The following is a 288,358-nucleotide window of genomic DNA, read 5'->3' on the forward strand; positions in this document are numbered from 1 at the left end:
GCTGTAGGAACACAGCGATTTGCTCGATCCAGAAAAAGACGAAGTCAGAAGCGTACTGCTAACAGCACACATGTTTAGCGCGATAAGGCCGTTTGGCTCCGCCAGTCAGTAAACATTTGCCAGCTGCCTGCTCTGACTATAGCCGTGTCGATAGCCGCCAAGCGCACGCAGCATGAAGGGGCTACGGTGTGCTCATTTTTCAACCTATTTTACGTTCAATCAAGAATTTTTTGAGCAGACTGACGGTGTCACCAGGCGTAGCGCTCCTTCTTCCCTAGCGGCCAACTTTCGAGAGAACGCTGAAATCAGCGGCCCTTGAACTTAGTTTATTTTTTATGTAAGTAGACGACACATTCATCGTAGGGCTGCATGGAGACGATAAATTAATGAGGATTTCACATAACCTCAATTCACAAGAGCATTCAGTTCACTGTGGAAATAGAGAAGATGGTTGTCTATCTTTCCCGTAAGTTTTAGTTAACGTGAAGAATTATGGCTCTCTGTGGCATCCAGTTTATCCTAAGTCTATCACTCATACAGATTTGTTTTGCAGTCATAGCTATGGTCACCTGTCACAAAGTACGAGTGTGTTAACATACTTGTACAAGGAGCTTACGAAGTCTCGAACTGAGATGGTTTGCCTAAACAGCTCACTAAGGATAGTATTCGGAGTGATTTTGTAATCAGCAGATTAACAGGGCACTGTCAGTATAGGCAAAAATGGCCCTGAGCACTATGGGACTATGGTCATCAGTCCCCTAGAACTTAGAACTACTTAAACCTAACTAACCTAAGGATATCACACAACACCCAGTCATCACGAGTGAGAGAAAATCCCCGACCCCGCCGGGAATCGAACCCGGGCGCGGGAAGCGAGAACGCTACCGCACGACCACGAGCTGCGGACAGTATAGGCAAAAACCAGGAAGTTGTTAAAGAAGAGAACACACTGTCAAAATCCTTACCTTTGCCACCGTCATTGAAGATAGCCCGAAATTTATGCTTAAAGTGGTTTTCCGCCTAGCGACGGAAATTTCAGACCTCTTGGGACCAGTCAGGGGCGATTTGTTCTTGCAGAAAGCTTGAATCTACAAAATATCTCGCCGTTGTGGTATATAGGGCCTGGGAAAAGATATGGAAGTACCGCGAGAAACGTACGCTTGAGTATAAACGAAGGTGCTAGCAGGTAACACCGTTTTATTTGAACACGAACCTGGGCAATGCTCTTAATACGTTGCAAGCATCAGTCGTGGTGTTATGTGTAGTTGTAAGTGCATTACGTCGGAGCCAAGTGAATCCGAACGTCGGCAAATTGCTGGTGGTCGCGTGGTGGGTACTACCGTAACCGAGGAGCCGAAATATTTGGTGTTTCAAGAGGCACCATATCGAAGATTTATGACGGATGCAGGGAGAGCTAAGTCACAATGCAGATGGAAATATGTATTGAGTGATCGTGACAGACGGCTACTGAGCAGGATTCTGACGAGAAATAAGAAGACAACATCGGCAAAAACCACACAACTAAATGTCACATTCGCGAATCCCGTCAACTCCAGGAAAACACGAAGGGAGCCCCATAAGCACTGGAACTGTACGCCGAGTCGGAATTCTAAAACCACTCTTCAGTGATGTAAATGCCGGTAACTGGAAAACACGTGGTGTCGAAGCCATAAAACCTGGACTATGAAGCAATGGAAGAAAGGCATTCGATGGGATGACTCTTGTTGAACATTGCTTCCAACTTCCGGCCGAGTTTACGTCCCAAGAGTGAAACACGGCGGGAATTCGATGATGATTTGGGCAGCCATATAGTGGTATTTGTCGTAAGGTCTAATGGGACCAAAATGCTGAGGTCATCGCTCCCTAAGCTTACGCACTACTTAATCTAACTTAAACTAATTTACGATAAGTACAATACACACACCCATGCCCGAGGAAGGACTCAGACCTCCGACGGGGGGCGCCACGGGGACCGTGACAAGGTTCAAAATGGTTCAGTTGGCTCTAAGCACTAAGGGACTTAACATCTGAGGTCATGAATCCCCTAGACTAAGAACTACTTAAACCTAACTAACCTAACGACATCACAAACAGCCATGCCTGAGTCAGGATTCGAACCTGCGACCGTAGCAGCAGCGTGGTTCCGGACTGAAGCGCCCAGAACCGTTCGGCCACAGCAGCCGGCCCGTGACAAGGCGCCCCAGACCTCGCGGCTACCCCGCGTGGCGATATCCTGGTATTCCATGGGCCTCATGATTGTGCTGCAAGGTCGTATTACTGACAAGGGTTATGTGACCTATCATACAATGTTTGTTCCCCCATGGTGATACTGTGTTTCAAGAAGATGGAGCCCCTGTTCATACAGTTCACATCGTCCAGAGCCCGCTCTGTTAGCACAAGGATGAATTGTAGCATCTCCGCTGGCCACCAGTCACCAGATGTCAGTGTTATTGACTCTTTGTGGTGTACTTTGGAGAGATGGCTGCATAATCGCTATCCACTTCCATCATCGTACCTGAACTGTTCTCTATTTTGCCGGAAAAATGTTATAAGATTCTTTTGAAGATCGTACAGGACCTGTACGTACCATTCTGAGACGACTGGATGCTGTTTTGAATGCCGGGGCATTTCCTACACCTTATTAGGGGTGCTAATGTGTTGTCTTTTTGGTGTCTCCATATTTTTGTTCACTTTAAGGCAGGCCAGATGACGTTCACCGTGGAAAAACGTTCTGCCGAACATCTCGTTGCACTCACCTTATGTATCAACCAAGTTTGCTGTTGCTGAATGTAGTATTGGGCATCCAATGGAGTAAGATAATAATTTTGGCCGCAGCAACACCACTTTGGAATTCCATTACTGAAGAATCCGTGGAAATACGAATGTCGTAATGTTTTATGCACTATGGTAGAGGTTACCATTTGGATAATGTGTGGAACACTATCATTCCTCGATTTTCCCCAGACGAAGTAGTTCGTTGGCGACAACTAACAACTGAGGACTGCGGCTTCTCATCATCACCGAGTTCGTCCAAATTTTTAGTCTATGCAGGGCTTGTCCAGACAGCCAAGAGTTTATAAAAAAATAGCATTTTTGGCGCGGGTCGGGTGAGGCATAGGGCATTTATGTTAGCCTGGTTTCGAGGAAGCGGTAGGTGCAGCAGAAAGAATACAGAACGATAATCCGAATGTCGTTTGTTCGAGTCCCTATGCGGACAATTTTTTAATTTTAATTTTTACATTGCATGCACTATAAATAAATCGAAATGTTCAATACATCGTATATCCTAATATTTTTATAAAGAGCATGAAAACGAAAGGCAAAGGAAAATTTGGGCTAGCAAATAAATTTCCAAGAGAAGATTGTAGTTACTGGATCCATGAGGACTCTGCGATTAAATTTCCAGGAAAGGACTGCAAGACGTACATGACAAGTTCGTGTATAAAATTAGATCCTTCTGTTATTCTGCATATGATAATTTACCCATCCTGCAATTATACTCATCATAAAACAGTGGAAGCATTAATTTTCTCGACATCTTGCACACGCTATAAACGCTACATTCTTACACTTACATAGCTGCTTTAAAGTTTCTGTAGAACAACAAACCTGGTTTACATTCATCAAAAGTTCTCTCTCACATCGCACAGTTTGCAGCAAACGGCGCATAACGCTACTCAAATGTCAAAATGAAACTAAAGGAGTCCGAAGTCCTGTACGCTTTAATTACAACCTCGTATTGTTGATCTATTTGCAGTGCCCTCGTCTACGGTGTAAGTAGAGTGCCTTCTTGCATTTTTTTTTTTTTTGCTGTCCCAAATTTATCTTAGCCATTCCTTTTCAAGTCTTTGATGACAATACAGGATGACTTAAAAAGAAAGAACAGATTTCAGTTGTTTATCACACACAAATTACAAAAGTTAGAAACACGCTGAGTATTTCAGTGGGTAAAGGAGGGTTCAATGTTTTATGTTTTCATAGACGCTATACCACACGCTCAACATGAGTTCCAAGCGTTTCTCGAGAAGCTCGAAATGGTATTCCATTTCATTCTACAAACGAATCAACAGGTCCCTGTTTATTGAAGCGATAGCTTCAATAATTCGATTTCTCAGCTCTTGAAGAGTAACTGCCACAGGTGAGACAAGGATTCTGTCTTTTACCTATTCCCACAGAAAAAAATCCCAAAATGTGAGGTGATACGGGAGGCCAAAAGCAATGAACAAGGCTTTGTCGTCCACCTCTTCCAACCCACCGTTGTGAGATGGTAGTGTTAAGATAACGCCGCACCTCAAGCTGAATGTGGAGCCGGGCGCCGTCGTGCATAAAAATGAAATCACTGGAATCTTTATGAAGTTGAGGAAACAACCAATTTTGCAACATATCCAGGTATTACAGTCCTGTCACTGTTTTCTACGCAAGAAAGAAAGGTCCGTAAACATTGTGAGGAGAAACGGCACAAAACGCATCCAGTTTCAGTGAGTGAGTCTTTCATGTTCGACGAAGTCGCCAAGATTTTGTGACATTCAAATTCTTACATTATGACGGTTCACATTACCTGGTAGATGTAACGTCGATTCGCTCAAAAACATGTCGTTCAGAAAAAAGTGTCCTCTCCCATATCCTGGAGAACTGAGATGCAAAATACGTACCTTCTGTTTTGGTCACCGGTGCAATTGCTGCATATGCAGGCGTCGTTTCAGAACACGCCACACCATTGTTTTGGTAAGTTGAAGTTGCTGGCCTGCCCATCTTGTGGACTTCCGAGAGCTCCGTGTGAACGCACCTCGAACCCGCTCGACATTTTCATCAGAGGTGCGTGGGCGACCAGCGGTCTTCTCTTTGCACATGCAATCAACTTCCAAGAATTTCAAATGACAGTTGTAAATCTTCTTGAGTAGAGGCAGTTTCTTGCTGAATCGACGCGGAATACATGTTGCACTTGAATAATGGACTAACTTCACGCCAATATCAACACATAAAATGATTTCTCTTGCGATATAGTAGCCATGTTGCTACAAACAACCAAAAGTGCAGCTGTATCAAAATTATCAATATTATCCTAACCAGTGACATGCGCAATGTGCTTCTATCTTTTATACACTGAAGAGCCAAAGAATCTGGTGTAGGGATATGTAACCAGGCAGAAAAGGGTGCTGTGGTCGGCAATGTCTATACAAGACAACAAGTGTCTGGCGCAGTTGTTACTGCTGCTACAATGGCAGGTTATCAAGATTTAAGTGAGTTTGAAAGTGGTGTCATAGTTGGCGCACGAGCGATGGGACGCAGCATCTCTTAGGTAACGATGTAGTGGTGATTTTCCCGTACGACCATTTCACGAGTGTACCGCGAAAATCAGAAACCCAGTAAAACATCAAATTCCTGACATCACTGAGGCTGCAGAAAGATTCTGCAAAAACAGGACCAACGACGACTGAAGAGAATCGTTCCACGTGACAGAAAAATAACCCTTCCGCAAATTGCTCCAGATTTCAATGCCGGGCGTCAACAAGTGTCTGCGTGCGAACCATTCAACGAAACATAATCGATATGGACTTTCGAAGCCGAAGGCTCACTCGTGTACCCTTGATGACTGCACGACACAAAGCTTTATGCATCGTCTGCGACCGTCAACACGGATATTGGTCTGTTGATGACTGGAAACATGTTGCCTGGTCGGACGAGTCTCGTTTCAGGCCGTATCAAAGGGATGTATGTGTATGGGTATGGAGATAACCTCATGAATCCATGGAGCCTGCATGTCAGCAGGGACTGTTCAAGATGGTGAAGGCTCCGTAATGGTGTGGGGCGCGTGCAGTTGGAGTCTTATGGGACCTCTGATACATCTAGATACGACCCTGACAGGTGACACATACGTAAGCATCCGATCTGATCATCTGCATTCATTCATGTCCATTGTGCATTCCGACGGTCTTGGGCAATTCCAGCAGGAGAATGCGACACCCCACACGTCCAGAATTGTTACAGAGTGGCTCCGGGAACACTCTACTCAGTTTTAAAACTTCCGCTGGCCACCAAACTCCACAGACGTGAACATTATTGAGCATATCTGGAACGGCTTGCAATGTGCTATTCAGAAGAGATCGCCACCCCCTTGTACTCTTACGGATTTACGGACAGCCTTGCAGGATTCATGGTGTCAGTTCCCTCCAGCACTACTTCAGACATTAGTCGGGTCCATGCCACGTCGTGTTGCGGCACTTCTGCGTGCTCATGGGGGCCCTACACGATATTAGGCAGGTGTACAAGTTTCTTTGCCTCTTCAGTGTATGATATCATTTGTAATTTCTGAGCCAACGATTTTCGAGGGAGGAAATCGTTTTTAATTTATTGTTTTCCTTGATGACTGACCTGTTTACGTTTTCTAGAATTTTATGACGTTACAATTTTCAAACTGGCTTCATTTAAGAAGAATGCTATCGGCGAAAGAGCCAACGAATCGAACCTTACGTTAAGAGAATAGAACTCGAACTCGACAAACTGTTCTGAAATTGGAAGCAATGTTACATTATTTATTAGCGCTGCACACCGTTTTGTTTCCCTAGCGGAGTGAACTGGCGTCTGACTGGTATACGGAGGAACAGGGTTCGATTCCCAGTGTTCCCGGTAGTGCCAGGGATTTTTCCTTGATGGGAGAACTGGTACGTGGTGCCCTCAGCCTCGTGATGCCAGTTGAGTAACGACTTGGCCGAGTAGTAGCGTCTGCAGGTCACGAAAACTGACGACGGCCGGGAGAGCGATTTGCTCACCCCACGCCCCAGCATACCGCATCCAGTGACGCTATTGGTACTGGCGGAGCGTGACTCAGCGGGCGGCCGTGTCGATGGGCCCACCAACGCCTGGGACGGAGTTTCGCCAAAGTGCCCTTGCTATTTTTCTCCTCGACTTGCGCTACGCTGATTTCTCTCGCTTTCGATAGCTGGACTGTTTCGTATTCCACGTACTCGGTTTCTTGCATGCTAAGTGACAATTTCATTTCTTTCTTTTAAAACCAAGTTATTCGAGAAGCATTTTGTCAGAATGGGTGGCATTTGCTTATAAGTCCTGTTAGGTAATTCTTAATGTAATTCCATGAAGCAGAAACCATTGCAATATCACACTGCACAAGTGCATCCTGGACCAATTGTGTATTTCCGTTCGCTTCGGATATTAAGCGGTAGACTTTTCTTCTAGCTCGAAATCGCAATTGCTTGTAGTCTTTGTATTAACTGCGCAACAAGGACACGTGAAACGTCGCTATCGCCCGAGCTCTTGCACCATGAAATAAAACACTTTGCAAGGGAATACTAAAAAAATGGCTCTGAGCACTATGGGACTTATCTTCTGAGGTCATCAGTCCCCTAGAACTTAGAACTACTTGAACCTAACTAACCTCAGGACATCACACACATCCATGCCCGAGGCAGGATTCGAACCCGCGACCGTAGCGGTCGCGCGGTTCCAGACTGTAGCGCCTAGAACCGCTTGGTCACCCAGGCCGGCAACGGAATACTAGCTGAGATCATTCACGCAAAGCATGTACCTTATTCTTCGTTGCCTTTTTCGGTGGGGTCAGCGTTGTTTTATGGGTTGTGACAAGGTTACTGAGAGTGGGTGGCCGGATGCCCTCCCTGACACCTGAAACCATCAGCATATAATGACTTAAAGCAAGCATCCAATAATGATTTTTAATAATGTACGACACAAAATCGTTTTGCTTCATTTACATCGTCGAATTAAAAGTTACAGGAAATATTCTGCAGGAACATTAATTCTCAGCAATTCTGTACATATTATAAACACCGTTACGTACCAACTGTTGTATTACACCAGTTCTTTTAAATCTTCAATACGGTAATTTCTTTCCCTTATTTGATAAGGCGGGGGGGGGGGGGGGGGGGGGGGCGCCTCGACAACAGCAGAATAACGCGTCATCTGAATCCAAAAGTTGCGATCTTACATGACAGCGCCTTCACCGTAGCTGAGCAGGAGTCCATTTGGAGGGTTTTCGATACACACACAAATGGTTGAACGAGCTGATGTGGTTCCGTCGAAGTGTACGGACACTCTTATCGCTTTTTCGGCTAGTGAACAATGGAGACATTTTCGGAATTTACGAATATCGGAAAAACAGAAGGAGACAGCAAGAAATCTCTGTTCTAATTACGGAACCTGAGACAGAACTGCACACATCATTAAAAAAGAGTTCAGTGGCAATATACACTGAAGCGCAAAAAAAAGGAAAGAAACCTGGTATGGGTATGCGTATTTAAATACAGAGATATGTAAACAAGCGGAATACGGTGATGCGGTCGGCAACGCCTATTTAAGACAATAAGTGTCTGACACAGTTGTTAGATCTGTTACTGTTGATATATTGGCATATTTAAGTGAGTTCGAACGTGGTGTTAACGTCGGCGCACGAGCGATGGCACACAGCATATCCGACTCAGCGTTGAAGTGAGGATTTTGCCGTACGACCATTTCACTAGCGTACCGCGAATATCATGAATCTGGTAAACCGTCAAATCTCCGACATCGCTGCGGCCGGAAAAAGATCCTGCAAGAACGGGATCATCGACGACTGAAGAGAATTGTGCAATGCTTCCGCAAATTGTAGCAGATTTCAATACTGAACCATCAACAAGTGCCAGCGTGCTAACCATCCAACGAAACATCATCGATATGGGCTTTCGGAGCCGAAGGCCCACTCGTGTACGCTTCATAAATGCACGACACAAAGCTTTCGCCTCGCCTGCGCCTGTCAACACCGACACTGGACTGTTGATGACTGGAAACATGTTGCCTGGTCGGACGAGTCTCGTTTCAAATCGTATCGAGCGGATGGACGTGTACGGGTGTGGACCCTGCATGTCAGCAGGGGACTGTTGGAGCTGGTGGAGGCTCGGCAATGGTGTGGGGCATGTGGAGTTGGAGTGATATGGAACCCCTGATACGTCTAGGTACGACTCTGATTCGTGACTCGTACGTAAGCAACCTGTCTCATCATCTGCATCCATTCATGTCCATTGTGCATTCCGACGGACTTGGGTAATTCCAGCATGACAGTGTGACACTCCACACGTCCAGAATTGCTACAGAGTGGTTCCAGAAACACTCTTCTGAGTTTAAAAATTTCCGCTGGCCACCAGACTCCATGCGGCTTTTCGCGAATGATACTGTAGTATACAGAGAAGTTGAAGCATTAGAAAATTGCAGCGAAATGCAGGAAGATCTGCAGCGGATAGCCGCTTGGTGCAGGGAGTGGCAACTGACCCTTAACATAGACGAATGTAATGTATTGCGAATACATAGAAAGAAGGATCCTTTATTGTATGATTATATGATAGCGGAACAAACACTGGTAGCAGTTACTTCTGTAAAATATCTGAGAGTATGGGTACGGAACGATTTGAAGTGGAATGATCATATAAAATTAATTGTTGGTAAGGCGGATGCCAGGTTGAGATTCATTGGGAGAGTCCTTAGAAAACGGTAGTCTATCAACAAAGGAGGTGGCTTACAAAACACTCATTCGACCTATACATGAGAATTGCTAATCAGTGTGGGATCCGTACCAGGTCGGGTTGACAGACTAGATAGAGAAGATCCAAAGAAGAGCGGCGCGTTTCGTCACAGGGTTATTTGGTAAGCGTGATAGCGTTACGGAGATGTTTAGCAAACTCAAGTGGCAGACTCTGCAAGAGAGGCGCTCTGCATTGCGGTGTAGCTTGCTGTCCAGGTTTCGAGAGGGTGCGTTTCTGGATGAGGTATCTAATATATTGCTTCCCCTTAGTTATACCTCCCGAGGAGATCACGAATGTAAAATTAGAGAGATTCTAGCGCGCACGGAGGCCTTCCGGCAGTCGTTCTTCCCGCGAACCATACGCGACAGGAAAGGGAAAGGAAGGTAATGATAGTGGCACGTTAAGTGCCCTCCGCCACACACTGTTGGGTGGCTTGCGGAGTATAAATGTAGGTGTAGATGTAGATATAGACTCTCCAGGCATAAACATTATTGAGCATATCTGGGACGCCTTGCAACGTGCTGTTCAGAAGAGAACTCCAATTCCTCGTACTCTTACGGATTTATGGACTACCCCACAGGATTCATGGTGTCAGTTCCCTCCAGCAGTACTTCAGATATTAACCGAATCCATGCCATATCGTGTTGCGGAGCTTCTGCGTGCTCGCGGGGGCGCTCCACGATATTAGGCAAGTGTACCAGTTTCTTTGCCTCTTCAGTATACAATGGGAACGTTTGATTAACGTTTGATTGCCTGACAGCAGGTTTTTTCCCCACGGAACAATTTACCGTTAAAAGACTAAAATCTTGAAAGGTTGCGTTTCATATGTACACTAAGACGTTTCAATGACACTAACTTTTATAGCGGTAAATTGGAATCAGTCTACACAGTAAACTGTATTAAACTGACCAGCAGAAAGAAGAAGTGTCAATGTCGTCTCTCGAGATTGGAGGCTATCGTTTCGAAATATCTTACAAAGAAGACTCCGTTGCACAGGTGCTATACTTATCAGAAAAACGGTTTTTCTGTGTTTCATTCGTTTTTGTCCTCGAACACAGAAATACTGGTTGGAGTGAACTATCACTATACTCTGAAAGTAATGCCTGATCAAAATCATTTAACTCCATGCTCAGCTTTTTACTTGTATTTTGCTGCATTAAATATCTTAATTAATTAAATAGCATTTACGTGTTCAACCGAACCAAATTTAATTTATCTCTGGATATTCTGAATTTCACATAACAATAATACACTCCTGGAAATTGAAATAAGAACACTGTGAATTCATTGTCCCAGGAAGGGGAAACTTTATTGACACATTCCTGGGGTCAGATACATCACATGATCACACTGACAGAACCACAGGCACATAGACACAGGCAGCAGAGCATGCACAATGTCGGCACTAGTACAGTGTATATCCACCTTTCGCAGCAATGCAGGCTGCTATTCTCCCATGGAGACGATCGTAGAGATGCTGGATGTAGTCCTGTGGAACGGCTTGCCATGCCATTTACACCTGGCGCCTCAGTTGGACCAGCGTTCGTGATGGACGTGCAGACCGCGTGAGACGACGCTTCATCCAGTCCCAAACATGCTCAATGGGGGACAGATCCGGAGATCTTGCTGGCCAGGGTAGTTGACTTACACCTTCTAGAGCACGTTGGGTGGCACGGGATACATGCGGACGTGCATTGTCCTGTTGGAACAGCAAGTTCCCTTGCCGGTCTAGGAATGGTAGAACGATGGGTTCGATGACGGTTTGGATGTACCGTGCACTATTCAGTGTCCCCTCGACGATCACCAGTGGTGTACGGCCAGTGTAGGAGATCGCTCCCAACACCATGATGCCGGGTGTTGGCCCTGTGTGCCTCGGTCGTATGCAGTCCTGATTGTGGCGCTCACCTGCACGGCGCCAAACACGCATACGACCATCATTGGCACCAAGGCAGAAGCGACTCTCATCGCTGAAGACGACACGTCTCCATTCGTCCCTCCATTCACGCCTGTCGCGACACCACTGGAGGCGGGCTGCACGATGTTGGGGCGTGAGCGGAAGACGGTCTAACGGTGTGCGGGACCGTAGCCCAGCTTCATGGAGACGGTTGCGAATGGTCCTCGCCGATACCCCAGGAGCAACAGTGTCCCTAATTTGCTGGGAAGTGGCGGTGCGATCCCCTACGGCACTGCGCAGGATCCTACGGTCTTGGCGTGCATCCGTGCGTCGCTGCGGTCCGGTCCCAGGTCGACGGGCACGTGCACCTTCCGCCGACCACTGGCGACAACATCGATGTACTGTGGAGACCTCACGCCCCACGTGTTGAGCAATTCGGCGGTACGTCCACCCGGCCTCCCGCATGCCCACTATACGCCCTCGCTCAAAGTCCGTCAACTGCACATACGGTTCACGTCCACGCTGTCGCGGCATGCTACCAGTGTTAAAGACTGCGATGGAGCTCCGTATGCCACGGCAAACTGGCTGACACTGACGGCGGCGGTGCACAAATGCTGCGCAGCTAGCGCCATTCGACGGCCAACACCGCGGTTCCTGGTGTGTCCGCTGTGCCGTGCGTGTGATCATTGCTTGTACAGCCCTCTCGCTGTGTCCGGAGCAAGTATGGTGGGTCTGACACACCGGTGTCAATGTGTTCTTTTTTCCATTTCCAGGAGTGTATTACGCATTTCTCCATAATTACCGAAAACAACTCGCAACAAAACCTTGCCGTCTGCCATGCACTATCTTTCCCAGCTCAAGAAGATAAATTCAGTGTTATTGGTTTCACAACCTGCCTCTGCCATGAAATGTTCTTGGATACAGAGTGGGATGCTTGTATACAGCGATACTTGCTCAGCTATTACTTTCTTGCTTACGTGAATATCATTCACAAAATGATTGTATGTAGAATACAAACATTATTGCAAATCTTTATTTTTCATATGTGATCTGACTTATATTCGAAGCAGAACTATTCGCATCCAAAGGTTTTCGGTCTTCAAAATTATCATCTAAGAGTTTGAGTAACAGCAAATACATCGACGGGAAAAAAATCGCATCTTCAAACATTAATTAATGCAGAGTACTGAAATTTCGAGAATACGTCTGTCAAGGTAGCATACTTAAGTGATCAACATTGGAAGACCACAGGTTAATGTAAGCAGGAGATAAGTCATTCAAAATGTGAAGTGCTGCAACATTAATAACCGGTGTAACGGCCATAATATTGAACGTAACGACACGAACGTTCATGCGTTGTGTTGACAGGAAGCGAAGGTCATTTTATGGCATGGATTTCCACGCCTGTTCCACCTGGGCAACATGTCAACACCCTGCAAAGTATGTCGGCCTACAACAGGGTATCCTGCTGGAAAACACTCGCTGGAACGCTGTTCACGAATGGCAGCACAACAGGCTGGATCACCAGACTGATGTACAAATTTTCAGTCAAGATGCGTGGGATAACCGAGAGAGTGTTCCTGCTATCGTACGAGATCACACACCATGCCATAACTCCAGTTGGCACGTCCAGTGTGTTTAGCATGCAGACAGGTTGGTTGTAGGCTCTGAACTGGCCTGCTCGTAACGAACACACAGCGATCACTGACTCCGAGGCAGAATCAGGTTTCATCAGAAAACACAACAGACCACTCCGGCGTCTAATGAAGTAGCAAATGGCGATGGTTTGGGATCAGTTGAATGCACGCTAAGGGACGTCTGGATCTAAGCTGTCCTCAAAGTAACCGATTTGTAGCAGGTCATTGTGTCACTATGGTGTCAACTGCTTCTCGAGCTGCTGCAGCAGATGCAATACGATGCGCCAGCGCCATTCGCCAAACACGATGGTCTTCCCTCTCGATAGTGCCTCGTAGCCGTTCGTAGCTTGGGCTTCTTTCGCCCGTACGTTCTCGTGATCACGCTGCCGGCAATAATGAACACAGGCTACACTCCTGCCAAGTTTTTTTTGCAATATCACGGAAGGAACATTCAGCTCCTCTTAGCCCTATTAGACGACCTCGTTCAAACTCAGCGATGTGTTCATAATGGCCTCTTTGTCTCCTGAAAGGTATTCTTGACTATCATCAACTCATCATCTCCAATCTCAAAGGTAAGTAACGCTCACGACGGTTACGGTGAGTATTTAAAGCAAACTTGATTTGCATCCTCGTATTGGTGATACCAGCGCAGCTCTTGTACGACTGGTGCGAAATTTGAATAAATATCAGATTTCAGATGTAGAAACACGCGTAACAACTTTGTTTATGTCGCACAATATCCTTCTCGGCGTTGCGATTATTTTGCCATCAGTGTATTTTCGTTCTATTTCAAACAGTAAAGTGCCTTGAATCCTATGTGGGGAGCGGAAGATACAAATAAAAGAGAGAAAAAAATACTTCCACGTCGATTTGTGTTCATTGTAGAGCTTTAGTGTACCTAAACGTTAATAAGAAGTATTAGTATGAAACGATTCTTTAAGCAAAATTCTAGTCACATTTATAGTCACGATCTAAGTACAGAAAACATCATTTTTGCTATTTCAAGGGAGAATTCCAGAAGAATTAAAATGTGAGAAACCACCCCATATTGAATGGCTACAACAGGATAAATATTATTTTTAAAACACGAAGAGGGTGTTCTGTGTCCCTTCAAAGTCATACACCTGCAAAATCTGTATTTTTGTGCAGCTGATACTAAACCTCAACGAATCTGCACTACAGAAACATAAGCCGCTGTTCCACTCCGCTGTGTTTTGATCGCTGCATAGGAAATCTACATTTGCACATTACTGTCGAAGACGAGAAGAACGTACTACACCACAGCAAGCGGAAAGGTGTACACGACGCTGTAAGTTCAGTACCTGTTAACGCACGTTGCGCGAAGCTTCTTGCTAAATGGTAGGTCGGCAGTGACATTCGTACATCTGTTGTCGTAATTTTTTGTCCACAGCAACATTTCTTCAGAAAATTGTACTTGTGTATGCTCAAGATCTGTTAACCATCAAACGTCAACAGTAGACATACACAGTTTTGCAGAGAAATTGATGGATAGAATAAATAAATGTCGTGTGACTAGGGCCTCCCGTCGGGTAGACCGTTCGCCGGGTGCAAGTCTTTCGATTTGACGCCACTTCGGCGACTTGCGCGTCGATGGGGATGAAATGATGATGATAAGGACAACACAAGACCCAATCCCTGAGCGGAAAAAATCTCCAATCCAGCCGGGAATCGAGCCCCGGCCCTTAGGATTGGGATTCTGTCTCTAACCACTCAGCTACCGGGGGCAGACGTTGATGGATGGTGGAACACCAGCCTGTCCTTATTTTAAAATATCTTATTCAGCTGCAGCCATTCGAGCTTGATTGCTTCGCTTGTTAGAAACTTTAGCACCGTGCGTCGATCATAACCCCTTGTATTCGAAATTTTTGTAACCCTGTTGCAAAGCGCTACGAAAATACTAGGTGTGCTTTCCAACGCTAATGATGTGTAATGTTTAAGCGAATTCTACATTTCTTGGTAGGTAAAACAGTGAAATTTTATCGGGGCTTGCGCTCAGAGTTAGTTATGCAAGGCAGAAAGTGAAACATGCAGCAGGAATTAAGCCCGTTGTGTAACGTGTTTGGCCATGCAGTAGCTTTAATTCACCCAGTGTCACGCACGACGCCAGCCACATTTTTCTACTGTCGTGTAAGCGCTCTTTGTCACAGCTGCACCGCGTGCGAGACGTACTATTAATAGGGCGACCTCCGCACGCTACGATCCTTTTGTTGCTTGTTGTTCCACAACGTCGCAGTCCTAATGACAAATGTACACAGCTAGTGGGACGTATTTCAGGGCTGCCGATAGCAGTCGGACCAGCGTATGTCTTAGATATGCTGACTGACGATAGTGACACCGCTTTCATAACGATTAACAGAGTGACTGCCAATCATAGTTCTGACAAGATTTTTTTAAATAATTGCCAATTTTGAGGATGTGGTAATTAGTAAGCTAACACACTTTGCATACTTACTCTCTGATGTCGTACAGAATAATATTCTGGGGCAACTCAACACTTAGGCAAAGGTATTCACTGCTCAAAAGAAAGTAGTTAGAATAATGTGTGGGGTTGATAGTCGCACATATTGTAGGCGTCTGTTTAAAGGGTTAGTAATTCTTACAACTGCTTCACAGTACATTTACTCAGTAATGAAATTTTTTCTCAACAACATGGACCAGTTTAAAATCAACAGCGACATTCATGATTACAATACCAGAAAAAAGAAAGACCTACACTATCCTTTACTTAACCTGTCTTTGGCACAGAAAGGGATAAAATATGCTGCTATAATACTTTTTGATAAACTACGAGATGAAATAAAATGTCTGACAGACAGCAGTAATAGTTTCAAAAGCAAATTGAAATCATACCTCCTTGACAACTCCTTCTATACCATAGATGAATTCTTAAATATGAGTAAATAAATCTGGAGATATAATATATGCATTTTGTGCTATTTAAGGGAATGGATAGATAATAGAAATATTTAGGTATAACACTATAATGTAAACAAACAAAAAACTTGTTTCCTGTGCGCATTTCTTGTGCATTTGACACGTTCCACATCATAACGGTTTTTCCGTGCTATTGACCAATGGAACACGTGACTAACTAACTAATTGTGTTGCTTTTAAAGTAAACAATACTTAGGTAGTTGGGTACCGAGCGAGGTGGCGCACTGGTTAGCACACTGGATTCCGCAAACAGAGATCATGTGAAACTCAGCTCGCCCTATTTGCCCAAGAAATTCACAGTGCCGTAGACACTGGCGAGCAGATTGATGCCGTATTCCTGGACTTCAGGAAGGCATTTGATACGGTTCCGCACTTACGTTTAGTGAAAAAAATACGAGCTTACGGAATATCGGACCAGGTTTGTGATTGGATTCAGGATTTCCTAGAAGAAAGAACACAACATGTCATTCTTAACGGTTCAAAATCTGCAGATGTAGAGGTAATTTCGGGAGTACCGCAGGGAAGCGTGATAGGACCTTTATTGTTTACAATATACATAAATGACTTAGTTGACAACATCGGTAGCTCCGTGAGGCTATTTGCAGATGACACGGTTGTCTACAAGAAAGTAACAACATCAGAAGACTCGTACGTACTCCAGGAGGACCTGCAGAGGATTAATGCATGGTGCGACAGCTGGCAGCTTTCCCTAAACGTAGATAAATGTAATATAATGCGCATACATAGGGGCAGAAATCCATTCCAGTACGATTATGCCATAGGTGGTAAATCATTGGAAGAGGTAACGACCGTAAAATACTTAGGAGTTACTATCCGGAGCGATCTGAAGTGGATGATCACATAAAACAAATAGTGGGAAAAGCAGGCGCCAGGTTGAGATTCATAGGAAGAATTCTAAGAAAATGTGACTCATCGACGAAAGAAGTAGCTTACAAAACGCTTGTTCGTCCGATTCTTGAGTATTGCTCATCAGTATGGGACCCTTACCAGGTTGGATTAATAGAAGAGATAGACATGATCCAGCGAAAAGCAGCGCGATTCGTCATGGGGACATTTAGTCAGCGCGAGAGCGTTACGGAGTTGCTGAACAAGCTCCAGTGGCGGACACTTCAAGAAAGACGTTACGCAATACGGAGAGGTTTATTATCGAAATTACGAGAGAGCACATTCCGGGAAGAGATGGGCAACATATTACTACCGCCCACATATATCTCGCGTAATGATCACAACGAAAAGATCCGAGAAATTAGAGCAAATACGGAGACTTACAAGCAGTCGTTCTTCCCACGCACAATTCGTGAATGGAACAGGGAAGGGGGGATCAGATAGTGGTACAATAAGTACCCTCCGCCACACACCGTAAGGTGGCTCGCGGAGTATAGATGTAGATGTAGATGTAGATGCATTCGGAAGGACGACGGCTCAATCCCGCGTCCGACCATCCTGATTTAGGTTTTCTGTAATTTCCCTAAATCGCTCCAGGCAAATGCCGAAATAGTTCCTGTGAAAGGTGTAATACTTCTGTCTTAGTCAGCCATCATATTAGGCTCCAAGAAGCTGTTCCCAGAGCAGTGGAGATGCAAGAAGTATATAGATGACGAAATGTGATGTGAGGTACCTGTGACAGATGTTAGATTCGGTACCATTCCCGTGAGAAAGACCACCTGCATAATGCTACTGCTCTGTAGTTGGCTGCTGTGTTCGGAGCAAGGGCGCCAAAACGTTAAAGTATAGTTATTATTATTAGTTAAACTACACGTTGTAATGACTTCAAATGGCTCTGAGCACTATGGGACTTAATTTCTGAGGTCATCAGTCCCCTAGAACTTAGAACTAGTTAAACCTAACTAACCTAAGGACATCACACACATCCATGCCCGAGGCAGGATTCGAACCTGTAACCGTTGCGGTCGCGCGGTTCCAGACTGTAGCGCCTAGAACCGCTCGGCCACCCCGGCCGGCTGTAATGACTTCACTTTGTAATATAAATATCTCTCAACAGCTGACTATCGATCAGTCATTTCAGAATTATTACAAACAATTTAAATCAATAACAAAAGACTGACGAAATTGCAGACGAAGCGCTTCGGAAGCATTCAGATCACGCATTTTCTGGTGCGGCGAGCGAAGTGTTTCGGGCTGTTCGTCACTCTGGATTAGGCAGTCGAGATGTACAGTCATGTTGTATGTGGCAGGATGTGTTTGCCAGTATTCAGTATTAAAAGATTCACTCCGGTAGTCATGAGGCACAGTGACGTGACACAAATAGTGTAAAGGTACATTTTCGTAAACATTTTGTTTGATCATGTACTTTGCTGTGTCAGAAGGTGTTGTGTTAAGATCATGTAGTCTTCTCGTGTGGCTATATTAAAATACACGGATGGCATCCCAAAGAAGTGATACATTATTTCAGAACAGAACCTCGCTAAAAGTCAGTTTCAGCCTCAAGATAAGGAACCTACGACCTGCGTGCTGTTTTCTGTGCTGGGGACATCCACTTGAAGACAGCAGGTTAGAGAACTATAACAGAACCTTCGTATCCCACACAGCGCAGTGGAAACAACTAGGCGCCTCACGTGTACTTCATGTACAGAACAAATGTGCTCAGTGACACGTCATCCGCAGTAATGCAGAGGAGGTAAAGGAGGATGATCGTCATTAACACCAACAATCAATTCATTCTTCCTTTCTTGCCGTAAATGGCGCGGCCGACTTCCTTCCCCTTCCTTCTCTAATCCGATGAGACCGATGACCTCGCTCTTTGGTCTCTTCCACCAAAACAACCCAACCCCCTTCTGATGCGTGTTAGCAGGGTAGAATTCGTCATGTCACGGATTCCGCGGCCCCTCCCGCCGGAGATTCGAGTCCTCCCTCGGGCATGGGTGTGTGTGTGTTGTCCTTAGCATAAGTTAGTTTAAGTAGTGTGTAAGTCTAGGGACCGATGACCTCAGCAGTTTGGTCCCTTAGGAATTCACACACATTTTCAACATTTAAGTTGTTACGTCTATGTGGTATAAAGGAGGGCCGAGAGGAGATGCATTTTATCCTCGTGGCTTTCGGCTATCCTCTTGCGTATACAGACGGAACCTGATGTTAGCGCCCCACTTGAAGTCGTCTGCATTGTAATAGCCGATTACGGGTGGTCTGACTTATAATTTGAGCATATTTCTGGCATTTTTTATGAAAACGTTCACATTAAAAAGTGTTATCAGGGTGAGTCAGTAAGAAAGAGACCTGCTTTGAGAGGTGATAGTGCTGGTGATTCTGAACAAAATACTTCAAATGAACGTTTGCCCCTGCCTTAATCGTATTCGACATACAGCTGTTTGAAAATCGCGGGTATCAGTCGCGTATCTTTCTTCACCAGTGGTGGGTGGCATGCGAATACAATCAAAGTGGCATTAGGGTACGTAGTGTTGTCTTTATTGCACGTGTCTTCGTGAACGTGTGGTGCGGTATTACTGATGACCAACTCTTCGGTCTAGCTGTTTTAAATAACCGTCTTAATGCAATGCAGTGTTTTGATTTCCTTCCGAATGATCATCTTGTCGTGTTGCATTCTTCTTGTTATGTCCGTGCATGCTACGAAAATATGGAATGAAGAATTGCGCCTTATACAAGGCACCTTTTTTCCTGTTTCGTTTCTGCCAGACATATTTCAACACTTTTTGTGCTATCTTCTAAAACTACCTCTACATCTACATGTATTCTCTGGAAATCACATTTAAGTGCCTGGCAGAGGGTTCATCGAACCACCTTCACTATTCTCTATTATTCCAATGTCGTATAGCGCGCGGAAAGAATGAACACCTGTATCTTTCCGTACGAGCTCTGATTTCCCTTATTTTATCGTGGTGATCGATCCTCCCTATGTAGGTCGGTGTCAACAAAATATTTTCGCATTCGGAGGAGAAAGTGGGTGATTGGAATTTTGTGAGAAGATTCCGTCGCAACGAAAAGCGCCTTTCTTTTAATGATTTCCAGCCCAAATCCTGTATCATTTCTGTGACACTCTCTCCCATATTTCGCGATAATACAAAACGTGCTGCCTTTCTTTGAATTTTTTCGATGTACTCCATCAGTCCTGTATGGTAAGGATCCCACATCGCGCAGCAGTGTTCTAAAAGAGGACGGACAAGCGTAGTGTAGGCAGTCTCCTTAGTAGGTCTGTTACATTTTCTAAGTGTCCTACCAATAAAACGCAGCCTTTGGTAAGCCTTCCCCCACAACATTTTCTATGTGTTCTTTCCAATTTAAGTTGTTCGTAATTGTAATACCTAGGTATTTAGTCGACTTTACGGCTTTTAGAATTTTTTTTTTTTTATTGGTCATCAGTCTACTGACTGGTTTGATGCGGCCCGCCACGAATTCCTTTCCTGTGCTAACCTCTTCATCTCAGAGTAGCACTTGCAACCTACGTCCTCAATTATTTGCTTGACGTATTCCTATCTCTGTCTTCCTCTACAGTTTTTGTCCTCTACAGCTCCCTCTAGTACCATGGAAGTCATTCCCTCATGTCTTATCAGATGTCCTATCATCCTGTCCCGTCTCCTTATCAGTGTTTTCCACATATTCCTTTCCTCTCCGATTCTGCGTAGAACCTCCTCATTCCTTACCTTATCAGTCCACCTAATTTTCAACATTCGTCTATAGCACCACATCTCAAATGCTTCGATTCTCTTCTGTTCCGGTTTTCCCACAGTCCATGTTTCACTACCATACAATGCTGAACTCCAGATGTACACCCTCAGAAATTTCTTCCTCAAATTAAGGCCGGTATTTGATATTAGTAGACTTCTCTTGGCCAGAAATGCCTTCTTTGCCATAGCGAGTCTGCTTTGGATGTCCTCCTTGCTCCGTCCGTCATTGATTATTTTACTGTCTAGGAAGCAGAATTCCTTAACTTCATTGACTTCGCGACCATCAATCCTGATGTTAAGTTTCTCGCTGTTCTCATTTCTACTACTTCTCATTACCTTCGTCATTCTCCGATTTACTCTCAAACCATACTGTGTACTCATTAGACTGTTCATTCCGTTCAGCAGATCATTTAATTCTTCTTCACTTTCACTCAGGATAGCAATGTCATCAGCGAATCGTATCATTGATATCCTTTCACCTTGTATTTTAATTCCACTCCTGAACCTTTCTTTTATTTCCATCATTGCTTCCTCGATGTACATATTGAAGAGTAGGGGCGAAAGGCTACAGCCTTGTCTTACACCCTTCTTAATACGAGCACTTCGTTCGTGATCGTCCACTCTTATTATTCCCTCTTGGTTGTTGTACATATTGTATATGACCCGTCTCTCCCTATAGCTTAACCCTACTTTTTTCAGAATCTCGAACAGCTTGCACCATTTTATATTGTCGAACGCTTTTTCCAGGTCGACAAATCCTATGAAAGTGTCTTGATTTTTCTTTAGCCTTGCTTCCATTATTAGCCGTAACGTCAGAATTGCCTCTCTCGTCCCTTTACTTTTCCTAAAGCCAAACTGATCGTCACCTAGCGCATTCTCAATTTTCTTTTCCATTCTTCTGTATATTATTCTCGTAAGCAGCTTCGATGCATGAGCTGTTAAGCTGATTGCGCGAAAATTGTCGCACTTGTCAGCTATTGCCGTCTTCGGAATTGTGTGGATGATGCTTTTCCGAAAGTCAGATGGTATGTCGCCAGACTCATATATTCTACACACCAACGTGAATAGTCGTTTTGTTGCCACTTCCTCCAATGATTTTAGAAATTCTGATGAAATGTTATCTATCCCTTCTGCCTTATTTGACCGCAAGTCCTCCAAAGCTCTTTTAAATTCCGATTCTAATACTGGATCCCCTATCTCTTCTAAATCGACTCCTGTTGCTTCTTCTACCACATCAGACAAATCTTCACCCTCATTGAGGCTTTCAATGTATTCTTTCCACCTATCTGCTCTCTCCTCTGCATTTAACAGTGGAATTCCCGTTGCACTCTTAATGCTGCCACCGTTGCTTTTAATGTCACCAAAGGTTGTTTTGACTTTCCTGTATGCTGAATCTGTCCTTCCGACAATCATATCTTTTTCGATGTCTTCACATTTTTCCTGCAGCCATTTCGTCTTAGCTTCCCTGCACTTCCTATTTATTTCATTCCTCAGCGACTTGTATTTCTGTATTCCTGATTTTCCCGGAACATGTTTGTACTTCCTCCTTTCATCAATCAACTGAAGTATTTCTTCTGTTACCCGTGGTTTCTTCGCAGCTACCTTCTTTGTACGTATGTTTTCCTTCCCAACTTCTGTGATGTCCCTTTTTAGAGATGTCCATTCCTCTTCAACTGTACTGCCTACTGCGCTATTCCTTATTGCTGTATCTATAGCGTTAGAGAACTTCAAACGTATCTCGTCATTCCTTAGTACTTCCGTATCCCACTTCTTTGCGTATTGATTCTTCCTGACTAGTGTCTTGAACTTCAGCCTACTCTTCATCACTACTTTTAGATTAGACTGATTTATTGTGTAACTGAAGTTTAACGAGTTCCTTTTAGCACTCATGTGGATGACCTCACACTTTTCGTTATTTAGGGTCAACTGCCACTTTTCGCACCATTCAGATATTTTTTCTAAATCGTTTTGCAGTTTGTTTTGATCTTCTGATGACTTTATTAGTCGATAAACGACAGAATAATCTGCAAATAACCGAAGACGGCTGCTCAGATTGTCTCCCAAATCGTTTATATAGATAAGGAACAGTAAAGGTCCTATAACACTGCATTGGGGATCGCCAGAAATCACTTCTGTTTTACTCGATGACTTTCCGTCAATTACTACGAAGTGTGACCTCTCTGATGGGAAATCGCAAATCCAGTCACATAACTGAGACGATATTCCATAAGCACGCAATTTCACTACGAGCCACTTGTGTGGCACAGTGTCAAAAGCCTTCCGGATATCCAGGAATACGGAATCGATCTGAAATCCCTTGTCAATAGCACTCAGCACTTCATGTGAATAACGAGCTGGTTGTGTTTCACAGGAACGATGTTTTCTAAACCCATGTTGACTGTGTGTCAATAGACCGTTTCGAGGTAATTCATAATGTTCGAACACAATATATGTTCTAAAATCCTTCTGCATATCGACGTTAACGAAGTGGGCCTGTAATTTAGTGGATTACTCCTACTACCTTTCTTGAATATTGGTGTGTTCTTCTTGTTATGTCTGTGCTTCCTACGAAAATATGGAACGAGGAATTCCGCCTTATGCAAGACACCTTTTTTTCTGTTTCGTTTCACCCAGACATGTTTCAGCACTTTTTGTACTACCTCTAGTCTGTTGTTATTTATTATTTTCTAGCTGTAAAATTGTTGTTACATATTAACATTTAGCGCATGATGTATAATATTTTACAACAATTATTCATTGAGAATTATAAATATTATGTACCAAAAGTTTCGCTAAATTTCAATATGTAACAACAATTTTACTGTCAGAAAATTATAAATAACGCACTGAAGTAGCACAAAAAGTGCTGTAACATGTGTGGGTGAAACTAAACAGAAAAAAGGTGTCTTGCATAAGGCGGAATTCCTCGTTCCATACCTTCAGAATGTGTTACCAGAATACTAGGAGGATATTCCTTTGGCAGCGCGACGTCTTACTTCCAGCACGACGGAGCTCCTGGACATTGCATACGGCCAATGACACAGTGCCTCACTGAGACGTGTCCTGGGCGTTGGATCGGTAGCCGTGGAGTCACTTCTTGGCCGCAGAGGTCACCCCATCTTTCTCCATTGGGTTACTGTTTGTGGAGTTGGCTTAAGAGCGAAATCTACAAGTGCGGAGTGTACACCGAACGAGTTTTGCTACTTTCATAACAAGTGGAGGAGCGTGCAAAACATTTTAGTTCCTTGTTTGTTACGCCAGAAGACAAAGCTAACAATTAATGTAGAAAGGGAGAACTATATCCACATTATATGCAGCCAACCACTTCAAATAGTAGTTTGGAACGTTTCTATTGCTGTATCAAAACGACCAAGTTGAGTGAGGTACCACTACAATGTTGCACCTACGATGCGTTTCACAAGTATCTGAAGAATGCAATCAGTACTATGATTGTAAAATGGTTTCGTGGAACCAACTTTATAAACAGTGGCAAAGGTAAAGCGATGTTACCAGACAAGGGAAGTCAGTTTAGCTGTAGAGAATGATGCAATTTTCTGGCAGGTTCAGGGACTTGACATGTATTTATATGTAAGTTCCATCTTGAAGCGAACCCAGCAGCAGTTGTCCTACAACTGAAATTATTAAGGAGATAATACTGTTCAAAAAGGCCAGAGAAGTGCTTTCACTGCCCATACCACTTTGAGGAAATAATGTACAACCTGCCACACTTTCCGCTTGCATTTTACATGCGTGTGCTCAAGCTTAGGCAAGTACGAATGAGTTCAGGTCAGCAACACAACAGCTGTTCAAAAGCAGCTGCAAAATGCATTGCAGTTGACAGTGAACTTTCTGAACATCTGCGAAGAAATGTACTCAGTTAAACAAAACATCGGATCGCAATGATTCAGTTACTATCATCTGCATTTGTCCTGTCCCCAATTGTTTTCATCAGTTTCCTCGGAACCTGTTAAGAATAGGACATATGTTCAGATTAATTTTTTGCTTCAGAGTCACTAATGTTATCACCACTCAAGCACATACCTTTCCTCTTCACTCACCCTGTGTTACTGCACTTGCTTCCTCAAGAGATTGGGATGACTTTAAATAAACACGAGGCGACTTCAAAAAGTAAGTTACACGTTATGATGAAGCGGTAAGTTACTTTTATTCAGTGGTGCGCTACACTTCAAAATAACACAATAAGTAACCCGATGTTTCAACATAGTCTCCAATTCTCTGAAAACAATGGGCGAAACATCCTGCCAACCGGTTAAAACTGTGGGCCGGAACGAGACTCGAACTCTGGACCTTTTCTTTCGCGGGAAAGTGCTCTACCAACTGAGCTACCCAAGCACGACTCACGCCCCCGTCCCCACAGCTTTACTTCTGCCAGTATCTCGTCTCCTACCTTCCAAACTTTACAGAAGCTCTCCTGCGAACCCTGCAGAACTAGCACTCCTGAAAGAAAGGATATAGTGGAGACATGGCTTAGCCACAGCCTGGGGGATGTTTCCAGAATGAGATTTTCGCTCTGCAGCGGAGAGTGTGCTGATATGAAACTTCCAGGCAGATTAAATCTGTGTGCCGGACCGAGACTCGAACTCGGGACCTTTCTTTGCCTTACGCGAAAGGCAAAGGTCTCGAGTTCGAGTCTCGGTCCGGCACACAGTTTTAATCTGCCAGGAAGTTTCATATCAGCGCACACTCCCCTGCAGAGTGAAAATCTCATTCTGGAGCCTGCCAACCGTTAAATTCGTTAACGATTGCGATTCGCTCGTTGGTCGCGGAGGCATACGAGAACCGCTGCGTGAACATCATCGAAAAATCTGCCATTGCTTCGAGTCAATCCCTCGATTGCCTGGGCATTGTCGTCTGGGGACGGTGTCGACGCCCTTCCGTCCCGATCAGCGCCACCCACGCCTGCGCTGCCTGGGTCAAGTTGTTGGCAGTGTTGCACTGTTGCACCACGGCTGGAAGCGACATTGCGTCTGGTCCATATAACGCCAGAAACAGTGTGCAGTTTAGACGCTCTGCCCACGTGGATAATACTCCAATTTTGGAGTATGTTTCTAGTTAGCACGCCATTTCTCTGTGATGCATCTGTAACCGTACCGCAGCAGACTGTGTCTGCAGGGAAATGCAGAACATGCGACATTCTTACAATGCGACACCCTTGTCACGCAACGGTCTTAGCGAGGGACTATACGTCTAATTGGTTTTTTGAAGTCAACTCGTTTATTGATCCAAGGGAAAAATACACTGCGGGGAAATGCAATACCTCAAGGACAAGACCATTTTACTGAAAAGTGAGATGACAGGTGGCTCGATATTGTAGGAGTATGCGTTAAGAAAATTACACCAAATGAAACACACATGTGACAGTCAAGAAAACGATTTATTGACACATAGACAATACGGATTCATAAAATATCGTTCTTGTGAAACACAACTAGCTCTTTATACTCATGAAATAATGAGTACTATCGACAGGGCATTCCAAATTGATTCCATATTTTTAGATTTACCGAAGGCTTTCGACACCGTTCCTCACAAGCGTCTTCTACTCAAACTGCGTGACTATGGAATACCGCCTCAGTTGCGCAATTGGATTCGTGATTCCCTGTCAGAAAGGTCACAGTTCGTAGTAATAGACTGCAAGTCATCGAGTAAAGCAAAAGTAATATCCGGCGTTCCCCATGGGAGTATTATAGACCCCCATTGTTCCTGATCTATATTAACGACATAGGAGACAGCCTTAGTAGCCCTTTTGGGTTGTTTGCAGTTGATGCTGTCATTTAACGTCTTGTAAAGCCATCAGATGAGCAAAATGAATTGCAAAATGATTTAAGTAAGATATCTGTATGGTGCGAAAAGTGGCAATTGACCCTGAATAAAGAAAAGTGTGAAGTTATTCACATGAGTACTAAAAGAAATCAGCTAAATTTCGATTACGCCCTAAGTCACACAAATCTCAAGGCTCTAAGTTCAATTAAATACTTAGGGTTTACAATTACAAATAACCTAAACTGGAACGGTCGCATAGATAATGTTGTGGGCAGAGCAAACCAAAGACTGCGATACCTTGGCAGAACACTTAGAAACTGCAACAGGTCTACTAAAGAGACTGCTTTCACCACCCTTGTCCGCCCGATTCTGGAGTATTACTGTGCGGTGTGGCATCACCGCATTAGGTCGGACCGACGAATAGCATAGAAAAACTTCAAAGAAGGGCAGCTCTATTTGCATTATTATACACTATTTACTCTACTTAATTTACTTGTTTGTATATCTCCGTTATCAGAGAATCGTTTTAGAGTGCCACAGACATGATACGTGAATTGCAGTGGCAATCATTAAAACAAAGGCGGCTTTCGTTGCGACGGGATCTTCTCATGAAATTTTAATCACCAGTTTTCTCTTTCGATTGCAAAAACATTCTCTTGACACCACCTAGGCAGGGAGAACTAGTCATCACGATAAAATAAGAGAAATCAGGGCTCGCACAGAAAAATTTAAGCACTCGTTTTTCCCGCGAGCCGTTTGAGAGTGGAACGGTAGACAGCTTGAAGTTCGTTCATTGAACCCTCTGCCAGGCACTTTATTGTGAGTAGCGGAGCAATCACGTAGATGTAGATGTAGAAAGAGTGCCCAAACAGTCGCATCAGATTACAATATGACCCCCTACGTGGCAGCGCAGGGGTGTGTTCGCGCATGCAAGCGACGGTGAAGGTGACGAGTGGCATCCTGCTACAGATTGTCCCAAGCATCTAGCGCCTTTTGTTGCAATTCGGTAATGGCTCTTGCACGGCCTGCAGAACAAGCAAGTTCCTATCTCATCATGCCCTATACGTCAACTGGCCAGAGATATGGTGACCTTTCGGTTATAGCAGTTGTTACACAACACGAACACCGGTAGCATGAGGATAGCAGCCTTTGCATCGCAGCAAGCACTGGTTGATTTCACCGTAGAAATACCAAATGCGACCGTGATTTGCAATTGATTCCCCCCCCCCCCAGCCCATCCAGCCCCCCCCCCCCCATGAAGCCTGGGATGGGCCCCTCTGAGGCATGGGCGAATGCACTGTGGAGCAGGCAACTCAGCAGGCCTACGCCACACACGTCCACGTCCATCTCTCTCATGCATTCAGAACTTTCATCACAGAAGACGACATAACGCCACTCTGTTCGCCAATCAACGCTTTGACGACATTAGAGCCGGTGGTAGCCTGCTGAGAGACACGCTGGATCATAATCCTGTTGCAAGCAGACCGTTCCCAATGATATGACACAGCAGGTACCACATGTTCCCGGATTTCGTCCCTAGATGATGTTCGGTCTGCCACCGCTGCTCGTACAATGCGTCGAACCTTACGTGCATCTGTACTAAGCGAACTTCCAGAACCTGGTCTATGCCGGAATGTCCACAGACCACTTTTGAAATAATAGACACACCACCGACACATTGTACCCAGCATGTGCAGCAAGCCGTCGATAACTCCATCCAGCTCTCCCCAGGCCCATAATGCGACCGCGTTCAAATGGCTGAAGCTGTTCAACAGGAGTATGTATTACTGGTTATAGGTTCCGCCTTTTATGCAAAACACTGTTTTTTCTCGTTAGCCAAACATTTTTCAGCACCTCTTTGCCATCATCAGTGGTTTTTGTTTATTGGACGACTGTAAAAGTGAACATATTTCGCGTTGTAGGCGCTACAGTCTGGAACCGCGCGACCCCTACGGTCGCAGGTTCGAATCCTGCCTCGGGCATGGATGTGTGTGATGTCCTTAGGTTAGTTTTGTTTAAGTAGTTTTAAGTACTAGGGGACTGATGACCTCAGATGTTAAGTCCCATAGTGCTCAGAGCCATTTGAACCATTTGGTTTGGGTTGTAATTGATGTAACAAAATGAGGCCTTAAGGGGGGTAGGGCGTCAAACGGGCCAACTTTGAGCAGGACAAGCAACACAAGACATTTTAATTTCCACTGTCTATACTTTAACAAATAAATTCATAAAACTTTGCAGCATGACCAGGAAGGATTCAGGATTCACGCTCATAGCAGTGGAAGTTCAAAAACATAACAAAATAAACTTTTTTTACATGTGAAATTTCATCATTTTTCACATACTGTTGACTGCATTTGTTGCTATAGGTAAACTTTTCTTCAAAAGTATGAGAAATCCTTCGAAGAATTGTGCACAGCATACAAACTACACTTAAATTGTATGAAACTCTAGAATTTTCCAAATGTATTAAAAACTGTGGTAAAATTGAGATAATTAACTACAAAATTTGAGTTTTTCCTAAACATGAAGTTTTAAATGTAACAGCTAAATCATTTTTTCATAAACTAAATAAGTTCCAGAGTTTCATTCACCTGTAAGTATGGCTTGTATACTGTCCAAATAATCGAAAAATCTCTCTTCCTTATGAAAAAAAGTGTACCTGTAGCAAAAAATGGAGCCAATAGTAAGTGAAAAAGTGATGAAATTTCATATGTAAAAATTTTTTTTTTGTAGTTTTTGAACTTCCACTACTATGAGCGTGAATCCTTCCTGGACAAGCTGACAAACTTTTATGAATTTATTTGTAAAAGTATAGACAGTGGAAATTAAAATGTCCTGTGTTGCCTCTCCTGCTCCAAGTCAGCCCGTTTGACGGATTTTTGTTTTGTCTGTTTTTGTTCTTACCTTGATTTTACATTATATGGTTTTGCAGGACCACCTGTATTGTGTCTTGCACTGATACCTTGTCATCAGTAAACCAAACGGTTAACCTATACCCCGCTGATAAAATTCTCATCTACACCGTTTGGCTTGCAGATGATAAGATACAAGTGCAGGAGAGCATACACATCGTCCTGCAAAACCATATAATGTAAAATCAAGGTAAGAACAAAAACTGTCTTACGGCCTCATTTTGTTAGATCAGTTATAACCCAAAATATGTTCACTTTTACAGTTGTCCAATAGACAAAACCCACTGATGAAGACATAGAGATGCTGAAACATACTTGGATAACAAGAAAAAAGAGTGTTTTGCATAAAAGGCAGAACATATATCCAACATATCTAACTGCAAACACGGAAGAAATACAAGAGCTGCAAATCCAAAAGATGAACAGGAGTACGCATTGTCTATGAACTATGGTTGTACCACAGTACGAATGTTGCGCATTCTGTTCACCTCTAAACTGTTCACATTTATTGCCTGTAGGTCTCCTGAGCACCATCTGATCGCGGATGGCCGTGACAAATAAATCACTAGCACAACAACCTTTCAGTATGCACATATTATACCCCGGCGCTAATGAACACAGTCTTTGAGAGCAGTGCATTTTTTTCTGGCAGCGTAATTGCTTCAGCATCCCGGTTGATGTAAGAGTCTAAACGATTAACCGTGTAAGAAAATCATGTGCCCCTCTGCCTGCTATAAGTTGCTGCAAACATCATTTCGATAGATTAAAACTGTGTGCCGGACCGAGACTCGAACTCGGGACCTTTGCCTTTCGCGGGAAAGTGCTCTACCATCTGAGCTACCCAAGCACGACTCACGGCCCGTCTTCACAGCTTTATTTCTACCAGTACCTCGTCTCCTACCTTCCAAACTTTACAGAAGCTTTCCTGCGAACCTTGCAGAAATAGCACTCCTGAAAGAAAGGATGCTGTGGAAACATGGCTTAGCCACAGCCTGGGGGATGTTTCCAGAACGACATTTTCACTCTGCAGCGGAGTGTGCGCTGATATGAAACTTCCTGGCAGATTAAAACTGTGTGCCGGCCCGAGACTCGAACTCGGGACCTTTGCCTTTCGCAGGCAAGTGCTCTATCAACTGAGGTACCCAAGCACGGCTCACGCCCCGTCCTCACAGCTTTGCTTCTGCCAGTACCTCGTCTCCTACCTTCCAAACTTTACAGAAGCTCTCCTGCGAACCTTGCAGAACTAGCAAAAAAAAAAAAAAAAAATGGTTCAAATAGCTCTGAGCACTATGGGACTTAACATCTATGGTCATCAGTCCCCTAGAACTTAGAACTACTTAAACCTAACTAACCTAAGGACATCACACAACACACAGTCATCACGAGGCAGAGAAAAAGAACTAGCACTCCAGAAAGAAGTAAAGCTGTAAGGACGGGGCGAGTGTCGTGCTTGGGTAGCTCAGTTGGTAGAGCACTTGCCCGCGAAAGGCAAAGGTCCCGAGTTCGAGTCTCAGTCCGGCACACAGTTTTAATCTGCCAGGAAGTTTCATATCAGCGCACACTCCACTGCAGAATGAAAATCTCATTACGATATCTCGAACAGTTCACGAAATACGAATGGAAAGAGTGTTACATATTAGGTGACTCGCCCTTTATAGCCGTCATTACTAAGTGTATGATATAGTGAGTAGCTGGGACCCACAATTCACTGAATAATCGCAGGAACGGCTGTATGCCAAGAGGGAACTTGTTGCAGAACTTGGCTGACGCTCGATACGGCGGAGGGTGCAGTCGGTGGAGGGTCGCTTACGCCAGGGAATGGAGCGTGAGTCTGCAGCGCAAGGGGATGCGGGCGTCAGGCGTCGTTAAGCAGCAGAAAACTCGTGGGGAGGGTCCGCGCCCGGGCCAGACTCCCCTCGCTCATCTCCCCTTGCAGCAGCGTCTGTCTCACGCCTTTGCCGCGTTTCAACTTTGCGCATACAGTTCTACCAACATCTTCTACCCCTGCTTTCAAAACCACAGGCCGAGTAAAGTCCCGCAAATCCTTATTAAAATATATCACTCCTTACGCCATACTGCCAACATTTACCTTTGGGTTCATTAAACCTTTTAGTTTCTCGCATTCTTGCTACCAAAGGCAATCTTCTGGGTACAAATTCTTCTCTGATATGGCTCTTATAACTCTCTCTCCTGATGTTTTTGTTCGGCGTCCTTTTCTTCTGTTAGCTGGAATCCTTTCCACCATCTTAGGCTACCTGTCCTCACCAAAAGGGCATGCCTGTCAATACGATCTCAATCTTTTTGCTTCGCTTGTATCCTTAAGTGGAGCCCGGTTCGTTCTTTTAAGTACACTACTGGCCATTAAAATTGCTACACCAAGAAGAAATGTAGATGATAAACGGGTATTCATTGGACAAATATATTATACTAGAACTGACATGTGATTACATTTTCACGCAATTTGGGTGCATAGAACCTGAGACATGAGTACCCGCCGGCCATGGTGGCCGAGCGGTTCTAGGCGCTTCAGTCCGGAACCGCGCGATTGCTACGGTCGCTGGTTCGAATCCTGCCTCGCGTATGGATGTGCGTGATGTCCTTAGGTTAGTTAGGTTTAAGTAGTCCAAAGTTCTAGGGGCTGATGACCTCAAAAGTTAAGTCCCATAGTGCTCAGAGCCATTTGAACATCGGTACCCAGAACAACCACCTCTGGCCGTAATAATGGCCTTGATATGCCTGGCCATTGAGCCAAACAGAGCTTGGATGGCGTGTACAGGTGCAGCTGCCCATGCAGCTTCAACACGATACCACACTTCATCAAGAGTAGTGACTGGCGTATTGTGACGAGCCAGTAGCTCGGCCACCATTGACCAGACGTTTTCAATTGGTGAGAGATCGGGAGAATGTGCGGACCAGGGCAGCAGTCGAACATTTTCTCTATCCAGAGAGGCCCGTACAGGACCTGCAACATGCGGTCGTGCATTGTCCTGCTGAAATGTAGGGTTTCGCAGGGATCGAATGAAGGGTAAAGCCACGAGTCGTAGCACATCTGAAATGTAACGTCGACTGTTCAAAGTGCCGTCATTGCGAACAAGAGGTGACCGAGACGTGTAACCAATGGCACGCCATACCATCAACCCGGGTGATACGCCAGTATGGCGATGACGAGTACACGCTTCCAATGTGAGTTCACCGCGATGTCGCCAAACATGGATGCGACCATCATGATGCTGTAAACACCACCTGGATTCGTCCGAAAAAATGACGTTTTGGCATTCGTGCACCCAGGTTCGTCGTTGAGTACACCATCGTAGGCGCTACTGTCTGTGATGCAGCGTCAATGGTAACCGACGCCACGGTCTCCGAGCTGATAGTCCATGCTGCTGCAAACGTCGTCGAACTGTTCGTGCAGATGGTTGTTGTCTTGCAAACGTCCCCATCTGTTGACTCAGAGATCTAGACGTGGCTGCACGATCCGTTACAGCCATGCGGATGAGATGCCTGTCATCTCGACTGCTAGAGATACGAGGCCGTTGGGATCCAGCACGGCGTTCCATATTACCCTCCTGAACCCACCGATTCCATATTCTGTTAACAGTCATTGATGTCGACCAACGCGAGCAGCAATGTCGCGATACGATAAACCACAATCGCGATAGGCTACAATCCGACCTTTATCAAAGTCGGAAACGTGATGATACGCATTTCTCCTCCTTACACGAGGCATCACAACAACGTATCACCAGGCAACGCCGGTCAACTGCTGTTTGTGTATGAGAAATCGGTTGGAAACTTTCCTCATGTCAACACGTTCTAGGTGTCGCCACCGGCGCCAACCTTGTGTGAATGCTCTGAAAAGCTAATCATTTGCATATCACAGCATCTTCTTCCTGTCGGTTAAATGTCGCTTCTGTAGCATGTCATCTTCGTGGTGTATCTATTTTAATGGCCAGTAGTGTATGTGTTCATTTTTTAATTTTGTCCAGTAATATCAACTTCCTAAATTCCGTTTTTCTTGACAGTAAGTTCCTTTTAATTCTTTCATTTGTTTCCTATGTTTCTGCTCCATGCGCTGCTACACTTTTTACAATATGATCTTTCCTCCGTGGGGGACCATAGTCATATAGAACTTTTTTTAAAGAAATTTCCGCCATTTGACAGTCAACTGTTCAGTTATTATACACATTCATGATTTCGGCTTTGTAGCCATTTTTAAGTGCATGTTGAATTGTACGTGACATGTAAGCCTAGGCTTCCGCGGCCGTTGTCACAGCCAATAAAATTCTTCCGGGCTGTTACCTCAGGATAAAGCTCTGAGAAAGGCCACATGCAGTGGTGGCCAAAACGTCGGACAATTTTGTGTGTTCACAATGCGGCCAAAAGCCTAAAAGAATTTTATTGACAGTGTATGTGACACATTATTGTCGAAATATGTACTTTAGGCAATGACGTAACACAGACAGTTCAACATGCACTTGGGAATGGCTACAAACCCGAAATCATGATGGTGTGCAATAAATTAACAGTCAAATGGCGGAAATTTCTTTAACAAACTTTATACTGTGTTAGTTTTAAACATCCTAATCTTGGCTTCTCATCTAATACGTGTGCTTCATAAAACTTCCTTTAATTGTTTCGTTGCTTGCTACCTTGGCCAATGTGGAACGTAATTTTGCTTTTACCGGATCCATTTTTCGTAATGACGAGTCTTAAATATCCACAGACCTGACTGCTCCTAATATATATATTTTCCAACGTTTAATTAAGCACCCACCGGTAGATCCTCAAATCCACAACCCCAGTGGTTATACGATATGAGCTAACTGTATGTAATAAAAACTGGTTTTCAAAAGCAGTAAGTTTATCTTTCATCAAGACAACGCATCACAAAAGCATATTGGCAATGAAAAAATTGAGGCATCAGTCCAATGAACTGCTGGAACGTGCGCGCTGTTTGCGAGATTTGGCACCCTAAGATTTTCATTTCTTCATAATAATTCAGAATTCCTTGCGTCAGCGTTTTTCGCCAACCAAAAGGGATTGTAGCTGTAGACGACTATTTTGTAGCCCTTGCACAAGAACAGTACAGAGAAGGGTTAATGTCACTCCAACAACGCTTGATGAAGTCTATTAATGTTGAGCGAGATTATCTTAAAAAAGTTTTTCAAAACATAAATTCTCATTTTCACCTTCAAGCCGTGACTCCCACCAGCCTCGTACTAAACTTCTGTGATGTCGTTTCGTCCAGACTTCGTGTCTACGGCTTCATTTAACGTCTGAAATGATACTGAGGTTCAAGTAACAATAAAAAGCGATACAGGATGTTTGTTTGTTCTTAATATCCACCAGAAATGAAAGCATATATCTGACTTCCTCCAGTATGGTTGCTATCAATGTTTCCGCCATACTGTTAATCAAAATTAATTTCAGATACTCTGATGATACTCCTCCTATCTTCAACTGTGGCAACTTCTTTTGAAATGGTTCCTTGTGATGTCATTGTTATGCGTCGACCAAGCTATATACCATAATTACAAAATGTCTTATTTCAAAATTTCTTTTGCGTAATTTCAAGGAATGCCGAAGGTCAGTTTCGCCGCAGCATCAACGCATCAAAATAAAAGTTGGAATCCTCAAAAGTTTTCGGTCCTGATCACATGTTGATAATATGTTGATTGAATCAACGTGTCATGAGGACAGAGCTCTATCTAAGAGCCACACCCCTTCTAATTTGTAGGAATGAAATGACCAAATAAAATTAGTCGTGGGAAAGGCATATGTTAGACTGTGACTTGCTGCAACAATTCTGAGAGGAAGTGGAAGAACTGTAAAAGAAAATTTAGCTCAACCAGGAAAGAGGCACCTTACAAAATTCTCGTTGGACCTATACTTCAGTAGATCAATCTGGGGCCTTCACAGGATAGGATTAACAGAGGAGATCTAAAGAAGAACAATTTCTTTCATCTCCAGTGTGTCACGGAGGTGCTCACTGAACTCCAGTGACAGCTTTGTAAGAGCAGCGTCGAGTGTCACAGAGAGGTACGCTGCTAAAATTCGTATGGCGCACGTTCCGAGAATAGTGAGGCATTATATTACTACCTCCCACACGTAACTCTCGAAATGACTACGACGGAAATTTTCCGACGTCCATTCTCATCACGAAATACTCGACCCTTTAAAAGCAATAAGAAACAATGACAGCGGTATCTCCTCATGCACCGTAAGAATTTTTGAAGAGTATAGATATCGATATAAAAGGAAATAATATTCTCCGCGATTTAGCTATAATTACTCGCCAGTACCTGTAGAAACAATAACTGAACCTCACTGTCACCTTCCCCTTTCCGAGATCTAAACTGAAAAAGAAGAAAACGTTAACGAGTTGCATCAAAACCGGATTTTCATGCTTTAATTTAACTGCACAATACGCAGACGTCTTTAAAAAAATTAGAAATGTATGAGTTTTTATGTTTTACTTCTGCTAAACCCTACGGCTGATGATCTTATGGCGATCTTCGTTGAGCTGTTTGACAGCACGGGGAACGTCTTCTAGCGTTGTGTAAGAATTCTTTCCTTTGGCTCTCGCGTTTCGGTCGTCTTTCGCTCCCTTTAAAGATGAGAGACTTAGTAAACATCAAATTTATTTATTGCATTTCTTTTTCAGTTACCACCATTAAACTACATTTCTCTCCTGTTTCGCAATATTCGTTCTTCTTCTTCTCTACGGTATGACTGGTATTTCGTGCCATTTCAACATGTCGTCACTGAACGATGTGGCGCAGTGGTTAGCACATTGGACTCGAATTCGGGAGGGCTATGTGAATGCCACGCACGCCCATCCGTGATTTCCCTAAATCTCTCCAGGCAAATTCCGAGATGGTGCCATTGAAAAAGCACGGTTGATATTCTTCGGTCGGCCGCGGTGGCCGAGCGGTTCTAGGCGCTTCAGTCCGGAACCGCGCGACTGCTACGGTCGCAGGTTCGAATCCTGCCTCGGGCATGGATGTGTGTGATGTCCTTCGGTTAAGTAGTAAGTAGTTCTAAGTTCTACGAGACTGATGACCTCCGATGTTAAGTCCCATAGTGCTCAGAGCCGTTTGAACAATTTTTTGATATCCTTCCCCAATCCGAGCTTATGTCCGAGCTTATGCTGCGTCTCTAATGACCTCGTTGTCGACGGAATGTTGAACTATGATCTCGTTTCCTTCCTTTTTCACTTCTCTTCGTTTTTTATCCTCCTTCAGCACATACTCAAACTTCCTTTTTCTTTTTTAATTTATTGACTTTCGGACCGTTCCCATTCAGTCACCTCTATAGGGTAATATCAGTTACGACGACACGAACGTAACAACAACACCCAGATCCCGCGAGGAGAAAATCTCAACCCAGCTGGGAATTGAACCCGAGCCCCTTTACTTATCAATCCGCCAGTGACCGCGCCGCATCCGAAGTGGAGTACTCACTAGAAGGATTATCCCCACAGCCGCAAATGACAATGAAAAAGTAATTCCAGGCGAACTCACACTAAAACAAGCAGGTAGCTATATGCCCAAGCTTGGAGTAGGCTGGGGAACTACTTGCCGGTGGTGAACCAGAGTTAATCGTCAGCAGAAATTTACTTCCGGCAAGGGAGATCAGTGTTATACGAGAAAAAGTACTACCGCAGTTGTATCTTGGGAATGTGTTTATTGTCTCACACGACTAGTTTCGGCGGCACGCTACCACCATCCTCAGGCCCCACCACTGCCAAAAGAGTATTGGATTTCCTAGTCGCCTTTATTGTGGACTCCTTGTTACTAGTACACGTCCGCTAGTTTTGCCTAGACGTCTCTATTCCTGAGGAAAGCTATAAAAACTCCACAGTAAATGCGCGCAGGAATTATAATACCATTTTGTCACTGGTGGGACCTGAGGATAGGGGTAATGTGCCGCCGAAACTAGTCGTTCACTAAACACATTCTGCCCGCATCTCGTGGTCGTGCGGTAGCGTTCTCGCTTCCCACGCCCGGGTTCCCGGGTTCGATTCCCGGCGGGGTCAGGGATTTTCTCTGCCTCGTGATGGCTGGGTGTTGTGTGCTGTCCTTAGGTTAGTTAGGTTTAAGTAGTTCTAAGTTCTAGGGGACTGATGACCACAGCAGTTGAGTCCCATAGTGCTCAGAGCCATTTGAACCAACTAAACACATTCTCAAGATACAGCTGTGGTGGTACTTTTTCTCATACACATCATCCGCTGAAGTCCCTCGTCCACACAATAGGATGGACATCCGTAAAGAGATCAGTGTTGATGACCACGAGACCCGAACTGCTAAATGGTCGATGACACTGGATCTTCTCCAACAAGGAAATGTGCTGCACGCCGCTCCGGCAGCCAAATCCCACTGTTGGGGCTAGGAGTCTCGTCGTTGACCGACTCTATGAGTGACGTCATCAGTTTGCAGATCGTGTCCCTGTTACCTCAGAGCCCTGCCGGACCAGCTGCGTGTGTTTGCCGGCTGCGCTTACACCACGCGACCCCACTCGGCAGCTGAGCTGCAGCTGAGTCGTAAACAAGCTAGTAAACACAGTCCGCTGACGTCATTGCTTGGAGCAACATTCATCCAACCGCCGTTTTCACGTATCGCGTGTCCTTCATAAACCGATCACACGAAAGAGGTACTGATTTCGCGCAAGCTATTTAACCTTGCAAGAAAGCTCTCTGCTTTATACTGAGGAGACAAACGTCACGGGATAGCTATATGCACATACAGAGATGGCGTTAGTTCAGAGTACACAAGGCATAACACCGAGCATGGTAACACAGTGGTTAGTACACTGGTTCACGACGGTTCAAACCCGCTTCCACCCATCCTGATTTAGATTTTACGTGATTTGCCTAAATAGCCTAAGGCAAATGTCGGACGATTCCTTCGAAAGGGCACGGCCGCTTTCCTTCTCCATCCTTCCCTAATCCGTGCTTGTGCTCCTACCCTAATTACCTCGTTGTCGACGGGACGTTAAACACTAATCTCCTCCCTCCTCCTCCACCGTATAACAGGACAGTGCACTGATGGAGCTGTCGTCGGTACTCGCGTGATTCATGTAAAAATGTTTCCGACGTGATTACGGCCGCATGACGGAAATCAACAGATTTTCAACGCGGAGTAATAGTTGGACCGAGACCAATGGGACAGTCCATTTCGAAAATCGTTGGGAATCCAATATTCTGAGATCCACAGTGACAAGAGTATACCGAGAATACCAAATTTCAGGCATTACTTCTCATCTCGGACAACGAAGGCCTTCACTTAACTAATGAGACCAGAGGCGTATGCATAGAATTATTAGTGCTAACAGACAAGTAACACCGCTTGAAATAACCGGAAAAAGCAATGTAAGACGTACGACGAACGCATCCGTTAAGACACTGATGCTAAACTTAGGGTTAATGGGCTATGGCAGCAGACGACCGACGTTAGTACCTTTGCTCGCAGCACGACATCGCCTGCAGCGCCACTCGTGGGCTTGAGACCATGCTGGTTGGACCCTAGACGACTGGAAAACCGTGTCCTGGTCAGAAAAGTTCCGATTTCAGTTGGTAAGAACTGATGCTACGGTTCGAATGTGGTGCAGACCCCACGAAGCCATGGGCCCAGTTTGTCAACAAGGCAGTGTGCAAGCTGGTGGTGGCTCCATAAAGGCGTGGTCTGTGTTTACATGGAATGGAATGGGTCCTCTGGTCCAACTGAACCGATTACTGACAGTAAGTGGATATGCTCGGCTACTTGGCGACTATTTGGAACAGTTAATGGACTTCATTTTCCCAAAAAAATGATGAAATTTTTATGAATGACAATCGCCATGTCACTGGACCACAATGGTTCACAATTTATCTGAAGAACATTCTGGAGAGTTGGAGTGAACGATCTGGCCACCCAGATCGCCCGACATCAATCCCATCGAACATTTACAGAACATTATCGAGAGGTGAGTTCAAGTACAAAATATTGCACCAGCAACCCTTTCGCAATTATGGACTTCCAACCTGACATTTGCCGTAATTGATCTGTCAGGCTGGAAGTTTTTATTTTATAGATGTTTTTAAACTTATACTTTCTATATTGCCTTTCATACAATTGTACGAGGGCCGTTCAGAAAGTAACCTCCAGTTGATTTAAAAAAATACACCAAGTTAAATAAAAATATTTTAATATATACATCTTACAACTACATCTTTGCACTATTTTTCGACATAGTCTCCATAGCGATTGAGGCACTTATCGTATCTCTTCACAAGCTTTGAAATTCCTTCTGCATAAAAATCACCCGCTTGTGCCTGGAGCCAGCCTGTGACCGCATCTTTGAGCTTTTCGTCGTCATCAAACCGCTGTGACCCGAGCCATTTCTTCAAATGCATGAAGAGGTGATAATCACTTGGCGCCAGGTCTGGGCTGCAAGGTGGATGGTTGATAACGTCCCACTTGAAGGACTCAAGAAGGGCCGTTGTTCTGCGAGCAGAGTGAGGACGGGCGTTATCGTGCAAAAAAACGATACCGGAAGTCAGCATACCACGGCGTTTGTTCTGCATAGCCCGTCGTAACTTTTTTATTGTTTCACAGTACACGTTTTGATTAATGGTCGTACCACGTTCCATGAATTCAACCAACAACACCCCTTTGGCATCCCAAAACACCGTTGCCATCAGTTTTCTGGCAGAAAAATCTTGCGAGGCTTGTCTTGGTTTGGTAGGCGAATTTGAATGTGCCCACATCTTTGATTGTTCTTTTGTCTCAGGGTTCACATACTTAATCCAGGTTTCGTCACTGGTCACGATTCTGTTTAACAATGGTTCTCCTTCGTCCTCATAACGTGACAGAATGTCTAATGCAGAGGCCATTCTTTCAGTTTTGTGGTGGTCGGTAAGAATTTTGGGCACCCATCGTGCACAGAACTTACGGTAACCCAATCTTGCTGTCACTATCTCGTATAAGAGAGTCTTAGAAATCTGTGGAAAACCAGTAGACAACTCCGACATTGAGAAACGTCGACTTTCACGAACTTTTGCATCAACTGTCTGAACGAGTTCGTCGGTCACCAATGATGGTCTACCACTCCTCTCTTCACCATGAACGTTTTCTCGTCCACTTTTGAATAAACGTACCCATTCACGGACAACTCCTTCACTCATAACTCTTGGTCCATACACGGCACAAAGCTCACTATGAATAGCTGCTGCAGAAGATCCTTTGGCTGTAAAAAACCTTATGACAGCACGCACTTCACATTTGGCGGGGTTTTCTATTGCAGCACACATTTCAAACTGCCACAAAAACTAAACTAGCGCAGGTACGACGTTCACTCGACCACGGCTTGATGCCGACTGACCTGTTGAGTGCGTGAACGCACAGATGGCGTCGCTACTCCCCCCACAACCCGCACTGTGACCAATCGGAGGTTACTTTCGGAACCGCCCTCGTATGTTTTACCTTGCCAGGCTAGGAGCTTCACATTATTAGTATTTGCACTTTTTACGTGGGTCTTAAGTATGGATCTAATTCCACGTATAGTATGTCAGTACATGTTTTATTGTCAGACGCTCGTTTTGCCATGTGAAGCAATTTTAATTAATGACTACCCATACCGCATTACATTTGCGATACTGGTTAATCATGTACCATAGCTATAGTGCCCTCTGCTAGACTCAGTTTCCTTGAATAAATACCAGACGCATTCTGATCACGGCAAGCATCTACTATGTACCTACATGTTTAGTTTGACATTGATACTACATCAGAATATTTTATGGTATGTATGGCTAGTATATATGGCTGTTAATCATGTGAACACCTTTTATCTTTCTTATGTAGCGCCAGGCTTTTCATAGATTTAGCGTCAGCAAACTTAACTTATAATCCATTTGTCATAAACATTGCACTATGTGTTCTTGCGCGTTTGCTGGAACCTCATTACATTTCCGTTTCACGCGGGACTGCAGCCAAGCTGTCTTGAGTACTGTGAAGTATGATAATAAAGGTACGCGTTGTGCTGTGCGTTACGCGCACATCGACTTAGCGATAATACGGGACTACAGCTTTACCAGCGCCTGTAACTTGGACAGCACTGACCGGCCAGGTGGTACAGCTAGCCTGCAGTGGCGTGGCCAGCAGAGAGCGTGCAGTTCACAAGAAGAAAGAGACGAGCAGAGGAGCAATACAGCTTCGAATGTCACTTAATTTTTAAGCAGAATGAAATAATACACTGCAAATCTCCCACAACACGCTCCTTAGACGACTAGAGGAAAACCGCAACACGTTATCGTTTTTAGCTAACGTACTATTGAAATTAAAAACAAGAATGATAAACATTCCTCACTTAACCACAGGGTAGTTTTTCTGCATAAGTTGTGTGTAACGTAAGAGAGTTTTGAAGGATTTCACCGTATAGTCACTGAAGGTATTACTTAAAATCAATCATCTGGTAATCTGTTAGCTCCTTCCTTATCGGAATCCGAGAAATACATTACAGTTCTGGAAGTGTCACTTGCTACGTTGATAAAGAGCCTATCAACAACAGAACCCACGAAACCAACCAGGCGCAGCATTTTCTCTTCTTCTTTTATTACGAGCCGTTCTATATCTCGCCAGCGTTCGGCAGTGACGTGTGAAATAGCTGCGTGCGTTAGTTCCAGTACGTTCGCAGCTTAACAGTCTTGTTACGTCTCGGGCCAAATCCCGCCGCTTGGCTCCAGATCAGTACTGCTGGGTTCATGTTGTAATGGTACAGTAGCAAATGTAAAAAATGCAGCATTTGTAAGATGTGCTCGATGCTGTGAAAATGATTGTTTCTCATGTTTCTTCGACACTTATCTACCTCTGTGGTATAAAACGATGGACATAGTCCAAATAAAGACGATTTGTTTTTTTCATTTTTTCCTTCAGAAATTAAATTATTATGTTTCCTTAATTTAAACAACTTTTATGAACAGTCTTTCATAAAACATCGATAATTAAGAATTTGTATTGGAAATGGAAACAAGAATTTCGCGTCCAGTAGGTAATTAGAAACAAGAAGACGTGCATTATTCATAAAAATGATTATGAGTCTTATAATAATGAGATGTAGGTATTTCAAATTCAACGAGAAAAAAATGATACTGGGAAGACTTGAACCAACGGACGAATAACCGCATTTGGTTCAAACCAACTGCGCCACACGTTTAATTCGAGTTAATTTATCAACTGCATTATACATACAACTCTGGAAAAACTTAAAAGATGATTATCTCTGTAAACTTATGAAAAACATTAAGAACAGCCTATTGCTCGGCACTTTTTAACCGTGTTCCATGCGCGTGTTTCACTACGGAGAGATAGCAGCTTCAGGCATTTTTGTTCTGTGCATTAACAACGCGACAATAAGAGCACGACGCTGCAGAGGCTGTGACTGTACACGATTTTTGAAATAAAAACTACGTAACTAAAGCTTGATTAAGAAAAGCGTTGATGGCTGTTAATACATTTGAATATCTTAAAGTTTCATTTAACGTAACTTAGTAATAAGATATCTAATAGATAGGACCTACTTCCAAGAGCGTAACAACACCAGCCGGCCGCGGTGGCCGAGCGGTTCTAGGCGCTTCAGTCCGGAACCGAGGGACTGTTACGGTCGCAGGATCGAATCCTGCCTCGGGAATGGATGTATGTGATGCCCTTAGGTTAGGTAGGTTTAAGTAGTTCTAAGTTCTAGGGGACTGATGTCCTCAGATGTTAAATCCCTTAGTGATCAGAGCTATTTGACCATTTTTAACAACACTAGTGCACGTCTGCTAAGGCATCTGACCAATCATCGCTTTTGTGTTTGTTTACATCAGGCTTATTCTTATGATGAACAGATTATAGTTGGTTACACACCGTTTTTGTTTGTAACAGACCTGAAGATGGCAGTAGCCGAAACCGGTAATAGTGCAGTGTAAAAGTTTGTGTGATCAAGACAGATCTGTAAAATAATGTGCCAAAAATATGATCACTTTATGTCTTCGACTGACAATGCATGTGAGGCAGTTCGAATGGGACCAAGTGTAGTTGAAAGAGGGTGTAATTCACTACGCGGAAGTGCTGACGGATGTGTAGAGATGTGTGGTCACCACATTCAGCACTGGCTATAGTGTCTACTTCCACGTAACAGACAGATGGGAATGAAAGGACAGATTGGCCAATACGAGCTCTGATTTGACTCTAGCACACTTGCATGAGCCAACTTTGAACCTTCGTGCGCATGCGTGACCTTTTTCCCGCTCGTCGATAGCGTCAATTGCTGGCAAGCAACAGTTGAGTGAGGTAGTGTGTAGAACGCACGTCAGTTTTTCATTGCAGTGGAAATGACGAAACGACTGGAGTAGTGCTACTGCATTGAATTTTGCCAGAAACGGACGACAGCCAAGTGGAAACCATTCGAAAGATTTAGATGGCTTTCGGTGACGATGTTATGGGCATCACACAGATTGAGTGGTACAACCAGTTTAAAGACGACTGGAGAGTGAGACTCACTCTGTTCGACCATCAACATGCCGAAATGACCAGGTCATTCCTAAAGTGAACTCTGTGTCGATGCGGAATTGTCGCGTCACTAACAGAGAAATTGCGGAAGAGGTGAGCACTTCTACGGCGCATTCTGTTGTGACCGAAGATTTTATCAAGAAGAAAGAGTCGCCGAATTTCCTGCCGAAGCTGCTGTTGGCAGAACAAAATCAATTTCGTGTTGAAGTCTCACAGGACATGCTGGACGCCGCAAACAGTGACCCCAACTTCGTGAACATGATAATCACTGGCAACGAATCCTAGGTAAACGGGTACGACCGGGAACCAAATCCTAGTCGTCGCAGTCGAAGCATTCGTCTCGCCAAGTCCAAAGAAGGCCCACCAAGTGCGCAGCAACGCCAAAATGAAGCTGACTGCTTTCTTTGACTCCCGCAGTGTGGTACACTGGCAACGAATCCCAGGTAAACGGGTACGACCCTGGAACCAAATCCTAGTCGTCACAGTGGAATCATTCTCACCAAGTCCAAAGAAGGCCCACCAAGTGCGCAGCAACGCCGAAATGAAGCTGACTGCTTTCTTTGATTTCCGCAGTGTGGTAAACAACGAGTACGCACCACAGGGGCAAACAATCACCAAAGAGTACAAGGAGGATGTTCTCCGTCACCTGTGTGATGCTGTGTGGTGCAAGAGACCGGCGCCTCCATCACGACAATGCTCCAGCATATTCATCGCACTTGATTCAGACTTATTTTTGGGGAGAAACCAAATTCCTGTGCTTCAACAGGCCCCTTGCTGTCCTGATATTTTCCCCTGCGACTTCTTGTCGTTCCCCAAATCCGAGAGACCACTGAAAGGAACGAGATTTTAGACAAGAGGACATTATGACAGCAGCGACAACCGAATAGCAGGAAAGAGCCTTTTCCGGCGTGTTTCCAACAATGGCGGCACCGCTGGGAGAAGTGTGCGGAGTCCCAAGGAAACTATCCTGAGGGTAATAAGGTGTCCAGCTCTCCAGGTAAGACAGGTCTTTTTCCTGGCCAAAGATCGGATACTTTTCTAACACAGCTTGTATCTCAACTAGTATTGGTTTCTGAACACACCGTTAAATGAACTTTTCTTCTAGTTTTGACCAGTACTACCCCATGTAAGAATATGTGAGACTGTTTTTTAAACACCCTGTGTATCCAGTCCTACAATGTTTCGGTAATGAAGTGTACGGTAATGGACAAGTACACAGTGCCCCCCTCCCCTCCCCCCCCCCCAAAACCCAAGCAACTACTTCCTGTAGGAGGCGGGGATGAGGTGAATAGAATAGCATGCGACAGCCGCTGACATTATCCCGATTAGCATAATTACGAGGTGCATTCAAGTTCTAAGGCCTCCGATTTTTTTTCTAATTAACTACTCACCCGAAATCGTTGAAACTGGCGTTACTTCTCGACGTAATCGCCCTGCAGACGTACACATTTTTCACAACGCTGACGCCATGATTCTATGGCAGCGGCGAAGGCTTCTTTAGGAGTCTGTTTTGACCACTGGAAAATCGCTGAGGCAATAGCAGCACGGCTGGTGAATGTGCGGCCACGGAGAGTGTCTTTCATTGTTGGAAAAAGCCAAAAGTCACTAGGAGCCAGGTCATGTGAGTAGGGAGCATGAGGAATTACTTCAAAGTCCTTATCACGAAGAAACTGTTGCGTAAAGTTAGCTCGATGTGCGGGTGCGTTGTCTTGGTGAAACAGCACACGTGCAGCCCTTCCCGGACGTTTTTGTTGCAGTGCAGGAAGGAATTTGTTCTTCAAAACATTTTCGTAGGATGCACCTGTTACCATAGTGCCCTTTGGAACGCAATGGGTAAGGATTACGCCCTCGCTCTCCCAGAACATGGACACCATCATTTTTTCAGCACTGGCAGTTACCCGAAATTTTTTTGGTGGCGGTGAATCTCTGTGCTTCCATTGAGCTGACTGGCACTTTGTTTCTGGATTGAAAAATGGCATCCACGTCTCATCCATTGTCACAACCGACGAAAAGAAAGTCCCATTCATGCTGTCGTTGCGCGTCAACATTGCTTGGCAACATGCCACACGGGCAGCCATGTGGTCGTCCGTCAGCATTCGTGGCACCCACCTGGATGACACTTTTCGCATTTTCAGGTCGTCATGCAGGATTGTGTGCACAGAACCCACAGAAATGCCAACTTTGGAGGCAATCTGTTCAACAGTCATTCGGCGATCCCCCAAAACAATTCTCTCCACTTTCTCGATCATGTCGTCAGACCGGCTTGTGTGAGCCCGAGGTTGTTTCGGTTTGTTGTCACATGATGTTCTGCCTTCATTAAACTGTCGCACCCACGAACGCACTTTCAACACATCCATAACTCCGTCACCACATGTCTCCTTCAACTGTCGATGAATTTCAATTGGTTTCACACCACACAAATTCAGAAAACGAATGATTCCACGCTGTTCAAGTAAGGAAAACGTCGCCATTTTAAGTATTTAAAACAGTTCTCATTCTCGCCACTGGCGGTAAAATTCCATCTGCCATACGGTGCTGCCATCTCTGGGATGTATTGACAATGAACGCGGCCTCAGTTTAAAACAATGCGCACGTTTCTATCTCTTTCCAGTCCGGAGAAAAAAATTGGAGGCCTTAGAACTTGAATGCATCCCGTATTATCAGGAGAGGTACCTACAGTGAGTGGCAGAGATTTCGGCAGCAGTGGACTGTATACCGAGGTGGGTCCACACATGGCAAGGGCAGGAGGAAAACGCCATTGAATGTTACTCAACTGCAAATTTGGTAGCACATCTACATCTACACTCAACAAGCCACCTTGCGGTATGTGGCAGAGGGTATTTTGTGAACTACAGCCACTCCTCCCCTCCCCCCCTCCTCGCCCCTCCTGTTTCAGTTGCGAATAGTCAGCGGGAAGAACGACCACTGGTAAGCGTCAGCGTGCGCTCGAGTGTCTCTGATTTCATCTTCACGTCTTTTTTGCGAGGAATGCGAAGCAATATATTTGTTGGCTCTTCTAAGAGCGTACACTTTGAGAACTTCAACACCAAGCCACATCTGTGCAGCATCTGCCACTGGAGTTGATTGATTGCAATTGTGACGCTTTCGTGGTTACTAAATGAGTCTGTACCGAAACGTGCAGCTCTTTTTTGGATTTGAATATTTTTAACATGGTGCAGCAAAATCACCAACTGTAAAATGCGAATATACACTCCTGGAAATTGAAATAAGAACACCGTGAATTCATTGTCCCAGGATGGGGAAACTTTATTGACACATTCCTGGGGTCAGATACATCACATGATCACACTGACAGAACCACAGGCACATAGACACAGGCAACAGAGCATGCACAATGTCGGCACTAGTACAGTGTATATCCACCTTTCGCAGCAATGCAGGCTGCTATTCTCCCATGGAGACGATCGTAGAGATGCTGGATGTAGTCCTGTGGAACGGCTTGCCATGCCATTTCCACCTGGCGCCTCAGTTGGACCAGCGTTCGTGCTGGACGTGCAGACCGCGTGAGACGACGCTTCATCCAGTCCCAAACATGCTCAATGGGGGACAGATCCGGAGATCTTGCTGGCCAGGGTAGTTGACTTACACCTTCTAGAGCACGTTGGGTGGCACGGGATACATGCGGACGTGCATTGTCCTGTTGGAACAGCAAGTTCCCTTGCCGGTCTAGGAATGGTAGAACGATGGGTTAAATGACGGTTTGGATGTACCGTGCACTATTCAGTGTCCCTTCGACGATCACCAGTGGTGTACGGCCAGTGTAGGAGATCGCTCCCCACACCATGATGCCGGGTGTTGGCCCTGTGTGCCTCGGTCGTATGCAGTCCTGATTGTGGCGCTCACCTGCACGGCGCCAAACACGCATACGACCATCATTGGCACCAAGGCAGAAGCGACTCTCATCGCTGAAGACGACACGTCTCCATTCGTCCCTCCATTCACGCCTGTCGCGACACCATTGGAGGCGGGCTGCACGATGTTGGGGCGTGAGCGGAAGACGGCCTAACGGTGTGCGGGACCGTAGCCCAGCTTCATGGAGACTGTTGCGAATGGTCCTCGCCGATACCCCAGGAGCAACAGTGTCCCTAATTTGCTGGGAAGTGGCGGTGCGGTCCCCTACGGCACTGCGTAGGATCCTACGGTCTTGGCGTGCATCCGTGCGTCGCTGCGGTCCGGTCCCAGGTCGACGGGCACGTGCACCTTCCGCCGACCACTGGCGACAACATCGATGTACTGTGGAGACCTCACGCCCCACGTGTTGAGCAATTCGGCGGTACGTCCACCCGGCCTCCCGCATGCCTACTATACGCCCTCGCTCAAAGTCCGTCAACTGCACATACGGTTCACGTCCACGCTGTCGCGGCATGCTACCAGTGTTAAAGACTGCGATGGAGCTCCGTATGCCACGGCAAACTGGCTGACACTGACGGCGGCGGTGCACAAATGCTGCGCAGCTAGCACCATTCGACGGGCAACACCGCGGTTCCTGGTGAGTCCGCTGTTCCGTGCGTGTGATCATTGCTTGTACAGCCCTCTCGCAGTGTCCGGAGCAAGTATGGTGGGTCTGACACACCGGTGTCAATGTGTTCTTTTTTCCATTTCCAGGAGTGTATTAAATTTCAGCCTCCAGTTGCATAATCAAATAAACCTAGGTTTCGGCGAACAGAGTAGTCCAGATTTTGTGTTGAATATGGACAGTCTTGACTTTGTGTTGGAAATGAAAAGATGAGTCTGAATTGTGGACAATGAAAAATGTTGTTAGTTTTATTAAGAGCAGTAACGACTGCGAAATTGTATGATGAAGTAATGTTTTGAACATGCGAAAGTATAAAAAGTTTAATAAATGTGAATTTTTGTGAAAAGTGAGTGTCAAGAATTATTTTCAGTAGACCATTGTTTAAAAAAGTATGAAGCACATTGCAATGAAAAACATAAATCATCAAATTAATCCTGAAAGATTTTCTTCGTAAGTTCTTCAAGTCGGCGTAATTAACATCCGAGTGCTTTTCGCACCAACAGCGACAGTCATGCTACCTACACATCATTTTTAATTACGAGCCAAAGCCAGAGCGAGATCGTCGTTGGATTGCAAGTACAATATAAGTGATATTATTGTTAATTTTCTTCAGTGACTGTAATCAATTGATGTAGCAATATGTGCCACATTAAAGACCTTTTAGTTGCGCAATAAAATGATCATACTTTGAGTGCGCGACGTGATAATTTTTGAACTAATTAACTGTTAGTACAGGTATTGTTATACGCATCAGCCCCTATAGTTTCATGAAGATCCGATAGGAGGCTGCGCTGTACGTAGTCTTCAAAATAGCGTCTGTAACGGAGGTGCGTTCCAAGCAGAGGGCTGTCCTTTGGCGGAAAACCGGAACATCGCAGATGTCATAGGCTCTTGCCGAATATCTACGGAGACCTGCAGTGAGTAAAAGCACGGTGAATCGTTGAGCGAGGCATCTCTCATCATCGCAACAAAGTCGCGCACACCTGCCCGATCCCCCATGAAGCCGGCCGGCCCCGCACAGCTCTGACTCCTGCAATTGTTGGAACATGTGGACACTCTCATCCGAGGTGATCGGCGGATCACAATCAGACACCTTGCTGCAGAACTGGGCGTCAATTTTGGATAGTGCTGACACATTCACCAATCAATTGGACTACTGAAAGGTGAGTGCCCGCTGGGTTTCTCGCCGCCTAGTAACTGACGGAAAGTCATCGAGTAAAACAAAAGTGATTTCTGGTGTTCCCCAAGGTAGTGGTATAGGCCCTTTGCTGTTCCTTATCTATATAAACGATTTGGGAGACAATCTGAGCAGCCGTCTTCGGTTGTTTGCACATGACGCTGTCGTTTATCGACTAATAAAGTCACCAGAAGACGAAAACAAACTGCAAAACGATTTAGAAAAGATATCTGAATGGTGCGAGAAGTGGCAGTTGACCCTAAATACCGAAAAGTGTGAGGTCATCCACATGAGTGCTGAAAGGAACTCGTTAAACTTCGGTTACACGATAAATCAGTCTAAACTAAAAGCCGTAAATTGAACTAAATACCTAGGTATTACAATTACCACCAACTTAAATTGGAAGGAACACATAAAATGTTGTGGGGAAGGCTAACCAAATACTGCGCTTTATTGGCAGGATACTTAGAAAATGTAACAGACCTACTAAGGAGACTGCCTACACTACGCTTGTGCGTCCTCTTTTAGAATACTGCTGCGCGGTGTGGGATCATTACCAGATAGGACTGACGGAGTACATCGAAAAAGTTCAAAGAACGCAGCACGTTTTGTATTATCGCGAAATATGGGAGAGAGTGTCACAGAAATGATACAGGATTTGGACTGGAAATCATTGCAAGAAAGGCGTTTTTCGTTGCGACGGAATCTTCTCACGAAATTCCAATCACCAACTTTCTCCTCCGAATGCGAAAATATTTTGTTGACACCGATCTACATACGAGAAACCATCACCACGATAAAATAAGGAAAATCAGAGCTCGTACGGAAAGATATAGGTGTTCGTTCTTCCCACGCGCTATACGAGATTGGAATAATAGAGAATTGTGAAGGTGGTTCGATGAACCGTCTGCCAGGCACTTAAATGCGATTTGCAGAGTATCCATGTACATGTAGATGTAGATGTAGATGTAACAGAAGACCATAAGAGAAACGAAACACCATCTGTGCGGAACTGCTTGTGCGTTACGAGGCTGATCGTGATAATTTTTTGTCCAATATCGTCGCAGGCGATGAAACGTAGGTTCATCAGTTCGAATCTGAAACAAAACGGAAATCAATACAGCGGCGCCATACCATCACTCCTCCGAAGAAAATGCTCAAAGCCGCACGCTCAGATGGTAAAGTCATGACTCAGGTCTTCTGGGATTCTGAAGGGGCTATTCTGTTTGATGTCCTCCGTCACGGTGTTGCAATCAACTCTGAAGTGTACTGCGCTACCTCAGGAAATTGAATAAATGACTTCAGTGTGCTGTCACAACAAAAATGGAAACGAACTTCTTCTTGTTCATGAGAACGCAAGGCCTCACACAAGTCTACGCACCCGAGAAGAGGCCACAGAACTTCATTGTGCTCTTCTTCCTCATCACCCTAACTCAGGATCTAGTGTCTTCCGGTTTCCATCTGCTTGGCCCAATGAAGGTAGCACTCCGCAGGAAGCAGTACGTGGATGACGGGCAGGTTATTGGCTTCGACGTCGGCTAGTAGAGTAGTACCGTGCGGGCACACAGGTCCTCAGAGTAAGGTGCCGTAAGGCCTTCTCACTTAACGTCGGTTATTTTGAAAAATTGGGTTTTATAGCCAAAAGAGAGGGGAATAATATTGTGCATTGGAATCCTGAATAAAACCAATCTGCTCTGAGGAAACAAAATGTGTTGGATTACTTACTCAACACCCCTCGTAGAGTTGTATTGGTGAACAGTCGGGTCCAGTGGTGTTCCTCTGTCGAGCCATTTCAATTGTACATATGTGCAAAGGTGTGCTGATTTGAACAGACTGCCTTCATTTTGGTTAGCTGTTTTGTCTTTGTTTCACAGTGAAACAATATTTCATTTTAATAAGGCTTTGTCTTTCATTCCTTGTTCCACTTGCAGGTAATTGGTCACATGTTCGCAGATATGTGGCGCAAAAGGTCTTTTCGAGCTATGTACACCATGCCTGTATAATGTCTCTCTTATTTCTGGATGTAACTTAACTTTTTATTTATTATTTTAAAAAATAGTATTCAAACTTCACTACAGGAAATATTAGTATTATCTCCTCAGCATGAGATTAATTCTTGAAATGAAAATAATGTCTTTCCTTTATAGAAAGGTTTTTATTTGGTTTCAGTTAGTGACAATATACATACATTCAAGAGAAGTATAAAGCCTGTCATATAATCGTGAATAAATAATTGTTACTCTTGTTAAATATACCGAAAATAGTAAAAATTCTGATGCTACTAGTCTGACTTCCTTGTGTAAATAACTGAGAAAAACATTCGAATTGTTCAAACAAGATTCTACGTTCCCTACATAAGTTCAGGCCAAAGCTATCTGTGCTATATATAATAAATCAACTGGAAAAAAGTAATTTGGGAAGCTAATATTCTCGTCCGCTGCATACTGAAAGAGAAAGTGCTTAACTTACTGCGTCTTTAACGCAGTTGAAAAAATTTTAAATGTACACGGTAATGGCGGCGGATGCAGCTACTCGATAATGCTGCTTCTGTTGCTGGAAAATGAGTTAAGTTCTGAAAATGGTTGGGTTGTGTATTGTGTATTAAACTGGGGACCTAGAAACGGCGGAGAGGCTTCGTCCCACTGTGGCCCCCAGTGGTACACAATCCCACTACAGGCTACAGCAGTCCACCCACACCACCGCCGCCCCACACTGGCGTTATTATGCAGTTCGGCCCACAGTGGATCCCCGTGAATACGTCTCACACCAGACGAGTGTAACTCCAAATGTTTGCATGGTATAGTAATTTTGGTGTATGCGTACGTGGAGACAGTTTGCGCAGCAATCGCCGACATAGTGTAACTGAGGCAGAACAAGCCCGCATTCGTCGAGACAGATGGAAAACCGCCTTAAAAACCATCCACAGACTGGCCGGCACACCGGACCTCGACACTAATCCGCCGGGCGGATTCGTGCCGGGGACCGGTGTGCCTTCCCGCCCGGAAAGCAGCGTGTCAGACCGCGCGGCTAGCCGGTCGGGTGTAGGGTTGGGTTACTTGACATGGAATGTTATCAATATACATTAAATAATTTCAATACATATTTTTAATAGGTATTTAAAAATATTTGTAACTTTTACACACCTTTTGTTGTACAGCAATCCTTAGTAATTATGCCTTCATACATTATACATACCAATCACAGAGGCAACTATTAACAAAGACAGTGAACTTTATTAATGAAGATCTCACATAATAATAACTAACTGTGAATCCTGCGATTAATATAACAGCAGTGCGTATGTCAGTCTCTGGTACATCATACAGTAATGATTGTTATTATTTTTGTACAAAAGCGTCTCTCATACCAGATATAACACAACTTTCAGCTGTACATCACGTCATACCTTGATGTGCCAGGACATTGTGATCCCTGCCCACCGCGACGTTGAATGCCGCCTGGTGGCGTGGCGGGCACGTGACGTGGTAGCAAAAGTATTTAAGCGGAGCAGACACGGACGGGGGATCACCCTAACGAAGATATGGGCTGAAAATGAGGAAATCCATGGAGATAAGCCACTTTGACAGAGGACAGATTATTATTACGCAGAGCCTGTGAACGAGTGCCTCGAAAACGGCGAAGCTCGTCGAATGCTCACGTGCTACTGTCGTGAGCATCTGCAGAAAGAGCTAGGACAGTGGAACTACCACTAGACGCTAGATGGTTGGACGGCCACGACTCTTCACAGGACGCGGGGTTCGGAGGCTTGTGTGCTCTGTAAAGCAGATGTTGATCTACGGCATCTCTGCCGAAAGAGCACAGTGCTTGTGCAAGTACAAATTTTTCGGAATATACTGTTTATCGTACATTGTTGAACATGTAGGAGGGTGGTTTGAAAAGTTATCGAAAAAGAATAGAAAAAAATTCTTACATCGGTGAAACTTTTTTAATTTTCAATGTAGTCTCCTTGTAGATTAATGCACTTTGTCCAACGCTGTTCCAGTACCTTGCTCCGGTCTCGAAAATGAGTTTCTTCCAGGCCTGCAACATAGTTGTCAAGTCCAGCTATCAATTCTTCGTTTGAAGTGAATCTTTGTCCAGCAAGAAAAATTTTCAGTTTTGGAAAGAGATGGAAGTCTGACGGTGCCGTATCAGGTGCATAAGGCGGGTGTGGCAACAATTCATACGTTAGTTCGTGTAATTTTGTCATGCCGACGGCACATGTGTGCGGACGCGCATTGTCTTGGTGGAAGATGACTTTCTTCCTTGCTAAACCTGGCCTTTTTTCGCGTAGTTTTTGTTGCAGTTTGCCCATGACGTTAGCATAGTATTCTCCAGTAATTGTTTCCCAGTGGGGAGATAATCCACAAACAAAATCCCTTTCGCATCCCATAACACTGACGCCATGACCTTTCCCGCCGAAGGCATTGTCTTTGCTTTCTTTGGTGGCGGAGAATCACCATGTTTCCGCTGTTTTGACTGTTGGTTTGTCTCGGGGGTAAATCAGTGTACCCAAGTTTCATCTGTCGTCACAAACTGGCGCAAAAAGCCTTGTTTGTTTCTCCTAAAACGGTTCAAACATTGCTCCGATATGTCTATTCTCATGGGTTTCTGATCGAGCGTCAAGAGTCGCGGCACCCATCTTGCAGATAATTTTTTCATTTCTAATTCTTCAGTTAAAATGTGATATACCCATTCAGAAGACATCTGACAAACGTGAGAAATTTCACGTACTTTCAATCGGCGATCCTCCATGACTATTTTTTGCACTTTTGCAATGATTTCTTGAATAGTAACACATCTTGGCCGACCACTGTGTGGATCATCATCTAAGCTCTAACGACCAAATTTAAATTCATTTGTTCACTTGTCAACAGTTGAATATGAAGGAGCTGAGTCCCCCAGTGTATTCTGAAAATCGGCATGAGTGTCCTTTGCTTTCATACCTTTCTTTACGAAGTACTTAATCACTGCTCGAATCTCGATTATTTCCATCTTCGCAAATTACTACTCGGGAACAACAATAGAGCCACGTCACGTCCACAACTCTCTTCCAAGAGCACTGACATGACACATGTTTACAGGCAACAGTCCATTGAATATGACGTGAACAACTCGTTGCGCTAGCACTGCCCTCTCGTGATGATTTCGAGAACTTTTCAAACCACCCTCGTAGCTTCGCGAACAGCACAGCCCTACGTGTTCACATGTTGAGTCAACGACATCGTCAGTTACGATTGCAGTGGAGACGGGACCATCGGGATTTGACCGTCGTTCTTCGGATGAATCAAATTTTGGATACACTACGTTGATGGTCGTCTCCTCAAACGACGTCACCGAGGTGAACGGTGGCTCGAAACGTGCGGCGCGCCACGGAAGCAGGCTGGTGGGAGCATTATTATGCTGTGCGAGACATTCTCCTGCGCTTGCATCGGACCTGTGATGGTAATTAAGACACGCTGACAGCGGCGAACCACCTGCATCCGTTCATGCTTGATGTGCACCCCGACGGCGATGTCGTCTCATCCGTCCACGCTTGATTTCCGCCCGGACGGCGATGTCATCTTTCAGCAGTATAATTGTCCGTGTTTCGGAGCCAGAACCGTGCTACAGTGGTCTGAGGAGCATTATAGTGAACTGACGTTGATGCCTCGGCGACCAGTTTTCCCTGATGTAAATCCTAGGCAACTCATCTGGGTAGCTATCGGGCGCCATGACCACGTACGCAAATCAGCGCCCTTTATTTACGCTAATTACACGAGCTGTGCTTAGACATCTAATGCCATATACCTCCAGAAAGCTGCCGATAAAATGTCGGATCCCTGATACGTAGAATCAGTGAAGCATTTCGTTCAAAAGACGGACGTTTAGCCGTTAAGTAGGTGGTCATTACGTTTTGGCTTATCAGTGTATTCTTGTTGTCAGTTTTTTTAAATACAGATTCACTCGTCCTGCCGTACGCCAGTCAGTGTGGGGGAGAGGCCGCTTCAGCGGGGTCCAGACGGGCGGAGGCACGGGGCAGGGCAGGGCAGACGCCAGATAGCGGCTGCATTGATCCGGGCGGGCCGCCCGGCGCGCCAGCCAGCGAGCTTGCCGCCGCCCCCACTGACAAACGGCGGCACTCGCCTTGCCATCCGAGGGCTCTCCCTCATTCTCAGTAGCCGTGCTGCCCCCGGCGACGGCAGGAACTTCACTCTGTACACTGGCTCCCAACACTACAGTGTACGCTGAGGTCACAGGTCATGGGATAGCGATATACGCATATACAGATGGAGGCAGCAACACGTACACAGTCGGGAGGACGACGGTTCAATCCCCCGCCCGGCCATCCTGATTTAGGTTTTCCGTGTTTTCCCTAAATCGCTCCAGGCAAATGCCGGGATGGTTCCTTCGAAAGGGCACGGCCGACTTCCTTCCCCGTCCTTCCCTAATCCGATGAGACCGATGACCTCGCTGTTTGGTCTCTTCCCCCAAACAACCCAACCCAACCCAACACGTACACAAGGTATAAAAGGGCAGTGCATTGGCGGAAATGGCCGTCCGAAGTGGCCGTGCGGTTAAAGGCGCTGCAGTCTGGAACCGCAAGACCGCTACGGTCGCAGGTTCGAATCCTGCCTCGGGCATGGATGTTTGTGATGTCCTTAGGTTAGTTAGGTTTAACTAGTTCTAAGTTCTAGGGGACTAATGACCTCATCAGTTGAGTCCCATAGTGCTCAGAGCCATTTGAACCATTTTTGAACTGGCGGAACTGTCATTTATAGTCAGGTGATTCGTGTTAAAAGGTTTATTATTATTATGTAGTATTCTGCCTAGTGGCAGGTCCATGTCTTCGTACGGAGAACTTCTGATTCCACTGTTCCCTGTCTTCAGCTTCTTCCTTCAGTCTGTTGTATCTCCGTCCATCTTTCATGTCGTCCAGATGTTGCATTCTTCTTCTTCCTCGTCCTGAGTCTCCTCTGAGTTTCCCTTCGATGACATCATGTACGACTCCCTCGTGTCTAAGTACATGTCCAGTCCAGTTGCCCTTTCTCTGCAGAATTGTACGCAGAATACTTCTCTTCTCTCCTACTCTTCGCAGTAATCGTCATTTTTTATGCGATCTGTCCACTTGATCTTTTACATTCTCCTCCAGCACCACATTTCAAAGCTCTCTAAGTCTTTTTTCTCCTTCTTTCAAAAATGGTTCAAATGGCTCTGAGCACTATGGGACTTAACTTCTGAGGTCATCAGTCCCCTAGAACTTAGAACTACTTAAACCTAACTAACCTAAGGACATCACACACATCCATGCCCGAGGCAGGATTCGAACCTGCGACCGTAGCGGTCACGCGGTTCCAGACTGAAGCTCCTAGAACCGCACGGCCACACCGGCCGGCTCTCCTTCTTTCTCATGGTCCACGTCTCTGGTCCATACAGTGCAATGGTCCAAACGTACCACTTTATCAGTTTTTCCTCAATGCCAAACTCAACTTGCTGGTCAGCAGAGTCCTCTTCTTGTTGAAAGCAGCTTTGGCCATGGCGATTCTTGCTCGGATTTCGTTGGTGCAGTGGGCATCCTTCGTGATAAAACTTCCCAGGTACTTCAACTGTTTCACATTTTCCAATTCCCGATTGTCAACAGTTATCTTCAAGTGTTTCTCACGTTTTGATATGCGCATCACTTTTGACGTTGATTTCCATGCCGTATTTTCTTCCCGTTGCCACCAAACTGTTCATCATGTGTTGCAGCTGTCTTTGATTTTTGGCTAACACTACCAGGTCGTCTGCATACTTGATGGTGTTGATGAGACGTCCTCCTACTTTGAAGTTTCCGCATCCTTTCAGCGATTCTCTCGCCAGCATTTCTCCATACAGGTTGAAGAGACTTGGCGACAGACAACATCCTTGTCTCACTCCTCTTCCTATTTCCACACTGTTCGTTTCTCCATAGTTCAGTCGTACCTTTACCCTTTGTCCCAGGTACAAGTTCCTTATGAGTCTCAGATATCTCCAGTTGATTCCTATTTCCTTAAGGATGTTCATCAATATATTCCAATTGACTCTGTCGAAGGCCTTCTGCCAGTCTATAAAACAAGCGCAAACTTCTTCGTTAACGGCCAAAACTCTCTCTGACAATATCCTCATCATGCCAATGGCGTCTCTGGTCCCTTTTCCTTTCCTGAATCCAAACTGGTCTTCCCCCATCACTTCTTCAATTTTGTTTTCCAACCGTCTATTTAGTATTCTTGCAATGATGTTTGCCACATGCGATGTCATACTAATTGTTCTATAATCACTACACTTCTTGGTTTGCTTTTTCTTCTCAAGAGTAACCATTGTGACGTCCCAAAAGTCTTCAGGCCAGTCTCCAGTTTCATAGATTTTGTTTATGAGTTGTGTCAGAACTTTCAAACTTTCATTTCCGATTTCTTTAAGCAAATCCACTGGTATGTCGTCATTACCTGTAGCTTTCTTACTATTCATGTCCTTTATCGCCTTCTCTACTTCCCTCGTCAATATACTGGGCCCTCTTTCATCTTCGTCAATAGTTTACTCTGGCTCTATTTCGACGTGATTACGACAGCATGACGGGAATTAACAGGTTCTGAACGCGTAATAGTAGTTAGTACTGGAAGCGTTACACATTCCATTTCGGAAATCGTTAGGGAAATCAATATACCGTAACGATATCTACAATGTCAAGAGTGTGCTGAGAATACCAAATTTCGGGCATTACCTCTCATCACGGACAACGGAGTGTCTGACTGCCTTCACTTAACGACCCAGAGCAGAGGCGTTTGCATAGAGGCAAGCAACGCCGCGTTAAATAACCCCAGAAATCAATGTGGAACTTGGAATCAATGTATCACTTATAACAGTGCGGTGCAATTAGGCGTTAATGGGACATGGCAAAAGACGACTGACTCGAGTGCCTTTCCTATCAGCATGACAGTCCTTGCAACACTTCTCCTGGGCTCTTGACCCTATCGGTTGGACTCTAGGCAGCTGGAAAACAGTGGCCTGGATAGATGAGTCCCGGTTTTAGTTGGTAAGAGCTGATGGTAGGGTTCGAGTGTGGCGCAGCATCCACGAATCCATGCAGCCAAGTATTTCCCAAGAAAATCGCTGAACAGCTGTACGCTTTGAGAAGTAATTTCGGCATTTTAGTATGCCATTTCAAAACCCCATAGACTTTGTAAGGTGGCAGAATAAATGAAGGTCAATTTCGCACCTTACATAAGAGTTTTATACATCGTGATGGGAAGGTGAATATGACACCTAACTTACTTCGGCGGTAATGAGCGGATTTGCCTATAAGTATGTAATGCAAAAGGGGTGGCACTCAATCGACGGTATTAACACACCACTCCTATATAATGCATGTCAATGAGCTGAAGGTGAAACAAGCAGCAAGAGGAAACGTTTTGTGTGGAAGCAGGCACGGGCAGAAGCACAGGCCACACCATGGGAGGCATCGCAAAAACCTCTTAGGGGGCATCACGCGACGGGAGTCAGCGACCGGACAGGTGACGTATACTGGAGAGCAAATAAAGGGCCACCAGATGTATGACAGAAAGAAGTTTTAGAAAACTGCATTTCGGAATTCCAAATGGATACGAACAGAACCAGTCACGCGCCTGATCATGTGAACAGCGAGTAATACACATGTGATGTACGCATGTAACTTTTAGGCGCCTCGAGCGAGCACAAAATGTCCGATTGGCGGAAATGAACTAGGAAGGAGTAAAGTGCCAAGATTTCGACGCAGTTTAATGGTAGGGCCCTTGCGATTGGCAGAGAGAGTTTCCACAAAAATATGAGGAACGCTCCTATTGGTGGAAAAAAGCTGTGACGTGGAGAATGAAAGAACCCAGGTGGGGAGACAGTTTGGCTACGAGAAAGACAAGAGCGAAATTTTCGGGGACTCTTCTCTGAACTCGCATCAAGTGCAGAAAGGGGCACATAACGCTCTGTACGATACAGAGGAGAAATTTGTCTGAACACTGCGTTCACTGCAGCTGACATTCAGCTAGATATTAGCTGTAGCGTCGTTGAGCTCCAACTGTGGAGAAACGAACCAACCAGTAAGTTAATTCATCTTGCGAGGACTGAGAGGGCATTTTAACATGCACCGCTGCTCCAGCCATGCGCGTGCATATTGCCATATTTCAAGACTAAGGATGAGTACGTGTTTCTCTCGCATAACGAGAAACATAGGGAGAGTTTCTGGTGGAAAAATCAGCAAAGGCTTAATTAGTTTTTATAGGAATTTCAGAGGACGAGAGCAGCCAGCCATGCAGACGACAGCTCATCGCAGCTAAGGTAAATGCCATGAGCAGAGGTGTAAACGTGTTGGTTCACCAGCTTGGGTCCACTGTAAACTCGAGCGACCTTGTGTAATCTTTTGCTCAACTTGTCACAAAAGTAACCATCCCCCGTAGGCTTGATTGTCATCCTAAATAATACCGAAATTTGAACCGGAATCGGATGATTTATCTTAGTACTGGCCAACATCATGATGTAGTCGTAAGAATAGTTTCGTAACGAAACTTCTAGTTAAAATTTACGATTGTTGTGTTCAGTATTATTCCACTTTCTGAGGACGACATGCGTTCGTTTGACAACTGTTGTAACATTGTCACATTGTAAACTGGTAAATGCATGTATTTCTGTGATAAGATTGCAACATTAAGCCAAAAATATTTTTACATCTTACACAGTTGTTCTGTCCTCAAAACCTTACAACTTTTTAATGTATCGGTGTTAGCATATACTGGAGCCGTACCTGGATACTGTGAATTTGTATCCGAGTGCTTCCTTCAAATACTTGACAAAAACTGGGCACACCTCTAGTCCTCAAACTCTAATCATTGACATCCTTTCACCCGAAATTTTAATCCCACTCTTGAGCCTTTCTTTTTTTCCATCATTGCTCCTTCGACGTACAGATTGAATAGCAGAGGTGAAAGATTGCATTCCTGTCTTACACCCTTTTGAATCGGAGCACACATCAGGCAACCCGGAAATGTAACGAAACAGTTCATAGATAGTTTACGAAAACTTAGAAAATCTTCCATCATAACAACATATTAAGTAAAACTGCAAAAATGTTAGATAAAGCCTGTTCAACTCTGTTAATGAGATGCAAAACAATTCAGTACAGCGAATGATAAAGTTTACAATAATGACACATTGCCCGAAGGCAGTCAAACTCACATCAGTTTAACGTCATATATTCGGCATAAGCCGACCATCTCTCAACGACCAGTGGCGCCGCTGGCGTCCACATTCATTACAATGAGAACCAGCTTCATGGTGTACACTCGAACATGTTGTCTTTCCTTCATTGCAGTCCACCTCCTGAAACATGCGTACTCTATAAACAGGCTACAGGTAGATCACACATAAAGAAAGAGACTGGCAGTAGCGCTTGCCATGCAACAGTAATTTTTTGAGTCTTGCTCAGAAAACAGAGTCTCCTTTAAGGTGAGGTGCAACAGTTCCAATAAATATTCATAAGGCCCATCGAGACGTACACTTATAATCTCGCCTCAGAAAATATAGTGAAACATCAGTCTTAACACGAGCCTTACGGTTATTTGAGAAGCCTTACATTTGCGGCGGCATTACAAATCACAAACCGCAATCTTTCTTGGTGCCTCAAGTAGATTAAAAATTAGGTAACACTGAACAAAACAATCACGACAATATTATTAAATTAACTCTGGCGAAGCACCGTAAGCATGATATACAGGGTGGTCCATTGCTAGTGACCGGGCCAAATATCTTACGAAATAAGCGTCAAACGAAAATACTACAACGAACAAAATTCGTCTAGCTCGAAGGCGGGAGCCAGATGGCGCTATGGTTGGCCCGCTAGTCGACGCTGCCATAGGTCAAACGGATATCAACTGCGTTTTTTTTTTAAATAGGAACCCCCAATTTTTATTACATGATCGTGTAGTATGTAAAGAAATATGAATGTTTTAGTTGGACCACTTTTTTCGCTTTGTGATAGTCACAAAGTATAAGTACGTGGTATCACGTATCATTCCGCCAGTGCGGACGGTATTTGCTTCGTGACACATTACCCGTGTTAAAATGGACCGTTTACCAATTGCGGAAAAGGTCGACATCGTGTTGGTGTATGGCTATTGTGATCAAAATGCCCAACGGGCGTGTGCTATATATGCTGCTCGGTATCCTGGACATCATCCAAGCGTCCGGACCGTTCGCTGGATAGTTAAGTTATTTAAGGAGACAGGAAGTGTTCAGCCACATGTGAAACCTCAACCACGACCTGTAACAAATGACGATGCGCAACTAGGTGTTTTAGATGCTGTAGCGGCTAATCCGCACATCAATAGCAGACAAATTGCTCGAGAATCGGGAATCCGAAAAACGTCGGTGTTGAGAATCCTACATCAACATTGATTGCAACGGTACCATATTTCTATGCACCAGGAATTGCATGGCGACGACTTTGAACGTCGTGTACAGTTCTGCCACTGGCCACAAGAGAAATTACGGGACGATGTCAGATTTTTTGCACGCGTTCTATTTAGCGACGAGGCGTCATTCACCAACAGCGGTAACGTAAACCGGCATAATAGGCACTATTGGGCAATGGAAAATCCACAATGGCTACGACAAGTGGAACATCAGATACCTTGGCGGGTTAATGTGTGGTGCAGCATTATGGGAGGAAGGATAATTCACCCCCATTTTATCGATGGCAATCTAAATGGTGCAATGTATGCTAATTTCCTACGTAATGTTCTACCGATGTTACTACAAGATGTTTCACTGCATGACAGAATGGCGATGCACTACCAACATGATGGATGTCCGGCACATAGCTCGCATGCAATTGAAGCGGTGTTGAATAGCATATTTCATGACAGGTGGATTGGTCGTCGAAGCACCATACCATGGCCCGCACGTTCACCGGATCTGACGTCCCCGGATTTCTTTCTGTGGGGAAAGTTGAAGGATATTTGCTATCGTGATCAACCGACAACGCGTGACAACATGCCATCTAGCGGGCCAACCATAGCGCCATCTGGTTTCCCCCTTCAAGCTAGACAAGTTTCGTTCTTTGAAGTTTTTTCGTTTGACGCTTATTTCGTGAGGTATTTGGCCCGGCCACGATCAATGGACCATCCTCTATATGAATATCCGAAACAACAGACGCCACGCAAAATCCGAAACTGTGATACATGTTATGTAATTTGAAGGAAGCAGAAATGATTACTACTCAGATTGCAATAAGTAGCGGCTGCATTAATCTTCCAGACTAAGTTGCACAAGTACAAGCATACACAGTGAATTTCAGTTGTGCGTGATCATAACGTACAGTAAAATATGCTCCACACCAGGGCCACTTTATTACAACATCAAACGTGACCCGACAAGCTTCACTCGCGAGCGCCCATTCGCCACTGCCCGATCGCAGCACTACTTACCGAATGTAGCTGTCACTTCCTTGTGGGCGCCGGCCGTTGTGGCCGAGCGGTTCTAGGCGCTTCAGTCTGGAACCGCGCGACCGCTACGGTCGCACGTTCGAATCCTGCCTCGGGCATGGATGTGTGTGATGTCCTAAGTTTAGTTAGGTTTAAGTAGTTCTAAGTTCTAGGGGACAGATGACCTCACATGTTAAGTCCTATAGTGCTCAGAGCAATTTGAACCATTTTCCATGTGGGCACATACAGGCACACTCAGCCGTACGCCATAACTCATCTCTGGAAAGAACTCCTCCCACGTGGGGAGCACTCGAATTTCACTGCAGCAAATATTAACCAGGTGCCCGTTACCACAGCGCAGATAAACAAGGTACTGTTCCACTCTGCAGAAACATCTGTCACTCTCTCAATAGCTAATAGCCTGCTGTAGGTGCCATTTCAATATAATCAACCTGTCAACACAATTCTGTCGCCCCAGACGAAACGTCCACTCCTATTCGCTGTCTGTCTGTTATTCCCCACTCCTCAGATCACGTGTCGACGAGTTACCTGAGCCCGCGATATCTTTGACACGGCCGCGGTCGGGTGCAATAGTGCCGACCATAGTCACTGCACTAATGGATAGGTGCTGTCGAGCATTATGGAGGTGGGTTAAAAAATCTCATAATGTCATAGGAATGAATCAATCGTGAGATCCAAAGTGTTCCCACGAGCACGACTAGCACAGTCACTGAGCGTAGAGAGCTAACAAGAACGAGTTACAGTGACCGAGCAGCTCTTCATAAGCCACACATTTCTGCAGTCATTGTTAAGCAACGCTTGAGGTGGCGTAAAGAATAATGCCACTGGACAATGGACGACTGGAGACGAGTGATGAGGCACTCTATACACTGTGATTGGCAAAGTTTTGCAGAAGTTCGAAATATAGCGCGTGCATCAATGCCACAACGAAACTCTGTCTCGGAATGTGGCAAAAAACCCAAAGAAATTCTGGTCATACATAAAGCACATCAGTGGCAAGACGCAATCAATACCTTCACTGCCGATGACAACGGTGAAGTCACTGATGACAGTGCCACCAAAGCAGAGTTATTAAACACGGTTTTCCGAAACTCCTTGACCAAAGAAGACGAAGTAAATATTCCCGAATTCCAGTCAAGAACAACAAGAACAACTGCGAAGATGAAAAAGATAGTAGATATCCTCGGTACAACGAAGGAGTTTAAATCACTTAATAAAGGCAAGGCTTCCGGTCCAGATGGAATACCAGTCAGGTTCCTGTCAGAGTATGCAGATGCAGTAGCTCCATATTAGCAATTATATACAACCGCTCGCTCACAGAAAGTTCCGTACCTAAAGTCTGGAACGTCGCTCAAGTCACACCGATACCCAAAAAGGGAAGTAGGAGTAATCCGCTGAATTACAGGCCCATATCACTAACGTCGATTTGCAGTACGGTTTTAGAACGTATACAGTATTCGAACATTAAGAAGTACCTCGAAGAAAACGATTTACTGAGACATAGCACAGATTCAGAAAATGTCGTTCTTGCGGAACACAACTAGCTCTTTATACTCATGAAGTAATGAGTGCTTTTGACAGGGGATATCAAATTGACTCCATATTTTTAGATTTTCAGAAGGCTTTCGACACCGTTGCTCACAAGCGACTTCTAATCAAGCTGTGTGCCTATGGAATGTCGCGTCTGTTGTGCCACTGGATTCGTGATTTCCTGTCAGAAAGGTCACAGTTCGTAGTAATACACGGAAAGTCATCGAGTAAAACGGAAGTAATATCCGGCGTTCCCCAAAGAAGCGTTATAGGCCCTCTATTGTTTCTGTCTGAGGATCAGTGGACAAAGTTCAAAACCATCGTACAATATGCGTTAGATGAGTATGTGCCAAGCAAGATCGTAAGAGATGGAAAAGAGCCACCGTGGTACAACAACCGAGTTAGAAAACTGCTGCGGAAGCAAAGGTAACTTCACAGCAAACATAAACATAGCCAAAGCCTTGCACACAAACAAAAATTACGCGAAGCGAAATGTAGTGTGAGGAGGGCTATGCAAGAGGCGTTCAATGAATTCGAAAGTAAAGTTCTGTGTACTGACTTGGCAGAAAATCCTAAGAAATTTTGGTCTTATGTCAAAGCGGTAGGTGGATCAAAACAAAATGTCCAGACACTCTGTGACCAAAATGCCACTGAAACAGAGGATGACAGACTAATGGCCGAAATACTAAATGTCTTTTTCCAAAGCATTTTCACGGAGGAAGACTGCACTGTAGTTCCTTCTCTAGATTGTCGCACAGATGACAAAATGGTAGATATCGAAATAGACGACAGAGGGATAGAGAAACAATTAAAATCGCTCAAAAGAGGAAAGGCCGCTGGACCTGATGGGATACCAGTTCGATTTTACACAGAGTACGCGAAGGAACTTGCCCGCCTTCTTGCAGCGGTGTACCGTAGGTCTCTAGAAGAGCGTAGCGTTCCAAAGGATTGGAAACGGGCACAGGTCATCCCCGTTTTCAAGAAGGGACGTCGAGCAGATGTGCAGAACTATAGACCTATATCTCTAACGTCGATCAGTTGTAGAATTTTGGAACGCGTATTATGTTCGAGTATAATGACTTTTCTGGAGACTAGAAATCTACTCTGTAGGAATCAGCATGGGTTTCGAAAAAGACGATCGTGTGAAAACCAGCTCGCGCTATTTGTCCACGAGACTCAGAGGGCCATGGACACGGGTTCCCAGGTAGATGCCGTGTTTCTTGACTTCTGCAAGGCGTTCGATACAGTTCCCCACAGTCGTTTAATGAGCAAAGTAAGAGCATATGGACTGTCAGACCAATTGTGTGATTGGATTGAAGAGTTCTTAGATAACATAAGGCAACATGTCATTCTCAATGGAGAGAAGCCTTCCGAAGTAAGAGTGATTTCAGGTGTGCCGCAGGGGAGTGTCGTAGGACCGTTGCTATTCACAATATACATAAATTACCTTGTGGATGACATCGGAAGTTCACTGAGGCTTTTTGCGGATGATGCTGTGGTATATCGAGAGGTTGTAACAATGGAAAATTGTACTGAAATGCAGGAGGATCTGCAGCGAATTGACGCATGGTGCAGGGAATGGCAATTGAATCTCAATGTAGACAAGTGTAATGTGCTGCGAATACATAGAAAGATAGATGCCTTATCATTTAGCTACAAAATAGCAGGTCAGCAACTGGAAGCAGTTAATTTCATAAATTATCTGGGAGTACGCATTAGGAGTGATTTAAAATGGAATGATCATATAAAGTTAATCGTTGGTAAAGCACATGCCAAACTGAGATTCATTGGAAGAATCCTAAAGAAATGCAATCCGAAAACAAAGGAAGTAGGTTACAGTACGCTTATTCACTCACTGCTTGAATACTGCTCAGCACTGTGGGATCCGTACCAGATAGGGTTGATAGAAGAGAGAGAGAAGATCCAACGGAGAGCAGCGCGCTTCGTTACAGGATCATTTAGTAATCGCGAAAGCGTTACGGAGATGATAGATAAACTCCAGTGGAAGACTCTGCAGGAGAGACGCTCAATAGCTCGGTACGGGCTTTTGTTGAAGTTTCGAGAACGTACCTTCACCGAAGAGTCAAGCAGTATATTGCTCCCTCCTACGTATATCTCGCGAAGAGACCGTGAGGATAAAATCAGAGAGATTAGAGCCCACACAGAAGCATACCGATAATCCTTCTTTCCACGAGCAATACGAGACTGGAATAGAAGGGAGAACCGATAGAGGTACTCAAGGTACCCTCCGCCACACATCGTCAGGTGGCTTGCGGAGTATGGATGTAGATGTAGATTTAGATGGTCTACATTAACAACATAGGAGACAATCTTAGTAGTCCTCTTAGATTATTTACAGATGATGCTGTCATTTAACGTCTCGTAAAGTCTTCAGATGGCCAAAATTAATTGCTAAATGATTTATATAAGACATCTGTGTTGTGCGAAAAGTGGTAATTGACCCTGAATAAAGAAAAGTGTGAAGTTATTCACAAGAGTACTAAAAGAAATCCGCTAAATTTCGATTACGCGATAAGTCACACAAATCTGAAGGCTGCAAATTCAACTAAATACTTAGGGATTACAATTACAAATAATCTAAGTTGGAACGATCACATAGATAATGTCGTGGGTAGAGCAGACCAAAGACTGCCATTCATTGACAGAACACTTAGAAGGTGCACCAGAACTACTAAAGAGACTGCTTACACTTGTCCGCCTAAAACTTTTGGTTAAATAATTACGCTCATTTAATTACAGGAGCCGTGTTTGAATTAAGAACCTACTTTCCTCTTCCGTTAATGCCAATATCAATTTGTTATGTTGCATTTTAGAAATTTTTCAGTCTGCAGCGAAAGAGAGTTGCCGACGAATTGTTTGGCTGCCACAATCGAACGCTACTAGTGTTCAACCAGCATTTACTTTATCAAACTTTTATTTCAGCGTCCCATCTCATTTACTGATCTTTTCTATCAGTATTCGGGAAAAGTAATTACGCAAACTGCGTAATTGTGAGATCGGCAACTGGACTCTAAACAAAGCCGTCGGTCAACATTCTCGTCGATCTGATGTGAATCTGATGCTGGTTGGCGGAATATAATTTCATTATCAACAAGTAAAAATTTTATATGGACCATTCTATCATTTCAGGATCATTACTTCCAGGAAAAGTGATAAATACAGTACTACATTATTTTCTTAAAATACCAGTAATATTATAATGGTTGGTGGCTTCGTAAGCTGGAGTGGAATGTGCTAAATCCAGAGGCAGGCTCAGGGCTGCCAATGATCGCCGCATCAGCCCAGAGTACAGGCCGGTGACCCGGAACGCGGCTGGTTGCCCACCCATTGGTTCGCGCCTTTGGCTCACACGCCATCCTGAAAGTACTCTGCTAGTCTCAGTTCGCTGCCCGTATTGTCCCTTCAGATGGACTGTAATGTCGGATGCTGCGAAGGCAAGTTGAACGTTGATCCTGGGCCATAGGCTCAGTCGCCCAGCTCAAAAACGATGATGAAGTTTCAGAAGAGTTGGTGCCCTGAACCGGATTGGTGTTGATAGTGTCTGGGATTACCCTCAGTGGCAGCTGATGCTGGTCCATAGTCATCCATGGCTGAAGGATTAATGATCTTCACAACAGGCAGCAAGAGTGTAAACGATACGGAACAATTTCTCACAACAAGCGTTACAGTATAATAATAGTCAATCGAGTGCGGACGACATGTATGCCATTGATCCAAGTTACTGACTGCCTTTGTGCTAATAGATGGAATATTTGTGGTGTCAAGGAACGGCTCTGCTGTACATCGTTTGTAATGACTGAATTGATCTTACTCATTACGAGTCATCAGCACTCTTCAGTTTTACTGCATTGATTTAATCTATTTGTTTCAGTATCATAACTGTTTTGTCAAACCCTCGATAGTTGTTACTGCGTCCTACCTAGTGCTTCGTACATAATGTCACGAGACTAATGGAGGCAAGCGGGTCTGTATTTGTCTTAGACTTTTCCACCGAGCTCGCTCGCACTCACACACGGAATAGTGATGTCGCACTTTCGGTGGCCAGTTAACTGTGTCGAAATGTTTATGCCTAATGGCTAGCTCATATTGATACTTCTCTGTGCTTGAGCAATGCCAGGCTTCCCAATTTTCTTACTATCTTGACGTGCAAAAATTATTTCAATACTTTGATTTATTTCGAGATATAACATAATCTACCAAAAATGTCAATACAAAAACATTTCACTTAAATATAAATCTTACTAGGCTCGAAAATCAATTCCAATAAGACTAAATTAATGTATAGATAATGAATCGAGAAGATTAACGACGATTGGATAGACAATGTAGGAAGTAGAAACGTCCCCTTAGAAAAATTATAAATGACTGTGCTTAAACTGACACACAATATTTTTAGCGCAACGCAATCTGACTTTCAAAAATCCCTACATAAGAATGGCCCTGACTAACAATAACCTATAACTTTCATGAATCGCTTACCTCACAAAAATCTTCATTACTCGAACTACTGCAATACAGCGAGCGCCAATACTGCCAGCTAAATAAAAGATTCTAACTACTGAAGGCACTAACTACTGATAGGCATAGTTAGCAAATGAAAGACTTTGATAGAGAACAAACAATGTATTTACCTCAATAGTGTTCAAAAGTCATTATATATATATATATATATATATATATATATATATATATATATATCAGTTCATGACACCCAGTCTTACAAATTTACTCTCTCTGATGGACACACGTCCAGATAATAAGCTCTCAAAACTCCGTCATGTCTCTCCTCACATCCACCACTGCTGGCGGCTCACCTCCAACTGCGCCACGTTACGCGCTGTTAACATCCAACTGCCCAACACTACAATAGCGACTATTACAACAATGCCACCCAGCCACAGACTGCACACAGCACAGCCAGTGATTTTCATACAGTGCGCTACGTGGCGTTACCAATATAAAAACCTAAACAGCCTACTTACAAAGTAAATATAAAAGTAGATGTGGAGTGGAGTGCTTTGGGGGTAAACGAAATAGTGTTTTCGAAACTGAGCTTCGAAGTGAACTGCTTGTTATATATTCAATAGTAAACTGTAATAATAAAAAACTCGCTTCTTGAGTATTATTTGAATATAATTGCGAACATCAAGTTACAGAACACATATCTCAGAAGTGCACAGTACACTGAGGGACATATGTGACACAAATGTAGTTTTTTCTTTTATCGCTCTTCATTAAAGGCTGCGCGAAACATGCACAGCGCGAAGTATGGTGACTGGTGGGAACAGTATTATGCTATGGTGGACGTTCACCTGCGCTTTGATATGACCTCACGGAGCATCGCGCAACACACGTGCGCTGCACCTCCGCTTCCTCGGCATTGCGTCACTGACGGCGTCTGGCACGTGCAGGGATGCACGTGCAGGTGGACCGCAATGATGTTCATGTAGTTCCACATCCATCCCGGTGACTCCGATTACTACAATCTGAGTCACCACGACGGCTGTGGAGCTACATAAACATTGTTGCAGTCCACCTGCATCCCTTCGTGCTTGACGTCTTCCCCGGAGGTGATGGCACCTTACAGCAGGCTAATAGTCAATGTCACAAGGCTAGGATCGCGGTACAGTGGATTAAGGAGGATGATAGTGAACTGACGTTGGTGTGTCGGCCACCAAGTTAGTTTGATCAGATCACAGTGGTATACATCTGGCACGCAACTGGGCACCAACTCCACGCCCACAAAGAACTGGCCCATAATCTCCCTCTGCATAGACATGGCTCGTCGGTGTATGTTACGGGCTTCAACAGCTACTTTGGTGTCAATCTTTTGGCTTTGAGTTTTCAACAATTGATGCAACTCTTCTTTTTCTCGACCAGTTTCGGTTGAAAAATTATGGAATTTGTTGTGGGACATACTGCAATATTCCCTTTTCAGCCCCTATAGTTTCTTGAAGTGGGAGAACTATACGTAGCCTTCAAAATGGCGTCTGAAACGTAGGTACTTTCCAAGCGAGACAGGGTTTCTTTTGGTGGAAAACTAGAGCATCACGGATACGAATAGGTGCTTGGAGAATACTGGGCTGGAATCCAAGTGCCGCCTCAGTTACATGATTCCCAGACATTTAGATAATCATCGCTTTCACATGAGTAACACTGAAGCAGACGGTTACAATACACATATTCCGTCCTGGGGTGGAGAAAGTGGGTAACAGGGTGGCGACTGGAAAGAAATTTGGCGACCCATTGTAGATTACTCGGCAATGAACAAAAGCACGGTGAGTCGTGGGGCGAGGCATCTGTCATCATCAGAACAAGGTCGTGCATACGTGGCTGCAAACAGCTGCGACTCTTGCAATTTTGCAACGTGAGGGTACTGTCACTGGAGGTGATCGACGGATCACAATCTAACACTTCGCTGTTCAACTAGACGTCTCGATTGGTAGTGCTGTTACACCTGTCCCATAATTGGGGTACTGAAGGGTGTGTGCTCACTGGATTCCTCGCCACCTACACACCTTCCGACTTCCATCTGTTTCGTCTCTTTTTGCCCAATTAAGGATTCACCCCGCGGGAAGCAGTACGTGGTTAATGGGAAAGTTATTGATGCGGCAAGTGGTACCATGCGGGTATACAGGCCCTCCCAGTAAGGTGGCATAAGGCCTCCGCATTGAACGGAGAGTCTGTTGAAAAACAGGGTTTTGTAGCCGAAGGAGTGGAGAATAATATAGTGTATTGGACTCCTGAATAAAACCAACTTCGTTTCAGAAGAAAAATGTGTTGCATTACTTATTGAATGCCCCTCGTAGATTTACACGCTTGTTCAGTAACTGAAAAATTATGCTGTAGACAGCACCCTGAAAACGTGTGGGCAGAGTGCGGCACTTGGTGACACACGCCACACGGAGGACACCCCCTGCTCTCGTGTACGGGACGCAAACAGGCTCAGCACGCGGCCACGTGCTGAGCCCGGCGGTCTCACGGAGCATCGCGCACCACACGTGAGCTGCGCCTCCGCTTCCCCGGCATTGCGTCACTGGCGGCGTCCGGCACGTGCAACCAGCGTTCGGCGTGCTGGACCACACATGTGCTTCGACACTCCACATCAGTGCCCCCCGATACAATTACCCCTGGCGGTAAAATGAAATTTCCTGAGACTAAAAACAAAATCTAATACAAAAATACATACTTTTTATCGCCAGACGCGTTTCCCTTTGAGGTAAAGCATCATCAGTGGTTTGTAATTAAGTTATTAACATTTTGATGCAGACGGCATTTCCCGATGTAGGCGAGAAATCAAGTGGAAATCACCGTAAGAACAAATCAACATATCGTTAACGAACTGTTTTTCGATTTTAACGCAAATCAAAATTTAAACAACTTAATTAAAGACCACTGATGATGCTTTACCTCAAAAAAGTGAAACGCGTCTGGTGAAAAAAACCACGCATTTTTGTAGTTGCAATGACAACAAAAATACCCTCAAGAAGTGTAAAGTTACTATAGACAACATGTCCACACAAATGAAGAAAAAAAATCTACGTCTGCACCTACATCTACACTCCAAAAGCCGCCTTATGGTACGTGACAGAGGGTACTTTGCGTACTGTCAATTTCCCCCATTTCCTGCTCCAGTCACGAATGGCCCACAAGAAGAATGATAGCTCGTAGGCCACCGCGTGAGTTCCAACTGTTCTAATTTTACTTTCACGGTTTTTCCGCGAGACATACGGAGGAAGCAATATATTGGCGACTCTTCGAGGAACGTAGTCTCCTTGAATTTTAATAGTATTCCACACCGTGATGTACAACACCTCCCTTGTAGCGTGTGCCACTGTAGTCGGAAGTCGGACGAGCATCTCCGTGAGGTTTCCGCGTTTACTATTTTCTATGAACCTGTGACGCTGGTTCCTCCGTTTTATCTATCAGTCCCATCTGGTATGGATCCCAGAACTACGAGAAATGTTCACGTATTGGTCGAAAGAAGGTTTCGTACGCTAGCCACATCGTAGGGTGGATAACACTTCCTGAAAAGGCTTCCAGTGGATCTTCGTCTGCCATCTGTATTACTTACAAGTAGCTTTATGCGTCGTTCAACTTTTAAATCTCTCCTAACGCATATTCCCATGTATTTAATGGTTGCCACTGCTTTCAGCGATGATTCTGCAATGCTGTAGTCGTACAATAATGGGTCTTTCGGCCTATCTATCCGCAATACGTTACGTTTTTTTATGTGTAGGGCAAACTGCCAATTCCTGCACCATGCGTAGACCATCTGCAGGTCTCCCTGCAAATCGCTACTATTTTTTAACTTTATGACTTCTCTTTACACCATACATGAAAAGACTCATATACGAATGACGTTATCCGCTTGTTCAGGTATGTTATGAATTCCTCATGATTAAATAACTTTATCACCGAGCACAGTAACACAAATACACCAAGCAGCTCATACTGTATCCTAAGAAGTCGTCGCAAGAAGCTAAACACACAGCCGGCAAAATTGTGTCCAAACCAAAGTCAAAAAGCATAGCAATATATTTTTTGTGATGTAAAAAGAAGTGAACTACTCTCACGTGTAGCTATCTAATAAAGTATAAATAATATGCACCAGAAAATAATTTGTACTCATCTGGGCTCGCTACATGGTGTGTGTCATACAATGATATTATTATACTATAATAGGATGCCAAACATACTGTTGTGTTTGATTGTGTTGTTTATTACGATAGACGTGTTGCGGCGTGAGTTCCATCTTCAGTTTATTTTTTAGAAGTACATAATTTGGTAAAATATTTCAAATCTTGAAATATACAGCTTAACCTATTACAAAATTATGGTTTGCTACGTACATCAGGTGGTCTTAATATCCATATGACATAGATATCTCAGTTGCTGTTACACTACTGTATAAGTTTTCTCCTTTGATGTTGTTGGAGCTATAGTAGATGTCAAAGTTATTTATATAATTGTCGAATTATGAAACTTTATTTCATAATGACATTTCGTGACAGCTTTATTGACAATTCAGTCAGCGATGCTACATGGTTATAGACTGTTTGCTTCTTTGGTGTTTTCTAGGTCATACCTCCTCCCATTCGGATCTCCGGGCGGAGACTACTCATTAGGACGTTATCAAGAGAAAGAAAACTGGCGTTCTATGGGTCTCAGTGTGGAATGTCAGGTCCCTTAATCGGGCAGGTAGGTTAGAAAATTTAAAAGGGGATATGGATAGGTTAAAGCTAGATATAGTGGGAATTAGTGAAGTTCGGTGGCAGGAGGAGCAAGACTTGAATACAGGGTTATAAATACAAAATAAAATAGGGGTAATGCAGGAGAAGGTTTAATAATCAATTTAAAAAAAGGAATGCGGGTAAGCTACTACAAACAGCACAGTGAACGCATTATTGTTGCCAAGAGAGATATGAAGCCCACGCCTACCACAGTAGTACACGTTTATATGCCAACTAGCTCCGCAGATGACGAAGAGATTGGTTAAATGTATGATGAGATAAAATAAATTATTCAGATAGTGAAGGGAGACGAAAATTTAATAGTCATGGGTGACTGGAATTCGATAGTAGAGAAAGGAAGGGAAGGAAACGTAGTAGGTGAATATGGAATGGGGGTAAGAAATGAAAGAGGAAGCCGCCTGGTAGAATTTTGCACAGAGCATAACATAATCATAGCGAACACTTGGTTCAAGGATCATGAAAGCAGGTTATATACATGGAAGAAGCCTGGAGATACTGGAAGGTGTCACGTAGATTATATAATGGTAAGACAGAGATTTAGGAACAAGGTTTAAAATTGTAGAACATTTCCATGGGCAGATGTAGACTCTGACCACAATCTATTGGTTACAAACTGTAGATTAAAACTGAATAAACTGCAAAAAGGTGGGAATTTAAGGAGATGGGGCCTGGATAAACTGACAGAACCAGAGGTTGTACAGACTTTCAGCTAGAGCACTAGGGAACAACTGACAAGAATGGGGGAAAGAAATACAATAAAAGAATAATGGGTAGCTTGAGAGATGAAATAGTGAAGGCAGCAGAGGAACACGTAGGTAAAAAGACGGGGGCTAGTGGAAATCCTTGTGTAACAGAAGAGATATTGAATTTATCTGATAAAAGGAGAAAATACAAAAATGCAGTAAATGAAGCAGGCAAAAAGGAATACAAACGTATCAAAAATGGAGACAGGAAGCACAAAATGGCTAAGCAGGGATGACTAGAGGACAAATGTAAGGATGTAGAGGTGTATATCACTAGGGGTAAGATAGATACTGCCTACAGGAAAATTAAAGAGACCTTTGGAGAAAAGAAAACCACTTGCATGAATATCGAGATCTCAGATGGAAACCCAGTTCTCAGCAAAGAAGGGAAAGCAGAAAGGTGGAAGGAGTATATAGAGGGTCTGTACAAGGGTGATGTTCTTGAGGACAATATTATGGAAACGGACGAGGATGTAGATGAAGATGAAATGGGAGATATGATACTGCGTGAAAGAGTTTGACAGAGAACTGAAAGACCTGAGTCGAAACAAGGCCCCAGGAGTAGACAACATTCCATTAGAATTACTGATAGTCTTGGGAGAGGTAGCCCTGACAAAACTCTACCATCTGGCGAGCAAGACGTATGAGATAGGCGAAATGCCCTCAGACTTCAAGAAGAATATAATACTTCCAACCCCAAAGGAAGCAGCTGTTGACAGATGTGAAAATTACCGAACTATCAGTTTAATAAGCCACGGCTGAAAAATACTAACACAAATTCTTTACAGACGGATGGAAAAACTGGGAAAAGCCGACCTCCGGAAGATCAGTTTGGATTCCGTAGAAATGTTGGAACACGTGAGGCAATACTGACCCTAAGACTTGTCATAGAAAATACATTACGGAAAGGCAAACCTACGTTTCTAGCATTTGTAGACTGCGAGAAAGCTTTTGACAATGTTAACTGGAATACTCTCTTTCAAGTTCTGAAGTTGGCAGTGGTAAAATACAAGGAGTGAAAGGCTATTTACAATTCGTACAGAAACCAGATGGCAATTATAATAGTCGAGGGGCCTGAAAGGGAAGCAGTGGTTGGGAAGGGAGTGAGACAGGGTTGTAGCCTATCCCCGATGTTATTCAATCTGTATATCGAGCAAGCAGTAAAGGAAACAAAAGAAAAATTCGGAGTAGGAATTAAAATCCATAGAGAAGATATAAAAACTTTGAGGTTCGCCGATTACATCGTAATTCTGTCAGAGACAGCAAAGGACTTGGAAGAGCAGTTGAACGGAATGGACAGTGTCTTGAAAGGAGGATATAATATGAACATTAACAAAAGCAAAACGAGAGTAATGGAATGTAGTCGAATTAAGTCGGGTGATGCTGAGGGAATTAGATTAGGAAATGAGACACTTAAAGTGGTAAAGGAGTTTTGCTATTTGGGGAGCAAAATAACTGATGATGGTCGAAGTAGAGAGGATATAAAATGTCGTCTGGCAATGGCAAGGAAAGCGTTTCTAAAGAAGAGAAATTTGTTAACATCGGGTATAGATTTAAGTGTCAGGAAGTCGTTTCTGAAAGTATTTGAATGGAGTGTAGGCATTTATGGAAGTGACACGTGGACGACAAATAGTTTAGACAAGCAGAGAATAGAAGCTTTCGAAATGTGGTGCTACAGAAGAATGCTGAAGATTAGATGGGTAGATCACATAGCTAATGAGCAGGTATTGAATAGAATTGGGGAGAAGAGGAATTTGTGGCACAACTTGACTAGGAGAAGGGATCGCTTGTTAGGATGTAATCTGAGGCATCAAGGGATCACCAATTTAGTATTCTAGGGCCGAGTGGAGGCTAAAAATCGTAGGGGGAGACCAAGAGATGAATACACTAAGCAGATTCAGAAGGATGTAGGTTGCAGTAGGTACTGGGAGATGAAGAAGCCTGCACAGGTTAGAGTAGCATGGGAGCTGCATCAAACCAGTCTCCGGACTGAAGACCACAACAACAACAAAAACAACAACAACCTTCGTTCTAATCAGCGGTATTATATTGCTTGTATGATACGATTTTACTTGGTTCTACGATCATGTAACTTAATCCTACTGTTTTTGTGGAATTGGTTATGCCTGATAATGTTGTGGTGCGAGAGGCGTATAAAAATTTTCCGATGTTTTATTCGAAAATGGGTGCTTTCCAGTGGTTACTATTAATTTCGTGGTAATATTCTGTGATGTATTGGTAGATTTTGTTTCTCTACTCATATCTTGTTTGGAAGGATAATTTCAATAACATTTTTATGTAATATTTGTGTTTCAAATTGATCTGTTTATTAACATCATCGTGAGGATAATTTTGTGTGTGATAAATACTATATACGTTAACCTTGATGGGATTTCAGTATTGGATACCGAGAACACATCAGAGATAACGACAGTAACGCATCAACTTTCTTCCACCACTTGAAAACAGAACTACACACAGCGGATGATATAGAGCGGGCCGTCAAGGTTATACACATTACACAAAAGGGACCACTAATGTGCATTCTCGAAGAAATAGAAAGATGTTCACACACACAAAATTATCCTCAAGAAATTCTGAATGAACTGGTCGATTTGAAACAAATTTTAAATAGAAAATTTTATTGAAATTATCCTTCGAGACAAGAGTTGAGTAGAAAAACAAAATCTACAAACAGAGATCATGTTACCACAAAATTAAAAATGACCACTGGAAAGCATGCATTTACGAATACAGCATCCGGAAACTGTGACACACCTCGAACACCACAACATTATCTGGTGCAACCATTTCCATAAAAAACAATAGGATAAAATTACATACGATCGTAGAACCACGTGAACTCGAACTATACAAGCGATATAATAAAGGTGATAAGAACAGATACATGTTCCAGAGACCAGTAAACGAGGAAACAGCCTGTAACCAATTGACTTCGCTTATTCAACATTCAATACAGCTGTTGCGTAACATCATTATGAAATAAACATTCGTATTTCGATAACTACCTAAATAAATGCTCGAACAAAAAATTTAACATCTACTGTAGCTCCAGCAACTTCAAAGGAGTGAACTTATGGAATAGCGAGTCTGCATCGATGTCATATGGGTATCAAGACCAACTGATATACGTAGTAAACCATAATTCTATAATAGATTAATTCTTGAAATATTATACTAAACTATGGAATTTTCACAGATAACTGAAGACGTCAATCACACCAGAATAAACCCGTAGTAATAACCAATATAATCAAACACAACAGCATCTTTGATCTCGTAACATAATATAATAATGTCCACCAAAAAACAGTTTGGATATGCAGTCTGACTCGCAATGTTAAATGGAAATACACACACACACACACACACACACACACACACACACACACACACATGCTTACATAACCTAGTGCAGCTGGAAATGGGCTTCAGTAGCTATCATTTGAACACTAAGTACTAAGTAAAGATTCATCAACAAAGTGATTAAGAATAAGTGTTTGCCTTCTGCTCATATTGTTCAGCGGTACTAATGACAATGTTTCATCAGTTTTGTAATCATTATCGTACGTGTAAAAAGATTAAGGCCCATCAAAATCCCCCGTGTTATTTACGAATGTCATTTCGACCTGACATCGTAGTAATGCGTGAAATGATTTCGCTACATATTCTGTAAACAGCGATCCTCGAAGCAGAACTCGTCGACCTACCTTGTCTGCTTCTGTAGCCCGATAGCATGCAAACTTATTACTTTTTGTGAGGTGCAGTTCAATATCTGACCTGTGATACATCAAAATATTCATGGTTCTTCAATCGAATCCATGAGCTACAACGAGATGGTGACCATGCGACGTGGCCCTGTACAAGGTACATGTGGCAAAGAAATTATTTCGTTTAAGTTGGAATAAATCATAAGAAAATTCATTAACGAACGTGTATTGTTACAAAACGAAAGAATCTGCTTTACCAGCCCACATGGGTTCTCAAAGCAACTGTGTTTCACAATGAATGATCGAGAATTAGGTTCTTAGTTTACGGCTCTAAACAAGGCAATAACTCTTCCTTAATTTATGAGTGGATGATAACTTTGAGTCTACAGCATGACAGATTGAAAAGATAACATTCGTCGCTATAATGACCTCTCATTCAATCAAGTTGAGCAACCTACGAGTTTTCACTTTAGCATGCGGAAGAATACTGGCGCTTCCATAACCACGAAGTAATCGTCAGCAAGAAGTGACAAAATAACCAAATCAGTTCACCTAAACTCCAACACGACAAGTAACTGAAATGATCTCACTCTAACCTTTGATCAGCGTACAATCTCCACACCAACACAGATGCCACCCAGAGCAAATCCCCCAAGCCAGAACATAGCACCTCTCCATCAGACCACAGTACAGAACTCGAACTGGGACTAAAATGAAGACTGCTGTTTCAAACAAAGATCGCCTCATGGCTTTTAACAAGTGAAAGCTTCCCATTGCCTCGGAGAAAAAAACTGACTTCTCAAAGAGATGAAATTCCCTCAGTGACTACGAAAAGATGTTGCTCGAAGAGCTTAAGAGATGTGTGAGAAAAATAATGACGTTTTATGTGCCAATCTTTTTTTACTTTTTTGAAACAATATTGCCCCATTCAAAGTAGTTTCCTTCGGCAGTTATACACTGGCGGAGTCGTCGTTCCCAGTCTTGGTAGCAGTGCTGAAGGGCTTCACTGGCAGAGCCTTTAACATATGTCGCATTCTTTTGAATATCCTCAAGAGTCCCTAAATGACGTTTTTTTAAGACAGTTTTCGGTTTAGGGAAAAGAGAAAGCTCAAAAGAACTCAGGTGAGTATGGGAGCTGCTGAACAACAGGAATGACTTCCGTGATGGAATTGGCTGTGTGACTTGGGGCGTTGTCGTGATGAAGCATCCACTTGTCTGCAGTGTCCAGTCTCACTGCATTCACCCTTTTCCTGAGTCTTTCAAGGACATATTTGTAAAACGCTTGGGTGACAGTTTGACCCGAAGAAACAAATTCCTTATGCACTATACACTCACAGTCAAGAAAACAAATCAGCATTGATCTCTGATTTGATTCTAACTTTTTTCGGTCGACGAGTTGTCTCCTTGTGTCACTCCTCACTTTGCCGCTTTGTCTCACGACCGAGCTCAGAAATCCAGGATTCATCACCTGTGATCACCCGACTGATCCATTTCTGGTCATTGGCAATCATCTCAAAAAGATCAATGCACAAGTATCTTCGATTGTTCTTCTGCTCAGTTGTGAAGCTTTTCGTACGTGCAGAACTTCAGTCAAATGTTGAGGTGTTATGGATGAGACCAAAAAATATAATTTCTTTTCCAAAATTTTACGCTACCTTCGAAGAAAATATTGTGCTGTAGTATGCACCCCATGGGATAAGTTCAGAAAATTATCCAAGAATTGTAAGAAAGAAATTTTTACTAAATTAATTTTAGTTCTAAAATTCTACATGCAGTAATCTACATAAATATCAACCGAACATTAAAATTTACTTAAAAATTCCGTTTATCAAGATCTATATAGTTTTAAAACATAAAAAAGCATTTGATCCATGTACAAACACCACACACATAAATGTCAATCTGGCAACGTACGTTGTTGGACCTCTTTTCATAGAGCATGCACGGCACCGCCGCATTCCTCTGCACACATCCCTTCACAGAAAAGGTCAGCAGTGTTGTCACCAACAGATATGCTACCACCAAATGCAGTTTCAAGCAACGACTCTTTGGCATCTACTTCGGACTGAAATGCGCCACCACTATAACCTTTGGTGAATTTCGTGCGACATCTTGGAAAGTTTTTTATGTTATATTCCTTGTTCTTCGCTTACTGCAACTGACATCCTTTCAAATACACTCTTCCTCCTAGATTTTTTGATGTCTTCAGATCAACAGCAAATAAGTAATAATGCAGCATAGCGCTGTCTCTTTTCTAAGAACACGAAATAGAATGTGAACGTTGTTTAACTTCCAAAATGACAAAATATTAGTCTTTGGGTGCCCATAACAGAGACTGAAAGTAAAATTGAGTCGAAATTCGCAGTTTCATCTTGGGGCTGTAATCTGTTTTAGCCCTTTTCCAAATAAATTCGTAGACTGTGTACACTTGTCTATTTTGACAAGTCACCATCGCATAAACGTTACAGCTGAACATCAACGATGCATATTTTGGTGACTCAATACATTCTACATAAATGTTTGGAAAGCGACGTCAAAATAAATTTCGTGCCCCAATTTGTGTTTAACTGTGTACGTTTAGTGGAACGTCTCTGTTGGATTTACGTATAAGATTACACGAATGTAAGCAAAGAATCAAGACCATAAAAACCAAAAACAACTGTCATATGAATTCTGAATGATGACAAAAAAAATGGTTCAAATGGCTCTGAGCACTATGGGACTCAACTGCTGAGGTTATTAGTCCCCTAGAACTTAGAACTAGTTAAACCTAACTAACCTAAGGACATCACAAACATCCATGCCCGAGGCAGGATTCGAACCTGCGACCGTAGTGGTCTTGCGGTTCCAGACTGCAGCGCCTTTAACCGCACGGCCACTTCGGCCGGCAATGATGACATGAGAGCTAAATTTTTGTTGCTCTCGTAAACCAAATAAATTGCGATAGATACGTATTCAGAAGATTTCTTTATTAACTAATTGAGAATCCAGTGGTTCAAATTACAGTGACTCAATGATGACAAAAATATTAAAATATGGTTGAGATCTAGATATGTAAGACTACAAGCCCTTATAAATACGCAAACACTGAATAAGTTTTCCAAATATGGTCGCTTCTTGCAATTCACTTAGTTTTATATAATAGTCCGAATATTTCATAAAGTGTACTAAACTAACGACCGTGACTTGGAAATTATCATATTCGATATAACTCTGTTAGTTTCTAGATGCCGTGAGACAAGAACTAAATTTTACAGATGACAAAGAGAACTTATTGCATTACCGGGGATTGATCATTAGTCACTCAGTATTTTTTATAGGTTGATCACTTGCATACTTTCAGATGAACTTGATTTCATGATTATCTTCAGTCGTTCTGTATTATTAAAATTATTATGGATGTGACACATTTTTGAAGTTGATCATCTGAAATTATATCGCCATAAATTAAATCTGACAAAATAATCATTGAGCTATGAAATAAAGAAGTAAGCCCTGTATTCCTGATTCTAGGAGAGCGGGTAAGGTTCCCCTCTTCCTCCATCTCCCACCACCCTCCTTGCAGACCCCTTTATGTCTGTCTTCTACCATCAGAAAAAAGCGTCACATCATGCTTCGTAGTTTTAGTACATATAGAAATGATTCTGTCTAAACCTACTGTATTATTCTTATCTTGAGAAGATGTTGTACACTTTATCCTAAAAAGAGAAGGATGGTCACTGCCTGCATAACATTTCGAGAGTCCCCCCTCCCACCAGTTTAAGAAAATTATATAAAACACAATATCTGCTTATAAATTACTATTAATGGTTTGTTTGAGTTTTATCTTCCACTGTTTGCCATACTACCAACTACTTTTTCATAGACCGTCATTTTTCGGAGTCTCCTGAAATCTGTGCATAAATCTTTTATCCAAGAAAGAACTCTTAGCAAACTGCAGACTTAACAGTGCCGAGTAGAACGGGAAATATTGTGATATTACCTATCACTGTTTTCTTATATGTCCAGCTGTTCACGGAAAACTGTGCCGGTTTCTTCTTGATACAGCGGCAGTTTCCCGCTGTACTGCACTCAAGTTGTGTGTGAATTTTTACACGACTGTGGCAAGATAGTGTTCTCAATCTTTTCCCTGTAGCTTCCACGTATAGCCCTAATCAAATTACATAAAGGGACCAACCTAACACCCCAGCGTTACGATTCCCAAACCTATTCCCAGCACAACCTGAGAATGCAAGCAGAATACGCGTCTGTCATTCATCACCTATATCCATGAGGTTGGCCCTTCCCTTGGACAATGGAATCATAACAGTAATTTACAGTTTGGCAGTGCCCGTGTACAGTTTGGACTGCTGATTCTACATTCAGTTTTATACTCTAGCTACAGATTTAGTGTAGTGGACCTTGAAGAACACAGCCATGCTAAACTGTAGGTCTGTACACACATACTGAAGAAGAAAGGGGGAAAAATGATGAAAATATGTCCTCTATAGAAACTGAAGGCTTCTCAGACTCTGCAAGACAGGGCCACCTGCAGTCATAGACTACGAATTACGCACTTCAGATGGTACGGCTGCACAGTTTCTCTCCCCACAAAACTGAAGTTAAATTAATATAACTAGTTACTTGAATGGAAACGTTTGGGAAAGAGAAGTCACTTCCCCAATCGTCCAGGTATAAAGTTAATTACTCCACCTGGAATAAAATCTCTGTGGCTAAGCAGAATTCCGGCGATCGTCGACTCTGAAAATTCTTAAAATAATTAGAGGCTCAGCCGTACGCCGTGGAGAAGCCGTCTTGGGTGCTATGATGTACTCACTCTGTAGCATGGAAATCAGTGTCCAAGTTGTGTATCAGTTTCGATAAAGTCCAGAATTTAATCTCTTAAAATAGAGCATAAACAATCGTGGTACAGGCTCTACTGATTTCCCAAGGTACTAAGTTCCCTACGAGCTACGACACACAGAATAATGTTCCGAGCCACAAACAAGGGAGAAGATAAAATAACCAAAGAATTGAACGTACCTTTTCCATTCATGAAATTATAATTTTCCAGTATACAGCATCCTCTTGTGTGGGATGAAATGCTATCACAATTAATAAAATTTCATTCCGTGTTCAAAATGGCAGCTTACAACACCGCTGCTAATTACAGTTCCACTGCGATCCAACTCTCTGCATCGGAAGTAAGCCCATCGTACACGTAATGTTTCACATTCTATCCACAGAGTTTTTATGCTTCTGTCTCTCGCAGTCGTAAGAAGTTCTTGAGCTATACAAATTATTTCCACGGTTGTGCATTGATTGCTTATCTCTGATATTGTTTATCCTAACGAAATGGCGTGAAGTTTAATAACCGTTCTTTAAAGTGCATTCGTAATTCCTCTACGTAGTAACAGAAGATATATTGAATTTAATTGACGAAAGGACAATGTATAAAAATGCAGCAAACGAGGCAGACAAAAAGAAATACAAACGTCTCAAAAATGAGATCGATAGGAAGTGCAAAATGGTTAAGTAGGGATGTAAGGATGTAGAGGCATGTATCACTAGGGCTAAGATAGATCCTGCCAACAGGAAAATTAAACAGACTTTTGGAGAAAAGAGAACCGCTTGTATGTATAACAAGAGCTCAGATGGAAACGCAGTTCTAAGCAAAGAAGGGAAATCTGGAAGGAGTATATAGAGGGTCTATACAAGGGGGATGTACTTGAGGACAACGTTATGGAAATGGAAGAGGATGTAGATGAAGATTAAATGGGAGATATGATACTGTGGGAAGCGTTTGACAGAGCACTGAAAGGCCCCGGGAGTATACAACATTCCATTAGAACTACTGATAGCGTTGTGAGAGCCAGCCCTGACAAAACTCTAGCATCTGGTGTGCAAGATGTATGAGACAGGCGAAGTACCCGCAGACTTCAAGAAGAATGTAATAATTCCAATCCCAAAGAAAGCAGGTGTCGACAGATGTGAAAATTACAGAACTATCAGTTTAATAAGTCACGGCTACAAAATACTAATACAAATTCTTTGCAGACGAATGGAAAAACTAGTAGAAGCTGACCTCGGGGAAGATCAGTTTGGATTCCGTAGAAATTTTGGAGCATGTGAGGCAATACTGACCGTACGACTTATCTTAGAAGACAGATTAAGGAAAGGTAAACCTACGTTTCTAGCATTTGTAGACTTGGAAAAAGCTTTTGACAATGTTGACTGGAATACTCTCTTTCAAATTCTGAAGGTGGCAGGGAGCGAAAGGCCATTTACAATTTGTACAGAAAACAGATGGCAGTTATAAGAGTCGAGGGGCATAAAAGGGAAGCAATGGTTGGGAAGGGAGTGAGACAGCGTTGTAGCCTATTCCCAATGTTATTCAATCTGTATATTGAGCAAACAGAAAAGGAAACAAAAGAAAAATTCGGAGAAGGAATTAAAATCCATGGAAAAGAAACAAAAACTTTGAGGTTCGCCGATGACATTGTAATTCTGTCAGAGACAGCAAAGGACCTGGAAGAGCAGTTGAACGGAATGGACAGTGTCTTGAAATGAGGATATAATATGAAACAACCCCTTAGAAAAATTTATAAATGACAGTGCTGGAAAACCTCTACGTTATTTGGTTTTCAAACAGCTGAGGAAAACTGAACGCACTCAGATATTTCTCTCTTTACTTATTCCGACCAACATTAAACTGACACACAGTATTTTTAGCGCAACGCAATCTGACTTTCAAAAATCCCTGCAAAAGAATGGCCCCGACGAACAATAACCTATCCTTTTCATGAAGCAATTACCTCACAAAAATCTTCGTTACTCGAATTACTGCAATACAGCGTGCGCCAATATTGCCAGCTAAACAAAAGATTCTAACTACTGAAGGCACTATCTACTGATAGGCATCGTCAGCAAATGAAAGATTTTGATAGAGAACAAACAATGTATTTACCTTAATAATGTTCAAAAGTCATATATATATATATATATATATATATATATATATATATATATATCAGTTCATAATATCCAGTATATCAAATTTACTCTTTCTGGCGGACACACGTCTAGATCGTCCGCTCTTAAAATTCTGCCATCTCTCTCCCCACTTCCACCACTGCTGGCGTCTCACCTCCAATTGTGCAACGCTACGCGCTGTTCACATCCAACTGCCCAACACAACAATAGCGAATATTCCAACAATGCCAACCAGCCACAGACTGCACACAGCACAGCCAGTGATTTTCATACAGAGCGCTACGTGATGTTATCAACATAAAAACCTAAACAGCCTACTTACAATAACAAAAGCAAAACGAGGATAATGGAATGTAGTAGAATTAAATCGGGTGATGCTGAGGAATTAGATTTTGAAATGAGTCACTTGAAGTGGTAAATGAGTTTTGCTATTTGGTTAGCAAAATAACTGATGATGGTCGAAGTAGAGAGGATATAAAATGTAGACTAGCAATGGCAAGAAAAGCGTTTCTGAAGAAGAGAAATTTGTTAACATCGAGTATAGATTAAAGTGTCAGGAAGTCTTTTCTGAAAGTATTTGTATGGAGTGTAGCCATGTGTGGGAGTGAAACGTGGACGATAAATAGTTTAGACAAGAAGAGAATAGAAGCTTTCGAAATGCGGTGCTACAGAAAAATTCTGAAGATTAGATGGGTAGATCACATAACTAATGAGGAGGTACTGAATAGAATTGGGGAGAAGAGAAATTTGTGGCACAACTTGACTAGAAGAAGGGATCGGTTGGTAGGACATGTTCTGAGGCATCAAGAGATCACCAGTTTAGTACTGGAGGGCAGCGTGGAAGGTAAAAATTGGAGAGGGAGACCAAGAGATGAATATACTAGCAGATTCAGAAAAATGTAGTTTGCAGTAGGTACTGGGAGATGAAGAAACTTGCGCAGGATAGAGTAGCATGGAGAGCTGCATCAAACCAGTCTCTGGACTGAAGACCACGACAACAACCGATGAGTGTTGATGCCACGTTTTTGTTGACTGTTTTTCTTGAAACTTTCTCAGCCGATCACTTTTTTTTTAGTTTCAGACTTATGATTTTCAGTGTTAAGTTACGTAATATTATTGAAACAGGAACTAATTTTGTTAATGTTTTCCACCTATAATTCATGACTCGTATATCCCAGATTAAATTGCATGAGACTACAGTCTTAGAACGTTGTATCAATAAATGCGGCAATAAATTCGGACTAATAATGAAGCCAAATGTACTTTGCATGTGCTATTGAAATATGCCTATTGTTTAAGTATCGCTGTAATCTTCTTTAAATGTACTAAGCGGTACGCTATCAATAGTTGAAGATAATATGAGTTGTGTGCACATCCTTGGGGCAGGACAAGTATCCAAACTCACAGAACGAGTTACATAAAAAACTGGCAATTTCTGAATCTTGCCTCGTCTTTTCTAAGGATGTCTATAGTTCATTGTGTTTGTGATTTGAAACATAACATGTTTTCAGTTTTAACAGTTCGTCGCGTTTTCGAATGAAAAATTTAACATTTTTTTCTTTAGGCTCCATATGACCAGATTACAATTTTACTCTTCCTTAAAAGGTTTTGGCCTTAACATTGTCTTCGACATTTTGTTGCAGGATGGGGAGATGGCTTTAAAAAAAGCGATCTGAAGCCTGGTGTTGCAGAAATTGATTTTTCTGCATCTTTCTCAACAAGAGCTATACTGATGAAATAGCCTCAAAAGAAGTTAGGTCAGTTCGTACTGTTTCACCGTGCTACTTGTATTAATCTCAATGCACTATTCGCATTATTAGTAAGTTATGTTATATCAAATTTTAGTTTCTTTAAGTATTTTTGGGCTAGTTTTGACATTTTTGTAGTAAACAAATATTTGAAATAATTATCATTTTTGTTGCAAATGGGCCATTCACTGAACTGTCCCTTAAAGTATATGACGGGCATTCAATAAGTAATGCAATACATTTTTTATCGGCCCGTTTCTGTTTAAATAATGCGGGATTTGCTGTGGGATATTATGGAATATTCTCGTTTCAGCTCCTATAATTTCGTGGAAATCAGATATGTCGCGGCGAGATATGTGGGCTTCAAAATGGCGTCTGTAACGAGGTACGTTCCGGGCAGAGAGCTGTCACGGAATATCTTTTGGCGGAACATCAGAATACTCAGAATACTGAGTAAGCGACCTTTAGGTGTTATATGCAAAATTTGGATTGCTTTTTCTACGTTGTCTGTGGCATGTTGTTATATTTGTAGGTGTTGAAAGAAGGTTGATGGGTTGCGTTCAGTGTTTCTAGTGTGTTCTCTGTATCTGTATCTGTAAATAAAGCAATCCAAATTTTGTATGTATCACCTAAAGGTCGCTTACTCAGTATTCTGGAAGAGGTCGAAATCTACTCACAAGCACACAGATATCTACAACAAATACTCAACGAGCAATTAGATCTAAAACATAAACACTAAACAGAAAACTTTATTCAAATCATCGATCATGAAAACGGATAAACAACCGAAGACTAAGCTGAGCCAAACGATTCACACATTCACAGATAAAAATAAACAACATGGTAACTAAGGGAAATCGATAAGTAACTGCTCTGATGTAAACTTATATCATCGTTGGTTAAACTTCAAACAAAAACTTGTCATACACAACAAGTAAAATTCAGGCTATAACTTCCAACAAATATAGCCTATGAAAGCTACGTCATAAAATAACTTTAAAAGACGTAAGAAAAACGCTAAGTCACTAACCAGCGATGTTATTGGTAAGTTAAGAATTCCATAAATGTATGATTGTCAATCTCATATATGTCAAGTAGGCTACCGTCTGCCCTAGAAAATGGTATATAATAAAACCATTACTTTCAGATCGTCTGATGATGGAAATAGTGCAGAAACAGGCCTGTCATCATTAAATAAACATCTCAAAGAAAGAATAGCTTTTTGGACTTAATTCATAATGTCTTTACACAAAAGTTTACTCTGCATTCAAGTGTCAAGTATATTCAGAAGTAATCACCTGCATTTTATGAATGATCAAGTTTACAAATTACATAGATGAAGTATCCTGAACGTGGAACACTACGACCATGTAGTTTATCCTCTGTATTTAAGAACACAATGAATTCAACACAAATGGTCTTCCTTGATCGTCAAAAGAAACAAGTAACTAGCTTTTTACCTCTTTCCTAACAGGGAAACAAGTTCACAACTGAACGGAAGTATTTGGAACAACAAAATTAAGGTTTTCACAGTCACAGTTTGTTCTTTACTATTTGACTATCAAATGTTTAAGTCCTCGCTCTCCTTGAACGGAGCGCATTGGAGCACATTAATAAATAAGCTACTGTTTGTACGAGTTCACAGTTTCTATAGTCTTGCCAAGTGAGAGACAAAATACCAATAGATCTTCGAGCCGATTACGAGACCCCTCGGCGGCGACGGCGGCCTGCGGTCGGCGGTCCTGGACCCTGAGCAGATCTCCTCTCTCGTCTGGCTGCGCCGAAACTGCCGTGATTCGTGGACGCTGTCCTAAATACCCGCACGGCGGAGGTACACTTCTTCCTGATTGCCTGTCCGTGACATCGGCAGATGCCGCAAAAGGTTCGTGGTATGAGCGACCTCTCTTTCTGGTTTACAAGCCCTCTGTACTGTGGCCCAGTATACGTGAAGGACCGAGCGCGGTGACGCAGTGGTTAGCACACTGGATTCGCATTCGGGAAGACGACGGTTCAAACCCGCGTCCGGCCATCCTGATTTAGGTTTTCCGTGATTTCCGCAAATCGCTTCAGGCAAATGCCGGTATTGTTCCTTTGAAAGCGCACGGCCAACATCCTTCACCATCCTTAGGTAACCCGACGGGACCGATGACCTCGCTGTTTGTTCCCCTCCCCCCTAATCTAAAAACTAACCAAATACACGAAGGCCCCCTGCAGGCCGCGCTGCGAATATCGGAGTCGGACCGTCGTGTAGCCGCAGGGGCTGAGTAGGCAGCCAACCCGACGGCGGTGGGTGCTGGGTGGCGTAGTCGCTTGACGGTTTTTGCGACACGCCGGTGGGGACTACAGAAAATTAAGTTCCACATGTCGTCCCACTCTAAGACCATTGCGCAGCAAGAGTGTCGCATTGTCAGAAGAGAGTACATGTTGGGGATTTCCTGGAGAGTCACTTCTGCTGCGGTACATGGAGTGAAACGATACGGCATCGAAAGCTTATTTTAAAGTCGAAATACGCGGGAGAATATGATTCTTGTGCGCAAAACGTATAAATTGCAAACAGACTCAAAATTAAATTCTGGCGACACAAGGACGAAATCCAATGTCGTATCCAGCCACAGTGAAATGGCGCCAACTATTTGATCAAGACATCTTGCACCATGCCATTGTCATTTATTGAACAAGCTGGGGGGGAAGATATTTTCCAAAGATGAGGACGTTCACATTGAAATCCGATTTCGCAGGACAGAGCGGATCAGATTGTGGAAAGGGGCGAAGGTCAATTACTGTTAGTTATACAAGAACACACGCAACTTTATTCCTCAAACCAAGGCACAGTTTTCTCTTTAAAACAACAAAGATCAATTCACGGCTGAGGGCCCAAGTAACTTCTCCAGAATAAGTTTAAATTATTGCTTTTAAAACACCAGGATTTAGAGCAACGGCTGAAGGCCCTACTTAAGTAAAATTGCAATATCTTCCCGGCTAAAGACCGAAATAATATTTCAGGTCAGCTACGGAAATTGTTTAAAAGCCAAGCATTTACAAATTCCGGCTAAGGCCATATTAAGGAAAATTCAAGTTAATTCTTCGGCTAAAAGCCCAGTTTAAAAAATTTTCTTTGCATAATAAAGTAGAGACCTTAAGGACAAGCCTTTACATAGTACAACAGAAAGACATCTTAAGAAAACTTGAAGTATCTTGTCGGCTGAACACCCAAGACAACGTTAAAATAAACATTTACAGAACACGGCTGAAATCCGTTTCAAGAATTCAAGATAATTGAAGAGAAACCTTACAGACAAGGATTTACATATTAAAGCCACAGATCCTGAAACAAACGCGGCTGAAGGCCTAAGTGCAGAGCAACAAGAATCTTAAATGAAGCATGGCTGAAGGCCTAATCTTAAAGTCGTTACGAAGTTCGGCTGAAGGCCATATACTAAACATAAAGCAGACAATATTAATACACGGCTGAAGGCATGGCACAGTACCTGTAACCAAATAAAATGCCAATCACAAACAACAAACAGTGGTGCTCAGAAGTGTTCCAAGGGTCGGCCTGAGGAGGAAACTCTAACAACAGTTTAGGTGAGACAGGCAGCCAAGCATAACACTAATCGGGTATCAGCACGACCTAGGGGAGGCTGAAGAACCAACATTAACCAATCAATTCCCCTCTGTCGTAACCGACCAACTGCCTATTCCAGTACGCATACAGCATTCATCTTCTCAGTGGAAATCACACAATTCGACGTAAACACACTTGCACAAGTACTCGAACAATCGTAAAAGCAATCACTGCGGAACAACAAGGACGAATCAATTCGACACACAGAGAGTCTCCACAAGCAGTCAAGTCACGTGTGTCGGCGACGGTCGAGCGAGTCTTTGCTGTGCGAAGCTGACTGCAGCTCTCACCCGACTCAACTCCATGTCCGTTCGGAACTCGGACACACGGCGACCCAGGCACCCTGGCTTGGACCCATCCATGCAGAGGTAACTCTTGCCCTTTGGCCACGACATCTCTGCAGAAGGAAGGAACTGACCCACGTCCGACGAGATGAACAACTGACGAGGACCAGAAACGATCAAAAGACCAAATATACGTCGCCCAATGAGACGACCAGCCGGCGGTATGCCGCTCCAATGTCCTTCCGTCGGACAGTTCATGTGTGTGGCCAGCGGTCGGCAAGTACTGGCGGTCCGCGCCTCACTGGCGCTCCGTCCCCGACTTCACTGCTGCTGCGCCCCGACTGAGCTCCCCACAGACGACAACCCGGGAACACTAATGGTCGCTCCAGAGCTAGTACGGCAGTGCACTTATCGATAAGCGCTGCTGCTGCCACTCACGGGCAGGTAAGGCAGGAAGTTAGTGACGCCAGTAAATGGAATAAGAAAACGAGGCGGCAGAACGGTGAGAGAAGATGACAAACAATAAACGGAATGAACACGAGCCGCCCACGGCTCACACGTAACTGTTCTCGAATGCATTCCTGGGCCAAGTGAGCATTTCCATCGTCGGCAATCTGAACGATTGGCAGAACGTTCCACCGGTTGCTTATAGAGAATTTGTGAGTGAAACATAGAGTCATGTACGTGTTATTTTGAAGTGTAGTGGGGCATTCAGTAAAAGTACTCGGCCTGCCATAATAATGTTCAACTTAATTTTCGAAGTCCCCGGCTGAAGCGCCATGAAGGAAAGAAGACCGAGCAAGGTGGCGTAATGGTTGGTACACTGGACTCGCATTCGGGAGAACGACGGTTCAAACCTGCGTCCGACCATCCTGATTTAGGTTTCCCGTGATTTCCCTTAATCGCTTCAGGCAAATGCCGGCATGGTTCCTTTGAAAGGGCACGGCCGACTTCCTTCCCCATCCTTAGGTAACCCGACGGGACCGATGACCTCGCTGTTCGGTCCCCTCTCACTAGTCAGCCAACCAGCCAACCAAGAAAATAAGGAAAATTTAATGCCGCGTCGATGGTGGGGTCGTCAGAGACGGAGCAGACGACTAGGTTGGGAAATGAAACCTACCGTGACCTTTCTAGAGGAGACATTTCAATATTTGCCCAAACGATTCAGTGAAGCGACAGAAAACCCAAATCTGTATGACCAAAGGCAGTCTGAACCGCCGCCCTCAAGAATACGAAACGAAAGTTCGCTCGGTGAAGCAGCAGGACAATGACGAAGTCTTACGCTTTTGCTGAAGTGGTGTTGTGGCTGATGTCTCCGTCTCCATTTCTGTTAATTTTAGTCATCCTTGCAGCTCTAGTTCTGGTTGGGGCGCCTTTCAAACATCGGTGGATATCTTGAGTACGTTCAGTACATATTACGATCAGTACTACTGCTCACGTCCACCTCATTCTATTGGCTCCTATTAAAAATTCTTTCATACTGAACTAGGAAGAAACAACCCACGCCAAGAGAAAAAAAAAAGACTTTGGAAAACTCAAGGTTGTAGCAATCAGCAATTGTGTGAGGCTCTTCCTCCCCCCCCCCCCCCCTCTTTCCAAAGTCAAAGTATGACTAGCATTTGTTTTCTTCCAGAGAATAAAGTCAGGTGCTACAAATTTAAGATATAGTTTGTTATCAGATTAAGAGCAGCCGACCAGTTGCAAAGGATAAAGTAATCTTTACCTAGGTTTCAATAGATATAAATCTATCTTCTTCAGAAGACGGCCTGGGGACAATGAACATCGTAATTTATATTAAGGTATGAAACATGAGTCAAGAATAAAGTTTAACATATATTAGGAAAATATTGTATTACAAGGTGTGAGAAGGATTCCTGGTACTTACAGTATTACATTAACATGAAGCGATATGTCCTTATTGTTTTTACCAACGTCTGCATAGTTTCATTAAATAAAATATAGCCCTGAGAACAGGGTTTGTCAGACAAATAAAATAGGTACATGGAAGTTGGAGAGCGCATAAGCGACTGAGTAAAATCGGCCAGCGTAGTAGCACTGCGGCCAGGGCAGGTGGCGCTCAGGTCGCGAACTATGTGCCGATTGGCGTACTGAAGTAACATTTAAATAACAATATTAAATGCGTTCTTAAATAGAGTGACAATAAATAAAATGGAAAGCATTTAACACTCCCGTTATGACATTGTGGGAGTTATAGGAACAATAACGTAGATACATACATCAAAAAGACAGGTCGCGCTTCCGCCGTGAGTTACATGCAGTGGCCTATACAGCCAGAATATAAAAGTTATATTACCATATTAGTGAAGCACACAGAACGTATATAAGTCAAGGCTTTAAGAACAATCTGCAATGGCTCTTAAGACATAAATTACGAAACCTGGTCCACAATCCAGTTACTACATATTTTAGAAAAAAAGAAAATTACATGAGGGCCGCTGTAGTGGCAGCCATACATCGTGAGATGTCATAACGGGAGTGTTAAATGCTTTCCACTTTATTTATTGTCACTCTATTTAAGAACGCATTTAATATTGATATTTAAATGTTACTTCAGTACGCCAATCGGCCATCCATAACACCGATTCCTACACCTTTTTCCCCTCCGCCGGTGTGCCCCAAGGCTCCGTCCTCTCCCCCCTTCTGTGCCTGTTGTACACGGCGGACATGCCGCCGCCATCACCCCCCGTCCACCTTCTCCAGTTTGCCGATGACACCGCCTTCCTTGCCCTTGCCCCCACCCTACAGCGCTCCCAACGCCTTCTCCAATCCCATCTTGACCGGTTCACCACTTGGTGCAACCAGTGGTTGCTCAAGGTCAATCCTTCCAAAACCCAGGCGATCATTGTAGGCAAAACCACCCCTTCCTTCTGGCTCCTTGATTTCTATCTCACCGTCTATGGCCGTCCCATCGCCCTCACTCCCACCCTTAAGTACCTTGGCGTCACCCTCGACCGTCGCCTCTCCTGGACTCCCCATCTCCAGACAATCCAAGCCAAGGCACGTTCCCGCCTCCGTCTCCTCAAGCTCCTTTCCGGCCGTACGTGGGGTCTGGACCCCTCCACCATCCTCCACACCTATAAATCCCTCATCCGCCCTATCCTTTGTTATGCCCATCCAGCATGGATCTCCGCTCCCCCTACCTTTTATAAATCCCTCCAAATCCTTGAACGCCATGCTCTCCGCCTCGCCTATCGCATCCGTCTCCCCTCCCCCACGCGGATCCTCTACGATCTCATCCCCTTCCCCCACCTCCTCCTTTTCCTTGAAAGGATACGGATCCTGTACACCCCCCGCAAACTCGATCCTCCTCACCCGCTCGTCTCCCCAATCCTCTCCCACCCCCGCCCGCTGCCGCGCCTGTATTCGCACGTCCCACCCGGTCTCCATCTCTCCACCCTCCTTACCCTCTCCCAAGGTGGCTTCCGCCAGCTCCCCCTCCCTGATGATGCCCTCCTCCCCTCCATCTACCCCTCCTACCAACTTTGATCCTCCCGCCCTCCTCCTGTACTTATTCCTCTGGGCACCCTCCCTCCCTCCTCTCCCTTTTCCCTCCCTCCTCCTTTTCTCCCCCCTCCTCCCCCGGGCCTCCCCTCCCCTGCTCCTTTCCTCCTGCCCCCGACTCCTCAGCCATTGGCATCCTTTTTCTCCCCTCTCCCCCACCTCCCCCTTCTACCCCTCTTGGCAGTCCCCGGACTCGCACACGTTACGTGGACATTCGCGCGCCGGAGATCGCCGCCATCAGTGTTTGTGCCGTCGTGTTTAGTGTTCAGTGTTCACCGTCCACTCCATCGTTCACCAGTGCCATCGTCATCTTCAGCGTTTGTGCGTCGTCTCATCAGCTAGCAGTGTGGATTATCGACGAGTGTGAACGGCTCCGTGTTTGTCTCTATGTGTCTCCTGTTTTATTGCCCACCGTTCTGTGACTTACGTGTCTTCTCACTGTTTTTGCTCCTTGTATATTCTATGGCTGAAGAGCAGCGTAGTGTGCTGCTGACAGCCTGCCTGTTGTACAGGTTTTAAACTAAAAAAAAAAAAAAAAAAAAAAAAAAAAAAAACGCCAATCGGGGCACATAGTTCGCTACCTGAGCGCCACCTGCCCTGGCCGCAGTGCTACTACGCTGGCCGATTTTACTCAGTCGCTTATGCTCTCTCCAACTTCCATGTACCTATTTTATTTGTCTGACAAACCCTGTTCTCAGGGCTATATTTTATTTGACTAATGAAACTATGCAGATGTTGGTAAAAACGATAAGGACATATCGCTTCATGTTAATGTAATACTGTAAGTACCAGGAGTCCTTCTCACACCTTGTAATACAATATTTTCCTAATATATGTTAAACTTTATTCTTGACTCATGGCTAAGAAACGCCGGGACTGGCGACAGACATGCACCCGTTTAAATGCAACCCTACCAATCAACTCGTCCAAGTTCTGGTCGGCCTTTCGTCGCCTTACCGGAACTAAACCCTCCCCCTACTATCCTCTTCTCCACGATGATCACCCCTTCCCTGACACCCTTAGTAAGGCCAATCACTTTGCCTCCTACCTCTCCGATGTCTTCTCCATCCCCGACGATCCCCAGTTCGATTACTCCCTCTTCCCGGATATCCGCGATCGAACTGACACCTCTGTCCCTCCCCTCGCTCCTGGTTTCCAGTACTTGGACATCATTACACACACGGAACTCAATGCCCCTATCACTACACAGGCTCTCATTGATACACTCCGCACAAAACGCAACACCGCTCCTGGTCACGATCGTGCCACCTACCGTCACCTTCGTGAAGCTCCTGTCTCTTTCCTCTCCACCCTGGCCAGGCTCTACAATGTAGTCCTGTCCACCGGTTACTACCCCGACCTGTGGAAAACCTCCCGTATCCTCATGTTCCTTAAACCTGGCAAACCGCCGTCCGCCGTCTCCTCCTACCGTCCCATCAGCCTTACCTCGGTCTTCAGCAAGGTCCTGGAATCTATCCTCACCCGCCGCATCCACCAGCATCTCCGCCAGCACCGCCTCCTTCCCGTCACCCAGTGTGGCTTTCGGCCATCTTTCTCTTCCGACGATCTTCTCCTTCACCTCACTCATCTCCTTTCCGAACAGCTTAATTCCCGTCGCTCCGCAATCTTCCTCTCCCTTGACCTCGAACGCGCTTATGACCGTGTCTGGCATTCCGGTCTCCTCTTCAAGCTCCAAACCTTTGCCCTTCCCATTAACTACGTCCGTCTGATCGGTTCCTTTCTCTCCCGCCGTCCTTCCTATGTCACCATCCATAACACAGATTCCTACACCTTTGTCCCCTCCGCCGGTGTGCCCCAAGGCTCCGTCCTCTCCCCCCTTCTGTACCTTTTGTACACGGCGGACATGCCGCCGCCGTCGCCCCCCGTCCACCTCCTCCAGTTTGCCGATGACACCGCCTTCCTCGCCCTTGCCCCCACCCTGCAACGCTCCCAACGCCTTCTCCAATCCCATCTTGACCGATTCACCGCTTGGTGTAACCAGTGGTTGCTCAAGGTCAATCCTTCGAAAACCCAGGCGATCATTGTAGGCAAAACCACCCCTTCCTTCCGCCTCCTTGATTTCTATCTCACCGTCTATGGCCGTCCCATCGCCCTCACTCCCACCCTTAAGTACCTTGGCGTCACCCTCGACCGTCGCCTCTCCTGGACTCCCCATCTCCAGACAATCCAAGCCAAGGCACGTTCCCGACTCCGTCTCCTCAAGCTCCTTTCCGGCCGTACGTGGGGTCTGGACCCTTACACAATCCTCCACACCTATAAATCCCTCATCCGCCCTATCCTTTGTTATGCCCATCCAGCCTGGATCTCCGCTCCCCCTACCTTTTATAAATCCCTCCAAATCCTTGAACGCCATGCTCTCCGCCTCGCCTATCGCATCCGTCTCCCCTCCCCCACGCGGATCCTGTATGATCTCATCCCCTTCCCCCACCTCCTCCTTTTCCTTGAAAGGATACGGATCCTGTACACCCCCCGTAACCTCGATCCTCCTCACCCGCTCGTCTCCCCAATCCTCTCCCATCCCCGCCCGCTGCCGCGCCTGTATTCCCACGTCCCGCCCGGTCTCCATCTCTCCACCCTCCTTACTCTCTCCCAAGGTGGCTTCCGCCAGCTCCCCCTCCCTGATGATGTCCTCCTCCCCTCCATCTACCCCTCCTATCAACTTTGACCCTGCCCCACCACCCACTTCCGGTGTCCTTTCCTTTAGGCACCCTCCCTCCCTCCATTCTCTTCCCTTCCCTTCCCTTCTCTTTCCTTTTCCCCCATCCCCTCCCTCCACCACTCTTCCCCTCGGGCTTCCCCTCCCCCTTCCTCCCTCCCCCCTTTCTCACCTGCCCGTGGCATCTCTGCTCTCCCCTCTCCCTCTCCCACTCCCCTTCCTCCTCCTCCTCTCTTGGCAGGTCCCCGGACTCGCACACGCATAGTGAACATTCGCGCGCCGGAGATCATCGCCATCAGTGTCTAGTGTGTGCCGTCGTGTTTAGTGTTCAGTGTTCCCCGTCACACTCCCTCGTTCACCAGTGCCATCGTCATCTTCAGAGTTTGTGCGTCGTCTCATCAGTTAGCAGTGTGGATTATCGACGAGTGTGAACGGCTCCGTGTTTGTCTCTATGTGTCTCCTGTTTTATTGCCCACAATCTGTAACTTATGTGTCTTCTCCTGTTTTCTCTGCTTGTATATTCTATGGCTGAAGAGCAGCGTAGTGTGCTGCTGACAGCCTGCCTGTTGTACAGGCTTTAAAATAACAATAAAGTAAAAAAAAAAAAAAACTTGACTCATGTTTCATACCTTAATATGAATTACGATGTTCATTGTCCCCAGGCCGTCTTCTGAAGAAGATAGATTTATATCTATTGAAACCTAGGTAAAGATTACTTTATCCTTTGCAACTGGTCGGCTGCTCTTAATCTGATTACGTGGAACCGTTGCTGTTGCGCAGCTATGTTTAAAGTACTGATATAGTTTGTTGTTATTATCCTACTTATGTACCCAATAAAAGTAAGCAGGCGAACAGCATGAAAAGTATCATGCACCAACCTAAACCCGCCTTTTTATCCAAAACACCTAATAGCATGTATTTACGTACCTACTGAAATTCAATAATTTTATTTTTTGTGTGGTTTCCCGACACTTTCTTCATAATCCTCTACAATTTCTTTACTCAGGAGAAGCCAGTCGTTCATTTGTTGCAAAATAGAGTGCAGCTGTCGGAAACATATCACTGTATTTTAACTCAGGTTTTGAGCAGTGTCTTTTGTTATGCGTGAAACAATAAATACTCGTAGTACCTCCTTAAGGGTGGTTCCTTTTGTGAGACAGTAATGTTTTTGTTAAAATTTTAAACAATAAGCGAATACTGTAAAATGATACAATACATATTTATTAATTTCATTGTCTCTGTCGGTAGTTTCCAGATTTATTTGTATAAACACTCTTACACTCAACACTAGTGTGATCAGGATCTTTAGTCAAAGCTATAAAAAAAGCATTTTCTTCAAAACTAAGTCTTTGGTATGTTTCAGGTTCCTTTAGTGTCAATAAATCCACTTACACTTTCTGATATTATGATCACAGTGGTTTTTCGCTGTTGTCTTTCCCCCAAGGTAAGCATTGTGCCGTAATAAATATAAGAGGCGATCAAAAAATTTCCGTTCGAAAGCCGTACAGTCAGGAATCGGTATGCCAATCAGGCAAAACGCCGTGAGCATTGAGGCAATCATCCAACCGACGCATCAGGTTGCAGCTGCTCGTTTGGTGAATCACCGTGTCCGTCTGCGTGAACAAGTCCGTAACTGCCTGTTGCATATCCTCGTCCGACAGCAGTCATCGACCCTTCAATGCCTTTTTGAAAGGACCGAAGACGCGATAATCGCATGGGGAGACATCAGCAGTATTTGGCGGGTGCTAGAGTGTTTCCCACTTGAGTTGGCGTAGCTTCTGCGTTACGACATATGGGATATGGGGACGTGCGTTATCACGAAACAGCAGCACCTCATGGCGCACCATTCCACCACGTTGGCTTTCGACAGACATGCTGCCCCATGTACATTCTTGATTCTCTGATGGATGTCAACCGGTGTTTGTCTTTCGGCATCTAAGAAAAGAATAACAGCATGCTCGTCATGTTTGCTCACAGTTAGTAAAAAAGTCGCCATAGTTCACGTATCCAGCGTTTACCGCACGCGCGTCGGAAGACACGATTGCCACACTAATCCCTTGCCTTCATGTAGATACTTACATACGCGCATGGGATTCAGGCTACGATGCATGCATATATCCTGCAACAAAGCCATCAAATGCAAACTTTTTGATCGCACTTTATAATACGAGGTATTTCCACAAAGTAAGTTCCGTTTGGTTATATGAAATAAACATGTACAGATACAGAAAAAATATTTATTATACTAAATCTACAACTGTTAAACCACTTTTCTACATAGCTTTCGAAATTTTGTAGCCACTTGTCATAGAATGGCACATGTCTTTGTATGCCTCCTTCGTAGAAGATTGCAGCCTGTGTATTCAACCATGTGGTAACATGTTCTTTCAGCTCGTCATCATCGTTGAAGTGTTGACCACCAAGAACAGATTTTAGGTGTAAGAAGAGATGAAAGTCGCTAGGAGTGAGGTCCGGGCTGTACGGAGGATGATCAAACGCGTCCCAGTGAAATTCCCGGAGGAGTTGTTTGGTCTCATTCGCCGTGTGAGGTCGAGCATTATCGTGGAAAAAAAACGACACTTTTCACAGTAGGTCCTCGGTGCTTGTTTTGTATTGCGTAGCGACATTTCTTAATAGTCTCCCAGTAACTATGTGCATTGATTGTTTGCTCTCGTGGTAAGCTATCAATCAGCAAAATGCCTTTTCTGTTCCAAAGAAAAGAGTGCACATGACTTTTGGAGGTGTCAAGATTTGCTTAGGTTTAACCTTCGTTGGGGATGAAGTGTGCCTCCATTCCACTGAGTGCTGTTTTGTTTCAGGGGTGTCGTACGATACCCAAGTTTCATCCCCCGTGGCTATCCGAGAACGAAAACCATCGCCTTCTTCATTGTAGTGTGTCAGACACTGAAGTTCACTGCCCATCCGTTGTTTTTTGTGTTGTTCAGTAAGAATTTTGGGTACCCAACATGAGCAAAGTTTTCAAAATTTCGGTTTTTCAGTAGTATTTCATGAATTAGTGATCGTGAGATTTGCGGAACTTCCATAGCAAGGGCACTAAGTGTAAACTTCCGGTTGTGCTTAATCTTGTCTTCAATCTTGTGAACCAGTTCATCAGTAACTACAAATGGGCGTCCATTTCGTTCTTCATCGTGCACTTGATCACGTCCTTCACTGAACAATCTGACCCATCTTCTAACCATTGAGTCACTCATAGCATTTCGTCCGTAAACCTCGCAGATTTGCCAATGAATTTCCTTTGGTTTAACTATCTTTGCATTTAGAAAACGAATCACAGATCTGATTTCACACGCGGCGGCATTTTCAATTACGGCAGACATTATAAAGAAGCACTACAAAGCACACGTCAGCAGCAGCGATCTGAAAATGGTGTACATGTCTTCTCCTTGAGTCAGAGTAACTACCGCGCATGCTCGGAACTGCGATCGTAGCGCTGCCACGGATAGAAATAGAAACGGATCTTACTTTGTGGACGACCCTCGTACAAAGGCAAATCTCTTACACTTTTATTTCGCTCAGTTACTCTTGTTGAGAGTAATATTTTAGAATACATTTGTATACTGGTAAATTTCTTACATACAACACAGATAACTTCAGTTTTTCGTTTTGCCACCCAGAAAATCTTGCTAGTACCACGGCGCAAGTCTTACAGCAGCAACTCATAAACTGCTCAGTGCCTGGCAATGACAGATATGTAAGGACTCCAGTAAATGTAAACCGGCCAATGTTCCATTTGTCTAAGAGTAATACCTAAGGCCCAGGGAAGACATTCTGATGTATTTATTAACACAATAGGCATGTTATTCCTTTGTTTCGCTCTTCATCTGTCATGGATTGATGCCAGTTACACCAGAAAACGTTTTCAGAAAAAAAAGAATCAGTTCAGTTGCGGTATGAAGTGAGATAAATCTTATGAAATAAAATCTGTATCATATACTTTAATTGCATTCCTAAACTTTATTCGCCTACTTATTTTGTTTGATGATTGCAAATGCTGCACACAAAGTTTTTTTTATTAATAAATAATACTCATGTAATTTAGCTTGTCGAGTTAAATAGTACAATAAATTTGTCACCATGTAAATTAACTTCGAAAACGGCGCTAAAAAGTTCTCTCTACACTTTCAATTCTTTAATGCTTAATCAGTCATTTCACTCTCGCATGGGATTTGTTCAAGATAAGATTCTTTTGTAGCTCCTCGAACACGAAGCTCCAGGAATACCCCAGCCTGGGAATCTCCACGGCCGAAATGTTTAGCGTCCGCTGCTTTCTGCCGGTTCAATCCGGTTCTCCGGTAGGTGTACGCGATTGCGAGATAGGGCGTTTCTGAATGTGCCCTTTGTCCGTTTTATCCCAGCGCAGAGCCCCAGATTAACGCCCGTTATCCTCTATCACCTGATCGACAACGTCGCAATAACTGCAGATGAAAACAGCTATTTTCTTTACCTCATATTGATACTGATGTTGAACTGATGAAGCTTACTTGCAAAGAAACGTATCTTTATGAATGAAAAACACACGACACTTGCCTAATGTTCTACAATGTACATTAATGAACGACCGGTTTTCGGCTGATAGCCGCTTACCATGTACAAAAATAAAATGTGTAGCTGCCAATTTTGTGAGAGAAAATATTTTAAAGTAGGTGCAGCCAAAGAGTCTCTCAACTGGCTGCCAAAGATGACTTATTAACACTCGACATAAGACTAAAGTGAAACGAATTACACTATGTGATCAAAAGTATCCGGACACCCAAGAAAACATACTTTTTCATATTAGGTGTATTGTGCTGCCACCTACTGCCTGGTACTCCATGCGACATCAGTAGTCATTAAAATTCGTGAGAGAGCAGACTGGGGCGCTCCGCAGAACTCACGGACTTCGAACGTTGTCATGTGACTGTGTGTCGCTTGTACCATACGTCTGTACGCGAGATCTTCACACTCCTAAACATCTCTAGTCTACTGTTTCCGATGTGATAGTGAAGTGGAAACGTGAAGGACACGTAAAGCACAAAACCGTACAGGCCTACCTCGTCTGTTGACTGACAGAGACTGCCGACAGTTGAAGAGGGTCGTAATGTGTAATAGGCACACATCTATCCAGACCACCACACAGGAATTCCAAACTGCACCAGAATCCACTGCAAGTATTATGACAGTTAGGCGAGAGGTGAGGAAATTGGATTTCATGGTTCAGCGGCTTCTCATAAGCCACACATCACGCCGTAAACGCCAAATGACGCCTCGCTTGGTGTAAGGAGCGAAGACATTGGACGATTGAACAGTGGAAAAACGTTGTGTGGAGTGACGAATCACGGTACACAATGTGGCGAACCGATGGCATAGTGTGGGTATGGGAATGCCCGGTGAACGTCATCTGTCAGCGTGTGTAGTGCCAACAGCAAAATTCGGAGGCGGTGGTGTTATGATGTGGTCGTGTTTTTCGTGGAAGGGGCTTGCACCCTTTGTCGTTTTGAGTGGCATTATCACAGCACAGGCGTACATTGACATTTTAAGCACCTTCTCGCTTCCCACTGTTGAAGAGCAAGTCGGGAATGGCGATTGCATCTTTCAACATGATCGAGCACCTGTTCACAACGCACGGCCTGTGACGGAGTGGTTACGCGACAGTACCATCCCTGTAAAGGATTAACCTGTACAGAGTCCTGAAATGAATCCTACAGGACAGCTTCGGGATGTTTTGGAACGCCAGCTTAGTGCCAGGCCTCACCGACCGACAGCTATACCTCTCGTGCAGTACTCCGTGTAGAATGGGCTGCTATTTCTCAAGAAACCTTCCAGCACCTGATTGAACGTATGCCTGCGAGAGTGGAAGCTGTCATCAAGGCTAAGGGTGGACCAACACTATACTGAATTCCAGCATTACCGATGGAGGGCGCCACGAACAAGTCATTTTCAGCCATGTGTCCGGATGCTTTTGATCACACAGTGTATTTCGATAAATATGTGAAGTACAAACTATTTAGATTGTATGACAAACTAAACATCTGTTCAGTACACTTTGGTGACTCCTTTCAAGGACTTGAGTGAACAAGATTGCATTGTCTGAAACAAGTATAATATTACAAATGATACACATGGTGAGAATAAATTGGTAAGTGAAACAACTGTAACTATACAAAGTAAAATTATAGAGTAAATTTAACCATAGTAACTGAAATTAAGTAAAATATGGGGCAATGAGTAGAAGGGTAGCTTAAAAAGTTGTCTGTATCGGTTTATTTGCCGTAACAAAGATTACAAGCGGTGAGTAAGAAAACTCTGTACAGTCATTCAGTGCCAAGGTTGGGCAAATAGCCATTTGTTTATTAATTAACGTTATTTCAAGGTGGTTCATCTTCCTATCTTGGTAGATGTTGTATAGGACTTCATGTTCGACCTCATAACTGTGTCCTTCATTATGCAGGTTGCTGCCAAAGTGCAGTCTCGTTTTCTAAGTCTCCGACTTGAATGGTGTTCCGTTAAGTGGGCTGATGTTACCCTTCCAGTCTGACCTACATAGACTTTGCTTCAATTACGAATGGCTTTCTGTATTACACTCTTTTCGAGAGCTGATATGATGTTTTTGCCATTGGCAAAAAGTGTCTAACAATGTTGTGCACTTTCTGATCACATTTGGAGAGATTTTTGCTATATATGTAATTGTGGTGGATCAAGCACGTGATAAAGAAGAGTGAGGACCTGCTTATTTTATTTTATTTCTTTATTCTATTTTATTCTCTTTTTTCAGTAAGCAGGCCTCCAAGACTATTTGTTCAATTCTGTTTAATGCGACTAAGAAGTTGTCGTTACTCATGGGAACTGGTATTATGTGATGTATCACTCAATGAAAGGCAGTATATTTTCAAGTCACTGGATATTGATAATCAGATGATATTACAGTGTCAGTTGTGGTGGTCTGCCCGTAATCTGAAACGAATGAATGAGACCATTGGTACTTATTGTTAAATTAAATAAGTTGTGGAGTTACCCCCAAACTCCACTATGAGTTTGATATTGTTGTGTTTAGAATTTAAACATTTGAGGAATGTTCGAAGTTATCTGGTAGCACCTGTCTATAAGCACTGTACAACATCAACATACCAAACCGCTAATCAACCTTGGAAGAGCGTGAATTATTTTCCAAAAGTTTATTTTAACTATTTTAGTTCTGACATTATAAAATAGTGTGATATCTTTTTGCATTTGTTGGAAGTTGGTGGATTTTAGGTAGTCTTACTCTTCGCTTACAGAGTCACCTCTGTTCATTAACAAAAGAGTACTCCCTTGATACTTCAGTATTATCTATTTATCTGTTAAAATTGTTTAAAACTTGTCTTTTTTTGTACGATGGGGCACTAGAAACGAAATAAGTTTCCTTCTGTTCATGGGATACGAAATGTTTAACGGGGATATCATCACCAAATGTGCTTCGACGATCTATTTTAATTGCGATCAATTCTTTTTCCTAAACTTTTTGTGGAGTTTTCCATTTCTTATTTCAGTTCCGAAACACTGATCATGCGGAGTTTTTGGGTTAGTTCTAAAAGATTTTTTCTGGTGATATGTATACTAATAATAGCCTTCTGCTTTTCATTCAGACTGTATAAAATATTCTGCCATGAATCAAAGGTCCAGTCAATTAACGTAATGTATATTTCTTTAATTTGTGTGAAACTTCGCAACTGACAAACTCTGAGGAAATCACAACTACGCTGCACGAATCTGAAGAGCCTTATTATAGGTAAGTACGTCATCGTTGCAGAAAAAGATTTACAAACACAGATCTCTCACAGAAGTTTCCGTACGAACACAAACTGTAGGCCGGAAATAGAAACCTATTTTAACTCGCACCAGAGTCTTGTACTTCGTATACTTGCCACAAAATAGATTGTTTACAGTATTGATTCATTTGTTAATTTTCAGTAACTTCGTAACGAAGACTACTGTTTCTGCTGTCCGTTGTTCCTTTGTCACCTAATTAAAGTCAGAAGAGAATTAACTTTCAACTATTATTGCTAAGCCATGTATCAGATATGTTAACTAAATTATGCACTAATTAAGACAGCTGGGAGGAAAAAATGCTGCCAAAGCTGACTTCGAATGTATTTTTTCTTCTTTTCATTTCCATAATCAACCAGAGTATTACTTCGATCCACGTCCGTCCATTATAGTTATTATACAGATAAAGTGAAACATTTTTTCGGTAGATGATGCCCAACAGCTTGTAAGTATTTATTTAGCATTATACCACTAACTACTTTATTTTGCAACCAATCGGAACAGATTATCATCAGTGACGAACATTTTTTTATCGTCACAGCCATGACGTCCGAAAGTAACCTAGGCTAATAAATTGTTAAAATGATCGCAACCCGTAAAAGATAGTCATTAAATACGTCGCAACCTGTTATAAAATATTAATGAATCAACGTGAGTTACTGATATTTCTACATTAGGTTATAATTTTGTAATGATTAATGGTTTTGCACCAGGATGGAAACGCTTTTAGCAATCTATTTGCATAGCCTATTTTTGGACATCATGGTTGAGTATGCCTGTAGCGAATACTTACAGCTACTGAAGAAAATTCAGTCAGCTTGTATCGGAAAGGAATTGAAAGACGTTGAGTTCAGCATAGACTATAGATTCCATATCAAACAATTTCTCAGAATGGATACCGATTCTCCGTCGAAGTGGAGTGAACAGTGACACGCTTACAAACAGACTACTGTTATCCTTCTGTAAGATATAAAATAAAGGCACAAGATGTGAGCATAGGCTTCAAACAATATAAATAGCGCCATAAGAACAATAAAAAATGGTTAGTGGCTATTCTGTAAGGATCTGTTCAAAAACTATGGGTTTTTGCTACCCCAGGTGAGTACATTCACTAATTAGCTATGGACATCTGAAAATAAGCATGACAACTTTCACCACAATCCATGATAATTTAGCGAGATTCACTTTGCACTTACATTTACCAAGAAAATATAAATAAAAGACTCAAAACAAAATTCTACAAGATCTTGGTTAAGGAGATGAAAGAAATTCTCTGAAACAAACTTATTTAAAATGGCAGTTAAAAATTGCCTTTTAAACAATACGTTCTATCAGTGAAGGATTACCTACATTTCTGATCAAAAGCATCTTCGACACCTATTAGTGTTCATTAATATGGGGTGTGTCTACCAGTCGTCTTCACGACTGCTTGAACTCTGCTAGAGACGCTTTCAATTAGGGCCTCGAATGTCTGTATAGGAATGGCAGCCCATTCTTCCTCGAGAGCCTGGAGCGATGTCCTTCTACGAGGGAGGATCGGAAAGTAATTCACAATAATCTTTTTCTCCCCTGGTATCGCAGCTGGAATGTTAAAATTTCACGACGATATAGTTTGAAGTTTGCACTACAGAGGGTATTTAGTTTCCTTGTGCAGCTCCAGTGAGAGAAGCCTGAATTACGAAACAAACATAGAGGGCATGTTACTGTCGCCAGCTTGTGAAGGCTGCAGTGTACGGTATTGTTGAAGACACGTTGAAACTTCGCAAAGTTAGAGCTCGTTGGGTATCTAAGAACCTGACAGATAACCACAAGGGCCAGCGATTGATAAGCTTGGATCACTTAACGCGTTACTTCGCGAAAGGGCATGGTTATCTGCAAGGAATCGTCACCAGTAATGAGTCATGGGCGTACCACTACATACGCGGAACCAACCAGACCCCTATGGAGTGGAAAATTGCTAGTTCTCCACTACCAAAAAAATTCTAAGTCACTCAGTCTGTTCGTTTCAAGCAGATCTGTGCTAACGAGGACAATATTTGAAACTGAAGTCAGTCGTCACTTACAACCACACGTTCGGAATCATTTCGCAAAAGACCCGTTCACGCACGGATGTTTACTTGCTTCTTCAAAAAAAAAATTGGTTCAAATGGCTCTGAGCACTATGGGACTTAACATCTATGGTCATCAGTCCCCTAGAACTTGGAACTACTTAAACCTAACTAACCTAAGGACATCACACAACACCCTGTCGTCACGAGGCAGAGAAAATCCCTGACCCCGCCGGGAATCGAACCCGGGAAACCGGGCGTTGGAAGCGAGAACGCTACCGCACGACCACGAGCTGAGGACTTACTTGCTTCTCTTATAGTAGAAAGTCATCCTTGCAAGTTTCCTTTAGTAACTGTGATACACCCAATACATGAAAGCTGTTTTCGTTCTTAATCTTTAATACCAATTCCAATGAAAAGCGTCAATCAATCCACCTCTCATACAATTTTGTGATTCTGTAATTCTGTTGCTTGATCAAGCAGACAGCATCTTTTCGCTGCATGCGTTTTCACACATTTTACGTGGTAGCGAGGAAGATAACGCTGGCAAACGAAGCTGAGAGTGTTTTATTCTCATCTTTACGACATTTGATGTTCAGCACACTATGTAACTCTATCCACCTGTCCTAAACATGGATGATCGCTGTATTTAGTGACTGTAGGTGTAATTAAAACCTCATGCGACTGGGTGAATTCAGGTGAATATTCTTGATTTAACTCTGTAGTAGAAGCCTGGGAACGGCAGTTGAAATTTCAAAGCTGGTTCGCGGCGCCAGTATGGCGGTCGTGGGACAGCTACCTGAGAGAGTTTTCATGCCGAAAGCTCTCGCAATTGCCTTTCCCAGACCGCGCGAGAGGGTCGCTTCCTTTCGAATTTTGGAGATTAATATGAGTTGAAAATTTTGAGGTAAATCTGACTGGAGGAGACGCCTGCTATTACTGGCAAACTGATCTCGGTGATTGGTCAGTGCGCTCCCCACCAAGTTTGTTCGTCCTCTGCACGCCAAGGCGGGACATTTTGAACTGTAGGCAGAAGCTACAGGGGTGTGGACGAGACTAATGGCAGAAGAGAGTCATTAGTTCATAAGTGTGATGTGCTGCTTCTACGTGCACAGGAACGGCGATTTTGGTTAGTAGATGGTTCAGTTTTGAGTTAGGATTCTCTGTAACGATTAGCCTCTATCGTTAGGAGCAGCACAGGATTCGAGTGATGTTTCCTCTACTGTTTTATTTATTTTGAGTCGGAACTTTTTCCTTAATTATGCATGATTCGCTTCGTGCATCGTGCGCCCAGTTAACTTTCATGATTGTCTTTGCTGCGAGTCACAAATCGTCTTTGACAATTCAATCATTATTGGAACTGATGAACCTTGCTTTCTTATATTCTGTGAGACTGAATCTTTATATGTCCATGTTGCATTACTTAATTAACCCAGTCCTTGCCGTATAACGACGATCGTTAAGTTATTATAGGCTGCTTGTAGGGAACCGCAGTTTTAGGATTTTTATGTGTGATCCATGTTAAATACAGCTCAGGAGCACGCTCCAACTTTATGAATAAATGTTTTTCACGCAGTTATTTGGTTTTGTTTAACTTCGCACAATGTGCATACCAGACGCCACCTCTCATGTAATCTCTAACCCAACGCAACCTGAAGAGAGAATTTTTGATAATATTTAATAAAGTATCAACGTCTGATCAGCCGATTTGAAGTTCGGTAGTCAGATATACGTTGAGCGTTTTACCTTGAGATAGAAAATAAGTGTAAAATTTCATTTAATGTTCATGCAGCTTCAGAAGATTTCGCTCTCAGGGTCAGGTAGACAATGTTAAAAACCATAATTGCTAAATGGGAGGCTCGCAGCTACGACACTTCCTTGCTAGAGAGCCTCTTCTTCAGCAATTTTTTCTTTTTTTTTGCCATGACGTATTTAACAGTTTTCCTAATAGCAAGTGGTGGATATTACTAATTATTTTTGAGCCCTATTCGCAAAGTATATCTGGCATATGCTGGTCTGTTCATTGAAGGTCCCACAGTCGCCCTCTTTGTCGTTATTGAAATTTAACATCAGTTGCTCACAGGAAAAATAGCGTTATCACATGTACAGTACATCATATGGGACACTACTGTATTTCGTATTTTTCTTAATGTGTTTTATTACCTTTTGCAAATGCCTGTTAAGAATTGACGATGATAGTATCAGTCGTTAGGTTGGTCAAGTTTTCAAATGTGCTAAGAGAAGACGTAATGTCCCATCGTAAAGGATTAATGTTTTTACATTTAATCGATGATTTTGGAAGTGTAAAAAGGATGTTTCTGATGTGAACATTTCCGTATTTGTTTTTAAGAAATTACTGTGTGATTTTACGTTAGATATGTTCCTATAATATTTTATCTTCTACTTTATCAGAGGGCGTAATTTATTGTATTTTTTATTATGCCTGTACTGCTCTTTTTGGAAGTTTTGCTATGACTTACGATGGTAAAAAATCGTCCTGTGATTTTATAGGTTACTTTTATGTGAGCTTTGGTTTTGCATTTAGGATATTTGTTGTATTTGATGTCTGCGTGTTGTACGCTATGTAGAGGTCACTATGATGCTTGTTTTTGCTATACTGAGCTTAATTAGTTGGCTGTGTAACCTATAAGCTCACTGTATGTTGAGATCGGCAACTGCGACGGTCACAAGATACGTTCTTCTGTAATTTCAAATTATTATATGTAGTGAAAGTGAAGATGTCTGTTCGAAGCAATGATCACATTACGTTATAGCTCATAGAAAATGTTGTGTTATTATGTTATGGGCCTACAAGGTTCGAACAGTTTGGTATGTACGGGAATCTGTATATTTGTTTATGTTTTCCTGTTTCCGTATTTTTTGACAGTGATTATAAATAAGGCCACATTTGTGCTAAGATCCTCATGTGCGATAGTTCCTAAGTATTTTTAGCACTGAAGATGGTCACAGTGACCCAAATCGACCTGTAAAATAAAGGATTTCAATCTTTACGACCGATGCTGTCGTTTATCCAAAATATATTGATACTACTATTACTACTCCTTCTACTACTACTACATACAGATGTTTAAACGAAAGTGGCACGTCGTGAAGGACCGTTGCGCAATATGGATGCGTGGCGCTAACTTGGATATCTCCGTGTGACCAAAAATAGAGACGCGCCGACTCGTCTACGAGCTATGGAGAAACGGAAGGGGTTAACAGACGGCAATCGGCCATCTGCGACCTTTCCTGCTGCCAACTAAATAAAACACGCGCGCGGGCCGTGACGGGCGCGCGGCTGGAGCGCGAGATTGACGTGACGTGGCCGCTTCCAGAGCAGTGCTGCTGGAGGCAAAGGCAGCGCTGCTCGCGGGGTTCGCGTGACTACCGAAAATGACGCAAACGGCGAGGCTCGTAAATTATTCCGGCGGAAGTAAATAATTCGAGTGTTGTCGTCACTCGCTGAGCATTCAGCTCCTCGAGTTCACGGTCCTACGACGACGCGTGGCCGTGATGAAACTTTGTGGCAATGTACATCACCTGCGGCGCAAGGCAGGGCAGTCAGCTACGTCCATGTTGTTTTGTATCTGCACACAGACTCTGAAAACCACTGTGGCAAAAGATACTTGACACGGTACTACATGTTAAGATTTCCTTCCCTTCAATCGCGTATAGGGTGCCGAAAGAATGCCTCCTTAAATAACACTGAAGTGTAGTTGCATGAGTAGCACTAAAAATAATAATGTGTTCATCAATGTTAACAATTGTCACGTATGCATATCCTGTAAACTGACTCGTTCCACATCATATCGAAATCGTTCAAATAATCTATGGAACATGTAACTACACTCATGCTCATAAATTAAGGATAACTGCAGAATGTGGTGCCACACAACGTGGCACTACACAAAACTAACGCTAATAGCATAGGCACATAGGGAACGCACAAGACACAGATCTGTAAGTCCATGGTATTGGTGATAAGTTGAGAAAACCGTCTCGAAACACATGTGCTACAAAACGCCACTGTTTCCTGTGCATGTTCTCCGACATCAGTATGTGATATGATCACCATGCACACGTACACAGGCCGCACAGCGGGTTGGGATACTCTGGATCAGGTGGTCGAGCAGCTGCTGGGGTATAGCCTCCCATTCTTGCACCAGTGCCTGTCGGAGCTCCTTAAGTGTCGTAGGGGTTTGAAGACGTGCAGCGATACGTCGACCGAGAGCATCCCAGACGTGCTCGTTGGGGTTTAGGTCTGGAGAACAGGCGGCCACTCCATTCGCCTGATATCTTCTGCTTCAAGGTACTCCTCCACGATGGCAGCTCGGTGGGGCCGTGCGTTATCATCCATCAGGAGGAAGGTGGGACCCACTGCACCCCTGAAAAGGCGGACATACTGGCGCAAAATGACGTCCCGGTACACCTGACCTGTTACAGTTCCTCTGTTAAAGACATGCAGGGGTGTACGTGCACCAATCATAGTCCCACCCCACACCATCAAACCACGATCTCAATGCAGGTCCCTTTCAAGGACATTAAGGGGTTGGTATCTGGTTCCTGGTTCACGTCAGATGAAAACCCGGCGAAAATCACTGTTCAGACTATATCTGGACTCGTGCGTGAATATAACCTGGGACCACTGTTCCAATAACCATGTGCTGTGTTCTTGACACCAGGCTTTACGGGCTCTCCTGTGACCAGGGGTCAGTGGAATGCACCTTGCAGGTCTGCAGGCGAATAAACCATGTCTGTTCAGCCGTCTGTAGACTGCGTGTCTGGAGACAACTGTGCCAGGGGCTGCGGTAAGGTCACGAGCAAGGCTACCTGCACTACTCCGTGGCCGTCTGCAGACACTGATGGTGAGATATCTGTCTTCTTGTGGTGTTGTACACCGTGGACGTCCCGTACTGTAGCGCCTGGGCACGTTTCCTGTCTGCTGGAATCGTTGCCATGATCTTGAGATCGCACTTTGTGGCGCACGGAGGGCCCGTGCTACGACCTGTTGTGTTTAACTAGCCTCCAGTCGCCCTAGTATTCCACCGCTCATAACGTCATCAATATGTCTTCTTTGAGCCATTTTCAACACACAGTCACCATTAGCACGTCCGAAAACGTCTGCACACTTACTCGCTGCAGCGTACTCTGACATGCACCAATACACCTCTGCGTATGTGGACTGCTGCCAGCGCCACCGTGCGACGACCGCAGGTCAAATGTACCGCATGGTCATACGCCGAGGTGATCTAAACTCATACGCCGAGGAGATCTAAACCCGCAAACCGCCCACCAGAGCGTTGTTTCACCATGTATCAGCATTATCCTTAATTTATGAGCATGAGTGTAAATAACTAGCTAACTATGTGTGTGCTGCAATTAATCTCTCTCCTTGGTATCAACGGGAGCGACACGTAGCGAGCTGATGAATATCTCTAGACTCTTCACTTAATGGAGGTTTCTAAAATTTTGCAAGTAGGCTTTCGCAGAATAATTTGCGTCTGTCTTCAAGAGTGCCCCCGATTCAAATTTTTCAGCGTTTCCATGACGCTGTCACTTGAGTCAAACAAAATTGTTTCGGATGATGCTGTCCATCTTTGTACGAGGGCGTGCAGAAAAATAACGCCACCGAATTTTTTATGTGGAAACTCTCAAAGCCTTCTATATAAAACAAACGTTATTAACTGTCCACACATTTATTCTTCATGTCTACATGGACTCTAAGACAAAAGAACGACGCCCTACGAAGGAGTTATCCGAATGCGACAGAACTCGGTACATATGATGTACATGTACAGTCTAACAAATGATTACTCTTTTAGAAAAATTGGATGATTATTTCAAGGGATAGAGCTTCACAAACTGAGCAAGTCCATAACGCGTTGGCCCACCGCTGGTCCTTAAGCAAACAGGTATTCGGCTTGGCACTGATCAGCAGAGTTGTTGGATGTCCTCCTGAGGTATATCGTGCCAAATTCTGTCCAATTGGCGCGTTAGATCGTCAAAATCCCGAGCCGTTTCGAGGACCCTGCCCATAATGCTCCAAATATTCTTAGTTGGGGAGAAATCTGGCGACCTTGCTGCCCATGTTAGGGTTTGGCAACCACGAAGACACGCAATAGAAACGTTCGCCGTATGCGAGCGGACAGTATCTTGCTGAAATGTAAATCCTGCATGGATTCCCACGAAGGGCAAGAAAACTGGGCCTAGAAGATCGTCAACGCATCGGTGTGCAGTTATGGTACCGCGGATGACAACGAAAAGGATTCTGTTACGAAATGAAATGGCTCACCAGATCATTTGTTGGGCAGTACGACGGGCGACAGTCGGGTTGCTGTCCGACCTCTGTCTGGGGCGTCTCTAGACACTTCTTCGTTGGTCAACGGGGCTCAATTCGAAGCGGGCTGATCACTGAAGACATTTCTACACCAGTCAATAAGATTCCAGGCCTAATGTGTCCGACACCATCTGGAAACATCCCCCAGGCTGTGGCTAAGCCATGTCTCCGCAATATCCTTTCTTCCAGGAGTGCTAGTTCTGCAAGTCTTGCAGAAGAGCTTCTGCGAGGTTTGGAAGGTATAAGACAAGGTACTAGCAGAATGAGGCTGTGAGGAGGATTTCTTGAGTCGTGCTTGCGCAGCTCAGATGTTAGAGCACTGGCCCGCGAAAGGCACAGGTCCCGAGATTGAGTCTCGGTCCGGCACACAGTTTTAATCTGTCAGGAGGTTTCATACAAGCGCACACTCCGCTGCAGAGTGGAAGTTCTCATACTGCACCATTAACTTTTTTTTTATTATTTGGTGCACAGAACAATGCTTTTCAAGAACTTAATACGAATAAATTCTCGAAACGCATCGTGCTGCACTTAGAAATAAAAGCTAAGCGGTCCAGTGTTTTATCATTTAAATTATGCATCCAAGCTGCTAACACGAATAATCATACACAGGAATGGAAAAGAAAACTCAAGATGTTTTAGATGCCGATCAATTTCTCTTTCGGATAGGTAAAGACACCAGAGACGCAGTTCTGTCGTTGCGCTTACTAATAGAAGCAAGATTTTTAAAAAAGATAAAGAAACGCTCACAGGATTTGTCGACCTAGAAAGAGCGTTCGAGTGTATAAAAATGTGTCAGATGCTTAAAATTCACCGAAAAATAGATGTAAGCTACAGGGAAAGACGGCGATGTGCAATATGTACAAAAACCAAAAGGACAGAATTAGAATGGTGTCCAAGAACAAAGTCCTCGGGTTAAAAATGGTATGAAACAGGTATGCAGTATTTCGCCCCTGCTGCTCAATCTATAGGTTGAAGAAGCACTGACGGAAATAACAATAAAGCGATTAAAATTCACAGTGAAAGTATATCGGTGATAAGATTCGCTCATACGTTGTTATCCTCAGTGAAAGTAAGAAAGTATAATCTAATGAATAGTCCCAAAAACAAAGAGATGGATTGGGCATAAATCGAAGAGAGATGAAAGTAATGAGGAATAGTAGAAATGAGATCAACGATATACTTAACATCAAAATTGATGATTACGATGTGGTGAACTGAAGGTATTCTGTCACCTTGGTTGCAAAACAAAACATGACTGTCGAGGTAAGGAAGAAATAAAAAGTAGACTAGCACATGCTAAGAAGGCATTCGTATCCAAAAAAAGTCTACTCTTTGCCCCCGATAAGTTGACCCTTGGTGCTCTGGCTGTCGAGAACTGTAGAGACGTGCCTTGCCGCCGCATTATGACTACCGAGGGGAGAGAAAGGCAGTGCAGACTGCATTCTGTAGGACTGTCACCATTAACGTGTTTCGTATAAATACGAAAGCAGAGCTGACACACGCGGAAATAGTGGCAACACTGAGAGACACACAATTTCTTCCAAATAGTGCGATATTCTCCGCTACTGGCAGCAACAGTAAAAAGGGTCAACTTATCGTGGCCTTGTACCTTTGGACCACAGCGTTTTAAGGAAATGATGAAAGTTTCCTAATGCCTAGGATTTGATTGGTAACGGAACCAATAAGCTCGCAATAGACGTTCAGCATATTGACCATGTTTTTGGCGGCTATTCGTCGGTCTCCCCGAATGGAGAGTAACGCTTCAGCAAAAAGAACAAGCAGGAATCCGAGCAGGAGAATCAGTAATGGATAACATCTTCACAGTGAAACTAAGATGTGAAAAACGCACAAAGATTGGACTGGAGACGCATGTTGCTTTCATTGTCCGACAGAAAACATATGATAATGTACCTACCAACAAACTGTGGGAAAAATGGAAACAGATAGAGTTGGATCAAAGATTGCTAAAGGGTGTTACGAAATTATGTGAAAATAACACGGCAAGAGTAAGGACTGGGAACAGTTGGACAGATTTCGAGATGAATAAGGGTCTGTGGCAGGGATGTGGGCTGTCAGCGACCCTCTGCAAGCTGTATGTAGGAACGATACCGGAGACTTGGGATAGAAAGTGCCAGGCTATAGGACTGACAGTAGAGGACAGCGAGATATTTAGTCTGTATTTTGCCGATGACTGGATTGTACTAGTAGAAGATGAAGATAAATTGGCCTATATGACAAGAAAGCTTGAAGAGGAAGGCTGGAAGATGAACATGAAGAAGTGTGAGTACGTGGCAGTTGGAACGGAGAAAGCAAATAATTTGGAGGTAGATGGAGAAGTAACTGTAGGTGTGGTAAAGGCAAAATATCTACGGGTATTGTTTAATAAAAAGAACTAAAGCAATGATGAAATAAATAGTAGGATTAATAAAAGACGAGCTGTAGCAAGGGCAATTAACTCTGTTTTGTGGACAAAAAGATACGAAGAATAACGAAGAAGAGAATGCATAAGACTATAGTCCAGAGTATAGTTTTGTACGGAGTGGAAGCCTGGGACATTAGAAATAAGAATAAACTGCTTGCCACTGAGATGGATTAACTACACGAAGCTTCACTTGTATTGAAAAAAATGGTTCAAATGGCTCTAAGCACTATGGGACTTAACATCTGAGGTTATCAGTCCCCTAGAACTTAGAACTACTTAAACCTAACTAACCTAAGGACATCACACACATGCATGCCCGTGGGAGGATTCGAACCTGCGACCGCAGCAGCAGCGCGGTTCTGGACTGAAGTGCCTAGAACCGCTCGGCCACAGCGACCGGATCAACTTGTATTGAGGTGGATACGATAAAAATGACGTAATCCAATAAAAAGTATGAAAATAGGTAGAGATAAGTGTGACGACATCCAACAAAACCAACTGATATGGTTTAGCCATGTGAATAGAATGAATGAAGAAAGGATACCTTATAGATACTACGATGGACCACCCCAGGGGAAGAAAAGCGGTCGCACTCGACGTGAATGGCAAAGATGTCGAGGAGGCAACGAGGTAAGGAATATTAACCTTGAGGAAAGTCAAGACAGAATAAGATGGTGACTGAGGCAGAGAAGGGGCCACCCCGCAGCCGTAGATAATCTTTACGATGAAGAAGATGATGAAGAACAGAGTAACGTTAGCTCCCGGATTTGTTAATGTCGAGGGGCGCCCAGCTGTAGGAATCATATTTTGCGGTGAAACGTCGAATCCTAAAACGAGACTCCCAGGATTTGACAGTGCTGTAGGAACGACTTCTTTGCAGTATTTTCCTGTAGGACGCCATGACATAACTCCAGTGACGTGAAACGTCCTCGTGCCTCTGCCATCTGATGTCCAGGTCTGGAGGGGATTTAAAATCGAAGTGGTGACAAGGGGAGGGGGGAGGTTACGGACAGAGGAGGGGGCGAAGAGGGGTGGAAGCGTTCATATTCGTACACGTATCAATTTCTAAATTTCTCAGCTAACTCTTGGAAATAAAGTGACATCAAAACTAAGAGTTTCGAGAATGCAAGGATTTTTAGAATTTACAGGCTACATTTAACACGGGCTACTGTTCAGTTGCCTAGCTGAGAGTATTCCCACGACGATGGGACTGTGGCCCGACTGATAACATTCCAGCCAGATCAAAGCACACATTCACAGGCTGATCGTAGCTGCTGTCAACAACGAACCCGACATGATTCGTGAATCCACGGGCAGAAGTTGAATAAGCGATAGCAAAAAGTGAAATATCCTTCATTAAAAAAAAAAAAAAACAACAGAAAACCCAATTGTATGTAGACGGAAACAACTGAAAGAAACAGCATTCCTCGCATTCACACTCTCATACAGCCGTAGTTTGCAGATCTGTATTTAGAATCGTAGTGGTTAGCGAGTGAATGCAGCTATTTTGTGTTGTGTAAATTATTACGTTATCAAAATTATGAGAGTTTGTTGCTTTTCTTAAATTATGTGTCGCGTCATTTTTGGACATACGCTTTTCAGGGGCTGTACTTACTGAACGCAGAATTCTTGGACATTATACTAAAATGATGTACCATTGACTGATGTAAGCAATTTATTATTATAATATTAAAGTGTTTAATATATTTAGCTTTTGGTAAATCGTCCGCAGCTCGTGGTCGTGCGGTAGCGTACTCGCTTCCCGCGCCCGGGTTCCCAGATTCGATTCCCGGCGGGGTCAGGGATTTTCTCTGCCTCGTGATGACTGGGTGTTGTGTGATGTCGTTAGGTTTAAGTAGTTCTAAGTTCTAGGGGACTGATGACCATAGATGTTAAGTCCCATAGTGCTCAGAGCCATTTGAACCTTTTTTTTTTTTTTTTTTTTTTTTTTTTTTTTTTTTTTTTTTTTTTTTGGTCAATCTCCAGAGTTGCGTGGTCATGGTCGGCGAAACATTTTCGGCCTTAACTTTTCGTTCGGAGTTGCGTTGGTCATCTTGAGAAATGGTCCTGGTTCCTCTGAGTCGTTCCAATTGATCAGGTGGACATCAGAGAGCGACATGCAGTACTGGCCATTAAAATTGCTACACCAAGAAGAAATGCGGATGATAAACGGGTATTCATTTGGACAAATATATTATACTAGAACTGAATGTGATTACATTTTCACGTAATTTGGGTGCAAAGATCCTAAGAAATCAGTACCCAGCACAACCACCTCTGGCCGTAATAACGACCTTGATACGCCTGGTCAAACAGAGCTTGGATGGCGTGTACAGGTACAGCTGGCCATGCAGCTTCAACACGATACCACCGTACATCAAGAGTAGTGACTGGCGTATTGTGACGAACCAGTTGCTCGGCCACCATTGACGAGACGGTTTCAGTTGGTGAGAGATCTGGGAATGTGCTGGCCAGGGCAGCAGTCGAACATTTTCTGTATCCAGAAAGACCCGTACAGGACCTGCAACACGCGGTCGTGCATTATCCTGCTGAAATGTAGGGTTTCGCAGGGATCGAATGAAGAGTAGAGCCACGGGTCGTAACACATCTGAAATGTAACGTCCACTGTTCAAAGTGCCATCAACGCGAACAAGAGGTGACCGAGACGTGTAACCAATGGCACCCCATACCATCACGCCGCGTGATACGCCAGTATGGCGATGACGAATACACGCATCCAATGTGCGTTCACCGCGATGTCACCAAACACGGATGTGACTGTCATGATCCTGTAAACAGAATCTGGATTCATCCGAAAAAATGACGACTTGCCATTCGTGCACCCAGGTTCGTCGTTGAGTACACCATCGCAGACTCTCCTGTCTGTGAAGCAGCGTCAAGGGTAACCGAAGTCATGGTCTCCGAGCTGATAGTCCATGCTGCTGCAAACGTCGTCGAACTGTTCGTGCAGATGGTTGTTGTCTTGCAAACGTCCCCATCTGTTGACTCAGGGATCGAGACGTGACTGCACGATCCGTTACAGCCATGCGGATAAGATGCCTGTCATCTCGACTGCTAGTGATACGAGGCTGTTGAGATCTAGCACAGCGTTCCTTATTACCCTCCTGAACCCACCGATTCCATATTCTGCTAACAGTCATTGGATCTCGACCAACGCGAGCTGCAATGTCGCGATACGATAAACCGCAATCGCGATAGGCTACAATTCGACCTTTATCAAAGTCGGAAACGTGATGGTACGCATTTCTCCTCCTTACACGAGGAATCACAACGACGTTTCACATCATCTTCGTGGCGTAGGAATTGTAATGGCCAGTAGTGTAATTACTATGAAAAAGGAATATGGTACAAGATTACAAATGTCCACCACTGCTTCAGAAGATGCCCAGCGCAGCTCTGGACGAGACATTTCGAAGGAAATAGTTTCTTGTACTACGACCATACAACTTGAAAGATTTACCAGCTGCTTAGACAGCCATTATTTAATACACAGGCGCAAAAGAACTGAAGAGTCGTTTTTTAAAACCACGTCATTTCTCCCATTTTAATGTAGAGCTGTAAAATTTAGCTCAGAGGCGCCTACAACTTTCCTCTGTAATGCTGGAAAAGCGTGGCGCCCTGGGAAACCATCGTCAGTACCGGAACGCTTCGAACAGAAACGCGTCGACACGTGCGAAGAAAAAAGAAAAGATCACAGCTTAGATGTTGGTGTGAGGTTAAGGTCGTTTGATAATGTCGCATTGGCACCAAATTTCTCCAAAAATCTGTCCAATGTCACCATGGACGTGTCACACGATGGAAAGGTCGTGGTCCTCCCCCTCCCCCCCACTACACAGACGTCACCGCTACTCTTGACGCCTCTGCACTTGAGGTAAGAACCCTGAAATCACGCTTTTCTCTTATGGGTGACTGAGCAAAATATTTCACACACCGCCGCTCAGAATCGACGCGGAAAGGTCTCAGGACATGATGCAAATGGAACCACCCTTGGAGCGTTCATCTACACACATTTCGCACTGAAAACGACATTTTACAATGTTACGTGCATCAGAACGACTTTCTTGACAATGTTTGACATTTCCGACACCCAGCCAACGATTCTCTAAGGCCATCGTGGGACTGCAGCCCCACTGAACGTTATCTGACCCCTTTGGAGCGTAGTGTGAGCACAGTGTCTGCTCTGGTGTACAGGGTCAAGAGAAGGTGTGAGATGTGGCTGAGGAGGGGGTGGGGCTGGGGGTGTGACAACCTTCCCGTAGTGTGACACGCCCACGGTCGCGTTGGGCAGAATTGTGATGAAATCTGGTGCCAATGTGACATCATTAACCCACCTTACACCTCACAAAATCACCTCTGAGCTCTGGCCTTTTTCTCACATGTGTTCACCCTTGCTATCCGAAGCGTTTCCGACCGAGAGGGTGAGGTTACAGGGCGCCACTCTCTCGCACTATTACATAGTAAGGCTGTAGGCACCTTTGAGTCAAATTTCGCAGTGCTGCGTTGCAGCGGAAGAGACGACGAGGTTTCAAAAACGTGATACTTTAATTATTTTGCTCAGCGAATTTTATTCTCATTATTATTAAAATCGTATACATCTGCGACACGTTAAAATTTGGCAAGTTGTATTTGAAAGGGGGAAGGGGGGCAGAAACAAACTGTGTCATCCTGCCCTCCAACCAAGAACGAAACCCTGGACCCCCGCCTGAATCTAACTGAAACTAAAACACGTACGTGTAAGAAAAGTAAGCATGTGATATTTTCACAATTACATGAAAAGATATCAAATTCTATTCGGTACACAATTCGGAACCTTACAGCCCCAATCATTAAGTGTGAGTGACGCAACATGTATTCCTCTTTATGTGGTGCAAGATACAGAAGCGTTTTCAGCAAATAATGGTACGCTGATAAGCACGTACTTTTGGAACAGAGCCGTTATTGGTAATTCTTGTACAGGATGGACAAAATAAGCGATCCGGAAAATATTTCATGCGCTTTAAGACAGGCAACCCAACTTACGTCGTCCGCACCCAGCGCAGGTGGTGTGCATTGGGTTGCCTATCTTAAAGCGCATGAAATACTTTTTGGTCACTTTTATTTTGTCCGCCCTCTTTCAACCGAAATATTGAATAAATTTTTTTAAGGGAATAATGTATTTTAACGACGTATCAAAGTCCTGAAAAAGACGAGTACCACAATATAACAACAGAGTTTGGTGCTGAAACATTTCATAAAATAATCTGAGAATTGAGCTAAAATTGAGAGCCGAGGTGGCTGAAATCCCCTCTCGCAGTGTAAACATTTGTAATCTTTTTGCTGGATAGCAGATTCCGGCAGCCATCCCTTTCAACTACAAATCATTTGTCAGATTATTTTGAAAATTGTTTCAGCACTAACAACAACAAGAGCAACGTCATTATTGTCATATTTCCTAGCGCTCTGAAATGTCGTGAAAGGAGCATATCGTTATATTTGAAAATCATACTTGCTTTATTATCTCGGTTGATCATTACTAATCATCGAAATTATCTACGCTCAAGCGTACTATAATTTGCTGAACAGCTGCTTTCGACAGGGTGTCACAGGAGGAATCGGAAGTATTCAGAGATATAACGAGAACGATCATTCGAAGCAAAACGTTTAGTAAACGTGGGCTCTAAAATGCATGCCTTATTAGCTATTAGCACTTCATCATCGAGACAGTGAAACGAATCTCTTCTGCTGCTTTCCATACTCTGAGAGTAGGTAACAACTCAACTAACTCTTCCCGAACAGGCCACGAAGGCCCAACGGTAACGACTGGCCGCCGTGTCATCCTCACTCAGCCCGTAGGCGTCACTGTATGCGTATATGGAGGGGCATGTAGTCAGCACACCGCACTCGCGGCCGTATGTCAGTTTCCGAGACCGGAGCCGCTACTCAATCAAGTAGCTCCTCATTTGCCTCTTAAGGGCTGAGTGCACACAGCTTGCCAACAGTGCTCGGCACACCGGATGGTCACCCATCGAAGTTCTGGCCCAGCCTGACAGCGCTTGACTTCGATGATCTGACGCTAACCGGTGTTACCATTGCGGCGAGACCGTTGGCCTGAGAGATGGTAGTAGGGACCCAAACAAAGAAAAAATGTCCAGTGAACAAGGGCTCTACAGTGCATATCTTAAGAGCTATGAGCACTTGCTAATCTTCGCTACTGTGGATCACATCTCTTCTACTAAACAAGTGCTCATTGCTCTTAAGGTAGGCATTTGAGTTTAACAGATCTTTTTTTTTGTTTCAAGTAACCGTCCCAGTCATATCCGTGAATAATTACCATTGTTACATCCTATGCGGCTCAGCCTATAATTTGCTATTTACTGGCACTAACTGACTACTATACCACATTCTGGGAAGATGAATTTATAGCCGACACTGAAGAAAAGAGGGGTGGGTAACATTTTATGCGCCTGAAACAACCATCAACTAGAAATTAGCCCATGTAATAAAATGGACCACCTATTGTTACCTAGGAAGTGGGGATGAGGGGTACACTTAGGATGGGAGGTCAAGGCCCATGTAATGTCACTACTTAAACAACAACTACCAAATTCATTGTTTATTCAAAACAGGTAAGAGACAACGTGGACATCTTTTTATAAAATATTACAGATATCTTGCTTCTCAAGCAAGAGAGCAGATAACAATTACAAACAGACTTAAAGAGATGACCCACAGAGATTTCAAATAAATTACAGTAAGGAGCTGATTTTAAAAAATGGCATCAAAAGAAATATTTTTTAAAAAATGGCTCTGAGCACTATGGGACTTAACATCTATGGTCATCAGTCCCCTAGAACTTAGAACTACTTAAACCTAACTAACCTAAGGACATCACACAACACCCAGCCATCACGAGGCAGAGAAAATCCCTGATCCCGCCGGGAATCGAACCCGGGAACCCGGGCGTGGGAAGCGAGAACGCTACCGCACGACCACGAGATGCGGGCAGAAATTTAAAATCCCTTTTTTTAAAGGAAAAAAATCAACACATAAAATAGGTTATATTTATCAAGCGGGCAGTGACCCCAGGCTGCCCTGGGCAAGGGTGACTTAACTTAAATGCCGGAAGCAGCCGACCAGCCGTCCAAACAACACCTAAACGTCGGGGCTCAACCGGGAGTCACTTCCCATTAGACGGCACGTCACAGATTCTGTGCACTGCAGCGGGACATGGCGCCGCACCCACGCACCCCAACCCGCAGAAACTGGGACACAAACAGACCGCAGAAGACACGGTAAACACCAACCAAACATCAATTAATATAAGTTAAGAGATCAATAAAAAATAAAATACACAAACCAATTACTGTAGTGAGTGCATTCAATAAGTGCACGTATATAAGGAAGTACAAATAAATGAGTAGCTTAACAAAATACAAGTTTTACTACACTACTGGAAATGGAAAAAAGAACACATTGACACCGGTGTGTCAGACCCACCATACTTGCTCCGGACACTGCGAGAGGGCTGTACAAGCAATGATCACACGCACGGCACAGCGGACACACCAGGAACCGCGGTGTTGGCCGTCGAATGGCGCTAGCTGCGCAGCATTTGTGCGCCGCCGCCGTCAGTGTCAGCCAGTTTGCCGTGGCATACGGAGCTCCATCGCAGTCTTTAACACTGGTAGCATGCCGCGACAGCGTGGACGTGAACCGTATGTGCAGTTGACGGACTTTGAGCGAGGGCGTATAGTGGGCATGCGGGAGGCCGGGTGGACGTACCGCCGAATTGCTCAACACGTGGGGCATGAGGTCTCCACAGTACATCGATGTTGTCGCCAGTGGTCGGCGGAAGGTGCACGTGCCCGTCGACCTGGGACCGGACCGCAGCGACGCACGGAAGCACGCCAAGATCGTAGGATCCTACGCAGTGCCGTAGGGGACCGCACCGCCACTTCCCAGCAAATTAGGGACACTGTTGCTCCTGGGGTATCGGCGAGGACCATTCGCAACCGTCTCCATGAAGCTGGGCTACAGTCCCGCACACCGTTAGGCCGTCTTCCGCTCACGCCCCAACATCGTGCAGCCCGCTTCCAGTGGTGTCGCGACAGGCGTGAATGGAGGGACGAATGGAGACGTGTCGTCGTCAGCGATGAGAGTCGCTTCTGCCTTGGTGCCAATGATGGTCGTATGCGTGTTTGGCGCCGTGCAGGTGAGCGCCACAATCAGGACTGCATACGACCGAGGCACACAGGGCCAACACCCGGCATCATGGTGTGGGGAGCGATCTCCTACACTGGCCGTACACCACTGGTGATCGTCGAGGGGACACTGAATAGTGCACGGTACATCCAAACCGTCATCGAACCCATCGTTCTACCATTCCTAGACCGGCAAGGGAACTTGCTGTTCCAACAGGACAATGCACGTCCGCATGTATCCCGTGCCACCCAACGTGCTCTAGAAGGTGTAAGTCAACTACCCTGGCCAGCAAGATCTCCGGATCTGTCCCCCATTGAGCATGTTTGGGACTGGATGAAGCGTCGTCTCACGCGGTCTGCACGTCCAGCACGAACGCTGGTCCAACTGAGGCGCCAGGTGGAAATGGCATGGCAAGCCGTTCCACAGGACTACATCCAGCATCTCTACGATCGTCTCCATGGGAGAATAGCAGCCTGCATTGCTGCGAAAGGTGGATATACACTGTACTAGTGCCGACATTGTGCCTGTGTCTATGTGCCTGTGGTTCTGTCAGTGTGATCATGTGATGTATCTGACCCCAGGAATGTGTCAATAAAGTTTCCCCTTCCTGGGACAATGAATTCACGGTGTTCTTCTTTCAATTTCCAGGAGTGTATGTAGACCACTGTTGGAATCGTAGATACGATTGGAGTTAACCAGTTATGGCCTGACGATGGTGTACTGGAGTACCGAAACTGGTAGCCATATAATAAATAACATCGTAAGGAAGGCTGTAGGTGTTCCATTTGCCGGCCGGAGTGACCGAGCGGTTTTAGGCGCTACAGTCTGGAACCGTGCGACCGCTACGGTCGCAGGTACGAAACCTGCCTCGGGCATGGATGTGTGTGATGTCCTTAGGTTAGTTAGGTTTTATTAGTTCTAAGTTCTAGGCGACTGATGACCTCAGAAGTTTAGTCGCATAGTGCTCAGAGCCATTTGAACCATTTTGTTCCATTTTATTACGTAAATAAATGGCCCTTAAACCTTCAGGCAGAAGGATGGACATACAGAAACTAGAAGTTAACCCATCCTTCATTTTTATCTATTATTTGATTCGTTACGTCTTTGTCATCTCCTACCATCGTCCTGTAACTTCTTCTTACAAGAAGTTCCGTTAGCTTGCTCTCCCCTGTTCGTTTTACTTTCGTAATACATCCTATCTATTATTTATATGTAGCGTAACATTTCAGACACTTCATCATCTCCAGTTTTCCCGTTCTTTCCATTTCTTTTCTATACAAAATTCCATACGAACACTTTCTGAAATTTCTCCCCCTGTTCTGTGACCATCTCTGTCGATTTCTTGTCCTTGGCGTTTAGACCGTAAACGTTCTTCCTTCAGTTCTAAAAATGGTTCTGAGCACTATGGGACTTAACATCTGTGGTCATCAGTCCCCTAGAACTTAGAACTACTTAAACCTAACTAACCTAAGAACATCACACACATCCATGCCCGAGGCAGGATTCGAACCTGCGACCGTAGCAGTCGCGCGGTTCCGGACTGCGCGCCTAGAACCGCGAGACCACCGCGGCCGGCCCTTCAGTTCTATACGAAAGTTTGATACCGCAAGCTCTCCAATGTTGAAGCAATCTTGGCCCACTGCCACCTATTCTCGATTTCTTCACTCCTTTTTGCATCTTCCTTCATTTCCACTGCGTCTGCAGTGAATTTGAAATCTAGCAACTACACGTTAGTTCATAACTGACAGTGGGTGTGCACGTAATGTTCATTCGTTTACTTAAATACAATGAAGTAGCTACTAAAATTATGTACGGATTCCCTCGCAAGATGTGGGAAAACTTACACGCATGTCTGGAAGAACAGACACTGTTCACGATCCACAGCTGTACGAAATACTTCGAAATTAATTATCTGACTGCGAATTCTTTGACATCAGCTGCATTAGTTATAGACCTAATACCCAGTAGTGATATATGAAAATCCATGTTACAGTCCTGATACGGCACAGATATTCATAGAACACTACTTGGTAGTAGATCTGTACCTAATACAGCTGATATCAAAGAATTCGCAGTCAGCGTGTAAATTTCGGGTTACGGGAAAAATAAGGGAAGCTTTCTAAACTTTATACTTTTTTACTTTTTAATGAATTTGCTCCGACAGGTGAAACCCATCGCCACTACATTTTATACAGTCGCTCCAGCTACATAGCGGTGCGTCAGGCGTACACTGCCCGTGGTAGCAATGGCTTTTGTTATATGAAATACGAGATGTGTCATTATTTAAAAAAATGCAATCCACGTGTGATTAAAATTTGTACATGGCTGCCTACAGCTAGGTAATTAGACCCATTGAACCGCAGCTGCACGTACCAATTAAGCCCTCTCACCCCATCTCACTGGCATTCACAAAAACAGGTAGCCACCTGAATACCTAAAAACGTACATCCGTCCCTCATTTTCGTATAGCAGTCAGGTTAGAATGTCTGTAACTTGGTCTCAAAAATTGTTTTCACTGGCTGATGGAAATTTTATTTCCCTAAATAAGTTACCTAAATATTTTTCAGTCGTAAATTTCCAGTTCTCTGGATGACGGTGGAGTCAATAGGACATAATCAATGACAGCTGTTGTGTACGAGCACATGAACACCCTAACTCTAGACACCTTGCGGATTTATTGGTTATTTTTCTTTGAACGCTGTTAAACGTGACGTAGATGCTGTAATCTGAAATACATGGCTCTAAGTCTACTGCACTGTGCTGCATTTCTCCTCTAGACTCAGTGAAACTTGGCATCAGGATCGCGAACACACCTTCAGTTGTGCACGTTTTAAGGAGCTTTTGCGCAAGCGCAGCTGGTGTGACGTAATTGCCTTATGGGCCAAATACATGCAGATTTGATTAACAATGTTCACAGCCCACAGCGTACACAGTTAGCCCTAACCACTCAACAGCAAGTTTACATCTGTGCCACTAGGTGACAGCACACTAAGGAGGACTTTTATTGCCTTTCCCAACTGTTGCCACCCCCCCCCCCCCCCCCCCCCCGAATATCCAACCTAAGCACTACTAGGAAGTCTTCCTCCGTCCGCACAGCCTCACCACTAAGGTTGGGTGCAGAAATTACTTTTTACCACAGTAGGTACTTCACTGTGTCTCCTCCGAGACAATAAAATCACGGAGACACCATCTTCAAGCCCACTCTAATGCAAATTCTTGACAGAGATCATTCTGACGCAGGCTGGGAATGGTGCAGTTAAAAGATTATAAAGAATTAGTCGAGAAATTTTCGCCGTATTTACTTACACTACTGGCCATTAAAATTGCTACACGTCGAAGAAAGGTAGATGATAAACGGGTATTCATTGGATAAATATACTATACTAGAGCTGACATCTGATTACATTTTCACGCCTGTGCGGCTGGTCCTGGCAGAGGTTCGAGTCCTCCCTCGGGCACGGGTGTGTGTGTTTATCCTTAGGATAATTTAGGTTAAGTAGTGTGTAAGCTCAGGGACTGATGACCTTGGCAGTTAAGTCCCATAAGATTTCACTCCCATTTGAACATTTTTGAACATTTTCACGCAATTTGGGTGCATAGATCCTGAGAAATCAGTACCCAGAACGACCACCTCTGGCCGTAATAACGGCCTTGATAACGCCTGGGCATTAAGTCAAACTGAGCTTGGATGGCGTGTACAGGTACAGCTGTCCATGCAGCTTCAACACGATACCACAGTTCATCAAGAGTAGTGACTGGTGTATTGTGACGAGCCAGTTGCGCGGCCACCATTGACCAGACGTTTTCAATTCGTGAGAGATCTGGAGAATGTGCTGGCCAGGGCAGCAGTCGAACATTTTCTGTATCCAGAAAGGCCCGTACAGGACCTGCAACATGCGGTTGTGCATTATCCTGCTGAAATGTAGGGTTTCGCAGGGAGGGAATGAAGGGTAGAGCCACGGGTGGAAACACATCTGAAATGTAACGTCCACTGTGCCAAGTGCCGTCAATGCGAACAAGAGGTGACCGAGACGTGTAACCAGTGGCACCCCATGCCATCACGCCGGGTGATACGCCAGTATGGCGATGACGAATACACGCATCCAATGTGCGTTCACCACGTTGGCGCGAAACACGGATGCTACCATCATGATGCTGTAAACAAAACCTGAATTCATCCGAAAATTGACGTTTTGCCATTCGTGCACCCGAAGTGGCCGTGCAGTTAAAGGCGCTGCAGTCTGGAACCGCAAGACCGCTACGGTCACAGGTTCGAATCCTGCCTCGGGCATGGATGTTTGTGATGTCCTTAGGTTAGTTAGGTTTAACTAGTTCTAAGTTCTAGGGGACTAATGACCTCGGCAGTTGAGTCCCATAGTGCTCAGAGCCATTTGAACCATTTGAGCCATTCGTGCACCCAGGTTCGTCGATGAGTCTGTGATGCAGCTCAAGGGTAAGCGCACTCGTGGTCTCCGAGCTGATGGTCCATGCTGCTGCAAACGTCGTCGAACTGTTCGTGCTGATGGTTGGTTGTTGTCTTGCAAACGTCCCCATCTGTTGACTAAGGGATCGGGACGTGGCTGCACGATCCGTTACAGCCATGCGGATAAGATGCCTGTCATCTCGACTGCTAGTGATACGAGGCCGTTGGGATCCAGCACGGCGTTCCGTATTACCATCCTGAACCCACCGATTCCATATTCTTCTAACTGTCATTGGATCTCGACCAACGCGAGCAGCACTGTCGCGATACGATAAACCGCAATCGCGATAGGCTACAATTCGACCTTTATCAAAGTCGGAAACGTGATGGTACGCATCTCTCCTCCTTACACGAGGCATCACAACAACGTTTCACCAGGCAACGCCGGTCAACTGCTGTTTGTGTATGAGAAATCGGCTGGAAACTTTCCTCATGTCAGCACGTTGTAGGTGTCACCACCGGCGCCAAACTTGTGTGAATGCTCTGAAAAGCTAATCATTTGCGTATCACAGCATCTTCTTCCTGTCGGTTAATTTTTGCGTCTGTAGCACGTCATCTTCGTGTTTATTTTTTACTGGCTGACCCGACAGACGTTGTCGTGTCCAAATTTCAATAGTTCTGTTTGTGAACGATCAGTGGATTTGTGAAAAGCAATTGGAAATAAGGAAACAAAGTAAAAATGGGAAAAAAACGTGTTTTTGAGTCATATCTGATCTGTTAACATTTGTGTCCATGAATATTCAGTTTGAGTAGGAACAGACTCAGAAGTACACCAGTGCGAAACTTTACATGCGAGATGAATTTTATTCACATTACAACGCTGGTATGTTGCAAACGTGTGATGTACCTGGAATGTGATTGACTTGAAACCAAGCAGTTTTGTATTAGAATTTAAGGCTCAGCTGATTAAAGTCAGAAGTTCATATCAACCACATGATTTATTTTTTTCATTAAATTTAAATCACAATGATTCAGAAACGTTTAATTTACGTTTTGATTTTAATTGCAAGATAGATATTCAAACAAAACAAAGAAATGCTTTGTTTCGACTAACTTATAATAATGATAATAACGTTGTTGTCGAATGATGATGTTGCGTGAAACTGCTGAATGATATAAATATATATCGTGCGGAAGTGTCAAATGGTGTGAAAGATGATTGTGCGTACGCAGCTCGTGGTCGTGCGGTAGCGTTCTTGCTTCCCACGCCCGGGTTCCCGGGTTCGATTCCCGGCGGGGCCAGGGATTTTCTGTGCCTCGTGATGACTGGGTGTCGTGTGAAGTCCTTAGGTTGGTTAGGTTTAAGTAGTTCTAAGTTCTAGGGGACTGATGACCATAGATGTTAAGTTCCATAGTGCTCAGAGCCATTTGAATCATTTTGATGATTGTGCTACAGTTGCCTTGAAAGTGGTCATGAAATTGTCCCGAACCACATTTTCGGCTCCAAATGAGGTCATTTGGAAGCGACTGTTGTATTTCTGGAGTTGTGTTAGGAAATATCTGGAATCTGTTCCTGTTCCAGAGACCAGTGGCTCTAGTGGCGGGAACAGTGGTGCCAATCTGACTTTGCTACTTGCGTAACGCAAGCTGTATTTCGATGCTTTGAAATGTCGGCACACAACGATTATCACAACGGATCGGTCTGCAAAGACATCAATTTTCACGCTTTAACCGAATGAAGCTCGGCGAGTATCAACGTAACACTTTATTGTTTTTTGCACGATTATTCAAATTCCTTGTCGTGCGACTGGTTTCTAGTGACCGATGACCTCTCATTAGATGCATATCATATTCGTTTGCAATTTCTCTTTATTTTTTTGTACGTGCTGAAGGTGTTTAATGTATAGGCTTCAGTTCATTTCAACACACTCTTCGTGTTGCTCTGCAGTTCCATTAGATCGAAAATTTCTTTGGATTGTAACACTGAGAATTGTGCGGCCTTAATTGTTGTGCCTTTTTTTCGCATTTCAGTGCGATTAACTTGTGTGAACCCAAATGAAATGTGTCGATTGCAATAAATATGCAGTGTGAATAATCACAGTCCAACTGAGTTTCGATAGTTGAATCGCTTTGTTGTTAATGCACAATCGTTTGTCACTTCAGCTCATAGTATTTCACAGGTAAATAATTAAATTTGTTTGAGATAAAAGAACGGAACCTAATTCATTTTATGAAACGATAGCGACGAACTTACAACGCAATCACAATTCAACTGAAAATAAACAACAGAATCAGTTTTTCATCAGGTGCCACAGATTGTCTACATTCCCAATTATACAATCAGCTGTCAAACATTTACACACGTAGAGGCGAAATAAATTGTAACTGGGACAGAAATAAAATAACTAGATTTGTTGAACAGATTACGACATAACGCAAAAGTAGAGATAAAGGTAATGTTATTTTAATTTAGATTGGACTGCTTTGTTAAAATTTTGCTCCAGATCTTGCAGATTCCATTTTTTATGAAAAACTTTCAATTGAGGTGCACTATTGGCCATTAAAATTGCTACACCAAGAAGATGACGTGCTACAGACGCGAAATTTAACTGACAGGAAGAAGATGCTGTGATATGCAAATGATTAGCTTTTCAGAGCATTCACACAAGGTTGGCGCCGGTGGCGACACCTACAACGTGCTGAAATGAGGAAAGTTTCCAACCGATTTCTCATACACAAACAGCAGTTGACCGGCGTTGTCTGGTGAAACGTTGTTGTGATCCCTCGTGTAAGGAGGAGAGATGCGTACCATCACGTTTCCGACTTTGATAAAGGTCGGATTGTAGCCTATCGCGATTGCGGTTTATCGTATCGCGACAGTGCTGCTCGCTTTGGTCGAGATCCAATGACTATTAGCAGAATATGGAATCGGTAGGTTCGGGAGAATAATACGGAACGCCGTGCTGGATCCAAACGGCCTCGTATCACTACCAGTCGAGATGACAGGCATCTTATCCGCATGTCTGTAACGGATGGTGCAGCCACGTCTCGATCCCTGAGTCAACAGATGGGGACGTTTGCAAGACAACAACCATCAGCACGAACAGTTCGACGACGTTTGCAGCAGCATTGACTATCAGCTCGGAGACCATGGTTGCGGTTACCCTCGACGCTGCATCACAGACAGGAGCGCCTGCGATGGTGTACTCAACGACGAACCTGGGTGGTCGAATGGCAAAACGTCATTTTTTCGGATGAATTCAGGTTCTGCCTGTAGGTACAGCAATAATTATTGTTGCTGATGTAAAGTATGCTCGTGTGTCAACATCTATTCCTACTGTGAATATGTGATGGGTTTACAGCATCATGATGGTAGCATCCGTGTTTGGCGACATCGCGGTGAACGCACATTGGAAGCGTGTATTCGTCATCGCCATACTGGCGTATCAGCCGGCGTGATGGTATGGGATGCCATTGGTTACATGTCTCGGTCACCTCTTGTTCGCATTGACGGCACTTGGAACAGTGGACGTTACATTTCAGATGTGTTACCACCCGTGGCTCTACCCTTCATTCGATCTCTGCGAAACCCTACATTTCTGCAGGATAATGCACGACCGCATGTTGCTGGTCCTGTACGGGAATTTCCGGATACAGAAAATGTTCGACTGCTGCCCTGGCCAGCACATTCTCTAGATCTTTCACCAATTGAAAACTCTGGTCAATGGTGGGCGAGCAACTGGCTCGTCACAACACGCCAGTCACCACTCATGATGAACTGTGGTTTCGTGTTGAAGCTGCATGGGCAGGTGTACCTGTACATGCCATCCAAGCTCTGTTTGACTCAATGCCCAGGCGTATCAAGGCCGTTATTACGGCCAGAGGTGGTTGTTCTGGGTACTGATTTCTCAGGACCTATGCACTCAAAATGCGTGAAAATGTAATCATATGTCAGTTCTAGGAATATGGACTGAGAGTAAATGAAAGAAATACAAAAGTAATGAGAACTACATGACGTTAAGGAATTCTACTACCTAGGCAGGAAAAGAACCCATGATGGTCGGTGCAAGGAGGACATAAAAAAAGTAAAAAAAAAGAGAAGTCTACCAATATCGAACATCGGTCTTAATTTGAGGAAGAAATATCTGAGAATGTACGTTCTGAGCACAGCACTGTGTGGTAGTGAAAAATGTTGTGTGGGAAAAGCAGAAAAGAAGAGAATCGAAGCATTTGAGACGTGGTGTCACAGAAGAATGTTGAAAATTAGGTAGACTGATAAGGTAAGGAATAAGGAGGTTCTGCGCAGAATCGGTGAGGAAAGAAATATGAGGAAAACACTGAGAAGAAGGAGGGACAGGATGATAGGGCATCTGTTAAGACATCAGGGAATGAATTCCATGGTAATAGAGGGAGCCGTAGAGGACAAAAGCTGTATAGGAAGACAGAGATTGGAATACATCCAGCAAATATTTGAGGACGTATGTTGCAAGGGCTACTTTGAGATGAAGAGATTTGCACAGGAGATGAACTTGCGGCAGGTCGAATCAGACCGACAGAAGACTGGCAAAACTGTACCCATTTGACTCCAATCCTGATCTGAGACCTAAATTTAAACCCGCAAATTCCTGTCGAGAAACACAGTTGCTCAAAGCTTGGTGACTGATTAAATCAAACATACATGTCCATTCAACGCAAGAACGTTGAATCTGAGATGGGCAATTGTGTGAAATTTCACAAAGCGGAACAGAACGATCTAGTTCACAGGTTCAACTTTTAATGCTCACCATGAATTTCTAGTGGGCAGAGGCGAACTCCGCTGGCGTCGATGTGGCTCGTTAGAGAAGACAAGGACCATAGTGATAACCTCCAGTTTTGTCCCCTCAACTAATCTCCACGGAAGGCCATTAGTCCACGGGTGAAACTTTGTGGTCCACCACTGACCGAAGTCTGCCCATCGAAGTTGACATTTGGCTTTCCTTCGTGCCCTGTGCTCTTTCTTTCCCTCCAAATAGCGCCTGTTTCCAATAGCAGAATTAAAAAATTACCACGGGCTAAGACAGAGGATTCCTTCAAGCACAGAGAATCCCTAGAAAGCAGCAAATCACCTTAGGAAGCCAATCATATCGCAAAACACTGTTCGCACGAGGTCTATGCTCAGGATGTCACACTTTACGGAGCCAGTCCCGTATCTTGGCACCCGTAGAGTTAGCCTCACATCAGAGGGCCTCCGGAATTACGATATACTGCTCACGAGCCTAGCCCATTATTTTGTGCACCTCATGCTTTTCAAAGCAGCCAATGGCTGCCTACAAAGCCAGTCTGCAAAACACGAGAAAACAGGTCTCGCCTGAGCTCGTAGCGTCTCTTTGCCCCTGGAAGCTCAATCGCCTGCCCAAGCAAATAAACTGGGCAGTGCTTAGCGGCCCCCTCAGACGCCGCGACAGTCTGAGTTGCACAAAGTCAATGCCAGTCTCCACACACAGTGCCGTTCTCCGTAATATTTCCTGTTCACCCAACTCAGCCCCAATACATTGTGTCTTCCGACGCACACAAAAGCACTCAGAAATCAGTAAGTCCTTCACCATGCTAAAGAAAGAAATTTACACAGGGCACCGTATTGCTACACTACTGGTCATTAAAATTGCTACACCAAGAAGATGACGTGCTACAGATGCGAAATATAACCGACAGGAAGAAGATGCTGTGATATGAAAATGATTAGCTTTTCAGAATATTCACACAAGGTTGGCGCCGGTGGCGACACCTACAACGTGCTGACATGAGAAAAGTTTCCAACCGACTTCTCATACACAAACAGCAGTTGACCGGCGTTGTCTGGTGAAACGTTGTTGTGATGCCTCGTGTAAGGAGGAGAAATGCGTACCATCACGTTTCCGACTTCGATAAAGGTCGAATTGTAGCCTATCGCGATCTCGGTTTATCGTATCGCGACAGTGCTGCTCCCGTTAGTCGACATCCAATGACTGTTAGCAGAATATGGAATTGGTGGGTTCATTAGGGTAATACGGAACGTCGTGCTCGATCCCAACGTCCTCGTATCACTAGCAGTCGAGATGACAGGCATCTTATCAGCACGTCTGTAGCGGATTGTGCAGCCACGTCTCGATCCCTGAGTCGATAGGTGGGGACGTTTGCAAGACAACAACCATCTGCACGAACAGTTCGACGACGTTTGCAGCAGCATGGACTATCAGCTCGGAGACCATGGCTGCGGTTTCCCTTGACGCTGCATCGCATACAGGAGCGCCTGCGATGGTGTACTCAACAACATCCGTGTTTGGTGACGTCGCGGTGAACGCACATTGGAAGCGTGTATTCGTCATAGCCATACTGGCGTATCATCCGGCGTGATGGTATGGGGTGCCATTGGTTGTACGTCTCGGTCACCTCTTGTTCACATTGATGGCACTTTGAACAGTGGACGTTACATTTCAGATGTGTTACGACCCATGGCTCTACCGTTCATTCGATCCCTGCGAAACCCTACATTTCAGCAGGATAATGCACGACCGCATGTTGCAGGTCCTGTACGGGCCTTTCTGGATACAGAAAATGTTCGACTGCTGCCCTGGCCAGCACATTCTCCAGATCTCTCACCAACTGAAAACGTCTGGTCAATGGTGGCCGAGCAACTGGCTCGTCACAATACACCAGTCACTACTCTTGATGAACTGTGGTATCGTGTTGAAGCTGCATGGGCATCTGTACCTGCACACGCCATCCAAGCTCTGTTTGACTCAATGCCCAGGCGTATCAAGGCCGTTATTACGGCCAGAGGTGGTTGTTCTGGGTACTGATTTCTCAGGATCTATCCACCCAAATGGCGTGAAAATGTAATCACATTCAGTTCTAGTATAATATATTTGTCCAATGAATACCCTTTTATCATCTGCATTTCTTCATGGTGTAGCAATTTTAATGGCGAGTAGTGTAGTTTACAGTAGTAGCAAGCGTTGTTCTTTGCCGATTTACTTTTCCGCGCAACTGAGCCCTGTGCTGGATTTAGGTTGAGGCCTCGAAGTTCGCCGCTGCTGTAACGAGGTGGCTTATCTGAGCTTTGTAACCACTGCCCGCCTGGGTAGAAAGTCTGTAATTGGCCGTGCGGTAATCAGTGCTGGCTGGGTAGCGGCGGCACGCGACGCGGCCCCGGGTTGTAGTCGCGGGGCGACGGCGCTGAGGCTCCTTCCGCGGAGTGATATAGTGCGGGCCGACAGGGCAGCAGGTGTGGCCGTGGTCCGCGCCCCGGCCCTGGGGGCTTATCGTGCGCCACGGCCGGTGATAACGGCGACCAGATCAATACTGCAGGCCGCCGGGCGGCGAAAGGGCGCGCCAACTTCGCTCCGTGGGCCGCTCTAATTACACTTCAGTGAGGGGGAAGCCGCAAGCTGGAACGTCCTGCGGGCGCTAACTACCCAAGCAAAGTCATAAACTACTTAAAAAGAGCTGTCCGTCACCTTTAATCTGCCAACATGCGTGGGGTTAGATTCAGAGGGAGCTTGGAAAGAAAGATCAAATGCATTGAAACTGAACTGCGAGAAGTTTAATTACTACCTCGAAAGAATCAAGCTGCGATCATCAAAGTTGGGCGTTAGGAAGGGCATCCGGCCACCCATTGTCACTAACATAGATTCAACCCATATAACAAATAACAATCTAACGCCTTAAAGCAGGGGTTCCCAACAAAATTTTCTGGAGGACCCCCTGATCGATCATTATTGGTACCTTGTCATATCACAGTATCAAGTACCTAAAAAAGCCAAATTAATAGTCTTTTTATACGTTTTCTATTTTTGGTACTTAGAAAAAACATTGACATAATCATTATTGAAAAAATATTGAGCTTAAAACTTTTTCAATTTAGCCATAATTGTTATTGTTAAATTTTTGATTATTGCTCAAAATATTTCTCTTCAAATCTGGTTGTTTAGTATAACAAATGCATTATCTTCCTCTTCATCTGTAGGCCTTCCTCGTTTTAACGAAGCACTTTTTAACCAACGGTCCATTTATAACTACGCGAACTGTAACTTCCTCAAAAAACAACGCTTTACAAACACTACCGTTTCAATACAGAATATTGAATATGTAAACAATACGGTCTGTGAAAGCACTGGAAATAAATTAACAATGGCCGATTGTCGTCTGAAATGCGAGTTTTTGTGTAAAGTGACTGTCAGTTGTCAGCTGCAAGCAGGCAGCGCGCGTAGTCTATCGGCATACAGCAGAACTATTTCCATCTATCTAATTCTAGTTTGGCTCTAGGAAGACGCTAGACGCAGAAGTTAGCGTTCGCTAAAGCTCTGCTCATGCATGAAGCGGCCAAAACTAAAAATCTGTTATAATACGAAACACATTTAATATATTTTTTATTCTAATAGCATCTTGCGGACCCCTTTAGGGGTCCGCGAACCATCTGTTGGGAATCACACGGCCTTAGAGTAATGGGAGCAGGGAAGGACGAAACACACAGTTTTGTAAGACAGAGAATGTAAACTCAAGTGTATATAATTGTGAGTGTGCATATGTATTCCAATTCTTCTGCAACACCACACCTCAAACATTTTGACCCTCTCTTTCTTACCGAGCGAGGTGGCGCAGTGGTTAGCACACTGGACTCGCATTCGGGAGGACGACGGTTCAATCCCGTCTCCGGCCATCCTGATTTAGGTTTTCCGTGATTTCCCTAAATCGTTTCAGGCGAATGCCGAGATGGTTCCTTTGAAAGGGCACGGCCGATTTCCTTCCCAATCCTTCCCTAACCCGAGCTTGCGCTCCGTCTCTAATAACCTCGTTGTCGACAGGACGTTAAACACTCACCACCACCACCACCTCTCTTTCTTTGTTTCCTACATACAAAGTTGCGTCCTGTACTTGAATAGGCAAAAATTTCGTTCTCAGATTACGACCTACGTTTGATACTAGTCGCCTTGTTTTGGCGGGGAATGCTATACCTTCTGCGCCAGTGTGCTTCTTATATTCTGCTATCTTCATACATGATTTTGCTGCCAAGATAGCATATTTTCTTATTGTGTTTAACATTAAATTACTCGGTAATCTCATTTCTGCTGTTCCTAGATACTTCCGTATATAGTCACAGTCCATATTCTGCGCCAACTAGACAGTTCATTCCATTCAACTGGTCCTGCAAAACTTCCTCACTGACAAATAGGATGTTAATGTCATCAGCGAATCTTAACACTGATATACCTTCAGCCTGAATTTCAATCCCACTCATTGATTTTTCTTTTATTTTTGTCATTGCTTCCATGGTGAAGGCCGGGGTGGCCGATAGGTTCTAGGCGCTGCAGTCTGGAACCACGCTACTGCTAAGGTCGCAGGTTCAAATCCTGCCTCCGACATGGATATCTGTGACGTCCTTAGGTTAGTTAGGTTTAAGTAGTTCTAAGTTCTAAGGGACTGATGACCTCAGAAGATAACTCCCATAGTGCTCAGAGCCATTTGAACAATTTTTGGCTTCCATGGTATACAAGTTGAAAACTAGAGGAGAAAGACGGCACCCTTGCATTAAGAAGTTTTTAATTCAACTGTTTCTCTCTAGGTATAGATTCGTCCAGTTTCCTTTTGGTTCTTCTGCACATTACTCATCTTTCTAGGTCGAAAAATCCGTATGACAGCCTACAGAAAAAGCTTCTATAAGGTGCATGACTTTTGTGCGCTGTGTCTTAATCAATAGCGTATTAGTAAGCTCCTCACTTCCCTGCCTTGCTTATCAAATACTCAGCCTCATGCAGAACAACTGAATGGAATGGATAGTTTTTTAAAAATATTTTATAAGATGAATATCAACCAAAGTACAGAGAGTGTAATGGAAACTACGGAATTACATCAGGTGACGAGTGAAATGAGACACTAATAGCAGAATGTGAGTTTTACTATTTGGGCAGTAAAGTAACTGATGATCGCCAGAGTAGGAATGATAAAAAATGCAGACTCTCGATTAGCAAGTAAAAGAGTCGTGAAAAAGGTATATTTGTTAACACTGAATATAAATTTAAATGGTTCAAATGGCTCGGAGCACTATGGGACTTAACTTCTGACGTCATCAGTCCCCTATAACTTAGAACTACACTACTGCCCATTAAAATTGTTACACCAAGTAGAAATGCAGATGATAAACGGGTATTCATTGGACAAATATATTATACTAGAACTCATATGTGATTACATTTTCACGCAATTTGGGTGCATAGATCCTGAGAAATCAGTACCCAGAACAAACACCTCTGGCCGCAATAACGGCCTTGATACGCCTGGGCATTGAGTCAAACAGAGCTTGGATGGAGTGTACAGGTACACCTGCCCATGCAGCTTCAACGCGATACCACAGTTCATCGAGAGTAGTGATTGGCGTATTGTCACGAGCCAGTTGCTCCGCCACCATTGACCAGACGTTATCAGTTGGTGAGAGATCTGGAGAATGTGCTGGCCGGGACAGCAGTCGAACATTTTCTGTATCCAGAAAGGCCCGTACAGGACCTGCAACATGCGGTCGTGCATTATTCTGCTGAAATGTAGGGTTTCGCAGGGATTGAATAAAGGGTACAGCCACGGGTCGTTACACATCTGAAATGTAACTTCCACTGTTCAAAGTGTCGTCATTGCGAACAAGAGATGACCGAGACGCGTAACCAATGGCACCCCATACCACCATGCCGGGTGATAGGTCAGTATGGCGAAGACGAATACACGCTTCCAAAGTGCGTTCACCGCTATGTCGCCAAACACGGATACGACCATCATGATGCTGTAAACAGAACCTGGATTCATCCGAAGAAATGACGTTTTGCCATTCATGCAACCAGGTTCGTCGTTGAGTACACCATCACAGGCGCTCCTGTCTGTGATGCAGCGTCAAGGGTAACCGCAGCCATGGTCTCCGAGCTGATGTCCATGCTGCTGCAAACGTCGTCGAAATGTTCGTGCAGATGGTTGTTGTCTTGCAAACGTCCCCATCTGTAGACTCAGGAATCGAGATGTGGCTGCACGATCCGTTACAGCCATGCTGATAAGATGCCTGTCATGTCGACTGCTAGTGATACGAGGCGGTTGGGATCCAGCACGGCGTTGCGTATTACCCTCCTGAACCCAACGACTCCATATTAAGCTAACAGTCATTGGATCTCGACCAACGCGAGCAGCAATGTCGCGATACGATAAACCGCAATCGCGATAGGCTACAATCCGACGTTTATCAAAGTCGGAAACGTGATGGTACGCATTTCTCCTCCTTACACGAGGCATCACAACAGCGTTTCACCAGGCAACGCCGGTCAACTGCTGTTTGTGTACGATGAATCGGTTGGAAACTTTCCTCATGTCAGCACGTTGTAGGTGACGCCACCGGCGCCAACCTTGTGTGAATGCTCTGAAAAGCTAATCATTTAATATCACAGCATCTTCTTCCTGTCTGTGTAATGTCGCGTCTGTAGCACATCATCTTCGTGGTGTAGCAATTTTAATGGCCAGTAGTGTACTTAAACCTAGGAACATCATACACATCCATGCCCGAGGCGGGATTCGAACCTGCGACCGTAGCGGTTGTGCGGTTCCCGACTGAAGCGCCTAGAACCTAAATTTAAATGTTAGGAACACTTCTTTTAAAGTATTTACCTGAAGTGTGGTCTTGAATACAACTGAAACGTGGACAGTGAAGAGTTCAGGCAAGAACAGAATAGAAGATTTTGAAATGTGGTGTTAAGAAAGAATACCGAGGATTATTTGGATAGATGGCGTAAGTAATTAGGAGGTACTGAATCGAATTGGGGAAAAGAGATATTTATGACGCGATCTGATGGAAGAATGGGTTCGTTGAACGATCATATCGTGAAGCATCAGGGTGCCGTCAGTATGGTACTGGAATGTGTAGCGGATGGGGGTAATAACTGTAGAGAGAGACGAAGACTCGAATATAGTAAACAGATAAAAATAAAGGTAGGTTGCAGTAGTAATGCATAGGTGAAGACACTTGCATAGGACACAAATATTTTAATAAAAAAAACTATTTAAATCGTCCAAATACTGTTTGGTAGCCGTATTAGCTGTTAGTTGTTCCTTTATTACAGGATCATACACAACCAGCTTCGCGATGATTTAATCGCATTTCCAGTTGTATACATCTATGAAAAAATAATATAAGTTAGAAGGTATAATAACGGTAAAAACAAGGAACTTAAACGTAAGGACAGGGGAACAAATGCTCATATAACTAATTTAACATAGGTTCGTTAAAAATATACGGTCTCCCTACGTTCAGATGCCAAAACCGCCTAAACTGGATGGTTGCAAGATTAAACATCAAAACCCCAAAGTGTAGCGAGCACAGGCAGGTGCATAAGCACTGGGAGTTACGGGTATGGACCCAAAAAGGAGTCGAAAGAAGATCTCGGAAGAAAACCAGAAGGAATGAACCCCTGTTTCGATGAAAAACATATACTCACCAGTGTTGAAAAATCAACAAGAGCCCAGAGACGTCACATGTTGGAGACGAGACTATGCGAGAAAGTAGGAAGGCCAGTCCACCAAAACGTCTCAAACTGCCGGCGCGCGGAGTGAACGAAAGAAGCTAGTGTGCTGGCTACCAAACATTTTTTCGATGGTTTTAATAGTTTAAAAACCTGAAATATTTCTGTCATGTATCTACGCTGTGGATGCCCAAACCATAGAATCATATGTTGCACAGGATAGCCTAGCACAGAGAGCTGCATCAAACCAGTCTTCGACCTGTAGACCACAACACAGAAACATCTTCATGCCATGCCATATAAAATTTTGTATGTCCAGCCTATAGCTCCAAATATTTCTCGACATCTTTTTAAATAATATATTTGCAGAACAAACTACCCAGTAACCTGCGTGTGATACAAAAACCACACCACATTCAAGAAAACACTAAGTCTTTCCCCGTTATCACTTGTGTGGCTTCCTGCTGTGTATATTCCAGCTGTCGCATTTCTCGCCAGCAGTGAACCAAGATTTCTGTCCATTATAACTCCCATCAAGCTTCTCTCCCAATTCAGGAAATTGGAAGTTATTAAACCAAAGAAATGAACCGGTTTTAGAGCTGGGTGCAGTGCAATGCACCATTTCCAAATACTGAACGCCCCAGTGGGTACAAATTACTTTTCGCTTCAAAAATATTTCCTTGAAATCTATTCTTAAACTGCCAAAAAGGTTCATTTCTCTGTGCCTTTTATGGTCGAAAGTCGTGGTGAAATAAAATCATTCGTCACATCAGGCAATATTTTCAAAATGTATCACTCTTAACCTATGTGGAACACCGCTTACAGAATGTATATTATTTGAGTAAAAATAAGCTTATTTAGCGAAATTTTAGGAAAATTTACAAACTGCTGGTTGAACAACGTATCATTCCTCGTCCTTGTAACTTGATTGTTTGTATGCAGTCTTCATTTTTCATATTATTTTACGCGATGATTTTAATGTAGTAACTGAGGAGCAGCAGCAACTGATTACAGTAAAAAATGCTCTTGAAACAGGTAAAATCACGATCTGGATTATTTTAAAATGTATTAATTTCTAGCATCGACGTGGAAGACTTTTTCTTACTATATAGTGAAGGGGTAAGAAAAGATTAGTCTTCTTCTGATTTAATGCGACTCGCCTTGATTTAAACTGCTTTCCGAATTCTTCATATCAGAACAGGGTGTGTACCAGCGTCCTAAACGAGTTGTGTACATTCTGATCTCTGTCTTAGCTGCAGCTGTCATCATTTGCGGCTCTCTCTACTAACGTGGAAGCTATTCCCTGATGTGTTAATGATAGACTATCATCCTCTCCCGCTTTCAGTTAGTCTTTATTAAATGTTTCTCTCCTCGCCTATTCTGCGAAAAACAAATTTTTTTACTTATCAGTTCATTTAAATTTCAGCATCCTTAAGTAATAAATTCGTGTGATACAAACTATTAACTGCTTTGTAACTGTTTGATGACCCTACAAAACCTCCAAGAGCTGTGGCGTAAGCACGGACCTCCGACGTTTTTTCGCACCGTGGTACTGCCTCTCAACACACTTCCACACGATAAGAGATTCTGCATATTCATATGTTACGTGGGGACATTGACCCGGGCGACTTCCGACAAAGACGCTTCGTCGTATGAACGAGACAGTACTTCCACGAGGATAAGAGACTCGGACTGGATGTGTGTTGCTTTACTTGGCATATACTGCAACTTGTGATACACACCGATATCAGCGAAGATTTACTTTAATGAGATGTCTACCGAAAATTTGTTTGTGTACGTTAATCAACAACGACACAGACGTTCTTCTAATTGTGCAGACTACTACTTCATACACACATTCATACAACATATATTGAAGAAAACTTATCGTACATAGACAGTTATTTCACATCGTTGTAGGACAAGTAGTTTCTTCTGTGTTAAATTTGGCAGATCTGTCACGCTATAACCATTCTACGAAACTGAAAGAAAGCAAAACTGCATGCTTAGCAGTTGGAGGATTTGGGAAGCTGCTTTGTCAATATGGACATCTGCTGATGAATTGTGTGTCAAAAGCAGAAACAAGATGAAACTCAAAAAAAAGGGGGCATGTTCGTCTGACAGTGCTCTTATTTTATAATTATGTGAAGGAAGCGGTCTAGATGACGTTTTTTATTTAACTGTCGTAGCCGGTTTAGGCCGAGTTATACCAACTTCAGTTTGCTGCCATTGGCGTCAACTACTACACGCCGTTCCAATCAGCAGTCATTGATTTACATCTGAAGGTGGTCTAATAAATACTTATTAAATCTCGGACGAGAGGATACGATTGGACGTGAATGTATGCATATAACCACACCTCATGACATGCACATGCGTGTGCGCCCGCCACGTGATCCACACCGCTTGAGAGCATAGTGCGGGCTGTGTCAGTGTGAGTGAAGCAGACAAAGGGGACGATGGTACTGACAGTGGAACAGCAGGAGTTCATTGTGTTACGTTACGCGAGGACAAAGTCATGGAAACGGTGTGGACAGTTGTTTATTCAGAAATTTTATTGTGTCAAAATGCCAGCAAAGACTGTCATGCAACGATTAGGCCGAAAATGATGTCAGACAGGATCTGTTTTCAACAAGTCAAAAAATAATCCGAAACGTGCCCGCACACCAGTAACTGTGGCTGCAGTTCACCAGAAAATGCTTCAGTGTTCCACCATATCAACCCTACGCCGGTGGTAAGACACCGGAATATCACATCGATCGTGCAGACAAATACTCCACCTGGACTTCTCATATGCATCCCTACCGAGTGTCTGTTGTTCATGCATTAAAACCAACAGATGCTCCTCAGCGCCTCCAGTTTCGTGAATGGCTGTTCACTGACAGTGCAATAAATGGCCTGGGATACAGATATGTTTTTTACGTCTGACGAAGCCTGGTTTCACCTGAGTGGTTACGTCAAGTCACAGAATCAAAGGTTCTGGGCAGCGGAGAAAACACTATTGCATGATCAGAAGGTTGGATTTTGGTGTGCAGTGTCTGCACGCCATAATATTGGTCACATCTTCTTTCATCAGACGCTGGCTTCGGCGCTTTATTGGCGACATTTTGAAACCATTTGTAGTGGCGGCATTAGCGGAGGAGGAAAAGACCTGCAGTTACTTCCAGTAGGATGGAGCAACTGGCCATAGAGCCGGCCGAACCTTGGAGCACATATGCACTGTCTTCACGCCTGACAGAGTTGTTTAGCAGAGGTCAGTCTGGTCGCAGTTCTTGCTGGTCACTCAGGTCACCTGATCCGTCAGAGTGCGATTACTTTGTATGGCGAGCCCTCAAGTCGAAGGTGCATCGCAACAATCCCCGTAGTCCTCAAGAACTGCAGCAGAACATTTTGGTCGAGACTGCAGCAATTCCAGCAGTCCACCTTCGATCCGCCTCCAGCAACTTGCTGACCAGGGCCCAGAAATACCAAGAGATGAACGGTGGTAACTCTCAACATCTGTTATAGGTAGTATAGTACTCTATTTTCCTCTGCAGTGTTTCCTTGTACCCCGGAACTCTGTTCTCTGAGCAACTTTCATTTGCGCCACCCTGTATTATAAAAGCGAATGTAACTCTGTTACCTTTTCAAGCCTAAACCGCTGAACAGTTTTCGACGAAACATTGTACGGAGGTAGCTTGAACCTTGAGGAAGAACATGGCTACTGTAGAAAGGAAAATATCTCCCCTTGAGAGGATAAAGTACGGAGTGGAATCTTTTTCTACATCCGTGAACATAATGTTAAGAAATTATTAAATTTATTTTATAATGTATACATTGTATAATGTATAAATTGTATAACGTATAGCTACTTCAATAGCACGATGCTCAGATGCAAGCTGCTGCTAACATCCCACCGCATGCACCACTCGGCAGCGACGTGGTGTAAGTGGGGCGGGGCGGCTGGATGGTGGGAGGGGGGGGGGGGGGGGCGAGGGGAGACCTTAAGCTGTGGGTACCCGAACAGGCAAACTCGCTCATATGGTTCAAATGGCTCTGAGCACTATAGGACTTCACATCTGTGGTCATCAGTCCCCTAGAACTTACAACTACTTAAACCTAACTAACCTAAGGACATCACACACATCCATGCCCGAGGCAGGATTCGAACCTGCGACCGTAGTGGTGGCGCGGTTCCAGACTGAAGCGCCTAGAATCGCATCGCCACACCGGCCGGCGTCGGCAAACTCGTGAGGGCAGCCATTGTTACTGCACATGTAATAGCTTATTTGCTCACCGTCACTCATCTTGAATAGCTACTGATATGCAAACGCAGCCACAGATAACAACTAGTTTAGCATAAACTGATTATGACAGTTTAGTAATAAACGCCGTCTAGACTGTTTGTTTCTCGTAAGATGAAAAGTAATATATGATCAGTTTTAGTGATCAATTCATATTACAAAAATGGATGTGTGTGTGTGTGTGTGTGTGTGTGTGTGTGTGTGTGTGTGTGTTCCACATCATCTACTAACCCCTGTAGTGATTTCAACCAAACCTGATACACAAATCCTTTACAGTCAGGCATCACTCACAGTGGGGATAAGAACCGCCTACCTAATATAGGCCAGGAGATATAACTTCATAAACAATGACATGAGCGAAAAACTACCGTATCATACATGACGTTTCTGTATTATTTCTGTGCCACTGTATTCGCATTGAATTTTGGAGACAGTATCCACATATGCTACTAAATGTACCTACAAAAGTATATCGTGCTAACACACGTAGTTCAGGATTTATGACGCCATAACCACTGAAGTTCGTGGAAAACTGCCTCATTGTGTCGGACATTTAACTTTATTACTTCTTTCCTACTGATTTTATTCTCAACACGTTTTGCATACAGTATCCATATATGCCACTGAACGCATCTACAAAATTATTTCATGATACCACACATAGCTCAGGAGATATGACGTCATAAACAATGAACCTCGTGACAAATTACCGCATCATGCATGAAGGTTCCATAGATTTATTCTTTACCGCTAAGGCACTCGTACAGTCGAGTCAAACTGAGGAAATACCTGACACCTGGCAGCGCTTTTGACAGCTTTCAACTGCGAAGCGCAAATGGCTGTAGGCAAAGACGGTAGCCGTCTATAGAGCTATGAAGAGGCCTTGTCATAGAGACGTTTACAAAATCGTGTTGCAGAGACGCGAAGCAGCTGCGCTCAGCATAAAGAAACTGTCTGGGATAATGTTTCTTAATTTGCCACCTCTCCATGATTTTTATTACACCGACGGAAAAAAAATTGCATCAGCAAGAAGGAGTTAAGCGACGTTAACGAAAGTTGGTAGGCGTGTTGCTACACCTGAAAGATGACGTCTATTCAGATTTCGCGCCAGCCGCATAAGAATGGCGCTACTGTCACCACTATGAAGACGCAAACCGTGTTTGCTTTAAATGCAAGCTGTAACGGTCGTGAGCGTTAGATAACTTTGAGATTCGACATGGTTTGTTGATGTTAGTCAAGAATGCCTTTAACGTGACATCTCACGAGTCTGAACGAGGTCGTGTAACAGGACGACGAGAAGCTGGATGTTTCTTCTGTCATACTGCAGAAAGACGTGGCAGGAAAGTGGCAACCGTACATGATTGCTGGCGGTAGTGATCGCGAGAATGCACGGTCGCAAAAAGACCGGGCTCCGGAGGCCAAGTGGCCCTACCTCGCTTTCTCTAGTTTCGCTCTTCTCTCTTCCTTACATAATTTATTTCTTCCTGTAATCTGTATTGTTCGTCCTAGGTACCTGAAATTTTCTGTTCTGTATAGCGCCCCATATTTTGTGTGTAGTGATTTGTGTTTTTGGGTGCTCATGAACTGTATTTTCTCGTATGATATGTGTAGTCCCGTCTTGGCTGCGATTTCGTGTTCCTCTATGACACTTGATTGTTTCTGTTTCTCGTACCCTTACGATGGCTAAATCGTCTGCGAACGCTAGGCATTTGACTCCTGCTTTTCCATACAGGATTCCTTTCTGTGTCTTTTCCCATTCCTTCACTATTTTGTCCAGTACTATGTTGAATAACAATGGCGAGAGGCCGTCGCCCTGCCTGACTACTGTTCTGATTTCGAATTTTCCTGAGAGCTCTCCACAGAACTTCACTTTAGATGTCGAGTTTGTTAGCGTTGGCTGAATTATGGTTAGTGTCTTCCTATCTACTTTCAGGATTTTAAAGTGGGTTTCTCTGTCTATTGAGTCGTACGCCTTCTTGAAGTCGACGGAGGTGATGATTATGTTCTGTTTGTGCTGCAGTATCATCTTAAGTTTCCATATCTCTTCAGCGCACGACCTATGGTTCCGAAACCCAGCCTGGTATTCTCCAATCAGTGGTCTGTTTGCTTCTCTAATCTATTTAGCAGTGCTTTCGAAAGTATCTTATATGTGACAGGTAACAGCGAGACGCCCCTGTAGTTGTTTAGGTCCGACTTATCCCCTTTCTTGTGTAGAGGGTGTAACATGGGTGTGCGCCATTCTTTCGGTATCTCTTCTGTTTCCCATATCAGTTTCATGATGTTGTGTATGTGTTCTTTGAGATCTCGTAGCTTCCAAATTCCGCGATGACTCCATCCTCTCCTAGTGCTCTATTGTTCTTGAGGCTCTTGAAGATTTCTCCTCTGTGTCCAGTTTGTCTGTAGGTGATCCTGCGTTTAGGAGTTTATCAAAGTACTTCGCTAGGAGGTTACAGTTTTTCTTGGTAATGGTTTCTAGTTGTGCCGTCCGGTCTCCTAAAGCAGAGGTTCGATGCTTAGTATTTTATCATGTTTTCTCTGAACGCCCTGTAGAAATTCCTCGTGTTGTTCCTCGTAAAGTCTGCTTCTATCCCTTCTAGTTTCTGTTTGTCGTTTCGTTTTTCTTTACGGATAATTTTACTTTTCTGTTTTGTGTTTTGAGAAATTCTTGCCAGTTTTCTAGTATCTTGTTGCTATTGAACTTCTCCCATGTGTTGACTCGTCTTTCGATTGCTAGGTCGTATGTGTGGTACCACCAGCGATGTTTCACGGTTCTCGGTGCTACTGCTAATTTCATGGCTTCCTGAAGCTTTCCTGACAGCTGTTCCCAGTTTTGCGTTGTTCCTATCTTAATTTTCTCCAGTATTTTCTCTTGGTTGAGTGTTAGATATTCTGAGTCTTGTCTAAAGATCTTAGTTTTCCGTTGTTTCCCCTTAGGGATTACGCATGTCTTTGTCTGTAGCAGGTGGTGATCCGAGTCAAAGAAGCCCTTTCGTGTGTTGATGTTCTGGTTTTCCCCTCTGTGCTTCTCTTTGTGTTATGAGGTGGTCGATCTGTAATTATCTCTACCATTTGGGAGTTTCCATGTCGTTAATTTTTGTATGGGTTTCTTGAAGTTCGTTGACATGACTTTGAGATCATGGGTCTCGCAGAATTCTATCAGGTGTCTCCCGTTTAGGTCTGTGTCACGATGTGGTGTGTATCTTCCTGTAATGTGTCTGTATTTTTGTTCTTTTCCTAGTTTTGCGTTGAAGTCGGGTCCTTCCTGTTGTAGTCATTTGTTGGTTCGTGTGCGTTTATGATCGTGTATGCCCTGTTTGCCGATTTAATTGTCAGTGTCCTGATTCTTTCGTTAGGCGATGTTAAGTCCATTACTGTGTCTGTGATCGTCCTGTGTACTGCGAGTCCTGTGCCATAGAACCTGAGGTTCTTCCTGTGTACCGATGGTTTTCCCTCGTATATTCTGTAGTTCCCTGCGTTGAAATGGTCTTCATCTGGGAATCGTGTTTCTTGTAGTGCGCATATTTTCATCTTGAACCTGTCTAAATTATCCATGAACTGTTTCATCTTGCCCGTCTTCAGTAGTGTGTTCACATTGAGTGTTGCGATGTAGTGTTTCTGTTTTGTCTTGAGGGAGTTTGAGAAGCTCCTATTCTCCTCATGATGTCCGTGAGCCCCCGGAATCCGATGCTCGCGACTGTTCCACTCTATTGACTGGGGCCCGGGGTAGTGAGATTTTCCTCGTTGTTCCATCGTGATGTTTAGTGGTTGGATTTGTGGCGTGTTGCCGAGTACAGCCTGATCAGGAGGTTGGTTGACGCCACCACTAACATGCGGTAAAGACACCTTTTGTAGCCGCCCATTGTGGGAATCGATGCTATTGATAGTTTCGGTCCGCCCTGAGTGTTTCATTTCCTCGGTACCACATATATCCAGGAGGCATACCAGTTCAGATATTTATGCTACCTACCAGTTTATAGTCAGTTTCATTTTTCAGCCTTTTATGGGAGAAATGTGACATATTGACGTGGCACCGATCCGCCATTGGCGTGACTTTGTCACAAACTTCCAGTGTCTGTGTATGACCTGAACCTGCAATCATTTGGAGTAGAAGTTCGAGAGTTTTAACTGATAACGCAGCACATAGCGCTTACCACGTCGTGATATGCAACTTACATTTCAAAATTCCATCGGTGCACATATTTTTGTTGCTCCCAACAGCAGTCTAGGACAATTGAGACATTTTCCGGAAGAAAGGCTGATAGGACAAAACGGGTATTAGCGTGTGTACTACTACTGAGTAAATCATTCTATAATACTAGACATTTTAACCTATGTTTTCAATGTGAAAAATAATATTTCTGATAAACATTATAGGCCCTTTTCCCACAAATCAGTGTCAGTGGGCTATGATGAGCAAACATATCTATCATCAAATGTTACTTTAAATACTCAGAACACATGAAAAAAATGTTCAAATGTGAGTGAATTCCTGAGGTACCAAACAGCGGAGGTCATCGGTCCCTAGCCTTACACACTACTTAAACTAACTTATGCTAAGAACAACACACACACCCATGCCCGAGGGATGACTCGAGACTAACCGGAGGACATGAAAACATAACAATAATTTTATTCTTAATAATATACAACAATAAATCATAATATTAATATATATAATCAAGAAAGGTACAAAAATAAAATAACAAAAAGTAAACAACGAAATACGATTACACAAGTAAAACATCAATATTTTGTCCTGTGCTTCATACATTATAATGGACAGTTCTGGTATAATTTCTAGTTTCTGAAGGACCCTTTATCTCTCTTCTTCTTCTTCTTCTTCTTCCTGCCCTGCATGGACGTCTGTTTTCTAAACAATGGCCCTGTGTGCTCCTTGAGCGTCAAAATTTAGTTCCTTCGTACATTCACATCATTTTCCTCTCATTTGGCCGGCCGCTGTGGCCGAGCAATTCTACGTGCTTCAGTCCGGAACCGCGCTGCTGCTACGGTCGCAGGGTCGAACCTGCCTCGAGCATGAATGTGTGTGATGTCCTTAGGCTAGTTAGGTTTTAGTAGTTCTAAGTCTAGGGCACTGATGACCTCAGATGTTACGTCCCATAGTGCTGAGAGCCATTTGAACCATTTGAACCTCTCATTTGCAGATTCAGTTTGTATGAACTAATGTACGGAGAGTTGGTTTCTTGGAGACTCTGATTGATTAGACGCTTGGCCTTTGGATTATGGGGTTACTGTGCAGTCCGTTGGTCCAGTGAGCTTGGAGCTGGTTAAATGCGTTAGACGTGCTAAGGCAGGAGAAGGCGATATTGAAGGTGTCTGGGTTTGTTTCCTGTTCCTGGGTCTTCCTTCCAGATGCTGGGCAGAATCAAGGGGCTGCAATGCCTAACATGTGATTCTAGCAATCGTATTGTTGGTTCTAATTGTCAGCAGTAAATCTGACAGGGCAAAAATACACTCCTGGAAATGGAAAAAAGAACACATTGACACCGGTGTGTCAGACCCACCATACTTGGCTCCGGACACTGCGAGAGGGCTGTACAAGCAATGATCACACGCACGGCACAGCGGACACACCAGGAACCGCGGTGTTGGCCGTCGAATGGCGCTAGCTGCGCAGCATTTGTGCACCGCCGCCGTCAGTGTCAGCCAGTTTGCCGTGGCATACGGAGCTCCATCGCAGTCTTTAACACTGGTAGCATGCCGCGACAGCGTGGACGTGAACCGTATGTGCAGTTGACGGACTTTGAGCGAGGGCGTATAGTGGGCATGTGGGAAGCCATTGAGCATGTTTGGGACTGGATGAAGCGTCGTCTCACGCGGTCTGCACGTCCAGCACGAACGCTGGTCCAACTGAGGCGCCAGGTGGAAATGGCATGGCAAGCCGTTCCACAGGACTACATCCAGCATCTCTACCATCGTCTCCATGGGAGAATAGCAGCCTGCATTGCTGCGAAAGGTGGATATACACTGTACTAGTTCCGACATTGTGCATGCTCTGTTGCCTGTGTCTATGTGCCTGTGGTTCTGTCAGTGTGATCATGTGATGTATCTGACCCCAGGAATGTGTCAATAAAGTTTCCCCTTCCTGGGACAATGAATTCACGGTGTTCTTATTTCAATTTCCAGGAGTGTATTTAAATTTTTATAAATGATTGGTGACTCTTTGTGTGGAGAGCTATCGACTTTTGCAGAAGTGGTGCAGCTAAAGGAATCCTTTCCTGGCTAAACACCCGATTACAGGAGACTGTGAAAGGGGCTGGTGGTGCCGCAACTTGACGCTGCTTAGTCGGTTCCAGCCTTCAGCCGCTGTGACACACGTGTAAGATACCGAGTCTGTTGGCCCCACTGAACCCACTGCCACGCATTTTACTGTTAATAAAAGAGTAATCACTAGAAGCAGATGTAGATATAGTTCTCATGTGGACCGGCCGCCTGTGTGCATCGGCTACCGACATCGTCTTAGCCTTGCCTGCCGTCTCCTGCATCACAACGGGCCGCAGAGAATTAAGTTCCGTAACCTTGTTAGGGCCTCCGTCGCCGTAACTGTAATAATTTTGTTTTATTTTGCTTTTTTAAATATTATCCTATTTTTTGTTTTAATTAATGTGAGTTTGAGAGTTTCGCGCTGTTGGGTTAACGTATTACAGGGCCTAACACGGCCGTTGCCAACGTTGTCAGATTTCCTTAAATTTTATTATCTGGCGCTGGCCAGGTTTAAATTTTTGAAGAGCCGTGATTGTCTGTTTCCCATGGAAACCGAGATGAATGTCCCCTAAAGCATAATATTGTGTCATCAGCCTGTGACTTTGATGCGGTGCTTGTTCCGAAGAGCCGTAGGCCTGGTATGACAGCAAATCGGTACACGAACATCGTCCTGGTGTAACAAGAAATGTGATTCAGTCAACCAGGCGACGAGTTTTCATTGATTCACAGTCCAATCCCGACTGTCCGCTGCCCACTGCAATCGTAAATGACGGTGTCTTTGCGTCAACGTGGGAACACACGGGCGCCGTCTGCTGCAAACCCGGTCTCCAGAAACCTGAGCTAAATGCACTGCTCTGAAGCACTTGCACCTGCATCAGCATCCTAATCCGTCACCTCTGCTCCGCTTGTATAAATTCCTTTAGTGATAGGCAGTGGAGGTAATGTTTTCGATCTTCATTATATTACACAGACGCAGACCCCTCCAGAGTGGCAAATGACAAAGAGTAAACTGGTAGAACTTCCCTACATGATCAACTGGTAACAGCAGGAAAAGTACACTAGTGGCCATTAAAATTGCTACACCAACAACAAATGCGAATGATAAACGGGTATTCATTGGACAAATATATTATACTAGAACTCACATGTGATTACATTTTCACGCAATTTGGGTGCATAGATCCTGAGAAATCAGTACACAGAACAACCACCTCTGGCCGTAATAACGACCTTGATACGCCTGGGCATTGAGTCAAACAGAGCTTGGATGGCGTGTACAGGTACACAGGCACAGCTGCCCATGCAGCTTCAACACGATACCACAGTTCATCAAGTGTAGTGACTGGCGTATTGTGACGAGCCAGTTGCTCGGCCACCATTGACCACACGTTTTCAACTGGTGAGAGATCTGGAGAATGTACTGGCCAGGGCAGCAGTCGAACAGTTTCTGTATCCAGAAAGGCCCGTACAGGACCTACAACATGCAGTCGTGCATTATCCTGCTGAAATGTAGAGTTTGGCAGGGATCGAATGAAGGGTAGAGCCACAGGTCGTAACACATCTGAAATGTAACGTCCACTGTTCAAAGTGCCGTCAATGCGAACAAGATGTGACCGAGACGTGTAAGCAATGACACCCCATACCATTACGCCAGTATGGCGATGACGAATACACGCTTCCAATGTGCGTTCACCGCGATGTCGCCAAACACGGATGTGTGCTGTAAACAGAACCTGGATTCATCCGAAAAAATTACGTTTTGCCATTCGCGCACCCAGGTTCGTCCTTGAGTACACCATCGCAGGCGCTCCTGTCTGTGATGCAGCGTCAGCAGTAACCGCAGCCATGGTCTCCGAGCTGATAGTCCATGCTGCTGCAAACGTGGTCGAACTGTTCGTGCAGATGGTTGTTGTCTTGCAAAAGTGCCCATCTGTTGACTCAGGAATCTAGACGTGGCTGCATGATCCGTTACAGCCATGCGGATAAGATGGCTATCATCTCGACTGCTAGTGATACGAGGCCGTTGGGATTCAGCACGGCGTTCCGTATTACCCTCCTGAACCCACCGATTCCATATTCTGCTAACAGTCATTGGATGTCGACTAACGCGAGCAGCACTGTCGCGATACGATAAACCGCAATCGCGATAGGCTACAATTCGACCTTTATCAAAGTCGGAAACGTGATGGTACGCATTTCTCCTCCTTACACGAGGCATCACAACGTTTCACCAGGCAACGCCGGTCAACTGCTGTTTGTGTACGAGAAATCGGTTGGAAACTTTCCTCATGTCAGCACGTTGTAGGTGTCGCCACCGGCGCCACCTTGTGTGAATGCTCTGAAAAGCTAATCATTTGCATATCGCAGCATCTTCTTCCTGTCGGTTAAATTTCGCGTCTGTAGCACGCCATCTTCGTGGTGTAACAATTATAATGGCCAGTAGTGTAGAAGAACTGGAGCTCGAAGATCGGTGTATCTACATCCACACTTACATACATGCTTAGTAAGTCATTGAGCTGTGCGTGGAGGAGGGTGCCCTCTAACACTACTAGTCATTTACTTTCCTGTTCCGCTCTCAAACAGAGCGAGGAAAAACGACTATGTATATGCCTCTGTACGAGCCCTAATCTCTTTAATCTTATATTCGTGGTCCTTACGCGAAGTGTACGTTGGCGGCAGTCAGCCTCAAATTGGGTTTCTCTAAATTTTCTCAAAAATGCTCCTCGAGGACTTCGTGTTCCCTCCAGTGATTCCCATTTCAGTTCCCGAAGCATCTTCGTAATACTTGCGTGTGTACGAACCTGCCGGTAACAAACTGAAGGTAGCAGCCGGCTCCCAATTGCTACGTTATCTTTTTTTTTAACCTAGCACACAAAGTAACCCAGACTGTCCACGACGCCCTCTTCCATCTACAGCGACTGGGGAAGGACGTGTCTTTCTGCTGGGTACCAGGACACGTAGGAATTCTGGGGAATGAAAGGGCTGATCGAGCAGCCAAGGAGGCGTGTCGTGACCGTCAGATCTTTTAGTGCGCTATCCCCCCGCATGCCCTCACCTCGCTGTTGGGGTATAAAGTCATGTGCCGCTGGGAACATGAGTGGGTAGAAGTGACCGACAAGCTCCGTGTCGTCGAGGCCACAACTCGGCCGTGGCGTACCTCTTTCCAGCCACGTCGACGAGACGAGGTCCTCCCCACTCGTCTTCGCATCGGCCACAGCTCTGTGACGCATGGCTTTTTACTCCGGCAAGAGGACCCTCCGATGTGTGGTGTCTGTGGCGTGCGGATCACGGTGCACCACATTTTGTTGGACTGTATTTATTTTTTTCTGACCAGCGGACGGCAGCGGTTTTGCCCGCGGGTCTGCAGTCTATTTTATGCAATGATCAAACGAATGTGGTTCGCGTTTTAAACTTTTGTGACTTGTCCCACGTTTTTAATTTTTAATGTGTCAGCAGGGTGGCTGGCTCACCCACTTTTTTTGTAAGTAGTCAGCCAGTCACATTTCCCTGTGCTGTTCTTTTAGCTCTTTTGTGGTTTGTTTTCCCTCTGATTTAATTTCTTGATTGGCTGTCTTGCCTCCTCATTGGTTTTAGTGCGTGTAAGAGTTCCTGTGCGATAAGAGTCATTGTGTGGTCGTTTCGTGTGCATGCGTGTACGACAGTTTTCGTTCATATCAACATTCGTTTGTTTTAATAAATGTCAGGGCGCTGATAAACTCGCCGTTGGGCGCCCATACGATCCCAAACCACACACACACTACCTTCAGCGGATCCCAAACACTCGAGCAGTACTCAACAACGGGCCACACTAGCATCCTATAGGCGATCTCCTTTAAAGATGAATCACACTTTACTAAAAGTCTCTCAGTGAACAGAAGTCGACCATTCACCCTCTCTACTAAAATCCTTCCAGTATCATGCCTAAATATTTAATCAAATTAGAGGTGATAGTGGAATAAGAGAAAATCAGTCATAGAGAAGCTATTCAGCATCTTGCACAACATTTTGAATATGGCTTAGGCCCCCGCTTGCTGGCTTCCGCTACTGGTCACACCCATTCAAAAAAGCTTCCAAACCTCCTTTAAAAGGCGCGCTGACAAATTTAGAAAAGTCACTTTACAAAAGTATTCTTCATTATAATCAAGAACTGCAAGTAAATGACAAGCTCTGAAAATAGTTTAAAATTGTTTCTTCAACAGTGTCATGTTCAAAGAATTATTGCAAAAGTATATGATCGTCGTGGAATACAAAAAGATTGCATTAATTGAGTTAATATTTCCTGAATTGTCGCTAATGCTATCTAATTAAGAAGAGTGTGTAACACCCTAATGAACCCCAAAACCCAATTAGGAAAGACCATCATGATGTAAAGTAGGAAAAAGTTATACTGACAGGTACGACAACTTTGCCGCTGATATAACACCAGAAAGTCTTGATAAACACCAACATTAAGCATTACAGAGCGAGTTTTGGTAGAAAGGAAGAAGAAAGAAAGGTATCTTTAGTTATTTGCCAAACATCTAAGTAATAATTGCAAATTAATACCATGAAAGTTAAGTCCAAAGAAATGTCGGTCAGAGATAACTTTTATGTGGAAGAGAGTTGTAAACGCAACGAAGAAATTCAATGCGTCTACAATACTCATTCACGGAAAAAGTATGTCGCCTGCTAGCTATCGTGCTATCAAGTCATACGAGAGCAGCTCTTGCCATAGTTGAGCGAACGGAGCGCGATGAGATTGTTTTACTTTCAAGAGCCGTTGTTGCGTGACGTAGACGCACGGATTTTGTGAACTGATATACAGACTAGAGACTTGAACCGAGATAGTATACTGACTGTGTATACCGAGTTGTTGGACTTTATTAACGGAAGTAGGCAATATTGAACTCAACATTCATATAAGTGAACCTACAGAAAAGAATTGACAAAGTTTCGAAAGACTATAATACACATTTGGTCTCGAGTAGGAGACACTGTCGTAATTGTCACGATACTTGAAACTAACAGAACTGCCCGTGCTAATTAACCGTGTGTGCGTGTGGCGTCATGTTTATAAAGTATTTAGCGAAAAGGAACAATAAAATTGTTCATCAAAAGTGGATATTCAACGTGTCGCCTCCATCATTCTATGAAAATTTGGTAATTGCTCATAAAAAGTTAATGAACAGTGACTATTTAACTTGGAAGTAAATTCGTGGACTGTTAGTTGTGACAAGGAAGGTGTGGACATACATAATATTACGAGGCAAGATAATTAAGACATTGTTAAAGAGTATCTGTGGATCTCGCGTCATATAGAGTGAACAATTTTCCTTAGCAACGAACAAACAACGACCAATACGATTTGCAATTGAACTTTTTCCTCGCTTTTGGTGATGTGGACGATGCGCATGAGGAAAGATTCATCAATTCCTGCACTAAAGTGTTAACCGGGCACATAATAATTCAACTTCAAACCATAAGAGACAATCAGAGTGCGCAGTTCGCATTAATAAGGCAAGTGTGCGGACTCGCAATCAAAGTTTAATCATTACGCGAGGAACGATTTCTTAAGAGCTTTTTCAGATCTTGTCTCTCGTTAACCGACGGAGACATCCGTCATCGCGCATCGCGTCTCGGGTCCACCGACCGAGTTGTAGCAGTAACAGCTCCACGGCGTCGACAACACCAGCACCCGGCGGAGAGGGGACGTCACAAGTGGGAAAGTCCTGTGTTGGATACTAGATTTTTATAATGATGTGCAGGCAGCAGCCCGTGCACAATTAAAGCAAAGAAAATTATTACCTTACTATAAAGTCTTCATCAAGTCAGTCAAATTCTTCCTCTCTCGCAGTAAAGATATCAACAATCATATCGTAAAATCATCAATAAAGATAAACTTTCACCATTCTTGCAATGCCGCTTTCAAGGCCGTGCCTCAGTTCACAGTGTGCACTGACTATCTCTGCGACTACCGTCCGTAAGGAGCGGCCGACGCAGAGATGTTATTGTGGAAGGGCAGAGTCGCAGATGACATTGCACGCTGATGGTTCAAATGGCTCTAAGCACTATGGGACTTAACAGCTGAGGGCATCAGTCCCCTAGACTTAGAACTACTTAAACCTAACTAACCTAAGGACATCACACACATCCATGCCCGAGGCAGGATTCGAACCTGCGACCGTAGCAGCAGCGCGGTTGCGGACTGAAGCGCCTAGAACCACTCGGGCACAGCGGCCAGCTTTGCACGCTGAGAAACAAAATTAAGCGCGACTGCCGTCTGCGTATCCAAGTTCTATGGGGCTCTGATAGTGAACAAATACCAACACGCCTTTCAGAAGTAATTCATCGTTGAGAAAAATGTGTCACATTGAGGGTGCAATATGCAGAGGAGGACTAACACCACCACGAAGTTCCAAGCTCGCAGCTCGATTTTTTTGAGATGGCAATTAGAACCCATTAATAGGATGACATCAGTTATCAATCAGGCTTTGTTTCTCTCGGACACTGGATCGCATGTTCTTTGGCAATGAGGGTTGTTAAGCACACAGTCTGCCCGCAGCGTTAACACAAAAGCCACGAGGCTGTCCGCGTGCTGCGACAGATATGTGCACCACGGCGGTAGTTGCTCGCTAACCTCGTGGCAAAGGCGCAGACAACCAGGCCAGACTAATGACGGCCAATTAAGCTGTCCATGAATGATGTAACGGGGAGACACGGGCTTCTGTCTGGCGGAAGCCGGCCGCAGCTGGGTCGCTCCCTCATTGACAGCTCACCCAGATTCTTCGTCAATTAGTCGGAGCCAAGCATTCTAGTACATCAGCGACAAGGATGGCACAGTCTTTCCAGTTCGTTTGACGTCTTTAACCCTTTCAGACGCGAATTTTTTCTGCAGTAAGGAAACTTTTATTTCATGCTGTAATGCTCTTAGATGATTTTTTAATGATTTTAGCTGCAGGATTTGTACAGAAATATGTACCCGTTTTCAAAACATACTTTGTGCACTTGGCTTCGTTTTATGGACTAAAATAAATAATTTTGAAATATTCACTGTTGTAATAAATAAACTGGTCATTCAATAATTACCATGCAATATAACAAACAATAATAACAATAATATTCGTGTGCACAGTGGAATATAACTAACCGACCACTTCCGTATTTTAACGTACTGTTACATCAACTTGATGTTTTTGTAGTGAAGCCCAACAGTTCGCAGCACCTGTATGATAAAAAGATTGAAGATTTACAAATGTGTGTAGTTGTAGATATGGACAAATATGACTATATCTTATTGGCTTTTATTTTTTAAAGGCGGGTATTATTCATGACAGATTTACATTTACAACATTTCCTTCACTCTCTAACATGAAAGCATTTGGTCCAGTTCGATTGTTCGTACCAATAGGATCAACTATAAACAAAAATGTACTAATTATTCTGCTACAAGTACAAGTTGAATTTTAAATCATGATCAAGTACCACAGTAATTGGTAGGTAATTTCGAGACATGGGTACGTTAGAGGGGCGTTCAATGTGGTTCAAATGGGTCTGAGCACTGAGCACTATGGGACTTAACTTCTGAGGTCATCAGTCCCCTAAAACTTAGAACTACTTAAACCTAACTAACCTAAGGACATCACACACATCCATGCCCCAGGCAGGATTCGAACTTGCGACCGTAGCGGTCGCGCGGTCCTGACTGTAGCGCCTAGAACCGCTCGGCCACCCCGACCGGCGGCGTTCAATAAATGCAACACTTTTTTCTTGGCCAACTTCGGTTGAAAAAAATGTGGAATTTGTTGTGGGACATCGTGGAATATTGCCGCTTGAGCCCCTATCGTCTCTTGTGGTTCCGATAGGTGGCGGCACTATACATAGCCCTCAAAATGGCGTCTGTAACGGAGGTGCCTTCCAAGCAGAGAACTGACGTTGAGCTCCTTTTGGCGGAAAACCAAAGCTTCCCAGATATTCATAGGCTCTTACAGAATGTCAGCGGAGACCTGGCAGACAATAAAAGCACCGTGAGTCTTTGGGCGAGGCCTATGTCATCATCGCAACAAGATCGCGCAAACCTGTCCGGTGTCCCGCGTGCCGGACGGTCGCACACGGCTGTGACTCCTGCAATGTTGGAACGTGCGGACACTCTCATTTGAGATGATCGACGGATCACAATCAAAACACTTCACTGCAGAACTGGACGTCCCTGTTGGTAGTGTCGACACAGCTTTCCACCATTTGTGGTACTCAAAGGTGTGTGGCCGCAGGGTTTCTCGTTACGTAACAGATAACCATAAAGAGCAACGATGGACCATCTGTACGGAATTGCTTGCACAATACGAGGCTGATCGTGACGTTTTTTTGCCGAACATTGACACGGGAGATGAAACATGGGTTCATCACTTGGAACCAGAAACAAAACGGTAATCCATGAATGGGCGCCACACCACCTCTCCTCCGAAGAAAAAGTTCAAAGCCGTGCCCTAAGCTGATAAAGTTATGATCACTGCCTTATGGGACTCTGAATAGGTTATTCCGTTTGATGTGTTCCGTAATGGTGCTACGATCAACTCAGCGGTTTATAATGCTACCCTCAAGAAACTGAAGAAATTACTTCAGCGTATTCGTCGTCACAAAAATGAAAATGAACTTCTCCTTCTCCATGGCAACGCAAGGTCTCGCACAAGTCTGCGCACCCGAGAGGGCCTCACAAAAATCCGTCGGACAGTTCTTCCTCATTCACTCTACAGCCACCTTACAGCCGTGATCTCGTGACTGGGTTACCGTTGCGGCAAGACATAGGCTCCGACATCGGCTAGTAGGGTGGCACCATGAGGGCAGACTAGCCCTCACAGTAATGTGACGTAGGGCCGTCACATTGGATGGAGACTATGCTGAAAAGTAGGATTTTGTAGCCAAAAAGATGGAGAAAAATTTAGTGTATTGCAATCCTGAATAAAAGCAATCTGCTTTGAGAAAAAAAAAAATGTGTTGCGTTAATTTTTGAACACTCCTCGTAATTTGGTGATACACAAATGCAGAATATTATTTTCAGTCTTGGTCACACTTTATTATTTCTTATTTTGATAACACGTTTCGGTTATCTGCCATCATCGGATCCGATATAAGCCAAACGTATAAACGTGAGATTTAAAATTCTTTGCACAATTACAAATATATTTTGGTAAATAACCACTGGATGCATATTATTTCTATGCATAAAAAATAGAAAAGTACTCGCAGTAATAGCATACAAATACGGTAAAATATATGTGTAACACATACTAAATACTTTAAAATATAAATACCATGTATACCGTCAAATAATACACACTCGTGCGAGGTGTACGTGCATACTGGCGGCGAAGCAGCCACCGGTAAGAAGGTAAATTATTCAGCTGCCGTTACGTGATGCTCATAGCACAATAACAGAGCACTGTTTTAAAGAAAACGTCAATTAAATGTGAATTAAATTACAAATATACTTCCATTTTTGTTATTCGTTTAAGTAACCACGAAGACCGTCAGTGAGAGAGCACTTCGATTTCCTGCTGCTAATAAGGCGAGTACACCGTTCGCTTGTTACACATTTTTACGAGCTTCAAACAGGTACAACTTATTTTCAGTTATCTGGGTAGTTACTATTTTATTTTTGTAATTTCTTGCGTGTTTGAGTGCCTACTAGACACAACCGTTTATTTTAATAACAGTGTAGTGTACAGTATCGCCGTTGCTATCGACCCTCGTATCGTACAGGCTTTTGTTTGTTTGGTTAGAACAGCTCAGTGTCGGTTAGACCGTCAGTGAGAGAGCACTTCGATTTCCTGCTGCTAATAAGGCGAGTACACCGTTCGCTTGTAGGGTAAACATAGTCATGTGTAGGGACTGTGGTTGTTGTGAGCGGACGCAAGGAGAATTGGCCACTCTTCGGGGGCAGGTGGAGGCTTTGTCTGTTAGGCTCATCGAGCTCGAGGCGCAGGCGTCGGCTCGTAGTGGCGTTGGGGCAACTGTGGTGAGACCTATGCCTACTTCGGTGGCCTTGGAATCGCATGGAACCCCTGATGTCGCTGCGTCTTCCGGCAGTGAGCATCTTACCGGTCAGCCATCACTCCAGGGTGAATGGCGGACAGTGGTGGGCTCGCGCGTGCCTGGCCGAAAGGCGAAGGTGGGATCTGGCCGCGTGGCAGCTGCCTTACCCCTTTCCAACAGGTACGGGGTGCTTCCTAGTGGTGATGACATCGTTTCCGAGCCACCACAGGATGCCTCGCCTGTTGGGCCAGTGGCCGATTCTCCGGCAAGGTCCCGACAGTCACAGAGGGCGGGCCTATTAGTTATAGGGAGCTCCAACGTTAGGCGGGTTATGGAGCCCCTTAGGAAAATAGCGGGTAGGTCGGGGAAGAATGCCAGTGTGCACTCGGTGTGCTTGCCGGGGGGTCTCGTCCGTAATGTGGAGGAGGCCCTTCCGGCAGCTATTGAACACACTGGGTGTGACCGGCTGCAGATAGTAGCACATGTCGGAACGAATGACGCCTGCCGCTTGGGTTCTGAGGCCATCCTTGGTTCCTTCCGGCGGCTGGCTGATTTGGTGAAGACAATCAGCATCGCACGCGGAGTGCAAGCTGAGCTTAATATCTGCAGCATAGTGCCCAGAGTCGATCGCGGTCCTCTGGTTTGGAGCCGTGTGGAGGGTCTAAACCAGAGGCTCAGACGACTCTGCGACTATAATGGTTGCAAATTCATCGACCTCCATTATTGGGTGGAGAACTGTAGGGCCCCCCTAGACAGGTCAGGCGTGCACTACACACCGGAAGCAGCTACTAGGGTAGCAGAGTACGTGTGGCGTGCACACGGGGGTTTTTTAGGTTAGAGGGACCCCCCCCCCCCCTTGGGCGAAACGATAAAATACCTGACGGCTTACCAGAGAGGACATTATCATTGTTGATAAAGAACGTCCGTACTCAGAGACCAAAAACAGGAAAAGTCAACGTAATATTGGTAAACTGCAGGAGTATCCAGGGCAAGGTTCCTGAATTAGTATCTCTTATTGAAGGAAATAGTGCGCATATAGTATTAGGAACGGAAAGTTGGTTAAAACCGGAAGTGAACAGTAACGAAATCCTAGACACAGAATGGAATATATACCGCAAGGATAGGATAAACGCCAATGGTGGAGGAGTATTTATAGCAGTAAAGAATTCAATAATATCCAGTGAAGTTATTAGCGAATGCGAATGTGAAATAATCTGGGTTAAGTTAAGTATCAAAGGTGGGTCAGATATGATAGTCGGATGCTTCTATAGACCACCTGCATCAGCAACCGTAGTAGTTGAGCGCCTCAGAGAGAACCTGCAGAACGTCGTGAAGAAGTTTCGTGATCATACTATTGTAATAGGGGGAGACTTCAATCTACCAGGTATAGAATGGGATAGTCACACAATCAGAACTGGAGCCAGGGACAGAGACTCTTGTGACATTATCCTGACTGCCTTGTCCGAGAATTACTTCGAGCAGATAGTTAGAGAACCAACTCGTGAAGCTAACGTTTTAGACCTCATAGCAACAAATAGACCGGAACTTTTCGACTCCGTGAATGTAGAAGAGGGTATCAGTGATCATAAGTCAGTGGTTGCATCAATGACTACAAGTGTAATAAGAAATGCCAAGAAAGGAAGGAAAATATATTTGCTTAACAAGAGTGATAGGGCACAAATCGCAGAATATCTGAGTGACCACCATCAAACGTTCATTTCTGAGGAAGAGGATGTGGAACAAAAATGGAAAAAATTCAGAAACATCGTCCAGTACGCCTTAGATAAGTTCGTACCGACTAAGGTCCAAAGCGAGGGGAAAGATCCACCGTGGTATAACAATCATGTACGAAAGGTACTACGGAAACAAAGAAAGCTTCATCTTAGGTTTAAGAGTAGTCGAATCATAGCTGATAAGGAAAAGCTGAACGAAGCGAAAAAGAGCGTAAAGAGAGCAATGAGAGAAGCATTCAACGAATTCGAACATAAAACATTGGCAAACAATCTAAACAAGAACCCTAAAAAGTTTTGGTCATATGTAAAATCGGTAAGCGGATCTAAATCCCCTATTCAGTCACTCGTTGACCACGATGGCACCGAAACAGAGGACGACCGAAGAAAGGCAGAAATACTGAATTCAGTGTTCCGAAACTGTTTCACTGCGGAAAATCGTAACACGGTCCCTGACTTCAGCCGTCGCACGGACGCCAAAATGGAAAATATTGAAATAAACGATATCGGAATTGAAAAACAACTGCTATCACCTAGTAGCGGAAAAGCATCCGGACCAGACGAGATACCCTTAAGATTCTACAGTGATTATGCTAAAGAACTTGCCCCCTTTCTATCAGCAATTTATCGTAGATCGCTGGAAGAACGTAAAGTACCTAGCGACTGGAAGAAAGCGCAGGTCGTTCCCATTTTCAAGAAGGGTCATAAATCAGATGCGAATAATTATAGGCCTATTTCGCTTACGTCAATCTGTTGTAGAATAATGGAACATGTTTTGTGTTCTCGTATTATGACGTTCTTAGATAATACAAATCTCCTTCATCATAACCAACATGGATTCCGCAAACAGAGATCATGTGAAACTCAGCTCGCCCTATTTGCCCAAGAAATTCACAGTGCCGTAGACACTGGCGAGCAGATTGATGCCGTATTCCTGGACTTCAGGAAGGCATTTGATACGGTTCCGCACTTACGTTTAGTGAAAAAAATACGAGCTTACGGAATATCGGACCAGGTTTGTGATTGGATTCAGGATTTCCTAGAAGAAAGAACACAACATGTCATTCTTAACGGTTCAAAATCTGCAGATGTAGAGGTAATTTCGGGAGTACCGCAGGGAAGCGTGATAGGACCTTTATTGTTTACAATATACATAAATGACTTAGTTGACAACATCGGTAGCTCCGTGAGGCTATTTGCAGATGACACGGTTGTCTACAAGAAAGTAGCAACATCAGAAGACTCGTACGTACTCCAGGAGGACCTGCAGAGGATTAATGCATGGTGCGACAGCTGGCAGCTTTCCCTAAACGTAGATAAATGTAATATAATGCGCATACATAGGGGCAGAAATCCATTCCAGTACGATTATGCCATAGGTGGTAAATCATTGGAAGCGGTAACGACCGTAAAATACTTAGGAGTTACTATCCGGAGCGATCTGAAGTGGAATGATCACATAAAACAAATAGTGGGAAAAGCAGGCGCCAGGTTGAGATTCATAGGAAGAATTCTAAGAAAATGTGACTCATCGACGAAAGAAGTAGCTTACAAAACGCTTGTTCGTCCGATTCTTGAGTATTGCTCATCAGTATGGGACCCTTACCAGGTTGGATTAATAGAAGAGATAGACATGATCCAGCGAAAAGCAGCGCGATTCGTCATGGGGACATTTAGTCAGCGCGAGAGCGTTACGGAGATGCTGAACAAGCTCCAGTGGCGGACACTTCAAGAAAGGCGTTACGCAATACGGAGAGGTTTATTATCGAAATTACGAGAGAGCACATTCCGGGAAGAGATGGGCAACATATTACTACCGCCCACATATATCTCGCGTAATGATCACAACGAAAAGATCCGAGAAATTAGAGCAAATACGGAGACTTACAAGCAGTCGTTCTTCCCACGCACAATTCGTGAATGGAACAGGGAAGGGGGGATCAGATAGTGGTACAATAAGTACCCTCCGCCACACACCGTAAGGTGGCTCGCGGAGTATAGATGTAGATGTAGATGTAGATCCTTGTGGATTTATACATGTGCACCTATATAGCTCTCTTGATATTTTAACGAACTTAGCATTTAATTTGTTGTACATCTGTGCGGAGCCAACAAAATAGCCGAAATGCATTATCAAAATAAGAAATAAAAAAGCGTGGCCAAGACTGAAAAAAATTGTGTGTTTGTGCGTAATATATGAAAATTCCCTGTCTGCTATTTTGAACATCATGATAATGTAGTTGTAACATGATTAGCAGAGTGAATGATACATGCAGTTCCAAGTATTAACTTTGTCTTTTGTAAGATGTAATTTATCACAAACATTTACTGTGAAATAAATTCCAATTCAAATCATGTCAGTTGTACTTTTAAGATTATATAAATCAGAATTAACGACTGGGTGTTTATAGATGTGCTGAAGGCGTGATGTTTCTCTAGAGTTCGGAAAGCTGTGGTTTTTTCTGTAAGGAAATGTGGCGCTGTAGCTTCTATTGAGGTGACTACCTTGTCGAACAGAAATATTTTTTTAAAAAAAAAAAGCATTAGAATTAGCCTTCAGGTCGAAACCCTGATCAAAGCTGCGTTTAGAATTATACGGAAGTTAGTCCTATTGGATTTCTTTGTTGGCGTTTCGTTTAGAGAACTCACATTGTCTGCCTAATGTAATTCTTGTATCTAAGGACTGCAGATGTGCAGAAAAAGTCAGTAAGGAGATGCTGTCCTCCTCCGATATCTTTGTTTTATGTTTAGACTGAAGTCCGATGCATGGGAATTCATAATCAAGACAATTAGCCATGCGGGTCGAATGGAACTGATGAAAAACTGAAACCATTGCACTAATATTTCGCCGGTGATCCACCTCACTGTTCTGAAAATAATCAGAGGTGGTATCTATCTCTCATGTGGAAACACACACATCCAAGAAGAGAATGAGTTTCTCCCCGTTATGTCTAAGTTCCTTATTGCATGAGGATTGTCCCTTGGTGTTTAGTTTCATTAGAGGCTGTTTAATAATATTCTTATTGCCTATTGGACCTCTATATGTAGCAACAGTCACGGTTACCCCAAGAGTCAACCTGTATCTCCTCCTGAAACAAGCCCTCCGCCGTTTACTAGCAATGTCATCTTCGGAATTTACAAATTTTTCTTACCGAGGTAACTGTCAATTCAATTCCTATTTCACGTATCCTTAAAGTAAAATTAAAGAGCTGAATCCGCATATTTGATGTCACTGCAAGTTGTTTTACTAACGTATTCAAATTTACTAATGCTGCCTGGGTTGAATGTCACGAAAGGGTGTCTTTTGTTGAAATACATGGGACACCCACCTTTTTTGCAGCTGAATCAACTGTAATGTTTCACTGTTTCTCTTAATTCACTTCTTTGACATTTTTGATATTTTTTTCTTTTATTTTGGCGTACTCTGACCTAAAATTTTAAAGTATGTGATTTCGTGATATGCCGAATGAATTAAAATTTACATGAACAGGAAGCAAATTGTATTGGGTGATTCAGCTGCCGCTACTGCATGGTTTTATACAAACTGCTACGTCAAATACGCTCGCTATACCCATGCTATCAGTTCTACAGAGAAAATGACCGGGACCCTTTTGTAGGAAATTTAACGTAGTTAAATTCTGTATTGGGATACGTTTCGCTAAAGGCCGTAGTTTTGGAATTATTCAACAAAATCATACAAAAGGGACATCCAGACATGTTTTCCTTGAATAATGCGAAAAACGTGGCCTCCAGCGAAAACGTATACCAGTAAAAAATTTAACTACACTAAATTTCCCACAAAAAGGTCAAGTTGATTTTCTTTCTGTAGGACTAATAGTTTGCGCGCAGCGAGCGAAAGAATATGAAGACCTTGCGCATGGTTTCTGTAGCCATTGCGGGTTGCATAAAACGATACGTAGGGGCAATTGCATCAGCCTATCTGTTTTGCTCGTTACACTGTATTCAGAAACTAAAATGAAAGTGAGCTATGGCGCAAAACAGTGGGTCGTGCATGAACTTCACCTATGCTGAAGTTAATCCAATCGTCACTTGAGTCTGTTGTCGGGTACAAATGAACTCGACTCGCTGAAGATGGAAAGTGAGTACACGAATTCGTAAGTATAACCGCAGGTTCGTGACATTCCCGCTACATATGTACCCGTTTCGAAGGAAATTTCCGCCTTTAAACTGTACATTACTATTCATTTGTTTCACACATCATGATAGCCGTCCTCAAGAGCAAGATGAAATGTCACAAAATGTCTGTTATGCCTAAAAGACAGAAGCTAGTTATATACCATCATAACGACTGGTAGTCAGCAGTGAATATTGCTCTGTTTATACATACGAGTACATTTATACACACAAAACTTTTTCCATGACTGACGTACATTTATTTTAATATCTACTGACAGAACGTCTAATAAAACGTAGACATATATACTTTCGAGAAGTCACCGAGCGTGTAACGACAGTACCAGAAAACATGACATGAGGATGAAGTGCTATCTCTGAAAGGTAATTAATTACTAACATAAATTACAGAAATCAATGATAAATAGACAACTCGTTGTTAGCTTGTAAACGCGAGATGCCATAACCAAATTAATACAGAAATAGCAGATCATTTTGTCGCAGGGATGTAACAGTGATGTTGCGCTGTCTCCAGTTTTCGTTTGATGCAGCACAAATGTTTTCTCATGGTGGTGGTGGAATAAACAATAATACATCCCCTTGTTTGTACTGGATGAAATTTGTATGTTTTCCCATCTGAAATGTGGACTATAGCGTGAACGTTATTCCAGATATCACTCCTCCTCTAATGCGGCACATTTGCATTTATGTACTTTGCATCAGTTAATTCTCGTCTTTACACCCTCCACAATAGTAGAAAACACAGCGTCGTTAAAGGTCATCCGACAGCGACAATCGGTCATTTTGTCTTGTTAGTGTCGCTTTACAGCAGCAAGATCGTGTACTCATCTTCCGTACTAACAATAAGTCGCGATTAGCCTTACACTCCTGCACGCTTCGGAAAGATAGAACGAGTCGACGAGTATGAAGCGACCGCAGCGCCACACTTCTCAGACTCGTCATACTCGCGCAACTGCAGCGGAAACGAAGGAAGACCGTTAGCACTGAAGTCACAGTAGCGCCTTGATTTGTGAAGCACGCGTTCCGCAGCTTTAGACTTGCATTCCATCCGTTTCTGATCTCCAGTATGTTGTCCCTGCAAAGGTGTGGTCGCAGTAAGCTTAATAAACAAATATCAAGAAACTATCTGGACGCGAAAATCCTCCCCTTACCTCAAAGGATGTCCATAAATTGTCTTTGCTACTTTGTACTTTGTCCGGGCTACAATAGCTGAGTGGTCAGCACGGCTGACTGGTCTTTGGGGGACTCAGGCCAGAACCTTAGTTCAGCTAGGGATTTTTCCGTGGTGGGAGGGCTGGAACAGCGTGCACTCAACCTCGTGAGGAGCTGCTTGAGTGGTAGCGGTTCCAAGGTCAAGAAACCCGACAACGACTGTGAGAGCGGTGTGCTGACTACTTGTACTTCCTTACCATATTCAATGATGCCACTGGCACAGGGTGACATGGCGGTCGGTAGGGCTCGAGTGGCCTGTCTAGGTGCACAACGCAGAACTTTACCTTTGTTACGGTTCCGCCCCTCAGTTTGTAAAAACGGAACCCTCATAGGACCGCTTTTTTGCCCGTCTGCCTATCTGACACTTAACGACCCTTTTTTTCTGCAACGAGTAAACGTATCAAGTTCAGATGCATATCATATACTGAGGTCTATGGTCCCTTGACAGTTTAAAAATGTTAAGCTTCTAAGTCAATGCAGTCAAAAGCTACAATCAATTATGTCAAATATTTTGATACTCGAAAACTCATTCATCAACACCTGCAGTCTACTTCCAGTTAACTCAGAATCATGAAATTTGGCAAGAAGCAAGGTTTCACAGTACAAGCAAGGAGAAAAACCCGAAATTGTCAGTTTCTAATTATATTACACGAAAAAATGTTTCTTTTTCCGTTTGTTATCAGACTTCAAGCTCGGAATTAAAACATTCTTGAAAGTCTTGGAATCCTTGGGTGTTCCGGCGTAATATCAAGCGCCGGCACGTCGGCCCGAAACGATACAGCAGAGAAGGCTGTGAGACAACGTCAGCCAATAGAACGCTGACTACGACGACACCACGACAGGAGAAGAGAACACAAGAAGAGACACAAGAAGGACACAAGAAGAGAATATAAGCGACGCTCCAGCTAGCCTTGGCCGCATTAGAAGAGACGCGCTGAAGACGCACTAGAATAGTCGCACTAGAAGACGAACCGTCATTCTAACTCTTTAGTCGTAACTTACGTTTTGCTTGCAAGGAAATTTTATATATCGAAGGACATTGATTATTTGCATGTCGCCAATTGCTTTCGACACTCCGTTGTGAAAAGGCAAAGCACAGTCAATTCAGTTTATTGTAATAAACTCCATAAACAAGATTAGCTTGTACGTTGTCTAGCTGTCCGAGAAAACAGCTTCCTAGGCACCCTGCATTACACGAGTGGGCAGGACCGATATCTTGCAGTATCAATGTCGATAACAGGCTATAAACAGATAATATCCTCTATTCCCAGAATGGATAAGCTGTCTGTATACACAATGAAATTTGTACGGACCCCTGCTTGTACCTGGCCAATTTTATTTTACTTCCTTTGGCAGAAAAGTTCCAGAACAGGTTTCTTATTTCTGAATTTCCACTAGTAAAAAGGAACAAATGTATTTATGTTACCTGGTATGTGTGCGTCCTTGAAACGACCTTGGTCATGTTTGCTGGCAAACTCATTAGGTGGCGCGGCTGTGCTTAGTAACAAACTATTTGTATTCTTTGCGCATTTGTTACCGTGACACAATGGATGCTGATTGTGACCAAAGAGTGAACATTAAGTTCTGCGTTAAGCTTGGGAAAACCCCTGCGAAACGTGGACAGTGATTAAGCAAGCATATGCAGAAGGGGCACTTTCAGGAAGTCGTGTTTTCGAGTGGCACAAAAGGTTTCTTGAAGACAGAGATTCAGTGCAAGACGATCCCAGATCCGGTCGCCCTTCTACAACGTGGGGCGAGTAAGGCATGTAACTGTTTGTGCGATATCAGAAGAACTTAATTTGAATCGTGATATGCGTCATAAGGTTTTACGCGAGGATTTATGACGCTGCCAGTATGACCGTCACACGAAGCATCAAAGTGCTGAATGGCGGAGTCCTGGATCAACAGCCTTGAAAAAAGTCACACGACAACCTTCAAGAACAAAGACAATGTTGATAGCATTCTTTGATACCAAAGGATTAGTTCGCCATGAGTATGTTCTCCAGGTCAAACAGTGAACCTAGCTCTTTACATCGAAGTCTTGAAATTTTTGCCAGAAGCAATTCGACGCCCTGATTTGTGGCACTCTCAGGACTGGTTCTTACTGCATAACACTGCAACATTCCATACCTGTTACCGGGAATATGGCCAGACATTCTATTATTACCATCCCATATCACCAATATTTGCCCGACTACTCGCCTTGCGGTTTTTTCTTGTTATCGCGAGTGAAAGAACAGGCGATTGAAATGAAAGTTTCATGAAGATATCTCAGGCATCCAACGGGCTGTGAGAAATGAGTTTTCACACATCGCAGCTGAAAATTTTCTTGCTTGCTTCCGACGTCTCCAGAAACGTTGGCAACTGTACAGATAGCCAAGGGGACTACTGCGACAGGAGGTAGGATCATTACTTGGTAGTGCAATTTTCTATTTCAAAAATTCTAGTCTGGATCTTTGCTGACAAAGGGAGTACTTGAGACTTGGATAATTTCGTAACTGTGCTAGGTAATAACAAATGATTTACAAGACCTATCAGAATAACGTATAAAGTTTTGTTTCCTTTTTTAAACACGTCAATGTGTGCAGCCAGAGTGGTACAGACAAAGTCCAGTTTGATTTGGTTTCTCTCCATGTACACTCCAGGAACTTATGATGGTTATATAATCGAAATAATAAAACCACGGTAGTCACAAAGCCGAGTGCTTACATCAGTCACCGATTAACAATCCACACGCCAGTTTCAGAGCCGCCTATTACATAAATAACACTCTCTTATAAGTGCCCAAACATGTTCATCACGTTTTTTCTGTCTTCATTGGCTACTTTTATTCATTTCTGTAAAATGTCAGTCCGCAGCTCGTGGTCGTGCGGTAGCGTTCTCGCTTCCCGCGCCCGGGTTCCCGGGTTCGATTCCCGGCGGGGTCAGGGATTTTCTGTGCCACTGACGACTGGGTGTTGTGTGATGTCGTTAGGTTTGAGTAGATCAAAGTTCTAGGGGACTAATGACCATAGATGTTAAGTTCCATAGTGCTCAAAGCCATTTGAACCATTTTATTTGTAAAATGTCAACATGTTTTAAGTAGGCTAATAATTATTGTGACGAAATCAGGCCTGAGAATAGTTTTTCTGTTGTGGTTCTGATCTTACTATTCTATTAGGTTGGTGTATAAGTTCGTATCTTTTTTACATAAGTTTAACAAATACAACATATACATATAACAGAGACTTTAGGTATCAATAACGTATATTCTCCTTCAACACAGTCTAGCAACGCTGGGGTAGCTTTTCGATTCCCCGACCTTAGAAATCGTCGAGACGTGTTCGGAGCGCATTTTCATCGGGAAAGGAAGTTCCTTGAAGGTTATTTGATAGAGAGTGTTAAAGATGAAAATCTAAGGGCGCAAGCTCAGGTGAATAGGGTGAGTGTGGAATGACTTCCCAACCCAACTTCTTTATGGTGTTTTTTTCAGTCTAGCAGTATATTTCGTCAATGTAGCAGAATGTGGGCGGGCATTATCTTGGAGTAGCATCACTTCGCACAGTCTTTCTGATGGTTGTTCTCGGACTGCGTCTGCAAGACGTCTCAATTGTTGCCAACAAATGTCAGCAGTGATGGTTACACCTCGTGGAAGCAATCCATAGTGCACCACGATGTCGCAGTTGCATGAGATGCATAACATTATCTTTTGTGGATGTGCGCAGGTCTTTCTATGGGGAGTTGCTGCCTTGTTTGGGCTCAACTATTCCTTTCGGTTCCTTATGATACCATAAAGACATCATTTCTCGTCACCAATAACGATACAGGTTAGGAATAGACGGTGCTGTTCATTAGCCAGTTGGTGACGAGTAAGCACATATGGCCATCAGCTAATTTTTGTGATTTTGGCTTAGAACATGCAGTACCCATACACCCGATTTTTGAACCTTCCCCGCTGCATTCAAATGTCGTGCGATGGTGGAACGATCAAAGTTCAGCAGATTTGTCAGTTCTCTAGTACAGGGATGTGGATCATTGTGGATTAATACGTTTAAACGATCTTCCTGCACGTGGAGAGTCACTAACGTCAAAGTGAACCTCCTTAAAAAATGTTTCTGGCTGCCTCTGCTGCTGTCTTCCCTCTAGTGAACTCAAACAGAAGAATATGTTGCAAATGTTCCGATTTCTCCATTGGGCACTCCATTCTCTAGCGTCCACAGCTCCAAATGACAAAATGACCGTATGTAAGCTCAAATAACAACAGTGAGCTACAAATATAAAATGACAATCGATAAATAAACCCGTAGCAGCCGGAAGACAAACATGCAAAACAAAAATGCTTCCAACTTATGCACCAACCTCACACACTGTTGGTTTCTGTACTACCCTCTATACATTATTGTATACTGGTAGCCTATGATTTACAGCTAAATGATGTTTGTTACTGTGAGCTTGGTTGGAAAATTAGCAATCATTTTACCTGTGAATATTTCGCGTCTGGCAAGTTCCACTTTGTCACTTCACTAAACACAGTATGTACGTTGCTGCTGTTTTTCAAGTCCCTGTTGATGTTCACCTGTTTTCGCATCAGTCTGGTGCCAAATTTAAATTGTGTTTACTTTTTCTCTTCCTGTGCAGACGTGTGTGAGTGTGCGAGGAGAGGTGTTTTTATCTATTTGTGTCGTCTTTTGTGTATAGTTCCATTAACGTGTTAAACAGTATGCCATTGCTTAGTGTAGTATAGTCGTTTTTAATCTTTGTTGCTAATTGTATGTGGAAGTTTTCTGCGATTGTAACTTTATAGTACAGGCTGTGGCCGGATTTTACACTTTTGAGATATAGTTCTCTTGTAGTTGGGTGATGTTTGTGGGCTGTTATGTGATGAACGTATATACAATGAGAGCTGTTACTTTCTAGAGCTATGAGGTGTTCTGAATATCCACACGTGTGGCCATCATCTTCAGGACATCATCCTTACGAATTAACTTTTTGTTGCGAAACCTACAGTCATACCCTAATTTTTGTGGAAGATATTTCCAATTTTTCCGTTTGCTTGCGCCGCCCTATATTTAAAACTAGGTACCGAGCAGTTATAATTAAAGTGCAGCTACTCACATAAGTCCAGCGTGGGCTGTAAATACCGTACGCATCGAAACTTGGTAGATATGCTAATGCGTAAATGCGGAACCGATTTACGCTGCAAATAAACTAGTTCCCGTTTTGGCCACCAGCTGCAAATCTGACGCAGCACTGCATCTCATCGACGTCTCCGGTGCTCATATTGAACAAATTGTGTAAGCGGTGTAGTGTGATTATAAAATCACCATTATCCTTTCTCATTCGTTTGATCTTTTCTGCCCGCATCGACTTTGTAATCTATTACATATGGAAACATTCCTGTACATCTTTCTTTCATTCACAGCGCTACATTTGCACCTGGTGGCCAAAATTCTAACTAATTTTTTCCGTGGAAATCGGTTCTTTATTAACGCATTAGAATATCTTGTTAGTTTTGCCGCCATACGCTAATTACAGCCCACACTGAACCTCTCTGAGTATCTGCTCTTTAATTATAACCACCCAGTGCTACAAGTCAGTCGACTGCAGATAGTGGGATCATTCTAGTATATTCTCTAGAATGGAATTCCAGAACATACGAATCACTGCAATAAATGGTCGAACCATGTGTGTGTGAATAAGGCTTGAGCCATGCGGCTCAGCTTCCTTCGAATTCCCAGGGTCTGTCTGTCCCTTGTTTCAAATGGTTCAAATGGCTCTGACAAGGGAACCTCCCCATCGCACCCCCCTCAGATTTAGTTATAAGTTGGCACAGTGGATAGGCCTTGAAAAACTGAACACAGATCAATAGAGAAAACAAGAAGAAGTTGTGTGGAAATATGAAAGAAATAAGCAAAATATACAAACTGAGTAGTCCATGGCCAAGATAGGCAACATCAAGGACACTCTGCGCTCAGGAGCGCCGTGGTCCCGTGGTTAGCGTGAGCAGCTGCGGAATGAGAGGTCCTTGGTTCAAGTCTTCCCTTGAGTGAGAAGTTTACTTTCTTTATTTTCGCCAAGTTATTATCTGTCCGTTCGTTCATTGACGTCTCTGTTCACTGTAATAAGTTTAGTGTCTGTGTTTTGCGAGCGCAACGCAAAACCGTGCGATTAGTAGACGAAAGGACGTGCCTCTCCAACGGGAACCGAAAACATTTGATCGCAGGGTCATAGGTCAACCGATTCCTCCACAGGAAAACACGTCTGATATATTCTATACGACACTGGTGACGGTATGTGCGTCACATGACAGGAATATGTTGTCGACCCACCTAACTTGTACACTTGGCGAATGGGTAAAAGGATTCTTCTACCTTGCCCGCTTTAGGTTTTCTTGTGGATGTGATAATCACTCCCAAAAAAGTGATCACATCGGACGGACGGACGGACAGATAATAATTGTCTGAAAATAAAAAATTAAACTTTTCACTCGAGGGAAGACTTGAACCAAAGACATCTAGTTCCGCTGCTGCTCACGCTAACCACGGGACCACGGCGCTTCTGAGCTTACATTGTCCTTGATGTTGCATATCTTGCGCATGGGCTACTCAGTTTGTATATTTTGCTTATTTTTTTCACAGTTCCACACAACTTCTTCCTGTTTTCTCGATTGATCTGTGTTCAGTTTTTCAAGGCCTATCCACTGTGCCAACTTATAACTAAATAACTAAATCTGAGGGGGGGGGGGGGGGTTGCGATAGTGAGGTTCCCTTGTGAGCACTGTGGGACTTCTGAGGTCATCAGTCCTCTAGAACTTAGAACCACTTAAACCTAACTGACAGTGATCGATGCAAGCCAGTCTGCTGGAGCGGATCCGCTCGGACGGGAGTGGCAGCGCGAGTTAGGACGTACCGCCAGAACGGGCAGCAGGAGTCCCATCGGTCTCCAGAACACAGGTGTTTGTGTTGGTTGCAGAGGGTCATCGTCCGCCCTGGTCGTTTCTTCACTACTTGGCGACATTCTTTACCTTCTGTTATTTGGTAGAGTGGCTGTAGCGCTGTGATCCTGGTCACGAATTTTGATCCTCGTTACAAAACTCTGACTAACGGCTTAGCTGTTTGCTTACGTGATTTCCCGAAAGAATGAGCCGGGATAGTGTCGCCTTGGTGGCAGTTGTTTCATATTTATTCAGTTAATCTGAAGGCTCACCTGGCGTCCTATTCTAGGTATTTCCTGACACCTCCGAGCGAACGAGCGTGAACTCTGCAAGTTAGTCTTCTCCAGAGTTGACCTAAGTTGGGCGGCTGTTTGGTTTAACTTTTGCGTCTGTTGACCACCTCTTTGAGTTGTACTGGGTCACCATAACGACTTGTGTTTTGGTTCGGTACGGCCGCGTGGGGGTTGTGGGCCTTGGTTTCTGTACGTTGTCTTTTGAGCCCCTGGTAGCTCGGTGCTTCCATATTGACTGTGGATTAACGAAGGCGCTGTGCGATTTCGCATCAGACTTATATTTCCCTACCATGCGAACTTTTTAAAACTACTTCTGGACAAATGGTATGGAAGAGACCGTTAACACACGCCTTAGTGTGTTCTGGTTTAGCGGGCACGAGGGCCATGCCGTGCAGAAGACGACAGCAGCTGACAGAGTAGAAGGACGCACAGACCTGTGACAACCGATGGACGACGATTCCGCAAATGGCTCACCGACTCAAGAGTTACATAAAGCAGCTTATACGCATTTGCGAAGTTGATCTGAGAGCATATTTTGGAGGTGTCTCAAATGGTTGTTGTTTTTTTAAATGGTTAATACTTTAAGAATTTCCCTGTTTCTTTAACTGAAAGAAATTATAATATTTTATTAAGTAGGTGGATTCACTGTATCTTTAATATTTTAAAGCAATTACACATAATTGGAAGTTTGCCTTCAAAGCACATTTTGAGGGTGTCTCTTAAATGACTGTTTTTCTTAATTGGTTATTACCTTTTTAAAAAATTTCCTGTTGCTTGTTTAACTCAGAGAAAAAAGTAAGATTTTGCTAAACATTATAGTCTCATTGGGAGTTTAATATCTTAAAGGATGTGATACATATTTACAAAGTTGAGTTTACAGCACATTTTGGGGTGTCACTTGATTTTTTTTTTCTTGGCTTAAGTAGTTAACGCTTCTTTTAACAATTGGGCAATTGTAAATCTTTCTCAAGCGCTTGAGTAGGCCAGCAGTCTATGCTACGTGTTTTTATATTTCTTGAAACACCGGAGATGTTCTCTTACTGAAGAATGTTGGGTCTTCTTAAATTAAAGTGTGTAAACTAAAACGTGAAAGATGTTTTCCCTGAACTTTGCCTAGCCGTTTCACGTTCCCTTGGCCTTCTTTCTAAAACCATTATTACGTTTTGATTGGCCTTGTCAAGACACACTTCATTCATGTAAATAATAGTGCAGCTAACATCCACAACCATAATCGATTACGACGAATACGCAGATGGTTCTTTTGAATAATACAGCGATTTTCTTCTTTATTTGAATCCTTTCTGCGCTTATTCTCCATCTCTAACACCATCTACGTCGACTGGACGCTCATCTCTCTCTGTCTACGTGCTATGAATTTTAATGGTCTTTGTCGCAATTAAATGTAACATTGTAATTGGTAAAGTGTTGATCACAACAGCATCGTTACTAGCAATAAGTGTAACTTGTCAGTATTAAAAGGTTGGTCAAATCATGACTGTTAATGTATAAAACGAGCAGGAGACTCCATTGCATTTTTGGCTGCAAATGACTGAGTGTTGGTGTCAATTATTCTGGAAACTGGATGAAGAGATATCAGCATCCTTCATTAACCGACTTCGGCAAAACAATTTGTACACTTGCACTAAACACAACATTGAGAAGGAAGCAGTGCGAAGTGCAAAAGCTGTCAGAACTGCTGTTATGAAACACTACAAAGGAAGACAATAACAGGTGATTCAGTCAGCTTGAATTCCAGAAGGCGGTAACATCGCGTGACGGAAGGTCATTCACAGCGCTGCCACTTCGTTCTTCGGTGTGTGTTCACGGAAAGACTAGCGGCCAATTTTCTGACTCGCTTTTTTTCTTGCCGTTCGAAATTAATACTTCAGTCCTAGCACTTTGTCATTGTCTTCACTGAAGAGCGGTTCCTGTAATTTTTCACCTTTTCTTCTAAAAGATAATAAGCAACTTCCATAACTGCAAACTCCATCTTTTCCAGAACCATTCATATCTTCCAGGTGGTATGAAATGCAATATCACACACTTTTTGAGAGGGATATTTTACTCTAAAGGAGTAGGAGTTTTACAGGCAGACTAGTTTCAACATCACTTTCACATGTTAAGCACGTATCGTCATCATTGTACTAGTCAAATACATTGTCCGCACGGTCGAGCGTATACGACACCACACATTCCATTGACTCATCTTGCAGAAGCGCTAGTATTTCATCTGCCATTTCATTCTCTCTCTGTAAAATTGCTTGGATTCGCTTCTGACGAAATGTCAACTTCGGCAACTGCTGTTGTAAATATAATGGAATGTTTGATTTGTTTATCGTTGCCATTGCTTTGCTTTGTATCAACACCACTGTAGCACTGTTATGAGTTACTCATCGACTAAGCAGTTCAACTACGCTCGGTAGCCTCATGCTGTCCTCACAATTGGGTACGTCCAGTCCTGCCTCTTGCTGTCATTAGCAGCCAATATTGTAGTTGCATGGTGGGCAATATGTGGGGCGCGGAATGCCCTAGTCATTACTGTCCTTTTGCTTCCTCGCACTCTAGAGGTTCCTCCGGCTGGGAAAAAGGTTTCTGGGAGGGTTTCCTTGGTTATCAGGAGAATGATGGAAATGGACATCGCCTGCCAAACATTCTGAATCGCAAGTTGGGAACCCCTCTTCTCCACACGCTGCCTTATGAGTTATTCGGCGGACAAAGTTCTAAAACAGTACGCACAGCTCCCATGTGTGGAACGTAAAAGATCTAAAGAAAAATAATAATAAGAAAAACCGCATGGTTCCGACCGATGTACCTGTATGTTGTGTGTTACCCTCAGTTGTCAGGTAAATACCGACTCGACTGGGAACTACTGTACCTTGCGACATTAGGTAATAGTTTCTTTTTTGTATTTTAACTTTTATTTAGGATGTCAGCCTGCTTACTGTTTGTGTGGCACATCCTTTTCATTGCTATTTGTTTTGTTGTTGGTATCTTCTGGTCTTTCTCTTGTTCAGTGGCATAATACTCGTATTTACCCTGCCTAACATGTATCCCAATGCAGGATGACCTTGCTTGTGGGGAGGATTTGATACGTATATTCTGCTTAAGCTCATTTTCCTTAGTTATGTTTATTGCAAAAAAGTTGAGTTTTTCTTCTTCTGTTTTTAATTTAATAGTTCTCTAGGAAGTAATACAAGAGTATTCCTTTCGTGGAGACCATTTATCTCTCGCTCTGGCCCCTGTTTCGCACAGTGAAGTTTGACTTTTTTCTCTTCTTGTGAGAGACAATCACGCTCCAGTCCAAATACCATTTGCATAGGCCTAGACATGCCGACGTCGCAAGCCGGAGATGAAGAAGTATAGAAAGTACATGAGAATATGAGGATATAGAACGGATAGTTCAGTACGTAAAGGGAGATGAAAATCTGATAGGCATTGGGGATTGAGATGCGATTGTAGAGGAATGATTTGCAGAAAGGGTTACAGGAGAATATGGGCTTGGGACAAGGAATGACAAGAGAAAAAACTAATTGAGTTCTGCAACAAATATCAACTAGTAATAGCGAATACTCTGTTCAAGAATCACGTGAGGAGGAGGTACACTTGGAATAGCCCGTGTGATACGGGAAGATTTCAGTTAGATTACATTGTGGTCAGTACGACTGTACTGGACACTAGACATCGAAGTTTGAATAGTTTGGCTCGAGCCCCCACGTGCTATGGCACTAAAATATATATATATATGTGTTACACTCAGCTTAGTTGAGCGGCAAAGAGATGTGGCTGGTCTCAATGTCTGGCTACGTTTTTCGTCATAGGGTGCCAGCTCACACCTGTCGTAAACTCAATTTTTAAGCTGAAATAAAATATAAAAAAACATTGCAGACAGGTATCGCGGTGAAATTTAAAATATTGAGTCACTCATGTTGATTTATAATTAGAACAAGTAGTTTATTTCTATTTTTCAGTATATTCACTAAACACTCAAAATGCAGTCTGATGGGATTTTACGCAAGGGCGGCCTTTAACAACTGATGCTACAACAGTTCACTATAAAATTCACATGTCGCGATCACCGCAGTCGAGAGGCTGTTCACAAATTCACAAAATAGACGCTTGTGTGCTCTCTTAAACCACTATATTGCGTTCCACTACTACCTCCAGATGCGCAACACGTCTGCTCTTAGCGTCGCTCAGAACCAACTCCTCCGTCATCAAGGTGGCCGCCCTGTCCACCCCCGAAACGACTGCCTCACTAAAAACAATATTTGACAAAAATTACGACTATTCTAAAACGTATATGATATATTGAAAAATATGGAAATTTTCCGGTCAATAACAATTTAAAGTCCAATTTTTTTGTATCTGCCACCGTTTTTTTTTAAAAAAAATAGTGTTCTTGTGGCGTGATTTTACTTTTCCCGGATTTTTGATACTAAACATAAGTAAACAAATAAAAATACATGCTTAATTACTCGTCTACCTTCTTTAAACTTTAGAATGCTGCCGATAGTTTTGTCTCTTCAAATTTATTTATTACCAAAAACACAGTTTCTCTCAGTCGAATCCCATATTCCGACCTCCCATTAAAAAATGGTACATGTTTTGCTCGTTGCAGCTCTACTAGCCGCATCCGTAGACACTTTGTTTATATTAATCGACCAAAGCATTGCCGAGATATTCGCTTTTGAACTTTCATAAATTTACAGTTTTTAAGACAACAATAACTTTTAAACTATCGTATATTTTTGTAGCGCGTCTAGATAATTTAGTTTTACGTATTTTTCTGTCCATGATTGCCAACTCGCATCTCTGGGTCACTCTTAGTTTTGTTTTTATCAGTTTTCACTGGCATATAAATTCCTCCAAGCGCGAAAACACGGCCATACGCGCCCCTGCCTAGCCGCTCGCCACGGCCCCGTGCTCTGCGGCGGGAAACGGACGCTCTAAACTCCAAAAATGTTCAAATGTGTGTGAAATCTTATGGGACTTAACTGCTAAGGTCAGCAGTCCCTCATCTTACACACTACTTAACCTAAATTATCCTAAGGACAAGCACACACACCTATGCCCGAGGGAGGACTCGCATCTCCGCCGGGACCTGCACCACAGTCGATGACGGCAGCGCCTTAGATCGCTCGGCTAATCCCGCGCGGCTCTAAACTCCCGCCACATTTTGTACGCTCACGGTTATCGCCACTTGCTACTCCATAGCCCAGTGCATGGTGTAGCAAGTAGCACCAAACCAAATCTGCGCCTCAGAAACGAAATAATACACAAAAATAAACTCTACATACGAGAGCAAAAAAATCGAAATGAACAAGTCCCTATATTATCTCATGCGACAGCACTTTCTACCCTATCTTAACTAAACTTACGCTAAATACATTTATTCATCAGTATTTCCATGATTCTGATATGACTGGCCAAAGGTTGTGAGTAACGAAACATAAACGTATCGAAGGTGGACCAGCAATTTTTCTTAAAGTCCTCTAAATATTGTCCTTTTTCTTTTTCTTCAATCTTTTTATTTCGATGCACTAAATTTCTTATTAGAAATTACGCAGCACATAGAGTAAGCACTACACCTTTTGCTGTATTCTGTGGTGTGTCTCTGTCCTGCATCAGTGCTGCAGCTCAGACCTCAAGCGTCATTTCTCAAGGTCTCCTGCCAGTCAGCTAACCCGATTCTACCAGGAACAAACAAAATTCATCTGATCAGTTTCCCATCAGTAAAGGCGTCTGGGTACCAAGACATTGGTAGTGTTACCATAAAATATATGCTGGCTACAGACTTTTCTTTGATTGCAACAATTTGTTCCATTCAAGAACGGAAACAGCCCAAATCTTTGCAACTGTACAACACTGAGACACGGTTTCTCTAATGAAAGTGAAACTAAGGAAATATGTGACCAGAATAGTGCTCAAATGTGTATTATGTGATGGGTTACATGCTAGGTTCCAGCAACAACCCTGTCTCTAGTTTTAACCCAAACAATAATGTAACTGCTGCTCAATGACCAATGAAAATTACAGCACTGCAAACTGAATAAAATCAAATATATAAAATACCCCGTGACACAACATAATCCACTAATCAGCCTGTATTCCCCTGAAACTAAGTAATCCTTATGATATAAACAAAAATGAAAGAAACAAATTACATACCCCCTCAAATCCAAACAGTTCTTCAATGAATACAAGAACATATTATATGAATACCATTCAATTCCATATTCTCACCAGTCAATCCCATGCTGAACTATCTCCACCAACACGCACCAAAAGAATTTGGTGTGTGACCAAATCACAATCACCACTCATGAAAAATTGAATTAATATTCGTATCATTATAAACAATCAGAAAATGCCACTCAATGTCCCTATCTCACATTCACATCCTATCATGTACACTCTTTGACATAAAACTTGACCGGCGGCCGGCCGCTTCAGAGGCTAAGTCCGCGCCGATCGCGACATGGGACAAAAAAACTAGCCAACTCGCTAATTCTCCAAGTCCGGTTATCTGCACAATCTGGCAACACTGTAGACTGCGGCACTTCCTGGAGGAAATCTTGTCCCATGATAGAGAAACTCTAGGCTGATTACCCCTGTGGTCTAGCGGTAGCGTGCGTTGTTTCTGTTCATAATGTCAGTGGATCGAGAGCAGCTGGCATAAAATATTTTTATAGCCTCTTCTGTCTGAATGCTGAAGACGTGAATGTAATGGTAGCGCAGATTCAATCTATTTCGCTTTGTGACACACCGATATCAAAATTTTATCCAGTAACGATTTTACGGCAGATTTCCTGCAGACTGTCCTCCTCTGGACGCCGTATGCGGCAAAGCTCCGGGATCCATTTGCTGGCTACTGGCAGCGGCCGTGGCGACAGCAGCGGCGCTGCACTCCCCCGTTCTTTATCGAAAGCGCCTGCTACCGCTCATCGCTTTTGATGATTTAAAACTCTTTATTATTAAATGTTGCTCCACAGAAAATTTCTACAATTTCCATTCACGCTCAAAAGCAACGGAGACAGACGCCCTGATTAGTAGGCGGGAATTATATTACATTAATCGGCAAGAGCTGAGTATGGCCCGAAATTAATTTTATAGACTGGGACGAAATTAAACCACCTCACTACATTCGATGAATTTATAAATGCTTCATACCTCGTTTCTTTTCCTTTCAAACTCAATTATTTGTGCAACTTTTGGTCAATGTTTGGATGTTTTCGTCAAGCCAGAGTGAGCGTCTGTGGTGTAAAGTGTATTACAGTTCTTGTTTCATTCCTTATGGTAAGTCTATGCGATAAACTGTGTGAATACCTTGCAATGCATGCTCTGTAGCAGTGCAGGAACACTGCACATTTGGAGTTCCATGTATGGGTTCATGAAGTATTTATTGTTGATAGGAAGTGATAGTTAAGGTCATCAGATTTAAACCAGAAAAATTTGTCGTTTTGAAGGTTTCAGAGAACGGAAAGGAATTGCTAACGCCGGTGTTAGAAAACGTCTACAGTTAAATGCTATTGCAAAAATTTAGAAGAAGGGAACTACATTAATGAACATGTGCACTTCATAAACAACCTTCTGACATGTTAGACCTATATGACGAACAAAGCTCAAATTTATATCGTTGACAGTCGGTTTGAATCTTTTCAGGGTCTATTTTACAGTGAAGCACCTTGGAATTTGCAAAGCAGAAATCCATGATATTAACTTAATTTACTAAGTCGAAATCGGACGAAGATTGATGTTTAAAGGCATTCTTCAGATTTCGCATGAGAAATTTTTACTAGCAGTTTGCAACTCCATTAATTAAAATGGAAAATAAAAGGTTGTAGTCAGCGGCTTCTACCGTGATTCGAACTGCTATGTCTTATAGTACAAGCACTGCAACGCACAAGGGAACCTCTGAGCTAACGACACACTGGCGGCCAGAGGCGGAATATAGTCACTGCGATGTTGCCTGAGCCTCAAAACGCAACCTTGAACACACGAACAGAGGAGGTGGAGATTACTGTTTTAACGTCCCGTCGACAACGATGTCATTAGAGACGGAGCACAAGCTCGGATTAGGGAAGGATGGGGAAGGAAATCGGCCGTGCCCTTCCTAAGGAACCATCCCGGCATTTGCCTGAAGCGATTTAGGGAAATCATTGAAAACCTAAATCAGGATGGCCGGGCGCGGGATTGCACCGTCGTCCTCCCGAATGCACACACTAATAGGTGTTACTTATGTGAAGAGCGCCGTTCTTGGAGTCCAGAAATTAAATATACTTTCTAATTGTGTCATCTTGCAGTGGATTATATCGTACGAGTCTTCGATGTGGAAAACGAATGTCAAATGAATTTAGCGAGGTAACGCCGACCTACACCCGGAAGTAAATGCACTATCAGAGTGTTGACAAATACTTGCTACGACGCTGCCATTTCTAGGCTCTCTGACGAGGCAGCTCTTCAGCGAAATGCTTGCCGCGATTCTCCGATACGGTTCTTCAGAGTGGAGACGCGCGCGCACGTTTGGTTTTTATGCGGCGTTCTCCCCTGATGGTTTCTGACGTCGCCTTGTGGGCTATGTATACATATGAGACATTCAATTATCATTAATCCAGAATGATAAAAGTTTCAGCTTCCGGCGTGGAAGAAGGCTGTTGACGCCGACATTATATCATTTCAACGTAGGGAAAGCAAAACGGATCATTCAATGTTTCTCATTCAACATAAAGCATGTGAGATAATTTTCCGTAACGTTCATAATCATCTAAAAATACAAACGAAGTAAAAATACACCGGAAGCTTATTCGAATTGAATATAACGCTTTGCACCTCGATGTCGAATTTGTCCACTTGCAATCTTTTGCAGCATACACATAGAATGTCATGATTACCACGAGAATGAAGAAATATGTTGGTAAGGATGGAAGCAAGAAGAGACGCAGTCAACAAATATTCTATTCCTCATGGCATTCATTTCATTTGACACGTAAGAAGAGGTAAAGCGGGAATTTACTTTCGTTAACACGAAAGATATGCCGCACATATTGATAACTCTGCGTCTTCATACGCTTCCTCCTTGAAATCTGTATGCTCTATTATATACTAAGTAGCCCGATCATTGTTTCAGTAATGTTACCCTCTTGTTTGACCCCGTAACGATGAACAGATTCCAAATGCATGTCTCCCTTCCTGGGTTGTTTTTTGTGTTTTATTGCTTGGAATTCCTGAAGCAGACCACTGTGCCTTCCCCCCTCGTGGGTTAGGTCTCAAAACTAAACCGCTTTGTGTCCAATGGTATAATTTATTCAGACAGCATCAGCATAGAACTATCAAACAAAGCCTTCCATTTACAGTTGCAGCACTCTAACCAGCACTGACCAAAGTGTAATCCACGGTCATGGTCCTAAATTACCAGCTGTCTGCTACTGTGGCAAAGTCCGTACTACACTGTCGATTCCGCAGCACCATTTTATCTGGTAACACTGTGTAGTTGCACAGTTGCGCTACCAGGTCTGTCCTCACACTGTCAACTTTATGTATCTCACTTCTCCTGTAGCGTAGATCACGAGGAGCCGAAGTAAATGAGTGTATTCTGCATGACGTAACATTCAGTATTCCCTTCTTTCATAGCCACTCTTCATGTGCATCGATACCAAATAGGAATGCGAAAACTCTTGCGAGTGAGAGAATGACAATAACAATCGTAACAAGAACAAGCAAATAATGAATGATGTTTGTTCCAACGCAGAACGAGAATGGCTTTAAATAAAAAATTCTGTATCTATATCTATATCCATATCTATTGATCTTTGAGTTGGCACAATGCAAATATATTCTTAGCATTTAGTTACTGAATTTAGTTCTGGATGTTTGCAGAGAAAAGGAAAAGTCGGTACTTCTCGCTAGTGTAATATAATGTGAACCAGCAACTACCCTTTCCTTAGAACACGACTCAAGCAGGTCCTCAAGTAGGTAGCAAGGCACTGCTGCATTCTGTTCCCTGACATTGCTCTGATGACGGTTAATGCAGATAGTTCCGATTTTCAAATACAAAACGTATTCCAGGTTAGTTCCTAGGATAGTAACATTAAATTTGCGTTGTAGACGGCACATGAACGTGACGACTATCCATATTACTCATCAATATAAAAAGACAATATTTTGAGAATTTAGCAGGATTACTCAAAATGAATTCTGAAATTGGGTGACTGACTGCACAGGTGCTAAACGTCGTCAAGAGTATACGATGTCCTAATCGCATTAGGAATATGAAGAACGTCTTCGACAGCTCGCAACTTCCACATTGCTATCTCCACCCTACTCCAGACAGCCCTCGGTGGAGTTGCACTACGTTACCGATGTTATGGAAGGCCTTCAAACCGACAACAGACCACATATTGAAAAATACAAGCGAATTCTCTTGCAGCGTGAGCTTATTGTAACTAATCTAAAAATTATTGGAGAGGAACATTGTCCTATTCAAAAAAAGTAAAATGTTACACACTGTTGACGTCAAACGGACATTATCTATGTCCTGTCTTGTGTCCCACTCATCTATAATATCAAGTGTACTATGAAAATGATTATATATAATGGATGATAGGGTAATGCATTGATACCAGATGGTGGGGGCCGGCCGGTGTGGCCGTGCGGTTCTAGGCGCTTCAGTCTGGAACCGCGTGCCCGCTACGGTCGCAGGTTCGAATCCTGCCTCGGGCATGGATGTGAGTGATGTCCTTAGGTTAGTTAGGTTTAAGCAGTTCTAAGTTCTAGGGGACTGATGACCTTAGAAGTTAAGTCCCATAGTGCTCAGGGCCATCTGAACCATTTGAACTATTTAACACAAAATGACATTAAAAATTAAAGTTATTCACGAGCAGCTAGTTGAGAATATGTATGAACATTAAATGACACGACGAACTGAAATAATATGACGAAGAGTTCAGCGCTCACTGGGAATAGAGCCCCACACATATCGTTGTTGACTACACACAAAGAGACGTCAGCTACCGAATTTTTCTCCACCAGCTGCTCAGAATAGCATCTTGAACTTACAGTCATCTCGCAAATAGCTCTGTGTCTCACTGGGAGTTAAAAACATCAGATATCGTTAGTGTTGACAACGAATGAAAATACATTAAAAATCTAAATTATTATCCACCAGCAGATAGATGTTCTCATGATAGAGCTTGATAATACATAATTAAATCTTTAGTGCCTGGCCAGGATTCGATCCCATTCACGCGTAATATGTGAAGGTGTTGAGGAATCTGCAGTTTTGAACAAACAACAAATTGTAGCCGAGCTGTATTGCCACGAAGGGATCAAATTCCGCGTTAAGGGTGGTCTGAGTTGCATTCCCAGTTTAGAACCAATTTTATCGACATACAGAAGCTCAAATAAAAGATGGAATAAGTGTCCTGTGACCATACATAGCGTTTGTGTCGTCACTTGAAATAAATAACTAGTATAAGAAAGGTTACTGGTGATAGAGTTTCTACATGTCGCCACTCCAGACTTTATTGTGGTTCAACCTACCGTCTACTTGGTAAAGAAGGAATATCATCTTCAATGTGAATTTTCAGACCACGCAGCCATTGTATCTCCTTCACTTGGTGTAGCCAGGAGAGAATGGAATCTGTCTCTCCCTATCTAAAATCATTGACGGAAGTGGGAATCGAACCCAGACCATAAGTATAACAACCTACCATCCGTCCAACAGACCACGAAATCCTCTTCTCTGCGATTCATTTTTCTATCGTAACGCAGTTGCGCCACACTGGATGAGAATTCTGACACACAGGCTCCCTGTAGTAATTTGCAGCATGTTCAGTAAATTCATTTACTTGGTTGACCGAATCACCATGAACTAGCTGCCTCGGCTACCCAGTGCATACATTCGACTATTTTGTAATCACAGAAATAAAATCACGTAACTGCCACCTACACACAACTGCCAACAGTGTAGGATGCAGAAGTTTAAATAGGAAGTGTTCCTTTCCACTTGAGCTATTCTATTGCGCTATCTGTTACTAGAAAACGTCGTTCAGTCCAAAAGAAAAGCTGTAACTGTTTGTCTCTCAGAAGTCAAGACCTGGCCATATGCATAATCTCACAGTGCTGTGGAATCCAAAAGTTCTGGAGGAATAGTTGCCGAGCTCTGGAGCTGCTGTAGCTACGTGTCAGCTTGTAGCATAGATAAGATGTCGCGAGTTCGAATACATTCAGTGCTACGTTTTTTAAAACGCAATTCTGCTCTCTGCTGAAGGTATCAATCTAATGGAATTTTGAACATAATTCCCTCACTTCTCAACCCAAAGTAGTCGCATGTGGAAAAAGGGCTAACTACTGTGACATTTTGTTCTATTCAGGTTTAATAGACAGCAGGCAGCAGATGCATCTCGAAGATGTGCAGGGAGAGCGCATCGTGCCATAATATGTCAGAAAAGTATTTTCTACATTAGCCGTCGTGTGGTAGTGATATTTTATTCTTCTTCAAACTTTGTTTGACAGCTTTAACTCAGAACAAGTTTTCTACATGCATGTAATCAATAAACTGCATGTGCATTGTCAGACTGTCATAGGTAACATCTGAGAATTCGCATATATCGTTGATGATTAATTTCTCTCTCATGTTTACTATTGTTTTAATAACACTACAGGAAACGTTACGAAAATTGTGCACTGTATTATAAGAAATGAAATAAAACTAACCATGATAACCTTACGATGAAAGTATCTGTACACAAGCATGCCTCTATCGACACGAATTAGTAAAATACTACTCACTTAGATTTTGATTTGGTCTGTGTTTAATTGGTATGCTGTGTCATACTCAAGAGGTATGCAAATGTGGCATTTCAGAAATACAGTTACGTATTCCTAGAAACCCAAAATTCGCTTGTCAGCAGCGGAAAGAGGCCTTACCTGTTGTGCAGCATTGTAAGTTTTTCAACATTGCACTATGAGCTGAAAGCATTTTCTTGCGATTTCCTTATTGATGTTTGATCTGACTGCTTGTAGCTCTTTCACAGAAGGGATAAAAACGTTACAGTCAGTGAGACTGGAACTGCGAACCGAAACAGACGCTTTTTCACAGGTCAGCACGTTACCACAGAGCTGGCGAGGAGGTATGGGTCTTTGCTTCCTATTACGAGGGCAATAGTAACTAGAACTCGTAAACCGCTATTTGAAGGTCGAGATTAGTTGCGGTTTCCACCTGCAACGACTTTCCTGGGCTGAAAACCGTAAATTTTCAATCTTTTGTTACCCTTCAAGCGATAATAACTCAGATTATTCAATGGAAATGACAGGTAAAATCAAGTGAACTTTGAGGCTTAATTCCGTGCACACCAGGAAGTAACTCGTCGATCACAGAGTTGCCAAACATACTTTGCCTTGTTGCCAAATCTCAGTTACAGTACCAGCAGGAAGAAGACGAACCGATGTGATCCTACAGCGGTCTGGGAAGTGACCATAGCTGGTGTCTCCAAGTCACGGCTGCTACCGCCTGGAATACGTAATGCGTCTGATTCGCTTTCTGTAACTAGGTTTAGGGACTGGAGCGTAGTTACTAATAATACTCAGAACTGACTGCAAACTGAGCATCATAAATCAGTAACTCTCATTGTTGTTTTTATATTTCTTTCGTAAGTGTACTCAAAACTAAGAAAGTCATTCACAGGCGTTTTCGTGCCTCGCTGATAGTCGAGCACAACATACAAATAAAAAATAAAAAAGAATGTGTGTGTGTGTGTGTGTGTGTGTGTGTGTGTGTGTGTGTGAGAGAGAGAGAGAGAGAGAGAGAGAGAGAGAGAGAGAGAGAGAGAGAGAGAGAGAGAGAGAGAGAGAGAGAAATAGAGATAAACAAAAAGCAATGAGAGAGAGTGTAAAAAATTGTTGTAAAGAAATTGAATCATGGTATTTAAAGAAATCTTTCATTAGAATGACACGTTCCACATCATTACGAAATGTCGTATTCATGATCTATGGAACAAGAGTTAATCTAATGTAACCTAATGTAATCTAATCACATCATATTGATGATTAGCCATGAAGAGTCATGAATTACCGAAATTTTGGCCAATATCAGTAACCATATCTAAACTTGAAAATAAAAGACGACAATTTTTGTAATAAACCGCGACTCCTATCAAGACCCTTTCGTCCCTGTTATCTAACCACGAAAGATGTCTGATATACCTCCATTCTGAAGTAACAAAGTGTGCATGCATTTAAAGATGAAGTGCATGATGTGAAGTTCTGTGACGGAGATACGAACCCAACACGTAATCCGATTGTTAACTAAGAAAAATCAAATGTTGCGTATCGGTTTTTCTTACGAGCCGCTAGGTCTCTGAATCTAAAGTAAGGATGCAAACTTTTGTGCCTAAGCGACAATCGAACTGCACACCTACCGTGCATCCACGAATATAGCTTAAGTATCAGTTGCTTACTCATGAACAGTAAGAGGTGTGCGTGTTTGACCAGAAATAACGACACCTGTTGCGATTGTTGGAAACACATGAACAGACATTGAAATTGCGCGTTAATTTTCACTAGCAGGTGGGTGTGCACTTGATAAAGCTAGAAATGAAATTATGAATATTTTTGTACTGGATCAGGTTTCAGACCCACATACTTACCTTTGGAGGAGACCTAGAGAAGATTGCAGTCTTGGGAAAAGGAACGAAATGACTGAACTATACTGTTCCGAGAGATTCAGATCCTCGAAAGAGGAGATACGAATTCGAATCACAGTCCAGCACCAAATTTTTAAACGTCTCTAGTTCAATCAAGTACAAGTAAAATAAGAGCCCTGTCCCTTTAAATGGCTATCGGTTCATCAAATAAAATAAAATTTTCTAATGTAAGTAAGCTTACTGGCGACTGTTTTTCTGTTTACCATAACTTCCGCTGTGTCATTTCCCAACGTAAACCGGCTCTGCCCAGTTGCTAATGAAGGAACGTGATGCGTGATGTTTAATGCGGATTCTGGATTATAACGTCTTTCTCTTGAGGTTACCAGAGGTAAAATAAATCTGTTTGTGCCTCTTAAAAGCAAATGCCTGAACCCACGCATTGCACCTGTGATAGCTCGTGCCACCATACCATTGTGGCCACATTACCCAGCCCCAAGAGTGTGCTGTAACGGATGATGTGCTTAGCTTACAAAATTAGTCACGGTGGAAAAAATGCGAGTCTATTAAATGGTCAAGTAGAAGCAAGCTTCTGACGCAGAGATTATGCTATTCTCATGTCGGCAGGATGTAAAGACTCTTCTAGGCATCATAGGCTGGATGTGAAGCCATTTTGATTTTTCACAAATTCAGCAAATTTCTTAGTTCGAGAAAATCCACTGTGAAGTGTGAAGTTGCCGGATAATTCGATTATTACTGTTATTATTACTATCATTCTATTCATACCGCTGCTGTAACACAAGTGCTTGAACATCATTTAATGCCTTTTGGTCACTATAGATGTAGTTTCCCAAGAACAGGTTCTTTTCCTGTCTACGGAATCCTTTTCATGTTAATATCAAGCACCAGCAATTACTCGTAGATTACTTTAAAACTAAAGTAATTGACGAAGACGTTACTTGGTAACAAAAACGCACTGCCTTTCTTCATTTACTTTCGCCTAGAAATGGCTATCGAGTACTGACAAACTAAAAGGCAAGAGATCTTACTGCCTTCCGATATACGTTGCTGTTAGTTCTTCCACATGATTTGGTCGACATGACCTGTTTCAAGTTGTGTATGACAGACAGTGTTTTAGAAAATCTATTGTTTCCCTTTGAAATAAACCGAAGTATTTTCATTCTAAGCTGTCCAAGTACAAAATTTTCGCAATATTAGTTCAAATTTAATATTCGCTCCTATAATGTAGGAAAGTATTTCACAGTCGCAAAACTCGCATCCGAAACGTTAACCTTACACTTAGTCGCTGACCATAAATTCTAGCTCAGAGTGACACCAGTTTAAATAACCTAATGTAGCGAAGACTGTTTGCCAGTGCTCTTTCTCACCGGAAAATACGCAATTCACTCATTTGGCTCCATAAGTACACTGTAACAGTAATTTCTGTGTGAAATTTGTCAGTAAGCTTTTGCCTTCCAACCGGCAAAATACGGCAGAGTACGGCCGGTAAACAATTCACAAACCACGATTTAGTGCCAATAAGACGATTTCTTTAAACATTGTCGAAGCTGAGGAAATTAGTTTCTGCTTAAATCGTCTTAAGCAGCAACGTTCACAGATATCTCAAATAGGAAAAAGCTGAATATCCAGGTACGAAGGTTGTAAAACAAACTTCCCACAGTTTGTGTCAGGTTGATCTTTTCGTCTGATAACACTGCTTAAGTATTTTGTCTAAGAGGTATCACAAGTAGTATCCCTGTAGCTGTGGGAATCATTGGTTGAAAACGAGTTTAACACCAATGGGTACAGTGCTGCTAAATTTTCACAATTATTATCAACCTAAGTCTGAGTTCATCCACAAACTGAGGCGTATTTATAATATTGGAGCTAGACTGTGTATCCTTGTCTTTCTTGAGTGGTCATTGGAAGGCGTTTACACACACTTATACAATACTATGAATACTTCAAAATGGTTCAAATGGCTCTGAGCACTATGGGACTTAACATCCATGGTCATCAGTCCCCTAGAACTTAGAACTACTTAAACCTAACTAACCTAAGGACATCACACAACACCCAGCCATCACGAGGCAGAGAAAATCCCTGACCCCGCCGGGAATCGAACCCGGGAACCCGTGCGTGCGAAGCGAGAACGCTACCGCACGACCACGAGATGCGGGCTATGAATACTTCGAACGCTATGGTTAACGTTGCTCTCATAAACTACTTTTTTTTTTAAATTCTTCTGGGTCTTCAGCGTGCAATATGTGTTGTAGATACAGTCTCAGACCAAAAAATTGACCGCCGAGTCGTTCACGTAAGGTGGACAATACAGTCGTGCTCCTCTCAGATTTCTATGTCTGGCAATATGCTCGATCTAGCAACATGTAGACTGCGGCACTTCCAAGAGGAAGTCTTGACTCCAGTCTTAGTACATTACTCTTGACTACGACCGTAGTCTTGAGGTAAAACGCGAGACCAGCTAATATGATATTGTAGATTCGCTTGAATTACACTCATAGCTTCAGCACCGAGAGGAAAGGGGCGATAAATATTTTGTCGATATGTGCTTTCGGTCGCCAGACGTCATATTAGCTGGTCTCGCGTTTTACCTGAAGACTACGGTCGTGTTCCAGCAGCGGTATGAATAAAATGATAGTAATAATAACAGTAATAATCGAATTATCCGGCAACTTCACACTTCACAGTGGATTTTCTCGAACTAAGAAATTTGCTGAATTTGTGAAAAATCAAAATGGCTTCACATCCAGCCTATGATGCCTAGAAGAGTCTTTACATCCTGCCGACATGAGAATAGCATAATCTCTGCGTCAGAAGCTTGCTTCTACTTGACCATTTAATAGACTCGCATTTTTTCCACCGTGACTAATTTTGTAAGCTAAGCACATCATCCGTTACAGCACACTCTTGGGGCTGGGTAATGTGGCCACAATGGTATGGTGGCACGAGCTATCACAGGTGCAATGCGTGGGTTCAGGCATTTGCTTTTAAGAGGCACAAACAGATTTATTTTACCTCTGGTAACCTCAAGAGAAAGACGTTATAATCCAGAATCCGCATTAAACATCACGTTCCTTCATTAGCAACTGGGCAGAGCCGGTTTACGTTGGGAAATGACACAGCGGAAGTCATGGTAAACAGAAATACAGTCGCCAGTAAGCTTACTTACATTAGAAAATTTTATTTTATTTGATGAACCGATAGCCATTTAAAGGGACAGGGCACTTAGTTTACTTGTACTTGATTGAACTAGAGACGTTAAAAATTTGGTGCTGGACTGTGATTCGAATTCGTATCTCCTCTTTCGAGGATCTGAATCTCTCGGAACAGTATAGTTCAGTCATTTCGTTCCTTTTCCCAAGACTGCAATCTTCTCTAGGTCTCCTCCAAAGGTAAGTATGTGGGTCTGAAACCTGATCCAGTACAAAAATATTCATAATTTCATTTCTAGCTTTATCAAGTGCACACCCACCTGCTAGTGAAAATTAACGCGCAATTTCAATGTCTGTTCATGTGTTTCCAACAATCGCAACAGGTGTCGTTATTTCTGGTCAAACACGCACACCTCTTACTGTTCATGAGTAAGCAACTGATACTTAAGCTATATTCGTGGATGCACGGTAGGTGTGCAGTTCGATTGTCGCTTAGGCACAAAAGTTTGCATCCTTACTTTAGATTCAGAGACCTAGCGGCTCGTAAGAAAAACCGATACGTAACATTTGATTTTTCTTAGTTAACAATCGGATTACGTGTTGGGTTCGTATCTCCGTCACAGAACTTCACATCATGCACTTCATCTTTAAATGCATGCACACTTTGTTACTTCAGAATGGAGGTATATCAGACATCTTTCGTGGTTAGATAACAGGGACGAAAGGGTCTTGATAGGAGTCGCGGTTTATTACAAAAATTGTCGTCTTTTATTTTCAAGTTTAGATATGGTTACTGATATTGGCCAAAATTTCGGTAATTCATGACTCTTCATGGCTAATCATCAATATGATGTGATTAGATTACATTAGGTTACATTAGATTAACTCTTGTTCCATAGATCATGAATACGACATTTCGTAATGATGTGGAACGTGTCATTCTAATGAAAGATTTCTTTAAATACCATGATTCAATTTCTTTAAAACAATTTTTTACACTCTCTCTCATTGCTTTTTGTTTCTCACACACACACACACACACACACTCTCGCACCCGCACCCGCACCCTCACCCTCACCCTCACCCTCACCCTCACCCTCACCCTCACCCTCACCCTCACCCTCACCCTCACCCTCACCCGCACCCTCACCCTCACCCTCACCCGCACCCTCACCCTCACCCTCACCCGCACCCTCACCCTCACCCTCACCCGCACTCTCACCCTCACCCGCACTCTCACCCTCACCCGCACTCTCACCCTCACCCGCACTCTCACCCTCACCCGCACTCTCACCCTCACCCGCACTCTCACCCTCACCCGCACTCTCACCCTCACCCGCACTCTCACCCTCACCCGCACTCTCACCCTCACCCGCACTCTCACCCTCACCCGCACTCTCACCCTCACCCGCACTCTCACCCTCACCCGCACTCTCACCCTCACCCGCACTCTCACCCTCACCCGCACTCTCACCCTCACCCGCACTCTCACCCTCACCCGCACTCTCACCCTCACCCGCACTCTCACCCTCACCCGCACTCTCACCCTCACCCGCACTCTCACTCTCACCCGCACTCTCACTCTCACCCGCACTCTCACTCTCACCCGCACTCTCACTCTCACCCGCACTCTCACTCTCACCCGCACTCTCACTCTCACCCGCACTCTCACTCTCACCCGCACTCTCACTCTCACCCGCACTCTCACTCTCACCCGCACTCTCACTCTCACCCGCACTCTCACTCTCACCCGCACTCTCACTCTCACCCGCACTCTCACTCTCACCCGCACTCTCACTCTCACCCGCACTCTCACTCTCACCCGCACTCTCACTCTCACCCGCACTCTCACTCTCACCCGCACTCTCACTCTCACCCGCACTCTCACTCTCACCCGCACTCTCACTCTCACCCGCACTCTCACTCTCTCACACACACACACACACACACACACATTCTTTTTTATTTTTTATTTGTATGTTGTGCTCGTGTATCAGCGAGGCACGAAAACGCCTGTGAATGACTTTCTTAGTTTTGAGTACACTTACGAAAGAAATATAAAAACAACAATGAGAGTTACTGATTTATGATGCTCAGTTTGCAGTCAGTTCTGAGTATTATTAGTAACTACGCTCCAGTCCCTAAACCTAGTTACAGAAAGCGAATCAGACGCATTACGTATTCCAGGCGGTAGCAGCCGTGACTTGGAGACACCAGCTATGGTCACTTCCCAGACCGCTGTAGGATCACATCGGTTCGTCTTCTTCCTGCTGGTACTGTAACTGAGATTTGGCAACAAGGCAAAGTATGTTTGGCAACTCTGTGATCGACGAGTTACTTCCTGGTGTGCACGGAATTAAGCCTCAAAGTTCACTTGATTTTACCTGTCATTTCCATTGAATAATCTGAGTTATTATCGCTTGAAGGGTAACAAAAGATTGAAAATTTACGGTTTTCAGCCCAGGAAAGTCGTTGCAGGTGGAAACCGCAACTAATCTCGACCTTCAAATAGCGGTTTACGAGTTCTAGTTACTATTGCCCTCGTAATAGGAAGCAAAGACCCATACCTCCTCGCCAGCTCTGTGGTAACGTGCTGACCTGTGAAAAAGCGTCTGTTTCGGTTCGCAGTTCCAGTCTCACTGACTGTAACGTTTTTATCCCTTCTGTGAAAGAGCTACAAGCAGTCAGATCAAACATCAATAAGGAAATCGCAAGAAAATGCTTTCAGCTCATAGTGCAATGTTGAAAAACTTACAATGCTGCACAACAGGTAAGGCCTCTTTCCGCTGCTGACAAGCGAATTTTGGGTTTCTAGGAATACGTAACTGTATTTCTGAAATGCCACATTTGCATACCTCTTGAGTATGACACAGCATACCAATTAAACACAGACCAAATCAAAATCTAAGTGAGTAGTATTTTACTAATTCGTGTCGATAGAGGCATGCTTGTGTACAGATACTTTCATCGTAAGGTTATCATGGTTAGTTTTATTTCATTTCTTATAATACAGTGCACAATTTTCGTAACGTTTCCTGTAGTGTTATTAAAACAATAGTAAACATGAGAGAGAAATTAATCATCAACGATATATGCGAATTCTCAGATGTTACCTATGACAGTCTGACAATGCACATGCAGTTTATTGATTACATGCATGTAGAAAACTTGTTCTGAGTTAAAGCTGTCAAACAAAGTTTGAAGAAGAATAAAATATCACTACCACACGACGGCTAATGTAGAAAATACTTTTCTGACATATTATGGCACGATGCGCTCTCCCTGCACATCTTCGAGATGCATCTGCTGCCTGCTGTCTATTAAACCTGAATAGAACAAAATGTCACAGTAGTTAGCCCTTTTTCCACATGCGACTACTTTGGGTTGAGAAGTGAGGGAATTATGTTCAAAATTCCATTAGATTGATACCTTCAGCAGAGAGCAGAATTGCGTTTTAAAAAACGTAGCACTGAATGTATTCGAACTCGCGACATCTTATCTATGCTACAAGCTGACACGTAGCTACAGCAGCTCCAGAGCTCGGCAACTATTCCTCCAGAACTTTTGGATTCCACAGCACTGTGAGATTATGCATATGGCCAGGTCTTGACTTCTGAGAGACAAACAGTTACAGCTTTTCTTTTGGACTGAACGACGTTTTCTAGTAACAGATAGCGCAATAGAATAGCTCAAGTGGAAAGGAACACTTCCTATTTAAACTTCTGCATCCTACACTGTTGGCAGTTGTGTGTAGGTGGCAGTTACGTGATTTTATTTCTGTGATTACAAAATAGTCGAATGTATGCACTGGGTAGCCGAGGCAGCTAGTTCATGGTGATTCGGTCAACCAAGTAAATGAATTTACTGAACATGCTGCAAATTACTACAGGGAGCCTGTGTGTCAGAATTCTCATCCAGTGTGGCGCAACTGCGTTACGATAGAAAAATGAATCGCAGAGAAGAGGATTTCGTGGTCTGTTGGACGGATGGTAGGTTGTTATACTTATGGTCTGGGTTCGATTCCCACTTCCGTCAATGATTTTAGATAGGGAGAGACAGATTCCATTCTCTCCTGGCTACACCAAGTGAAGGAGATACAATGGCTGCGTGGTCTGAAAATTCACATTGAAGATGATATTCCTTCTTTACCAAGTAGACGGTAGGTTGAACCACAATAAAGTCTGGAGTGGCGACATGTAGAAACTCTATCACCAGTAACCTTTCTTATACTAGTTATTTATTTCAAGTGACGACACAAACGCTATGTATGGTCACAGGACACTTATTCCATCTTTTATTTGAGCTTCTGTATGTCGATAAAATTGGTTCTAAACTGGGAATGCAACTCAGACCACCCTTAACGCGGAATTTGATCCCTTCGTGGCAATACAGCTCGGCTACAATTTGTTGTTTGTTCAAAACTGCAGATTCCTCAACACCTTCACATATTACGCGTGAATGGGATCGAATCCTGGCCAGGCACTAAAGATTTAATTATGTATTATCAAGCTCTATCATGAGAACATCTATCTGCTGGTGGATAATAATTTAGATTTTTAATGTATTTTCATTCGTTGTCAACACTAACGATATCTGATGTTTTTAACTCCCAGTGAGACACAGAGCTATTTGCGAGATGACTGTAAGTTCAAGATGCTATTCTGAGCAGCTGGTGGAGAAAAATTCGGTAGCTGACGTCTCTTTGTGTGTAGTCAACAACGATATGTGTGGGGCTCTATTCCCAGTGAGCGCTGAACTCTTCGTCATATTATTTCAGTTCGTCGTGTCATTTAATGTTCATACATATTCTCAACTAGCTGCTCGTGAATAACTTTAATTTTTAATGTCATTTTGTGTTAAATAGTTCAAATGGTTCAGATGGCCCTGAGCACTATGGGACTTAACTTCTAAGGTCATCAGTCCCCTAGAACTTAGAACTGCTTAAACCTAACTAACCTAAGGACATCACTCACATCCATGCCCGAGGCAGGATTCGAACCTGCGACCGTAGCGGGCACGCGGTTCCAGACTGAAGCGCCTAGAACCGCACGGCCACACCGGCCGGCCCCCACCATCTGGTATCAATGCATTACCCTATCATCCATTATATATAATCATTTTCATAGTACACTTGATATTATAGATGAGTGGGACACAAGACAGGACATAGATAATGTCCGTTTGACGTCAACAGTGTGTAACATTTTACTTTTTTTGAATAGGACAATGTTCCTCTCCAATAATTTTTAGATTAGTTACAATAAGCTCACGCTGCAAGAGAATTCGCTTGTATTTTTCAATATGTGGTCTGTTGTCGGTTTGAAGGCCTTCCATAACATCGGTAACGTAGTGCAACTCCACCGAGGGCTGTCTGGAGTAGGGTGGAGATAGCAATGTGAAAGTTGCGAGCTGTCGAAGACGTTCTTCATATTCCTAATGCGATTAGGACATCGTATACTCTTGACGACGTTTAGCACCTGTGCAGTCAGTCACCCAATTTCAGAATTCATTTTGAGTAATCCTGCTAAATTCTCAAAATATTGTCTTTTTATATTGATGAGTAATATGGATAGTCGTCACGTTCATGTGCCGTCTACAACGCAAATTTAATGTTGCTATCCTAGGAACTAACCTGGAATACGTTTTGTATTTGAAAATCGGAACTATCTGCATTAACCGTCATCAGAGCAATGTCAGGGAACAGAATGCAGCAGTGCCTTGCTACCTACTTGAGGACCTGCTTGAGTCGTGTTCTAAGGAAAGGGTAGTTGCTGGTTCACATTATATTACACTAGCGAGAAGTACCGACTTTTCCTTTTCTCTGCAAACATCCAGAACTAAATTCAGTAACTAAATGCTAAGAATATATTTGCATTGTGCCAACTCAAAGATCAATAGATATGGATATAGATATAGATACAGAATTTTTTATTTAAAGCCATTCTCGTTCTGCGTTGGAACAAACATCATTCATTATTTGCTTGTTCTTGTTACGATTGTTATTGTCATTCTCTCACTCGCAAGAGTTTTCGCATTCCTATTTGGTATCGATGCACATGAAGAGTGGCTATGAAAGAAGGGAATACTGAATGTTACGTCATGCAGAATACACTCATTTACTTCGGCTCCTCGTGATCTACGCTACAGGAGAAGTGAGATACATAAAGTTGACAGTGTGAGGACAGACCTGGTAGCGCAACTGTGCAACTACACAGTGTTACCAGATAAAATGGTGCTGCGGAATCTACAGTGTAGTACGGACTTTGCCACAGTAGCAGACAGCTGGTAATTTAGGACCATGACCGTGGATTACACTTTGGTCAGTGCTGGTTAGAGTGCTGCAACTGTAAATGGAAGGCTTTGTTTGATAGTTCTATGCTGATGCTGTCTGAATAAATTATACCATTGGACACAAAGCGGTTTAGTTTTGAGACCTAACCCACGAGGGGGGAAGGCACAGTGGTCTGCTTCAGGAATTCCAAGCAATAAAACACAAAAAACAACCCAGGAAGGGAGACATGCATTTGGAATCTGTTCATCTGTCTGAATAAATTATACCATTGGACACAAAGCGGTTTAGTTTTGAGACCTAACCCACGAGGGGGGAAGGCACAGTGGTCTGCTTCAGGAATTCCAAGCAATAAAACACAAAAAACAACCCAGGAAGGGAGACATGCATTTGGAATCTGTTCATCGTTACGGGGTCAAACAAGAGGGTAACATTACTGAAACAATGATCGGGCTACTTAGTATATAATAGAGCATACAGATTTCAAGGAGGAAGCGTATGAAGACGCAGACTTCCTCGTTATCAATATGTGCGGCATATCTTTCGTGTTAACGAAAGTAAATTCCCGCTTTACCTCTTCTTACGTGTCAAATGAAATGAATGCCATGAGGAATAGAATATTTGTTGACTGCGTCTCTTCTTGCTTCCATCCTTACCAACATATTTCTTCATTCTCGTGGTAATCATGACATTCTATGTGTATGCTGCAAAAGATTGCAAGTGGACAAATTCGACATCGAGGTGCAAAGCGTTATATTCAATTCGAATAAGCTTCCGGTGTATTTTTACTTCGTTTGTATTTTTAGATGATTATGAACGTTACGGAAAATTATCTCACATGCTTTATGTTGAATGAGAAACATTGAATGATCCGTTTTGCTTTCCCTACGTTGAAATGATATAATGTCGGCGTCAACAGCCTTCTTCCACGCCGGAAGCTGAAACTTTTATCATTCTGGATTAATGATAATTGAATGTCTCATATGTATACATAGCCCACAAGGCGACGTCAGAAACCATCAGGGGAGAACGCCGCATAAAAACCAAACGTGCGCGCGCGTCTCCACTCTGAAGAACCGTATCGGAGAATCGCGGCAAGCATTTCGCTGAAGAGCTGCCTCGTCAGAGAGCCTAGAAATGGCAGCGTCGTAGCAAGTATTTGTCAACACTCTGATAGTGCATTTACTTCCGGGTGTAGGTCGGCGTTACCTCGCTAAATTCATTTGACATTCGTTTTCCACATCGAAGACTCGTACGATATAATCCACTGCAAGATGACACAATTAGAAAGTATATTTAATTTCTGGACTCCAAGAACGGCGCTCTTCACATAAGTAACACCTATTAGTGTGTGCATTCGGGAGGACGACGGTGCAATCCCGCGCCCGGCCATCCTGATTTAGGTTTTCAATGATTTCCCTAAATCGCTTCAGGCAAATGCCGGGATGGTTCCTTAGGAAGGGCACGGCCGATTTCCTTCCCCATCCTTCCCTAATCCGAGCTTGTGCTCCGTCTCTAATGACATCGTTGTCGACGGGACGTTAAAACAGTAATCTCCACCTCCTCTGTTCGTGTGTTCAAGGTTGCGTTTTGAGGCTCAGGCAACATCGCAGTGACTATATTCCGCCTCTGGCCGCCAGTGTGTCGTTAGCTCAGAGGTTCCCTTGTGCGTTGCAGTGCTTGTACTATAAGACATAGCAGTTCGAATCACGGTAGAAGCCGCTGACTACAACCTTTTATTTTCCATTTTAATTAATGGAGTTGCAAACTGCTAGTAAAAATTTCTCATGCGAAATCTGAAGAATGCCTTTAAACATCAATCTTCGTCCGATTTCGACTTAGTAAATTAAGTTAATATCATGGATTTCTGCTTTGCAAATTCCAAGGTGCTTCACTGTAAAATAGACCCTGAAAAGATTCAAACCGACTGTCAACGATATAAATTTGAGCTTTGTTCGTCATATAGGTCTAACATGTCAGAAGGTTGTTTATGAAGTGCAGATGTTCATTAATGTAGTTCCCTTCTTCTAAATTTTTGCAATAGCATTTAACTGTAGACGTTTTCTAACATCGGCGTTAGCAATTCCTTTCCGTTCTCTGAAACCTTCAAAACGACAAATTTTTCTGGTTTAAATCTGATGACCTTAACTATCACTTCCTATCAACAATAAATACTTCATGAACCCATACATGGAACTCCAAATGTGCAGTGTTCCTGCACTGCTACAGAGCATGCATTGCAAGGTATTCACACAGTTTATCGCATAGACTTACCATAAGGAATGAAACAAGAACTGTAATACACTTTACACCACAGACGCTCACTCTGGCTTGACGAAAACATCCAAACATTGACCAAAAGTTGCACAAATAATTGAGTTTGAAAGGAAAAGAAACGAGGTATGAAGCATTTATAAATTCATCGAATGTAGTGAGGTGGTTTAATTTCGTCCCAGTCTATAAAATTAATTTCGGGCCATACTCAGCTCTTGCCGATTATTGTAATATAATTCCCGCCTACTAATCAGGGCGTCTGTCTCCGTTGCTTTTGAGCGTGAATGGAAATTGTAGAAATTTTCTGTGAAGCAACATTTAATAATAAAGAGTTTTAAATCATCAAAAGCGATGAGCGGTAGCGGGCGCTTTCGATAAAGAACGGGGGAGTGCAGCGCCGCTGCTGTCGCCACGGCCGCTGCCAGTAGCCAGCAAATGGATCCCGGAGCTTTGCCGCATACGGCGTCCAGAGGAGGACAGTCTGCAGGAAATCTGCCGTAAAATCGTTACTGGATAAAATTTTGATATCGGTGTGTCACAAAGCGAAATAGATTGAATCTGCGCTACCATTACATTCACGTCTTCAGCATTCAGACAGAAGAGGCTATAAAAATATTTTATGCCAGCTGCTCTCGATCCACTGACATTATGAACAGAAACAACGCACGCTACCGCTAGACCACAGGGGTAATCAGCCTAGAGTTTCTCTATCATGGGACAAGATTTCCTCCAGGAAGTGCCGCAGTCTACAGTGTTGCCAGATTGTGCAGATAACCGGACTTAGAGAATTAGCGAGTAGGCCAGTTTTTTTGTCCCATGTCGCGATCGGCGCGGACTTAGCCTCTGAAGCGGCCGGCCGCCGGTCAAGTTTTATGTCAAATAGTGTACATGTAAGTGCTGTAGAGTGACTACAACTGTTGTAGCCTGCAACACTAGTCATTATGAGAGAATTATGAGAGAAGTAGCTGTGTCAACCAGCTGTTCCACTACACTACACTTTTACAAAGATAAACATGAAAACGACTAGGCCATCCAGAAAACTCTTAAAACTAAACACATATGTACATAGTACGCAGCAAGGAGGCCCTTGGGAAAAAAAAACTTAGCCAGCATACACATGGTAAATTATCCTCTTAACTGCCTCCCTCTCTGCTGGTGCTATAGGGTATTGCCTAACCTTAATGGGTTCATGTAGATTCACTTTGAGTGAATGCTCAAAATCAGTCACTTTCTCTGGTTTTTCAGAAAACACATCTTTATTTTTACTCAATAACTGATATGATTCTGCCTTCTCATTCTCAGAAATCCCCTTTGTACCATTTACTTTACTCCTTATCTCTTTCTCAACCTCCATCTCATCCATTAAGCACTGTGCTACACGCAAACAAAAAAACAGTTTTTCATCATTGAGTGCATTTTTGAATTTAACCCTTTTTCTTCCCTCGTCAGTATTCAGTTCCACCACCTGGTCCTTACAATCTACATATGCCTCATATTTACTCAGGAAATCAATCCACAACACCATATTCATACTCAAATTTGGAACAACCAAAAAGGAGTGACTAAATACTTTACCCCCAATGTTTACATCTAGAGCTACCTCCTTGAGGTGACAGTGAGTCATGTCACCAGGCCACAGTTGTTCGCGATTGGTCTGAAGAACATTTTGGGTAGTTGGAGGGAATAGTTTAACCACCTAGATCACCCAACATGACTCCCATCGATCATTTATAGTAAATAATGCAGAGATCAGATGGTGGACAAAATCCTGCACCAGAAACAGCTTAACAGTTACAGCAGCACGGATTAATATTCCTGCAGCGGACTTCAAACCACTTGTGAGTCCAAGCCACGTTTAGTTGTTGTACTACGCCTAGCAAAAGTAGGTCCGACCTGATATTAGTACGTATCTCATGACTTTTATCGCCTCAGTGTATATCCAATAACTTAAAGGAAGGCGTATACGTACACTGCTGCCAAGTACACTGGAACAGGTAAGAGAAAGCTTCAGTCCCGACGATTCACAGAATGGTGCTACAAAAAGTGTGAAACGAACTGTGTCGTGTCACCAGAGGGGTAGTCATAGAACATTTTCAAAGTGCAAAATGAAAAGTTTTACACTTCTGTTGTGGTTTGGCAAGACAGCCAAGCCACTATGAGGAAGCCGAAAGGCACGCGTTTAAGCTCACGCAGGCTGGCGTGAGGTCTGGAACAGGACAAGGTAATTAATATAGCCAATAACGTACGTAGCTGCTGGAATACTTAACTTTAATCCACAATTGGTGAACATCGCTCGTGACGGTACATGTTTTACAGCATCAATAGTAACTGGTAATGGCGCCTTGCTAGGTCGTAGCAAATGACGTAGCTGAAGGCTATGCTAACTATCGTCTCGGCAAATGGGAGCGTAATTTGTCAGTAAACCATCGCTAGCAAAGTCGGCTGTACAACTGGGGCGAGTGCTAGGAAGTCTCTCTAGACCTGCCGTGTGGCGGCGCTCGGTCTGCAATCACTGATAGTGGCGACACGCGGGTCCGACGTATACTAACGGACCGCGGCCGATTTAAAGACTACCACCTAGCAAGTGGTGTCTGGCGGTGACACCACACTTTTGTTCGTGCGTCAATCATATTTTTACATTTGATACTTCGGAAAATGTAGAGCTCGAAAACGAATGAATCATTTATAGTAGTCAAATATATTTCACACCGAAGAAAGTGGTCGTTCGTTATCACACATTCGCAATTATCTCACAAACGGCAGGTTTTCGGACCCTTGTTTCATGAAACTTTTTGCTTGTGTTATCTACTTATTTAGTTTTTACTGTTACTTAAGATACGCGTCCTCTATAATGTCAGTACTATAGACTGAGGTGGCAAAAGTCAGGGACCTGATGGCACCTAACGGTTACTGCTGTGTAGTTGCTCTTCCTAAACAGCATCCCAAACGAACAATCCATTTCCGTCTTTACTAGTGGTTACTAGTACTTCAGGTACTTGGTCTACGGACGGCTCTGTTTAAAAAGAATAGCTCGATGTAGTCACAGGGCCGAACCACACGTCTGCTTTCATGACCCGCAGCTCACTCACTGCAAATAATAACCTGTAGCTGTGAATCTGTAGTCAAACAGTCTATGCACTGGCTGGAATTGCGACTTAACAAAATACATAGAAATTCAAAATAAAAGTTTAATAAATAAATGAATAACAAGGGCACTATTCTAACATCTGTAATTGATGTAGATGACAGAGAATTATGTTGAAAAATTTTTTTCAAGGAAGAACATCTCAAATAAACGGGAAAATACCCTTATCAAATCCAGTAAAGCACGCTGAGAGCGTTACGCGAATGGTAGCAAAATCCCCAGTCTAAATAGTCATTGAAGATACTCGAAAACTAACTCCATTTCATGGTCACAATACACGAGAGATCATCCGGCTCAAAATAGTTCACAATTCAACATGATGATTCAAAAGTTAACACACGCGATAGGAAGAATAGTAACTCATACTCTGTCTATTCTTGGTTCCGGAAATCAAGCGGCAGAAGTTAGCGGTCTCCGCTGGATCACATTCAGACTTCCCGAAATATAAAGTGCCTTGAAAAGTTAGAGTAGTGTAGCAGCCGTTCACCGCCCAGAAACAATCAGCTATACGACTGAATCGCGCATGTTGCTTTAGATAGGTCTTCCGTCTTCCAGAACTGGCCATAAAGTGTCCAGAACCGTTCCCTTGTGCGTTTCAATCGGGAAGCCCCAGTTTTCACTTGACTCCAACAGTGTTCCGTCACTGTCCAACTCTCATTGGCTGAAGTCCGTCCCCATCAAAAATCCATCGTTCTCAGATTTCACATACATGATTTGACTTATCTTGAACACTTCCCGGACTAAACTAAAAAATTACAACAATATTTAAATAAAGAAATGTTACCAACATTCGATTACACTAAGATCATTTACAACAAAAATAAATAGTAATACCTTGTTCATACATAAATAAGCCAGAATTCCTGCACAAGTGTGCTCATGACAAATGACAACAGATGTTCGTTGATAATCTGTTAAACAATTATTTGTGCCTTCTTGACAGAAGTGTCTTTTGGTTCTCTTTTAAGTTGTGGTGACAGGTAACACATGCGACTGACCACTTTAAATTAGTGCAGTTTTGAAACAGCACTGCCAATCAACATTTAAATAAAGTTATTGGAAAAATAGTAAACTGTTCATTAAATAAAAACGTAAGTATGGCAAAATATGAGATACTGATCCTGTGTTCATTTGCTGTGTAAACGTGGAGAATAGGATGTTCTGACTAACATTTGCATAATGAAAAAAAAATAAAAGACATCGTAAATCAATAAATAAAATATATATGTAGCTTTCAGGGATGACAGCTATAGTGCAATGCTACCATCCGAGATATAGTATGTTGAAATCGCATGAAGCGATTAAACGGTGTTAATTCAAAGGTTCATTGTAAAATGTTTATTCACTGTGAAATATTAGCTTCTGTAGTTTTTAAGCCATTGACATATTGTTGTGTCACTGGATTCTCCTCATTTATCTGGTGTAGGCCCCCGGTAGCCGAGTGGTCTGAGCGACAGAATGTTAATCCTAAGAGCCCGGGTTCGATTCCCGGCTGGCTCGGAGATTTTCTCCGCTCAGGGATTGGGTGTTGTGTTGTACTTATCATCATCATTTCATCCCCATCGACACGCAAGTCGCCGAAGTGGCGTCAACTCGAAAGACTTGCACTAGGCGAACGTTCTACCCCACGGGAGGCCCTAGCCACATGGCATTGTTTACATTTATCTGGTCTGGGACTGGCCCTGAGTCGTGCACGGATAGCCAAATGGTCAGTCTGCTTTCCATAGTCCTGCGGCTCGGGCGCCTGTTAATGTCCCTGCCGTGAAGCTTCGCGCGTACGTGGATGTTTACTTCGTGTTAGCCTTTGCTAGTCTTTGCAATTTCGAACTTGAATAGCTCATTCGTATCGACAGTCTACTATCAAGATCGGCTTTAATAATGAATTTGCAGGACCGAATATATTTGAAGTACGACGATTTATACATGAAGAAATTAAAATTGAACCACAAGATATGATTGGCATCCACTTCTCAATCACAAGCTGTGTGGTCTACGTCAAACTGGTCAACGACACAGTATGTGACAAGATCGTACGCGACCATAAAGATGGACTTAAATTTAAACATTCCGACGGCCATGTCGGAACTGTAGCTATTGATTGGACTGAGAACTGTCAGAGTATTTGAGCAACCGTTTGAGGTCCCTGCTGAGATCGTAGTTAACGCGCGGCAACCGTATAGTCGGGCACTTAGTCACATAGCAGAAAAATGGATAACTTTTACCACGTGCCCGGTACTTAATGGTGTTCGACAAATACGGATCGAGCTATCAAAAGATGTGCCGTCTTATCTCACAATTGGAGGCTGCAGTGCGATAGTGATTTGCGACGGTCAGCCGAAAACTTGCTCAGGTTGTGGTCAGGAAGGCCACGTTCGCTCAGCATGTCTCCAACGAAGAATTTCACAGATACCGACAGGTGCATCTGTAGCAACACCTGTGGCGACGTCACTCCCTGTCACATATGCAAATGTGTTCCGGAACAAATGTCAGCGCCCAACAGCTGGACAGGCCAGCCGAAAAGCTGACGACGGCGGATGACGACACGAGCATGGTGACGGCGGCAACGCCCCCCACCGAGCAGCACCGACCGATACCACCAGTCCGGGGACAGGATGAGGAAATGGCCATCGACAGTCGAATAGTGCCAACGGCTGCCTTCGTGTCCGACTGCAGTGGTGACAGAGGCACTCGTCCACATTCGGATACGGAAACGCACACGCGTAAGCAACGGTCTCCAAAACGGCTCCAGAAACGACGTCTAACCGCGTCGGACGACTCCTTAATACGTATGCAAGGCGACGATCAAGAAACGACCGAGGAAGGGTCCCGAGAATCCTCATCCAGAACACCACCGTCTTGACAGCAGCACACGTCAAGATCGAAGGAACAGACAACGCACGGCAACCCGCAGTCCACGGTCACTCCTAAGTATTAGAGGAGCAGCCAAAGCGAGACGGTGCTGGCGATCCACGGTAGACGGAAAAATTGTCCCAAGGAGACTGGGCTGATAGTTGTGAAGGGGACCCACCAACAGTCGCAACAGGCGACACGGCGGGGGCGGCGCCCCTCTAAAGTTCAACTTATAACCAACGGCGACAGGCAGGACAGGGTCACGTAACGTGCCAGTAAAACAGCAGACGGCGTAAGCTCCCGTGGCCGATATAAATGCGACGGAGCAAAGACAAGCATATCGGATGGCTTCTTTCAGTATCAATAATACACAGTCACAGATTATGATATCCTTACTCAAAGATGTGCTACAAACACCGGTCATACTCGTCAGAGTTGAGCTTATCTCGAACCAAGGTACCATAAGGAAACACAGCCAGTAGTCCTGCACTCTCCGTTATACTCCACGTCTTCCATGCCAGAACATTAGCATCAGGGAAAGCTTCAAGGCCACCGTAATCTGCATGACTGTCCCATACAACATCCAAGGTCCACCATGTACTGCCTCCAAATACAGCTGACGCATCAAGAATTATGCTACCTCCTACAAGATGTATACATCGAATAACTACTTGTCATGTACGGGTACGTATCCTACGTACCAGACGTCTCTGAAACTGGCAGCGGCATAGGAATACTTCTTAAAGAAGGCATCACGGCGTGGATTAGCGATGACGCTACTTGATGTACGACTCATCAACATCTATGCACCGTCCGGTATAGATAGGTGACGAGAGCGTTCCCGAATCTTCGCAGACGAAATTGCCCCGCTCTTACAAGGTCGACACGACCGACTAATCTTAGGCGGCGATTTTGTGTACTTGCACCGAAAGACCAGTTTCCTCTGTATACCCGTGTCCAGAATTACGAATGTTGGTGCAGAGTATGCATCTGGTTGACATCTAGGAGCATGTCCATGGCCTCCGTCCTGAATACACCCATACAACGAGTCATTTCGCTAGCTGTCTCGACCGAATAGATGTCACACGCAATCTTAACGCTGACTTCCTGGTAGCAGGGCTGTGGCCTACAGCCTATACCAACCATACAGCTTTAATATGTACAATCTCACACAGGCGGCAGCAAGTGCGGCGTGGCCGCGGTCCTTGGAAAATGAACGTCGCCCACCTGCGGGACCTAGCTTGTCCAGACGTCACTGAAGATGTTTGGAGATCTTGCGAACGATGCCTTCGGTGACATCCCACGACCCTAAGTTGGTGGATGGGTTGCGGCAAACCGGCGCTGTGCCGTGCAATGATGACATGGTCGTTACCAGGCAGTGTGGCGACATCAGAGTATGGACTTCTATTTCGCAGCGGTACGGGAATGCGCCGAACAAACGCCTTCTCCGGAGCGGCAAGAGGCGTACAATGAGCAAAGGCCAAAATTATATCCATCATGCGACGCCACCTCGAAGGTACGGTGATCAGGGCGCGGATACTAGATCCGGTTGCAGGAGAACGCCCATCGATGTATCACATCATCAACGAAAACAGAAGACGGCGAAGAGCCCTAGTACATGCTGTGGACACGGATGATGACAGACACCTAACATTACACTCAACTTTACACCGCAGTGGATACCGATATGGCGGTCATTATTGAAGTTACGCATATGATTTTCGGCAGAATTGATCCATAGGCGGAAGCACAACTGATTGGGGATATTACAGAGGAGGGAGTGATGGAGGCCATTGGTAGGGGAGCGGTGAACAAACCACCGGGACCAGATGGCCTCCATCTGGAGTTCTACAGGACCTTTAGCTATGTGATCGTACCACGGTGGACTACTATCTGCCGCGAATTAATGTCTCCTGACGTGCCCTTACCGCCGGCTTTTGTGGAGGGGCTGAGTATCCCGATACACAAACCCGCGGGTGGTACACGGATACGGGGCTACCGACCACTGCTAATATTCACCAGATTATTGGCAGCACGCGTCCGAAGAGTATTGCGCCAAGTACTCTCACTTGATCAAACTTCACTCGGCGGAGGTAACAACATCCAGATGGCGCTTGTTGAATGTCGCGATTTGATCGCCCTAGGAAAGACGTGCCGCCTCCGTGCAGCACTAGCGTCATTATATTTTGATCAAGCATTTGACAGAGTTAGCCATAACTATCTTGCAGAAGTCCTGACACACATGCGATTTCCTCGACCATCTCTCGCTGTCGTGATGCGTCTGCTCAGCAATGCCTCATCCAAAGCGCTCGTCAATGGAAGTACGACAAAATCTCTAGTCGTAGCGAGATCGGTCAGACAAGGATGTCCCTTATCAACCACATTATGTGCACTGGTTCTCGACCCGTTACTTTGCGGCCTACGACACCGCTTGACAGGACTGACTTTGCGAGGATACACACTTACGTGCAAGTCATATGCGGATGACCTGGTGCTGATACTGCGGAATGAAAACGGTACGAGTGTGGCATTATTTTGGATACGAAAATGTGGAACGGCCACTGGCAGCCGTATGAATATGGACAAGTCCGTAGCGATGAATATTAGTGTTGCACTAACGGAAGTATGTGTAGCACCCTTACGGCTCATGGATACCTTGAAATTCCTAGGCATCGTTTTTACCAACGACATGTGTCCCACTGCAGCGTACAACTACAAGAGACTACTACAGTCAGTCCGGACGGGCGTTGGAGAGAACATCACACGGGCATTAGACACGATCCAGTGGGTCATGTATATTAACGCCTACCTGGTGTCGCGAATTCCGCATTTTGCTCAAGTACTCCCAATGCCGGTGACGATAGTACGACGAATACTGGCGACGTTCGGTTCCTTTGTAACTGCAGGTTTACTGTTTAAAGATACGACGCCCTTACCCTCCCTCTTAGTAGGGGTGGACTTAGTCTTGCGCATTTTCGTGATCGAGCGGTAGCACTATATATCAGCACAATGTGAAAACTGTGGAGGCGACATCAGACTTGTCTGACAGGAATCGTAATAGAAGAACTAGCACCCGTTTCTCGAATGGCGCCAGTGGCGGTCCAGCACATTTCCCAGTCGCTCCAGTATATACGCGCTTTTTATATATATATATGGAGTACAGCTACGTCCAGACGGCTCTGTGGGAAGCTAGATGTGCAACGCCGCATGACACATATCGAATACTAACGACCGGACGACACAGCAGTCCGATCAATTGGCAAGTAGTACGGCGACCGATACACCATGTTTCCTTGCACACAGAGACACGTGCAACGTGGTACCTAACAGTTAATGGTAAAAATGTCACCCGTCTCTCAGTTCGTCTCAAAGCCCGCCATCGCTGGGAGCACCGCATCGTACAAATTCCCCATACTGTGATTTTCCAGTTTCTGGCCACGTGCTCCCTGTCTCATCCCTCGTTGGCCTTAAGAGTCAACTGCAGCCGCCCTGAGCCCTGGGTCAACTAGCATTTAGCTGAACATCAAATCCATCTTACCGATTCCAGGCGGCCGATTAGATCGCGCCGGCCGCTGTAGCCGAGCGGTTCTAGGCGCTTCAGTCCAGAATCGCGCTGCTGCAACGGTAGCAGATTCGAATCCTGCCTCGAGCATGGATGTGTGTGATGTCCTTAGGTTAGTTAGGTTTAAGTAGTTTTAAGTCTAGGGGACTGATTACCTCAGATGTTAACTCCCATGGTGCTTAGAGCAATTTGAAATTGATTACATCGCTTACATATGCTTAACAGTACATGGGGTACCTCCTGATGTGTGTCGGACCTCCTTTTGCCTGACGTAGTACAACAGCTGGACATGGCATGGACTCAACAAGTTGTTGGAAGCTCCCTGCAGAAGCACTGAGTCATGCTGCCTCTATAGCCTTCCATAATTGCGTAAGTGTTGTCGGTTGCAAGATTGCAGTGTGCACGAATTGACCTCTCGATTATGGCAGCCGTTAGGGGTGACCAGATAACTCTCTCGAATTGTCCAGAATGTTCTACAAACCAACTGCGATTCAGTGACACCCATAAAAAACTGCATCTGTATTTGGGAATATGAAGTCCACGAATGGCGGCAATTGGTCTCCAAGTAGCCAGACAGAACCATTTCCAATCTTGAATCTTTCGGTTGGACCAGAGGACCAAGTCTGTTCCGTGCAAACACAGTCCAAACCATAATGAAGACCCCACCAGCTTGCACAGTGCATTGTTGACAACTCGGTTCCATGGCTTCGTGCGGTCTGTGCCACATTCGAACCCTAGGATCAGCTCTTACCAATTCAAATGGGGATTCATCAGACCAGGCCACCGTTTTCCATTCGTCTAGGCTTCAATCGATATTCTTACGAGCCCAGGAGAGGCGCTACAGGCAATGTCGTGCTGTTAGCAGAGGCGCTCGCGTCGGTGGCTTGCTGCCTTAGCCCATTAACGCCAGATTTCGCCTCACTGTACGAACGGATTCGTTCCTGGTACGTCCCACATGGATTTCTCCGGATGTTTCACACAGTGTTGTTTGTCTGTTAGCACTGACAACTCTACGCAAACGCCGATGCTCTCGGTCGTAAGGGAAAGGGTGTCAGTCACTGCATTGTCCGTGGTGAGAGGTAATGCCTGAAATTTGGTAGTCTCGGCACACTTTTGACGCTGTGAATCTCGGAATATTAAATTCCCTAACGTTTTCCGAAATTGAGTGCCCCACGCTTATAGCTCCAATTACCATTAAAAGCCTGTTAATTCTCGTCGTGCGACCATAATCACATTGGAAACCTTTTGACATGAATCACCTGAGAACAAATGGCAGCTCCGCCAATGCACTGCCCTTTTTTCCTTGGGTATGCGATACTACCGCCATCTGTATGTATGCATATCGCGATCCCATGATTTATTCCGTCTCAGTGTAGACCACAGATACTTATAGACGGCGCACGCCCCTACTCTACCGTTATAAAAGTCACGCGACAAAACGGCAAGTTTCTGTGCCAAATGGAGCCGACAACTAAAAGCAAGCACTGGTGTGAACAACTGAGCGACTTGTTTTCCTAGTATTACATACGTACAGTTAATGCAATTTATCAGAAATTTCCAGTATTAATGCAGTGGTGATTGTCTTTACATTTGACCAGTAACAGATACTGTTTCAGACGTTACATTGACCTTTTCTTCGAATAATCGACAGAATTATAGTACTTCAGTTATTTATGTTTTTGTTGCATTGTGAGTTATGTAGTTCACCGTTTGCACATCGTTAGGTCTTTCTTTACGCGCTCTGTGGTTCTTTAGTGGACACAGGAGCGAGGAACAGATGCTGTTCATTAACAGAGAGTTCAGATATAAATTTATTCTGCAAGTAATATCAAATAGAAAAAATAATACGTAACTTTGTTGCTGTATATGCAGCGTCAGTTGCTAGTAGTAGATCTGAATGTAGAAATATGTACAGATACGAAAGATTTATAAATTTGTCACTCTTCAATACAATGTCTGTACAGAAGATGTCAAGCTCTGGACACTATTACAGCCTGTAAATGTTATTCGACTGGCACACACAAAAAATGGGCTCAGTGCATGCATGAATGTTCGAACGTAGGTATCCCCGCTGCTGGAGCTCCGGAGAGGGGATGCTTGCATCTCATTGGCAGCGGCGTAATCGTTGGTGGCAGCGCCCTCGCCTCGCGGTGGCGGCTGCAGGACACGCGGAGGCAGGACTGGCGGTTCGCGTATTTGAAAGTGCGGCCGACCGGATTGTGGCCGATACCACATACATGAATACCAGTTTGGTAGTCATGTACGACTGTGGTATAAAGCACTTAGTTTCCTAATGATTTCTTAACTATACGTGTGAAATTGTTATAATGCTTTTATCCTCTCTGGTCCCCACGTCCGGACTTTTTCTGGTGATATTTAGTTTCAACTGTTGGCTACACTGAGAGGTTCTGCTCATTGTGTCATGGCCGCCACTGCTGGCAATATCTCTGCGATGTCTTCCAGAAAGAAACTATACGTGTGAAATTGTTATAATGCTTTTATCCTCTCTGGTCCCCATGTCCGGAATTTTTCTGGTGATATTTACTTTCAACTGTTGGCTACACTGAGAGGTTCTACTCATTGTGTCATGGCCGCCGCAGCTGGCAATATCTCTGCGATGTCTTCCAGAAAGAAACGTAAGTGCGAATGCTATACTCAGTTTTCTATTATTATTTATCATTGTTGTTGTTGTTGTAAATAGATCAAGGAATTATATTACAATCTGTGTAGTAGCCCCAAACCGTTATATCTTATTATTTCAAAGAGTAAATAATGAAGTCCATCCGACTGGACAGATGGCTGCAGCTTTGCTCTTACTGTAGTTGATCATTGACTAATATCCCTGATTGCAGTATCGACTCTATCAGATGCCTGTTCAAATGGCTCTGAGCACTATGGGACTTAACATCTATGGTCATCAGTCCCCTAGAACTTAGAACTACTTAAACCCAACTAACCTAAGGACATCACACAACACCCAGTCATCACGAGGCAGAGAAAATCCCTGACCCCGCCGGGAATCGATCCCGGGAATCCGGGCGCGGGAAGCGAGAACGCTACCGCGCGACCACGAGCTGCGGACTCAGATGCCTGTCCTTCTCATTACTTAGCGAGGTGTATGAAATTAACTGTTCATAACTCTTTCGTAATTACTATTTTGTAATTAACTTTAACGATCCACAACTATTTTTCCTCTCACCTATTTCAGTCATGAATGAACGACTCAAAGATGCTGAAATCGAAAGAGAACTGCTGAGAGTAATAGAAGAGGGCAGTGATTTGAGTAACATAGGGGACTTCTCAGATGAGGAAGACCTTGATATTACTACAAATACAGACTTGTATGTTCCTGAAGCCGAAAGTGACAGTTCATCAGACATGGTAAGCCTTCCATTATTAATTTCATTTACAACAATAGTTTCCTTCTGAGATACCTACTCAGAAAGTACTGAAGATTGGAAAACATACGGCATTTCAATTATTTGTCTGAAAACCGTTTTTTTTTTTTTTTTACTTATAATTTCTTCTTTCAGAATGAAACTGAAGATAGTGATCTACGCCCAAGCACTTCAACTATGAGAAAAAGGGTTGCTGGAAAATCAGAAGTAGAACCTTCTAATAACCCTACCACAACAAAGGTCAAAAATTAATTATGATTGTAGTGTTGCTCACGCTGCTAAATATTGCATTTTCAGGTAACAACAAAGTTATATTATGTGGCAGGTGTCATAAGAGCACAGTTAATAAAGTCATTTCTTGAAATAATGGATAAACTAGGCACTCATCTTTTCGTGTTTCCCTCGCTGGTCTCGTTGTGAACTCATGGCTCAATCGCCGAAAATCTAGGTAGTGATGATTCCAAGCTCGGATGCAAAGAGGCCTAGGTGTTATTCTGCGATATTCAAAAGTTTTATAGATGTGTCTCATAAACCATTCTTGAAGATTAAACTTTTGCAAGTTAGGACAATGGTGATGTAAAAAAGTAATCAGCACTCCGAATTTAAGTTACACTTCTTTTTTATTACTTTTGTTGCAATATCACGTAACTCGTTCCAAAACATCACTTCACAATATAAAACATACTTGAAAATATCTTCCTCACTGTTAAAGTTCACATTTCATAAACTGACTACAATTTGCGTCTTTTTAACATGACGACCATAGCTTGACTCTCTAATAACTGCTTACGCGCCCAAAAATCGCAGTTACAAGCACGTCAAAGATCATAGTTCCAAAAGAAAGAATACACATAAGAATAATATCATTGCAATATATACATATCGATGTATCGAAGTACCTCTGAATGTTGTCACAGAAATATGTTAACTATTTTACAGAAACACAGTAGAATATTGCTGGTATCGAGAGGTTGAGGTGAGGTGCCGTAATGGTTATGAAATTCAAGTACCATTACAACCTATACAAATATTTTGGAAAAAAGGTTATATTGATCACACAGCCAACAGTGGATAACAGGGAACTATGGACACCACTAATATATTTTGAACAGTATTTTAGAAATGACATGTGGCGTCTCATTGCTGAGCAGACAAACATAAAGGCGCCTCAGGATAGCCAGGTTCCGTTAAATGCAACAGCTACAGAAAGTAAGAAACTCATGGGTGCATACATAATAACAGATTGTATGAAACTACCAAGACTGAGAATGTATTATCGCAGCAGATTTAGGGTCCCTGTAGTACCTACAATTCCAAGGAATCGTATGTTCAAATTGAGGAACTACTTGCACTTTGTAAATAATCTGAGTGTTGCAGACGAACTCAAGAGAAATAACAAACTATGGAAAGTGCAACCAGTCCTTGGCAGTAGTAGGAGAAAATGTCTCTCACTGCCAGTTTCTAGTCACCTTTCGATAGATGAACAAATGATTCCTTTTCATGGCAAAACATCTCTTAGACAGTATGTCAAGAACAAGCCAAATCTAGTCCATCTGAAGAATTTTGTGCTGACAACTTCTGATGAGCTTGGTACTTGACTTTTTCATTTACCAAGAAGCAAGCACTTGGCCTTCTGGACAAGCAGAACCAGATCTCGCTTTGGGAGGTTCTGTGGTGAAGAAGCTGTTGGTTCCCAGCGAGCATGTTGTGTATTTTGAACGATATTTCACATCAATTACGCTATTACAATACCTGATGGAAAGAAAAATGTATGCAATAGGAACGATTTTAATCAGCCGTATTCCATCTGCTCCCAGATCGAAACTCATTGCAGACAAGGAATTGATGAAGAGAGGGAGAGGTTCCTTCGATGAGTTCGTCAGAAAAGATGGAAATATTTCTGTTTTGAAATGGATCGATAATCGTTCTGTAACAGTAGCATCTACATTCTCTTGTGCTTCTTCTACTAATGTAGTAAAAAGATGGGACAGAAAAACAAAAGAGTTCATTGAAGTACCTCAACCCAAATGTATCAGTGACTATAACAAATCAATGGGAGGTGTGGATCTTTGTGACAGAATGATTTCCAACTATCGAATCTCCACACGCACGAAGAAGTGGCCTATAAGAGTCTTCTTCCGCTTCATTGACATAGCAATTGTGAACTCGTGGATTCAGTACAAAAAGGATCAGTAGGTACTAGGTGTGGGAAAGAAATCAGTCATGGATTTACTAGATTTCAAGATTTAAATCACTGAGTTCAGGTGCAACTGCCGCGTGACAGGACATTTACTGTTCAGACTCTGAATCTGAATTTCATGAAGTGGCTCCTAAAAATGCAATAATAGCTCAAATTCCAAACAAAGATGTTACGAAAAGTGAGAGCAAACATTTACCTCTATGCCCAATTACAGAGAAAAATAAACGGATGAGATGCCGAAACAAGGGCTGCAACGCTAAAACCAAGTTCATATGCTCAGAATGTCAAGTATATTTATGTATAACTAGTGACAGAAAATGTTTCTTTGACTTTCACAAATGAAGTCGATTATGAGGTGTAAGTAGGCTGTTCAGATTTTAATGTTGGTAATGTCACGTAGCGCTCTGTATGAAAATCACGGACTGTGCTGTGTGCACTCTGTGGCTGGTTTGCATTGTTGGAATTTGCTATTGTAGTGTTGGGCAGTTGGCTGTTAACAGAGCGTAGCGTCGCGCAGTTGGAGGTGAGCCGCCAGCAGCGGTGGATGTGGGGAGAGAGATGGCGGAGTTTTGAGAGCGGATGATCTGGACGTGTGTCCATCAGCGACAGTAAATTTTTAAGACTGGATGTCATGAACTGATATATATATTATGACTTTTGAACACTATTATGGTAAATACATTGTTTGTTCTCTATCAAAATCTTTCATTTGCTAATTATGCCTATCAGTAGTTAGTGCCTTCAGTAGTTTGAATCTTTTATTTAGCTAGCAGTAGTGGCGCTCACTGTATTGCAGTAGTTCAAGTAACGAAGATTTTTGTGAGGTAAGTGATTTGTGAAATGTATAGGTTAATGTTAGTCAGGAGCATTCTTTTGTAAGGATTATTGAATGTCAGATTGCGTTGCACTAAATATATTGTGTGTCACTTTAAGCACAGTCATTTATAATTTTTCCAAGGGGACGTTTCAGAGGTGCCACTACAATTTCAGAAATATCTGTGACAAAACTGGTTTTCTTGTGTCATAATTTTGTAACACCTCGTAAGCAATGTTTCTTAATAGTGAATAAATAATGTAAAACTTAATCTTGTCTTCTTCCTTGAATGACCATGTATCATCAATAGTTACTTTGAGTCCCAGTGTCCACCTGACTGAATACAGGATAATCTCTTCCCAGATAAAGAGTAACAAAAAATTACCATTACAATGCTAATTCATGATACCCATATGCAATGCTCTTATAAAAAAATATTTGAAAAAATAGAAAAATTTTCCTTGGGACTGAAGAGGTTATAAGAAATTAAATTCATTTCTATTGACAAAGTCTTCTTTTCACTCAAAATAAGCGTTTATTTTTGGTAATTTTTCCTTAATCCAGTACAGATACAAAAAAAAATTCAGAATAAGACGCATATGTGTTAGAAAATATTGGTCACATACAAAATACCTGTAGTGAGGTGTAAACAGTTGGTCGTCTCAAAATCTTCGTCATTCGTAGAGTTTTTTAGATGCGACGACCAACACACAACTTCTAACTCATGGTAATACCCCTGCAAAGAGTCTGAAACATGTTCGCTGCATAGCTGTTGCAGTCGTTTGGCTTGAAATTCTCCCTTTCCAAAGCAAGTGTCCAAGCATTTCTTTGTACAACATCAGCGGGAAAATGGTAACCAGTTATGAGATTACGTAAAACAAGTTCTCGAGATGAACAGAAAACTGAAAGGAAAGATATCGCAATTAATATTCCACAAATTTCGTGCGTATTTTTATGAGAGATACATACAAGGTGGTCAGAAACAGTCTGGAAAACTCGTACGTTTGTTGCAGGATATTGAAAAACATTTGTTAAGAAAAAAATCCGATACGTTGCGCCGTTTCCGAGTTAATTAGTACTGAAGTTGGACAATAAGACGGTTTTGCACGCAAGTTCAAATGGCTCACAGGATTCAATTAGTGTCAGTTGTTCTCATAGCGTAGATGATAGCACAAGAGACTGCTCAGCCTTCGGCTCGGGTTCGATCCGTATAACCGTCCCATGGCCAATATTTGTATCACTCCCTTGTTCGGTCTTAGGAAAGCAAACGAAGAACACATTTGGCTACACCGTCCCTGGCGGGCTGCTTGAGTTTGTGCGCGTAACAGCCTGATTGACTAACATCAATTCAAATGCGCAATGTATCAATTTTTTTTTCTTAGCAATCATTTATCAGCACAACCTACCCTGCAACACCCTTACACATGCTTTCCAGATTGTTTCTCTCTACCCTGTAGAATGATCTTATCATTCATTTCATAATATTTAGACACATATAAATACTCCCAAATAGAAGATCAGGAAGTACTTGATAACGATATCATTCCTTAGCTTAAGCCTCTAATTTCGCTGACTTAATATGGAATGACATTACACTTCCAGTTATATTTCGGTGCTGTCAAACGCTACACAAAATTTCCTCATTATAATAAAGAAATCTTTACCAAAACTGCTAGAATGAAGGTGAAACTTGACAGTTTCAAGAAGTCGCCCGCAGGTGGAAACACCTACTGAACAACGTCATCGAATAGGCCACAAAGGAATTGTACATGGTCAGGGGATCTGAGACGGAAGCCAAGTTAGCCGTTCTTCCTGCGTTTGAAAGCGAAAGCTCCAGCGAAAGTGAACATCAATACCCAGCCAGCGTAACGTTGTCGTTGGCGAACAGCTGGGCCATTCTTAGAAAGCTGATGATGGATCTCGCAGATCGCTGACCTGCTTAGCGCCTCATGTCGCCTCCCACGAGACTGATTTCACTTTTCTTACACACAGTTTGTGCCGGCTGTGTCTCTGTGATTGAGAAGCGATACTGGAAAAGCTACTGCTGGTGTTTTTGTGCACTACGCGCCGTGGTAGTAACCGTTGTACTTACTCACTCTGTTGCCAACACATTCTAATTATTATTTACTAACTGCAGTGCCCAACATTGCCCGGGATGTTCCATATCTGCCACACAAAGTGATTGGTCCAGAGTTTTGTTGATACTCATAGCGAATGCAAGCCGCGTAGGAAACTGTAGTCGCTTTAAATAGAAGGGTATGGCTGAATCACTGGGTGTCAGCGGAATGCGACGAATGAATACGGGTTGCAGAAGGTGGTGGATATGTCTTTCTCCGACTTCTGCTCAGTTCCGACTTAAATTGGAACGAACACTTGTGGAAAGCTTTAGAAATGGGTGCGACTGCAAGATGTGTAGGGTGTGACTAAAACCAGGCAGTAATTTTACTGTAGCAGACAGGTTCGAGGAAGGTGCCTCGTTTAGAGATATGAGAGTGCATGAAATATGATTCACTTGTGGGTGTGAGCCTATGCATGTATGTGCTTGAATGGAAACACCTGATTCCAAATGATGGGCATAATTTCTAACATATAACGCAACACTGGAGATCTGAGAAGCTAGTGTACATTTTTTCTCCTTAGGCCCTCAATCAGTACGTCATCTACTACTACTACTACTATTTTTTGTGCTCCTTCCCGATCAGTCATCGCCTATAACTCGGAGGATATTCCGCGGAATCTCTGATATGGTCTCGAGACACAATGCGTTGCAAATACTAAAGAATTTTATAGTTGTGGGTGTGTGAGAGTCGCAAATGCCTCTTACATACATCCGTAGCAAAATCACTTTCAAAGTTCATTGATTTTATGACGAGGTTGCATCGTTGGCTGATAATGCGTATTCGTACGATCACCGTCACGGTATCTGTCCGGAAAACATCGCCTCTTTCAGCAGTAATATCGTACCTCGATTTGTAAAGAGGGTATAGCATTGAACATGGGTACTTGTGCCCACCTGTAGAACAAAGACCACTTGTGACAGTAACATGCAGTAGTTGTTGGGATCGTGTTTTTTCTTTAACATCTGGTCGATTACATCTATTACAGGGTGGTAGGACTCGCAGGAAGAACGTAAGAGACATGCACATGGATCGTTGATTTTCGGTCAGTATTATTTCGTATCTTAGTATTATACATAGTATTAGTGCTGGGTGCGTGATATGTTCGCATTTGAGCATCAGGTTTATAAAGTTTGTTTTTGTGTAAAGGAAATGACTGTGTCCAGCCATAAGGTGGTTATGGATTTTACTTGGGGCACTGTGATGGCAAAGGGAAGAGTATGTCCAGTAGTAATGAAGGTACAGATATTTCCATTTCCAGAGCAACAGCCTTCAGCGGGGTGTATTTCCGACACTTCGCTCATTGCCGAATGTTATTCAATTGAGGCCGCGATCGTAACATTTAATTGTAAGTATAGTGACAGAAGATATATGTGGCCGGTTTTCTAGAATGTTTCGGTGTATGCAAAGTCTGTGGTGGTATTGATTCACGTTCACCGTTAACGGCAGCAGTCTTGCGAATACAGAGGCCTGTTGGAGTGTCATTCTCTCCCATTTAATGTATAAGAGTTAACCTTGCAGTCCTCTACACGACTGAACGGCGAACTAATACTTAGTATGTGTTGGGCGGCTTTCGTGATCAAGTGTAAATTGAGAAGATGGTGCGTTTGCGGTGGAGCGTTATTTATTTATTTATTTATTTATTTAACCTGGCAAGATTAGGGCCATCAGGCCCTCTCTTACATCTAACCAGGCATTCCACTTATTTTACATTCATATGTTTAAGTAGGCATGTTAAACTACATCTAGTACAAAAAGTGAAATAAACAATTACAAAGGCACACCTGGAAAAATACATACATATAGAGTTTATATTCGTAGATCATAAGTACTGTTATAATTAGACGTTATTGAAGAGACAGATTTTAGATAGGAGTGCTAGCAGCAGGGAGTATGAGGGAAACTGATGGTGAAGGGAGGAGAAGAATAGAAAGACGTGATAAAACATAATTAAGGAAATATAAAGGAAAAGAAGATTGCGTGGCTAATAGAGATACATGAATAGGAAGAAGAGGAAGGAGCAAGATAGGAGACACTAGCTTTGCTATTTGACAGAGGAGAGGATTGGCCTTGTACATTAATTTTGTGGAGAACGTTATGAGGATGATAGTAGGAAATGCTTCAGCTTCTTCTTAAAAGCAGCAGGAGATTGAATTTTGCGCAAGGTAAGGGGCAGTTTGTTCCAGAGGTGGACAGCGGCAACTGAGAAGGAGTTTGCAAAAGTTTTTGTTTTGTGAGAGGGCACAGTTAGGATACCAAATAAGAGAGACCTCGTGTTTCGATTATGATGGCATGACAGGTTTTTAATCTCTGAAGCAAGGTACTGGGGTGCTTGCGCGACGAGGAGTCTGTGAAGTAGACATAGAGTGTGGTAGTCACGCAATTTGTCAGGCCGCAGCCACTTTAGCTCGGAGTATGAAGCACTCCACACAGGCATTCATGGTTAGTTCTAGCCGTCTTTTGTTTTCACTACTCATGCCTTGTTGAATTACATCACAATAGTGGAGGTTCGGTAGAACGAGTGCTTGTACGAGCTGGCGTTTCAAGTCCTGTGGTAATATGTTCCGAAACTTTTTGAGAGCATAGATACAAGCAGACGTCTTTCGGCACACTGCGACTGTATTCTCCGCCCAGTTGAGAAGCTCATCCAAAGTTACACCCAAGTTCTTCACTGTTTTCTGATATGGCATTGGAGTACCGTCGAGCAGAATAGGAGGTAGTCGTTCGCGGAAATCTGTACTTATTAATTTCTGATGGGCTATTAAGATCACTCGCGTCTTTTTTGCATTTAGTTTAAGCCCCAGGTTTTTCGCCCATGTCACTACTGAAGACAGATCATCATTCATCTGAGCGATTGCAGTGTTTACATCTTCAGGTCTGACGCTTAGGTAGAGCTGGAGGTCGTCGGCATAGAAATGATGTTTACAGAAGGACAGAACCGACGAAATATCGTTGACATATAAAGAAAACAAAAGTGGTCCCGAGTAAATTGTTCCGTTCACTACTTCTGCACATTTGGTGCCTTTATTTAGTTGAGAGAAGATCGATTGTGTTGTGTGCATCTGGCATGTGGAAGACTTGGTTGCCTGTTCTCTAGACATGTGGAAGACATGGTTGCCTGTTCTCTAGACATGGGAAAGACCTTAGTTGGCTTGTAAAGTATAGGGATGATTTGGAATGTGTTACATAAGCGAGATCGGTATTCGCGGGTGGAAATATGATTTTTAATGTGTTCGTTTCTAGTTACTCAGTGGTCTAGAGCATGCTCCACGCAGCTAAAGTTTTGGGTTTGTAAAGAAATAATTTCCAGTGTATATCTTCGCAATTATGTTGCGCTAGCGATTGGTAGGCTACTGCTGTGTGCTTGATATCGAGAAGTACGGCGAAAATGATATAATACACTCCTGGAAATGGAAAAAAGAACACATTGACACCGGTGTGTCAGACCCACCATACTTGCTCCGGACACTGCGAGAGGGCTGTACAAGCAATGATCACACGCACGGCACAGCGGACACACCAGGAACCGCGGTGTTGGCCGTCGAATGGCGCTAGCTGCGCAGCATTTGTGCACCGCCGCCGTCAGTGTCAGCCAGTTTGCCGTGGCATACGGAGCTCCATCGCAGTCTTTAACACTGGTAGCATGCCGCGACAGCGTGGACGTGAACCGTATGTGCAGTTGACGGACTTTGAGCGAGGGCGTATAGTGGGCATGCGGGAGGCCGGGTGGACGTACCGCCGAATTGCTCAACACGTGGGGCGTGAGGTCTCCACAGTACATCGATGTTGTCGCCAGTGGTCGGCGGAAGGTGCACGCGCCCGTCGACCTGGGACCGGACCGCAGCGACGCACGGATGCACGCCAGGACCGTAGGATCCTACACAGTTCCGTAGGGGACCGCACCGCCACTTCCCAGCAAATTAGGGACACTGTTGCTCCTGGGGTATCGGCGAGGACCATTCGCAACCGTCTCCATGAAGATGGGCTACGGTCCCGCACACCGTTAGGCCGTCTTCCGCTCACGCCCCAACATCGTGCAGCCCGCCTCCAGTGGTGTCGCGACAGGCGTGAATGGAGGGACGAATGGAGACGTGTCGTCTTTAGCGATGAGAGTCGCTTCTGCCTTGGTGCCAATGATGGTCGTATGCGTGTTTGGCGCCATGCAGGTGAGCGCCACAATCAGGACTGCATACGACCGAGGCACACAGGGCCAACACCCGGCATCATGGTGTGGGGAGCGATCTCCTACACTGGCCGTACACCACTGGTGATCGTCGAGGGGACACTGAATAGTGCACGGTACATCCAAACCGTCATCGAACCCATCGTTCTACCATTCCTAGACCGGCAAGGGAACTTGCTGTTCCAACAGGACAATGCACGTCCGCATGTATCCCGTGCCACCCAACGTGCTCTAGAAGGTGTAAGTCAACTACCCTGGCCAGCAAGATCTCCGGATCTGTCCCCCATTGAGCATGTTTGGGAGTAGATGAAGCGTCGTCTCACGTGGTCTGCACGTCCAGCACGAACGCTGGTCCAGCTGAGGCGCCAGGTGGAAATGGCATGGCAAGCCGTTCCACAGGACTACATCCAGCATCTCTACGATCGTCTCCATGGGAGAATAGCAGCCTGCATTGCTGCGAAAGGTGGATATACACTGTACTAGTGCCGACATTGTGCATGCTCTGTTGCCTGTGTCTATGTGCCTGTGGTTCTGTCAGTGTGATCATGTGATGTATCTGACCCCAGGAATGTGTCAATAAAGTTTCCCCTTCCTGGGACAATGAATTCACGGTGTTCTTATTTCAATTTCCAGGAGTGTATTATGGTGGAAATAGGTGTGTTCATGTAATTCCAGAGTCTGAAGATGTCTTTAGAAACGAAAGCAAGCAGGCGGGTCCGGACCAGAAAGAGTAGCGCGTTTGTACAGAGGAGGAAACAAGTGTGTCTTTGTACATCAGTTCTGACGGGGACTTCGATTCACTGAGGGCTTTCTGATGGAAAATGGGTGATTTTATAAGGCGTAGGATATCAATTGTATGTTTACTAGATTGATACGGTACACGTTGATATATTGCTGAGTTGGAGATCGGTCATGCACTAATATTCAAGCTCCTGGCCCCAGTGGGAGGAGAGTGTAAATGAGTAGGCGTGTTTACGTATTTGACGATGTGTATGGCACTTTTCGAGGTTTAGTTGTCGGGGCGAAGAAATGATCAGTGTTAAGTAGTTTATTACAGCTGAATGTCGCATATGTAGAAAGAAATAAAAGGCTGATGGTGCTTCGCTGGGATTGGGGAGCATGGTAAGATATAGCCAGTGTGGGTGTAGGTTTACGATAATTTTTTCGGGTGCTGTACAGATATAAAAGATATCTGCACTGTTTGTCTAAAATATGTATGTATTGTATTGTAAAGTTAGTGTGGCTTACATTGTGTAAAATGTGTGTACATTGCATTGTAAAGTTAGTATAGTTTATGTTATGACGTGACCAGAGAGGATGACTGTGTGTCCTATCATGAGGGACGTATAGATTGATTGAGCAGATTGATAACGACGAGGGTATGAGTGAGAATTTTTAAGTGGAAAATTATATTCGCTATAAATACTGTAGTACAGTCAGCAAGAGGAGAGATTACCTGTACATTGATTGGTGTCAGACTGTAGCAGCAATAGTAATATTTCATTGTAATTACAGTGGTAAATATGTTCCTGGCTTCCAATATTCTTATGAGTCTGGTATGTATTCAATAACGTGGAGACAATTTTGCGGATTTAACTGTGAACGCAATTTAGCGATCTGTGTAATATAACGGCTGAAAGCACCAGAAAGAATAGGTAGATTGTGTTTCGATGCCGGCGGCATAAGTAACTCGGCGTGTAAATTCGATAACAGCAAATCAGAATGCTCGATTCATTAACATAGTTTGTGCTGTTACAAAAAGGTATGGCCAAACTTTCAGGAAACATTCCTCACACACAAAGAAAGAAAATATGTTATGTGGACATGTGTCCGGAAACGCTTACTTTCCATGTTAGAGCTCATTTTATTACTCCTCTTCAAATCACATTAATCATGGAATGGGAACACACGGCAACAGAACGTACCAGCGTGACTTCAAACACTTTGTTACAGGAAATGTTCAAAATGTCCTCCGTTAGCGAGGATACATGCATCCACCCTCCGTCGCATGGAATCCCTGATGCGCTGATGCAGCTCTGGAGAATGGCGTATTGTATCACAGCCGTCCACAATACGAGCACGAAGAGTCTCTACATTTGGTACCGGGGTTGCGTAGACAAGAGCTTTCAAATGCCCCCATAAATGAAAGTCAAGAGGGCTGAGGTCAGGAGAGCGTGGAGGCCATGGAATTGGTCCGCCTCTACCTATCAATCTGTCACCGAATCTGTTGTTGAGAAGCGTACGAACACTTCGACTGAAATGTGCAGGAGCTCCATCGTGCATGAACCACATGTTGTGTCGTACTTGCAAAGGCACATGTTCTAGCAGCACAGGTAGAGTATTCCGTATGAAATCATGATAACGTGCTCCATTGAGCGTAGGTGGAAGAACATGGGGCCCAATCAAGACATCACCAACAATGCTTGCCCAAACATTCACAGAAAATCTGTGTTGATGACGTGATTGCACAATTGCGTGCGGATTATCGTCAGCCCACACATGTTGATTGTGAAAATTTACAATTTGATCACATTGGAATGAAGCCTCATCCGTAAAGAGAACATTTGCACTGAAATGAGGATTGACACATTGTTGGATGAACCATTCGCAGAAGTGTACCCGTGGAGGCCAATCAGCTGCTTATAGTGCCTGCACACGCTGTACATGGTACGGAAACAATGGTTCTCCCGTAGCACTCTCCATACAGTGACGTGGTCAACGTTACCTTGTACAACAGCAACTTCTCTGACGCTGACATTAGGGTTATCGTCAACTGCACGAAGAATTGCTTCGTCCATTGCAGATGTCCTCGTCGTTCTAGGTCTTCCCCAGTCGCGAGTCATAGGCTGGAATGTACTGTGCTCCCTAAGACGCCGATCAATTGCTTCGAATGTCTTCCTGTCGGGACACCTTCATTCTGGAAATCTGTCTCGATACAAACGTACCGCGCCACGGCTACTGCTCCGTGCTAATCCATACATCAAATGGGCATCTGCCAACTCCGCATTTGTAAACATTGCACTGACTGCAAAACCACGTTCGTGATGAACACTAACCTGTTGATGCTACGTACTGATGTGCTTGATGCTAGTACTGTAGAGCAATGAGTCGCATGTCAACACAAGCACCGAAGTCAACGTTACCTTCCTTCAATTGGGCCAATTGGCGGTCAATCGAGGAAGTACAGTACATACTGACGAAACTAAAATGAGCTCTAACATGGAAATTAAGCGTTTCCGGACAAATGTCCACATAACATCTTTTCTTTATTTGTGTGTGAGGAATGTTTCCTGAACGTTTGGCCGTACCTTTTTGTAACACCCTGTAGATGTCTGTACATAGCGGAGGGAACGTTTGCTTATGTTGAAATCTGGAGGGGAAAGTCGTTAGTAGCGCTGGGATAAGTGCATTCCAATTTATTTTCGTAAGGAGGTTCTGTTAGAGCAGGAATTTCCGTGCATACAAGCTGGAACATATAGAAAGCTAGCGTTAACTATTTCTGAGAGAATATGCAATTCAGGAGAGGTCGAGTTGGCTATTTTTTTACAAAGCCATGTAACGTAAGAATAACATTGGGAACGTTGTTACATGGCGAGCCGCCACACAGACGTTTTGCCGGGAGACGCGGCATGAGCAAAGCTGATGCAGGTATGCACAGCTGAACACATCACGTATGTTCAGTTAGATGGAAGCAGGCTGTGCTGTTCCGCCATCTGCGGTAAAGACAATGCTGGTCTGAGGTCTCTCGAGTAGGGAGCTGCGCCTTGGAGTTCTGTGACGCGGGTATAAAGGAAACTGTATAGATTCAACTTTCGCCTGCAGCTCGTGGCCGCACTCCAGACCAATCATGTAAGCACGAGTGTCTAGGTGAACACGTATTTGGATAGGAATTTCTCAGAAATGAAGTATGAATGAGATGTGGCCACCTCATGCTTGCGGGACCCGGGCGGGGGCCTGTGTGTGGTTTGACAGCTGACGGCCACGTGTCTAGATGTAACTGTGCTGAATTACTTAGAAGGTGTCTGAATGTCTGTAATTAAATTGTAAATTAGGAGTTGTTTTAAGAACGTAGGCTACCGCGGCCGGTGTCATAGTGATTAAAATTCTTCTGGGTTTTATGCCGTGTGATTGCTAAAGAATTAACAGCAATAATAAATAAAACCGACGTTTCAGCCGAATTGCAACGGCCTTCCTCAGGGCACGACTGAACCAGTCATGCACTGAGGAAGGCTGTTGCAATTCTGCCAAAACGTCGTTTTTAGTTTATTATTGTTGTTAGTTTTTTGGCAATAACGCGGCATAACACCCAGAAGAATTTAACCACTAGGAGTTGTTTGTGTCTGCAGACTGTGTATTGTGACCAGAAGCATAACATGGCGAGTGTTTTGCGTCATTGTGATAAATATATTCGATAAGTAAATAAAATGTTCGAAAATAAATAGAGTGCGCTCCTTCTTTACTCTCTCCAGCAGCCCAGTACAGCCTGAGTCATTTTGGCACCATTCTAGTCCCTACAAACCACCATCTGGGATTAGGTCATAGGAGGGATGACAGTAGGATCTGGTGGCACTAATGTGTATTTAATATCGTGGTGGAGACACCACCTGCAAAATAAAGACTTGTATTCAGATATGTTTTCCCGCCATTTCGCACCACCATCTTGGATGACATCATGCGCTGTGCACGTTAGTACACGTTAGCCCACCAACATGGGTCGGCACGGATGTGTGGTGCTGGGTTGAGGATCGTGGTGGAGACTTCAACTATTTGATTCCAAGTCCAGGTAGGTGCGGCATTCGCGAAAATTGATTCCAAGTCCTAGGTTCTATGAAGTCGAATCACATGACTAATACAATAGCCAATAGGAGTGCAGCATTCTGGCAGCAGTAGGTCATGAATGAACACCACGCTGATAGTGGGAAAATGTGGAACTTCTCATTTAATCATTGAATATTGAAACTGTAAATTAACTTATTGAATATGATTAAAATTGAAATGGAATTAAGTACTTTGGTAATTCATAGGTTAGATGAGAAATGTTGGTGTAACTTGTGTTCAGTTAAATTCGTTAGCACATTTACAGAAGACTATGTCCGGCGCGAGTATAAAGGTCTAGGCTGGAGGCTGTGACGTCAGCGGCCGCTCACTTGCGGGCCCCTGACGCAGCGCATGTCCAGTTATAATGCGCACGAGAGAGAGACAGCAGACTATCTTGTGTCATCACCCAACGTCACAGTAGCGCCCTCTGGTGGCCACAGTATGAACTAACTCAGCTGGGCTCTAGAGCTCGTGGTGAACACACTGGGTGCAGCCATCCTGAATAACGGTGCTTGCGTCATGATCTGACGTCAGGAGAGCGCCCTCTGGTGGCAGCGATATGAACCAAGCCAGTTGGAGTTCAGACCTAGTGGCGAACACACCTGTTTGAAATTGGTTAAATAATAAAGACAAGTACTTTTTTCCCGCCATTTTCTTTGCTTAGTAGAGATAACCAGGGTGTGGTGCATTATCCTGCTGGAATTTGAACTTCACAACATTTTTCTGGGGGAGGGGGCGTGGCACTTTCCCACCAAAATTCTAACTTCCCACCAAAATCCGCCATCTTGATTGACGTCATGGCCGCCATATTGGTTGACGCCATTGCCGCCGTCTTGGATAATGTTATTTTGAACTGGTGTTGGCTTTGTTCCAATACTGTCTTTCTACATCTGAAAAGTTATGTCTATTCCAATTTCGCGCCAGTTCCATACGATTAGCCCTAGTAGACACACTGTGAGCATCCAAATCTGGTTTGCTTTAAAAAAATGTTGCGACCTTTGAGATTGGACATAGTGAGTTGATGTCAAGAATGCCTCTAAGGCGACAAAGACATCATTATCAACATCTCACTGAGTTCCAGCGAGGTCTTGTAGTAGGGTTACGAGAAGATTGATGTTTCTTCTGCGATGTTGCAGAAAGACTTAGCAAGAATGTAGCCACTGGCAACGGTGGTCACGAAGAATGTACGGTCGCAAGAATGCTGGGCTCTGGGCGGCCAGATGGCTCTACCGAGAGGGAAGATCATCGCGTTAGGCGTATGGGTCGGTCGCGTCGTACTGCATCTGCAGCAATTTGAGCTGCACTTGGCTCCACAGTGACGCAGTGAAGTGTTACAAATCGGTTACTTCAAGGACGGCTTCGAACCAGACGCCCTGTAGCGTGCATTCCGCTGACCACAGACCACCGCCATTTCTGACTTCAGTGGTGTCAAGCGAGAGCTCACTGGAGGACTGCGTGGAGGTCTATTCTGTAGTCTGTTGAAAGCTGGTTTTACCTCAGTGCCAGTGGTGGTCGTGTGTTGGTAACTAGGAGGCCACTTGAGGGCCTGCAACCAACCTGTCAGTGTACACTGGACCTACACCTGGAGTTATGGTCTGGGATGCGATTTCGTAGTCAGCAGCACAGTCGTGGCTATTCTACCCACTCTGACTGCAGAATTGTACGTCAGTCTGGCGATTCGACATGTTTTTATGCTATTCATGAACGGCATTCCATGTTGTAGTTCCCAGCAGCATAAAGCTCGACCACAAATCGATGTTGTAACGCAACGTAGTCTACAGTGTCGATATGTTCTCTTGGCCCGCTCGATCATCAGATCTATCTTCAGTCGAGCACATTTGGGACATCATAGCAGACAGTTCCACCGTCATCCACAAACAGTATCAACGTCCCTGTATTGACCGACTAAGTGCAACAGGCATGGAACTCCGTCCCACAAACTGACATCCAGCAGGTGTACAACACAATGCATGCACGAATGCATGCCTGCGTTCAACATTCTAATGGTTACACCGATTATTAATGTACTAGCATTTCACATTTGCAATGCCTTATCTCGCGCTTACCTGCGATCTTGCAATGTCGATCACTTAAATGTGTTACCAAGACAAAAGTATTTCCAAAATTTCATTACTCTACATTTTTTGGGGGAGGGGGGGAGATTGCGATTTTTTTCCGTCAGCTAGGTATTCACGAGACAACGTGAACAGATTTACTAATTGTTTGCACTTGATGCATCAGAAGGCCAAAACGAACTACAAGACGATTTAGACTAGACCTCCGTATTACTTCAATAATGAAAACAAAACTAGCGGCTGTATTTGAATCTATCGTCGTTTATTATTTTTGATACATGCTACCAGTTTCGACACCACATGGCGTCATCTTCAGGCCCTGAACGTAATCTGCCATCCACAACCTTTTTCACAAGCAATGAACAGAATTCCGTACCTTCCCTGGTCAATGGTTGTTACTGGATGGTGCGATGGTCACCAGGGAGGGTACGGAATCCAGTTAATTTTCTCCCGCTGCATAAGATTCTGTTCACTGCACATGAAAACAGTTGTGGATGGCAGCTTACTTTCGGGTCTGAAGATGACGGACGCCATGTGGTGTCGAAACTGGTAGCAGGTATTAAAAAGAACAAAACGACGCTCGATTCAAATATAGCCTCTGGTTTCGTTATCATTATTCCAGTAAGTACTACGTGATCGACTGCAGTCCCACTCCCCTTCATGGATTGTCAGAGATCTCCGTATGATCCGAAAAATGGTAGCCGACCCTAAACAATAGAAAGTGTGACATTCTCAACATGAGTGTTGAAAAAATTCTGTTAAATTTCTTTTAATCCATAAATCACACAAAATTAAAGGTTATTGATCCCACTAAATACGTAGGCACTACAATTACGAATAACTTGACTTGGAACCATCATACAGAAAAATGTGTTGGGGGAAGAGAGCCACGATTCCGTTTTATTGGCAGAACACGTCTTAGAAGACGCAACAGATCAACTAAACTGATTGCCTACACTTACGCTGGTAGTCATTCTTGTGAAGTCTTACTGCGCGCTATGACGTCCAATGGCCCAGCTTATGAGAACTATAAATTATTAAACATTTTTCCACGATATTAAGCAATGATATTTGTCATATGTAAAAGAAACTCTACTGAAAGTCAAGGAATAATGCGATTATAAAGAAAAACAATAATCTGTAACATAAGTATTATTATTATCTTTGTTCTTTTTGGTATCGGCGTGAAACAAAAAGCGCCAGACTCTCTCTGTCTATGTCTTGTTCTGATAGGACGCCATTGTGGGTAATCTACATAATAAGGTGTGTACATGTTTTATTATTTGAACAGTGAGCTCCAGTATATGTCCAAAGTATTGCTGTTGTAACTGTAACCTGCACCATATATCCCGTTTGCTTGTCTTATCATTTTTAAAAGAATTTCAGGCGCCGCGCCGGCAGCAAGCTGAACATCGCTGGACAGCAGTTCGCCGCCATTAGGCTTCAATTTCAAATTATCGTAATTATTATCCCGTTCTTCCCACAGGCGACGCTGGAGATAGGCGATGTTATTTCTTTCATTTATGATCTATAGGAAACTGATATTTTCAAAGTACTTAACGATTTATTCAGACGACTTATGTTACGTGCAGTAGGACACAGACTTGGCCTGCACTAAGACGAAATTAAATCGCACTTACGTTTTGAAAATGGTGAAATACTATTTTGTGTGTGTATGTAGCCTATAATGATAAACTGTTTTTGAGCACGGATTCGTCTAAGTATCTTCAATAATTACGCAGGATCCCACACTACATTTTCGTGTCAGTGAAATCTAAGAACGATCCGTGCCTTCGCATATCTTTGCCGTGAAACCAAAATCAAATTAAAAATAAAAATGAAATATAAATAAAATAATAAAACCCCACACTCAGATTCCATTCAACAACACACACATTAATAGGTTATATAAATATATACCACATCTGACGTCCTTTGCCCTTGAGGCTAGAATAATAGAAAATAAACACTATTTCAAATATAATTTCTCAGTAATATTTGTATTTTTGCGATTTTATGTGTCTACATTTGTATCTATAATTTGAATACTAACCAGAACCCAAACTTCATTTTACATGAAAATTACGAGCATCTAAGGAATGTTACATGGATTTGAAGAAAACCGACCCCGAGTTATTTTAAAGAGAGAGCTCCCAAGCTGAAAATAAAGACAAATGTTCAAATGTGTGTGAAATCTTATGGGACCTAACTGCTAAGATCATCAGTCCCTAAGCTTACACACTACTTAACCTAAATTATCCTAAGGACAAACATCCTCCGAGGGAGGATTCGAACCTCCCCCGGGACCAACCACACAGTCCATGATTGCAGCGCCTTAGATCGCTCGGCTAATCCAATAAAGACAAATAAGCCGATACAGAAAACAGTAATAAAGGCAAGGACTACCATGCTTACTATCCAGTTGTTGCACTGAAGTTTGACATGCACTGCTGAACTGATGATTCAAGGTAAGGCAGAAATTCATTTCAAGTTTCAATTTGAGAACAATACTGATATAAATACAGTGTAATGTTATTGAATTTAAATTTCAATTTGCCACAACAACCAAGGTTAGCACTGTACATTTGTAATAGAACATGCTTTTAACGTGTGTGATTATAAGCGTATATGTTTGTGCACTGTGTCTAACCGTGTGCAGACTTGTTACAATAGCAAAATCAAGTTATGGGCAAAGTGGGCAGAATTATGGATGCGAAAGCAAACACAGACTTTGTTCAACATGATAACGTTCGGGATATGAGTAGATTTGTTGATAATAATATAGACACCGCCTCAGCAGGTGAAATGCGGGGGGCAGCTGGCAGTAGTTGTCAAGTGGAACACCTGACACCAAAAAATAGGTTGGATGTAGCGGATGTCAGACCGTTAACAGATAATGTTTTGACGCCGATCAGGCCATTGGAGAAACTTTTTATGCCACCTGTGTGCTCTCCACTGCCCGATCCATTTGCAGCTTTACCAAATTGGAAGAACTTGATAAAACGTGATCGGTCACAGCTGAAAGAAATGAAAGGCTGAAACGATTACTAGAAAAACATTATCGATTACAAGCGGAGAGGGAGAGACAATTGTTGGAAAGAGACGAAAAGTTAAAACGAGAATTAGAAGAACGTGATCGATTACAAACTGATAGAGATAGGCAACTGTTATCACAGTTAGCTGAACGAGAACAAACTAATGAAAAAATACTATCAGATTACCTTGAGAAAATTTCCTCAGAGGTAACTGAATTAAAGAATTCATGTCAAGAGCTGCCTGAACTAGTCAGCAACTTAGCTTTGGAGGTAAAGACTATACCGACAGCACAAACGACTTTGAAGGAGGAGGTAGATTCAATCACGACTCGCATGGAGCAACTAGAAGTTTCACAGTGAGAGTGTATTGAAAATAATTTAACCGATGAGGCTGACAAAATCAAGAAAGAATCCCAGGAATGGCTGGAATCGAAAGAACAAAAAATAGTAAAACAGGTAGACGAAAAAGTAAACACTGTGAGACAGGGCGTGACTGGGGGCGTTGACCTTGCTAACAATCGAGTAACGAAAACGCTGGAAACAGGAATCGCACAGCTGAGCGATAAGTTACGCACAGAGCTGCCACACAGGCAGCGCGAAGTGACAGAGTGTATTGCCAACTTAGAGCGCGAGGCGATCGGCTGTCAAAACGTAGAGAAAGTATCACACCTACTCGTAAAGTGTATGGTAGCGCACCGAGTACGGCTACTAATTATGATACACATGATAGTGGTCGGAACAGCTACAGTCCTAATAGTGTACCGACAATGCTACCAAGCATTTCGGGGGCGGCGGTACTGGCACCGAACCTGATGGTAGAGGAAAACCTACTTAAACATAGTCAGTCATTTTCATCAAAAGTTTTAGGAATATCTTGGCCGGTATGTGGACAGAAAAGCAAAAATTTCAGTTTACGGTATCTCATGTACAGGAAGATGCTGGACTTTGGGCAAGTGAGGCAATAGTTAGGTGCCACATCACTAAGCAATTTGAAAAGGCTTTCTTAGGCTAGTACTGGTCACCGAATATTCAGAAGGGATTAAGAAATGAAGTCTATTGTCCAGAAATGTATAATCCCAGACATGGTAGTATAAGGAAATATTTTGAGAAATACATTAGCAAGACCAGGTACTGGGATGAGGCATTGGCTAGTAAAGATGTGATCCGGCTCCTGAACTTGTGGCTGCCCGGGCATATCAAAGATGAGTTAATTAATATTGACGAGGAATATTTAGACCAATACCTACCAATATTAGGCAAGACTGATTTGGCACCAGAGGAGACGAAGGCAGAAGAAAGTGATACAAATCATTTGTCTTCTCCTCAGAAAAATGGCAATATATATAACAAACAAGGCCACAGTAATAACAGTGGAAATAGTTATGATCAGCCAACACCAGACACCAAAGTAATTCGAAGTGGCGAAGTAGCAATAGTAACAGTGGCAGAGTGATTTCTCGCCACAGTGGAATCAAAATACAGGTCCCTCACCGGGACCGAACAGCGAACAGAGAAATGTAAATCGTGGAGGAAACGCATACCAGAAACATTGGTCAGCGAAGCAATCCAATGCTAGAATACTGGAGGTGTCAGACGACAACCGTCCAGGCCCCTCCCAGACAAAAAATTTCTTTCCGACTGCAATAATCTCCTTATTGTTGGTCGGCGGACGAAGTGGGGGCACACCAAAACAGACTCGAGAACCCGTTGACCTGCTACGTTTTAATGATGATACCGCAATGCAGGATGAATTATTAAACGAACCTAGTAAGTGCAAAAGCAGCAATATAGAACAATACAGGCCGTGATTAAAACGCAAATAGAAGATATTCCAGTCGACGCGTACATTGATACTGGCGCGACTAGTAGTGTTCTGAGTTTGGAACTGTATAAGGCATTATGTAAGACAAAAAAATTACTGACTTATACAGTACAAAACTGTCGGACGTCTGGAGCTATTGGGGCAAAGGCAGAAATATCTAAATTCCAGGTACAGGTTGACCTCAAATTTACTCAATATGGACAGAACGAAAGAAGTACATGCCAAGCATTGCTGGAGTATTAAAATCAAATGCCGCTGATTAAAGATTTTACAAGTTAACTGTGATTTAAAAGGGAAGGAATACTATTATCCTGAAAAGAGAACAGAGAACATTACGGAAATACAGGAAATGGTTTACAACAAGGTTAAGGAATCGGATTATCTGAACAGTAGCCAGCAACGTGAGCTTACTCGTTTGGGGGAAGAGAGGCATCGATTCCGTGTTATTGGCACAACACGTCTTAGAAGACGCAACAGATCAACTAAACTGACTGCTTACACTTATGCTGATCGTCACTCTTCTTGAGTCTTGCTGCTCGCTATGGGAACCTTATCAGCTGTAACTATCACAATTTCAAATTGTTTCCCTTTTTTTCGTGAGAAAGGCGAGTTGTGTATGGTGTACCTCTTATGTTACTGTTCCGCTCCTCTACCACGGCATTCACATTAGTCTCCCTAGCTCTTCATTCCCCAGAACTCGAAGCGGGATGGCGGCTTGGAGTTCCTAGGTGTGAATATGAAACAAATTTTTTCCAATATTATTAATGAAATGATTTCGTTCCTCAATTGTAGCCCTGCCGCTAGCATTCAGCACATTTCATATTCATTATCTTAATTTGAAACTATAATTTTAAAGAGTATTAAAAATGGAACTGGACAATTAGAGCAAGTTGCCGGCGTCTTCTTGGAACGCATGCATTCGAAATTTCAATAATAATCCTCTCCGTAACGCACAACGCCCCTCTTGTAACGTCTGCCGAAGGAATCTGTTGTGCTTTTCCACAACGTTCTCGTGCCGACTAAACAATTGCGTGACGTTGGATCCGTATCTCTTCTCTTAAGCGTATCTGGTAAGTGTTTTACGCTGATGATGAATACTCAAGAATCGGTCTTACAAGTGTTTTGTAAGACATATCTTTAGTGGATGAATTAAGTTTCCGCAACGTTCTTCCCATTTTTTCTTAGCCTGGCATCTGCTTTCCCTAGAATTAGTTTTGTATGGTCATTCGAATTTGGGTAGCTCCGGAAGATTAGTCAAATGGCTCTGAGCACTATGGGACTTAACATCTGAGGTCATCAGTCCGCTAGAACTTAGAACTACTTAAACCCAACTAACCTAAGGACATCACACACATCCATGCCCGAGGCAGGATTCGAACCTCATCTTATGCAAAGAGTGTTGGAGCAAGAACACAGACTTATTTCAAACCCTGAGTTACTGGGAACAAATCCGATGCAAAGTTAGTGTGAAGAACCTGCCCAGACATACCATCAGGAAGAGCTTGAACCAATTCCACGTAGAGTTCACGACATCTAATATGTCTCAGTACTTTCCATAAGCCAAATCTAGATACTCAATAAAATGATTTTTTTCAGGTCATAAGAAACTAGATATAGAGGTTTCTGTTGCTCTGTGCATCTTTCCTGGAGTTGCCTGGCACATAAGATCATGACTACTGGGCCTCGGGAGGTTCGTAATCCTCTCTGAAATAATTTGTAGCCGATTTAAAAGAATTCTTGTGAGAACTTTACCTGAAACTGACGGAAACAGTACAAACCGTAAAGTGCCAAGGACTAATCGTCGCCGGCCGCAGTGGCTGAGCGGTCCTAGGCGCTTCAGTCTGGAACCGCGCGACCGCCATAAGATGAGCTGAAATGCTCACTCTACCCAGGAAGAAGTTACGCATACTCGTAATCGAGTTGCAACCGACGACGACAATTACCAATAGCGTAATCGAGCAGTAATGGATCTCGTATCCTATTTTCGCACATACGTTGCAATTATTAACGTTCAGGTTCAACTGCAAGTCCTTGCGCTGATCGTGGATGCTCTTATGCTTTTCCCATGATTCACTGCAGTCTTCTGGCCTTGAAACGTTGGTATGGACACCAAGTGTAAAGTGTTGTCCATTAATAGGCGAAAAACTCTTTTTTGGTCGATTACACTGTCTGTATAAACAAAAATGCTGATGTTCGTTTGTCCCAAATCGAATATCTCCGAGATCTGTTCATCGATTCCTTTCAAATTTTAACACAACATTGCGTTCGAATACGCACGTGTTTTTATACAGGGTGGTCCATTGATCGTGACCGGGCCACATATCTCACGAAAGAAGAGTCATACGAAAAAACTACAAAGAACGAAACTTGTCTATCTTGAAGGGGGAAAGCAGATGGCGCTATGGTTGACCCGCTAGATGGCGCTGCCATAGGTCAAACGGATATCAACTGTGTTTTTTTAAATAGGAACCCCAATTTTTACTACATATTCGTGTAGTGCGTAAAGAAATATGAATGTTTTTGTTGGACCACTTTTTTCGCTTTGTGATACATGGCGCTGTAACAGTCACAAACATATGGCTCACAATTTTAGACGTACAGTTGGTAACAGGTAGGTTTCTTAAATTAAAATACAGAACGTAGGTACGATTGAACATTTTATTTCGGTTGTTCCAATGTGATACATGTACCTTTGAGAACTTATCATTTCTGAGAACGCATGCTGTTACAGCGTGATTACCTCTAAATACCACATTAATGCAATAAATGCTCAAAATGATGTCCGTCAACCTCAATGCATTTGGCAATACGTGTAACGACATTCCTCTCAACAGCGAGTAGTTCGCCTTCCGTAATGTTTGCACATGCACTGACAATGCGTTGACGCATGTTGTCAGGCGTTGTCGGTGGATCACGACAGCAAATATCCTTCAACTTTCCCCACAGAAAGAAATCCGGGGACGTCAGATCCGGTGAACGTGCGGGCCATGGTATGGTGCTTCGACGACCAATCCACCTGTCATGAAATATGCTATTCAATACCGCTTCAACTGCACGTGAGCTATGTGCCGGACATCCATCATGTTGGAAGTTAATCGCCATTCTGTCATGCAGTGAAACATCTTGTACTAACATCGGTAAAACATCACGTAGGAAATCAGCATACATTGAACCATTTAGATTGCCATAAATAAAATGGAGGCCAATTATCCTTCCTCCCACAACGCCGCACCATACATTAACCCGCCAAGGTCGCTGATGTTCCACTTGTCGCAGCCATCGTGGATTTTCCGTTGCCCAATAGTGCATATTATGTTGGTTTACGTTACCGCTGTTGGTGAATGAAGCTTCGTCGCTAAATAGAACGCGTGCAAAAAATCTGTCATCGTCCCGTAATTTCTCTTGTGGCCAGTGGCGGAACTATACACGACGTTCAAAGTCGTCACCATACAATTCCTGATGCACAGAAATATGGTACGGGTGTAATCGATGTTGATGCAGCATTCTCAACACCGAAGTTTTTGAGATTCCCGATTCTCGGGCAATTTGTCTGCTACTGATGTGCGGATTAGCCGCGACAGCAGATAAAACACCTACTTGGGCATCATCATTTGTTGCAGGTCGTGGCTGAACGCTTCCTGTTTCCTTAAATAACGTAACTATCCGGCGAACAGTCCGGGGACTTGGATGATGTCGTCCAGGATACCGAACAGCATACATAGCACACGTCCGTTGGGCATTTTGATCACAACACGATATCGAAGTTTTCCGCAATTGGTAAACAGTCCATTTTAACACGGGTAATGTATCTCGAAGCAAATACCGCCTGCACTGGCGGAATGTTACGTGGTACCACGTACTTATACGTTTGTGACTATTACAGCGCCATCTATCACAAAGCGAAAAAAGTGGTCCAACTGAAACATTCATATTTCTTTACGTACTATACAAAATATGTAATAAAAATGAGGGTTCAAATGTGTGTGAAATGTTATGGGACTTAAATGCTAAGGTCATCAGTCCCTAAGCTTACACACTTCTTTACCTAAATTATCCTGATGACAAACACACACACCCATGCCCGATGGAGTACTAGAACCTCCGCCGGGATCAGCTGCACCGTCCATGACTGCAGCGCCTCAGACCGCTCGGCTAATCTCGCGCGGCTGGGGTTCCTATTTAAAAAATCGCAGTTGATATCCGTTTGACCTATGGCAGCACCATCTAGCGGGCCAACCATAGCGCCATCTGGTTTCCCCCTTCAAGCTAGACGAGTTTCGTTCTTTGTATTTCTTTCGTTTGATGCTTATTTCGTGAGATATTTGGCCCGGTCACTATCAATGGACCACCCTGTATATCTACTGGAGCAGTATTTGGTATACAAATATCATACGAGTATATGTAATAAATCTCTATGTACATTCACTGATGGAAAAAATGCAACAAAAAATAATTAGTGTAGAGTAATGAAATTTCGGGAATACGTTTATATACATGACACATTTAAGTGATTAACATTGAAGGATCATATGTTAATGGATACTCGATATAGGCAATTGCAAATGTGAAATGCTGGTACATTAATAACCGGTGTAAAAGCTAGAATGTTGAATGCAAGCATGCAAATGTGCATGCATTGTATCGCATTGGTATCAGACGTGTCATGTCAATTTGTGGGATGGAGTTCCATTCCTGTTGTACTTAATCGGTCAATACAGGGATGGTTAAAGCTGGTTGTGGATGACGCTGGAGCTGTCGTCCGATAATGTCCCATACGTGCTCGACTGGAGGTAGATCTGGTGATCGAGCACGCAAAGGCAACATGTCGCCACTCTGTAGTGCATGTTGGGTTACCACAGCGGTATGTGGGAGAGCGCTGAAAAACATTCCGTGGAAGCTGTTCATGAATGGTAGCATAGCATGTCGAATCACCAGATTTGCAGTCCAGCTGTGTGGGATAACCACGAGAGTGCTCCTACTGCCATACGAAATAGCATGCCATACCATAACTCCAGGTGTAGGTCCAGTGCGTCTAGCATGCAGGCAGGTTGGTTGCACACCCTCAACTGGCCGCCTAGTTGGCAACACAAGACCACGATTGGCACTGAGGTAGAACCGGGTTTCATCATACAACCAAACAGACTTCCAACCTGCCCTCCTATGAGCTCTCGCTTGACACCAATGAAGTCGCACCTGACGGTGGTTTGTGGTCTGTGGTATGTACGCTACAGGGCGTCTGGCACGCAGCTGTCCCTGAAATAACGGATTTGTGACAGTTCGATGTGCCACTGTGATGATAACTGCTGCTCAGGTTGCTGCTGCAGATGCAGTAAGATACGCCAGAGCCACACGCTGGACAAGATTCTTTTCCCCTCTGCCATATGACCATCCGGAGCCCGGTCTTCTTACGGCCGTATACTCCACCGCTGCCAGCAATCATGTCCAGTGGCTGCATTCGTGCCAAGTCTTTCTGCAATATCGCAGAAGGAACATCCAGCTTCTCGTAGCCCTATTACACGACCTCGTTCAAACTAGTAAAGTGTTGATAATGGCGTCACTGTGACCTTAGAGGCATTCTTGACTAACATCAACTCACCACGTCCAGTATGATACTACTGATATTCACGACCGTTGCAACACGTGTTTGAAGAAAACCTGATTTGCAACCTCGTAGCGGCACTACTAGCGTAATTCTTATGCGACTGGTGCAAGATTTGAATAGGTATCATCCTTCAAATGTAGACACACGCCTACCAACCACCGTTTATGTCACACAACTCCTTCTTAGTGTAGCGATTTCCTGCCGTCAGTATATATATAAATATATATGGTGCTCGTACTCGAATGAAACGTTTTGTCAAGATATAAAAAGACTCGGTGAAGAACTTCGGAAATTTAAAATTTTGATCAGACGAACATATACTTCTACTCCGACAGTTTTGGGCGACTGCTTTCAAATTTTGACGCAACGTTGCAATCAAAAACGCACGTGTTTTTGTATAAGATGTTCAGAAATTCCAGTTACTGACTTCTAGGACTCGTAGAAGGGAGTGAGTACATAATATTTTGAACAGGAACACATGTCCAGAAACGTATCGTTTAGGTTCTAAGGCGATTTCAATTCTGATCTTTACTTCATCCATTTCCGGTTGAGGAATTAAATTAGGCGTGACACAGTACAGTTATTAGGTAACAATTCGAAAGGAAACATAACGAAATGTTCAAATGTGTGTGAAATCTTATGGGACTTAACTGCTAAGTTCATCAGTCCCTAAGCTTACACACTACTTAACCTAAATTATCCTAAGGACAAACACAGACACCCATGCCCGAGGGAGGACTCGAACATCCGCCTGGGCGGAAACATAACGGAACATCTATTTATCACTTAAGCGGTTTTGTTTGTATTAACATTTGAACATTACGTTTTTACATTATTCCAAAATAGATAGTAACCCAGCATACTGTATGCAGAACGTTTTCGAGTTATTCAAGGGAAACGCGTTCGAAGATCACTTTTGTACGTTTTCTTCAATAATTCGAAAACTATTGACTCCAGCGAAAGCGCATTCTAGTAAAAACTTTAACGGCTTTAAACTTCCTACAAGAAGGTCTTGTTTTTTCCCATAGAACTTACAGTTCGATCGTAGCGAGCGAGAGAAAAAGAAATTCTTGCACTAGGTATGTGAAGGCGTTGCAGGTTGCATAAAACCCACCAGTAGGGGCAGCTGAATCATTCTGTATCTATATATAGTGTGTTAGGGGTTTAAGTGAAGATATTGTGATCATTTATACCTTAACATGTGCCCATCTCAGTGTGTTAGTTGATTTTTCTCTGTGTCGAACAGTCTTCCCACAAACGTCACATAACTTACTACCTGAAGTTTTCTGCACGGCCGTAACTGCAGCGTTAAGTGGACTATACCTGTCAGTATAAACTAACCGTTTTCTATCCATGTGCTCACACTCTGACACCTGATTTGCTGCCCAGGGAAAATAAACATGAATGGCTCGCTCTTGCCACATCCACTTTGAGGTACTAACCAACTTAATAACCATAACTACTAGTCTGCAAATGACGTCAATGCTGATGTAAGCCGGCCGCGGTGGTCTCGCGGTTCTAGGCGCTCAGTCCGGAACCGCGCGACTGCTACGGTCGCAGGTTCGAATCCTGCCTCGGGCATGGATGCGTGTGATGTCCTTAGGCTAGTTAGGTTTAAGTAGTTCTAAGTTCTAGGGGACTGATGACCACAGATGTTAAGTCCCATAGTGCTCAGAGCCATTTGAACCATTTTGCTGATGTAATGTTGGTCAGTACACTGTTCTCACTAATCAATAAAAATATTTGCTGTTATACCAATAACACCCTCTAAAGAGAGGGTAAGTCGCGTAAGACGTAACACCCCTTTTATTTTGTGAACGGTTACACATATCGAAAAGCGGTTTTCGGCAAATGTTAGAGCGGTGGGTATATATGTTTTTGTTTGGTTAATGTTTGCAGCGGTGGTATCAACTGAGCCATTGAAGTAAGAACCTTTTTTGTTAGTGGAACACTATACTGAATTCAATAGCTCTTGAGAAGACAATTATTCTCAAGCATTTGTAAATGTTGACGTCGAAACCTGTTGGTGAAAAAATCGGGAAATTCCCAAGAATTTGAGAGCACGGCGTCCGGACTCGGAATTAGAGGCGCAAGCACCGCCAAGCAGAGCTCTCCTGCTACGCTATGTCAGAATGTCAACACACTTTCCTGTGTACTTGTCTGCACTGCAGGCCCGCTCATTTCTGCTTCAACATGCACACCAATGAGGAGAAGTTGGATATACTACTTTTATATGGTGAATGTAAAAGAAATGCTGTAAAAACAATACAGCTGTTAGGGCTATATACCCGGATCGTCTATGTCCAACGCGCCAGGGAGTTGCATTAATTATTAAGACACTAGTGCGGACAGGCTGCCTGACCGTCAGAAAGAGGACAAGAACGAAGACTGCAGCTGACAGAACACGAAGAAGCTGTTTTAGTTACGACGCTAATGAACCCGCTCAGTGGTGCGAGACATACTGCCAAGGAATGTGGAATCAGTCAGACGAGTATCATCGACCGAATTTCCATCTCTATCATCTGTCACTACATCTGGCACGCGAATACCGTGATTTCGACTGTAGTACAGAACTGTGTCGGTTTGCCCATCAGCAACTGAGAGATGACCCTACATTCTTCCCACGTGTGCTCTTTACCGATGAAGCAACGTTTATTAACCACGTTAACGAAAAAATGGTGCAATTGGCTCTGAGCACTATGGGACTTAACTTCTGAGGTCATCAGTCCCCTAGAACTTAGAACTACTTAAACCTAACTAACCTAAGGACATCACACACATCCATGCCCGAGGCAGGATTCGAACCTGCGACCGTAGCCGTTCCGCTGTTCCAGACTGTAGCGCCTAGAACCGCACGGCCACCCCGGCCGGCTAACCACGTTAACGTAAATTTATGTAACATGTGCTACTGGGCAGCCGAAAATCCACACTGGCTTCGTCAGGTGCAACATCAAAGGCCGTAGAGCGTAAACGTATGGTGCGGCATCATAGGAAATTACATCGTGGGACCTTACTTCATCTCAGGCGTTCTAAATGGACATTCGTACGCACATTTTCTGTCGGACGTTCTGCTGGTTCTTCGAGAAGAGGTGCCACTGGGTATTCGACGTTGCACGTGGCTGCAACACGACGGTTGTCCAGCTCGCTCGTCCCGTGTTGCAACGCAAATACTGAATGAAAACTTTGCTGGGCGTTGGTTAGAACGAAATTCTATTGTCAAATGGCCTGCTAGTTCCCCCGATTTGACTCCTTTTGATTTCTTTTCTTGGAGAGCGCTCAAAGATTCAGTCTACGACGAAGCCTCAACTACGCCAGACGATATGTATCGTAGAATCGCCAGACGTGCACTACCGTATTGTCCACTGCAGTCACATCTGTTCATCGTTCATTCGAACGGTGCTTGCAGATGTGCCTTTCAGTCGATGGTCAACAGTTTGAACACACGCTTAAATAAGTTATTTTTCTGGAAGACAACATTTATGTTATGTGATTTGGATGGTTAACAAATCATTACTAGTACATTGTTTACTTCATTTACGAGTGTACGAAATTCCATCGCAATGTCAAAAAAGTCGACAGTGTGTACTGCACGTAGCTGGTACCACTGCAATTATGCGCTTATGTTCAGCATGAAAAAACGTTTTGTTAAGAAGAATATTTATTTTGCGGTGTATAGACGATCAGCAAAGTATTTTTAATAAAATGTTTGCTTCAACGAATGTATTCCATATGATATAATTTAGAGCAGTGTAGGTAGAGACAATTCTCCAACAGTATGTATTTTACCTCTAAGAAGCACACAGCGATGTACAGGAAAATATAGGTCAAATCTTCCTTCTGATATTTAGATATGTAATACAGTAGTCGTTTTTGCAGCGCATAAGATCTCTTTACGAGTATTTTTTAAGAATGAATAGTTGATTTCTCTGTTTCATCTCACGGAAATCTGGGAGGTTAGACAAATGTGTAATACAGGAGTTTTCCTAAGCCCTTTGTGATACGTTAGATTCTAGCCTATGTCGTATTTCCATATGTAACAATCGTAGGAGAACCTACAGCTAGGCCGTAAGTTGGTTCAAGTGGAAATAAACCTTTATTCTCGCAGCGCAGGCCTACCTTCCGATATACAACTACGTAGCCTGGTGCAACACCCTTGCTTCAGTGTTTGCACCGCAAATGCCGATTCCGGCCACCGTGCCCTCGCATTCTAGGACATTTCTCTCTCTATAACAGGTTTCATCGTCAAAATTAACAAATACTATATGTGATGTCACCGCCAGACACCACACTTGCTAGGTGGTAGTTTTAAATCGGCCGCGGTCCATTAGTACATGTCGGACCCGCGTGTCGCCACTGTCAGTGATAGCAGACCGAGCGCCACCACACGGCAGGTCTCGAGATACGTAGTAGCACTCGCCCCAGTTGTACGGACGACTTAGCTAGCGATGCAACACTGACGAAGCCTCGCTTATTTGCAGAGAAAATAGTTAGAATAGCCTTCAGCTAAGTCAATGGCTACGACCTAGCAAGGCGCCACAGCAATTGATAGTTATCGTATGAAGCATGTCTCATCAAGAACGATGTATACAAATGATGGATTAAAGTTAAGTATTCCAGAAGCTACGTACTTTTCTTTCTAGCATTCATTACGTATCCTGTTTCAGACCTCACGCCATCCTGCGTGAGCTTATAGCGTGCATTTCGGCCTTCTCTAGCAATATAACACTATATCACTGTAATTGTCTTCTCAGGAGCTATCGAATACAGTTAGAACAAGTATATGGTTCTGTTTTTAAAAAAGTACTCACTTGAGTATCTCAGGTGATACCAGCGCTAAAGACATTAACCAAACATACGTGCCCCTGAACGTTCCAATACGTGCGGAAACCGCGTTTCGATATGGGTAACCGTTCACTAAATAAAAGGAGTGTCTTACGTAACTATGGGCGTAGCTGTGGTCAGAACAATGCATGACCGGGAACATGTAGATGACTAATAACACATTGAAAATAGTAACCACTAAAATGTCTAGGAATGCCTGGCAGCAGTGAAATAAAGTGAATAAGCTAGTAAAAGTAGTAACGAAAGCAGAACTTAGTGGTGCTGGGAGTACCCTTCGGGACACAGTGTAAGGTGGGTAGTATACAATAGACGTAGATTTTTTGACAGTGATTATGAATTCATTGTTTGGTTTATTCGTGGCAAAATAAACTCTAGTTGTCAGTTCTCTATGCTCACAAACTTCGTTTCCTACGTACAGCATGGCTGACAAGTGTCGGTGACTCGTCATTTTATTTCTCCGTGTTGCCGATCTGCAGTATCTAAAACGAGACAAAGGAGAATCCGCACGTGTGTCAGCTATCACTTAAAAAAATTATATAAGCCTTTGTGTTCTCACGTGAACCACGGTCTTGCTGTTTGATAATTTTGATTTTAATCCAATGTTTGAAGTAGTTAGTATCCTTATCTGGATGTACGCTTCGTTCTGCACATAGGGAGCGTTAGACACCGGAACTAATTTGTCCCATTGACAGTCGTGTAGCATTTTGATATCTAGAGATAAACGACGAACAATCAGCTATTATTATAGATGTCAGAATTATGATAAGATGTGTACAGATACAGCAGTTAATGACTCACAGATAAAATAAAAATCAAAGATTTATTCTGCCTGTAGACAGAACTACTAACAAAGCCCTGCTGCCAACTCGAATCATAAACGAGTTACTGAAAACCAACTCGTTTGTAATGAGAGTTGGCACCAGGTCTCCTGGGAGACACGTCCTGTGTGTTTCAACGGAAAGCCGCACGCGGCGCTACCAGTTAGAAAACCCGCAAGTAACCAGTTCGTAACCACTTCCAGCTGACTCACCTTGTCGGTCGCCAGTGACTATAGTTCCTCAGATCCGAAAGAATGGTGAGGTTTTACGATAGCAAGTGGACAAGTTTTTGTTACTTAATTTTTCTGATGCCATTCCCAATGCACATTCAATCGTGTTTGTTTCTTTGCTTACAAATTCTTTTCACATTATCCACATTTTTCTGAAGAATGGCCTAATTGAGACGCGAGATAAAGGAAACTACTCATCACCTACAAAATTGTAGGAAAGGGAGCTATCAGTGGTACATTATTAGGGTTCCGTGCTTCAGTCGGGAAAAACAGAATCCTTAAAAGATCACTTTATTGTGCGTCTATCTGTCAGTGTGTTAAGAACTCTTTTTCTTAAGAGCGGATAGACGTAGGAACTTGAAATCTACGTCACCTACTAAGGTGTATGACCCCTTGGCAGTGTAAAAAATTTGGGACCTACGTGAGTGCAGTCAAAAGATACAGCCGTTTATGTCACATGACATGTTACGTCGATAACTTACCAGTATCGATATCGATAACAGGCAAAAATCATGGAATTCTCGATTCCCAGGATGGACGAACTACCGATGTACATAATTAATTGTAGTTAGTGAATGATGCAAGCAGCCACAAATACTTTTTGAATGTTTCATTTTACTGCCGTAGCCGGCCGAAGTGGCCGTGCGGTTAAAGGCGCTGCAGTCTGGAACCGCAAGAGCGCTACGGTCGGAGGTTCGAATCCTGCCTCGGGCATGGATGTTTGTGATGTCCTTAGGTTAGTTAGGTTTAACTAGTTCTAAGTTCTAGGGGACTAATGACCTCAGCAGTTGAGTCCCATAGTGCTCAGAGCCATTTGAACCATTTTACTGCCGTAACCGGTTTTGGGTTACCATGCCCATCTTCATACGGCTAATATTTTCCGTTACGTAGATGTTTTGGTTAAAAGCATGTCGTCTGCTCCATACTGCACTAGAATATTTGAGTATTTAGTGCCACTTGATCAGTTGTTTCATTAATAAAAATATCTAAAGTGCTTGCATTGTATATACATATGATGCAAAATAGTTGCGTTCACTTACATATGTTCCAGTAGATGGTGGTTTGTTTTGTTGTGATCCGTGTGGTTTTCTAGCTCGATGTATGTGTTCTTGATTCCAACACAACACTTTGGCACATTTCACAATGTTCTTAAAATGCATGTGGAGCATCGCACATGTGTTATAAACTTGTTGTTTTTCTTTACGATGAACAGATTATCATTAAGCAAAGATACAAAGACATCATTGCCGGCCGCGGTGGCCGAGCGGTTCTAGGCGCTTCAGTCCGGAACCGCGCGACTGCTACTGTCGCAGGTTCGAATGCTGCCTCGGGCATGGATGTGTGTGATGTCCTTAGGTTAATTAGGTTTAAGTAGTTCTAAGTTCTAGGGGACTGATGACCTCAGATGTTAAGTCCCATAGTGCTCAGAGCCATTTGAACCATTTTTTGAAAGATATCATTCATTAAATATCGACCAGAAATGTAAACAGTGCAAAGATGACTCGTGAGATGTGCAAAATGTAACATGTTAATAACAGAAAAATGTTCTCTCTTTAAGCATAAATTTATAATTAAAAGACAGTTGGATAAATTCTTTTTACTTGGCTTTTTATACCGTCAGAGGTAATTATTAACGAAATACTTCAAAACAAATCGATTGCATATTATAAAGAAGACATAGATACACAAAATCAAATTCTATGTATCTTGAAACTGTGTCAAAATTTTTCAATCTTCGTTCGATTTCTACATTTATTACGGGAACCAATAGAAATAAAAAACTGAAAAACGGTTATTTCAGAAACCAGTTATTTGAGAGGTTTTAAGAGTCAGGTTAAACTGCTGCGAAAAAGAAATGATGTAACCGAAAGTCGGTTGTTTCGGCGATAAAGCGCCACCCGTCCTCTGGAACCCGTGTCGCTCAGCGGAGGAAGCTACAGAGCGGCCACGAGCTCCCAGTTGTCTGGCGGAATGGCAATATGGTTTGTGGCGTCGCGCCAAGGCTATGGTAGCGCTCGCGCTTGTAATGAAGACGCTTCTATCTCGAAAAAGTGAAGCATGTCTCCGTTACACTGCTGAGTCTTGGTGAAGTGTTCGTATTGCAGTGCTGCTCTGTGATCCCCCTGAAACAGAAATAAAATGTTCGGATGTATTGCCGCGATGTACGCCAAGCTCGACGAGTAAGAACTGGCGAAAAAAAAATTAAGTTGTCAATTGTCTGATGACGAGTATTCATCCACGAAAATATATCGTCCCATAGTACATACTCAGAACTGACAGTCACTTCAATGCAGCGACTGTCAGGATGTACGTTTAACAAAAAGGCTTTAACGGAGAAAGTCTTCTAAGACGCCCCAAAATGCAGACGGGCTTCAACTGTCAAAGGATCAAACATTACCAAAACAAATGCACTGTATTAAGAAAAGTTATTAAAACGTCCAGAAATATGTGCATTATGTCTGAGATTAGCACCTCTGATAATAAAATTAAACCAATTTGGAAAACCGTTAAAAGGGAAAAAGGGCAGCTGAGAGCACAGGATGACTTCATTTCTATCAGACTCAATGAAAAGTCTGTTAGCAAAAAGCCAGAAGGAGAAAATATAGTTAAAACTTTTTTTACGTGTTGTAGAGAAAACAGGATCGAGCTGTTCATTAGAAAATGCAAGGCTGTATACGGAAGAGGCAATACCAACGTAATTTTATAAAACTGAAATTCAACCCATCTCTCCTACTGAAATTAGGAACATAATAAATTCTTTCAAAAGGAAAAGTCTGCATGGGATTGATGGCACTTCCAGCAGAGTACTAAAAGCTTGTTCCCAACAGATAAGTAGCATTCTCAGCCATGTATGTAGTAACTTACGAAAACAGGGTATTTTTCCAGACAGACTGAAATATGCTATTGTTAAACTATTGCATAAAAAAGGGGACAGGTCTGATACTAACAACTACCGCCCAGTGTCACATCTGACAGCTTTATCCTAATTTCTTTAAAAACTAATGTATTCAAGACTAGCTTCATATACTTGTAAAAATGATGTACTAACAAAATATCAGTTTGGTTTTCAGAAAGGCTTTTCAACAGAAAATGCTATGTATGTTTTCACTGATCCAATATTAAATGCTCCGAATACCCCAACATCACCCATAGGGATTTTTTGTGATCTCTTAAAGGCTTTTGACTGTATGAATCATGAGCTTCATCTAGATAAACTTAAGTATTGTTGTATGAGTAGGACAGTGCACAAATAGTTCAATTCATATTCAACTGGAAGAATGCAGAAGGTTATAATTAACAGTATAGGTAGTCTGAAAAAATAAGCAGAGTCCTCTAACTGGGGAGGTATCCAGAATGGAGTCCCAAAGCGTTCAGTCTTGGGACCTTTACTGTGACTTGTCACTCTATATTCATGGAGATGCAAAGCTAGCTCTTTTTTCTGGTCATGCAGGTATAGTACTCACACACAACAAACAAGAATTAGCTGGAGTGTTCTGCATGTCGAGATCAAAAGAAAAAGAGCCTGTAATGCATAATAATGAATTAGCGGTTTTTGTAAAAATTCGTTTAGCGTGACTCAGGATGCTTCACGAGGTGGAGAACTGTTTCATACCCAAAAACAAATTACAAATTTATTGGCATGTTAGCTTACTACACTCATGTTCAGAAAAAAAACAGAACGCTATGAACGACTAGAAATAGGACTTCGTATTCACAGGGCATACACATTGGTATCTACTGCAGAAATTATTAGCATTTGAACCATGTCGGCCCACGGGTTCAATGTCAACATCGATATCGTGGCGCAACACCATCTACCGGTAAAATGTGCTTGCGGCTCTCGTTGTCGCTACAAACCGAAGGTATTGGATGAGTGTGACTTCAGCAGACGTGCAGGATGCCTTGCAGATGTATGCGCGAACCGTACCGTAATTTTGAAATTTGTGGTAAGGTCTTATGTGACCAAACTGCGGAGGTCATCGGTCCATAAGCTTACACACTACTTAATCTAACTTAAACTAACTTACGCTAAGGACGACACACACACACCCATGTCCGAGGGAGGATTCAAACCTCCGACAGGGGAAGCCGCGCGGACCGTGGGAAGACGCCTCAGACCGCACGGCTACCCCGCACGGCGAACCATACCGTCAAATTAATGAGGGCGCATTATTGGTGTGAGATAATGTGATGTATCCATCCCGAATATTGCTGTTCGTGTGGGACGAAGTGTTTCGGCAATGCAACGGGTGTGCGCACGGGAGACCGTAGAACACGACGAGATGGGCCAGGTCGCACAACCAGTCCACTTCCCGAGGAGGTCGACAATTCATCCGAATGGCATTGCAGGACAGATATGCGTCGTCCTCGGATCTGGCACAACACTGGAACAGTGCAAAAAATTGTACACAATAAAGGGTGACAGTCCGTCGTTGTTTATTACGGCACGGGTTACGTGCGCTTCGTCCTCATCTCCGCCTACCACTGAGGAATGGTTACGGAACGACGTCACTGAGGACAGGAATGGCATCAGATAGTGTTTTCGGAAGAACCCAGATTCTGTTTGTTGGAAAACCATGGCAGAATTTTGGTTTGCTTCTGTCAGGGCGAGCGGCATCACAGTGACTTCATTCGCACAAGACATACAGCGCTAACTCAAAGTCTTATGGTATGGGTTGCTATAGGATACAACCACAAGTCACAGTTGGTGCGTGTCCAGCGTGATCTACGTGGGTGACATCCTGCGACCCGTAGCCATACCCTTTCTGCACAACACCCCAGACGCCGTTTTTCAGCAGGACAATGCACGAACACATGTTGCTGCACGAATACTTGCTTTCTTGATGAAACAGGACGTCTGCCTTTTGTCCTAGCCTGCCACATCAGCAGATTCGTTGCCAATCGAAAATGTGTGTGATACGGTGAAAAGATGGGTGCAGCGCTGTGATCCAGTGCCAGCCACTACTTATGAACCCTGGAACCAGGTGAATGCAGCGTGGATGGCTATACCACAGGACCCCATTCGCACCTTATGCGCCTCGATGCCGTCACGCAAGGAACAAGTTAATAGGACCCACGGCGGACCCTGCGCCTACTAAGCAACAGGACACTTGCTGAACCGAGGTGACTGAAGTGCTATTCATTTCCGCAGAACGTATAAATGTACATATCCCGTGAAAATGAACGTCCTGTCTCTAATCGTTCAGAGTGTTCTGTTTTTCTGAACATGAGTGTATGTACGCCCATCTTTAAAACTGGTAATATTTTTCATTTTAATTTGTGCTTCCATGTTTTATTTTACACGAAACTAATGCCACCAAACGTGTTTTTAAGTGTACTTGCATGAGTAGGAGTAAAACAAATGTGTTCATTAACGTTAACACTAGTCATGTGTTCATATGCTGCAAACTGACTCGTTTCAAATCATTTAGATAAAAGGATCGCTTAAATGTTTATGGTACATGCAGATAACTAGTGACTAGTGACGATACTGTGTTGTACTGTATGACGTCATTGAGGTGCAGTGTGTTTAAAATGGACTGTGTTTCCAGAAGGCGTGTCGGAATAAGCGGTAGCACATCCTGGTATGAGATGTTTATGTTTCTAAACTGTTTGTGAGTGATGTAGTGCGGCCGGCCGGATTGGCTGAGCGGCTCTAGGCGCTACAGTCTGGAACCGCGCGTCCGCTACGGTCGCAGGTTCGAATCCAGGCTCGGGCATGGATGTGTGTGATGTCCTTAGATTAGTTAGGTTTAAGTAGTTCTATGTTCTAGGGGACTGATGACCTCAGAAGTTAAGTCCCATAGTGCTCAGAGCCATCTGAACCATTTTTGATATAGTGCGACAATGAACTTAGTGCTGTGCGTTATTCGGTGTTTTGGAGGTTTGTATATGTCACCTTGTCCGTAAGTTCTTTTAATGTCCTTAGTTACTGGCTGCTGATTTGTTGTAGGTTTTGAAATTTTTGGTTCATCATGTTGTTAATGGTTTGAAAGTTGTATTTCTGGTGTTTCGTTTAGTACTAGGTATGGATCCTACAACGAAATTTACTAGTCGATCATTGGTTGCTGCTATGGGCGACGATATGGCGCCTACAGTTACATTTCTCCAGTTATATGGACTCGTGGTGGAATGTGAGAAGTGTGAAATGGGTTTCAGTAATGGCTGTTTCGTGCGCCATCTTTTGAGAGCAGCACTTCGTAGGTACTTGACGTCGTGGCGAATCTGTGTCCCAGTCCGTCGCCGGATGGAGACAATGCTCTCCACAGCAACTGGGGCGACTTACCGTTAGTCGTTAGATAGGCCGCACGTCGTATTTCAGCACACAGGGAGCGACCGGATTGGAGGCGCTTACGGAGGGAGAAACTATGGGTGGCACATTAATGGGAGGGAGGGAGGAGGGTCTTCACGACATGCAAATAGAGCGGCCACAAAGGCAGCTAGCGGCGGCGTGACTGCTCGACTGCACGAGAGCGCCTCTCACCGCAGCTCAAGGCTCCAGGTGAAATCATCTCGCAAATAGCCGCACGCGCAGGCAGAGGAACAGCAAGCCAGCATATCTACCGATCGCCACGCTACCGCTGGAGGAGCACTAAAACCAGTTTAAGCTGCTCAGAAGACGTTTACGTCATTCAGTAGACGTGTACAGTTTACAGGGTCCGGACAGATTTCAATTTGAATTTTCCGCCATATCGCAGTTGCGCCGGAGGTCGCGATTGCCGTTCTTGAAAGCCATAGATGTCTAGTAAACAGTCAGAGTCTCAAAATGGCCGAGATGTTACAGACAAGTGTGGAGTACAAGCGAAGAGCAGCGATTATCGAAAGTGGATTCGCGTTGGGCGTTTGCCCACTGAAACAGTCCGATTCTTCGGGTATCCGAGATCAACTGTTTACGACATTGTGGGCTAGTATGATGCTTCGGAGAAGTCTGGGGTTCACGTCCTAGGTATTGTGTCCAGTGAAGGTCATATCATGCCGCCACATTTCTTTGAAAAGAGACAAATTGTCACAAAAGAAGTTCAGCCGCAAGTTTTGACGAATGTAATGAAACTGTGGATGGTAACTGTGGCCTCTGGGAGATAATATGTCCTTCGACAGGACGGTGCATCGGCTCATACGATGCTATTTAGTCCAAAACTGGCTCTCGGATAACTTTGACACGTTTTCGTTAAAGGAGTTCTGGCCCCGGATAGCCCGGATTTGAACCCCCTCGACTACTATGAGTGGAGCGTAGTCGAAAGAGTTACCAATAAGATGAGGCACCCAAATGTCACATCTCTACGCACCGCTATCGAAGCAGTATTCGCGAATATGGACAGCGCTGTTTTAAAGAGTGCGTGCAGTCGCTTCGGGACAAGACTGGAGGCGGTCATTGCGGCCGAAGGGTGTTGCATCGCGTAATGTTACTCTTGAAAGATACCACTACTTATATGTAAAAGGATTTTCATTCTCATTTGTATTTCTGCAATAAATTTTCCTTTTTAAAAATGTTTCATTTGTCCGGATTTAAGCGCTGCGCCCTGTATCTTTGTTTCAGCGGAAACCTCTTTCACAGGACTGTTTTTACCGCTTTACTTTTCAATCTATCAACGGTCGAAGGGTCATTGCAACTCTCAGGGCATATTGTCACATTACGGCAGTATCAGTTGTGAGCACGGGCAGTTGCCATCACAGTGACGTTATTCGGGTATTCGGCCCCTGTTTCTGGGACACAAAACACATGTGTCTGGTATTGATAGTCCGCGGCCAGCGCCAGCTGACAACTGCCACCCTCAAATTGTGGATCGCCGTACGTATACCGAGGAAAGAAGTAAAATTAAATTGATGTTTATTATGTTATGTTGTGTTATGTTATGTTAACCGGGGACCTAGAAACGACGGAGAGGCTCCGTCCCCGCCGCAGCCGCAGTGGTCCACAACCCAACGACGACTACCGCAGTCCACTTCACCCCTCCGCCGCCCCACACCGAACCCAGGGCTACTGTGCGGTTCGCCCACCGGTGGACCCCCCAGGGAACGTCTCTCACCAGACGAGTGTAACCCCTATGTTTGCGTGGTAGAGTAATGGTGGTGTACGCGTGCGTGGAGAACTTTTTGCGCAGAAATCGCCGACATAGTGTAGCTGAGGCGGAATAAGGGGAACCAGCCCGCATTTGCCGAGGCAGATGGAAAACCGCCTAAAAATCATCCACAGACTGGTCGGCTCACCGGACCTCGACTCAAATTCGCCGGGCGGATTCGTGCCGGGGACCAGGCGCTCCTTCCCGCCCGGAAAGCCGTGAGACAGACCTGACGGCTAACAGGGCGGGGTGATGTTTATTGTATCAAAAGCAATGACATGGCAAAAGACTCAGTGACAGAACTGTTAGAAAAAGTCATAGTAACAAAGGTATGAAGCAACTGGGAGAGCACTACCGTATCCTACCAGCACATTCAATTACTAAAATGAATGCAACCCACCAAATGCTTTGTTTACGCTGACGGTTGATTGAATAATAAATGAAACGGCAATATCGCTGTAGCTGGGATTAACGGTGAAGAACAATGACCTCGCTCGACAGGATGGTGAAGCCACCGTCTGAACTCAGTCCACATCCAAACCAAGAGTGTTCACGTGTCCCTGCTCCCGACTCTGCTGTTTTCACCGTTACGGCAACAACCGCCTATCAGGAATAGCGTTACTGTTTCCCGCCTACGGCGTGAAAACTACCACGTTTAATAGACTTCCACCACAGAATGTCTCCAGACGCAGGCCAATCAGAGCACGTCTCCCTCGACAGTTTTCTCGAGAAATTCCTGTCACACTTCAGTAGCCGATGGGCGAATCAGAGCGCTGTTTAGACACTTCTGAATTTCCGGAATCCTGATCAACGTGACGGGAACTGCAGCAGGCTCCTCCTCCCACCGCGTAGACCCAGACATTCCAAGACCTCTGACTTCTCACTACTGCCCTTAGCGTCTACAGAGGCTAACCGTGCCGGATATCTACCACGAACCCTGTCTTAGCTTATACATTCGGACAGCCCTCTCAGGTGGCTCTTGACACTGAGCTGTGCGCGGCTCGTGTTCGTGCAGTTTGTTGCTTGACATCTTGTCTTTGCAGTACTGCCGTCCCGTTTCTTATTCGATTTACTGGCGTCACTAAGTTGCTGGCTTGCCTGCCCGTGTGTGCCAGCAGCAGCGCTTATCGATAAGTGCGCTGTCGTACTATCTTTGGAGCGACCGCTAGTATTTCCGGGTCGGGAGTTCAGTCAGGACGGAGCGCCAGAGAGGTCCAGACAGCCATGACTCGCCCGACCGTTGCCGACACACGTGACTGTGTGGGGAAGGCCTTTGTTGGTCGTTCGGTCGGTCGTCTCAGCGGACGGCGTATATTTGCTCACCGACCGATTCTGGGTTCTCCGTGTGTGTCGACTTGTGATTCGTCCTTGTTGTTCCACAGTTTTAGTATTGTTCGAGTTCTTTGTGGAAGTGTTTTGTGAAGCCGTGTGTAGGTTGTGTGGTTTTGACTGAGCAGCTATTTTAATGCTGTCTGCGTGCTGCAGGCAGCCAGTAGGTTGGGACGGAGCAGCGAGGAAGTCTCCGCGGCGCGATTTCTAAGCCAGGCCTTCAGCCGTTCTTGTTTCTGGTGTGGTTTTGGGCCTTCAGCCCAGAAAGCATCTCAAGTTCTTTAACTAGGCCTTCAGCCGTATTGTTTGTGATCTTTAAAGCAATGTATAAGTGAGTGGTTCTTAGCAAAATAAAATTGTGTGTTTGACTGTGCAACTCACAGTGACTGTTTACGGCCCCATCCACAATATAACCTTATCCTGTGTGCTGTCTGAGTACCTACCTTTCCAGGTTTCAGACACGCGTAACCCGGAACAAAGCCTCTGAATGAGTATAGCCCAAGTATTTGGTTTTGTTCACAACATTGTTTCGAGCGTTCCAAAATGCAGAAACTGCTCCCTGAAGGCGGGGAGATGGTCGAACATGGTCAACTAGGGCAGCAGATGAGGTGGGAACACGTACCGCACCCAGCGACGTGGTCGAAAATGCTAGTTTTGGTGGTTAAGGTGTTATGGTATGGGGTGGCATAATGTTGCAGTGGCGTACTGACCTCCAAAACTTGGAACACAGTATACTCACCAGTTAGTGTTGTTGTGACACTATACCCCTTCCTCTTGTGCGTCTTTTTAGGAGTGCATTTGGCCATGACTTCATTTTTATGGAAGACAATGCACGATCTCATGGAAGGGCCAGATGGATTAACTCTTAGAACGAGAGGATATTCGGCGAGTGGTCTGGCCTGCCATTTCTCCCGACTTAAATCCCCTCGAGAACGTGTTGGATGCGTTGGGGAGAGTACTGCCGCTCGTCAACATGCACCAGCGACCATCCGGCAGTCGTAAATCGCTCTGCTGGAGGATTTGATTTACCCCCATCAACGATATACAGTGACAGATCATGTAAAATGAAGTCTAAACGCGTGCCATATAAATTAGTTTAATTCTAGTGTGGCCAAGAATAGAGTGAATACATCTTAAAAGGCATAGTGGCATTGAATATTCATTCATTTATTTCAGTCTAAGATCATTATGGCCGCAAGAGATGTGGTATAGGTTAAGGTTTCTTGTTGCGGTAGATCACCTGCGTACGGTATCTGGTGCCATGATAAAAACGTGCCACGCGACATACAGAAGTCACCACTCGCCGTATCTCCGCGACGTACATGCAACTAGTATTCGTTTAATTACATACAGGATGGACGGAAAGTAACTACCAATTGAGAATTTTGAATTTCTGCTGATGTTACGTGTACATAGCAATGACAGTTACATCTTATATAGAATAAAGTATGCTATTATTTCTGTATTTTTTTCAGACCATGTAAAGCGACAGAGATGCCAGGTTGTTTAAGCATTGAGGAGAGAGTCAAAATAACAGCAACATATGAGGTGTCGCTCTCTGTAATTCAGGTCCGTAGGTGGAGAAGGCAAGCTGCATTGGACGCGAAAAAGTTAAAAACTGCCACAGAAAAGGAGGCTGTCAACTTCGGTACAACAGAAAAAGGAAGGAATGAGGGAGATGTCAGAGTGAATCCATTCAAAATCAGCAAGGCACTCTACAAGAGAGAGTGGTATTCCAGCCTTTGCGTGGAATTCACCGCAAACACCGTGGAAGCCTCGTTATGCCCAAATGTTGTATGCACATGACTGCGATGAGCGAGTTGAATTTTTTGAAATGATGCTCACATGACATGAAGATCATGCATACCCGCTTGAAAAAATTCTGTGGACTGATGATGCCGTTTCATGTAGAGGGGTAGAAACTGGTTTCAATGAGACCGTTGAAAAAAATGAAGGGCAAACCGGAAATGACAGTGTGGTATGGATTAACTACACTACTGGCCATTAAAAATGCTACACCATGAAGATGACGTGCTACTGACGAAAAATTTAACCGACAGGAAGAAGATGCTGTTATATGCAAATGATTAGCTTTGCAGAGCATTCACGCAAGGATGGCGCCGGTGGCGACACCTGCAACGTGCTGACATGAGGAAAGTTTCCAACCGAGTTCTCATACGCAAACAGCAGTTGGCCAGCGTTCGCTGATGAAACATTGTTGTGATGCCTCGTGTAAGGAGGAGAAATGCGTACAATCACGTTTCCGACTTTGATAAAGGTCGGATTGTAGCCTATCGCGATTGCGGTTTCCGTATCGCGACATTGCTGCTCGCGTTGGTCGAGATCCAATGACTGTTAGCAGAATACGGAATCGGTGGGTTCAGGAGGGTAATACGGAACGCCGTGCTGGATCCAAATCAAATGGTTCAAATGCCTCTAAGCACTACGGGACTTAACATTTGAGGTCATCAGTCCCCTAGACTTAGAACTAGTTAAACCAAACTAACCTAAGGACATCACACACAACCATGCGCGAGGCAGGATTCGAACCTGCGACCGTAGCAGCAGCGCGGTTCCGGACTAAAGCGCCTAGAACCGCTCGGCCACAGCGGCCGGCTGTACTGGACCCCAACGGCCTCGTATCACTAGCAGTCGAGATGACAGGCATCTTATCCGCATGGCTGTAACGGATCGTGCAGCCACGTCTCGATCCCTGAGTCAACAGATGGGGACGTTTGCAAGACAACAACCATCTGCACGAACAGTTCGACGACGTTTGCAGCAGCATGGACTATCAGTTCGGAGACCATGGTTACGGTTACCCTTGACGCTGCATCACAGACAGGAGCGCCTGCGATGGTGTACTCAACAACGAACCTGGGTGCACGAATGGCGAAACGTCATTTTTTCGGATGAATCCAGGTTCTGTTTACATCATCGTGATGGTGGCATCCGTGTTCGGCAACATCGCGGTGAACGCACATTGGAAGCGTGTATTCGTCATCGCCATACTGGCGTATCACCCGGCGTGATGGTATGGGGTGCCCTTGGTTACACGTTTCGCCACCTCTTGTTCGCATTGATGGCACTTTGAACAGTGGACGTTACATTTCAGATGTGTTACGACCCGTGGCTCTACCCTTCATTCGATCCCTGCGAAACCCTAAATTTCAGCAGGAAAATGGACGACCGCATGTTGCAGGTCCTTTCCTGACTTTTCTGGATACAGAAAATGTTCGACTGCTGCCCTGGCTAGCACATTCCCTAGATCTCTCACTAATTAAAAACGTCTCGTCAATGGTGGCCGAGCAACTGGCTCGTCACAATACGCCAGTCACTACTCCTGATGAAATGTGGTACCATGTTGAAGCTGCATGGGCAGCTGCACCTGTACAGGCCATCCAAGCTCTGTTTGACTCAATGCCCAGGCGTATCAAGGCCGTTATCACGGCCGGCGGTGGTTGTTCTGGGTACTGACTTCTTAGGATCTATGCACCCAAATTTTGTGAAAATGTAATCACATGTCATTTCTAGTATAATATATTTTGAAAGGTGGCTACACTGAGCCACAGCGCCAGAGATTGCGCCAAAGAGTATTATTCACCCGCCTCCACTGGCAGTGCTTGGGGAGAGCTCGTAGTAGTCAGTGCTTGTTCAGAACTTGTAGTAGTGAGTGCTTGGGGAGAACTCGTGGGAGTCAGTGCTTGCTGAGATGTGATACTGAAAAGTTCTTGTTGAGATGTGATAGTAGCGAGTCGGTGTGGAGAGATTGTAATGTCTAGAGTGCTTTTCATCAATATAAACGAAGGTAAAAAAAAATTTTTTTTCTTTTTCTCTCTCATTATTTCAGTGTCCTGAATAATGCGTCATTACAGGTTCAGTCAACAAAGCATCTGGCGTGTGTTCTTGTATTAGAGTGTAATTCTGGTTTTCTTGCGCAATTATAGTATTTCTATTTTTTTTAATTACTTCAGTATAAATGATATTTAAAATCTCTTGTCTTGTTGAAGAAGAACCGTGCCAGATGTGTACGTTGAGTCACACTCCCACACACAGAACAATTACACTTGTGCTTTGGTTTCGTAGGTTTTATAGTTGCTGGGGACTTAATTAATTAATTGTGTTAACAGAAAATTTTCATTTCATTCTTTGTTGTTGTTCTATGCAGTCAGATTGCGGACAAATACTAGTCAGGGCCAACCGTTTACGAGACAGCGTAATCGGACAGACAGCTACTAAAAATTTAAATGATTTTCAAATTTAATAATAATTAAGCCCCCATGCACGTGGCGACCGCTGCTTCGGATCGTCCCTTGGAATTCTTCTGATTGTAAAAATAGTAGACAGTAGTATTGTTGTACTAATTTGTAGTATAGTAATTGTAGTCTATTTTGCATGTGTAGATTTGGTACTTGTCCTTCTTCTAATGGTATTTTTTTTCTCAGAATTTGATTTGTTGTCTTGTATACGCGTTTGACAATTTAGTGCAATTATTTCAATTGTTCGATTAATCGTGTTTGAGGGAAACATTTCATGTAAATGGTATTGTTGGAGATAAAGAGTCATTGTGTGCAATTTTCGTACAGTAACGAATTTTTTATGTTTTGTAAATGATTACGCGGTCGAAGAAAAAGGCGAAAATGATGAATAGTGAGAATGACGAAATTGTTGACTTGGCGAACTCGCCAACACAGGACAACAGTATGATGAATAATGAAGTGAAAAACAATTTAATAAGTCGGGAAAATAGTCCGGAACCATTTCAAAATTTTTCACAATCGAAAAATTCTCTGATTGCGTGGTTAACGACAGAAGAAATGGAGCAGTTGATGGGTGCTATATTACATTTGGGATCACAGATGGGAACTTTTCGATCTGAATTTAAAACAGAAATAGGAACAATTAAAACAGAGTTAGGAACAATTAGAACTGAGATGAAAGCAATGACAACACGGTTAGACTCACGAATAGGGACGTGTTTCAAAAACATGAAAGATGAATTAAAGAAAGAAAGTAGAGAAGAAGTACAACCGATTTTGAATGCTCACAATAATAGTTTAATTTCAACAGAAATTAGGCAAGAGGAACAGGACAGAGAACAGGAAGAAAGAGATCGCGTGATAGTACAAAAATTTTCAGAATTAAATTTACAACGTGCACACGATAAGGAAGAAATAATTGAAAGAATCGAGGAATCCGTACCAAATGACAGAATAAATAACCTAACACAACAATATGAACAGTTAACTACCAAATGTGTTAATACTGAAACCGGAGACGCGGCATTTACAGAAGACGTAAACAAACAGAAAGAACAATTAAGTGACTCATCGGAAAGAGTTGAGGAGATCTCAGATAAATTGACAAGTGTTAGTTTAGCAGAAGGGTTTGAAGAAAGTAATTTGTTTCGTGTGCGGGATGCAACAAGAGAGCGCCAGGCGCGTGAATTTAACAATAATCGTCATTGTGACTGGAACAGTCGCGGTAGGTCTTTGTCGCCACGAGGCGAAAACTTTGACTATAAACACTTTTTGACTGTTCGGAAATTTAAGATCTTCCGCAATTCTAAGAATGACATACATCCATGTTCATGGTTAGATCAATTTATGTACGCACTCCCGCCAAATTGGCCACTAAGTCACAAACTGGAAATTATGTGCGGCTATTAAAGTCCTCAGGGGATTCACTACTCTAAGTGAATATGTGCCGTGGCGAGCATAGGGCCCCAAGCTGTAGTGGTGCTATTTCCCTTTTAGTTTTCTGCACCGCTGCCTACTCTTTTACTATTCTTTGCATCTGTCAAAACAACTCTTCGACTATCAATCTATCTAGTGAGTAAGTAAACAATAACCGGATATGACGATTTTACCCAAAGGAGATTTCGAAAATTACTGTTTGGACTTACTGTACCTTCAGCAGCATTCATTCGTAGCTTAAATGAAATTTTACCTGTTTATCTTCGTAACAATATTACTTCATATGTTGACGACATTCTTATTGCTAAACGTTCTTGGAGTGAGCATAACAAAATTTTGGATTCATTATTACGTATTTTTGCACGAGTTGGCATTACAGTGAACTTAGAAAAATCTGAATTTGGTCGTTCTCAGGTGAAATTTCTCGGTCACATTATTTCCACAGAAGGTATTCTTCCTGATCCAGAGAAATTAGACGCTATTCGTAATTATGCTGTTCCTCCCACAAAACGTGATGTTCGTAGTTTCCTTGGTGTCTGTAATTTTCTTAGACGCTTTGTTAGATTGGACGATTTGTCCACACCTCGTTTTTGCGATCTATCCGGAAAGTTCTTTTTAAACGAAAATCGGTCGACAACTCTGTTTGGTTAGTTTGTATTCCTGATGAGTGGGTTAATAAGCTAATTTGGTACACACATTTCAGTTATGCACACTTTGGTCCCAGAAAATGCTTTCATAAATTACGGGAAAATTGCTACTTCAGTAATATGGAGAAACGTATTCGATCTGTTCTGGCCAAACGCAAATTATGTCAAAAGGCTAAGCCGCCAACAATTTCTCACAGAGCACCGTTGTTTCCTATCATTCCAGCGAAATTAAAGGACATGGCTGCAGTCGATTTGTTCGGTCCAGTGGTTCGATCTATTAATGGTTTTGCGTACATTTCCGTAGCAGTGGAGTTGACATCAAAATATGTGTGTTTTACACCTTTACGCAAAGCAACAGCTCGTTCAGTATCTAATGCTTTCATCAAACATTTTCTTAAAGAAGTGGGTCATGTTGATAAAGTTATATCAGATAATGGATCACAGTTTCGTTCTAAAATTTGGCTTCGTACTCTACGGCGTCGTAAAATTAAACCAATTTTCATTCCCCTTTTGCACCCTCAATCTAACGCTTCAGAGAGATGGATGAAGGAAATCAATAAATTGTGTCGTCTTTATTGTCATCAGAATCACAGAACGTGGGATCAGTATGTTCATATTTTTCAAAACATTCTGAATGAACTTCCTAATGATTCAACTTCTTTACCGCCTATCCTGATATTAAAAAACAAAGCACCGACAAATCGCATATCTGAAATCGTTCCTTTTCCACCTACACGGAAACTGCGGCATTCTGAAGTTGTGAACATGGCTCTGCAAAATATTGCATCTGCGGCTGCTAGAAGAGAGAAATCAGCTAAACATCCTGGTCGTTCAAAAATCTTGTCAGTTGGTCAGAAGGTGTTAATTAAGTCTCACCGTTTGTCTCACAAAGGAAAAGGCTTGTGTCGCAAATTTTTTCTGCTTTATAACGGTCCATATAGAATTCGCAAAATTATTCATGATAACACTGTTGAAGTAGAAACTCTTAAATCACGACGCACTAAGGGAATACATTATATATCAAACGTCAAAATTTTTGTGGAATGACATACTTGTGCCCGCATCTCGTGGTCGTGCGGTAGCGTTCTCGCTTCCCACGCCCGGGTTCCCGGGTTCGATTCCCGGCGGGGTCAGGGATTTTCTCTGCCTCGTGATGGCTGGGTGTTGTGTGCTGTCCTTAGGTTAGTTAGGTTTAAGTAGTTCTAAGTTCTAGGGGACTGATGACCATAGATGTTAAGTCCCATAGTGCTCAGAGCCATTTGAACCGTTTGACATACTTGTGAGAAACTAACAGCTACATGTAAACATGCAGAGAATACAAGGGTACCGCGCTGTGTTTTGGCGGCGGTATATACTCAAAGCAACAGTCAAGTCTGCGCGCCGCACAAGGCAGTCGTTGACCGCAAACAATTACTTCCTACGTCACGCGCCTACAGCTGATCGAGCGCTCAGTGCGAATGCACTGACAGCCGTAAACAAATACACAGTCTAATTTCTCCGACTAAATTCAGTATAAAGCTTGATGAATTATGTTATTAACATTCAGTATTTTTCAGGATACGGTTGTATAAAATATTTAAGAACTTCAGGTAAATTCTGTGTGTCTCCGACGTTAAGAGGACGTGCTATCGAGAAAATTTCAGAAAGAATGTAATTTCCAAGAAGAAACTAATAAACTAAAAAGGTAACTATTAATTGAGTTTATTTTTCAGGTAACATATTTCCACTTAGGTACGTACTTTAGACGTAATTTGCTGCTCGCGATTACGTGATTCATACTTTGTGCTAATTTCATGTTCTATGAATTTACTTGTGAAGCGACGTGCTTGCGTACATTTGCTGATTTTTGTCAATGTTTTATTAATGAACAGGGTTGTTATTTGTATATATAATGCATCGCTTGGCTGCACTGCTTTTTCATTGATGTTATATATTTTTTATTATGTGCCTGCTGTGCTTATTTATTTAAATTATAATTGTCACCTGATTAGTTGTGCTGATATGTATGTAAGTTATACTTTATGATTTATCTGCTTGCGCCTTCATGTTTACTTATTAAGATGACATATGAACATTTATTTTCTTATGCTGATATGATGCTAATGACCTGTTTATTACGTAAGATATATGTTTACTGTTATGCGTATGGATTGCATATTTATACATTTCTGTTTTTCGTCACAACTACTCTTAAATTTGGTATATAGGAATTCTAATGTACAGTGTACGAACATAGAGTTTAGGTTACACTATGGTATAGGTTACAGATTGTTCGCTTGGCAGAGCTTCGTTGTAAGAATTTTGCTGCATCCACTTGTTGACATTCTGTTCACTACTGGTATATTTACTCGCTATTGCTTGTTTTGTTTACGCTCAGTGCCTTATATTTTTAAGATAAGAAAATGAGCTGCTATAATTCGACGAACGACATTAGTACAAGAAACTTCATAGAAGTCACATGAGCTGGAGGTTTTATGAAAGCTGTATAAATGTATGCTAATAGGGAGGAAGCTAACGACATGACATACCAAAACTAGGTTTAGACCATTGACAGTTATTACATTGCATTTTTCGTGAGCAATTGAAATAGGAAGTGACACTTGACACAAGAAATACTCCACATGTTTGCTTCTGTTTGCCATAATTCTTGAAGTGGTGTACACACTGTGAAATATTATGATCATTCACACTCCGTAATCGTACTTAATTACTGAGAGTTATTCGAACTAAGTCTGTTAGAGGTCATGTATGCATTTCTTTTGTTTATAATTCATAATGAGTAGAAGATTTGGGTCAGAAGGGTTACACAGAGGTTGTGTGTTGACAGTGTGCCTTCGGATTGTATGGGATGATGAGGTTTGCATTAGGATTTTATCTGTACTTGTTCGAGGAGACTGATTAGAGGAAAGAGTTGTTATGGAAGTGAAATGATATTGGTAATAAGGTTTATATGTATCGACATATTGAAGAGGTATTATTGAGATTGTGTGAAGTTGATGATTATTGGAGTTTTGGTGGACAAGAGGTAAGGTAAATGCTATTAATGATAAGGTATATATGTATCGACGTAAGAGGTATTATTGAAGTATTGAGATTATGTGATGCTGATGATTATTGGAGTTTTGGTGTATAAGAGGTAAAGTAAGTGAGGTGCATATTTTTTTTTTTTTTTTTGTTGGTCCTTGTGGAACAAGGAGGATGAAGATAGCAGACTAGAACACTCAAGTAGAAGGAAGATAGTCTATACACACACTTTGTTAAATCACTAAGCAGTATATTTTTTTTTTTTTTTTTTTTTTTTTTTTGAAGAGAGGAAGTATTTGTGTATCTGGGCACACTGACAGTTGTTCAGCAACAGTACATTTTGATATGGCTTGGCAAACATTGGTCTTGACATGAAGACTATGACGTTGACTAACTATTATTGACTGTTATACATTGCTGCCACTACTACTTGATACACAAGATGAACATCAAATTTTGACAGAATTACATATACACAGTTAACACTATTCAATTACACAGTAGTACTTAATGTGGATGAAAGATGAGTGAGTGTGTTTTGTGTGTTTTCCTTTCCTAATCCCAAATAATTAGTCCCAACCTATCTCCTAAATATTATTTTATTTGTTTGTAGTGGCTTGCACTGACAGACCATAAATATTATAGGTTTACTGATATTTGTGTATTTGTAATAGTTAATATGACAATTATCTGACATCATTTGTGTGTTTGTTATGATTTGTATGTTTAGTGTAAAAGCATTTGTATGTGTATTCAAACTATTGTTCATGCCTGAACTGTCTGATTAGTGATGGTGAACTGTTACCTGCACTTTTTCAACATAATGGGTGCCACTTAGAAATGTTTAATTTCTGCTGATGAACTATGTGATTAGTGATAGCGAATATTATGGACTGTTACTTGTACTTTTTCTACATGATTGGTGCCACTAGGACATGTTTAATTTCTGCTTATAAACTCTGATGAACAGTGTGATCAGTGACAGTGAATATTATGGACTGCTCTCTGGACCTGCTCATCATTGCTAGGTGCAACTGATGGACTGTTTCTACTGAATTGTTGCTGTCTGCACCTGCTCAACATTGCTGGGTGCAACTGATGGAACTGCTTTTATTGAAATGATGTTACTTCTTGCTGTCTGCACCTACTCAACATTGCTGGGTGCCACTGATGAACTGCTTCTACTGAGATAATGTCACTTGTTGCTGTGTGTACCTGCTCAACATTGCTGGGTGCCACTGATGAACTGCTTCTACTGAAATGATGTCACTTGTTGGTGTCTGCACCTGTTCAACATTGCTGGGTGCCACTAATGGAACTGCTTCTGCTGAGAAATGTGACTTGTTGCTGTGTGTACCTCTTCAACATTGCTGGGTGCCACAGATGGAACTGCTTCTACTGAAATAATGTCACTTGTTGCTGTCTGCACCTGCTCAACATTGCTGGGTGCCACTAATGGACTGATTCTACTGGAATAACGTCACTTGTTGGTGTCTGCACTTGTTCAACATTGCTGGGTGCCACTGATGGACTGCTTTTTACTGAAATAATGTGACTTGTTGCTGTGTGTACCTGCTCAACATTGCTAGGTGCCACTGATGGACTGCTTTTTACTGAAATAACGTGACTTGTTGTTGTGTGTACCTGCTCAACTTCACTGGGTGCCCAAGATGGAACTGCTTCTACTGAAATAATGTCACTTGTTGGTGTCTGCACCTGCTTAACATTACTGGGTGCCACTGATGGACTGTTTTTTTTACTGAAATAATGTGACTTGTTGCTGTGTGTGTACCTGCTCAACACTACTGGGTGCCACTGATGGACTGCTTCTACTGAAATGATGTCACTCATTGCTGTCTGTACCTGTTCAACATTGCTGGGTGCCACTGTTGGAACTGCTTCTACTGAAATAATGTCACTTGTTGCTGCCTGCACCTGTTCAACATTGCTGGGTGCCACTGATGGAACTGTTTCTATTGAAATGATGTCACTTGTTGGTGTCTGCACCTGTTCAACAATGCTGGGTGTCACTATTGGAACTGCTTCTACTGACATAATGTCACTTGTTGGTGTCTGCACCTGTTCAACATTACTGGGTGCCACTGATGAACTGCTTCTACTGAAATGATGTCACTTGTTGGTGTTTGCACCTGTTCAACATTGCTGGGTGCCACAGATGGAACTGCTTCTACTGAAATGAAGTCACTTGTTGGTGTCTGCACCTGTTCAACATTGCTGGGTGCCACTGATGAAACTGCTTTTAGTAAAGTGATGTCACTTGTTGGTGTTTGCACCTGTTGACCATCGCTGGGTGCTACTACTGGAACTAATCATTGAAAGCATTTTATGTGAACATTTGTATAAACTGATTTTTTGTGTATTGTGTGAACTATTATGTAAAGTCACATGCATGAAAAGAATTTGTATTGCTTACTGTATTTTATATATTAGGTTATTGAAAGGTCAGTGCAAAGCCAAAATTTTATCTAATTATGTGATATTTACGTATTAATATTATCTTTTATTTTTGTCTGTATTTTTGTGGACGAATTTGGTGGTATTTTCACCACCAATGCTGGCAAAAATACCATCAAATTCTGGCCCGTGGAGGAGGGGCATATGAAAGGTGGCTACACTGAGCCACAGCGCCAGAGATTGCGCCAAAGAGTATTATTCAGCCGCCTCCACTGGCAGTGCTTGGGGAGAGCTCGTAGTAGTCAGTGCTTGTTCAGAACTTGTAGTAGTGAGTGCTTGGGGAGAACTCGTGGGAGTCAGTGCTTGCTGAGATGTGATACTGAAAAGTTCTTGTTGAGATGTGATAGTAGCGAGTCGGTGTGGAGAGATTGTAATGTCTAGAGTGCTTTTCATCAATATAAACGAAGGTAAAAAAAAATTTTTTCTTTTTCTCTCTCATTATTTCAGTGTCCTGAATAATGCGTCATTACAGGTTCAGTCAACAAAGCATCTGGCGTGTGTTCTTGTATTAGAGTGTAATTCTGGTTTTCTTGCGCAATTATAGTATTTCTATTTTTTTTAATTACTTCAGTATAAATGATATTTAAAATCTCTTGTCTTGTTGAAGAAGAACCGTGCCAGATGTGTACGTTGAGTCACACTCCCACACACAGAACAATTACACTTGTGCTTTGGTTTCGTAGGTTTTATAGTTGCTGGGGACTTAATTAATTAATTGTGTTAACAGAAAATTTTCATTTCATTCTTTGTTGTTGTTCTATGCAGTCAGATTGCGGACAAATACTAGTCAGGGCCAACCGTTTACGAGACACAGCGTAATCGGACAAACAGTTACCAAATTAAAAAAACTAAAAATATTTGCATTTTATTTAATTAAGCCCCCATGCAATTTTTCCAGTGAATACCCGTTTATCATGTGCATTTCTTCTTAGTGTAGCAATTTTAATGGCCAGTAGTGTACTTACCGTATTATTGGACGCTGTCTCTTGAGAGACACTATTAATGCTGAAAGATACCTGGAAATATTATAAAAAATTGTATGACTTACAATTTCTGAATGGGACGAGTCACATGAACTGTTATTTACGCAAGATGGAGCTCACCCACATTACGCCGTGTCCGTAAGACAATGACTTGATGAGCGCTTTTTAGGATGCAGGATACGTCGCTTCAAACGAAACACTTAATCCTCAATTAATTCTGAATTAAGTCATAAAGCCATTTCCACTAACTTTGATTACTTAAATATCTTACCTGGTTCACTCGCCCTTTCCCCCTTACTTTCTTTTCCTTGGTACCATTACTAGCGCTACTCTCCTTTTTGAAAATTTTGAATTTTTTATGTTTTTAACTTTTTTAAAAATTAAGAAGTTTTAAGATTTTTTTAAATTCCAAATATTATCTTTATAGATGGTCCAAAACGGTTCTAAGTTTTTATCACTATACCTATGAGTTATTCGCTTGAAATTTGCCGAGTTTATTAATATGTTCATTTTTGTGTGCTTGTTTCCCAATCGTTTCCTTAAAGTTGATTGGATTTTGTTCACGCTTCCGCGTTAGTGCCACTTCCCTCGGGACCTTTGTTTCGATACAGTGTCAATTCGTTGATTGCAGTCGCAGAGTTCCATCCGGCGTGGTTTCAGCTGAGGTACTGTATACTTTACACCGTGCCTTTTTTCCTCCCTCTCTCCGCCTCTTTCCGGTGTGTTTTACAGTCTTTCGTTCTATTTGTTCATAGTATCCAGTTTCACTGTAGGGTCTTAACCCATGTCTACTGATTTTTGCGAAATGTCCCAAATTTTAAAGAAAGTGCTGGGAACGGACTGTAAAAAAGTGGCTTGCTGACTACAATGTAAGTATTCAGTCTTGCGGACACTTTTTATCACTGCGATACAGTCTTTAAGGAATATTGTTTACGATTTCTCTCTTCTTCTTTTCAGGTTTGCGCCAGATGATGTAATTTACATTACAAGACCTATCGTACTTTTAATAAAGGATTTACAACAGCTACAGCGGTGTTTATTCAACATACAAAAGATTGGCTGTGGATGACTGTTGTAAGAGATCCGAGCAATGTAATTTCGATGTATTGCTCATGCGCTGCCTGCGATATGCAAGGTCTCTGACCAGAGAGCAGTGTTGACTGCAGTAGGAACTGTGTAGCTGTAGCAGTAAGTTGTTGCTAGTCGGGAGTCTGCTCTGGTCTGGTCTGGTGTATCGTGTTGGCTGGCCCGGTCGCGGTGCAGCGATGTGGGAGCCTGAGTATTATTGTATAAGGTAAAAAGCAGCCTCGCGCATATATAGTAATGTTATCTCAAGTCCCATGTAAATGTTTTAAAAAATCTCGTAATAATAATCTTGCTCATAAAAAGTAACTTTTAACAACCACTCATTTCAATTTAAAGAATTTACTATTTTCTCCCGTCCATGATCATCCCGATTATTGCAATAGAAAAATCAGTTGCTTCCTTTCATAAATGACAGATAGGTCGGGCAGCATTGCACAGAGTTGTGCCGGAAAAATTTATTGTAAGAGCAGATATATCCGGCGACGTCATTGAGGTAAGAATTTTTCCTTTTTTATTCAGAATGATCTTTCAGGGCCATGACGCAGCACTGCTGTCGTCCAAAATTTACCAGGTTAAATTCACAGTGAATTATTGAAAAGTCATAAATGAGCGACAATTTAATTGAGAGGTTAGTTACATTGTATTGTTACCAGGTTACTGAATTTTTTTTTTTTATTGGGACGTTACACTGAATGTGAGCGACATAATTATAATTTTTACTGTTGAGAGGTTTTGGAATTTTTCTGTTTTGAGGTTACGCTAAATGTGAATGAATTTTGAGCTTAGATTAAATCAGAAAGAATTTTGTGGGGAGGTTACACTGTGAAAGAATTTTGTTTTGAGGTTACACTAAATCAGAATCACACTCATATTATTTATATAATTTTGTGGGGTGGTTACACTGTCCAATATACTGTTGCGGTCAAAACCACAAACTCTTGGAGAACTTGAGAATAAAATCCGTTAGATCATAAGTGGTGTTCCTACTGAGGTCTTTGGGAAGGTCGTAGCCGACGTACCTGTTCATTTAAGACAGTGTCTAGAAAATACTGGAGCACATCTTGAGTTGTGACTTCTGAAAAAATACAATATACGGTAAACTATATGTGTCTGCAAAAGGATGACTTTATACCTACAATATATTAGGAAGGAAAAATATTGAAAATTTGTTAGGTGACAATGTTTTATTGGGCAGCAGGCAAAGTTTTCTGCCATACTCGTAAACTTATGTACCATTGCAATTGCATGGGTGGAGCAAGACTATATTGATTTTTGATTTTCGAAATGTGCAAAGATCTTCACTTTCTAATCGATTGCCATTATTTTGCTTATAGTCCATTTTTCATAGTAAAGCCTTTTTTCCCATGAGCGTATTCTCTCATCCCTAGCTCCTCTTGAATCCAAACCCACATACGTTTGGAAAAAAAGAAAAGATGGTGGAAATATTTTAGAGCAGCTTAAATGGGTCATAAAAATATACGAAACATGAAGAAATGATAATCGAGGATATAATTTCACAAATGACTCCCAATGGCCATTTTTACCCTGCTGACAAAAAAGTAAAACTCCCACTAGGATAGGAGGATGAGAGCGTATGTGATGTTATTCCAGCGATTACAGAATCGAGTCAAGTTTGCTGAGAACTGTAGGCAGTATGAACCCAGTTATCAGTGCGAAGTTGCACCCCCTCTGGCCTGGATGCATATACTGATTCTGTTGGGAAGGGTGTCATAAGGTCATTGCATCCTCTCTTGATATAAGCTGGCCCACAACTATTGTAACTGGCCCTTGATTCCTGCATACTGGCAGTGGGACGGATTTGACATCCGATATGGTCCCAATCATGTTCCGTTGGGGACAGATCTAGGGATATCGCTGGCCACGGGAATACATCAATATTACGCACACGGTTCATAGAGACACATGCCATGTGTGGACGAGCATTGTTTTATTGTCAAATGGGGCCACGATACTGTCGCATCAGAGGTTCAAAATGGTTCAAACGGCTGTAAGCACTATGGGACTTGACATCTGAGGTCATCAGTCCACTAGACAGAACTACTTAAACCTAATTAACCTAAGGACATCACACACATCCATGTCCGAGGCAGGATTCGAACCTGCGACCGTAGCAGCAGCGCGGTTCCGGACTGAAGCGCCTAGTACCGCTCGGCCACAGCGGCCGGCCCGCATCAGAGGTAAAACATGAGGAAGGAAGACGTCCGTGACTCACCGTTGTGCCCCCAGGCTTCCCTCAATCGCTACTTCCATGACTTGAGTTTATACGCGACGGCTCGCCAGACCATGACCACAGGAGTGATACCGCTGTTCCTCTCCAAAATATTGGAAAATGGGGCCTTTCTATCTGTCACAGAAAATTGTAGGTCTAGTCATTTAAACACTCGTCGACCCTGTGTAAGTGTACGAAGTTACAATGAAATGATAACTAAATCAAGACCCTACGCTGTCGACAGGCGTTGATATACATCAACGGGGACAGTTGAAAACGTGTGCCCCGATCGGGACTCGAACCCGGGATCTCCTGCTTACATGGGAGACGCTCTATCCATCTGAGCCACCGAGGGCACAGAGGATAGTGTGACTGCAGGGATTTATCCCTTGCACGCTCCCCGCGAGATCCACATTCCCAACTTAATGTCCACACACTACATTCGTAGTGCCCCTGCCCATTACACTCATTCCTCGCGGCAGACAATTTTACCGAGTAAGAGTTCTGGCAATACGCGTGCATCCGCACAGAAGAAGAAGGTCAACAGCTGGTTAGCCTTAACTGTTTAAAGGTGGTATCTGTTCTTTCGGACATGTAATGAGTGTAGTGGGCAGGGGCACTACCAATGTAGTGTGTGGACATTAAGTTGGGAATGTGAGTCTCATGGGGAGCGTGCAAGGGATAAATCCCTGCAGTCACACTATCCTCTGTGCCCTCGGTGGCTCAGATGGATAGAGCATCTGCCATGTAAACAAGAAATCCCGGGTTCGAGTCCCGATCGGGGCACACATTTTCAGCTGTCCCCGTTGATGTATATCAACGCCTGGCGACTGCGTAGGGTCTTGATTTGATTACCATTTCATTCTAGAGAGCTGCATGGTCACCGTGGTATCTGTTCTTTCGGACATGTCGTCCGAAAGAACATAAAGTAACAGTGACGTCCGACAATGTCTTCTGTGTACTTCACTCTGCTTGTCAGGCAGTGTACTACATCACTTGAAACGAAGATACTCCCATCTTACCAGTTGTCTATGACCATTGTAGTGTGACTCACCATGCCATCGGATACTGTACCTGGCCACTGGCGCGAGAGCCGAGAGAAGAATGAGGAAAAGGTGCGACGTCAGTGTATTTGATCACGGCCAGAGCTTGGATGCCCAAAACAAGGGATACTCCATCTCTCGGCTTTCCGCGTGCCACCGTGACATGTATCGTAATTAATCTGAGCGTCCAGTGGTTCTGTTAATGCGGCCATGTTAACTTTGCGTGAGGTGGAGCAGAGGTAAAGATGTTGCACGTTGGATTTTGCAGCCCAGAGCGAGGAGGTGGTTACGTTTGGTATGACTGTTTATTGGTTCTTGTTGTTGAGTTACTTGTTGAACTGTGTCTGTCCATACGCTGCTACAGCTCGTGGCGGCGATTTCTGAAATCATCGCCTTTGTGCCCAGGGCAATTGACACTGGGGGCGTTGACTTTCGCCCAATCCAAGGACTCACGGCATACAAAGTTAATACTTCAACCCATACGTTCATACTTGATGTACACATGACACGTTTGCTTCGAACTCACGAAGATAGTCTACAATCTGAATGGAACTGTTCGTATCAACAAAAATTAATGTATAGTTGTGTGACACGTAACATCATGATTTTTAAAAAGAATTACTTTATAGGGCAAACGGTACAATAGTGTAATGTCTGGACTGGAGCTCACAACAAAGGTTCACTATTTTTTGAGAAAAAGATTTGGAGGAGGTACTCTTTGGCAAGGGGAGCTATATGGAAGGTTGAGGTAAAAAGCGATAATGGTAAAGGTTATCTGTTTTTCAGCCTGGACTGTAAAGAGCACGTCCCCAGGTGGCGGATATGGGGTGTTTGACCAGAGCCACGCATTTTTGATTCTGGGAAGGCCAGAGAAGTAAAATAAAAACCGATTATTTGGAGGTTGGGTTGGCGGTCCGCTTTGTGCTTAGGCTGGAGTACACAGAAGAGGCTGCGGCAGGAGAGCCCCAGCGGGCCAACGCCAGCGCTCGCCGTTCCTGGTAGGTTCACAGTCTTGGCGGCAGGTGGCAACCGGCCAAAATAATCTTCTTTTAGTTATGAAAAACGAACGTAGGAGATAGTAAATGTTAGGGCATCTACCTTAAGCAAGATCAGAAGTGCCCAGCAGTAAAAAGCACGAGTATTAAGCTACAATGATAGACTTAACGCTACCAACATGGATTTAGCAAAGTGTATCATCGCTTAGCAGACTGGTCAAAAAGAGGGAAGGAAAAAGGCAGCGCCCTTCTCAACGAAACCATTCTTGCATATACCTTTAGCTTTAGGACAGTTCGTTTATTTTTTTGGAGTACCGTTCCTAACTGGAGAATATTCGATTGAACAACGTGGCGTAATTATATACTAACGGGTTTCCAGCCTGATGGGATAAAAAATGATGGCTGTGCAAGTAAGAGCCCTCTTTGTGTTATTTTAATGTAAGTGATATATTGCAGATCAGTTCAAGCTTAGAAAGATATTTGGTGAAGCAAGATAAACGTACAGGAATACAAGTAACGTATTATTTCATAATACTAAGAAAACCATTAATGGAGAAGAAAGAAAAACCCTGAAGAACACATCAATGCTATTTGACAACAAGCATTATAAACATTTTCTGCACAAAATAGATTAGAGCTCAATATTCTAGAAGCCTACTTTTCTACGCTATTATACGAAGGAGTTTGCGGTTATACGCATACAAAGTATAACATCAGAGAAGCAGCAAAGCTGATTGGCGCAAAAGTTTTGAGCTTGTAAATTATATCATAAGGAACATGCATGACGACGAAGTGTTTGTAAGCCGAGAGTTTTTCATACTGTAACAGTCGGCAACTTTCAGACTGGGAACTCCGACTGTTTTGCAGGATATGTGTCCGAGGACCTGCGGGGCGCCATTTGACGCGAATAAAACAAGGTTAGTTGCGACTCGATTTATTGTTCAATATACTTCGCGCAGCTGTGGCGTCAGCGACGGCTGCTATCTACGTCGGCTGTTGTGGAACCACTTGTCATCAGTGGCAGACTCAGGAGGTTGCTGCATCAGCGGAAGCATCGGCCGGCGACTCCTGGTCTTGCGGGTGGCCCACACATTGATCCATAAACACTTCCCATGCGGGAGATCCACTGCGAAGGAGGCACGATTGCGGTGCAAGTATGATTGATTTACACACCGCCATAAGAGTCCTTGGTCTCCATCTGCTCACTGCCCACAATATCCCGCTAGATGGACCACGGTGTCGAGTGCCATGAAGTCTGTTGTAGTGAAGTACGCTGTTCGTAGTCCACCGTTTAGATAGACCCTCTGGTCCGTATTACGCTGAAGTATCAGAGCAGCTTGGGACCCATTCTGGAACCATGTTGGTGGACACATGGACTACCCACCAGTGGCAACTTCCGTCCTGCACTTTGGTGTCAGTTATCCGTGGTTACGGAAATGCTGCCAGCCAGGAAGACTAGGACTGGCACAGCTAAACATTACAGGAACCATCTTACATGAAACGCTACAATACAATAATCAGAGAATAAAGTGCGAAAGACATAGACGCCATCTATTCTACTGATCGACTGCTTCTAAGTTAGTTGGTCGAGGTATTTATACTGATGTGACGAGAGGCTTTGCTGTGAGACATCATTCTAAAGCCGGCCGGTGTGGCATGAGGTTCTAGGCGCTTCAGTCTGGAACCGCAAGACCGCTACGGTCGCAGGTTCGAATCCTGCCTCGGGTATGGATGTGTGTGATGTCCTTAGATTAGTTAGGTTTAAGTAGTTCTAAGTTCTAGGGGACTGATGACCACAGATGTTAAGTCTCATAGTGCTCAGAGCCATTTGAACCATCATTCTAACAACCAAATCAAACCACTTTACTGCGCGTGGTCCGCTGTCTCTAGTCTCACTAAATTTGCTTAATGGGTTTTAGTGCTGTAACTGCTCCGTCAGGTCCCCGTTAGGGGTTGTTGCTGTTATCTAATTCATCTTACTTAATGCTATGAGAGTAACGAAGGCAGTTCAGTGTGCGGACAATTTTCCGCTGAGCTCGCTCGTACTATCACACAGAAGTGTCAATGTCTCATTCTCCTTGACCAACTAGACACGGCGAAATGTTTATGCCTTTAGGTTGACTTGTGCTGACACACCCTGCACTGAAGAAACGACTTGGAAAATTTTTTACTCTCTTATTTTCATACTATCTTGGAGCATGACACTCTCCTCCACTTCAATAAAATTCATCCCAATTTTTACTTTTTCCTTTGTCTACCAGTTTCATATGTTACATATTTACGATTTCTTTTACTCTGAATTCCTAATTTCTTAAACTAACAATAAAGACCTTCACCCAATTTAACATTATTTTTCTAGTCTACTTAATATATTTTTGCTAGCGTTTGCTACTTGCTATTGCGAGTCAGTTCTACGCAGATGTCATGGTAGTTTCATTCGTGTGAGTGATTTTCCTTTCTACACAAAAAAGGAAACTGTGCAAATGAATGCTAGCGTCAGGACGACACTGCTAGTTCATGCACAAGTATAATAATAATCCCGCTATGTTTATTTTTACATTTCAGCACACGCTGTAGCATTTGATCTACCGAAATTTGCTCTTTTTATGAAATAATTAATTCATCTATTGTCTGTAGCAAAGTGGGTTCGTTGGTACTGTCGAGGAGGGTTAGGTTTCTCGTGGTTACTACACTTAGAGCTTTCTCCGGCCAATACAACATTGATCGAGTGCCAGTAATGACAGTGCTTCGTGTAGTCGTAGCGGGAAAGTGAAATTGCATTCCGGCTTTGTCACCCTCGGTTCCCTTACTCAGTAATTCACTCTGCCGTAATTCCAATTAGGTAATAGCAGTAAATGTTTTGTTATCATAGCAACTAGCTTCTACAGTGGTTGCAGTGAACAAGGAATAAATTCAGTGATAATCAATCCGCTGAAAGCGTGGTTGTGGTATTGATATTACGCTCTTGCATTCTGGTGCTTCCATTTTCCCTAAAAATGGCTGTATTTCATACAATCGATTCACATATCGTACCACTTGAACTGGACAGATGGTAACTAAATCGTTGATAGACTTGCTGAGGTCCCCTGTTTGACATAACAACGTGATTTTGAAAAGATAAGATCGCTTTAGCTGTAAGGCCACTATTTAAAGGCACGACCAGTTTCGCAGCATTTTAGCTGCGTCATCAGATGCAGTCTGTACGGACTGATAGACTAAGACTCATGTAAGGTGAGAAATCAAAACCGAAATGAAAGTGTATTCGAAATGAACATACTCACAAATCAAGTCATGATCCGATTGAGAAAAGAGAATGAGATGACCCAGTGTTCCTCATCAGCAATTTTGCTAAGTAGTCTACATTAAACATAAAGTAACATAGAACGCTCCGATGATACCTAGAAAGGACAAAAGCTAATAAAAATAAGTTCCTAATAAGAGACTGTTGTTGTGGTTTTCAGTCCAAAGGCTGCTTTGATGCGGCTCTCCATGCTACTCTATGTTGTGCAAACCTCTTCATCTCTGACTAACTACTGCAACCTACATCCTCCTGAATCCGCTTAATGTACTCATCTCTTGATCTCCCTCTACGATTTTTACCCCCACGCTTCCCTCCTGCACTAAACTGGTGATCCCTTGACGCCTCAGAATGTGTCCTACCAACTGATCGATTTCCTCAGTTCTATTCAGTGTCTCCTCATTAATTACGCCATCTACTCACCTCATCTTCAGCATTCTCCCGTAGCACCACATTTCAAATGCTTCTATTCCCTTCCTGTTTAAACTGTTTATTGTCCATGTTTCACTTCCATACATGGCTATACTTCATACAAATACTTTCAGTAAGGTTTTCCTAACATTTTAATCTATACTCGATGTTAACAAATTTCTCCAGAAACACTTCTCTTGCCTTTGCCAGTCTGCATTTTATATCCTCCCCACTTCAATCATCATCAGTTATTTTGCTTCCTAAATAGAAAACCTCCTTTACTACTTTAAGTGTCTCATTTCCTAATGTAATTTCCTTAGCATCACCTGATTTAATTAGACTATACTCCATTATCCTCGTTTTGCTTTTGTTGATGTTCGTCTCATATCCCCCTATCAAGACACTGTCCATTCCGTTCAACTGGTCTTCCAACTCCTTTGCTGTCTCTGACAGAATTACAATGTCATCGGCGAACCTCAAAGTTTTTATTTCTTTTCCATGGATTTTAATACCTACTCCAACTTTTCTTTTGTTTCCTTTACTGCTTGCTCAATCTACAGATTGAAGAGCATCGGGGAGAGGCTACGACCCTGTCTCACTCCCTTCCCAACCACTGCTTCCCTTTCATGTCCCTCGACTCTTATAACTGCCATCTGGTTTCTGTACAAATTGTAAATACACTCCTGGAAATTGAAATAAGAACACCGTGAATTCATTGTCCCAGGAAGGGGAAACTTTATTGACACATTCCTGGGGTCAGATACATCACATGATCACACTGACAGAACCACAGGCACATTGACACATGCAAAAGAGCATGCACAATGTCTGCACTAGTACAGTGTATATCCACCTTTCGCAGCAATGCAGGCTGCTATTCTCCCATGGAGACGATCGTAGAGATGCTGGATGTAGTCCTGTGGAACGGCTTGCCATACCATTTCCACCTGGCGCCTCAGTTGGATCAGCGTTCGTGCTGGACGTGCAGACAGCGTGAGACGACGCTTCATCCAGTCCCAAACATGCTCAATGGGGGACAGATCCGGAGATCTTGCTGGCCAGGGTAGTTGACTTACACCTTCTAGAGCACGTTGGGTGGCACGGGATACATGCGGACGTGCATTGTCCTGTTGGAACAGCAAGTTCCCTTGCCGGTCTAGGAATGGTAGAACGATGGGTTCGATGACGGTTTGGATGTACCGTGCACTATTCAGTGTCCCCTCGACGATCACCAGTGGTGTGCGGCCAGTGTAGGAGATCGCTCCCCACACCATGATGCCGGGTGTTGGCCCTGTGTGCCTCGGTCGTATGCAGTCCTGATTGTGGCGCTCACCTGCACGGCGCCAATCCATTCACCCCTGTCGCGACACCACTGGAGGCGGGCTGCACGATGTTGGGGCGTGAGCGGAAGACGGCCTAACGGTGTGCGGGACCGTAGCCCAGCTTCATGGAGACGGTTGCGAATGGTCCTCGCCGATACCCCTGGAGCAACAGTGTCCCTAATTTGCTGGGAAGTGACGGTGCGGTCTCCTACGGCACTGCGTAGGATCCTACGGTCTTGGCGTGCATCCGTGCGTCGCTGCGGTCCGGTCCCAGGTCGACGGGCACGTGCACCTTCCGCCGACCACTGGCGACAACATCGATGTACTGTGGAGACCTCACGCCCCACGTGTTGAGCAATTCGGCGGTACGTCCACCCGGCCTCCCGCATGCCCACTATACGCCCTCGCTCAAAGTCCGTCAACTGCACATACGGTTCACGTCCACGCTGTCGCGGCATGCTACCAGTGTTAAAGACTGCGATGGAGCTCCGTATGCCACGGCAAACTGGCTGACACTGACGACGGCGGTGCACAAATGGTGCGCAGCTAGCGCCATTCGACGGCCAACACCGCGGTTCCTGGTGTGTCCGCTGTGCCGTGCGTGTGATCATTGCTTGTACAGCCCTCTCGCAGTGTCCGGAGCAAGTATGGTGGGTCTGACACACCGGTGTCAATGTGTTCTTTTTTCCATTTCCAGGAGTGTAGCATTTCGCTCCCAGTATTTTACCCCTGTCATCTTCAGAATTTGAAAGAGAGTATTCCAGTCAACATTGTTAAAAGCTTTCTCTAAATCTACAAATGCTAGAAACGTAGGTTTGCCTTTCCTTAATCTTTCTTCTAAGATAAGTCGTAGGGTCAGTATTGCCTCACGTGTTCCAACATTTCTACGGAATCCAAACTGATCTTCCCCGAGGTCGGCTTCTACCAGTTTTTTCGTTCGTCTGTAAAGAATTCGCATTAGTATTTTGCAGCTGTGACTTATTAAACTGATAGTTCGGTAATTTTCACATCTGTCAACACCTGCTTTCTTTGGGATTGGAATTATTATATTCTTCTTGAAGTCTGACGGCATTTCGCCTGTGTCGCACTTCTTGCGCACCAGGTGGAAGAGTTTTGTCATGGTAGACTCTCCCAAGGCTATTAAAACCTGTAACGAAATGTTGTCTGCTCCTGGAGCCTTGTTTTGGCTTACGTTTTTCAGTGTTTTGCCAAATTCTTCAAGCAGTATTATATCTCTCTTCTCATCTTCATCTACATCCTCTTCCATTTCCATAATTTTGCCCTGAAGTACATCTCCCTTGTATAGACATTCTGTACACTCCTTGCACCTTTCTGCTTTCCCTTCTTTGCTTAGGACCGGTTTTCCATCTGAGCTCTTGATATTCATACAGGTGGTTCTCTTTTCTCCAAAGGTCTGTTTAATTTTCCTGTAGTCAACATTTATCTTACCTCTACTGATGTATGCTTCTACATCCTAGCATTTGTGTTCAAGCCATTCCTGCTTAGCCATTTTGCACTTCCTGTCAATCTCATATTTTAGACGTTTGTATTCGCTTCTGACTGCTTCATTTATTGCATTTTAATATTTTCTTCTTTCATCGACTCATTATCTCTTGTGTTACCCAAGGATTTCTACGAGCCATCGTCTTTTTACCTACTTGATCCTTTGCTGCCTGCACTGTTTCATCTCTCATAGCTAACCATTTTTCTTCTACTGTATTTCTTACCCCTGTTCTTGTCAATCGTTCCCTAATGCTCCTTCTGAAACTCGCTAGAACCTCTGGTTCTTTCAGTTTATCCAAGTCGCATCTCCTTAAATTCCTACCGTTTTCCGTTTCTTCAGTTTTAATCTACAGTTCATAACCAATAAATTGTTGTCAGAGTCCAAATCCGCCCCTGGAAATATCTTACAATTTAAAACCTGCTTCCGAAATCTCTGTCTTACAATTATATAATCTGTCTGAAACTTCCTGTGTCTTCAGGCCTCTTCCACATATACAACCTTCTTTCCTGATTCTTAAACCAAGTGTTAGCTATGGTTAAGTTATGCTCTGTGCAGAATGCTAACAGGCGGCTTCCTCTTTCATTCCATATTCACCTACTACTTTTCCTTCTCTTCCTTTTCCTACTATCGAATTCCATTCCCCCATGACTATCAAATTTTCTTCTCCCTTTATTATATGAGTAATTTCTTTTATCGCATCATTCAGTACTTCAGTGTCTTCATCATCTACAGTGGTTGTTGGCAATAAACTTGAACTACTGCGGTGGGCGTGAGCTTCGTGTCTATCTTGGCTACAATAATGCGTTCACTATGCTGTTCGTAGTAGCTTATCCGCGTTCCTATTTTTTATTCATTATTAAACCTTCTCCTGCATTGTATTTATAGCCCTGTATTCACCTGACCAGAAGTCTTATTCCTTCTGCCACCGAAGTTAATTAATTCTCACGCTATCTAACTTTAATTTGTCCATTTGCCTTTATAAATTTTCTAACCTACGCTCCGATCCGCAAAACGCCAGTTTTGTTTCTCCTGGTGACGACGTACTCCGGAATATTTTACCCAAGAGGACGCCATCATCATTTAACCATACTGTAAAGCTTCATGCCCTCGGGAAAAATCACGGCTGTAGTTTCCCCTTGCTTTCAGCCGTTCGCAGTACTAGCACAGCAAGGCCGTTTTGGTTAATGTTACAAGGCCAGAACAATCAATCATCCAGACTGTTGCCCCTGCAACTACTGAAAAGGCTGTTACCCTCTTCAGGAACCACACGTTTATCTGGCCTCTTAACAGATACCCCTCTGTTGTGGTTGCATCTAAGCTACGGCTATCTGTATCGCTGAGGCACGCAAGCCTCCCCACCAACGGCAAGGTCCATGGTTCATGGGAGGAGACTCCCTTGACTATCCCACTAATTTCTTTTATCTCCTCTTCATGTGCGGAGCTGGTTGGCAAATAAACTTGTACTGTGGCGGGTGTCAGCTTCGTGCCTATCTTGGCTGGAGTAATCCGTTTACTATGCTGATCATAGTAGCTTATCCGCGTTCCTGTTTTTTATTCATTATTAAACCTACTCCTGCATTACCCCTATTTGATTTTGTGTTTGTAGCCCTGTATTCAACTTATCCTCCTGCCACTGAACTTCACTTATTCCCCCTATATCTTATTTTAACCTATCCATTTCCCTTTTTAAGAGACTATCAGGAATATAAAATACTAGCAAATACCAAACATCACAAGTAACAGTATCTTGTAGGCTAATGGGGTCCCCATACACCAAAATGGTGATCAAAGCACAGACCTTATGTAATCATCTACGGAATAATGTGAAATTTGAGCAGTTCATTGTAGTTACGTTTTCTTGCCTTACATGAGCCTTTGTCTATCTGTTTGTACAGGTTGCGCCTGATGGTGCAGCCCAAACGCTGCTAAACTGATGTAAATAACTTACATCTAAAGCGATCTTATCTTTTCAAAATGATACACGCAGGCTGTGGATGCCACGACTTCAAAGTCTGCTGATAACAAGGAGAGTATCCCTTTGTTCCGAAACTAGTAATACCTCGTGAGTTTCTAGCTGTACCCATTTATTAATAAGTCTCCATTTGACTGGATACAGGCGGACAGTAAAATACTGGCACCGACAGTTTAAACCTGCTGTTGGAAATTGCATGTCAGTGTATATCCTAGCACGAACTGTATAGCTCTTAACAGTGGAAATGTGACAGATAAATGCTTTGTCACTTTTTGTTAAAAGTACGACGTCTTGTAACTCTGTTGGACGTTCTTTTTCAGCTCTCTGTAATCCTAATTGAAATTGTAGCGCAGTTAATAGTGTTGTACTTAGCTGTCCATGTGCGGCATGGTGAACTGCTTCCTGCGTCCTCTCGATTTTATTCTGGCATCTCCCAAGCTATTAGCTAGTTCTCGTAGTAGTTTGGCTGTTACTAATCTCGCACCTAATGCACTGAAGTGGTTGTGGTTCAAATGGCTCTGAGCACTATGGGACTTAACATCAGTGGTCATCAGTCCCCTAGAACTTAGAACTACTTAAACCTAACTAACCTAAGGACATCACACACATCCATGCCCGAGGCAGGATTCGAACCTGCGACCGTAGCAGTCGCGCAGCTCCGGACTGAGCGCCTAGAACCGCGAGACCACCGTGGCCGGCAGTGGTTGTGTGTGTGTGTGTGTGTGTGTGTGTGTGTGTGTGTGTGTGTGTGTGTATGTGTGTGTGTGTGTGTGTGTGTGTGTGTGTGTGTGTGTAGAGCTGTAATTCGGTTGTTATTTTACTAATAGTTCAGTAATGTTCAGTATTCCCTTTTCTATTTTCGCGATTTGTGTAGTATGTCAACTTAACATTTATTTCTGTGTTCGTGGCTATTTCCTACACCTCCCTGTTGTATTATTTAAGTTCTTGATGTCCTTACGCTCTTCCGTCTCAAATACTGTTTGCAGCAGCTTCCCGCCAGTATCTAACCATCCTCTTTTTTCATACTAGTGGCTCTGGAATTACTGCTGTTACTTGCTGTAGCTGAACCCTTAGTTTCACGTAGAAAAACTTTAATTTCTGATACTCATTCCGTATGTCCACTAGCATTTTCTCTTTGGCTGCCTCAGCTGATAAGTCGATAAACATACCTTGTAATCGTCATACTTCATTTCCTATCTCTCAGATGCTAAACGTGCGCTTTAATGACCACTTGCGTTGTGTTGTAAGTACGTCTGGTTGCAGTGAGAGTAAGATTTCAGTTTTCAAGAGCACTATGCTCACGATAATACATTTGAACATCATGGTCGACACCACCTAGGATCTATCGTGGATCTCCTCCCTCCTTAGGAGCAAGTTGTATCTCAAAAGAAAACGACACACACTGTAGCAATCTAAGCAAAATAACGTTGTCCTTCTTAACCTAACACGAAATTACACACATATAACCCGATGCTCTATTATTTGCCGGCCGGAGTGGCCTTGCGATTCTAGGCACTGCAGTCTGGAACCGAACGACCGCTGCGGTCGCAGGTTCGAATCCAGCCTCGGGCATGGATGTGTGTGATGTCCTTAGGTTGGTTAGGTTTCATTAGTTCTAAGTTCTAGGCGACTGATGACCTTAGAAGTTAAGTCGCATAGTGCTCAGAGCCATTTGAACCATATTATTTATCTCAAGACCTCAGTTCGCATGGTACATTATGTTTTTGTTTCGTCCCACGCGGTAGCTTCTCTCTCTGCGGAAAATGCGAAGCTAGTTGCGGTAACATATCAATGACACCCTTAAAAGATTTTATCCGACTGACATGGACTACCGACATTTTGGTTTGTAACCGTAATTTGACATTTACTGGTAAAGTCGTATCCACTACCTGATATGATCCTCGAAACTTTGTCAAAAATTTATTAGTATTACCCTTTGGCGTATAAGGATTTGTTAATAAAACCCGTTGTCTTACTCTGTACTAAGATAACTTACTCGTACCTTGTCCAATACGTCCTTGACGTTCCAAAGCTATTGTGTTAGCATGTTTTACTAATTGTCGTACCTCTTCCGATGTTTTTGCTAATTGTTTCGCAAGTTCGTCCTTAGTTCCTGGCTTTGACTGGATCACGTCAAAAGGTGACGACATTTTTCGCCCATGTACCACCTCGTATTCAAGGGTGAATTTTAGAGTTGTATGCGCTCACCCCACAACTTAAGCACATTTCCAGTCCAAGCACTAGATATTCACGTAATTACTTATCATTTTTGCTCTGGTACAGTGGACTCGCTCCCTATAACCATTTCCTTGTGGTTGAAGCGGACTGTTAGGCAATTTCTTAACTTTTAACAGGTGACAGAATAGCCTCATTATAGCACACATAAAATTAGTTCCTAGACCTGTGACTACAGTTTCTGGTACTCCACATTTAAACATCCAGTTGTTAATTATGGCTTGAGTTACAATATTTGCTTTTTGATCTTGCATTGCTACCATCACTATGTATCCCAAAAAATGGTCAATCATAGTTGGTACATTTTTATTCCCTCACCAACTTCTGTTAACTGCTACTGACATGTCAATTCCTACAATTTTAAATGGTTTCTCTAATTCTACTAGGCTTTGGAATTGTATTCTCTGGTGATTCTAGTCTGTTCACTGAGCACATAGGATGCAATTTTTGACATACTGTTTCACATCACCATGTCATGTTTTCCACCAATATCGTTCTGCAATGTGTCTATCAGTTGCTCGTTTACCTACGTGTTATGACAGTTCATGATCATGTGTCTGCCATAACACTTTGGCATGGAATGCTGCAAGAACGATGATGCATGATCCATATTTTATTACCTGCACACTAAACCTTCATGCATTAGAAGCTGTGGTTGCTTGCTTTAGAGCTGAGATTCTTTCTCAGTTGCTTACGCCTTCTTCCAGTCTGTCAGACTTAACCCAGCTACTTGCAACATGGCGACTTTCCCATTAAGTGTGTCCGCATTGTGTGCTTAATTCCAGGCTTGTGAAGCACTTCATTTTGAAACTCACATAACTTGAAGCGCCTTTCAGTACCAGAAACCACGTCTAGGCTGTAAATGCTGTTTTAGGCGTGTCTTCTGGGATACTTCGATTTGATGATAACCACTCCTTAAATACACTGAGGAAAAGAATTTTCATTGATCCCAGTTATCCAATGTTTCAGTAATGTTAGGAACTTGATATGCATCAGTTGCTGTGCATTCATTTAAATATCTGTATTCGCCACAGACTCGATATTTTTTCATTCTGACAGGTGACTTTCTAGCTACAGTCACAATACTTGCTGGCCAGGGACTTTCACTGCCTTCTACCAGTTGTTGGTCTATGAACTGATCTACTAGCAGCTTGAAGTGCTTTGGTAACCTATATTGCTTGTGGTATACTGGTGCATGGCTGCCCATTGGAATACAATGCTGTGTTATGGGTGTGGCTGCAATAGCGTTTCTGAATTAAATAAATCTTCAAATGAACCAAAAATTACTCCTTGATTGACCGATCATTACCCTTTAAATGACTGACTTTATTACGCAACACACAGATGTGCCGACAGTTTGCTTGATAACGTTTTCTCCCATTGACCTAACGATGACCTCTTCAGCCAGTATTTCTAGTGTAGTTATTACTAACCGCCGGCCGGAGTGACCGAGCGGTTCTAGGCGCTACAGTCTGGAACCGCGCGACCGCTACGGTCGCAGATTCGAATCCTGCCTCGGGCATGGATGTGTGTGATATCCTTAGGTTAGTTAGGTTTAAGTAGTTCTAAGTTCTAAGGGAACTGATGACCTCAGAAGTTAAGTCCCATAGTGCTCAGAGCCATTTGAACCATTTATTACTAACCCCTTCAGGAGACTTACTTTGTACATTCCGAAATTGTCCAGGTTTACTTACACTTTTACCAGGCCATTTATGTTCCATACATGTGCTGTGCTATCCCATGTAAAACAATGCTTGTCGTCCAGAATGTCATTATTTGATAGTGGTTCTACCAGACATAAGACTTGCTGTGGTACATTGACTTCTACTGCAACCCAAATTAGCTTCTCTGTACCTCCTGGTACCATGTCATGCGAAACATCGAATGCTCCTGTATAGTTTATTGGCACTACCTTAGCAGTCGGGGTACGTTTGCAACTGCTGTAGCCATCGGGAACAAATTCATGTGACTTCAACTGTATGTTGCCTAACCAGAAAGTCTATTACAAGTATTGCAGAAAATTCCTGTGCCACAGTTGGCAAAACTTCAATTCGCTCCTGAAATGAGGTCCAGATCACAATTGATATGTGTACCCCAGTGTCCATTAGAAATTTACCCTGTTATTTACAAATTTACAGTGTTATTTACCCAATCTATCAAGCGAGAGTCCATCTCCGTGTATACTTTCACAGCACTGTTGTTTACTGGAAATGCTTCCTGATGGAATGAACATTCCTGTAGGCATTTAATGGTCTCTTTTTCCTGTTGTGCTTGCCCGTTTGCTAGATCTACACTCTTGTCGGTTGTAGCACTGTGGTGGGCGACATTGTGCCTTCAAATGTCTGCGTTTACCACAATGGTAACATTCTTTAACAGACATAAATGTTATCCAATCGTTGCACGTTTTTGTTTAAATGTCT

General features: G+C 43.5%; 1 protein-coding gene across 1 annotated transcript; it reads right to left on the minus strand.

Moving 5' to 3' along the window:
* Nucleotides 1–71,607: 71,607 nt before the first annotated feature.
* Nucleotides 71,608–203,741, minus strand: LOC124622990 (spore wall protein 2-like). Its single transcript, XM_047148779.1, has 3 exons — nucleotides 203,295–203,741; nucleotides 194,627–195,437; nucleotides 71,608–71,759 (listed from the first exon to the last, which is right to left on the minus strand). The coding sequence occupies exons 1-3, from the start codon at nucleotides 203,739–203,741 to the stop codon at nucleotides 71,608–71,610; spliced, it is 1,410 nt and encodes a 469-aa protein (XP_047004735.1).
* Nucleotides 203,742–288,358: the final 84,617 nt, after the last annotated feature.

Source organism: Schistocerca americana, chromosome 7 (assembly GCF_021461395.2).
Source record: "Schistocerca americana isolate TAMUIC-IGC-003095 chromosome 7, iqSchAmer2.1, whole genome shotgun sequence".
NCBI lineage: Eukaryota > Metazoa > Arthropoda > Insecta > Orthoptera > Acrididae > Schistocerca > Schistocerca americana.

What these genes read in the sequence shown, in the direction of transcription:
- LOC124622990 (XM_047148779.1), bottom strand. Translation starts at nt 203,741, where the DNA reads ATGACTCACTGTCACCTCAAGGAGGTAGCTCTAGATGTAAACATTGGG. An exon ending in ATCTACATGAACCCATTAAG is followed by an intron (nt 195,438 to 203,294) that starts GTTAGGCAATAC and finishes GGTGAGAGTGAG; the next exon opens with AGTGCGGGTGAGAGTGAGAG. An exon ending in GGGTGAGGGTGAGGGTGAGG is followed by an intron (nt 71,760 to 194,626) that starts GTGAGGGTGCGG and finishes TTTTACCGCCAG; the next exon opens with GGGTAATTGTATCGGGGGGC.